Source organism: Furipterus horrens, unplaced genomic scaffold, assembly GCF_987537825.1.
Source record: "Furipterus horrens unplaced genomic scaffold, mFurHor1.1.pri manual_scaffold_4, whole genome shotgun sequence".
NCBI classification, from domain to species: domain Eukaryota; kingdom Metazoa; phylum Chordata; class Mammalia; order Chiroptera; family Furipteridae; genus Furipterus; species Furipterus horrens.
Window position 1 is genome coordinate 67,517,112 of NW_028327174.1, and position 243,793 is coordinate 67,760,904.

At 36.4% G+C, this 243,793-nt stretch overlaps 1 protein-coding gene, 1 long non-coding RNA gene, 3 other non-coding genes and 2 pseudogenes across 18 annotated transcripts; 3 read left to right on the plus strand and 4 right to left on the minus strand.

The window, feature by feature from the left end:
* The first annotated feature begins 7,976 nt into the window (after positions 1–7,976).
* On the plus strand, positions 7,977–8,138 carry LOC150012154 (U1 spliceosomal RNA). Its single transcript, XR_016511066.1, has one exon. It is a non-coding gene; the product is annotated as a U1 spliceosomal RNA (small nuclear RNA).
* Positions 8,139–39,239: 31,101 nt separating this feature from the next.
* On the minus strand, positions 39,240–43,901 carry LOC150012155 (large ribosomal subunit protein eL36 pseudogene; annotated as a pseudogene).
* A 24-nt stretch (positions 43,902–43,925) lies between these two features.
* LOC150012156 (regulator of microtubule dynamics protein 3 pseudogene) lies at positions 43,926–65,072 on the plus strand (annotated as a pseudogene).
* Positions 65,073–84,288: 19,216 nt separating this feature from the next.
* Positions 84,289–84,452, minus strand: LOC150012157 (U1 spliceosomal RNA). Its single transcript, XR_016511080.1, has one exon. It is a non-coding gene; the product is annotated as a U1 spliceosomal RNA (small nuclear RNA).
* Positions 84,453–101,367: 16,915 nt separating this feature from the next.
* LOC150012158 (uncharacterized) lies at positions 101,368–108,730 on the minus strand. Of its 8 annotated transcripts, none has more exons than XR_016510500.1 (4): positions 108,438–108,730; positions 107,961–108,022; positions 107,111–107,149; positions 101,368–103,534 (listed from the first exon to the last, which is right to left on the minus strand). It is a non-coding gene; the product is annotated as an uncharacterized LOC150012158 (long non-coding RNA). The 8 variants fall into 8 exon arrangements; XR_016510502.1 differs by having other exon boundaries at positions 107,103–107,149; XR_016510504.1 differs by having other exon boundaries at positions 107,055–107,149.
* On the plus strand, positions 108,519–243,052 carry CNOT2 (CCR4-NOT transcription complex subunit 2). Of its 7 annotated transcripts, none has more exons than XM_090273611.1 (17): positions 108,519–108,572; positions 158,501–158,643; positions 199,021–199,143; positions 210,533–210,599; positions 220,073–220,135; positions 221,587–221,734; positions 222,429–222,611; positions 224,885–224,964; positions 227,570–227,695; positions 229,426–229,550; positions 230,480–230,600; positions 230,694–230,850; positions 233,319–233,380; positions 233,468–233,517; positions 235,296–235,396; positions 236,743–236,887; positions 241,888–243,052. In XM_090273611.1, the coding sequence occupies exons 2-17, from the start codon at positions 158,596–158,598 to the stop codon at positions 241,972–241,974; spliced, it is 1,686 nt and encodes a 561-aa protein (XP_090129737.1). In that variant the 5' UTR covers positions 108,519–108,572; positions 158,501–158,595; the 3' UTR covers positions 241,975–243,052. The 7 variants fall into 7 exon arrangements, with proteins under 7 accessions (XP_090129737.1, XP_090129736.1, XP_090129741.1 ...); XM_090273610.1 differs by having other exon boundaries at positions 108,524–108,572; positions 158,571–158,643; XM_090273613.1 differs by lacking the exon at positions 108,519–108,572 and adding an exon at positions 181,723–181,860 and having other exon boundaries at positions 158,599–158,643.
* LOC150012160 (small nucleolar RNA SNORA18) lies at positions 176,910–177,040 on the minus strand. Its single transcript, XR_016511023.1, has one exon. It is a non-coding gene; the product is annotated as a small nucleolar RNA SNORA18 (small nucleolar RNA).
* Positions 243,053–243,793: the final 741 nt, after the last annotated feature.

The following is a 243,793-nucleotide window of genomic DNA, read 5'->3' on the forward strand; positions in this document are numbered from 1 at the left end:
TAAATTAGTTTAATATTCGTTATAAGCTCATATCCTTTCAGTCCTTTCTCTATGCACTTATACTAAAATAGAATTATTTATATATACTATTTTACAATTTGATTTTTAAATTACAGTATATTATCTATATCTTTTCATCATATTAAAATCATTTTTAAGGATGCATTGTATCCCATTATATGGATGTATTACATTATTTATTTAGCCAATATTTTATTATTAGATGCTGATTCTTTCCAGTTTTTCTTTCATATTATTATTGCTACAATGAACCTGTGCTCTAAATCCATGTGCACATATATGGTCATTTACCTGTAATAAATTCATGAAGTGGAATTACTGGGTTAACTTAGTGAACATTTTTAAGGTTTTTTTTTTTTTTTTTTTACGGTTTTTGATACCTATTGCCAAATTGTCTTTGTGATCATGACCATTTCTCTAAATTCTGACCAATAGTAACTGGTATAAACAAACCAACAAATATATATATATATATATATATATATATATATATATATATATATATATACAATTATTTTTGCCAGTTTGGTAAGTAAAAAGGGTATCTCCTTTAAGTTGAATTTCCTTGCTTTCTAGCGAGATTGAACAGTTCATGTATTGGTCATCCATATTTACTTCTTTTGTGAATTGCCTGCTCAAGTATTTCACACAAGGAGTTTCTGTCTTTTTATTATTGATTTGTTAGGGTTCTTGGAAAGTTAATATGAATCCTTTGTCACATCATTACAAATATTTTCACAAATTGTTTAGTTCTAATTTTTAACAGATAGTTTATAACACAACTTAATTTACAGCCAGTCTTTGCAGCTAACTGGCCTGGGTAAATCCACCCCATTGACCTGCCAGCAGCAATGAAGTCTCAACTACAAGAGAAGGGTGTACTCAGCCCACACAAAGGGTGCATTATGAGTACCCAACTTGGGTGAAAGGGGAAGCTGTGCCCCTGGACCCTACAAGACACCTACTACATTAGGCCCACTACAAAGATAGGAAGCTCTTCCTAATACACAGAAACAAACACAGGGAGGCTTCCAAGATGAGGAGACAAAGAAACATGGCCCAAGTGAAAGAACAGATAAAACTCCAGAAAAGAACTAAACAAAATGGAGATAAGCAATATATCAGATGCAAAGTTCAAAACACTGGTTATAAGGATGCTCAGGGGGCTTAGTAAGGACCTCAACAGCACAAAAAAGATTCAATCAGACATGAAGGATACACTAATAAAAATAAAGAACAATTTACAGGGAAATAACAGTAGAGTGGATGAAGCGGAGAATCAAATCAATGATTTGGGACATAAGAAAGCAAAGAACCAATCAGAACAGCAAGAAGAAAAAAGAATTTTAAAAAATGAGTATAGTGTAAGTAGCATCTGGGACAACTTCAAAGATCTATCATAGGGGTACAAGAAGGAGAAGAAAAAGAGCAAGAAAATAGAAATCTATTTGAAAAAATAGTGGATTTAGTGAAGGAAATAGACATGCAAGTCCAGGAAGCACAGAGTGTCCCAAGCAAGTTGGATCCAAGGAGGAGCACACCAAGACACATCATAATAAAATGCCAAAATTTAAAGATAAAGAGAGACTCTTAAAAGCAGCAGAGAAAAGCCTACTGGGGAGCTCCCATATAAGACTATCAGCTGATTTCTCAAAAGAAACTTTGCCGACTTAAAGGGATTTGCAAGAAATATTCAAAGTCATGGAAAGCAGGGACCTACAGCCATTTAGAATGGAAGGGAAGATAAAGAGCTTCCCAAACAATGACAGACTAAGGGAGTTCATCATCACCAAACCATTATTATATGAAATGTTAAAGGGACTTATTTAAGAAAAAGGAGACCAATGTTATGAATAATAAAATGGCAATAAATACATATCTATCAACAATTGAATCTAAAAACAAACTAAACAAGCAAGAAGAACAGAGATGGCTGCCAGATGCAAGGGGGTGTAGGAGAATGGGTAAAGAGGTGAGGGAATTAAGAAGTACAAATAGGTGGTTACAATATAGCCACTGGTATATAAAGTATAGTATAGAAAATGGGGTAGCCAAAAAAACTATATGCATGACCCATAATCGATGAAATATAATAACAAAAGAAATAAGAATGTTAAGGCGGGAAGGTACCAAAGTCCCAACACACTTAAAATATGCTTTCATTGCAGTGAGTTTTATCAACTAGACTCAGCAAAAGCAGCTCAGGGGATAAAGTATTGGCTTAAAAGTATCCATGTTAATGTATAAGAAGAGCTCCTGTCCTTGGATCTCAAAGCTCTGGTTATAAATCTGAGCTCTGTCACTTTACTAAGTATGAGGGGGGACCCTCCAAAAAAAAAATTATCTTTTGGAGGGTGGTCCCCTTGTAGTACAGGCTTCTGCTGCCAGGTGAGTGTTCTAGGAACCCACCTGTATCAGTGAACCAGCTAGCATTGTTGTGAGAGGTTGCATTCGGCTTCAGTGTATTGTTTTTTAAGACTCTTTCAACGCATTTGCCCATTTCATGATGGATGATTTATGAGCGCACCTGCCTACGCTGCACTGAGTGTTCAGCAGTTTTAGACCAGAAACAGCATAATCTTCTGGCTCCACTCTCCGTGTTCACCCAGTCTCATCCTGAGCAACTTTTTTTTCCCCCAGATGAAAAAAATGTCCCCAAAGGGAAATGTTTTGCCAATGTGGAAGAGGTAAAACAAAAAAAGACAGAAGCACTAAAAGGCATAAAAATTGATGAGCTCAGAAATGATTTGAGCAATGGAAAAATATCTTGATAGGCATATTACATCAAATAGACCATACTCTGAAGGTTACTAAAGTTTAAACATGTAAGACTTAATATACAAGTTTTTATAAATAAATTCTATTTTTGGGCAGTGTCTCCCCTTGTACATGGCCCTGGGCAGATCACTTAACCTCTGTGAATCAGGCTACCTATGTCATAGATAGAATTAAATAATGTAATATATGTAAGGTGTTCAGTGTAGTAAGTGCTCAGTAAATATAAGCAAAAATAGTAGCAAGGTGGGGGAGGTGTAAAGAGAAGCTTGCTAAGTACTGAGAGAGGAAAGTTTGGATGCATAGACCTTGAGGCAAGAGTACATCATATCTTCAAAGACTAGCAAGAAAAACATAAAGGTTCAGATTTTATCCTATAGTTTATGGGCAGCATTTGAAAACTTGTTTTTAACCCTGGCCAGTGTGGCTCAGTTGATTGGAGCATTATCCCATAACTGAAAGATTGCAGGTTCAATTCCCAGTCAGGGTACATACCTAGGTTGCAGGTTTGACCCCTAGTCCAGCATGTATAATCTCTATGTGTACAGGAGGCAATCAATCAATTTAAAAAAATGTTCTCAGATAAAATTAAAAGAAAAAAGGAAGAAAGGGGGAACTTACATCTGCAAAGGAATTCTTGAATGGTATATGAAAGATTTATTCTATTTTCCCAGGGATATATTTATAAGGCTATTTTCCTTTAAAATAGTTACTTTAAGTATTTGATGCTTCCCTATGAGTGATTTTATTGTTTCTTGGAGCCAACATATTTTCTGTAGACATATCTGTCTGTTTGTTAATGGAAGTAATGGAAAATAGAATTTAAAATCTTTACACGAAGCCCTTAAAAAAAACCACTCATCTATTCCTCATATACAATAGTTATTTGTTCTCATATCACAGCCAAGATCATATGGTATGGATTCAATGGTAATTGTGAGCACTTCATTTTTAACTCAAGCCATAGAAAAACAGGGCCAGAAGTGAGAAATGATAGTTAAATGGACAACCTATAAAAACAATATTTTTAGTTAAAGCCTTACCTTGGTGATATTTTTGTCTATATGGGTTAAATCCAATTGCACAAAATACTCGCAATTATTGCATGACATATTGAATGACTGACTGCACAATCAATCTAACTGCATGCTCTTCAATCAGTCTTGAAAATAACCAATATGAATACATAGGCCTGCTTTAAGTCTCTGTCTGCCCACTAACACAGCCATGGCACATGGGAAATTTTAGCATTCAGACTTATATAAGTTCATTGTCTTGACTATATGCAATAGTAAACAGAAAATAATGTGATGCTAAATAAAAACACCCTAACCAAATTGGGACACATTCTTGAAAATTACTTTAATGCTGTTCTTCCACTATTGGAAAATTACAAAATCTCCCAAATTACAGTATTCACCACTATCGAACTGCTATTTAATAATTGTTAAAAGCATCAAAGACCAGAGACAAAGTTCAAAGAATAAGAACTAGAGCTATCTTAGCCTGCACTTTCAAGCCCATTGCAATTTTCACTAACTTTCCATCTCTATCAGACATCATATTAAATTAACCACAGTGATAAATGTCTCAGGCACTTAAGAATGGATTTTAACTCTTGGAAAACGCTGAGGTTTTCTTCTGGACTTATTCACTCTGTATATCTGCAGCCAAAGTGAGAACTTAATTTGTAAATAAGATTGTGTAGGTCTTCTTAAGCCTCCTTTACTTATTTATAGAAAATACAAGGACAAAGAAAAAGTATTGCTATGCCTTAAAGAGACCATTACTCCACCAATAGACTTCTGGCAATCATTTACTCTGGATTCTGCTATCACAAAGGATCTTTCCACAACTAATAGTCCAACCAGTCTAACCAGATTTCTCTTCTCTAAAGGTTTAATACATTTGTATATACAATTCCTTCCTCACCACATTCCTCACTCTTCTGCACACATATCTACTTCACAAATTCTCTGTCATTAAGCAAAAGAGCCAGCTCAAGTGTCATCTTCTCTATGACACCTTCATAGGAGAATTCTACTTTTGTACTTATCTATCATGTCTGTGTTGTTCAACTTAGGCTACTTTAACAGAACACCCTAGACTGGGTGTCTTATAAACAATATAAATTTATTTCTCACAGTCCTGGAGGTTGTTAAGTCCAAGGTGCCAGCAGATTTGGTGCCTGGTGAAGACCTGCTTCCTGGTTCATAAATAACCATGTTCTTATTGTATCCTCCCACAGCAGAAGGGGTGCTAAGCTCTATGGGGTCCCTTTTATAAGGGCACCAATCCCATTCACGAGGCCTCCACCCTCATGACCTAATCACCTCCGGAAGGTTCTACTTTCTAATGCTATCATTTTGGGGGTTAGAATTTCAACATACAAATTTTAGGGGGGAATATAAATGTTCAGTCCATAACAATGTCATAACAATTTTTAAAAATATTTGTCTCCTGCCCTGACTGGTGTGACTCAGTGGATTGAGAGTAGGACATTAACCTTAGCCTCTCTGTCAGGGCACATGCCTGGGTTGTCAGCCAGTTCCCCAATTGGGGGTATACAAGAGGCAACTGATTGATATTTCTCTCACACATCAATGTTTCTCTCCCTCTCTTTCTCACTCCCTTCCCCTCTTTCTGAAAGTAAATGAACAAATCTTCTAAAAACTTTGTCTCCCACTCTGGCCAATGTGGCTGAGTTGGTTGGGTATCATCTCACAAAGCAAAAGGTTGTTGAATCCACTTTAGGGCACATGCTTGCATTGAGGGTTCAGTTCTTGGTCAGAGTGAGAAGGAGAGGCAACCCATCGATGTTTCTCTCTCACATCAATGTTTCTCTCCTTCTCTTTTTCCCTCCCTTCCCCTCTCTCTAAAAATAAATAAATAAATAAATAAATAAATAAATAAATAAATAAATAAATAAAATTAAAAAAAATTTGCCTCTCTTACCTGGCTATAATCATTTATCTTTATAATTGTAAAACCTGGTCGTCGTCGGCAGCCGTCCGTCTCGAGAGACGATGGCGTAGCTTCTTGAGAGTCTATCTGCACCGCCGAGAATGGCTGTGCAGTCCGACTCGGGAGTGACACGGTATCTGTCTCCTCCCGTGTTGAATTGACATCTTACGATGACGCTAGAGTGTCCTCTCCAGTGAAGCTGAAGCTACAGAGCCTGGGCAGGGTGATATGGAGGGTCTGCTGTTGCCCATGCAGCAGACCCCCCCTCTCTTCGCAGCTGAAGGGTCCAAGGGAAAGACGGAGTCAATACAGCTTGACTTCAGGTGCGCCGCAGGAGTTGCCGGTGTTGACTACAACGTCAAACCGCCTTAGGGACTCCGGCTCCGGATTTTCTGTCGGGGTTTACTCCCTTAGCCTTTCCCCTGAAGAGGTATGCCGCAAGGCAGCGGAGGTTTTTTGGAGTCAGAGTTTTCCTTCTCTGATGTGCCCTGACTGGAAGATCGAACCAGCGACACTTAGCTCGCAGGTCGACGCTCAATCCACTGAGCCAAACCAGCCAGGGTAAAGCTTCCTGGTAGCTATAGCAAAAAAGAAAAATGTGAGGAAAGAGGGCATGTAAATCCCATAAGATAATTAAAGAAAGTACAAGATAATCAAAACAAAGACTTTCAGAACTCTGAAGAATTTACCTTACGCATCTTCATAATATTGGTGATATTTTCCTTAGAAGTAATAAAAACTTCAGAGATTTTCTTCCTTTGGCCATTTCTTATGTCAGTTTAATTCCCCCATTTAGTTTCCTACACCATGTTCTCTGAACCTTTCTTGTCTCTTCATGTGCTATTTCTTCTGAGTTAATGCCCCACCTTCTTCATCTTTGCCTGGATTACTGCTTATCATTTCCCTCCCTGGCTGGTCACAGGGGTGCTAAGGTCTCTCTCTCCATCTGTGTCTCTATATCTCTTTTTCCTTCCTTCTTTCTTTCCTTCCTTCCTTCATGCCCTCTTTCTTTCTGGTGCTGAGGTCTCTTTTTCTGTCTGTCTGTCTGTCTCTCTCTCTCTTTCACAAACACACACACACACACACGCACGCACGCACGTGCGCGCGCACACACACTCCTGCTAAGTATCCTTCCTCATGCCATCATAGCACCTTGGACATACCTCTGCCCTAACTCTTACAGATGCTAAATAGAAAAGTAGCTGAGAACTGAAAAGGGAAATCTGCCTATTGCTTATGGCATTTAGTACTGGTCAAGCTCTTCCAGTAGCCCTTAGTTTCTTTATTTGTACAATGAAGGATAGATTGGACTTGAGGGTCCTTAAATATCCCTTCCAGTTCAATCATTATATGATGGCTTATTATTTTGTTTAAAGGATTCAAAATCATTGAAATAGCAGTAAGGAAACTAACAGAAATAATAACATCAAGGCATAAGCAGACACAAACAAAACAACAAGCATAACCTATTTTATCTACTGCCAGAAGAGTCACAGACATCTGGCTGAACAAGACTTTTCCATGTTCCAAGATTAAATGAGATCATTATTTAATGTGCCTAGCCTGGTAGGACTGGCCAAGAGATAAAGAAATGGAATAGGGATCACATCAAGGATACAAAGAAGCCCTACTAAATAGGAGGAAAGACACTAGGAAAAGTAAAATTTTAAATACAAAAGTTATTATTTTACATTTTTGCACACTTTGTATCTTTCAAATTATTTTTTTTGTTTTAACTATGAAATACAGATATATTTTAATTAATTCCTTTAATTGCTGTATTGCCTAAGAGATATTCTATTGACTTACTGTCAAAAGATAAGTAGATACATAATATTTTATAAGGATAACTTATGTTATAGCCTTGGAAATTAATTAACATGCTTTTCTATGCACCTTTCAGAATTAGTTAGTAATAGAAATATAAAGGAAACAGCAAGATGCCATTTTTCTTTACTTTGCCAAAAACAAAAATAGTTGAACTATTTCTAAGTTTTAATTTAATCTTTTAATTAAAGTAAATATAAAATAGAGCAATTACAAAAATAATTTGTTTATTAATTGATATTTATTTTCATAGTAGTAAACTTTCTCATTTACCTATCTTCTTTTACCAAAATGGGCTTTCAGATGAAATTTTTTATTATCTTTTTAATTTTAAAGAATTTTTTGTTGTTTTTTTACAAATTCATACTTGCAGCATAAAAATGGCACAAATACTACCCGGCAGGGGAGATACCATGATCATGAAGGTGGTTTCCCCAGGGCAAGCTTATCCATTGCACTGCGGATGTGATGACCCCTGCGATTTCCCCAAATGTGGGAAACTTGACTGCTTAGTTTGTGGTAGTGGGGGACTGCGTTCACACTCTCTCCTGTAAAAAAAAAAAAAAATTTTAAGAGGGGAAAATAATTTAATCCAATCATCAAGTCTATTCCAGTTGATAAAAACAGGTGGTAAAACCAGGGAAATGTAGTCTTTCAAAATAAAATTTTTAAAAAAACTAAGAAAAGGTATTACATGTTAGTTTTACATAACTTTTGGTAGTAAAAGTAGAGGCATATTTGTTTAGTTTTAAATTGTTCTCTCTTCCTTTGAGATTCATTAATGGTATAACAATGATTAATTCATTTGCCCCTTATTGTCTTGAAAAGTTTCTAAAAATTTCACTTAAGGACATACATACCACATTAGAGGAAACAGCAAATTAATTGTAGTTTTAGATGCAGTTTATTAATCAGTAGGACACTACTGATTATCCAAATCTAGCAGAGAGTTTAAACAGAATGCAAATATGTTTACTTTTAATGTTGAACATTATAACCTAATTCAAAATATTAAACTATAGTATGAGAAACTTAAAAACTTTTATGGCCAAAATTTCACATTCTTTTTTTAACCTCTGAATTCCCTCAATTACATAGTAGTCTCATACACAGATACACCAACATTTTGCAAAGTGCAAACACTGTGCATCTTCTCCCTGTCTTCATGATTTTACCTCAGAACATTAGGGAAGATAGAATTTGGCTCAAGGCTGGGTTGGGAGCATGGTGAGTCTTGACAGGAAATACTTGAGTACCTCTGGGCTCACACTGACCATTGAGACAAGGAGTTGTTCATCCTATCAACAGGATCTGACTTTCCTGAGGCCACATTTTACTAACAAATAGGGACACCACCTTAAAGGTCAGTGTTAATGTGCAGCATGCCCTCGGGCCTCTCTTCCAGTCCCTGGTTTCATATCTCTAGCACAATAAGAAAACCAAGGCCTGGATCTTTTTCCACTTGTGGAAGGTGGCTGGCCCTTTCTTTCCTGTTGTCTTTTTAATCATAGTAGTGAGATATATTTTAAAATCTTGTTGGTATCCAAAATTTTAATTTTATTTCTAAATTAAGGGAGTTTTTATGAATGATGAAACAAAAAACTGAATTTTAGAATATGTTCATACATTTAGCTTTCTCATGTACAGTGATCCCTCACTTATCACGGGTATTGCATTATAGACTCACCCCCCAATAGGTGAAAATCCGTGAAGTAGGAACCTTACACTTATTTTAGTATTTACTGTACAGCACTGCAAAATCCCACGAAACAGCAAAAAAATCTGTGATAAATAAGTAAAATATTTTTTTAAATCCCGCGATACAGTGAGGCCGCAATAAGTCAACTGCGATAGAGAGAGTGACTACTGTATAATGAGTAAATCTCTGTGTAGTAACTGAGCATTATAAAATCATCATTTTTGCCCTGGCTGGTGTGGCTTAGAGGGGTTGAACATTGAAAGATCGCTGGTTCAATTCCCAGTCAAGGTACATGCTCAGGTTGCGGGCCACGTGAGAGGCAACTGATTGGTGTTTCTTTCACACATCGGGTGTTTCTGTCCTTCCCTTTCTCTCTCTCTACCCCTCTCTCTAAAAATGTACATAAAAACTTTAAAAACAAATAAATAGAACCATCATTTATTAATTTAGAAGACACCTATTACCTACTATTGCCTTAAATATCTACTGGAATAATGGCTGAACAGTTCAGAAGCTTGGAGGTTAGGTAACTTAAGGTACATGTATAATAACTGCAGTGTAAGTGTCAGTTAATTTAACATGCATTTACTATTCATCTCTAGATGCCAAATATGTCATGGGTGATGAGGCTCACAGTGATGTAATGGACTCAGAAAATTAAAAGTATTAATGCAATGTAATAAGTACTAGAACAGGAATGGGTAATAAGCCCCTGAAAGACCAGAAACAACTTTACAAAAGACATAGTAGTTGATCTTTATTTGTTGAAGATGATCTTTAACACTGAAAGACCTGATACACTGCATTAGGAAAGTACACATACAGTATATTGGTTCACTGGGAAGATTCCACAAGATGGACAAAAGTAGTTTTTAAAAAAAGAGGGTATTTCAGGAAGGAAATAGTATATGCCAAGGTACAGAGATACAAAACATCATGGTATGGTCTAGTATATGCAAGTAATTTAGTACAGCCTGAATTATAGAAAAAGAATAAGTCAGCAAGAAAGAAAACAGTCAACCAGTACAGAATGAGGAAACAAAAACTGAAAAAAATGAGGAGAGGCTTAGGAACTTCTGGGACAACTTTAAATGTGCCAACATCCGAATCATAGGGGAGCCAGAAGAAGAATAGGAAGAGCAAGAAATTGAAAGCTTATGTGAAAAGATAATGAAGAAAAACTTCCCAAATTTGGTGAAGGAAATAGACATACAAGTCCAGGAATCACAGAGAGTCCCAAACAAGCTAGACTCAGAGGACCACACAAACACACATCATAATTAAAATGTCAAAGGTGAAAGATAAAGAGACAATCTTAAAAGCAGCAAGAGAAAAGAAGAGAGTTAACCACAGGTGGGTACCTGTAGGACTATCAGCTAATTTCTCAGAGGACACTTTGCAGGCAGGAAGGGACTGGCAAGCTGCAACCAAGATTAGTCTATCCAGCAAAGCTATCACTTGGAATGGAAGGGCAGATGAAGTGCTTCCCAGACAAGGTGAAACTAAAAGATTTCATCATCACCAAGTCATTATTATATGAAATGTCAAAGAGACTTACTTAAGAAAAAGAAGATCAAAACTATGAACAATAAAATGACAACAAACTCACAACTATCAACAACTGAATCTAAAAACTAAAAACAAATCCAACTAAGCAAACCAGAATTGGGACAGAATCATGGGTATGGGGATCCTTTGGAGGGTTATCAGCTGGGAGGGGGGAGGGGAAGAAATGGGGATATGGTGCAAGGACTAAGAAGCATAATCGGTTGGTACAAAATAGACTTAATATAGGAAAGGGTGAAGCCGAAGAACTTATATGCATGACCCATGGACATGAACTAAGGGGGTGGGGGTGATTGCCAGAGGAAAGGGGGTTTCTGAGCAGAGGGGAGCAAAAGGGAAAAAGAATTGGACTACTGTAACAACATTATCAATAAAATATACTTAAAAATATAAGTAAATGGTACTATGGTAAAAATTCCGTACTTAAAAATAAAATCTAGCCATATTTGAGCCATAATGTTGAAGGTGGAAAGTCTATTCCATAGGACCAGTGTGTGGTGACAGTAATGGAAATTAGTTTTTGAGATCCCAAAAGATAAGTAAAATCTAGTTAAAACAGTCAGAAACCTAGTCTTTTCTTTAACCTTCAGATATAAGGAACAGGGGAAAGAGCATCCAAATTGTGTCTCCTACTGCTAATTAGAGAGTTTGAAAAGAGGAGACTTGAATGGCTAAAAATCCACCTGTCAATAACCAATTAGTAAGGCAGCTGCATATACATACAATCAACTTGCAGAGATAGCTTTCTTACATGTGGCTGATAAGATGTTTTAAAAATATTATAAATTAAAGATCCCATTCATAGAGGCAATAAGAACTATAAAATAATGAATAAATGAAACAAGCAATGTACAAAATCCATGAGAAAAGATAGAATCATTACAAACATATAAAACACCCAATTAAATGGAGACATGTTCCTAAATAGGAAGACTCAAAATATAAATCAAAGCAATTTAAATCCAAATCCCCTGTGGAGAAGGAAAAAATTTTACCCTTGTGGTTCTCTGTCTGGTCTAAGAATCAGATAGACATGAGACAGATTAGCAAGAGAAAATAACCAAATTTAATACATATGCACAGGAACCTCACATACAGGAGAGAGTCAGAGAGTCCACATGCAGGTGCAGTTCAGAGATAAAAAGGGGATTTGCGGATGTAAGTCTCCCTGAGCTAGAGATAAGGAAATGAACCTTGGGGGCTTCAAAAGGTCAGTGCAGAATGATAAGAACAGACATTTAGTAAACAGAAGTTTGTGCTGCCATATAGGTGGGTAAATAAGTTTCTCCAATAACCTCTTATTATGCACAAGGTCCCTAATTCAAGTTCTTCTAGTTGGTTAAAGGGAGAGGCAGAAATGTCTTTTGAGCCTGAAGCTAAAATTGCCTTTAGCTCAAAGTAATCTGCATACTACTGAGGTGGGTGGCTCTTGAGGTGGCTCATTCTGAACCCCATACGCCTCAGGATTTAAAAAAAAAAAAGACTCTTGATTAGCTTACTCTAAAAATTACATGGAAGAAAAAATTATAAATATTATTTGGTTTTGATGGGGGACTCAAATGTTGGAAAATTTTAGTATCAAGTAACAGCTAATAGGCTTAGTATTCAATGTATGTAAAAAGCTATTGTTTCAGAACTGGAGGTATGACCCACCTTGACTCCAGGAGACCATAAGCAGTTCCACATTTGTGCCTTAGGAGGACTGCAAGCAACCAAGGTGGTATCTGAACCATTGTGCTCCAGGGTGACCACCCCCCAGGACACAAAGACGGCTGCCCAGATAAAAGAACACTGAAGCTTTTATCTAATTAACTTTTTCCCTAAATTCCAAACCCCTTATCTACTCTTCTCCTTATAAAAAGGGCCCATTTATACTGGAATTTAAGATAGTCTGTTAGGGTACAAACCAGCTGTCTTCTCAGATCACTGATCATCTGAATAAAGCGCCCATAAAGATTCAATCCCTGTCTCTGCTATTGGGTCTGGTAGATGACAGGCAGCATGGACACTGGCTTTTCCAGTTTCAGTTTCATAAAGAATAACAGTAGGGAAGAGAATTTACCCTACTAGGACTCAAAACCTACTACACCATTGGAATAAAACAATAGGATATTGCTAGGCCTAGGATTAAATAAATAAATCAAGGGAAAAAAATAGAGTTTAGAGGGACAATATGAAGCAAATTTCTGCAATTCTACAGGATTCCCCAAAGGTTTCCCCTCCCAAAGAAAAACTAGGTCTCAGTTGTCTATAGTAGTAACCCATTTATTAATACATATTTTAAAGAATATATGAGAACTTTATTTTTTTAAGTATATCTTATTGATTATGTTGTTACAGTAGTTCCAATTTTTTTCCCCTTTGCTCCCCTCTGCCCAGTACCTCATTTCCCTTTAGCAGTCCCTCCCTGCTTAGTTCATGTCCATGAGTCGTGCATATAAGTTCTTTGGCTTCACCCTTTCCTATATTGTTCTTAACTTCCCCCAGTCTATTTTGTACCAACTGATTATGCTTCTTAATCCCTGCACCATATCCCCATTTCTTCCCCTCCCCCCTCCCAGCTGATAACCCTCCAAAGGATCCCCATACCCATGATTCTGTCCCAATTCTGGTTTGCTTAGTTGGATTTGTTTTTAGTTTTTAGATTCAGTTGTTGATAGTTGTGAGTTTGTTGTCATTTTATTGTTCATAGTTTTGATCTTTTTCTTAAGTAAGTCTCTTTGACATTTCATATAATAATGGCTTGGTGATGATGAACTCCTTTAGTTTCACCTTGTCTGGGAAGCACTTCATCTGCCCTTCCATTCCAAGTGATAGCTTTGCTGGACAGAATAATCTTGGTTGCAGGTTGCCTTTCATCACATCGAATACTGCTTACCACTACCTTCCTGTCTGCAAAGTGTCCTCTGAGAAATCAGCTGATAGTTCTATAGGCACCCCTCTGTAGGCAGCTCTCTGCCTCTCTCTTGCTGTCCCCAGGACTCTCTCTTTATCTTCAACCTTTGACATCTCAATCATGATGAATCTTGGTGTGGTTCCCTCTGGGTCCAGCTCGCCCAGAGCCCTACATTCTTCCCAAACCCGTATGTCCATCTTCTTTGCAAAATTTGGGAAGTTTTTCTCATTTTTTAAAATTCTCCCTTCCTTGTTCTGCACTGGTTGACTATTTTATTCTCCCTTATGTTCCAAATTATTAATTTGAACCCCGGTTTCCTTCCCTTCACCATTGGTTTTGTGTGGATTTTTCTTCGTTTCACTTAGCATAGCCTTCACTTCTTCCCTTATGCATTTGCCATACTCAAGAATATCTGTCAAGCCTGTGGACATCTTTATCACCAGTGTTTTGAATTCTGCATCTGTTAGGTTGTCTATCTCTTTGTCTGTTATGTTGGCTATCTCCTCGTCGCTTAGTCCTTCCACTGGAACTTTGATCCATTCCACCTTTTGGGCCATACTTCTCTGTCTCCTCATTCTGTCAGGTTCCTGTGTTTGTTTGCCTCTGCGTCCCAGGTAGAGCTGTCGCTCCTGTTACATTGTAAGGGGCAGAGCCTTAGGGATTTGTCAGTACAGGGCGACCTATTTCACCACGTTGTGGGGCTGTATGTGGGGGAGGAGTCTGAGAGGGAACAATGCTGCCTGCCCAGAACTCACCCCTTGTACAAGCACCTCTCCCACTTCCACACCGGACTGGCACCCCTCTAGCTGTTGCCCTGGCCATTGTTCCCAAAGTGGATGGGTCTGTGGATGTTCTAGGACCATGGGAGCCCTTTAAACAAGCAGACTCTGCTGAGAGACTGGCAGTTTCTTCCACTGCCCCCACCTGCACTGGTCTGCACAGTCAGAAGCAATAAGGCTTGATTTTCCCTGGTGCTGGGACCTGAGCTGTGAGGTCTGGTGAGGAGCTGGGAATGTTCCCCAGGTGTCCCTCCTGACTTTCTAAAACGTGTGACTGCACTTTCCCTTGGCCTGCCACTGCCACCGTTGCTGCCACCACACCGTGTCCTCTCTGCCCCGGCTCCGCCCCTTCTACCTGTCTGGATGAGTATTTCTTCTTTATATCTTTATTTGCTGGACGTTCATGCAGTTTGATTTTCTGGAACTTCTGGCTGTTTCCAGTTTTGAGGTAGTTGTATTCCTTCTTAGTTGTGGAGGGAGATGCAGCGTGTCTGTCTATGCCTCCATCTTGGCCAGAAGTCCCAAATACATTCTTTATTGGCTTTCTTTCTCTTTCTATCTCACTTTCTTCACTCCTTTACCTCCCAGTTAAAATACCTATTTGTGATATTGTGATTAATTAGAAGAAATATAAATATCTGGTCTTTATCCTTGTTCCTGGAACAAAGTCCTTACCCTTTGGAATTTCCTAAGTGATAAGAGAGATAAAGGTATGTTTGCTATTCATAACAAACCTTTTTCAATTACACTTGATCTGTTGATGAGATTTTTGGGAAGCTCCTAGATAGATAATCACAGGTTAGGGGCTCATTGCCCTGTGAACCAAGTGATTAGAGGGTTAGAATTTTCAGCTATACCCCTCAACCTCTGAAGAGGGACTGAAATTTGAGGTATCACCGATGACCAGTGATTTAATTGATCATGCATGCAATTAATGAAGTCTCCATGGAGACCCAAAAGGACAGGTTCAGAGAGCTCTGGGTTGGTAAACAGGTGGATGTGTTTAGAGGGCTGTGTACCTTGATAGGGCATGGAAGCTTGATGCTCCTTCTCTCATAACTTGCCCTATGCAGCTGCTTCATTGGGCTGTTTCTGAGGTGTATCTTTTGTAATAAATTGGTAATCTAGTAATAAACTATTTTCCCTAGTTCCCTGAGTCATTCTAACAAATTATCCAAGCTCAGAGGAGGGTAGTGGGAACATCCCATGTACAGCCGATCATTCAGAAGCTCAGAAGACAGTCTGGATTTGCAATTGGCATCTGCAGTGGGGCAGCAGCCTTAACTTGTAAGATCTGATGCTATCTCCAGATAGATAGTGTCAGAATTTAATTGAGTTGTAGGACACCCAGCTGGTGTCTGCAGAAATCTGGAGAATTACTTAGTATGGGAAAACCCTGCACACCTTGGAGTACAGAGTATTTAGTGAGTGGTGAGCAGAGAAGAAAAACAAGGAGCCTCTCCCATTATACCTTTCTCAGATTCTGTTAAGATAAGAGATACTTAAGCTTTTACTCTGCATGCTTCTGTATAACATTAATTTTCACAATCGCAACATATTGATGTAGGACTCATGCCATTCAAAAAATATAATTAAAAATTATTAGTCTGGCTAAATCAGATCTGTAAATCTAGAATGCTGTTTTGGGGTTTTACATTTTGTTTAACTAAAGGTAGACCTTGTAAGTGTTAACCAGTGTCATCATACTCTCTAAATCCCTTACAATTTAGATCCAGAGCCCTGTTTCCAGCTCATTCTGCTCTTGGCCTTTCACATTTAGAGACTGATAACAGAATCATAGAAAAAGACTTCTGAAATGGAATTTCATAGATTTCTAAATCTATAAAAATATGCCATTTATAAATCTGCTATCCCTTAGCAAAGAGCATTAATGGTATTTATCTGCCTCTCATCTTAAAATGTTTGAAGTCTCATGCCCTACAATACTATAACTAAAGGACATTTGGAAACATTATCTGTTTAAAATATGTGAGTGTTAATCACCATAAAGAATATGGGGAAGTGTGCAGTGCTGGATATGTAATATAGGGAATGACAGGAGCATAGTCTCAACAATTGATGGAGCTCAGGAAATACCGTTTATTTCTAGTCTAAACTGAGAACTGGTCTCAAACAGGAAGCAGGAAGTTGAGAGCCAAGGCTTAAGGGACATAAGCTTAGAAACAGAAAATGTGTGGTCTAGGAGGGATAGGACACCAAGCAGAAAGGCTGGAGTTAAAAATGACACCGGCCAACGCATTGCATGAGCAATGGAGAAAATCATTAGAAGGACTAGAATACTCCACATGCAAGTGCCCTTGCAGGGATAAACCACACAAACCCCAGTGAGTCAGCAAATGGATAGCTTTCACCACAGTTGATGCTGATGGGAAAGTAGAAAGGAGATATTGATTAAACAATACACAAAATAACCATAGAATGTTGGGATTATGAGTAACAGAGGAAGAGCTTTCAGTAAACACATCAGAAACAGACTACTCATCAAACTCCATAGATCCTTATAAAACTACCATAGTAGCAAAAAAGAAGGTACCTAAAGGATTTTTAACAGGCATCCTTCTGCAATTGAAGAATTATTCAGCCTGGATCTGTTCAGTAGAAACAAGGAATAAATGTAGCCAGAACGGTAGAAAATCATAAAGACATGGTAAGCAATGTCCTCATACCCTTCCAAATCTTAGTGAAGAGGAAGTAGCAATTAAGGCCAGAGCTACAGGGTATGCTAAACTATGTAAGATTCCTTTATTAATGTGAACTCCATTATTCTTAATTATATCTTTGTAACATCCTAAATCAAAAACTGCCCTTTTAATTACTAATGGTAGGCACTCGAAAAACCAGGAAGGAACAAATCATAGTCAAGTTTCTAGTGCTCAGGGCACTATATGCTCATACTTGGTGAGTAGCATGATATATAGAAGTCCCTAAACTGGGAATTTAGAGAATATACTAAAAGAAAACAAAAGTTTGGCAAAATGAGAAAGGACTCTGAATCCATCTGTTCAAATTTAGCCATGTCATTTCCCTGTTAGAATCCTTTCTCTACTTCTTATCAGAAAGTAGAAATAATCTTTCAATTCTACTGATATATATGTACTTAAAATGAAGTAATTTGAAAAATGGGTAAAAGCTTAGCAGAATGAATTCTGACACGATTCAAGAGTCCTCTTGAAGAAGTATTTGGTCAGCACCTCCAGGTCAAAACAAGATGACATAAAGCCCCAAAGAAACATCTTTGGAGTCTAGCTAGTTTCTTCATGATCTACTGCTGCATAGCAAACTTGGTGGCTTCATATGACAACCATTTTGTTTGCTGATAATTCCGTGGGTCAGAAATTGGAGCTGGGTTCACCTGGGTGACTTTTCTGCTGATCTCACTCATTCTACTGATGGTCACTCCTTGCAGATGCTATCAACTGGAAACCATTAGGGATGCATAGCCCAAGCTGGCCTTACTCAAAAGCTGGCTCTTGGTAATGGCCTTGGCTGGAACCTCTGTCTCCACATCGTCTCTCAACCTCAAGGAGACTGGCTGGGGTTTTTTCACATGGAAAAGAGCAAAAGGTTCAAAAGTCTCTCGGACCGACACTCACAAGTCATGGAATGTTACTACTGCTGCATTTTATGGGTAAAGCAAGTCAGAGGGACAGCCCAGATTCAAGGATTTGAAGAAAGAATTTGACCTCTTAACGAGAGAAGTAGCAAAGTCACAGTTGCAAAGAAACACTTGTAAATAGATGAGAAGAATCATTGCAGATGTCTTCATAAACAGTTACCACAGCTAGGAAAATGCCTTTCTCCTTTAAGATCTGATAAAGAAGCTGAGAAGGCCAGAAGAGGTCTCCTATGAGAAGTTACCAAGTTCACTTATAGTGGAATCTTGGAAGCAGTCTGGATGAGTGAGTACTTAAATGCTAAAAGAGTTAGGGGAAACACTCAACAAGACAAACTGAAGCTCTTTCCACTCACCAAAACATTGCCAAACTTAAAGTCTAGAACTTCCATATTTAACAATTGGATCAATTCCCAAATACTTACCTTGTTTATCGGAAATGTATTTCTGCCATATCTTCAGATGGCTAACTTCTTCACATTATTTAAGACTAAGCTTAGATTTTGCCTCCTTAGGGAAACCTTTTCTGACCACCTTAATTAAAGTTAATTTCCCTTATTTCACTATCACATTTCCTTCACAACAATATCACTGTCCAAAATAACTAAGTTTTGTTTACTTGTTCATGAAGTGTCCCTCACTGGAATGTAAGCTCCATGAGATTTAAAGTTCTATTCATTTGTTAAGCATAGTAACATCAGCAAGTAATGAGTGCTTGAAAAGGTAACAAAATGAGGACAAGATTTTGATAATTACTTCTCTACTAATACCCAAAATTTGGCCAAAGTCTTAATCTCTACTGTAAAGGGCAAAGTAAATAACACCATCTCATTATTGCTGGGCTCAGAATGAGACAGGAGAGTAAGAAGCTAGGAAAACTCCTTGCCAAGTGGAATGGAAAAACGGAGACAGCTAGCTGAGCACACTGGTCAAGCAATTTATAGCCAGGTGCAGATGGTCACCAGGGCAGAAGGCCCCAAGTGCGTGGCAGGGGGCAAGACTGGGAAAACAAGGACCTTGCTTCCCAAGGTAATCTCTCTTCTGCTGGCCTTTCCTCCTTCAAGATTAACATCTAGGCCTCGGTTGTTTTTCAGCTCCAGGCCCAGAAAAACAACAAAACCAGGCGAGCAAAGCCAGAACCAACTGCAGTGACTAAAGACCCCCTGCCCTGTCACTGACCAATCAGTGGAAATCATCATCCTGAAAGGGCACACCTGGAAAAATGATGAATATTTTACTGAAACCCTCCCCTGAGATTCCTGCCTGCAAGAAAGAAATAAAAGCCTCAAGACAAAGGACCCATGGTGTGCTCTCCCTCTGGGAGCAGCCCAAGCCATTTCCTTTTCCTTCTTCCCCCACTTCTTTCCTAACAGGCTAAGAAAATGCCTTTCTAAGGCAGTGGGCTGCTTGCTGGCAGCCTGTCCCAACCTAATCCCATAAACCTGTCCCCAAAGTCCCCTTTTCTCTGACTTCCCAGTGAGCTAAGGCAACCCAGCCTAGGCTCTTCTGTTGCTTCTTCTGTGCTAAACCTTCCTTGTTTCATTGTCCCCAGTTTAATAAATGTACCCTCACGGTCATTTGGACTTGAATTGTGAAATCTTTCCTATGCGAAGTCAAGAAGCCACACACTACAGCGGGCCCTAGGCAGACCTGCTGAGGTCCAGGCCCCTCAGTCCGGTAACAAGAGTTTAGTAAGTTTTTCTTATATAAACATGCGTGCTTGGAACTTCCCATTTATATTAGAGATACTAGTCTTTGGAATGCATCAAATTAACCTCAATTTCCTTCTTTTGTAAATACGAGAAAACACCTCACTTATAATGTAAATTAATTGAGGTTCCATTTGTAAAATGCATAGTACAGTAAACAGTAGTTACTACTATTATTATTATTCACAATTCAATTGTGATTAACTGGGGTTATAGATATCTCAAGCTCAATCAATATTCCATTGATTTGTTGTTGTTGTTGTTGTTGTTGTTTTAAATTACCAGTTCTAGTCATCTATTTCCAAAGGATTCTCAGACTCCTCAGAAGGTCCTGGGAAAAGTCTGATGATTGATGTTTATAATTTTACAATGTCCAAAATAGCAATACAAACTATTAGTACTCACTGAGTCAGAATACCTCACCCAAGATGTCTTTTCACATGTGGCCTTTGGTGTTCTTGCCTATTAAGCAGTCTTTTCACTTTTCTCAACCTTCTGGGATTCCAACCATCCTTTCCCCCTTCTTCACAAAACCCATGTCCTCTTTCACCTGGACGCTTGTGTTGCCCAGCTAGGTGGTGATGTCCCCACTTGCTCCATTCTTAGTAGTGAATATTTTTAGACTATCAGTGCCTTGGACATTTTATAGTTTTGTTTTTACTAATATCATTGTAATGATTTCTGGTCACATTTTGTAATCACAGCATGAAGTCCTTTTCATTAGGTTAAAATTGCATTAATGCAACAGGTGAACCATCCGGAATCTGAAAAGCCTGCTGTGTTTGTTCTAGGAGGGTGTTTTCCCTACAAACAGGAAGATTGGTTTGCTCAAATCACACACTCCTTTTGATCCTATTAAAATACTTCCTGCTTATTCTTGTTAATATTTAGATCCAATCCCACTGGTGAGGACAGCATGTGGTTATGTCGTTGTCCCCTACCTCACCATTGATTGGTCCCTTCAGAATTCCTAGAGCACCATCTTAAACTCATTGTGCCATTTCACTGCATTCATGTCTTATAAGAAAGCTTTTTACATTTCTCAACCAGTCTGAACAGTCCCTTTTTCTTCTTCCTTCATCCCTGTGAGAAGGCAATCAATAAACAATTAGGTTCAGTTATGTCACTTAGCTGACACAAACAGCTAGCAACAGCTTTAATGGCATAAGCCCAGTCTTTTTAATTCCCCCACACAGGGCTCCTTGGGGGACAAGAGATAGGAGCTTGTTGGCTACGTAAGAGGAGAGTAACTAATAATCTGTTAGCCTAAGAAAATGGGATATAGTGGTTACCAAAGTAAATTCTGATTTTTTCTCTCTCAGTAAAGGGGATTAGTAAATCTGACATAGGGATTCTTAGGAATATCTAATGATGGTCAATAAGAGACCCCTGTCAATGATATCACAGTTTAAATTAAAACATTGAAAAAATATGTGACTTTGAAGCCTTAATGAAAAACATGGTCTGCCTAAAAAAAGAACTTGGACTGCTTTATAGACTATGACAATTATATAAACAGGTTTTAAAAACTCAGAAGTCTAAAAAGCTATGTGACCTGCCCATCATTGGAATTCATTTTGGCACAGTATAGGGGTGATCGATAATATCTAAGTTTCCTTTTAGTTCGGACACAGGAATATTTTGCCTAATGGTCATATCATTTTCAAGAAAAAATATTATTAATAGTATGTCCTGAATTATAAGAAAGAAAGTGAAGTTGGCCTGAGACTTACATGAGGGATGCAAAAAAGATTTCTCAAGAAGGCCCACTTGTTTTATTGAGAACTTTTACTGGCTTTGGAGAGGCCAAGATATGTCTCAAGCTGGTTTTGGCAGTAGGGGACATAGATAAGTGACTCTGCCACTACCAAGTGAGAGAAGTTGAAGTTTTGTTCCTTAGAGGAGAGGACAGAAAAGTGAGAAGAGTAAGAAAGGTACAAGAGGCTGACATCAAGTTGAACTGTTTTCTGTTATTGTGACATAAGAATACCTGCACATGACCACCTTCAGCAAAGTCATCTCTACATACACTTAAATGTTTCTGTGAATGTTGCCTATGTCCATTAGGGGAAGGATGAAAATCCACAAATGAGTTAACATAATATGAAACAGGCAACATGAGCAGGATGATTCATGATCAGTAAAGTAGACTAAGTTAAATGGAAGCAGGAGCTTTGAGCCAGAAATGATTATGAGATCACAAGACCCCAGAGAATACACATAAATCTCAAGAAAAATGTTGGACATCTATTGTACAATCTATAGGATGAGGGTGAATTACAACAATCTAATCCATGTCTTAGGTGGCCCCAGGGAAGCAAGAAGTCATCTGAATTATGCAGGTTGAGTTTGACAATTTTATTACGAAAAAAAATGTTAAGTATTAATTCTAATCTGAAATACTACCCTTAAATAGAGTTCTGAAAATAGTAAGATTCATACACGTAAGAAAGTGTCAATATAGTATTAACTCACATTCTATATCATTTTATCTCTGAAGTTAAATGACTGTTGGGAAACATTTAAAGAAAGAATTCCCATAAAAAATTCTAAATATTAAGCATTTTAGGCACATTAATGGATAATCTTATCAATTACATTTGAAATTTCAACATAACCTGGCAATCCTTTTACTTGTCCTTAGCAAATTTATATTTCTATTCCTCACAGCTATTTCCAAATCTTCACTGCTATCTTCAAGCCCTTTTCTTGTTTCTCTACTACCCATACTCACTTTTTGCAGATGACTTAGCTTCCTGATTAATGCAGAAACTTGAAGCCATCAGATATTATTTCCCTAAACTTAAAGCCCACTCATGCACATATACCTACATTTACACAGATCTAATTTAATCCTAGAAGAAACCTCTCACCTCTTCCAGACCCTGCTATCTTTGCTCCTTTCCCTACATTCAAACGTTCCTTCTCTACTAGCAATGTGTTCTCAGACTATAATCAATTTCCCTCATACTAAAAACAAACTCTGTTAACTCATATTCCCCCAGTTACCACCACTATCTACTTTCTCTTCTCATACAAACTTCTTGTAATTGTAGTCTTTATGTTCTGCCTTTATTTCCTCACAGCACACTTACTCTCAATTCAACAAATATTTCTTTAGTAACTGTTGATATTATGAATCAGGCACTGTGCCATGTGCAACCATTAAAAAATTGCTCTGTCTCCACAATTTCACTGAAACTGTACTAGGACATTACCATGGTCCTCCTAATTGCCAAATACAATATGTTGGAGGTGCCTCACACACTCTAGGCTCAGTTGGAAGTTGCTCTGTCCAGCAGAGGCTTCGTGACCATGGCAGAACAAACTTTTACCCAGGACATTTCATTATGTCTGGAGGAAGAAAGGTGGCTACCTCTCTAATGGAGAACAGAGATTAGACCTTCTTCCCTCATGCCTTTTATTGAGGAGGATACATACGAGAGATTCATGAATCATCAATAGTTTGGAGGCATTAGGGTTACAGTTGACAGTAACAGATTACATGTACCATTACGGAGGGCACAGTGACCAGTGTGTCAGGGTCTATCAAACATCTTGATGCCACACTGGCAGTAGATGCAAGGTTTCATACATTTCTTGCTAGAGATTGTTTAAGTTATATTAAAAGATAAGCAGAGCAAATTCTAAAGCATAATAAGCATTCTTTAAATCCAATTCCCACGGAAACCCTCTGAGTGGCTTTTGGTTATGTCATCCACGCAGCCTTATGTTGAGACTTAAAGACAAGCACAGCTGGCGGCAGGTCATGCTCAGGCCGGGGCTACAATTCCCTAAACACGAAGAGCGGTTCCTACAATACAAGGACTATATTTTGATCCTTATGTTTCTTGACCTTTCTGCAGCATGTAATAATTTATCCACTCTTACCTTCTTGATATTCTTGTAATTTGTGACAGTTCATTCTCCTCTTTGACTTCTCTGACAATTTCTTCTTTATATGTTTTAGTGGAAAAGTCTTCAGAGAAAGACTGAGTGAGAATTACTATGGGGAAAATTATTTTGTCAAATTTTTCCTTGGGGAAAAAAAAAGTGGTAGGATCCCAATCTGTGTACAACCTATCAGGGACAGAAGCTTAAATTCCACAGATACATCTCTTTATTGTAAGTGTTTTGAGAGCAAAGTCCTAGATATATTCACTAAATTATTCCCTACACTTAGAAGAGGTTCCAGCACAGAATAAATATTTTCATAATAGCGTTATTGAGAAATAATTTACATACCTTAAAATTCACTCTTTTAAAGTATAAACTTTATTTTACTATATTCACAGAGTTGTACAGTCATCACCACTATATAATTTTATAATATTTTTATCATCTCAAAAGAAATCCTTTATCCATTAGCAATGACTCTTCATCTTCTTTCCTCCCCTCAACTCCTGGAAGCTATTGATTTATTTTCTGTCTCTATACTGAACATTTTATATAAATGGAATCATATAACATGTGCCCCTTTCTTGTCTATTTTCTTTTACTTAGCATAATTCAAAGTTCATCCATGTTGTAGCCTGTATCAACACTTCATTCCTTTTTATGGCTGAACATAATATATTCACATACCCATTATATGAAAATATTATATTTCATTTATTCATTCATCTGGTGGTGGACATTTGAGTTGTCTCCACTTTTTGGTTATTATGAAAATACTGCTATGAATAATCATGGATAAGGTTTAGTTTGAACATATGTTCTCCATTCTCTTGGGTAGAGGCCAAAGAGGAGAATTTCTGGGTCATATGGTAACTCTATGTCTAACATTTTGAGAAAGTGCCAAACTGTTTTTACAAGGTGCTTGAACCATTTTACAATCCCAACAACAATGAATGAAAAAAACAGACTTTTTCTAACCACTCAACAAGTCCTTTCTTGTTGCCCACTCCAAAGACTAGTTCTACTGCTATAAAAATAATCATTATTCTATTTCTTATAGTGATCACTTCTTTTTAAGCTTTTTTATGATTTAATCATTTAGGAAAGTGTCCCTGAGATCCAAGATGGTGGTGGAGTAGGAAGAAGCTACATTAACCTCCTCCCAGGACCAAACTGGAATTATAACTAAATCATAGAAAAATCATCCTGAATAACCAACTGAACACTAGTTGGGAAGAAGCCTTATAACCAAGGACAGACAGAAGACAGTGTCCCTGGATTTTATAGTCTTGTCCATTAAAAACAAAAAAGCTGATTAATGCTTTTTTCAGTGTCTTTTAACCTATAGGCTCCCTCTTTACATTTCTCTTTCCTTAGGATATATTTGTTAAAGAATCTTAGGACCATTTGAGTACTCCAAAGTCTGGATTATGCTGATCACACATTCATGGTACAGTTAAATACACTTCTCTTTTCTAGTTCCCTAGAGAGTGGCAGTGGAATTCAGAGACTTAATCAAATCTGTCAGGAAGCACTTAATTTCTGGTTTCCTCTCTTTTTTGATAGTAGTAGCCATTGATACTCAATGTTTAGATCTATTAATTCATTGAAAATTACCAAAAAAAGGCTGATATTTTAATTTTGTCATTTCATTTTCATTTGTTAGCTGGAATAATTTTATGTTACTTGGTTACTCAGTGATACAGTTCATGTAGGAAATGCAGGTTAAATACACAATTCTTTTATTTCCCTGGTTTTCAAGATAATAAATTGATTCCCTGTTAGCTTCTGAAGGTAACCAGTGGGATTCTTTTTCCCCAATATTATTATGATAATTCATTATCACATACTTAAACCCATCAGAGAAGGAAAACTCTGACTCCAAAAAACCTCCGCTGCCTTGCGGCATACCTCTTCAGGGGAAAGGCTAAGGGAGTAAACCCCGACAGAAAATCCGGAGCCGGAGTCCCTAAGGCGGTTTGACGTTGTAGTCAACACCGGCAACTCCTGCGGCGCACCTGAAACCAAGCTGTATTGACTCCGTCTTTCCCTTGGACCCTTCAGCTGCGAAGAGAGGGGCGGTCTGCTGCATGGGCAACAGCAGACCCTCCATATCACCCTGCCCAGGCTCTGTAGCTTCAGCTTCACTGGAGAGGACACTCCAGCGTCATCGCAAGATGTCGATTCAACACGGGAGGAGACAGATACCGTGTCACTCCCGAGTCGGACTGCACAACCATTCTCGGCGGTGCAGATAGACTCTTAAGAAGCTACACCATCGTCTCTCGAGACGGACGGCTGCCGACGACGACTTAAACCCATCTAATGGATTTTGATTCATTGTAATTCTTATCTTCATTGAAGCTCAAACGTTCTTATATTTGGCCATTGGGAATTTTTTCATGTTGTTTCCTGCATCCTATTGACATGATTATATTTTTTTCTGGAAAGAAGATATTTTATTTTCAGAGTGTAAATTGCATATTTTATAGTTTAGTGCTTTGTTTTTATTTTGAGTTACTCCTTGAGGGGGAAACATCATAATACTTTCAGTTATTAGATGTTAATAGTCATAATCAATTCAGACCCACAGTATAACAAAAAGGTGAAATTGGGAAAATCTGCAGAATTCATTCAGTCTATACCATCTAACTCAACCCCACTCCTGGGATTATGTAGATTAATAAATCCAGGTCAATTCAGGGGCTATAATCAATTTGTGTGTCTGATCTGTTATGATTAGAGTCAGGTTATGCATTTTGGTAGAAACACCACAGAAGTGGTATAAGTGCAAAGAACAGCATTTAAAACCAAAATCTGGGTTCAGGTGTTCTCATTGCTTTTAGACCCACTAGGTAGAAATCAAAGATTACCAAAATGAATTCTGCTTCCAGTAATAACAAAGTAGCATATATCAGACTAACCTTCCCTCAGAGTATGAATTTAAAATCTGGAGATAATATTCTAAAATAAAATTTAAAACAACCAGTTAAAGACTCTGGGAAATAAACAAAAGGAGACAAAAACTGAAGGAGTGTTAATCCTTGAAATAAGGGAAATATATTATGTGACATTTCTGTTTATATAGCTTTGTGCCTCAGGAAAATTCCCAGTCTGTGGAGTACGGGGTAGATGCAGCATTAGTGGCATGAGGAATTGTAAGAGAGTGTAAAGTTGCCAGAATAGCTAGAAGTAAAGGGAGAACCCTGAGAATAAAGAAGTCTGAAAATCTGGATAAGAATTCCATTCAAATCTTTGGCTGACCTCAAAACTACACATATGTAAGGGAAAATTCCAAGGCACCCAGGAGAAAGCAACAGCTGAAAGGGTGAGGAAATTTAACTAACACATTTCAGCTACCGTCCATCATAAGGGAGACAAGTTTCTATCTAGTCAAGTTAACTACTGCTAAAAATACAACTAACATTCTTCAGAAGATAACAAAATTCAGAGTTCCTACAATATCAGAATACAACAAAAAGTATAAATATGCAAGTAAACAAAAAAAATAAACAAGAGGGAAAACATTCAATGAAAACCAAGCCTAAATAACAAAATGCTGGAATTAGTAGAAAAGAATTTTAAAACAGCCATTAAAACTTAGCAGAGAAATACCAGTAAAGAAATAAACCTATTTTTTTTTAAAGACCCAACTGAAAATTTTTGATTTAAAAAGTATATCTAACATTTTTATTCACTGGGTAGGATTTATAGCAAACTGGAAGTGTATTAAGATAATTAAATGATATTTTTAAAGTGGAACATATATTTCTATTTCTAGTAATGGTATCCTCCAAAAATGAAGGCAGAAAAAAAAGATACTTTTAGATAAGTCTGACAGAAGAAAGTTTAAGTGAACTGAAGAGAAATTACTAAATCTAAATAACAGGAAAAATAATTAAAAAATAGTAAATAGTGCTTTGGTATAACAGTGAGAAAATATCAAGGGATCTAACATATAAGTAATTGTAATCATGGAAGAGAAAAGAAGGGAGTGAATGGGGGGAAGAAATATGAAGACATACAGGTGAAAATTTCCTACTCCAGGTAGGAAAAATACAAAGAAAACCTTAACTTAGGCACATCATAGTCAAACTGATGAAAAACAAAATTAAAGAAAAAATTTTTTAAAGCAGCCTGAGATAAAAAGACAAGTAACATGCAGTAGAACAATGTTACAAATGGTAGATAATTTTCATATGAAACCAGAGAACTTCTGGTCAAGAAAAAGGCATAGGTAGACATGCTTCACCTTCTTGCACAACCTTAAGAAGGATCACAACTAACCTCAAAACAAAAGACACCCAGAACTGCCAGAAAATAGAACTGTGTGGAGGTCTGACAACCAAGGATTTAAAAAAGCCATATTGAGCCAGATGGGTAGGAGGGGTGGAGACGGGGAACTGGGGTGGAGAGGACCGGTGTGGCAGTGGTGAGGTGGTGGTGAGGCGGTGGTGGCAAAGCAGTGGCAGTGAAGCAGTGTTAGTGGCAGCTGGTGGAATGGGCAGTCCCACATTCAAGTGTGGTGAATAAAAATCAGGAGAAATACCTGGGTAGCAAGCAATCCCATCCCCAGGCCAGATAACACAGCCCAGAGTTCCAGCACTGGGAAAATAAAGCATCATAACTTCTAGCAGTAAACACCAATTGAGGTTAGAGTGGTGGAAGAAACTGCTGGTCTCTCAGGAGAGTCCATTTAAAGGGCCTGCACAGTCCTAGAGTGTATGCAAACCCACCCACTCTGGGAACCACCACCAGGGCAATAGCTATAGGAGTATCAGTCACAAACAAGAAGTGGGTGAAATGATTGGAAATGGGGAAAGTGCTTCCAGCAGCCAGGCAGCAGCACTGTCCCCTCTCTGACTTCGCTCCCACATACAGAGCCACAAAGTGATGAAGCAGGCTACCCTGCCCTGGCGATCACCTAAGGCTCAGCTCTATACAAAGTAACAGGTGCACCAAGACAGGGAGTCAAAGCAGCTCTACCTAATATACAGAAACAAACACAGGGAGGCTGTCAAGTTGAGGAGACAAAGAAATATAGCTCAAATAAAAGAACAGAGCAAACCCCCACTCCAAAAAAGAAATAAACAAAATGGAGATAGCCAACTTATCAGATGCAGAGTTCAAAACACTGGTGATAAGAATGCTTGGAGAACTCATTGAGTATGGCAACTATATAAAGGAAGAAATGAAGGCTACAGTAAGTAAAAATAAAGAAAAGTCCACAGGGAACCACAATGAAGGGAAGAAAGCCAGGATTCAAATCAGTGATTTGGAACATAAGGAAGAACTAAACAGTCAACTAGAACAGAATGAAGAAACAAGAATTTTTTTTAAATGAAGAAAGAATAAAAAGACTCTGGGACATCTCCAAAAGTACCAACATCCAAATTATAGGGGTGCCAGAAGACGAAGAGGAAGAACAAGAAACTGAAAACTTATTTGAAAAAATTAAAAATAAACTTCTCTAATTTGGTGAAGAAAATAGACATACAAGTCCAGGAAGCACAGAGAGTTCCAAACAAGTTGGACCCAAAAAGGAACACGCCAAGACATATCATAATTAACATGCCAAAGTTTAAAGAGAAAGAGAGAATCTTAAAAGCAGCAAGAGAAAAGAAGAGAGTTACCTACAGAGGTGTTCCCATGAGACTACCAGCTGATTTCTCAAAAGACACTTTGCAGACAAGAAGGGACTGGCAAAAAGTATTCAAAGTGATGACAAGCAAGGACCTCCAGTCAAGATTACTCTATCCAGCAATGGAAGGGCAGATAAAGTGTTTCCCAAACAAGGTAAAGCTAAAAGAGTTCATCATCACCAAGCCATTATTATATCAAATGGTAAAGGGACTTACTTAAGAAAAAGAAGCTATTAACTATTAGCTTCAAAACTATTAACAATAAAATGACAACAAACTCACAACTACCAACAACTGAATCTAAAAAACAAAAACAAACTAACTAAGCAAACAGCTAGAACAGGAAAAGAATCATAGATATGGAGATCATTTGGAGGGTTATCAGCATGAAGGGGGAAGGGGAAGAATGGGGGAAAAGATATAGGAATTAAGAAGCATAATTTTTAGGTACAAAATAGACAGAGGACATTAAGAGTAGTACAGGAAATGGAGAAGCCAAAGAACTTATATGCATGACCCATGGACATGAACTAAGGGGCGAGATTGCTAGGGGGAAGGGAGGTACTGTTACAGAACCCCTGGGCTGCTCCAATTGAAAACAAACCCACGGGCTCTTTAGTTAGGGGCCCGATTGCCCACTGCCAAAATTATGACTCTCAATACCAGAGTTTAGTGAAAAGAAAAAGAATTGTTTATTTAACAGTTATATAGATTTAGTTATTTGCAGATTTCTGTTCTTAAGTCTTATATTCTTTAAAACACCTATAAACACATATCCTTGCCTCCCCCTACCAAACCAGGCTAGTTTTAGAAAAGTTAGAAACACCGTTTCCCTACTTCCAAACACAGTTCAGCTTTACCAGCAGCTGCCAATCACTCAGTTCTGATTGGGGAGGTCCTTTCTGTGCTGTGGTGCCCTCCAGCTCTCAATGCAGAACCGCCTGGACTCTCAGCCTCCTTGTAAACTGCCTTCTTCCTGCAAACCACATGGATCTCCTCTCCTTCTCAAAACCGCATGGCAAGAGCCTCTTAAAGCAGCCTGGAGACCCCTTCTCCAAGCCACATGGAGAACTTAGCTTCTTTATTCCGCATGGAGAAGACCCCTTCACCAAGCCGCATGGAGGGGGCGAGGGGGTGAGAGAGCGAGAGAGCGAGAGCGAGAGCGAGAGAGAGCTAAAATGTCCGCAGCTGCTTATATATCCCTGACTGAGTCCTCTGACGCAGTGGGCATTGCAAACAGTTCTGACCATTCACAGAACCTTACGTAGGCTCTGTGTGCTTTCTCCATACCGTCCTCTGGGTCAAGATTCCTCCCATCTACCTGAGGCTTTGGATGCATTAAAGCCATTTTGCATAAGAAAGACACTAGCCACCAGCCTCAGGCATGTGGAGGCATTCTAAAAGCTGCTTCCTTCTCCCCATCCCCTAGCCGCAAGCTCTGGGGATTTTTGGACTCCCCTGTTTCTGTAACAGTACTGGGTGGAAGAGAGCAAAGGGGAAAAAATTGGGACAACTGTCATAGTGTAATCAATAAAATACACTTAAAAAAAGAAAAAGAAACCATGAAATCAGGAGTTTCTTTCTGAGAATGTCATTTCTCAAGAACACACATCAAAATAGATTTAGAATATTCCATAATTATTCATTCATTTTATCCCACATACAACACCACATACACAGTAATTTCAGAATAACAATACTAATGCTATCACCACCAATTATGAGCACAGAAAAGTAAAAAATGTGTGCATTGTGACTATTTTCTCCACAGTACATAATGAGTGTATTATATCTTTGTTGTTGGACTACATAGGCTTTATATATTGCATCTTCTTTACTTGTCTTTAATATTTTTTAACTCTAATTTTCTTTCTTTTTTTATTTTAAAATTTGCATTCTTTTTATTTCTTTTCATGTTAAAGCATTATTTGTTATATTTATTATTTTATTTCTTTTAGGTTAGTCTTTATTTCTAAAATTATATATATATATATATATCTTTTGCTTTTAATTTTGCTTTGAGTGTCACCTCATTTCTGAGTTCCTATAATTCTTATTTTTGTTGTTTTTTATTCCTTGTATCATTTTAAATGTCTTTTTGTTTGTTTTGAAAGAGAATATCACAGTTCTGATCTTATAATTATATGTTTTTCATGATTTTATTGTCTATGAGAGCTCAATAATTGATTTTATTATTTATAGTCTTTATTCTTCTGTCTTATAGTAATTTTATAAAGGATTTGACACTTTTCTGTTCATTTTTATATAAATCTAGTGTTTCAGCCTTCCTTCTAGTAAGGCTTTTACAGATAGTTTTACTAACTACATAGAGCTTCTGTTGTTTTTTTACAGAGTGTTTAAAACCTTAGAAGTTTACTTCTCAGATTTTCTGGCTCCTCCCTCTCGCATTATTTTCTGAATTGTCCCTCATTTAAATCCCTATTGCCCCTACTCTCAACATGCAATTCACTCTCAAAAAATCTCTCCTTCAGTGTGGGGCTCAGGAGCTCATTGGCAGGTCACTTTTGAGAACAAGATAGACTATTCCAGCAGTACTTAACACCATGCCTCATCATCTACTGAGCTGGGCAAAATTCTTCTGTTTCGGCTGATATCCTCAAAATAGTTCAGAGCAACATCCAGAGGATACTTGTTGGCTATTTGGATATTATTCTATTCCTGGATTTGTCAGATATCCTATTGCTTCCCCCAGGATGTTTTCCCACCAAGACAGTAATAACACACAGGCCTATGGATATTGGTGCTGTGGGGTTTGGGGAACATCTCATTATATAATTCTCTCCAGATAGTGTTTCTATCTAGCTGCTTGTTCTACTTTTATGTAAGAATTCAAGAAAATTAAAACACTGCTGCCACTCCTGGGATCTTCTTTCAAGAATTCCTTAACTTTGAATCTTGAGTAGACTAATAAAGGTACTAAAAATAGTTAAAGATTTATTAATCTCAGTGGCAATGTTCTAACTAAAATTTTGCTGATAAAACTTTTCTATAGTTCTTGTTAATCAATGCCCAGAGCTGCCTTGATTCTCAATATTTTTCTGACAAATTCCTTTTTACTTAAGTTAGCTAAGGTTAGTTTCTTTTGTTTGAAAACAAATATTCCAAACTGCAATGAAAACTTAAAAGTCAGTAATGAAACTTCTAATTCATCTATGACATGGAAAGGCATGGAAGTTGTCACTGCTGTGAACAAAAAATGGGAGGGGTTCAATGGAAAGTAATCTCACAGTAAATTTAATCATAAATTCCTAACTGGACAAGTCAGGGTAAGTATTTAGGTCCCAGGCATACAACTTTTTTTTTAGTCAAGCTTTATCTTTACTGTAAGCAAGCTCTGTCCATTGTTTGTGTGCATCTAGGTTAACACACCTTAGAAATAAGTGTAACCACCCTCAAGAAAGCACATAACCTCGTTAACTATCCTGTAATCCAATCCCCACTTTGCTTTCTCCCACACCCTTGTAATTTTCCTCACATTCTCTTCTTAGTTTTAAATGCATTTTAAAAAATGATAAAACTTTGATTCATCAGAGCATTTGCAATCTTTCTTTTCGGTGATTATTGTCAGTTTAGCTCAAATAAATTCTTGAAAAAATTCTCTACAGGTTTGAATGTTTTTATGTCAACAAAACTATTAACTAATGAAGGCCACAGCCCCAAGGCATCCCACTAAAAGACTGAAACTCAATTAAAAGATTTTAAATGTTCCTCCTCCCACACCCTCTACCACCAATCCAGCAAGTTTGTAGTATAATGATAATAACAATGAATTACAACTGAAAAAGCTACCAAGGCACAGACTCACATCTCCTCAAGAGAGTGAGGGGAAAAAACCCCCAAGAATACTATAGAAATTTGAAGCCTCTGACACAAAGCTACAACAAACATTAAATGGCACATCTCCTATCCAAATGAACATACATCCTCTCTCTAAAAACAAATAAGCCTTGCCCTGACTGGTGTGGCTCAGTGACTTGGGTACCATCCTGCAAACTAAAAGGTCACTAGTTCAAGTTCAGGTCAGTGTACGTTCCTGGGTTACAGACCAGGTCCCCAGCTGGGGACATGCAAGAGGCAACCCATCAATGTTTCTCTCCCTCTGTCTCTTCCTTCCCCTCTCCCTAAAAAGAAAAATAAAGTCTTTAAAAAACAAAAGTAAAAGCAAATAAGACTTACTATGGCCTTATATATGTTTGGCTTTTAATATAAAACTACTAGGCATAGTAAAAGGCAAGGCAAAACAAAACAGCCTGAAAAGATAAAGCAACCATCTGAACCAAACTCAGTTATGTCACAGATGTAGAAATTATGACATAGTAAATGTAAAATATATGTTAAGGACTATAATGGAAAAAGTGAAAACATAAATTAATACATAAGTAATATAACAGAAAGATGGAAATGTCCAGAAAGAATAAAAAGGAAATGGTGGTATTAGGGATAAAGAAGCCAGTGACTCTCAAACCAGTAGGAGATAATTAACAGATGTATCATGGAAAGGAGGCAAGGAAATGACATTCTGCAGCGTCTCACAGACATCTCTGGGATCAAAAGGAAGAAGATTGTCATCACCAAACACAGAGAAATGGGAAAATGTAGCGAGATAAGTTTGCAAATAAGTTGGAGACAGACCTATAACTGGATTACTCTTAGTTAATCACACCTTGAGTTAAGTAGTTAATTGGTTAGATTGTGAACCTGAATTAACCAGTAATGGAAAAGGAGCAAAGAGGGGGATCTAATTGTGTTAGGCAGTTAGGGATGGCAGTTAGGAAGGGGGAGCTAATCACATTAGTATAAAACCAGTTACTTTGTCTACTTGGTATGCGCATGCCCCTGGCTGACTGTGCGCCCCACTATGCATACTCATGAAAAAATGCCTCGCTTTGCTGCTCAAGTCCTGTGTCCCAGTGCTTTATTGTGAGCATTTCTCATAGTAGGAATTTTAAAAAACAGTAACAGGTATGAAGAATGAATTCAGAAGAAACCAGAAAAGTTGGCATTTGTGCTACCTGTCACTACCAGAACAAATAAGTAGAGACAATTATTGAATCTTTATGGACACCTTATTCAGATGCCTGCAATCGGAGGAGACAGAGAGTTATGTACCTGAAAATTGTGTTCCCTACTCATCTCAAACTGACCTTTTTATAAGGAAAAGATAAGGTTAGGTAAGGGGTTTGGAAAAAAGGTTAATCAGATAAGAATTGCAATGTGGCAACAATTTTCCCAGTATTTCTTTATCTACTGATCAACAATTCTTTATCTACATCACAGAAGTTGCCTCCCTGGAACACAATAGCTCAGATACCTTCCAGATTGCTTGTGGATCCCTTGGGGCACAAAGGTTAAATTGCTTGTCAATCTCCTGGAGTCAAGCAGATCATGTATCCCAGTTCCTGGGTAAACAGCTTACCACATGCATTAATACATAAGCCTATCAACTATAACTGAAGCTAAAATATTTAACTCTTAAGTTCCCCTTTCAAAATCAGAGGGCACCTTAATTCCTGATGACAATTCTAAGTGGTAACCTGGGACTGCAATTTTACCACACAGAGCTCTGTAATATCACACAAACCAGAAGTCACTTTAATTCCTGACAATAGTTTTAAGTCATATCCTGGGACTGCAATCCTGAACCATAAAGTACAGCGATTCAATAGAAAGTGAAGGCAATGGGGAATGCAGAGAATCAGAGAAGAGCCCACAAGTCAAGTCACTTGGCAGCTACTAGGGAATCTCCAAATCTGTACCCTGCCCTTCCCCTGCCCCTTCTGTGCAGACAATGGGACTCCCTGCCAAATACCTGGACTTATTGAAGAGTTTGAAGGTATCTAATCATACTCCCCAAAAGTGAAACCAGGAAAGTCCATGTTTGTGCTGCCTGTCATGACCAGATCCAGTAAGTAAAAATAAGGACTAAATCTTTATAGTAGCTTGTCCGAATTTCTTTTCCCTTTGTTCCCCTCCACCCACTGACACCCCTCCCTCCAATTGTTCCCTGCTCTTAGTCCATGCCCATTGGTTGTACATATAGTTCTTCTCAACATCTTCCTATCTACTCCACTCCCTCCTATGCTTCTTAATTCCTGTACCATCTCCCTCCCTTTCCCTCCTTCCCCCTCCCTACTGACCTCCCTCCATAATGTTCCCCATACCTATAATTCTTTCCCGCTCTTGTTTCCTACTTAGTTTGCCTTTGTTTTGGTTCCCTAGCTTTTGTTGTTGGTTGTTGTGATACAGTTTTCATTTTAATGTTTGTAGTTTTGATCCTCTTTCTCCTAAACAAGTCCCTTTAACATTTCATAGAACAGTGATTTAGATCTGATGAACTCCTTCAGTTTTACTTGGTCCTGGAAGCACTTTCTCTGCCCTTCTATTTTGAATGACAGCTTGCTGGATAGAGTAATCATGGTTGTAGGTTTTTGCTTTTCATTACTTTGAATATTTCTTGCCAGTCCCTTCTTGCCTGCAGAGTTTCTTTTGAGAAATCAGCTGAGAGTCTTATTGGGACACCTTTATAAGTAATTCTTTTCTTCTCTCTTGTTGCTTTTAAGATTCTCTCTTTAGCCTTAATTTCTGACATTTTGAATATAATGTATCTTGGTGTGGTTCTCTCTGGGTCCAGTTTTTTTGGAACTCTCTGTGCTTCCTGGACCTGTAAATCTATTTCCTTCTCCAAGTTATGGAAGTTCTGCTTCATTATTTTTTCACATAATTTTTCCATTTATAGTTCTTCTTCACCTTCTGACAACTCTATGATTTGGACGTTGGCCCACTTATAGCTGTCCCAGAGGTTTCTGAGCCGCTCCTTATTTTCTTCACTTTTCATTTCCTCTTTCTGCACTGGTTGACTGTTTGTTCCTTCCCTATGTTCCGATTTGTTGATTTGATCCCTGGTTTTCTTGCCCTCACCACTAGTTTCCTACGTGTTTTCATTCATTTCAGCAGGACTAGCCATCATTCCTTCCCCATCTTGTTTGAGATCTGCTGTTAGGTCTGTAAGCATTTGTATAACCAACGCTCTGAACTGTGCCTCAGAAAGATTTCTGATCTGCTGATCCATTAGATTAGATGTTTGCTGACTGATCAGCTGTGTCACTGGGATCTCTATCATGATATGTGCCATCCTGACAGTTTTGTGTTTACCTTTGCTTCCTGGGCAGGGCTGTCACACCTCCTACGCTATAGGGGGCAGAGCCCCATGCACTCGTCATTACCAGGCGACCCTTCTCACCACGGTGTGGCATTTTGTGAGGTGGCAGGGGCCCAAGATGGATTCTTGACATTCACTCTCTGCTGAGAGACTGGGAGCCTCCTCTTCCACCATCACCCCCTCCAGCCTTCACAGTCCAAGGCAATGGGGGTCTGCCTTCTTCGGTGTTGGAATCACAAGCCGACAGGTCTGGTCTGCAGCCAGCATTGCTCCCCAGGCACTTCTCACCTCCCCTTAAATAAGGGTGTCTGTGCTTACCACTGTTCTGCCGTGGTCCCCGCAGCCGTGGCCGGCAGCACAGCTTGACCTCTCCACTCTGGCTTTGCCCCTCCTACCCATCTGGATGAGCACCACTTCTTCATAACTTTATATATTGGTCTCCCATGTAGCTTTATTTTCTGGAACTTGTGGTTATTTCTGGTTTTGTGGTAGTTGTATACCTTCTTAGTTGTGAAGGGAGACATAGTGTGTCACTCTAGGCCTCCATATTGGCCAGAAGTCTTCTATAGTAGCTTTATTCAGAGGCCAGCGATCTGAGAAAACAGCATGTTATGTACCCTAAAATCCATCTTAACATCTCATCACTTAAGCCTGACAGCTATACCTACAGCTAAAATCTTTAACTTTTTTAAAAAAAGATTTTATTTATATACTTTCAGAGAGAGGAGAGGGAAGGGAGAAAGAGAAGAAGAGAAACAGCAATGTGTAAGAGAAACATCAATTGACTGCCTCTCACTCACCTACAGCTGAGGACCTGGTCCACAATCCACAGATGTGACCTGACAGGGAATCAGACCTTTGACCTTTTGGTTTACAGGCCAGTGCTTAATCCACTGAGTCACACCAGCCAGGGGTAAATCTTTAACTCCTGAGTTCCCATTATAGGAAGACTAAACATGACTGAGAAAGGAATCAGTGAACTTAAAGCTAGGTCCACAGAAACTTTCCAAATTGAAATGCAAAAAGTAAAAGGAATGAAAGGAACAGAACAGAAAAAAACAAGAATTGTAGGACAACAGCAAAAGGTATAACATCAGAAAGAGAAAAAATACAGAGCAAAGAAATATTTGATGTGATAATAACCAATAATCTTCCTAAATTAATGACAGACACTAAACCACATATCCAGGAAGTTCAGAAAACATTAAGCAGTATAAATACAGTTTAAAATAAAAGCAAAGAAACAAAAGTTACACCTAGGCATATCATGTCCAAATTTCAGAAAATCGAAGGCTAAGAGAAAATCCTGAAAGAATCCGGTGGGGAGGGGGAACCCTTCTTATAGAATAACAGGAATTTCAGCAGGCTTCTTATTAGAAACTGTGCAAGCAAGAAGAGAATGGAGTAAAATATTTAAAGTGTTAAAAAGAAAAGAAAAAAAGTCCATCTAGAAGTCCGTAATCTGTGAAATTATCCTTCAAAGGTGGAAGAGAAATAAAAATGTCAGTAGTAAGGCAATATGGAGGCTTAGGGGTCTTAAAATCTTCCTGCCACAAGATATCACAAAAGGAAACCAGCCACTAGAAACAAGAGTAAAGAATATCCCAGATAAGCAGACTTCAGAGAATGGAATTATCAGAGAAAAATACAAAATAACTATGTTTAATATGTTTTCAGAAATATAACAGAGATTAAAATACATGAGTAGTGAAAAAGGACAATAGCAACTAACCATACTGAACTTCTAAAAATGAAAATGTAATAAATAAAATTTAAAACTCAACCAAATGATTAAAAAACAAATTAGAGACAGCTAAGTAGAATGAATTAATGAATTATAGAACTAAAAAAAAATTTATGTTATAGCTCAGAAAGAGAACTAGGTGTAAAACACTAAAGATTGTTTAGAAGACATAAATGTAGAGTGGGGGCTAATTAGAATTCCTGGAAGAGGCAATTCGAATGAGGAAAAACAATAAATGAAGAAATAATGGCTAAGAATTTTCTAAAATTGATGAAAGACATCAATTGTCACATTCATGAAGCTCGTTAAATCTCAAACAGTACAAATAAGTAGAAATTCACACCTGGATGCATAGAGTAAAGCTGCAGAACAGAAAAGACAGAAAGAAGAACTTCAAATCCACTAGAAAGAAAATATAGATTACCCACAAGGGAAACATTATTAAACTGGCAGCTAATTTCTTAATAACACTAATGTGATTCAGAGGATAGTGGGATCATATATAATTGAAATAATCTTCTGAGAATGAAAATGAAATATGCGATCAAAGAAACACACACACCAAAACTGAGAGGATTTACCATCAAAAAACCCTCATTGAGGAAACAACTAAAGAATGTAGTTCAAGAGGAAGGTAAATAATTCCAGTAGATACATAAAGACTAGAAATATACTCTCAAGAATGTTGGGACTTGGCTAAAACAGAAACTAGTGATCCTCCAGGCCATATTTAAGAAAAATTCTGTTTATTTCTTCCAACGATGGTTTTAAATTTACATTTGATTTTGCCAACAGACTGAAAAGCACCTGTCAGTAAGACCTCTGGGTGCTTTCCAATAAATATACTTAGAAAAATAATAATGGTTTTCTTAAAGGTTACTAACTAGGGTGAATTTTAAATTGCTGTCATCCAAGGGACTTGCTTTTGGTTAATTGGTATACTTTTGGAGTAGCATGCTCTATCTGTATCAGAAAGCAGAGAAAAGAAGCAGTCAGATTAGCAGGAAGAACAAATGTTGCAAGTGGGAGAAAACACAGACAGATGGTTGAATTTGTGTTAGAGCACACTGAATCATTGTGAAGGCAAGTGAGGACATTAGTTATTCAGAGTATGCACATAGTGGAATAGGGGAAATTATTCAATATTTGCATATGGATTCCCTGATACTCTATACATAGGGACCACTGATAAATGTGCATAATATTTTTCTGAAAGAGATGAAAAGTTTTGGTATTTTCCCCAGAACCCATCAGAGTGTCATATTTCCAGAGAAAGGGTCTTCGCTGGACTGTGGATCCTAATGATTATTTGTGTTTGGTTGCATTTCCATTGATCCAAAGCTGGGAGATATTAGAAAAATTTGGAGAGATTTGCCTATTAAAAAATCAGGTTATAAGCCCTCATCATTGCAATTGGTGGCACATTATTAGAAATTAAATTACTCAGTTTGCTTAACAATATTGCCTTCAAAAACTGAATTTTGCCTATAAAAGGCAAAATTGTAAAGAAGGCAAGTTTCTTCCACACGTACCCGAAATTAAAAATTAATTTTTCTTCTCTCATCATCTTTTCCTAGAAGATTTAAACTTCAGAACCATAATTACTGAACTTGGCTACATTTATCTCAACTGGATAATAAGAACCCAACATTATATAACTATTTTATTTTACTTTTTACACCGTAGCATTTTTAATTGGCATCCCTTCCAGGGTTGCATTTTAATAAGAATTCTTCTTAACCAGAATAAAGCGCTAATTAGTAGAGTATCTATCAATTGTGGCAAATCTCTGAACATCTACTACATCAAGGTGACACATCAACTCATTAAGGAAAGGGCATATTTTCAGGGCAATTAGTTAGCCATTGGAGGGGAGAAGTGAAGTTAGATCCCTACCTCAGACCATAGACATACACAATAAAAGATTCAAGATTAATTATAAAGTTAAAAAGAAAAGCGTATTATTCTTCATACTAAGTTTTCTTTTTTTTCCTGAGGAGTTTTTATTTACTCGGTCCTTGGCTGCCGCCTTCCTCATAGATGCAAGGACATTGCTCAGCACCTCTCTCTTCCTCTTGGCATGGATGTGTGTCCTCATCCATTTCTTGATGAATTTCAGGGCCCTCTTGTCCTTGAGCAGCTACATGGCATGCCATTTAGAAAGGGCAAAGCCACACACCTCTCGGATCATGTCCTGAATGAACTTGGTGTGCTTAGTGAGACACCTGAGGGGCAGCTGTGCCTCGATTGGCTCACATTCTCGGTTACATTATGGCCCCTGTTGAGGACCACAGCGAAAGGGTAGTGCAGAGCCACGGCTGCTGCAGCTCAGTGGCTGCCACGTGGAAGGGCTGATACCGCGGAGAACTCTGGCAATATCTATCCATATGAAGATTTTCTTAGTATGAAACTTTAAAAAATATTGAAAATTTGACTACATAAAATTTTAAATGTCTATACAGTGAAGACACATACACAAAGTTAAAATGACAAATGGAAAATGGATAAAATATTTGCAGTATATATAATAGATGAAGCCAGTATCAGTAGTATTTAAGAGCACAGGCTCAGGAATTAGATTGTATAGGTTCAAATATTAGCTATACCACATTTTAGTCTTTTGACTTCAGGCAAATTACTGAACATCTTTGTGTCTCAAGTTTGTTTATCTATTAAAAGGAGAAAATAAAATTTACTTTCTTGGGTTAGCTGAGAGCTATTATTATTTCCCATAAAATATAAAAGGCTAATTAAATTAATAAGAAAAAGACAATCAATCCACTAGATGCTCAACATCAATGAAGACCTTTTAACCTTATTTTCAGCTATACTCTGGCACCATTTCAATGTACCAGTCAAGTTGTCTTAATCATATTCTCTTTAAATTGGATTTATACTTCTTTGTTCTATGCTTTGCTGTCACTGCTATCTCAGTCTAAAAATTCTCCATACAGTTTTTGCACTTAAAAATACTACCCATAATTTAAATCTTAACTTTAATCCTGTCTTCTTGATAGTGTTCCTGATTAGTTAGTCAAAATAGCACATTCTTTTTTGCTCTGACTTTCTAACGTGCTAATAATACTACTTTCTGTATATAATCAAACCTTATTTTGCCTTTTCAGTCTAATGTGTGTACAAGATTTATCTCCTATAGAAATTTGTGAATTTTCACAGGCTAGAATCACATATTCTACTTTAATATCTTTACAGTGCATAATAGGTATTCATTGTATTAAAATGTTTACTTTTTGTTTGTTTCCCATAACACTGATTACTACTGAGCAATCAGTGAGAAGATATATGGAATTCTCACATACATAATCTTTCCTTCACACACACACGCACACACGCAGAGAAACATTTTCCAAATAACATGTACTTTCTTCTTTTATTTACACTTAACTGTAAGTACATGAGACATGATTTGAGCTATGTTTTTTTTTTTTCAGTTTTAAACTTCCTTTATTATCAATACAAGATACACAAACTAATTTTCAAAGGGACTTCTTTTGTTCTAAGATATTTAGACAACATTAGTAAGAGTTTATTTTTAAAATAAAAGTTAGCAGATATGCCATTTTATATCTTTTAATTTCCAACTACAGGTTTATAGTGTCATTAAAGTCATTATCAGTTTTATAAGATCTAGAATCTGTGGTTATTAAAAACTATGTAATAACATAAACGCTATACTTAGTAATAAACTGAGCTGCCTTAGTATACCTGTTGTAGAGAAAAGCTTACTTATGCCCACAGATATAATAATGACATCTTTCAATAAGCTTTTAAGAAATATCTGTCATATCATGTGATTTTAAAAGATAGGAAGACAATTATTATTAAAAGAATTGAGCTATGTTTTTAAAAGCTACAGTGTGGAGTATAGGCTGAAGGGGGCATGGGTAGAAGAATTAAGGAGGCAATTTCAGTCATTCAAGTGAGAATGATGGAGATTTGGGCAGTATGTTGGCAGAGGAGTTGAGAGGGGGATCAGAGTCTGGGTTCATTTTGAAGGCAGCGGCAGTAAATTTGCCTGCACACTGGATGCATTGAGAGAAAGAGGTAAAGGATGATGCCAGGTGCTAGATTGTCAGCTGTATAGCAGACCTCAGAGAATAACCAGTTCATATCAGAGTAGGAGAATGGAGGGCTGGGATGGGGTGGGGTTGTGGGGTGGGCACAGGCTTCCAAATGTAATGGATGGAATATCTCAGAGTTGAATGTTTGTGTATTATTTTAGTAGGCATATAACAGATATAGTGGAACATGTAAAACTAATAAGAAATACATAGAAACCAATAAGCAAACAGGGCAATTATTAATCTCAGGAAAAAGCAATAAGTATGTAAGCAAAGGTATATAAGCATAGATTTATCTTAGCTTTGCAGGGAACAATATTTTTATGGTTTAATAATGCAAACACAGATTGATTTAACAAAAATTGTGATGTAACTTTACTGGAAGGAGGAGGGGAGGAGAAAAATAACTAAATGATAAATAAATCCTCATTTACCATAATAACAAGTCAAAAGATGCAGCAGAAAATTGACAAGTTAAGAAATAGGATTCCAAAGTCATAAGTGGCTGCACTCAGAGGAGTAGAGGCAGCTGTGGCCAGACTGCAGGCCAAGTGGTTGCAGTGGCCCCTGGCTGCTGAGCTGCAGACCATGTAGCCATGGTGGGCCTGTGGCCATTGAGGATTTTGTTCAAGATGGGGTGGCTGCACCAGCCACCCCTGGAAGTGGGAAATCTAAGGGAATACTTGACTAGTAGGCTCCCTGAAGAGTGGAAGACTGGAACATTGCCCCAGGAAGATCTTATCAAGTTTGCCAAGAAGCAGATGATGCTAATACAGAAAGCTAAATCAAGATGTACAGAATTGGAGAAAGAAATCAAAGTACTGAAATAAAAAACTGTTGCTGAAGGGACTGATAATATTATTAAGAAGAACTGCTGTGGCAGGAGCCAGAGATGAGTCCTCCTAGACCCTGTGACCAGCAGGGAAAAGCAAACATTGCTGTCTCGTTTGTCCAGAGTGAATGGCTTGGTTGAAGCCCAACACAAATACCAGGCAATATCCTGGGCCACATTTGTGATCTTGGCTTTAGCCATGTTTTGCATTTTTATTCCCATGATGCTGCATAAGTGGAAGTACATCATCTCCAGAGTGACTGATGGAATATTCTTTATTCATATCATCATGCACTTGGTATCTACCTCCATCAATCCACTCAAAGTGAGCATTGGACACAAGATCACCTACAGTCAACTTCTGCCTACATTGAACCAATCTAAATACCATTGTGTCATTGAGAATCAGTATTGCTCTCTGTGTGAGGTCACTGTGAGTGCAAAAGCCAAACACTGTAGCACCTGCAACCAGTGCATTGCTGGCTTTGTCTATCACTGCAAATGACTCAATAACTGTGTCAGGAGCAGGAATTACTGGTGGTTCTTCAGCTCTGTGGCCTCCATGTCAACCAGGTTACTGTGCTTGGTTATCACCCTCTTGTACATTTCATCCAGTACTACATCAACCTGTGGGTGATCCACAGGGGTGCCCATGATGGAAATGTTGGCAGGCAGAACATGTGGCAGTTATTTCTGCCATATTTTCATCTAACGGTCAAGACCCCAGTGATCGTGGTGATCGAGGTGTTCATGCTGGTGTTGGACCTTCTGCCTCCTGCTGATTGGTTGCCTGTTCATCTTTCATCTTTACCTACTGTTGAACAGGATGAGAATGTTGGATCATATGACACAGGGCCACAAAAAAACAGAGATCATAAACCTCATCAAGGCACAAAAATAGGACCTTTTGAATACAAGTGTTGCCACAGCAAAGAGATCACAACCTGAGTTCATCTGCACACAGATGCTTGAGGCTTTGCTCTATCACCATTGCAGACACCCTGTGGCGAAAGGATCAAACCAGCAGGATTGTAACCAAACCCAGGTTCAGCTCCCTACTGCAATGAAAGCCAAACTTGTGAGACAGGTGTTGGTGAGAAGGAGAGTGTTTTATTCAGATGCCAGTTGCCTGAGAAGATGAGGGACTCACGTCCCAAAGCCCATCTTACTGTCTCAGTATAGATGAAGGTTTTTATAAGGAGGGAGAGGGAAAGCAAAACAAAGAGATCTAGGGGGAGGGGTTGAAAGTTCTCCATTGAGGGGACTATGTGCAAACCAGCACAGTCCATTCCGATAGGCCCTTGAAAGTAGTCAAGTGATGGTCTGCTGTGTATCATCCCAGTTTTCATTATCTTGGTTTTACATTATCCTGGTTTTCATTCGAAGTTCAACGAATCTCCCAGAGCTGGGATGGCTAAAGGTTGGACTCTGTACCTTTTAAAGGTAGTTCCTAGGACTCTTAAACAAATGTGCTATTTACCTACAAGCTATGGATTAGTCAGAGTAAGCTTTTACAGAAACAATGCAAAAATAGTGGTGGGATGGGTTACAATTCCCCCGATTACAGGATCACTCCTTCAGGCCCAACCATTTATCCAGAAGAAATGAAGGACAACCCCAGTCTCTACACCTGGCATGCTATCTTCCATACTCATGCTTCCAGCTCTGACCCCAGTCAAGTCTATGAGCATTAATGACAGTGATTCTGGAAGACTCCTCGTCACCAGAGGTTTCAAACAATCTTCTCCCTGTGGTGGGAGACAGTGCTGAAAATGAAGGCACAGCTTCAGCAGCTGAGGGCCAACATTGGCTAAGTGCCCTACTCAGGAGTCCTTCTCTGAGATCCTGATCTCTGTTGCAGAGTCAGCCATGGAAAACCCACCACTCCTGAACTCGCTGCATAAATGTGCATTCCTACTAAGCTCACTGGAGTTGCCAATGCTGCTGGTCCTAGGTTCTAACCTTGAGAACAACTGCTATAGAAAGTATAACTAGGGAATTAAAGTTAGGCCAGAAACATCTGTTTTTCATTATAAATATTTTAGTAGATATATTGGTTCTCACCCTTGGCTACTCATTGGAATCACCTGGGGAGCTTTAAAAACTAGTGATCCCTGGGTCCCATCCCCAGATGTTGTGATATAATTGGTCTGGGGTGCAATCTGGTGTTGCTGGTTTTAACAGCCCTCCAGGTGATTTTAATGTGTGCTTAAGATGGAGGACCACTTTTTAAATATAATTTTCTTTTTATGTGCATATATTACTTTAATTTTTAATATGAAGGTAATTATCTATGTAATGTGTATGGAAGTGGAAAAAATGCATAACTAAGAGTCAGAAGATGTGGAATCATGCTTGATCTGACCCTCAGCCATGAGCAGCTCTGTGTCCGAAGGAAAGACACCTAATACCTACGGACTTTAGCTTCCTCCTATATATAATTAGGATACTGGACTAGTCTCAAATGTTCTTTCCAACTTCACATTTTTGGGGTAATAGCTATAATGCCCTGTGTAATAAAATATGAAAATTTTAACAGTATACAGCAGCAAAAAGTTCTCCATGTGATAAGCATTAAAATAACCAGTCCACCCTAAGAAATAAAGATGGAAACAGTTGAGATCAATTTATATTTGATGGCAGAGCAGTACATCATTGTCATTTCTCCAAAACATTTTTTGCTAAAGTGCATTCAAGATGACAAAATAGCCCACCCTTCAGTTATTGTGAGTTATTTTCCCAAGAGTGTTGATAAGGAGATCCTGATTCTTCTATTTTCCCCATACCACTTTTACAAGCAGCACCTGCTTGCAAGATGTCTGGCCCTTGACTAATTTTAAGGGGTAGTGTGTGGTCATAAATTCAGACAAAACAAAATAATTGATTAGAGTGGTCGCTAAGCTCCCTGGTGACTCCTCATTACTTAAAGGTCTTACCCTGATTATCCTAGAGGCTTAGTATAATTACGCTGTTAATTCACAATTATGAATACTAACAAAAGGAGATTTGGGAAATAAGGATTGGTAGTATAGATAATCCAAGGGATTTTTAGATTGACTTTAGAATGCCCTATATAGAGAGAACTTCCAATATGCCTTAATAATTATGTTTTCTTTAGAATAATTTAAAATCAGCTTTCATTTCTTGAATCAACACAGGTAACTGTTACAGTATAGGTAGAGAAGGGAACCTGCTCTGAAACAACAACAAAAAAATCAGTTGTCCATAATTACAGATGAATTACAAAAAGGAAGCTACACAGCTTTTTACAAAAGTAAATATATTCTTGTGTACATATGCTTGCCTGTGACTTTGACCTTCTGCCTTTTAAGGACCATTTTTGTCCAGTTGCAGATCAGAATATATAGTAATATAATGCTGAAAAAAAAAAGGGTGAATTCCAAACTAAGAGGAGGTCACAGCCATGTGCCATGATTTTGCAGGTAGTTAAAAATGAACCAAGAAGTCACTATGTGGTGGGAGCCATATGGTAAATCTGAATCATTGCCTACAGTAAACAAAACAAAAGGAAAGGATATGAACATGAAGTGGAATTAAATTATAATAAAGGACAACCATAAAATGGAAAAACAAAAACAAAAAACCATCTTGCGTCTCTCCCAGCAGGATCTGCTGCAGTCTGGACACATGCATGCTGGGAGTACAGGCAATTCACCTTTCCTCCCCTACGCCTCTTCCCCTAGTCTATTAACTATGGTTTCTGACTTTCTGTTTCCACCAGAGTTGAAGTTGGGATGAAGAGGGAAGAAGATACACAAGGATGAGAAAGTTCTCATATGACTACTGTTGTTGTAAGATGGCTTTGTGTTCTCTGGAACTGGATGATGTGAATTTTGACTTTTCTTCCAATGAGACATTTTCATTGACTTTTTGGAAATCTCCAGCCCTTTCAACTTTAGTTCACTTGATCTGCATGTATATATGTTATTCTGACAGTTGACTGATGAATTTCTCCTAGTTCCTAGAATCCTGTATCATACCTCTTCTTCCCTTCTGCTGAGGTCCCATCACCCCTCCAAGTCTCACCATTAAACAGAATCTTGTATCACTGCAATGCTTGCTGAGACAGATGGCCTTTAACGCTAGCTTTAACATTTGCCCCTCATTTCATTTCACTTTTGCAATGTGACTTTTCCACTCCTGCCATGAAGAAACGGGGTCTAATTTCCTTCCTTTTAAAACCAGGATGATCCCAAGAAAATGCAGCAAAAATGATGTTACATTATTTCCAGGCCTAGACTTTAAGAAATCTTGCAGCTTCTGTTTTTACCTTTTTGGAGTCAAGTCATGATATAAATTAATCCAATTACTCTGCTGGAGAAAAAGGCTCAGCCAGATCCCAGGTATTCCAGCCATGCCAGGTGATGTACCTGATATGGGAGTAAAGATATTTTAGGATTCTACAGCGAATCTGAGCAGAGACATCTCAGTCAACACAATGGAGTCAAACCAGGCCTGTACCTTGCCCAAATTATAGAATTGTAAGCAAATAATTTTTGTTTTAGCTCTTTTATTTTGGGATAGTTTTGTTTTGTTATTTTAGCAGTAACAAGCAACTGCTACAAAGGATATCTGGTTACAATAAGCACTCATGTATTCTTATCCCAGCATACTCTGAGAGAGCAGACAACTCCTTCATTCTGTTGTTAAAGCCATTGGTCAATCTGCTTGCAGATTTCCCAGGCGGAGTCAAACAGCAATCCAATAAAGTTAAACATACACTTAACATATTGCCCCCTCAAACTCTACTCCTGGCTCAAGAGCAATGAAAACATGTGCACACAAAGATCTATATGCAAATGCCTAAAACACCTATATTCCTTATTGCCAAAAACTAGGAACAACCAAAAAATTCATCAGCTGGTGAATAGAACAAATTCATCTATAAAACAACTGATACATGAATGAATCTCAAAAGCAATATGTTAATTGAAAAAAGGTAAATGGAAGAAGCCACATCCTATATGATTTTATTTACATGACATTGTGTAAAAAACAAAACCATAGGGACAAAAACCAAATCTTAATGGCTAGGAGCATAGGGAGGAAATGACTACTAAAGGACACCAGAGAACTTCTGCAGTAATACTATGCTGTTACTCACATGACTGTATACGTTTGTCAAAGGTCCTAGGATTGTACACCTAAAAAAAAAGTGCACTTTACCCCTAAATAAATACCTGAATTAATAAATGATGAATTAATGAATGAACAAATCCACTTATACCCTCCACCCATATCAAGCTATCCAAATGGTTGGTCCCACTGAACCCCCTCTCATTGGAATGGAGTGTCAGGACCGTTGCCTAAATCCCTTTGGATGATAAATGTTGGTGGTCACAGCACAGCATAGCTCCCTCCAAATTAATCACCCTCAGAATCAATTCAACCTTCCAAAAATCTAAATGCTTTACACTCTTTTAAAAAAAAAAAAAAACCTCTATTCTTCTACTATGTAATTTTATTTTTGTTTACGTTTAATTAAATTGTTTAAACAGAACAGGTTAAGAGTGTAATGAACATCCTTATTTCCAGCACCTAGATTTAAAAATTGTTAGCGTTTTTTTATTTATTTATTTGTTTATTTACTTATTTATTTTTAGAGAGAGGGGAAAGGAGAAAGAGAAGGAGAGAAACATCACTGGGTGGTTGCCTCTCACTCGCGCCCCCAACTGGGGACCTGACATGCAACCTAGTCATGTGCCCTAACTGGGAATTGTTTTACACTCTTAATGTGGGTAAATCATTTAACATATTCTTGGCTATTTCCTTGGAAAACTTGTATCTGGATCACCATAGCCATTGGAATGTGCCCTCTATCCAAGCTGCCTTTTATCTTGGTGCTCAGTTGAAATTTCTGATAATACTCTTTTACATGCATTTATATACATTATTGTAAACTAAAACTGCATAGAGAAATAATTATTTTCATGTCACTTGCTAAGAAATAGTTATCTACCCACATATTTACCATCTAAAAATTCTTCATTCTTTCCTAAAGATCGGAACTTCCATGTGTTAATCATTTTCCACCTGCCTGAAGAACTTCCTTTTGCATTTCTTGCAGCACAGGTCTGCTAGCAATAAATTATCTTGTTTTTCTTTAATTTGAAAATGTGCTAATTTTACCTTCATTATTGAAGGATATTTTTTGCTGAGTACAGAATTTTTGGTTTTGTGGTTTTGTTTTGTTTTTTAACTTTTAGCACTTTAAAGATATCGTTTCTCTGTTTTTAACCTCATTGTTACCGATGAGGAGTCAGCGATCATTTGAGTTGTTAACCTGTACACAATGTGTTGTTTTTCTCAGCCCTCTTACAATATTTTTTCTTCACTTTTGATTTTCAGCAGTTTAGCTATGATGTAACCAGGTGCGACTTTATTTGCACGTAAGGCTCATTTCTGATCCTTTTTTTAAAAGTATATTTCATTAATTATACTGTTACAGTTGTCCCATTTTTTTCCCTTTTCTCCCCTCTGCCCAGTACCCACCTTCCCTCCAGCAATCCCAACCCTCCCCCCCTTAGTTCATGTCCATGGGTTGTGCATGTAAATTACTTGGCTTCAGCTTTCCTCTACTATTCTTAACGCGCCCCCCGCCCCCTCCCCCCGTCTATTTTGTTCCTGCTAATTATGCTTCTTGATCCCTGCACCATTTCTCCATTTCTCCCCTTCCCCCTCCCAGCTGATAACCCTCCAAATGATCCCCATACCTATGATTCTGTTCCTATTCTCGTTGTATTCTATGTTTGTTTGTTTGTTTTAGATTCTGTTGTTTATAGTTCTGAGTTTGTTGTCATTTTAATGTTCACAGTTTTGATCTCTTCTTTTTCTTAAATTAGTCCCTTTAAAATTTCATAGAATAATGGTTTAATGACGGAGGCTATTTCTACAGGCTCTTCTGGGTGACTAGAGGTCTCCACTCCCCCTGCCTTCTTCCCTTCCTCCCTTCCTCTCTTTCTCCTTTTCTCCTTTTCCCCTTGCTCTGAGCAACTCTCAAGTTGGTCTGGGAGTTTCCTCTTCCACGAACCCCCTTTCCCCTCTTCCTTCAAATAAAAAATAATAATAATAATAATAATGGCTTGATGATGATTAACTCCTTTAGCTTTACCTTGTCTGGGAAGCACTTTATCTGCCCTTCCATTCTAAATGATAGCTTTGCTGGATAGAGTAACCTTGGTTGTAGGTCCTTGCTCTTCATCACCTTGAATACTTCTTGTCAGTCCATTCTTGCCTGCAAATTGTCTTTTGAGAAATCAGCTGATAGTCTTAAAGGCATCCCTTTGTAGGTAACTCTCTGCTTTTCTCTTGCTACTGTTAAGATCCTCTCTTTATCTTTAACCTTTGGCATTTTTATTATGATGTGTCTTGGCACGGTCCTCTTTGGGTTCAACTTGTTTGGGACTCTCTGTGCTTCCCAGACTTGTATGTATATTTCTTTCACCAAATTTCAGGAGTTTTCCTTCATTATTTTTTTAAAATAAGTTTTCAATTTCTTGCTCTTCCTCTTCTCCTTCTGGCACCCTTGATTTGAATGTTGGTACATTTAAAGTTGTCCAAGAGGTTCCTAAGCCTCTCTTCGTTTTTTTTAATTCTTGTTTCTTCATTCTGTACCAGTTTGCTGTTTACTTCTTTATTTTGTTTCAAATCATTGCTTTGAACCCTGGCTTCCTTCTCTTCATCATTTGTTTCGTGTGAATTTTCTTCAGTTTCATTTAGCATAGCTTTTACTTTCCCTTTTGCGTTTTCCATACTCAAGCATGTCTGTCAAGCCTGCAAGCATCGTTATCACCAGTGTTTTGAACTCTACATATGTTAGGTTGGCTATCTCCTTGTCACTTAGTTCTCCCACTGGAACCTTGATCTGCTCCCTCTTTTGGGCCATACTACTCTGTCTCCTCAACTTGACAGGCTCCTGTGTTTGCCTCTGTATCTTAGGTAAAGCTGTCTCATCTGTTACATTGTAAGGGGTGGAGCCTTAGGTATTCGTCATTGTGAAATGACCCATTTCACCACCTTGTGGTGCTGTATGTGGGGGAGGGGTCTGAGAGGGAACAATGCTGCTTGCTCAGCACTCATCCCTTTCCAGGCATTTCTCTCACTTCCCTTATGGGACTGGTGCTCCTCTAGATTTTGCCCTGGTTGTCGTTCCCAGTGTGTGTGAGTTTGTGGATGTTCTAGGACCATGGGGGCCCTCTAAAAAAACATACATGGCTGAGAGACTGGCAGTTTCTTCCGCCACCCCAATCCCCACTGGTTTTCACAGTCAGAAGCAATGAGGCTTTACTTTCCCCAGCACTGGGATCATGAGCTGCACAGTCTGACCTGGGGCTGGGATCACTTTACAGGCTTTTATAATATGTGACTGTACTTTCTTTTGGTCTTGCTGCTGCCACCACCACCACCACCACCGTGCATTCTCTCCACCCCAGGTCTGCCCTTCCTACCCGTCTATATGAGTATTACTTCTTTATATCTTTGTTTGTTGGTTTAATTTTTCTGGAACTTTTGGTTGTTTTTAGTTTTGAGTTAGTTGTATTCCTGCTTATGGTTGTGGGGGGAGACAAAATGTGTCTACCTATGCCTACATCTTGGCCAGAAGTCTCAAGGTTTTGAGACTCTTGATGTTGTAGATGTTTTTCCTTCCATCAAATTGAGAAAATTTCAACTGTAATTTCTTCAAATATCTTGTTTTGCTTCATTTTTTTTCTTCTTTCCTTCTGCGATTCCAGTCACATGATATTAAACATTTTGATATTGATCCTCAGGCTCTTGAGGCTGTTAACTTTTAAAATCTTTTCTCTTTGTTCTTCAAATTGTATAATTTCTATTGATATATCTTTGAGCTCATAAATTTTTTCTTCTAGCCTTTCATTCTCTGTTCATCCCATTCAGTAAATATTTTTATTTCAGATATTATATTTTTCCATTTATAATTATTATATTTATAGTTTCTATTTTCCTGCTAGATTTCTTATCTTTCCATTCATTATGAGCATATTTTTCTTTACATCCTTGAGTTTAGTTATAGTAGTTGCTTTAATATCTTTGTCTGATATTTCCAACACCTAAGTTTTCTCAGAGTTCAGGCTCTGATAAGTCTTTTTTATATATGTAATTAATTAATTTTTAGAGAGAGGGGAAGGGAGAAAGGAACAGAGGGAGAGAAACACCAATGTGTGGTTGCCTCTCACATGCCCCCACCTGGGGACCTGGCCTGCAACCCAGGCATGTGCCCTGACTGGGAATCAAACCAGTGACCCCTTGGTTTGCAGGCCAGCACTCAGTCCACTGAGCCACACCACTCAGGGCTGATAATTGTCTTTGTTCTTTAAAATTGTTTATGTTTCTGGTTTTTACCAAGTAATTATGATTTGTATTGTAGACATTGTAAAAGATGTGTTGTAGAGACTCTGAATTCTGCTATATTTCTCTGAAAAGTGTTGATTGCTTTGTTTTAATGGACACTTGACTTGGCTGGAAACAAACTGAAAACTTTCTTTCTCCTGCAATAGAGAACAGTTTAAATCCCAATACTCTTTGTTTAGTTATAGTTAGCCTGCTTGAGTCTGTCCATGTAGATGTGATTCAAAGGTCAGCCAAAAGTTTGGGAAAAGTTTATACATAGAATTTGGGGCTCCTCTTTCTGGAACTCTCCTTTCTTGGATTTCCATTTTCAATTTCTAATGGCTGTAGTTGCCATAAACTGTTTTTCAGTCAGTAAAACTGCAGGTTTCCTATTGGACTCTTAGCCTTCCCATCTGGTATAGACTAGGATCTTCCTGCAGTTTAAGAGCTACAAAAATGAGACTAATCCAGTGCTGCTCCCTTCATCCAAGTATTAACTCTCCTCCAGTATCTGCCTGCTTTGCATCATTACCTAATTCCTTCAGATAGTTGATTTTAATATTTTCTATGAGTTTGTAGTTATATATTAGTGATTTGGTTTCAATAGGCTCTACTCAGCCATACCAGACCTGGAAAGAATTATTGATATAGTATGCTATTAATTCAAATGTTAGATTCCTGCCCCCATGATATCCACATATATGAGTATAATATCCTTACCAAAAAAATGTATGGGGGTATTATTTTCCTCATTTTATGAATAAAGAGAGGAGGTTCAAAGAAATTAAACAGACTGGATTTACCAACCAGGAAACAATTTAACTCTGATGGTTCAGATGGAGATTATAATGGACTGCCTACAGAGATATGGGCAAAGAAAGTTAGGGAAAGCAAAAGGGATGCTGAGGCACCCAGAGATTATAAGCCAAGGGAAGCTGTTGATACTCCCAAAGCTGAAGGAGTGATGACAGAGAAAAGTGTGGCCAGGGTCCCAGGAGATCTGAAGCCCTGGAGGAGGAACTGTCAGGCATGAGCCATAGTTATGGAAGAACACTGCCACCACCAGAGATGCTTCACTGAGGCACGAAAAAGGCAAGGAGGAAAAGTTGGCCTCTCTCTCTGCCTCCTGTCTCCTTCCATTCCCTCCACTGGCTGAATTCAACAAGAAGCCAACTACCAAGGGAGCACAGGAAATAGAAATCATAGGAGTCAGCCACCAGCAGAGATCCAGAGTAGGGCAGAAAAGGGTGGATGGATTTGGCAAACTATAAATAACCACCACACTTACCTAAGATAGGGTTGTCAGATTTTAGCAAATAAAAATCCTAGATGCCCTGTTAAATTTAATTTCATATTATTTTAAAGTAATTTTTTTTATGTAAGTATGTCCTTGCAATGGAGTATACTTATAATAAAAAAAAGTATTCATTGCTTACTTAAAATTTCAGCTTAACTGAGTATCCTGTATTTTTATGTGGCAACTTAGTCTAGACCAGTAAGTAAGAGAACCTTCTTCTTAATCCAAGCCCAAGTCCCAATCCCAGCAGTCTTTCTACTATCCCACAACTATCAGATTCACATCTTCCAGGGTTCCTTTTCAATTTGAAATCAGAAAATTCAGACCAAATAAGGGCTTGACATCTCTATGTAGGGGACATAGGTTTTCATAAACATTACACATGTATCCATAACAGCAGGCTTTAGGTGAATTTTCTGAGAAATTCCTAAGAAAGATCAACTAAATTTCATAAGAAGTATTAGTTAATGTAAACATCTATCCCATTAACTAAAACCTCAGCTTCAGTGCCTAAACGCTAATCTTTTATGACAAAGAATAAGATATGAAATATCTTTTCTGCAAACCTGATATTTCCTGTTCTTATTACAGATCTTTCTTCTTCATAAATAATATATATGTTTAAGTCACTGGCTTTGAGGTTCTTTGAAATGTAATTTACTATTTCCACTGTAGATGTGTAAAGACTCTGTTAATGTGAAATGCCCTTTCTTTGGCATTCCTTGGAAGAAACTAGTTATTAGGAAAAGTGATTAGGGTTTTTGTTTGTTTGTTTGTTTTGGTTTTAATGTTTATTTACTTATTAGAGAGAGAGGGGAATGGAGGGAGAAAGAGAGGGAGAGAAACCTTGATTGGTTTGCCTCTTCTATGTGCCTGCCTAAGACTGAGGTGGAACCCTCAACCCAGGCATGTGCCCTGATGGGGAATCAAACCAGTGACCTTTCACACCCAACCAAATGAGCCACACTAGTCAGAGCAAAAGTGATTATGTTTAACTAAATATAATCTCTGTGCTGAAGAAGCAGGCCATGCATTGACCAATCTCAGATCATCATAATAAACATCATTTTGATCATGAAACCAGGCATTGAAAACCACCTTGATTTCATTAAGCTTCAGCTTAATTGTATCCATGACAATGATTCCAAGCAAACCTACCTTTTGCGAAGCTGTATTTGGAGGGGGCACATATACCAGAGATATTGCTTCTGCTTTTTCCAAATCTAATAAAACAGATTTTTTTAAATGCCTGAATTATTCTTGGAAAGAAAGCTCTGTGCCAAAGAAATTAATTGCTTTAATTCTTCAAATCTGTGAGGCAAAATCTATGGAATTACTGTTAATTGATATACACAGAGAATGTTTCATAATTTTATTTTTAAAAGTTTATTCTGTGTTCCTTAATACTCTTTCACATTCACATAACATTAAACTTGCAGCTCAAACATCAAAGTATGTCATTTACAACCTGAGTGAATTAGATATATAATTTATTTTATTATTCAGAATAAGTATAATGTTGCATATATTTATATACTTATTTTTATTTATACAGTGATTTTTTTTCCACAAAGCATTTAGGTGATTATGTAAAAATTTTAGTATCTACACTATGAAAACTGAGAGACAACAGTGGTAGATACTAAGCAAAACTATGAGTAATTATATTTTAAATTTCTGCCACATTGCTTTTAAAAAAGCAGCCTCAATATACTAAAGAATAGAATGCTAATAAGTAACTGAATCAACAATATAATTAGGTCAATAAACACCATGAAGATGTGGCTTTGCACAATTTAATTGCAGGAGACTTTCTTTTTTAGATTGACATATTATTAGCTACTTAGAGGGTTAATTTAATATCAGCTGCAAATATTAGTAACCAAATATTTAATCACATGAAAGATCAGTCATGGGGCCAAATGAAGGTTCTATAGACAATTTAGCTTCCTCAACCTCATGCATAATTTTCATCAACCCCCAATCCCCAAAGAAACATTCAATCTTGGAAAAAACATTTTCTATATAAACCTTGCCTTGGCACCTCCTTTCAACCAGATTGCCTCTTCAAGCTCTTCCTATGTAGAAATGTTGGAGCCACCACTAGCAATCTGCAAATTCATAGGTTTAAATATGACAACCTCAGTTCAAATCACTTTTTGCTACTGTTCTCTGTTTTCAAAAAGTAACTAAAAGAAAAAAGGCACTTCAAAGTTTAAAAAATTAGCCTTGGCTAGTGTGGCTCAGTGGATTGAGTGCCAACCTATGAACCAAAGTGTTGCCGGTTCAATTCCCAGTCAGGGCACATGCCTGGGTTGTGGGTTGGGTTCCCAGTTAGGGGCATGCGAGGGGCAACCCATCTATGTATCTCTCACACATCAGTGTTTCTCTCCCTCTCTTTCTCCCTCCCTTCCCCTCTCTCTAAAAACAAAAAAATAAAAAATATCTTTCTTAAGTTTAAAAAATTAAAATGCTGGTAATTTAATTAGAGAGCAAGTGGAGATTGCTTGTTAAAATATTTGATATAGATTAATATAAAGCATAAGGTAAGATATAAACTTAATGTACATCCAAAAGCATCATTGAAATAGATCTAATATTGTGTTGTTGGTATTTATAAATAGAAACCTATATTTATGGTTTGAGTTAGCAAGGTTTTGAAGTTGTTATGAATATAAACACTTTTGTTGGAATTCCTTTAGCTTCTATCCTTGGCCCATATTCTAATTCTACTTCTCTTTGTGGGTGATTTTTAATGTTATCATAATTTTAACTACACAACAGCCTATATGCTGTTAAACTACCAAATCTGGGTGTTTAACAGAAGCTTCACACTCATATCTAATTATCTCCCAAAATCTCCATTAGATATGTCATAGATTTCCTCAGTCTCAACTTGTCCAAACCTAAATTCATGATATCTTACTTATACCCACTTCTCCTCTTATAATTACTTAATTGTTGGCACCCCTTCTACTTGATCATCCATGTTAGAAACTTTGAATCTTTCCTATCCCTCACTGTCCCTACATTCAATAAATGACCAAATCTGCCCACCTAACATCCTAAACATTTTTTTAATCCTTATCTTCCTTCTACTACCTAAGTGCAGACCTTCATTTTTGCTCTCCTGGAAAATGGTCTCCTAACTGGTCTCTCTGCCATCAGTTTTGTCCCTCTGTAATCACCTTCTACACTGCTAGAACATTCTGAAATGTTACCGGTGTATTCTAAAATGCAAATCTGTCTATATCATCCATCTATTTAAAATCCTCAATGGTTTCCAAAAGATTTATGCATTACTTTCCAAAGTGTGCATTTCAGAACTCTAGTCCCAAAAAATGATATTTCATAAGTGTTTCATAGTCAGAAACTGTATAGTAAGTCCCTGTTTTGGAGAGTCACAAGGCATATTAGCATATTTAAGTTTCTAAGAAACTCTGTATTAAAGGAATCTTTTGATCCAGTGTTTTGCAAACTCCCCCCACCCACACACAAAATTCTTCTGCTAGGAACAAAATATTCCATCAAGAATCAGCTAGAAAATCTCCTTAATTTGTCACACAAGGCCTTGTATTACTCTGAACACTGCCCAACTCTTCAGCCATCACTTCTCTCCACTTTGCACATCCTATTCTATTCTCTGGCATCACTGAAGCGTTGTTTCTCAGTACTTGGCCCTACCTCAAACTACTGCTTCTTCCTGCTACCCTTCTTCCACTTAATTCAAAAGCAGCTTCCTGCAGAAAACTTTGCTTAACGCCTCCTTTGTGCTTCCATGGCCTTCCCAGCTTGCCTCTTTCTAAATATTACTGTGTGGTTGCCTCTCACTTGCGCCCCCAACTGGGGACCTGACGTGCAACCTAGTAATGTGCCCTGACTGGGAATCGAACCAGCGACACTTGGCTTGCAGGCCGATGCTCAATCCACTGAGCCACAGCAGCCAGGGCTTTCCAGCTTGTCTCTTTCATTACACTAACCACATCTATTTATGAATCTCGCTCCCCTACTAGACTATGTGCCTCTTGAAGGCAGTGATTACATTTTATTCATTTTTGTATTCTCAGCATAACCACAATACTTAGCATTTGGTAAGACTGAAATGAAATAAATAGTGCCTGGCCCATGTTAGCAGAAACCCATAAATAAATCTCATACATGTTAATTGAATCAGAAACAGATTTCCCTCAACCATAAAACACTTATTTGATGGTCTTTGAATATAAATCAATTATTTCAATGATGAATTTTATCTGCTGCACTTGATAAAATTTTTATACACACCACTGTGCCTTCACAGACATTGGTGCCCCTTTTACTATACTCTGACAACACATACGATGTTGTTCTACAAATCTTTAGAATTGTGGCCTTTCATTCAGTTTCTTTTCAATCTAAATCTTTCAGATACATAGAACTGAGTAGGCAAAGGAAAGAGGAAGTGGTTTAGGAGTTCCTGGACTGGTTCATGAAAGGATATGATGAGGTAAATTAATGCTGACATGATACCCTCTGTCAAAATAGCATGCTGGTCTATGAAAATGATCATGAGCAGCATATGTACTGGTTGGGAAAAAGGAGATGGCTATGTTACAGCTGAACTTTTGAAACAGACTTTGTGAACAGAGAAGGAAAAATCTGTTATCTGGGTCATTTTTAACTCTGGGATATAATCTAAAGTTACTGCTTTTAAGCATGCCCAAGAATTCTGACTGGTAAATATTGACATTTTATTGTAAGCAAATCATGCTCTAAAAGTTGGAGGCTGGATAGATGTTGCCTAAAAGTGTTTGAGTACCTTTTTTCTTATAATTCTGTTCCCTTTTACTTATCATATATCGCCTATCATTTCTACCATACTTTTGCAGAAAATCAAACCCATACTTATCTGTGGGTTAGTGAGAACTGATGTATTTGGACCCTAATTTAATAGTTCTAGGTGAGTCAGCCTTTAATTTAAATATCTCTTGCAATCTTTAATGGATGCCTTCTACCATGAAATAGAGGTATCTGTTGACAAAGGAACCTCAGTTACTCTATACGGTTGTGCAGGGATGATCCATCTCTGGCCCAGTGGCATATGATTTCTGAATCTTATTACACAGCAATCACACATGCTAAATTTTATCATGGCATTACACAGTATGAAACAGACTACTATGTGTTCTAATAAGGACACTTTGAGAGAATTCTAACTCTACAAATTCCAAATATGTGGGAAGATAATAAAAATTGAGCATTACTAAGTGCTCTAGTCCCCGGAGACAATAAAAAATCCTCATAAGACTTCCGGCCAAGATGGAGGCTTAGACGGACACGCTAGGTCTCCCTCTACAACTATACAGGAATACAACTACTTCAAAACAAAGGATAACTAGAAATTCCAGAAAATAAAACTACACGGAAGTCCAACATATGAAGTTATAAACCAGCGGTGCCATTTGGGCAGGTAAGAGTTAAAGTGGGCAGTGCTGTTTGCGGTCGCACCCGGAGCGGCAGGCGGCGAGGAATCCAGGCTGCGCAAGCCCCTGGCGGTGCGCGACCCCGGCCAGGAGTCCTGGCGGCCAAGCCCCTGGCGGTGCGCGACTCCGGAGCTGCGGAGAGCGGCCGCCGCATCGCCTTGAACAGTGAGGCCCAGGGGGGCGGGAGGACGGATCCCGGTCTCCTAGCTGAATAACTGTGTGAATCCATCTTGGACCCCCGCCCCCAAAGAAAGCACCACAGGGCTGCGAAATAGGTCGCGGACAGGCAGGCGCCGGCCGGTCGCTGATTTGTGACGAGTACACAGGCACTGCCCCCACAGCCAGCCCAAGAAAACAAAACGCATCTGTCAAAATGAGGCAGGCAACTTTAGAAATACCGGTAACACAACTCACCAGGCAGCAGATAGAGAACCTGACAGATGAACAGATAAGAAACCTGTCAGAGGCTCAGTTCTGGGCCATTGTTATCAGGTGGCTTACAGAATTCACAAAAGAGCAGGAAAAAGATATGAAAGAAGCGAAAAACTTTCATAACGAAAGGAACAAAACAGCATACGAGACAGAAGGAAAGGAAATAAAATCCAGAGTTCATTTCAACAAACTGGAATATGGAGAAGGAACAAGCAGTCAACCAATGCAGCGAGAGGAAATGGGAAGCAACAATGAAAGGATCAGAAACCTCTGGGACAGCTATAAAAGGCCCAACATAAGAATCATTGGTTTGCCAGAGAATGAGGAAGATGAACTAGAACTTGAAAAATTGAGTGAAAATATAATAAAGGAGAACTTCCCAGACTTGGGGAAGGGAATAGACCTGCAGGTCCAGGAAGCAAGGAGAGTTCCCAAGAGACTGGACCCAGGGAGAACCACTCCAAGACACACTATAATCAAAATGTCAAAAATTAAAGATAAAGAGAGAATCTTAAAAGCAGCAAGAGAGAAGAAAAGAATTATGTACAAAGGGGTCCCAATTAGACTATCAGCTGACTTCTCAAGGGAAACCCTACAGGCAAGAAGAGACTGGCAAGAAATATTCAAAGTAATGAAAATCCAAAACCTACAACCACGAATCAGAGAAGGAAAACTCTGACTCCAAAAAACCTCCGCTGCCTTGCGGCATACCTCTTCAGGGGAAAGGCTAAGGGAGTAAACCCCGACAGAAAATCCGGAGCCGGAGTCCCTAAGGCGGTTTGACGTTGTAGTCAACACCGGCAACTCCTGCGGCGCACCTGAACCCAAGCTGTATCGACTCCGTCTTTCCCTTGGACCCTTCAGCTGCGAAGAGAGGGGGGGGTCTGCTGCATGGGCAACAGCAGACCCTCCATATTACCCTGCCCAGGCTCTGTAGCTTCAGCGTCATCACAAGATGTCGATTCAACACGGGAGGAGACAGATACCATGTCACTCCTGAGTCGGACTGCACAGCCATTCTCGGCGGTGCAGATAGACTCTTAAGAAGCTACACCATCGTCTCTCGAGACGGACGGCTGCCGACGACGACAACCACGAATACTCTATCCAGCGAAATTGTCATTCAGAATAGAAGGACAGAGAAAGTGTTTCCAGGACAAAATAAAACTGAAAGAGTTCATTAGATCCAAACCACTGTTATATGAGATGTTAAAGGGACTGGTTTAAAAAAAAAAAAACAGAAGCTAGGGAGATGAAACAAAGGCAAACTAAATAGGCAACGAGAGTGGAAGAGGAACTGTGGGTACGGGAAGCATATTGGGGGGAGGTCAACAGGGAGGGGGAATGGGGAAAGGGAGGGAGATGATATAGGAATTGGGGATCAAGGTAGGAGGGAATGGAATAGACGGAGAGAGGTTGGGAGGAACTGTATGCACAACTAATGGACATAATCTAAAAGGGGGGGACAACTGGAGGGAGGGGGGCCACCGGGTGGAGGGGAGCAGAGGGAAGGAAAATTGGCACAAATGTAATAATTTAATCAATAAAACACATTAAATCTGAAAAAAAAAAAATCCTCATAGGATTATAGAGGGAGCCTCAGCTTGGCCACCTGGTCATAGGTTGTAGCTGCAGCTTGGCTGCTCTTTTCTAGACCTAGAAATTGACAAAGATTAAGAAAAAGTTTATTTTTCATAAAGAAACAGCAGAGAGAAAAGCATAATAAACAAAAGAGGGCAGAAACAGCAATTTTATTCTTTTTCTTTCTTCAGTTCTTCCTCTTTTGTCTTTAATTTAAATGGGATCCTGAGGACACTGCTGACATCTTCACATTGTACTCTGTCCCTTTTATATGCAACTCATCTCTTTACTTGGTTATTTTGATATTATTTCCAACTCCACACCAAAAATCTTTATATTTCCAATATAATAACAGAAATCTTTCTGAGATGGAAGATTCATGTAAGTGTATGTAAGTTCATAATTGCCCTTTTTGTTTGGGGTATTTTTTTCACTTTTCCATATTGTAATCTTGTATTCTCTTGCAAACTGTTATAATTCTCCTTTTCTTTCTTAGTCATTGCCATTTTATATGACTTTCCTATCCCTGGAGTTTCTGGAACCCATTTCCATTCCAAGCTGTGAAGTTTCTTTTGAAGTGAAGTCCCACTGTATCTTCCCTGGCATATATGTCTAAACTGGTATTTATTTTATTTCTCTGCCCTCATTCACATTGACAATGTCTCCCAATTTAGGTCACCAATGAACTTCATTATCTAGAGTCTAGATAAGGAATACAATGTCCAGTAGAATAAATATGACCTTTTTCTGACTCTTGTGGCACTCAGCCAGGCATCTTGACACAATAGGTTCATTTTTACTCTTTGTCCATGGCTAACCAGTATTCCCCAAATCAGTTGAAGCCAGCCTTCAAATGAAATACATCACTTCATATTTTTTAAAATGTCTCAACAGAACAAAAATGTAGCAGCCTATATTCCTTTCTTTGTTTAGAAATTAAGGAGGGTCAAATTACTTAGTACCATTGATCCACTTTTCGTAAAAGGCAGCATGGCTTGAGATTGTATTCTACCTAATATTTACACATGTAATCCCAGTGTTTGATGTCAGACTTGCAGGATCTTGCTTTTGGCCTTTTGCCTGGCTTTATTTGGTATTTTTATGGGCTCTAAAGGTATATATCTAACACATGGACTTGGGGCAACATGATATTGTGGGAAACTGATGAGATTAGCAGCTATGAGACCTGGGTTCTAATCCTACCTCTGCTATAAACTCATTTTAATCTGTTAAATTTTTTTCATCTGTTCAATGGAGTTAAGATTTGGATTTATCAAATCTCTATGTATTCTGACTCTGACTATGTGTGTATGTGTGTGTGCGTGTGTGTGTTAGACTTCCTCCCTTTGGACTGGTCCCATAGGAAGACTAAGCAGAGGCTGCAATGCAACTTGACTTACAAGCCTCTGAAAGACTCATCTAACTTCTAACAAGAGTTTCCACAGATCTCTGTCTTTTCTCATCTAGCTTTAAATTCCATCTTAGAGTTGTTAGCATGTGTGATAGACAAGGAAAAAGAGTTATTGTGTGTATATACATATATTTTTTTCATTCCCCTGGGTATGGTTCACTTGCCATGTCCCTTTATTGGGTATTAATTTCTTCAATTACCGAGACAACTCTTTGGAATCTGAAGGCATGGAAGGCAAAATAATAAACATATCTTGCCTAGGTAAAGGACTATAACATTTACAAAGGACTTCTATGCCTACCTGAATGAAAGACCAAGCAGCCAGGAACCACAGGAGTAAATGGTTACTGACAAATGCCACTTAAAAGCTAATACAAGCTTCATAGCTACTGAACACAGCCCATTGACTGAATAAACTTGGATGATTGTTGCATTTCCACTTGCTATTCTCTCTCCTTTTTCTACTTTTTGTCTTTCTTTTATTCACATGCAGTCCTCCTACAAAGTGCTCAATAGCTTCATCTTGCCGCTGAACTTTCCAGAATATCCCACCACAAAATTCTGCCTAGAATTGCAGGCTCTGTCAGCTCTACAGCTGTAGGTGTTGACCAAAACTGCCAAAATATTCTTCATCAAAACATCCCAAGTCTGGTAAAGTAAACCAAGGTTATGTGTCAATGGACGCTACTTTCCTAGATAAAATAAGGTAGGTTTCATAGAAAAACAAAAGAAAAGATTTTAAATATGCTGCTTTACAAGAATTTTAAAAGCTGATTCAGCCAGTCAGGGAGATACTTAAGATACTTTGGGAACTATAGCAATCTTTAAGTCACATTGAAAAAGGAAGGCCGATCATTGACAGCGAGAGGCAGCGGCAACTGCTGCCATGGCGTTGAGTGGCCTGATGCATCCTGTCTAGGCTGGGGGTCTCCCGCAGCGCCCGCTCCCGGCTGGGATGCTGTTAGGCACCACCGCGGACCTCGGATTCCTCTGTGCCCTTTACAGCCAGTGGTGGAAACGGACCCAACGCCATGTCCAGAGCCAGCTCCTGCCCAACTCACTGGACCTCATGCCAACTTCAGAGCCTGGACGCCAGGTGAGGCCATTTTGGGCCATTCCAGGTGAGGCCAGGGATGCTGCGATGCTGCCCACCCTTCCACGAGAAGGTCAGGAGATGGTGCTAGACCTCCGGGACTTTGTGCTGACCAGTCTGGTGGCACTGTGCCGGTAGAAGAACTGAGGAGCATCCTGCAGGGGCTTGCTGGGCAGACGGTCGGGGAATTACGATCCCACGTGGAAGAGAACCAGGGAGTGGCTTGGCAGTGAAGGTTCCCGTTTGCCCGTGAGAGGAGTGACTGCTCTGGCTCTGGCTCCGTCTATTTCACAGCCACTTCGGGAGCCACATTCACAGATGCTGAGAGCGAAGGGGGTTACGCAACAGCTGATGCTGAGTCTGACTATGAGCGGGACTCTGGCAGGGAGAGTGAAGACCGGGAAGACGAAGTGAGCTGTGAGACCATGAAAATGGGCCGAAAGGGTTCTCTAGACCTGGAGGCAGACGTGGCTGCAGGCCCGGTTCCTAGAGCTCTGGAGGCTGAAGGCTCCCCGGGGCCTGCAGGACACGCTGCACCAGGTCAGTGAGCAGAGCAAGCGGGACGGCCTCCAGCTGCGTCTCAACAACAAGCTAGCTATAGAAGTCGGCAGGACTTTCTCTGGGGCCTAGCCTGGACCTGCAGTTACTTGTGTGAACTCACTGAAGAGGTGAGCAAGAGGAAGTCATAGCTGTTCATGGAAAAGGAGTAGCGGAGGCTGCTCTGGAGAAGGCGGATGAGAATGCTAATTGTCACCAATGGTATGCAGCGCTTTGTGGTCAGCTGGTTGAGCATGAGGGCATCCAGAGGTGCACCCAGAGTGGCTTTAGCTTCAAGGAGCATATGGACAAAGCCCTTGTTCTCCAGTCAGAAAACCTCATGGCTCACTTTCTCCTTGGCAGGCGGTAGTATCAGGTTGCTCACCCGAGTTGGCTTGAAAAAAAAAAAAATGTTGCAACCTTGTTTGAAAGCCCTCTCAGTGCTACTGTGCAGGATGCCCCCCAGAGCTTCCTAAAAGCTGAAGAGCTACAGCCAGGATTTCCCAAATTAGGAAGAAAACTAGGAGAAAACTCCGAAGCTAGACAGTGGGTAAAGCTGGCCAAGGATCTGCCAGATGTCACCAATGAGCATTCAGCTTTCCAGAAGGACTCGGAATAATTGGAAGTAATTTTAGGACACTAACCACACTTCAACAGCCTTCATGACTTGAGAAATACCACTGCTTAAGGAGAACAAAAATGAAGTCTTCTTCCCCTTAGACCCTGCTTAGATCTGGGAACTGAATAAGACTGATTAAGGGAGTATCTTGATCCTGGTCTAACCAGTACCAGCTACCATTGTCTTGCCTACTGTCCACTGCTCACTTCATTCTAATCGCTTAACTAATCTGCAATTGGGGAAGTACTTAAGCCTGAATTTCTGTTGTAATCTCCCTTAAGTGAATTCTTGAAAAATCAAGACCTGTTCTAGGGTTAAGTGTGGGTAGAGAACTGAAGGCCACCTTCCAATTGCTGGTAAGGTGAATGAACTTCAAAGAGCTATAGGAACAAAACACAGAACTTGTACTCTCTAATATAATCTTTTTTATTGATTAATATTCAACATCAAAGTACATAGTCCTAGGATCATATCCTACCTAGCAATGTAAAAGGAAGGGTCAGGGCAGTCCATGGATACTGCCCTCTTTTCACCTGTCATGTGGATTCTAACTGTATTCCTGGGCCAAGAGGGGCTGGATGTCTTGGCTGCTTTTGAACAACAGTAGTGCATAAGACTTATGAGATAGTGAAATGATGATCTAAGGAATTTCCTGGAATATATTTTGGTACAAACTTAAAATAAGCTAAATTTGATTAGAAGTGAAAAAAAGAAAAGAAAAAGGAAAGCCTACCAGTAGAATAGATTTTAATATATTGAGTAATATATAAATTCATATACCTTTTGTCACAATTTGTCTTCTCACATTCTATGCTCAAAACTTGTTAAACTAAAGACATATGTTATCCTGAATACAAGTGATAAATATATTTATGAAATTATTTACATAAATACTATGATTAACTAGTTTCAAAGATCCTGATCAGTGTTTCTATAACATGACTCCTCTAAACTTGAATTCTTTCTCATCGCGCTCTTCTTCTCAATATAAAAGGACGTATGCTTGTTGTAAGAATTTAGGAAATACAGAAAAGTATAAATAATCAAAAGGTAGTAATTCAAAGAACTAATCCAACTAACCAGAGAGAACTATTATTATATCTAGGTGTATTTCTTTTCAGTCCTCCTTTCCCTAAAAACTCTAACAATGTTTACATTAATTATGATAATTATATATGTCATAGTTAATCAATAGCTTAAAACAAATGTGCTTATCCATCCTATGTATATAACATCATTTATATACTGATTTTCTTAATTTTACACATTTAAATTATTTCAAATTTTAATTCTAAGAAACAGAAAGAAAAGTATAAAAATTTAATCCTATCTCTAATCATTGCCATAAAAATTCCTTGAAGTATAGTTATTGGTTAAAATATATAAATATTTCAAGATTGATAGTTCATTGAAATTAGGCTAAAACAGTGGGAATAGTAAATATCTGGGTAAGCATAAAATTAATTTCCTATTTAATTATTAATTAAGTTAATAATTATTATTAAATTACCATTAATTATTATTAAATTAAATTAATGATAATTATTAGGAAATTATTAATTTCCTATTTAAAAGACATGACTTTAAAAGCAAAAAAACAAAACAAAACACCACTATTGATGGGTTTATAACAAATATAAATGCAATAAATATGATAATTATAGCACTAAGGACAGGGTTAAATGGAATTACCCTATTGCAAGTTTTCTATTGTACATTTTATCTGAAGTAAGTCAATACAGCTCTAAATAGGTTAGGATAAGTTATAAATGCATTCTTAAACCCTAGAGAAACTGAAAAATAATGAAAAGAGAGGTAGTCAGAAAGTCAACAGAGGAGTTAAAACTAAAATATTCAATACTAAAAATACTAAAAAATATTCAATTAACACAAAAAGAGGAAATAAGGAACAGAAGAACAAAAATAGCAATGAGAAAAACAGCACAGCGGCAGAGCTAAGTACATACAGCCGTGTGATTAATCATATTAAATATTAAACACTCCAATTGGAAGGCAGAGATTGTTAAAAAGTACTAACTATATGTTATCTATATAAAGTGCACTTTAAATACAAAGAAAAATTGATTTAAAGCAAAAAAAAAAAAAAAAAGCCCTAGCTGCTGTGGCTCAGTGGATTGAGTGTCAGCCTGCGAACTAAGTGTCGTTGGTTCAATTCCCTGTCAGGGTACATGACTAAGTTGCACGCCAGGTCCCCAGTTGGGGGCATGTGAGACGCAACCGCACATTCATATTTCTCTCCCTCTCTTTCTCCTTTCCCCTCTCTCTAAAAGTAGATTAAAAAAATAAAATAAATAAATAAAAATAAGATAAAATAAAACAAAGTAACCTTGTTTAAAAAATTAATTTAAAAAAATTAAAATTAAAATTAAAAATATTAAAAAAAAAAAAAAAAAAGAAGAAGAAGAAGGGGAGAAGTACCTCGTGCAAACAGTAAACACAGGAAAGCAGAAGTTGTATTAACATCAGAGAAAATAGACTTCAAGTAAAGGAGTATTACCAGGATCAAAAAGGGGTACTTCATGATGACAAAGGATCAATGTATTAGAAAGATATAATATGATCATTTTAAATGCATATGTAGTTTCTGGTGGATGGTGAATTTCCAGTGAAAACTTCACTCTGGGAAAGGAGGAGTATGAATTTTGGCTGGACAACTAGCCTTTCCTGCTACAGGCAGATTGCTCACCCTCTGTAAAATAGTATAATACTGTATAAGGTTGTCATGAGATTTAAATGACTGCCCACAGTAAGCATGAAATCATGTGATGCTATTGTTACTCTCATCTTGTGGCAAATTGTACAATATTCAAAATATTCATAGATCAATAGCTCAGCTAAAATAGTTGTTCCTCTTTACAGGGAAAATAATTGCTAAAGAAGGGCTAAAACAAATAGAATGCCCCCCAGGTGTCATTATAGGATCCGAAACAGCAGTGGGACCCCAAGAGAGGAAAATAATGTTACAGATGCTTGTGAGGGTGGGGGAGTGAGGTCTAAAGGGAATTGGATCCAGGGAGAGACTAGAGGAAAGACTTGTATAATGAAAAGATTAAATTTGCTGTGGGGTGTTAAATGTTGCCTTCTCCTCCATCTGTCATGAAAATATCAGCAGAATCTACATTGGTTACTAATTTGGTTAGGATAAAGTTTATGTGAGAGAAGTCAAGAGACAGTCCAGTCCAGAGCTAGTATAGTTGCTCTACAGCCTATTAAGCCCTATCCAGTGTTCTGCTCTTTTGCCTTAGGTATAGTCCTTTGTCATCTTGGTGCAATATGAGTTTTGGAGTACCATTCACCACAAACTACATTCAAACCAGCAAGATGGAAGAAGAAAAAAAGGGATACACACTCTTTCAAGATTTTCCAGAAATACTACATAATATTTCCTCTTAAATTTTATTGTCAAAACTCATCACATGGCCATTCCAAGCAGAGCTGTAGGCTAGAAAATGTAGTCTTTTAGCTGGATAGCAATATGCCCAACTAAAATTCAAGGTTCTCTTATTAAGAAGGGTATGTATCAATGCTTATAGACTGTATATGTAGCTATGTTATTTGAGTATATTTATGTGTGGAAAAAAAGATGTACATAATAGGTGGGTCTATATCATGCAAAATAAAAGGCTGTCAAAGAAAGCCAGTTTCATAAGAATTGGACAGGTCATTAAAAATGTTTCCCTTCTTTCTCATTAAATCCCTTTACAGTTATAAGCTAGCGCTTAATTATTCCCTGTAAACTTGCATCTTACTCTTAGCCCCCCAGTTAGATTTAACTTCACTGAAGGTTTGGTAGGCCTACAGGTCTAGCATAAGGAGGATGGTCCTGAAAAAAAATAAAAACACACAAAAACAAACAAACAAACACACACACACAAAGTAAAGATATTACCATAGTGTAAAATTAAAATTTTAATATGATAGTGGAATAGGTACTTTAATTATGAATTCTCACCTAGCCTAATGTTACAAACGTCTGCAGTACTGAAACTCTTTGATCTGATTCCTCATGGGCTGCCTCAATTCTTTATTTGGGCATTTGTGAAGTATCATACAAGGAAGGCATTAGGACGCTGCAGCCACTTATTTGAATCCTTATTGGTGTAGAGATCCCTAGCACTACTTGTCTGGTAGTTTAGTGGTAAACTAAAGTGGAAGTAGTCTTGAACTGAGTCATCATCCTCATCAATCTTTGAACCTAGATTGGATTTTATAACCTGTCCCAGTTCAAAGGGGAATAGATTGTGCTAGAAACATTTTCAGTGGTCTTTCTGCACTCTCTTTTCCACTTTATTTTTGTATCATTAGGTTATTCTGACCAGGCCAACAAGAAAAGCTGATGATGCTTCCCCTCTGTTTAAGGTCACTATTCATGGTTATCACCCAATGTCATCTATCCTTTTAGTCAACAAATACCCACTGAGCATTGACTATGTACTGGGCAGTGTACTCACTGCTGGGAATATACAAAGAGCAAGTGTTTAAAGGTCATATCAGAAATGCCTTTCCTGAAAGTACCATCTAAAGTAGTTTCCTTCTATATCTCATTTGTTTTATTCATATCACTTTTTAGCAATCTGTCATTTTACTTGTTTTTAGTGTTAACCCTAAGTTCAATGTGGCCCGGGAGATTGTTTCTTTCAACACTGCATCCCAGTGTCTAGCACAGTGTGATACATAAACACTTAAATACCTGACTAATTAATTAGCATAACGGACCCTGAATACATAGTTGTGGTTTTTCTGATTAGAGTTCAGACTTTAGAATAAAGAAATTATCCCAAAAAGTCTTGGGAAAAATATCTTTAATAATTGAATCATTTAGTTAGTAAATCAAGTCAGCACTTTCTACAACGATTCTAATAACTAGTATGTGTTTCGTATAAAATAAATGGATTGTTCTAATCTTCCAACATAATTCTTCCTTTTGTGAGCCAACCACTATTAGACTCAACTTACCAGCAGGTGGCGCTCCAAAGTAAAGCAGTACATACTATTATACTCTTCCATAAAAAAATTTTTTTTTCATTGGTTATAGATTAATTAGTAAGTGGTTATTAGTGAGGAAACGCTTACACATTTTTCTTTCTAATAGATTCTTCACAGTCTTACATGGCATTTAGAAAATTCTTGTTACAGAAGAATCCCTAGACAAGCTCATACGGGATATGCAAGAAATTCTAAGGAAAAAGTTAAAAGTAAAAATTATGTTGCATTCCAACATAATTTATAACCGAGAGGTGAAATGTAAGAACAAGATAAAAGGAAATGGGAAAGTAAATTGCTGATATGTCTTTCTTTCCAAATCAACTTATTTAGAGATAAAACTTGAACCAAGTGACTGGCCATCGAGGTTATTAAGTTACAAGTTCTTCAAAAACAATTTCACTAAGACTTCCTATTACATCAGGTGGTTAGAATATTCCATTTTACTTATACCCATTATTATATTAGCTGTTTTATGAAAGTATGGTAGTAAAATTTTATACACATATAGGCCAAGTATCTATCACATATGAGACTTCATGAAGAACTTAAGATGAATGAGCTTATTTCATGTTTGATCTTCACGCCAATTCTGTCAGGTATAGCAAATGTTTTTATCCTCACATGGAAGATGACTCAGAAAGATCAGGTGATTTAAGTGAGGTACCTAGCTAGTAAGTTGCAGAGCATAGAATAGAACCCAAAACTTTTGACATATTCAGTGCTCATTTTTCTAAATTATATTAATCTTCCTTTTTGTGCACCTAAGATTTATTCTATAGCATTTCAACAGCAATTATACATACAGTATTTACATTTTAGAGAGAAGTTTTAAAGAAAACAATTAATGTACTAGTTAAAAAATTATGTGTTCAAATTTAAGAAAAGACATAATTTCTCTAGTCCCTTCCAAAAATCTCTCAGAATTCCCATAGTAGTAATTCTTCTAGGCCTAAGGTCAGTTATAACACTAATAAGTTATCTGGGAAAAAAATTGAACCATTTTTACTCACTAATATTTTAGCAAGAGTTTATTACATTATCAACATTAATTACTTAAGCAAAATAGCTTAGGAAAATAATGCAGTATAACATGGTCATTAAAAGTGAGGGCTCTGGAAAGAACCAAGACATCAAAGAATATATACTGTATGATTTCATTTTTAGGAAGTTCAAGAATAGGCAAAGCTAGTCCATGTCAGAGATATCAAAATGGTGTTTATCTTTGGAGGATTATTTACTGGACGAAGCATAAGGAATATTTCTGAGCTAACAATATTCTCCTGGTTATTACACAAGTGTATAACATCAGAGTTCATAGATATATATTTAAGTGCTGTTCACTTTATACATGTAAGCTATTCCTTAATTCATAAAATCTTTTTAAAAGAGAGAGCTCTGAAGTCGAACAGAGCTGACCAACCCAGGGTTTGTCATTTATTAGTTTTAAGATCCTACACATGTTACTTAACTTGTCTAAGCCATAGAAACCTCAGAAAATTGAGGTAATATTATAATATCTATCTAGTAGGTTGTTGCTTGGATTAAGAAAGCTGACATACTTAGTGCTCAATAAATTTAGCAATCACAATTATCATTATTACTATTATTTAAAAGGGGAAGATGAAAAATAAGAGACAAAACAGAGCAGCTACATTCAATAAATAAGACTATGTTAAGTAGAATATCACCAAAGGGCAACCTTGGAAGCCTGTGGACAGAATGAAATCATGGTGCCTGAAGCTTTAGAAATAGCGCCAGTATAATCTGGTAGACTTAGCCTCTTGAAGTCAGATTACCTAAATTTGAATCCAGACTCTGCCACTTACTCGGTGTATGACACTAAGTTCTTTAGTCACTGTATGAAAAGTGGGGACATTAATATTTACTTTATATAGTTTTTGCAAAGAAAAGGCATTTATAGTGAGGGAAAAAATAATGAATTTATTTTAGAACTAGTAATTTAAATACCCGTGGCATATGTACCACTGAGATGAAATAACACCAGAGTTTTTATCTTGGTTGGGTCATTCTCATCATTCATGTCTCTGTTTAAAAGTCACGTACTAAGAGAAGACTTCCTAACTATTCTATCTAAAGTCTTGTATTGGTTTCCTAGGGCTGCCATAACAAATTAACACAAATTGGATGTCTTAAAACAATAGAAATTTACTCTTTCACAGTTCTGGAGGCTAGAAATCCAAAATCAAGGTGCCAGCAGGGCCTTGTTCTCTCCCAAGCCTCGATGGAAGAAACCTTCCTTACCTTTTCTAGATTCTGGTGGTTGCTGGCAACACTTGGTGTTCTCTGGCTTGTAGATCATCACTCCCATCTCCGCCTCCTTCATACGGCTTTCTCCCCTGTGTGTCTGTGTCTCCATCTCCTTTTCATAAAGACACTAATCATTGGGTTTGGGTCCACCCTAATCCAATAAGGTTTCATCTTAACTAATTACATCTACAAAGACCCTATTAACAATAAGGTCATGTTCTGAAGTTCTGGGTGGACATGAACTTTTTTTGAGGGACACATTCAACCCAACACAAGTAACTTTCATCAATAAGACAAAAATAAAGTAGTCAAACACACCATAACCATTCTTTATTATAAACTTATATTTTCTTTATACTACATTTTTTTCACTTTTGATTATCTGTTTCTCCAACCTAGAATCTAAGCTTCCTAAAGGTGAGACCCAAAACAGTGCCTGACATTCAGATGAGGTTCAAGAAATATTTGATAGATGAATTAATTGATTCTGACTCGGAGAAATAAAAAAAGGTAATTCAGTATAAAATAAAAAGTTCTGGGGTGGGTACATAGAGGTGCAATAGGATGTAAGAGGGATAAATGGTAATGGAAAAATAATATGATTAAAAAACTACTAAAAAAATGTTCTTAGTCATTGCCCCAGAACGTTTTCCACTACTTTCATGTCACATTTTTACTGTGATCAGTAGGTAACCAAAATAAATGAGTTGAATATTACAAAAATGAGCTGATCAACCAAGTGTTCTAGCCACAACATGGGCTTTAAATGGTATTCTGAGTCCTGGTGATGCACAGAAATCTGGTCAGATCACTGGGGAGGAGTAGGGAGGGGTTGTCAGAGGAGTTTGCCAAGGCAATGGTAAACAGCCTGGGACAGGATTGACTGAGAAGCTGAATGCCTCTAGAGCACATGGAATCACTGGCAGATGCTGGCTCTCTCTGGCTCTAGGGCTCTTCTTCCTTGAGCATACCTGGATGATCACACTGCAGCTGCATGCATTTCCCAACAGATAGTATTGGGATGGGAAGGGACTCCTGGGCACAACCTAGGATTGTGCTGGCCTGGCAGAGGGTGGCAGGTTTATTCTTTGGTTGTTCTAGAGGGCATGACCTCTGAGACAGAAGCCTGCCATTCTTCCAAAATTATGTAGTTTTTGTATATTATGCTGTTTTAGTTTATAAACTAATCCTATAAGAATGAGATAATTAAAAACTAACAGGGGGAATAATTGGGGAGGTCAGGAGTTAAAGATTTTAGCCTTAATTGATAGGCTCAAGTGATTAAAGCTGTAACTATTATAAATAGAGTTTGGCCTTAGTTCATAGGCTTAAGTGACTCACGCATGAAGAAAGCTGTTATTCCAAAATTGTATAGCTTTTGAATAAAGACTCCTTTTTTTATCACCAAACCTTTGCATTGGAATTTTGCCTAGAAGGTGGCAGCGGGCAGCAGGACCCCACTTGTTGTTCAGTAACACTGGGGTTTATAACTATTACTTCAGAGGTTACAAGAGGTATTAGGGTATGAAATTGGGTGGGACGCAAACAGAGCTACAACCTCAACCTCCCATTTGCACCCTTGCTTCAACCATTGCCATCTGTTTTATGTAGTTTTGTTTGAGAAAAATAGCTTTCTTTTGTTTTTAAGTTTGAAAATCACTGATCTAAAGATAGCAAACAACATTTTTTGTTTCAGATATTTTATCTCTTAGAGGGAAAATAATTAATTGCTATTTGCTATTGCCCTTTTAATAATGGGAGCTAACTTATAACCTCACACTTACCTTGGAATGTTTAGTTGATTTTTAAGGGTAAAACAATCATTTAGTTGACTGATAATTTTTTTAAAATTTAAACTTCTAAAAACCACTTTCAGTTGACATTACAGATTTTTAAATTCACTGTAATATTTGGATAACTATTTACATAATGTGGTAGAGCTAAAAGTGTGAATTTAGAAGTCAACTAGAATTAGGTATGAAATTATCTTGTCATTATGTGCCATTTCCTAGTTTGTCATTTCTTTTAGTTTCTTGTCTGCAAAATAGAAATAATGTTACTTATTTCATATGATTATTATAAAAATTACATAAATTATGTAAAAGTACCTTGCATGTAGCAGGTACCAAATAAATGTTAGTTTCTTTCCCTAAAATGGTATATTTAGAACTTTTTTCAAGGATCTGTTATAGCACTTACCTTAATTTCAACTTTCTCATACTGAAGCCTGGTATTCTATTTATTAGTACAGTTAAAATTTTGTTTATATTTTGCTTTCTATATATACCTAGTTGAAAGTTATCTCAAATCAGTAAGAGGCTGAAAGTCTTCTTAAAAACCTAATTAAAAGAGGTAAAATAACAAATGACTTATATCTCAAAGAATATACATTGCCTACCTTGATTTACATATGATTTTTTGCAACTGGCCTAAACCTAATGAGTGGGCATGATGCCCTATAAAACAGATGGGTGGGAAAGTGCAGGTGCCAGAAATCCAGCATGGCTACAGTTCAAGTACAATGTTAAAATGGTGACAGTTCTTGTAATTGGTCATCTGTTTCTAGTAATAACTAAGTCTATCAGAAATAGAAAACATCTGGGTCAAGATGGTGGCATATGTAAATACAGCCCACCTTCTCACACAACCACATCAAAATTATAGCTAAAATACAGGAAACCATCACTCAGAACCATCGGAAATCAAGTTGAATGGGAGTGTGACTGTAGAATTAAAGAAACCACATCCATCCAGACTGACAGGAGGGGTGGAGACATAGAACAGACTGGTCCCACACCCACATGTGGTGGATAAAAATTCAGGAGGGATATCTTGGGAGCAAGGAGTTCTAGTCTCACATCAAGCCCCCCAGCCCAGAGTGCCGGTGCCAGGAAGATAAGTCCCCATAACCTCTGGCTGCAAAAACCAGTGGGGATTGAGGATGAAAGAAACTGCTGGAATCACAGGCATTTCTCCTTAAAGAGTCCACACACAAATTACTGAGACTCACGAGGTCCAGCACTGGGGTAGCATCTTCAAAGGCACCAGTGGCACACAGGGAGGAACTGAAGTGTCTGGCATCATGGAAGGAGATGGGAGACAGCTTTTTCCTAGACAGAAAGGGAGGCAGAGGCCATTGTCTTTTTTCTGAACTCTCCCCTCACAGAGCGACAGAACTAGCAGGCAGGTGCCACATCTGAGATTCCATCAACCTGCCTAATACAGTTTGCCCCACCCTGGAGATCTGCAGAGAATCTGTCCTACCCAGCTCATGGGCCCCCCAAGATATGAATGTCTGATCTTGGCTCAAACTTCACAACTTCCTAAATCCTCTCAAACAAGCAATAGCTGGCCTCAGTAAGCACCCAGCCCCCATACTTCTTGCTAAGTGGCCCCAGCATTAGCAACAACCAGCCTAGATTCACTGTTTTGCTTTGCCTGGGAATCTCCAAGCCCAACACAAGTAGCAGCCATCTCAGATTGCTTTATAGCTTAGGCAGTGTGGCCCTGGGAAAAACAAAGGTGGGGGATGACCTTGGCGGCCACCACCTAAGAAACACTAGAGCCTGCACATCCAATGGACAGCTACAGACCATCTTGGAGCACCGCCACCCTGCCCCTACACAGCTGATCCTCCACAGAGTGTGGAGATTGGTGATCAGTGGTCAGGACCAGTCCTTGCAGCTGACTGGCCTGGGTAAACCCTCTGTTGATCTGCCAACATCAATCAAGACTCAACTACAAAAGGAGGGTGCACCTTGAGTACCCAGAATGGCTGTGCCACTGGACCCTGAAGGACACCTACTACATTAGGCCATGCTACCAAGATAGGGAGTCATAGCAGCTCTACTTAACACATAGAAACAAACACAGTGAGGTAGTCAAAATGAGGAGACAAAGAAACATGGCCCAAATGAAAGAACAGATCAAAAGTCCAGAAAAAGAAATAAATAAAATGGAGATAAGCAATCTATCAGATACAGAATTCACAGCGCAGTTTATAAGAACAAACGATCAAGGAACTTAGTAAGGACTTTAACAACATAAAAAATCCATTCAGAAACAAATGATACACTAATGGAAAACAAAAGAACAACTTACATGGAGACAACTATAGAGTGGATGAAGTTGAAAACAAATCAATGATTTGGAACATAAGGAAGTAAAAAGCAACCAATCAGAACAACAAGAAATAAAAATTAAAAATAAAAAATTACAAGGAAAGTGTAAGCAGTCTCTGGGACAACATCAAGAAGTCCAACATTCACCTCATAAGGTTGCCAGAAGAAGAAAAAGAGCAAGAAATTGGAAATCTATTTGAAAAAAATAATGGAAAAAAAAGTTCCCTAATTTGGTAAAGGAAATAGCCATGCAAGTCCAGGAAGCATGCAAAGAGGCCCACTCCAAGCTGTATCATAATTAAAGTGCCAAAGATTAAAGATAAAGAGAGAATCTTAACAGCAGCAAGTGAAAAGAAGTTAGTTATCTACAGGGGAACTCCCGTAAGACTGTCAGCTGATTTCTCTAGAGAAACTTTGTAGGCTAGAAGGCATTGGAAAGAAATACTCAAAGTCATGAAAAGCCGGGACCTACAGCCAAGACTGCTCTACCCAGCAAAGCTATCATTTAGAATCGAAGGGCAGATAAAGAGCTTCCCAGACAAGAAAAGACTAAAGGAGTTCATCATCACCAAACCATTATTATATGAAATTTTAAAGAAACTTATTTATGAAAAAGATAAAAACTACGAACACTAAAAAGGCAATAAATACCTATCTATTAACAATTGAATTTGAAAAACAAACTAAACAAAGAAGAACAAAAACAGAATCATGGATACAGAGAGCATTGATAGTTCCCAGATGGAAGGGAGTGTGGGGGAATGGGTGAGGATGTGAGGGGATTAAGGAGTACAGATAGGTAGTTACAGAATAACCATGGGGATATAAAGTACAGTGTAAGAAATGGAGTAGCCAAATAACTTATATGCATGATCCATGGACATGAACATGGGGTAGTGGAGGTGCTAGGAGGAGAGGGGCAAAGCGGGAAAATTGGGACCACTGTAATAGCATAATCAATAAAATATAATTAAAAATAGAAAACATTCTGAAATATATGAATATTTATTTAATCTTGAGCAGGAATTTGTAAATATTTAGTAATCAAATACTGTGGTACCCTTTAAACTCTATCAGTGTGCATCTGATGTAGAGAATCTTCTTTCTATAGTTATAGCTAAAAAATACCAATCTGTTAGTTTATGGTAATAGTTCTCTTTTTCTAGTTTCTTCCTTTTTAGTTTGTCCTTTCTACTTCAAATTCAGTAGTTATTCCTAATATCAATGGGCAGTGATTCCTAAATAATGTAGTAATAATATTTGCAAAGATAAAACAAGGATGGTGTTTGTTTTAGTGGTATTTAAATAAATTGAAAGTAAATAAATAAATAAATTGTTCTATCTGTACAATGGCTAAATTATGTTATATCCAAACTATACTATGAAGTGACTGATATTGTGTGCTGTAGAATATTTAAAGAAATGAGAAATTATTGTAATATTTTACCATGAAACTGTATTACACAAACTGTTATAAAAATAATATTTCAATAAATAATATACTAAGTAACTTGGGAGCTCTTTATTCTAAATTCAGAATCTGATAATTTCTCATTACCTCCTCTGCTGTTGCTCTGGTTCAAGTCATCACCTTCTTTTACTTGGACTATTGCTATAGCATCCTAACTGGCCTTTCTCCTTTTTGTCCCACTTCAGTCAGATCTTCTCTACAAAAGACATCATGTCACTCCTCTCCTTCAAATCCTCAATGGCTTCTCTCAGAGTAAAAATCAAAGTTACTAAAATAGCTTATAATGACCTCTGTGATTGAAACCTGTACCCTTCTCCATAGGACTCTCTCTACTTTCACTTCATTACCCCTTTTACCTTGTCACCTACTGCTCTCCCACTTGCTCACTCCTTTCTAGTCTTATTGGTCTTCTTGCTGGACCTTGAAAACTCTAAGGCTTAGCATTTGCAGTACCCTCTTGCCTGGATACTCTTCTCCCAGGTATTCAATGGCTGGTACTCTTTCTTCCTTCAGGTTTCCATTTAGTCACGTTTTCAGAGATAACTTCCTTTCATCCTGTTTAATATTGCAATGCTTCCCACTACCCATCCCTACCTTGGACTCTCTATTTCTTCTCTGCTTTCTCTTTCTTCCTAGTACTTAACCATATCTAACATCCCAAAATTTTATTTATGTATTTTTGTCTATTGCCTGCCTCACTCTCTGTTTCAGCTCTGTGAGGAAGTGATTTTGGTCTACTTTGCTAACCGAAGTATCTGGCACATAATAAATTGCTAGAGAGAAGAGACTTCATTTAGTGATGTAATTTCTCAAAACCAAGAGTAAGTTGTTGGAGTCCAAGAGTGAAATATAGAAAAGTTGAAGCTGAAGTTCTGTGTCCATATAGTCATTAATCTGTTTTATAAAGAACTGACACAGTGAGAATTATAATGCTTCTTTATCAATTCCACCCACAAATCAGGTAGCTAACCTGAAAATCCAAACCAGAAGTTTAAAAAAAATCAAATTAGTTTGGCTTTATTAACATTGTAAAGCCTTTAAAGAGAGAAGGACTATTAAATCTATTGTAATAGATTAGGTTGAAGGTTCTTGGGCAAATTCCACTTTCCACATCATAAGAGGATGTAAAGTACAGAAGGAGACTTGACTTACAGTGGTAAGCACACAATATAATATACAGAAGATGCATTATAGGACTGTACATTTGAAACCTAAGTAATTTTATTAACAAATATCACTCCAATAGATTTAATGAAAATTGAAAATAAATAAAAAGAAACCATGGGAATTAGAAAAAAAGAATATGTAAACTAGACAAATTTGATTACACACATTGCAATATAACTACTGTACTTTTTAAGGTTCTAGTCATACACTTGTCTGACAAATGCGAAATGTGTGTGTACTATATGTGTGTCTGTTTCGGCAGTTATTTGTCTAGTGATTATTAATGATCAGGCCATTGAACAGGTATTTGGCATAAGACTAGGGCTCCTTCACTAAAGCATAATTTTTTATTAACAAGGCCATAAGAATGTTCTACTGAAACTATGATAATTCAAGCTGATGCCATGGACTTATAGAAAATAAGATCTAACACTGCTTATTAAAATTTCACCCTTTAATCAGAACTGAAAAATAACTTTTTCTTCTGAGGAAGTCTGAATTTATATCTCTTAAATTTTTAAGATAGCTATATATTTTTAATCTGGAATATGAAAAAGTAAGCTAATGACAACTCTTCACAATTATAACATAAAATATTTTTCCAAATAAACCCAATAAGCATAGTTACTTGAGAACTCTTGCAGAAGACAAGAAGCTGTGTTAGCTGCAATGATTTCTAAGGTTTTCATTATATATCTTACACTTATATAGAGGATCTAGAGGGCCAACTTCATAGGCTTGCAACCTGTGCAGGAGCATAATGTTCTGTGCTTGGTTGTACTATCAAATCAACTACTTGATATTTATTTTTTAAGTAGAAATTGCTTGACTTTGAGAAGATCATGTACAGAACAAGTATATTTCCATGGAGAATGTATATAGGTAGAGGGAAGGTAGGGTGAGGAGAAACATGGCAGCAAAAAATTCTGGGAAAGTGGAAGTCTGGATGAACTGCTCAATCACTCTACTTAGAGTTGTGAGCTTCAAAGTTCACGTGAAGCTTCAGCTCTGCCCAAAGCTAGTGTGTCAATGTTGTTCTTTGTCAGGAAAAATTTAGGAGCATAATGTCCATAGCTCACATTACTCTGCATCAGGCTAATTGACTAATCCTTCTCCAACTTTCTACAATATTTCTGGTCAAAGCAGCTGGGTCCCAAGGCCTTGATAACTTGTGCAGTACCCAATTTCTCTAAACACGAGTCTGTCTCCCTCCCACCCCCAATCACTTCTGGAATTGGAATGCTCCTGCAGGGAATATATGAGGACCCAAAATGAGTAAGGGGTAGGTTTCAAAGATTAATTTATTATCGTTAAAAACATCTTACACACAACTGAATCTGACACATAGTTTAGTTTAACATCAATAGTTGGGAAGAACCACGGAACATGCTACCTTGGTAAGTCTATCAGATGGCAAGGTTCTCATGGCTGGTTTTTTATTTTTTTATTTTTTTTTCAGAGTTATCAACACTTATTTATTATTTTTACTTTGAATACAGGGTGTGGCAAAAGTAGGTTGTTCATATGGAAAATAATACAATAACAAATAAATAATAATAAGCACAAACTTTGTGTTTTGTGTACTCGCAAGTTTACATTGCACTGCTGACGTTAACCTTGATTGGTTTTAAAATATATACAATGTTTATATTTTAATGGCCAGAGTGTTTCCACTGCTATATTTAACATTTGTGCAGGTTAGAGGGGGAAAAATTAGAACACTGCTCTTTTATTTGCTTATCTTTTGAATCTTCAGATTGTGTTGATATAAAAGCAAAATCATTTAGGGGTCAATATTAAACAAAAATATTTGGGGGCTAAACTTATTTCTACCTAATATTCTTCATGACTAACTTTTAAATCTTTAAAAGCTGTTGACTGCCAGTTTAGCTATACAGTTTTTCAGGTACTAGAATTTCAATTGCTGTAGAGAAAGGAGGAATGATACAAAGCCTGACTTTTTCTTCCCTAGCTTAGGGAAGCATACTACATAAACACTTCTGAACTCAGAGAGACTCCAATATGAGTATAGTATAACTTTGTATAATGGCAAACATCATTAGTTTTGGCTCAGATAAACTCTGACAAAAATTCTCTACAGGTTTGGACTCTTCCCAGTTTGCATCAGTAACAGGTAGATCAAAGAGAAACATAAGATAAGCAAGGTATGGGGGAAGGGGCACAGAGCTTCAATGTGCTCTTAAGGGGCATTCAGCACCTGCACACATTCACCAACCTGAAAGCTCTCTGAACCCCATCCTTCTGAATTTTTATGGAGGCCTCATTACAGTTGGCAGTAGGCATGATTGACTCAATCTCCAGTCTCTTTCCTCTTCCCTGGAGGTTGAGGTTTGGGGCTGAAAGTTCCATTCCCTGAATAATGCAATTGATTTCCCTGGCAACCAGTCACCAATCTTAGGGACTTTCCAAAAGTCACTTCATTAACATAAACTCAGGTGTAGTTGAGGGGGTTGGGTGCTTGTAATGAGTACAGAGCCAGCTTTACCTCTCTCATCACTTAGGAAATTCCAAAGGTTTAGGAGCCCTTTGTTGAAAATGAAGATAAAAACAGATATATTTTTAACTAAAAAGAACAATATCACTGCCCTGACCACTGTGGCTCAGTGGTTTGAACATCATCCTGCACACTGAAAGATCACCAGTTCAATTCCCAGTCAGAGCACATGCCTAGGTTGTGGGCCAGGTCCCTGACTGGGGCAGGTACAAAAGGCAACAGTTGATGTTTCTCTCTCACTTTGATGTTTCTCTCTCTTTCTTCCTCTGTTCCCACTCTCTAAAAATTTTTCAGAAAAATAAAAGTAAAATAAAATAATAATATTACAATAGTATACTATAACTTTGAATTATACAAGTTATACTTGTATCAATCAAGGAAAAATGCTAGTGAAACAGTTACTTTGTGAAAAATTACATTACCTGATAAGAACTATATCTTTGTCCTTGGGAAATATATGTTCATTTTTAGAAGCCAAAACAGACACAAGACAGCATATACTAAGTGTTAAATGAGTGGTACAGAAAATAAGTTCAGAAGGAGGAGAACATTGTAGACTGAGTTGGAAAGTTTTATGAAAAAAAAACATAATTTAAAAATTTTTTAAAGGAAATCAAATATATTAGTTTCATGTTAGTAAAAGGAATACACATATATAAAATGTTTAAGTTTATGAAACATTGGTAACCTTTTCAGTAAAAGATACTGTATCTAAATTTACAAAAGTTGCCTGTTATTCAAAAGTACAAAGCAGAGGTGAATGTTATTTTGTTCTGAAAAATTTAGAACAGAAAGCAATTTGCCCTGGCTGATGTGGCTCAGTTGCCTACAAAAATGGAAAAGTCAGCATTTGTGCTGCCTGTCCCCTACCAGACCCAATAAGTAGAGACAGGGATTGAATCTTTATGTGCGCTTTATTCAGATGGCTGGCGATCTGAGAAGACAGCAGGTTTGTACCCTAACAAACCATCTTCCATTCCATTTCAAATCTACCCTTTTTATGAGAAGAAAAGTGTAGGTAAGGGTTTGGAATTCAAGGGAAAAGTTAATCAGATAAAAAAGCTGCACCATTCTTTCATCTGTTGACTGGTGATTCTTTATCTGTGTCCTGAGTGGTGGACGTGTCTCCCTGGAGCACAATGGCTCAGATACCATCTTGATTGCTTGCAGTCCTGTTGGGACATAGAGGTGAAACTGCTTATGGTCTACTGGAGTCAAGGTGGGTTATACCTTCAGTTCCTGAAACAATAGCTTTTTCCATTGATTACTAAGATTTTTAGCTATTACCTAAAACTAAACTTTTCCAACATTTGAGTCCCCCATCAGTTGGAGAGTCATCTCATACACTGAAAGGTTGTGGCTTCAATTTCCAGTTAGGGTATATACCTAGGTTGCAGGTTCGACACCTGGTCAGGGTGCTTACAGGAGGCAACCAACCAATGTTTCTCCCTCACATTGATGTTTCTCTCTCTCTTTCTAAAAGCAATGAAAAATGTCCTCAGGTGAGAATTTTAAAAATAAATAAATAAAACAGAAAGCAGTTTGAAAATAGAAAAGAAATACAGTTATTATATGTCTATGGTTACCTCTGATTATCTAGTTAGTTTTCTAAAAAGTCATGTCTTAGAAACATAATGATTAGGAGATTTTATTTAGCTCTCCTGAATAACAGATGTTGTATGTAAACTGATGAGGGCTGACTTTAAACAAATTTATAATACAGTTAGCAATACCTGAAAAACAGATGGAATGAAGCTCAAATAAGATAAAAAGAACCTAAATTATTCAAATTTCATTGAATGAATCATAAATGTCCATTTTTCTAACTACTCATACCAAAAAATAATTATGCTTGTTAGTCCTCTGCTCAATTTGTAGCATGAAGTGAGTAATCTACATGCTTCCCAATTTATCTTGTTATTTTGAATTTTTAACATAACTTTGAGAACACCATTACTTTTGAACAAGGAAAAAGTAAAGTACATTTACTTGTGACCTACACATGCCAGTATATAAAATCATTTACATTTTTAATGATGTTATTTTTTTCAGTCCCTTTGAAAATAGTTAATCCTTCATACTCTCAGATGCTTAAAACATTTATCATCTATCTACAGTGATGTCTATTGTGGGGGTTCAGAATGAGTCACCCCAAGATGTGCCTCTATGATATACAGTTTGTTTTGAACTAAAGGCTGCTTGAGCAGGATACTCAAAAGAGAGTTCTGCCCTTCCCTTAACTGCCTAGAAGAACTTAATTTAGAGGCCAGGCCCATATACGAGATCATCAGAGATAACCTCTTTTGACCTATCTGTAGGTCAGGGCAAACTTCTATTTACTAAACATCTGCTCTTCTTATCCTGCAGTGACCTTTGAAGCCCTCAGGCACCTTGCTCACCCCTAACTCAGAAGGTCTTATCTACCCATGCTCCCTTTCTATCTCTGAACTTCTGCATGTTGGGTCTCTGATTCTCTCATGTATGCAGGGGTCTTACACATATGTATGTATTAAATTTGGTTATTTTCTCTTGCTAATCTGTCTCATGTCTATTTGATTATTAGACCAGGCAGAAGAACTTCAAGGGTAAAGTTTCTTCCTCCCTTACACTATCTTTTAAGTAAGTAAAAGATAATAGACTCATATCTTCAAATAGTTATCTACGGTGATGGTATATCCACTTTATTTTTTTCATGGGAGAGCATGAACACAGTTCCCCACTACCACAGATTATTCAGTTGAGTTTCCACTATTTGGGGAAATTGCAGAGGTCAGCACATCTGAAGTGCAATGGATAAGCCTCGCCCTGGGAAAACTACCTTCATAATCATGGTATCTACCCTGCCAGGTAAGTATCCACTTTATTTTTTATAACCTAAAAAAAAATTAAGTCTTGAAAAAGACATCCTTAAGGACTAAAGCATGTATGTATGTGTGTTTATTTATGTGTCCATATGTCAATGAGAGTTGTTCCTTCAAATAGGCACTTGGTTAACTCCCTCATTTCTTTAGCTGTTTGCTCCAGTCTAATGTCACCAAGACCCACTCTAACTTGCCAATTTACTAATGAACCCTATTCTTTTAGTATTTTCTCTGGTCTATTTTTCTTCCTATAGCACAAATCACCTAATACAGTATATAATTTATTATGTTATTATTATTTATTGTCTGTCTTTTCCTGCTAGAATGTAATGGTCACATAGTCTGTGATCTTTATCTGTTTTATTCATTGGCATATGTCAAGAGCTTAGGATAAAGCCTGGAACATACTAACCACTCAATAAAAATCTGTTGAATTAAAATGCAATGAAATTAATGAGACTAGAAGCAACAAAAAATCCATTTCTATGAAGATATATCTGTACATAGCAATATGCTTTTTGTAAAGAGAAGTTAATCATGTTTCTTGAATGAGGATGTTGATATTAAAAAATGTCTTTGACTTCCAGCCAAGATGGAGGTGTAGACAGATATGCTGTGTCTCCCTCCACAACTAAGAAGGAGTACAACTACCTCAAAATTAGAAACAACCAGAAGTTCCAAAAAATCAAACTGTATGTGAGTCCAACAAACAAAGATATAAAGAAGAAATACTCATCCAGACAGGTAGGAGGGGCGGAGTCAGGTCTGAGAAGACATGGTGTGGTGGTGGCAGCAGCAGGCCAGCGGAAAGCGCACTTACACATTTTAAAAAGTCAGGAGGGACACTTGGGGAGCGTTCCCAGCTCCTCACTAGACCGCACAGCTCACTGTTTCAGCACCGTGGAAAATCAAGCCTCATTGCTTTTGATTGTGAAAAGCAGTGGCAGTTGGGGCAGAGGCAGAAACTGCCAGTCTCTCAGCATAGTCCACCTGTTTAAAGGGCCCTCACAGTCCTAGAACATCTGCAGACACACCCACTCTGGGAACAATGGCCAGGGCAACAGCTAGAGAGGCACCAGTCCCATACGGAAGTGGGAAAAGTGCCTGGAACAGGGGCAAGTGCTGAGAAAGTGGCATTGTTCCTTCTCAGACCCCTCCCCCACATACAGCATCACAACGTGGTGAAACAGGTCACCCTGTACTGATGAATGCCTAAGGCTCTGCCCCTTACAACATAACAGGAGCAACAGCTCTACCTAAGACATAGAGGCAAACACACAAAGGAGACTTCTGGCCAAGATGGAGGCCTAGACTGACATGCTCTGTCTCCCTCCACAACTAAGAAAAAATGCAACTACCGCAAAACAAGAAATAACCAGAAGTTCCCTAAAATAAATGGAAGTCCAACATATAAAGTTATAAAGAAGTGGTGCTCGTCCGGACCGGTAGGAGGAGCGAAACCAGGGCGGAGAGGTCAAGCTGTGCAGGCGGTGGCAGCAGCGGCGATGGCAGTGGGATGGCGGTAAGCACAGACACCCTTATTTAAGGGTGACAAGAAGCACCTGAGGAGCACCCGCAGCTGCAGACCAGACCCGTCAGCTTGTGCTTCCAACGTCAGGAAAGGCAGACCCCCATTGCCTTGGACTGTAAGGCCCAGAAGGGGTGGTGATGGAGGAGGAGACTCCTGGTTTCTCAGCAGAGAGTGAATGGCAGGAATGCATCTTGGACCCCCCTCACCCCACAAAATGCCACAGCCTGGTGAGAAAGGTCACCCAGTTCTGGCAAGTGCATGGGGCTCCACCCCCTATTGTGTAGGAGGTGTGACGGCCCTGCCCAGGAGACAAAGATAAACACAAAACTATCAGTATGGCACAGATCATGAAGAGATCCCAGTGATGCAGCTGACCAGACAGCAAATATCTAATCTAATGGCTCAGCAGATAGGAAATCTTTCTGAGGCGCAATTCAGAGCTTCGGTTAGATGAATGCTTACAGACCTAACAGCAGATCTCAAACAAGATGGGGAAGGAATGAAGGCTAGTCCTGCTGAAATGAACAAAAACACATACGAAATTAGTGGTGAGGGAGAGAAAACCAGGGACCAAATCAACAAATCAGAACATAGGGAAGGAATAGTCAACCAGTGCAGAAAGAGGAAATGAAAAGTGAGGAAAATGAGGAGAGGCTCAAAAACCTATGGGACAGCTGTAAGCAGGCCAACGTCCAAATAATAGGGTTGCCAGAAGGTGAAGAAGAAGAACTAGAATTTGAAAAATTATGCGAAATAATAATGAAGCAGAACTTCCTTAACTTGGGGAAGGAAATAGACTTACAGGTCCAGGAAGCACAGAGAGTTCCAAAAAAACTGGACCCAGGGAGAACCACACCAACACACATTATAATAAAAATGTCGAAAATTAAGGATAAAGAGAGAATCTTAAAAGCAACAAGAGAGAAGAAAAGAATTACGTACAAAGGGGTCCCAATAAGACTCTCAGTTGAGTTCTCAAAAGAAACTCTGCAGGCAAGAAGGGACTGGCAAGAAATATTCAAAGTAATGAAAAGCAAAAACCTACAACCATGATTACTCTATTCAGCGAAGCTGTCATTCAGAATAGAAGGGCAGAGAAAGTGCTTCCAGGACCAAGTAAAACTGAAGGAGTTCATCAGATCTAAACCACTGTTCTATGAAATGTTAAAGGGACTTGTTTAGGAGAAAGAGGATCAAAACTATGAACATTAAAATGAAAACTGTATCACAACAACCAACAACAGAAGCTAGGGAACCAAAACAAAGGCAAACTAAGTAGGCAACGAGAGTGTGAAAAGAATTATAGGTATGGGGAACATTATTGGGGGAGGTCAGCAGGGAAGGGGAAGCAGGGAAAGGGAAGGAGATGGTACAGGAATTAAGAAGCATAGTAGGAGGGAGTGGAGTAGACAGGAAGATGTTGAGAAGAACTATATGCACAACCAATGGGCACGGACTAAGGTGGGGGTACAACTGGCTGGAGGGGGGTCACTGGGTGGAGGGGAACAAAGGGAAAAGAAATGGGGATTACTGTAACAGCATAATCAATAAAGCATATTTAAAAATGTCTTTAAGGGATACTAAATTCATAGCCTGACACTTAAATCACATATCTATAAAATGAACTTGATGCAATTTCATTTCCTGCAGATTTCTTCCTCAAATGTTACCTCCTTAGGGAATTTTTCACTGACCTCCTTATCTGAAAGAGCACTCCATCCCCTACCCACTCTAGCTCTTATTTTGCTTCATTCCCTTTATATTTTTAATTATTGCATAATATTATGTCAAATTTTTATTTGCTCATTGCTTATCTCCTCCAGGAAAATAGGAAACCTAGCAGCCTTCCTTACTGCTCTATTTCCCTGTGTTTGGATCAGTGCCTGGCACATAGTAAACATTTAACAGCATGAATGCACTGGGAATTTCCTTGCACTTATGTTTGTCGCATGTTTCTCCAGTTGTTTGTCTCCAGATCTAAATTTGCTAAGCTATCTCTTGTACTGTATTATTCCCTCACTAATAAACAAGTAAACAAACAAAAAATAGTTCTTCATACTTCATATCACATCTAGTGAAGTGGTTAAAAGGATTGAATGGATATATGCTATATGTATATTATTCCACCAACTGTCATTGAAATTTAATATTGATTTGGAAGATTGGATCTTTTATTTTTAAGCACCTTTTTATTTTAGTATATTTTATCGATTATGCTCTTAGAGTTGTCCCAATTTTTTTCCTTTGCTCTCTTCTGCCCAGTAACCTTTTCCCTCCAGTAATCCCACCCCCACTTATTTCACGTCCATGGGTCGTGCATATAAGCTGTTTGGCTTCACCTTTTCCTATATTATCCTTAACTTTCCTCTATCTACTTTGTACCAACCAATTATACTTAATCCCTGCACCATTTCCCCATTTCTCCCTCTTCCCCCTTCTAGCTGATAACCCTCCAAATGATCCCCACATCTATGATTCTGTTCCTGTTCTGGTGGTATGTTATCTTTGTTTTTGTTTTTGTTTTTTGATAGGTTCTCTTGTTGATAGTTGTGAGTTTGTTGTCATTTTAATGTTCATACTTTTGACCCTCTTTTTCTTAAATTAGTCCTTTTAACATTTCATATAATAATGGCTTGGTGATCATGAACTCCTTTAGCTTTACCTTTTCTGGGAAGCATTTTATCTACCATTCCATTCTAAATGATAGCTTTGTTGGATAGTGTAATCTTGGTTGTAGGTCCTTGCTTTTCATGACTTTGAGTATTTCTTGCCAGTCCCTTCTTGCCTTCAAAGTTTCTTTTCAGAAATCAGCTGTTAGTCTTATAGGAACTCCTTTGTAGGTAACTCTCTTCTCTTCTTGCTTTTAAGATTTTCTCTTTATCTTTAACCATTGACATTTTAATTGTGATGTGTCTTGGTATGGTTCTCTTTGGCTCTAGCTTCTTTTGGGACTCTCTGTGCTTCCTGGGCTTGTATATCTATTTCCTTCCCCTAATTAAGGAAGTTTTCCTTCATTATTTTTTTACATAAGTTTTCAATTTCTTGCTCTTCCTCTTCTCCTTCTGGCACACCTATGATTTGGACGTTTGCACATTTAAAGTTGTCACTGAGATTCCTAAGCCTCTCCTGTTTTTTTTCAATTCTTGTTTCTTCATTCTGTACTGGTTGAAAGTTTATTTCTTCATTATGTTCCAAATCATTGATTTGAACCCCAGTTTCCTTCCATTCACCATTGGTTTCATGTGTATTTTCTTCTATTTCACTTAGCATAGCTTTCACTTCTTCCCTTTTGTGTTTGCTGTACTCAAGTGTATCTGTCAAGTCTGTGCACATCTTTATCACCAGCATTTTGAACTCTACATCTGTTAGATTGGCTATTTCCTCATCTGTTGGGTTGGTTATCTCCTCATTGCTAAGTTCTCCCACTGGAACCTTGATATGTTCCCTCTTTTGGGCCATACTTCTCTGTCTCAACTTGACAGCCTCCTGTATTTGCCTCTGTGTTAGATAGAACTGTCATACCTGTTATGTTATAAGGGGCAGAGCCTTAGGTATTTGTCAGTACAGGGTAACCCGTTTCACTACATTGTGGTGCTATATGTTGGGGAGGGGTCTAAGAGGAAATAATGCCACTTGCTCATCACTTGTCCCTTTTCCAGGAATTTCTCCCACTTCCTGTATGGGACTTGCACCTCTCTAGCTCTTGCTCTGGCCATGGTTCCCAGAGTGGGTCTGCAAATGTTCAAGGATTGTGGGGCCTGTAAGCAAATGGACTCTGCTGAAAGACCGGCAGTTTCTTCCTCTGCCCCAATCCCCACTTGTTCTCACAATCAGAAGCAATGAGGCTTTATTTTCCCAGACACTGGAACCGTGAGCTGCGCAGTCTGGTCTGATGCTGGGAGTGTTCCAAAGGTGTCCCTCCCTACTTTTTTGTGTGACTGCATTTTCCACCAGCTGGCCACAGATACTGTTACCACCACCACAACCACCCCTGCCCCCTTCTCCCCACCTTTCTGGATGAGTATTTCTTCTTTATATCTTTGTTTGTTGGACTTCCATGCAGCTCTATTTTCTGAAACGTCTGGTTGTCTCCAATTGTGAGGTAGTTGTATTCCTTCTCAGTTGTGGAGAGAGATGCAGTGTGTCGACCTACGCCTCTATCTTGGCCGGATGTTCTTGGAAGATTGGATCTTAAATCACATTAAGTAAAAGTTTTAAATTTATTCTTTGCTCTTCTCTGGGTGAAACTATACTAATTTTATTGAATTAGATGTAAAGACACTGATGTAAAATTCTGTGTGATGTAAAAACCTAAGCAAGGACAATGTAAAAATAAAGAGGTAGTTCAGATATTTTACTCTTTAATCCTACCTTTTGTTTAAAATCTGGGCTAGGTGACAATATTAGGATTGACTGACATAACTGCCTATCTTTGTAATGAGTGGCAAATGCAAAAAGGTACAAGACTTTTAAGAATATCATTCTGTAAAGGGTGTCATTTAATTTGTGTTTTTTCTGGGCCTCAGAATTTTCACCATAACTGTCAGTTGTGGATACACAGCTATAGCCCTTTGCAAGGATGTTTTAAGTTTCAAAATTTATAAAGTTCACTAAATAAATTGATGATGAGTTATAGAGAATACACTTTGAAATGAACTATGTAACTTAAGCATGAATGTTTTTAAGTATTTCTGTCTTCTTTACTAAAATGTTTCAAACTGTTGGCTATATAAACTAGAAAATGTTTTGTTTTTTTTTTCCCAATAACTGTTTCCAACAATACCCAGTAGAGCTTCTTTTTTTTCAGAGTGGTGGCTCCTTTAATAGCTTACATATATTATGATTTTCAACTACTTTATTAGACAGTAACAATCTAAGATTAAAGAATCAATCATGTTAACTTGAAAGCTTCAATCTCTAATGCAATTCAAAATGCTTCTCCCCTTCTCCTCCCACCCATCCACCACCAGTGCAGGTAAAGCTCTAGTGGCTTGGAGGCAGTAACAGGAAATCTTGCTCTCAGATACCTGCTTCTCCTCCCTCTTCTAGGGTTAGTACCATTGGTTTGTGGCAGAGAGAGGGGAAAGATAGACAAATGCTTCCTTAATTAAAAGAGAAAAGTGTAAATGTTTCCTTATTTGACTGGGCAACGATACAATCTTCATTGACTGGATATTGATAACCTCTATGTGACAGAATCCAAAAACTGGATCTCCAGTGAGTTCTCTTTGAAGGAGCCTGCAGGGGTTTACCATTACCTAGTCTGCTATTTTGGTGGTTATCTGGTTCCAGCTTACTAGATCTCTTTCATACTTCTTGCTGCAGCAGTTCCTTCTTCTGATGCCCATCATACCAACAAAAATGGCTCAAGCCCACCTACCTTTCCTGATACTCACAACACCCACGGGAAGCTCCATTATTTTTGACACACTAAATGATGGGCATAGTGGCTACTTCCCTGCTGTCCTGGCCTCTCTCAGTCTATCATGGTTCAGATTTTCTTTCCCATACCCAGCTCCAGGAGATCAGTAAGTTTCTGTGGCCAAGCAAATAGCCAAAAGAAAAATTTCTCTCCCCTTCTTTTATAAATGCACTCCTTAGAAGTGATTCTCTTAGAGCCTCCACCCCAACTACATATTGAAAACAGCTTGTCCACAAACACTTTCTCCACCAGGCCTCCTTTTTATTGCGCGCGCGTGTGTGTGTGTGTGTTGTGTGTTTTACCAAGAGTGGATAGAAGTGGTAGTGATGGTGGTGAGGTGGTTATAAGGCTCATTGTGACATTACTCAGTTAATACTGTGCAGTTAAAGTTACTTTAATTCATAATGTGGAGCACTTGATGCATTTCATTTTCAGCTTTGGGGCATAATCACAATTTCAGGGCTATGGGATAACTCCCATTCAATATGTTACAAATGGACCTACAAGAAATATTCAGCTAAAATTATTGTTATATTAAATGTCAGCCAGTCCTTGCTTAAGGTCTTAGTAAACCTTACTTTTATATGGATAAGATAAATATTTCTTATTTGGTCCTGTTCAAAACATGTGATATCCAATTCACATCCCATGTCAGTTACTTGGAACAAAGTTGATGATAGAGAAGCTTCAATCTCTGTTTACAGGAACCCCAAATTCAACTTCTCAAATACAGTATTTTCTTTCTTTTTTAAAAAAAAATTTATTTTAAATGAATGTTTATTTAGAAAGTTACAGAGGCAGTAGAAGTGAGCCTGCTGGACTGTGTACTCTCAGGTAACAAGTTACAGAAACAAGAAAAATAAAGTTACAGAAGCAAAAGTAGGATCCTTGGAGCTTAGGACAGAGAATAGCAAAGGTAATAGGCCTGAGGGGGAGATGGGGAGGAAGGGAAAGACAAGGTGTGCTCCTGAGATGGAAAGTGCACCAAATACAGTATTTTCTTAGATGTAGGAGAGAAAAAGTTCATGGTTTTGTGAGGTATTAGCTGAAGTGTTCAATAAAAGCGAACCAAAGCACTTAAGGACACAAATATTAGCATATTAAAAATCCCATCAGCCCTGGCTGGTGTGGCTCGGTGGATTGAGTGCCAGCCTGTGAACCAAAGGGTCCCTGGTTTGATTCCCAGTCAGGGCACATGCCTGGGTTGTGGGCCAGGTCCCCATTTGGGGGTGCACAAGAGGCAACCACACATTGATGTTTCTCTCTCTTTCTCCCTCCCTTCCCTTGTCTCTAAAAGTAAATGAATAAAAATCTTTAAAAAAATCCCATCAATAATGAAACTTTTACTTAGTTTAGCTCAGCATTTCCTATATTTAATTTATAATGGAATTCTTTTGTTACCGTAGACAATTAGCTAATTATTAATAAGGAAGGTTAAAAGGGAATTAGACATTGAGCTTAATAAACTGAGGAGCATAAGCCTTCTTGCTTAGCCAGGAAGCTATAGCATTTACAGACTCTTTCACGTATTCCAGGAGGAGACTGCTGCTGAGGAGGCATAATCCTAGGAGCACAGGAAATCTCCCCAGGAGCACTGTCTGCTCTTTGGTACTGGATTGTTGGGGAGCACAACGATAGGTGTTTGACCATAAACGCCTCAGTCTAACCAGGGGGTGAACCCATCAGAAGCCTGAGAAAGCTTGGGATGTTGACTGGTTATTTTTAAAAGCTCTGGTCATTAACCCCAGGGAAACAAAGAAGAGCTCTCTCTCTCCCCTACCCTCTTTCTTTCTGTGACCTGCACTCACCCCGTTTGCTAGTTTGTTGTCTCTCATGTAGGACCACATGCAACCATGTGGGTCTAGCAGCCGTGTGGGCCTGCAGCAGACCACATGGCCTCCAGAGGACTAAGACTTAATAGGAAAACAGAAACTCTGGACATTAGCCTTTGCGTTGGCTTTGCTGAAGACACAGTTGGATTTTTTTCCAGGACAGAATAGCCACAAATGGGACACTGTAAATCCTGCAGCAGATTTTCACCCCAATATATCTTACACACAATGTGCGCAGGTCTATGGAAAGCTTTTCTCGTGATCCCATGGAAGAACGGAAGAACACGATTTTCACTGGCAACACTTTTATCACAGAATACTTACTGATATCTCATAGAACTAGTCTGAGTAACCCAGTTTGGGTCCTTCCACCCTTTTTCCTTTTTATAATTTCTGTTTCCATAAGGAATCACAGACTCATACAAGTTATTCAACTTAAAGGTGTATAATAAATATGTTGCTGTTGGTTCATTCAAAATGGAAGCTTTCTTTTCTCTCTGCTATTATATTAAGAGCATGTTGATTTTTTTGTTTTGTTTTTTATAAGATTCTTTGGCTTTTAACAGGAAAAACTAATTTCTGGGATGAAGCTACCAGGAAAAAAAAATCCCTACTATTTGGAAGTATTATGTCTTGTGATTTTTTGTGTCTGTGCTACATTATCAAACGTCTCTTCAGTTGCAGCTGTTGAGTTTTTTTAAGTAATCAATTGGCTGCTTCTCTGAGTTTTATCATTCAACTGTTCTATGCTCACTCATGTGGGTTCTACTTATGAAAAGTTATTTCCTAATTGTAGGCTGCTTCATTAAAAAGGTTTGGGGACCACCTTCAGCAGTCAAAGGTATAGCAGATATAGCAAGTTTTAAGATCTAGAGCAAATAGGAACTAACTTTACTCACTGATGAAATAATTTTACATTACAATGTTTACCTCTATTGTTTAAAACACCTTGATTGGGAATAAAGTTTCTATCTACTTCATATAGAGTTGGACACCATAATAAAAATGTAAAGTTATTTGGTACCCTGGCCAAGTGGCTCAGTTAGAGCATCACCTGTACACTGAAAACGCTGTGGGTTCGATTCCTAGTCAGGACATACCTATGTTGTGAGTTTGATTTCTGGTCAGGGTGTATACAGGAGGTCACTGATCAATGTTTCTCTTTCATATCAATGTTTCTCTCCCTCTCTTTTCCTCCCTCTCTAAAAAAAATTTTGAAGTTATTTGAAAACTATTGTGAATATTTAGTGGCTCTCTTCTTGTAAATAATGTCTTTCTTTAAAAAGTAAAGGGCATTTTAAAATCCTGTTAGTAAATGTGGAAGGGATGCCATTACAGAAAGTGAAAAAGATTAGCTAACAGGTTTATTTTATTTAAAAATTTACTCTTACAGTAGCAAAATAAAACATGATCACTAGTTGATACTATAAAATATAATCATTTAAGAATATGTCTCTCTTTCCTATTTGATTTATTGTTATTTTTCAACAGGAAAAACGTAACAGCTAACTAGCACATTTATGGTTTGTTTGTTTTTTAAATGGCCATTTATACAGTCTGTCATTTACTTGCATTTCCCCTTTTAGATGCTCCCTTAATAATCACGCTCTTCTTGTTACTTAAAATTCTTAGATTACATGTGGTATTTCACATAAAAATAGTATCGTCATCATAGCAACTACATTTTTTTAGTATTTTGTTCATTCCATATATTATTATGCTTTTACCCAGATCATTTCATAAATATTTTAACTACCCTGAAATGCATGGTAATATTTCTATGTTCTATTTTTAGGTAACAAAACTGAGGCTTGGAGAGGTTAAGCATCTTGCCCAATCACTTTGCATGTGTTTTATTTGGACAAAATTTTAGTCCGTGCTAATCTAAAACCTCAAACTCTTTACCCCTGCTTCTTAGATCCTTAATAATTCACTAACATATTCTTGATTTCTCATCAAAAATCTTTAATTTTGAAATTTTAATTAAAAAATAATTTTAAAATTGGAATAACTATACTTTGGATGACAGGGAAGACCACAATGTACATAAATAGAGGGTGGGGCAAAAGTAGGTTTACAGTTGTGACTACATAAAACACTGAGTTTATTCTTATATTATTATTATCATATTATTTTCCATATAAACTGGAAACCTACTTTTGCCTTACCCCATACTTTCATCTGATTTGAATGCCCATATATTTGGTTGTGTTTATAATTGAGTTGGAGTCAGGTATAAATCTTAAATTGTCCTGGACTACAGTAAAGAATAGAAACAAATTAATGATGCATACATGCCAGGTAAAGACCAAATATTGTAATTGCTTGCCTCTGAAACAAATGTTTAAAAAATTATACTGGACAAAATGGTGGGAAAATTGAGTTATCACATAGCAATATCGGTATTTCAAATTAAAACAAATTTGTGCTGCAATAATTTCCCATTATGATTTAGGCTTGGCAAAACAATATTTTTTGTTACATTAAAATTAATGTTAATTTAAAATATTTTAGTTTAATTTCAATTTTTCCAGTTTAATAGTTAGAAAAGAGATATGGGCACAGGTTTACACCAAGTTTTCTACTTGCACATAGCATGTATTGGGGGTAACTTTATATTAAAAATAACTTGTCACATTGGGTATCACAATTCTTACAAGATGTACCTATATTCTTCAAGATTGACAAACAGTATTATATATAATCTGAATGGCTAGTGTAAGATAGGAATTTGATAAATGTTAGTTGAATTGGAGTTTTAATTATTTATCTAGGTTGTCCATATTTATTCATTTGATTGACTCAGCCAAACTATCTGTCACTTTCTTCCTCACAATAAATGCACTGAATTCACAGTAAGGAGTTTCAATGGTTCTTAGACTTTTCACTAGGAACCCCTTAGAGAATGTTATAAAACCTATGGACCCTCTCCTCCCAAAAATGGACATATAAAAATATTATATACAATGCAAAAAAAATGTATACCTTAGAAAAAGACTGAAATTAGATATAACTTGTGAAATCTAAGGCAACCTGTTAAAGCTTCCATTTGCTCATCTGTGACATGCAAATACCACCTGTCTCATGTTTTGCACATTGAATGGAATCAGGTTAATTATGGTGCTTGCAATTTAGTATATGTCAAATTAAGTGATAGCTATAATTGTTATCAAGCTAATACAGACCTCTTGTTTTTATCTCTAATTGTTGTTTGAGGCTGTCTTCTGCTGATTGTTGTAGCCACTTTCTGACTTCCAATGATTATTTTTCTTTCCATTGATTACCTCATTTATTTGGCTTTTCCTTTAGGTTTCTTATTTTAACAGATGACAGTGAACCGTGAAAGAGTAACAACATCTTTAATGTTTGGTTCTGAATATTAAGTGGCTTTTAATATTGCTGTAATCAATTCTAACGGTGATGAGTGATAAACAGAAATTCAGTATAAGGACAAGGATACCTGAAGGGCAAAATATAATTCACCAATTTAAACAAGATCTGATACATACTTGTGGCATACAAGAAAATGGGAGAAATTATACTATACCTACACCCCATAGTTTTCTTGAAAACTAAATGACAAGAAAACATGAGTAGCACATAACTGAGATTTAATCACATTAAAATAATGAATGATAAATGGATACTAAGTCGGAAAAGAACGTTGTATTAAGATGAGGAAATATTTATTCTATTTTTCTCAAAACTGGTCATATTAAAAACATACTCTTGTTAATATCTGGAAAAGAAAAATGATATAGAAAATTTAGAGTCAGAAATACTGTTGTTTGGAAACTCTCAATTATAGAAGAAATCTTTATACAACAAACTCTAAGAGACTGTCCAAATTCTTTTATTTTCCTTTATTTTTATTGTCATTTTGGTATTTTTCCTCCGAGGAGAGTATGGTTTTATTTTTTGACCTAAAGATCAGCATTTGATGAAGTTATTATAACCTTTAGAGCACTATTACATTGTCTCTCTCTCTCCATCTAGTCTCTGACTTCTCTGTCCGGTTCATAATTAGTGCATTTGTGAATTTTGGTATTTTTAAGCATCAAATATTGCATTCAATGTCTAGATGACAAGTTGAAGATAAAAATACCAAGTTGTTCATGGAAAAAATGTCTCAGCTGTTGAACAAAAGTTGAGTTCTCAATTCTCTGCCCGACAACCCTTGCAAGTAAGATACCTGTATGATCATTCACACATGTCTCTCAGGTGAGAAACAAAGGAGATCTGGTTTAGAACAAATTGCTTCTCAAACAGGTTTCTGGACAAATTAAGTATTAGAACCAATGTTCCATTATGTTTTGGTTATTTGTTTCATATAGGGTCACTGTAGTCATGAGATTTTTCAAAACACTTAAGAAGCTTAATAGTTTCAAGCATTACATTTATAAAATGCTTTTATAAGTAAACAGTAACCTCAATCTGTGTGGAAGATCTCAAAAAGTGATCTTAAGAATATGTACAATGAAACATGTCCCCTTCCCCCAAATGATGATATTATTAGAGATGGTGATCATTTACCATCACAGTAACTCTCATTTTAGAATGGCAAATGCTTCATTTAAAAGTACAATATGTTCTTTTTAAAAAAAGTTTTTAGATCTTATGTTATGATCCTATGCAATTTCTATAAATACACATTGAAGTTGAGCATGTGACCCATTAAGTTTTTATTAGTTCTATTGAATGTAACAAACTGAGATGATAAGCTAAACAATTTATTCCTTTTAATTTTGAAAGATTTCAGAGTTGTACACTAGGATATTTAATCTGTCGTTGACTTTTCTTAAGCCGTGACAACTTAAGGCATCCTTGTTTATGTATTCATTAGAATAGTTGTCATTCTTACTGCACAGACTTGTTATAACTGTTTTGTTTAAATGAAACTATCACTCTCATGTGTCCTCACACAAAACTTCTAATGTAGTTTTTGAGAACTAAATGAACTATTCATGTCTAACCAGATAATTGACATAAGGGTCATTTTTGAAATTAACCAAGTTACCTATATTTCACCTCAAAAAGCAGCTGTTTCTCATGTATACTGAATAAATGTAATTTTTTGCTAAACTTTTGACTGTTTTCAAGCACTGTAATGTGAGATGGATAGTTAGAAACAATAATATATTAAGGTTTCTATTTAATCCTTTCAGGACTGAACTGTAGCTCTTTAAAGATTTTTCCCCCTGTATTAGGATGTTTGGCATCACAGTACTGTTGGTCTAGATGTAGGCTTACAAGCTCATTTTTAGCTTATTTCTTGCAACTTGCAACATGCTTTACACTTTCAGTCCTTAAGAGAGTTATTTTACAAACTGTGTAAGGTTTATTAGCAATCAGGTGGAAAATTGAGTAAGCTTATACCATATTTTGTACACTCAGCTCCCTATTTCATCCATGAACAATCTATAATGTGAGCAGTTTTAAGGAATAAAATGTAAAAACAACAAAAAAAGCAATGAAAAAATTTAGGTTAAACATAGAAAGTTCCTGAGCGTGAGAATTACTGAACTGAATGGAATCAGTCTGAAGTAATGTAACTGGAAAATTGTAACTGGGAATTCTAACCCACCTCACCATTCTTTTGACATTGTTTCTGTAACTGCTGACTCTTGACTAATATGTAGCTTATAGCAAAACAGCACGTTTGTATAAGAATCCTAGGAACTAAGTCCAAAAGACACAGACTCTGACCTTCAGGCATTTCTGCTATGGAAGATTTGCTGGCTTTCAGTCATGAAGTCAGGATGACATAAAACCAGGATGATGCACATGGGACCATCACTTACCTTATCAGAATTGACTGTGCTTGTCTGCACATAGAGAACTTTTCAGCTCCCTCCCTTGATCTCTTTGTTCTGTTCCCCTCTCCCTCCTTATAAAAAGCCCTGCCTCCACTGAGATGTGGAAATGGGTTTTGACGAGTCCCCCCTCTTCCCAGGAAATGGGCTTTAAGATGAGTTTCCCATCTTCCAGATAGCAAGCAACTGCAAATAAACCGCTTTCCTTTACATCAGCACCTACCTTTCAAGAATTGGCTTTCGTACAGGCAGGCAGCCAGACCTGCATTCAGTTACAGTAAGGGAGTTTTTTAGATTGCTTCTCCCACCCATGCCCAAGGTTTTCTTGGAAGCTATATACTTCAAAATCTCTATTGTCTCATTCTTTATAATCTTCTATTTTATTTTATACTGAATGTAGTTTCACTTCAAGTATAAATTTCTCAGTTAAAAAATATATTAGCCCTGACCAGTGAGGCTCATTTGGTCAGAGCATTATTTGTACTAGAAGATTGTGGGTTTGATTCCCAGTCAAGGCACGTACCTAGCTGGCAGGTTAGATCCCCTGTCAGGAAGACTATGATAGGCAACCAACTGATGTTTCTCCCTTACATCAATGTTTCTCCCCATTCCTCTCTCTCTAGAAACAATGAAAAAATGTCCTTAAACAAGGATTACATTAAAAACATTATTAACATTCAGCATTCAAATGGCTATCACTAAGTCAGTACTATTTAAGCAGATAATTCATTAACCTACTATAAATTACTTTCATTCTTTCCATCAGTTCAGTATTTAAGCCGTTTCCCTTTTGAACATATTTTTCATTGACAGCAAAAATGTATTGGCAGATCACGTGTTTTAAGTTAACTTATGATTATATATTCATTAAGTCTGTTAACTGTGGGGGAAGTAATTTTACTTTAAGTGAAAAACACCTTATAATTCTTATGTAAGATAATTTTTTTTTCCTAATTAAGAATGCAACTTAATCATGTATTTAAACATTCAACAGAGTTGAGAAAGCAGAGGAAAAAGTATTTTGCTGAGTTTTTTGCATTGTGGGGAAAAATAAACTTATTGTATGAAATTAATTTGAGTGGGTAAAAAATAACATTAATTTTGAGAGGACTCAAAATTTAAAGTAATTATCTTGGAAAGATGAGAACAGAAATGTCAGGTGAGAAAAGGGGATATAAAATATGTACTGCAAATGCTATTTAACATTTTTTTCCTCTTTCCTTTTGGTGCTGACTAAACATTTGAATGGATGAACAGTGACTTATCAGGAACCACCCATTACAACTCCTCTGCCTGAAATTTAAAATACTTGAAAATCCTGCCATCTTATTCTGTGATAGATTCCACTAGCTCCCCTGCTTATCTTAGGCTGGTTCTAGATGCTGGCCCATGCTTTTTTCTTCTTCTGAGATGACTGAATTGTATCCCCCCTAAATTTATGTTCTAATCCCCAGTGCCTTGCTTGGACATAGGACCTTTAAAATGGTAATTAAGATTAAATAAAGTCATATGGGTATGCTCTAACCCAGTATGATTGCTGCTCTCATTAAAAGGGGAAATTTGGAGGAAGACTGGCACATAGAGGGAAGGAACACCATGTGAATATGAAACAGCCATCTACAAGCCAAGGACAGAGGCCCTTGGAAGAAACCAACAGTTTTGGACTACTAGCCTCCAGAACTGTTAGGAAATAAATTTGTTTAAGCCATCCAGTCTGTGGTACGTTGCTGCCATTCCTCATGTTCATCCCAAGTGTTCCCTCCTTTCATCCACATCTATTCAAGCTATGTCATTTAATATGGAACTTAAACAGCCACTTAGTGAAGTTATCCCTGACACACCAGTCCTCACTCACCTCCATTTTCTGACCTAGCAGAGAATTTATATTCTGTACCAGATTTTAGCAATTCCTAGCATATGAAGTACATGCAAGAATTTCATGAGTTAATATAGGTAAAATGCTTAAAATAGTGCCTGATAGGTAGCGAGTCTTAAGTGTTTACTGTATCTGTTGCTGCTATTACTACTTCCTAGTTATATTTTTCTCTAATCAAATCATGTCACTACTGACTCTTTTTAGTATAATGCTGGGCATGTAAGTGCTAAAAACACTTGTTGATGTATAAAACATTTAGGAGAAAAATGAGACATAGGTCTTGCCCTTAAGAAGCTCATTGTATAGCAGGGAGAAACCCAGTTCTATAGGAAGCTTAAGAGAAAAATGTCCAGAAAATTTCACAAAGATGAGTCCTGAAGGAAGATGTACTAGTTATCTACTGCTGCATAACAAATTCAACCAAACCACAGCAGCTTAAAACAAATATATATTTTTAAAAATCTCAGATGCAGGAGGGGGCTAGCTAGTTAGTTCTGGTTCAGGGTCTCTTATGATCTTAGTTAAGCTGTTGGCTGGGGCTGGAGTAATCTCAAGGGGGCCGAAGGACTTGCTTCTAAGCTCACTCATGTAGTTGTTGGCAAATTTCAGTTCTTATTGGCTGTCAGATTTCACTTCTTTGGCACACAGTCTTCTTTACAAGGTGCATGAATGTCCTATGACATGACAGCTGGCTTCCCTCAGTGATTCAAGAGAGTATGCACAGGAAGTCCCAATGCCTTTTATGATCTGGCCTCTGAGTCACAGTCACTCTACCTTAATCTATTTATTACAAAGAAGTCACAAAGAACAACCCACACTCATAAAAAATGAATTAAGTTCCACCTCTTGACAAGTGTAATATCAAAGAATTTGTGGACATATTTTTAAAACCAGCATAGAAAATTAAAGAGAAATTTGCTTAGACATTTTTGAGGGAACAAGAGGTCAAAGCGGAGCGAAGAAAACTGCAAGGGCATAAAATATGGAATATTGAGATATAACCACAAGTAGTACCTGAGGCTGAAAAATGTAGGAAAGTGTTTTATTAAGAAAATCTTTATACCTCATGAACAGAAGTTTGCACTTATATCCTGTAGATGATGAGGCATCATTACAAAGATTTTATGCAGGGGAGTCTTCTAAGATGGACACTGTAGAAACCAGTGGTAGTTTGGAAGACTAGAGAGGTAAAACTTAATAAATAAAGACCAGTTAAATAATCTCTTTCAAAAGTTCAGATGAAAGATTATGAGTAAGGAATTAAGAGAATGGCCGAAAAACTGGAGAGGTAAGGAGGGATCCTAGACATATTTAGAAGGTAAAATATAAAAGAAGTAGCAATTAGTTATGGGGTATAGAGAAAAAAGGATATCAGGCTCGACACTGAGTATGTGGTACTATTTTCCCAAATTATCCACTTGTTTCTTTAAGGATAAAGATACCCTTTTAATTATAAGGTTGGTGCAAAAATAATGTCCAATTTTGAGGTCTATTTTAAAAATGAAAAAGCCCATGATTATGAAAATATTTATTCGTTAACATAAGCTCCTGCGCTTTCTAGAACCTCATTCCATCTGTCAACTAGCTTATAAATGCCACACATGTAAAATTCTTTAGGTTTTGAAGCAAAATATGAATCCAACTCATTTTCAACCTCTTCTCCTGATGTCAGCCTAAGACCATCAAAATGGTTCTGTAGTCCCTAAAACAAGTGATAAACAGAAGGAGCAAGGTCAGGAGAATATGGAGGATGAAACAATATTTCCCAACCAAGCTCTTTCAAGAAATTTTTGGTGAGTCGAGCTGTGTGAGGATGAGCATTATCGTGATGGAAGATGACACCCTTTCTGTTGACTACGGAGGGTCGCTTTTGGTTCAAAGCTGTTTTCAAACGACGAAGTTGTTCACAGTAAAGATTAGCAGTAATTGTTTGATTGTTGTCTAACAGTTCATAATGGACAATTCCTTCCACATCCCACCATACACTCAACATGATCTTCTTTGGATGAAGTCCTCCTCTTGGTTGTTGAACTTTTCTTCCTCCTCGACTGATCCACGATTGGTGGCGTTTAATGTTATGGTAAAGGATCCACTTTTTAGCACCTGTAACAAGCCTACCTAAAAATGGTGCCTGAAGGTATCGCGAAAGCAATGATTCACAACAAGCAACACGCTGTTGCAGATTCTCTGGAGACAGTTCATGTGAGACCCATTTTCCATCTACTGAAACCTTTCTGATGCTTTTCAGTTGGCGTAGCACGGTTGTATGGGCTACGTTAAATTGTTCTGCAAGTTCCCTAGAGGTAATGGTGGGGTATTCTGTGACAACAGCTTCCAACACTTCAGAATCAAGTTTTTTTGGACGACCGTCTGTTGGCTTGTTTTTCAAACTGAAATCCTCACTTTGGAAACAGGAAAACCACCTCCTGCAACTTCTTTCAGTCACTGCATCATCCCCATAGGCGCACTGAATAGACTTTGCTGCTGTACTTGCATTGGCAACTTTATGAAACTCATAGAATAAACATTTCTAATGTGGTCTTTAGATGGAACAAACGTGGGTGCAAATATTGCAGATGATTATGAACAATACTTTGATAATCTGAAAAAATAAGGTATAAATTAGTCACTGTGACATCAAAAAATTATAAGAAGAGGCACAAATTGAAAAAATACTATCTAAAACTTTCTTATAAAAAAGTCGGACATTAATTTTGTAAAAATTAAAAAAGTATGAGAATAAAATTACTGTAATAGCTACTTCTGCAAAGTCAAAATAACACCATGTACATATCCTGTTAGTCTCTTGTAAACTTAAAACTTTTCATAAAACTGTACTACATTTTAAAGCTTTCTTCACAGTTAATATATCATGTCAATAAAATTTCCTCCACATCATTTAAAAAACAATTTATTTATTTATTTTTAGAGAGAGGGGAAAGAAGAATGAGGAAGAGAAACATCACTGTGTGGTTGCCTCTCACTTGCGCCCCCAACTGGGGACTTGACATGCAACCTAGTCATGTGCCCTGACTGGGAATCGAACCAGTGACACTTGTTTCGCAGGCCTATGCTCAATCCACTGAGCCACAGCAGCCAGGGTTCCTCCACATCATTTTTAAAGGTTGAATACTGTTCTGTTGTATAGTTGTAGCTTAATCAGTTTAACCAATATTCTACTAAACAATGCAGTAACGAACAGTCTTGTAGTAAAGTTGTTAAACATATACTTATGATACATTTCCATTATTTAGAGGAATTGCTTTGTCAAATGCTCATGCTCAATGTTTTTGATACATATTGCTAAGCTGTACTCTAGAAATGTGCCAATCTATACTGTCAGTATTATAAAAAACCCTGTTTCTCTAACACTTGCCAGCATTATCAAGATTTAATCACTTGTTAAAACAACATCAGAAAACCAAATTAATGTGTAACAAGTTACATTACTCACAAGTCTAACTTACTATTAAACTTTTATAATATTACCATTCAAAGCTTAAGATTCACATATTTTAGCTGAAGAATCTGAGGTCCAATAAGTTATATAATAAATCAGACTACGATTTAGTGGGAATTTCTCCCCTAGATCTACCAGAATGCTCTTTCTGATTTGTCAGTCTGCCTCACCAATTTTTCTTTTCCCCTGTAAATAAAATAAGCTTTTACGTTTCCCAGAAAAAGCTACATATCTTCATTATTAAGGACTGGAAGCTTGGCATATTCCATTACTTTAATATTATTTTTCCTAGCTGCTTCATAGCTGCCTCCTAGCTTGGATTTTACCCATTACATGTTGAAGGAAATCTTTCAAGACATTTACTTAAAAAAAGAAAAAAAAAAAAAAGGCTGCCTAATATTGGATAAGGATTTATATTATTTCATTCATTAAATGGCTCAGTTATTCACTGTCTCATATATTCAACAGTACTTACTTAATGTCTACCATGTGTGAAAGACAAAGCAGTGAACAAAACAAAATGTAGTCCCTGCTCTCATGAAACTTACATATTTAGTAGGGTGACGGGAAACAATAAAGAAATAATGATAAATTACAAGTGTAATAAGAAAATAGAGGGTCATGTGAGAGAGAATACTAAATGGAAAAAGGAGCAACTTTAGAAATAGTGGCCAGGGAAGGAGTGTTAGGAGATAATATCTGAGTTAAGACCTGAAGGATGAGAATGAGCCATATACACAGAGAAAGCGTCTCTTAGGCAGAAATAAATAGCAAGTGCAAACGGCCTGTGACAGAGTAGCAGTTAAGTTCAATTAAGTAAAAGAAACCCTAAACTGTAGCTTTAATGACAGTTTACTTTTTCTTTACGTCAAGATCTCAACATAAGGTGTGCTGGGCTGGTATGGTACTCTACAAGTCTCAAGGCCCCAGGTTTCTGCCAGCTTAAGGTTTTGCCATCCCTAGGATGGGGGAACTGGCACATGGCCCAAACTGGCTGCTAGAGTTACAGGTTATATCTGTACTCCAGGGTGCAGGATATAAAAGCAGCAAAGGACTGAAGGTGTAGAACAGCTGTCTTTTAAGGATGGTTCCAGAAGGGTGCCACAAGACATAACTGCTTATTGGCCAGAACTACCACTTGTCTGTAGGTAGGTTGGAAATATAGTTTTTATTCTGGACAGCCATGTGCCCACCTCTATTACTATGAAAATATTGGAGAAATTTTAGAGGACAACTAACGGTCTTTGCCACAGGTTGGGAAAAACTTGGTACATAATAGAGATGGAAAGGAATGGTAAGAACAGGATGAAGTTGGAGAGAGGCAGGAGCCAGATTATAGTTTTGAAGGCCATGGTAAGGAAACTGGACTTCTTTCTATTCTAACGGAGTAACGTAGTCTCATGAACTTTTAAAAAACAATCACGCTGGATGGTATGTAGAGAATAGTTTGAAAAGGCACAGGGAAAAGTGGAAGCAGAGAGACAGTGTGGATACTGCTATGTGAGATGATGGGATCTCACACAGGGTGGTGGCATGAGAGGTGATGAGAAGTGGCTGAATCCAGAATACATATAAGGAAGAGCTAATGGTACTGGGTGATGAGTTGGACCTAGAGTGTGAAGAATCACAGAAGATTCCTAGTTTTATGCCTGAGCAAGTGACTAAACTATTGGTGATACTGTTTATGGAAGGACAGTTTGGCTCCAAATGTTGTTTCAGTACTTGTTAAATTTGGGGTATCTGTCCTTTTTCAGTATTGCCTACACTTTCTAAAAATGTCAGACCTCCCTTTCCTACAACTAGTTATTTACAAACGCATTCTCTTCCCCTAATAAGGACTTTTTCCCTCACTTTAAACCAGTAGTCTTTCTATAAGGTGTATAAGAAATTTACCTTACACACACTTCAACACACAAAACACATACAAGGTGTGAACTATTTTTCAGTAAAAGAAAAAAAAATCAAAGTAAATAGTTAAGAAACAAAAACTATTGACAAAGTTTGATTAATATTAGAAATAAAAATGAACTTTTAGATGTAATAGAACAATTTAAAAAATGTACTGTTTATAAAGTGTTTCCTAGAACACCATAAACCTAAGTTCTTAACAAATCTTAGCTCAATTAATATGTAGAACCAATGTCTTGGGTAGGTATTAAACAAGTTTGACAAATTTATAACACATTGGACACCAATAATAGGACAATTTGAAACTTGTTCAACAATACTTAAATTTATTCTAAATAAATAATTTTCTCAAGGAATAGTATCTATGTATGTTTTTTCTCATGGTCCTACCTTACACATTTATGATGAAAATGTTTGGTTTATCTCTTTCAGTAAAACACCCAAGGTAACAAAACCCTCAAATTAGACCTGTCCTTTTCTGGAAGTGATTTCTCCAGTTTTACCAATGTTTATGCTATTTAAAACTTGTGCTTGAGTAAATACAGGAACGTTAATAATAAAGTCCACCTTTTGTTCTTAACAAAGTCCTGTATATAAGCCAAACTAACAGATTAAGAGGTAATATTTGATGCAACTATACACACACATCTCATTTTTATTTATCTTATGATTCCAAATAGTGTTATATTTTCAAGTTATTAACATGTTAAAAATGCTCAGTAATACAAATATGTGCACACATCTATTCATATACCTGTATGTATTACATTTACTTATAGGTGTACACAGTCTTTTAACACACCATCTTACATAGCAGAAGAGAATGCTGAAGAGGCAGGCAGGAAGGAACTGCTGGGAAAAAGGTAGGGAATAAAATAAAGAAGTATTGTTCCCCTTGAGTGAAGCAGAATGTTTAGTGAAATGAATAACCACGTAAAACATTTTCTAGTGGCCACATCAGCACCATTCAGTTTAATTGACACAGTATCTACTAGTATTTCAAAATACCTTACATCCTGTAAGCATGACAGTCACCTTTTGTCTCACAGTGTACTTATTTTTCTTGCTATTCATGAATAACAGATATCTTATGCCTTCAACGATAAAACTTTAAATTGGATTACAATTGAGTTTTTTGGAAGGAAACAGTGATTTTACAAAGGAACAAACAAGTAGAAAGTTTATTCACAGCAACTGAATTTCACTTTACATTAATAAATTATTCAAATATAAATAACAATTTTCACTTTATGAAACTACACCACCCCAAAACACACATGCAGAGCCTCTTTTTAAGTCCAAAAATGTTCCGTAATAACAGAGTTTATCAATATTAAAGGAAACAAAAATTTATTATTAAAAAAAACACCTAATTTCACTCTGAGTGACAATTATTTTTCTGGAAAGCAGAGGTTTTTCACTCATCTGAAGTTTCCACCAAAGCCAATTTCAAAAGGTCTCGCTAATAGCTCAGCAGGTCATTCAACCTTATGTGGGGATTAGGGAGTGAGGCCGAGAGAAAATGCTACAAATCTAACTTAGCCAGGGCGAGCTCACCCACAAGTGCTTTAAAATCCTGCTCTCAACAGGCTCTCTCCGACCAAGTCAAGTAACTATGGTGAACAGAAAATACCAGTGGTTTCGGCAAAGGGGAACTCACTTCTCAGGAAGGGATGGTGACGTGCTCCCGGTCCCTGGAAGTGCGTGCACAAGCACCGGAGGCTGAGGGGGCCGAGGGAGAAAAAAGCGACAGCGATCAATTTGCTTCAGGTGCTGGGTGGTGGGGTGGGCTGTCCAACACGTACACAAACACAAACACGCTCAGCGTCCCCGGAGAGGGCGGACCCATGCCACCTCACCATTCCCCGCCCCTGGACCCCGCGGCCCACCACGAACCCAGAGCCCGCGCCCTACGTGAAGCAACCCGCCCCAGGGGGACTGCAGCGACCACAAAGGCCCAGCTCGCTATAACGGCCGTGGAGAAGCTACGAGCCTCCGGGTGAGTTGGTGACAGACACGGTGGAGAGTGCGGGGAGGCAGGTGGTGGAGTAAAAGGCCTCTCCCCGCTCACTCTCGAAGGCGCGGGAAGCGGTCTTCCCACCCCCAACCTAGTCCGGTCGGCGATCCCTGCTCCCACCTTCCGCCGCCGCCTGGAGGGAAGCCGGAACGACGGGGGTCACGGCGGGGGTCAGAGGGTAAAGGTCTTGCTCCCAGCAGCCTCCGCGGTGGATACGTCGCCATCTTGGATCCGCGGGACAGGAAAATTCATGCGGTGAGTTTTTGGCAAATTTTCGGAAGTCTGGCAGCGGGGCGCGCGGCTGGGGCAGCGGATTCGGGGCCCCCGCAAGGCGGGGGAATGCCTCGGGGCCGGTCCGGTCGCACCTGGGGTCCGCGGGCAGCGTCCCGGCCCGCCGCTTCCCGTTGCTTTTGTCTCGGCTCCAATCGAGAGAGGGAGAGCGGAGCGGGCGGGGAGGGGGGGTGGCGGTGGTGGAGGGAGGGGGTGTGTATGGGAGGGTGGTGGATAAGACGTAAGGCGTCGCGGCACTTGGGTCGCTGCAGCGGCAGCCCTGGATCCTAGGCCCGGTTTCTTCGGCGGGCGCTGGGATTTTTTTGAGACCCAGCTCCCACGGGCTCCCGCCAGCGCGTAGGAGCCTGCGCCGCGCCGCTTCCTGGGGAAGACGAGAAGGCAGCGGCGGCGGCGGCCAAGGAGCCCCGGGCCGCTTTAGACGGCGCTGCTGCCTTCTCATCAGCTGCCGCCGTCCTTGGTTGTTCACATTTTCTCAATACACGCGCATCACCTGCAACTTGTGTGTGTGTGAGAATGTATGTGTATGTAAGAGTATGTAATAGATGGGCGACATTGAACTGGCTAACGGGTCTCCGGAGCCTCCAGGCGCTAGGATACCGAAGGCTCTGGACCATGGAAGGAGTGCAACTGTGATGCTTCCTCTGCCACCGTATCCGGAGGGTGAAGCTTCCGTGCTATGGTAGAGACTAAGTCCGGATAGTCCTGGGGTGGCGGAGGAACCCGAGACGCTTATGTGTGTGAAGTTGCTGGCCCTGGCCTTCTACTTCCGCCGGGGCCTCTCCACCTTCTGCTGGTTTGAGTCTAACTTAAAAGTTTTACGGAAGAAATGAATGGGGTTAAAAGAGGCCCTCCTAGTTCTTAGGTGAGGCTCTAGGAGAGATCCTGTAACTCTTGGTAGCTGTGATCCTTTTGGAATGCGAGTTGTAGTTTTGTAAAAAGCATTTCCAAGGTTTTAGAATTTGCATTTATTCTAGACCCTATGAGTACGGTTATTACCAGCATAAAAGTCTTACATACGGGTACCACAGTCTCGGAAGGAACCTAAAACATCAACTTTGAATCCTAGGAGGTGCCTTCACTTTTCAACACATAAAAGACCAAGTGCAACAACACATTTTGTTTCATTTTCATGAAACTCTTGGTCAAAGGATCCTACTCCATTCTTAATCTTAAGGACAGTTTCTAACAGGTATAAGAAAATTAAGTGTACACTGATGTCAACTCTTAGATTCTTGGCTAACTGGTAGAAGGTACTGAGTTAAAATCTGTTCATGAGGGTGGCCATACTTGAATTTAGTTGAAATTTGAACACATTTCCAGTCACGCTTGATACTAGGAATTTCTAGATCTTTGGAATAAGTGCAACTTTTGATTTGTCCTTTGAAACAACAAATTATTGGGGGCGGGGTAAAAGAATTTGAAAGTACGTATCTACATATCACGTTTATATTTAGTTGTCAGGGAATACTTGCATTTTTTGGACAAAATTTGTTTCCCAAATAAATGTCAATGAATACAGCTCTTTTGCAATTATGGAAGATGATTTTATTCTAGACTTAAAGAGTGGATTGACTGCATTCAAATGGTTAGATGTCTACAGTCCCATTTTTTGTCATTGAAATATTTCTAAATGGACCAATATCTTTAGTAAGTTTTGTATGTTGAACTCCTCTTTAGTTTGTAGTTCTTTTGTAATATTAAATCAGAAGGAAAAATGCACCGTAAAAAGACAAAAACTTCACTTTCTTGACCTCTTAAGATCCTCGTTTAACTTTTAAAAAGTTCCTTTTCTATAATCGCCCCCTCCCCAAGGGCTTGAATTACTGTGATATCTGTGATTACTTTCTACATTAGAAAGGAACGGAGAAACTCACATTTTTTGTATCCTGAGTAATGCTGCATCAATAAATTGAACTAATGTAGGTATCATTTGTTGGCAAAAAGCTTTCATTCTAAGTATACTGTGTGGAGATATCTGTAACCTAATCTGATACTCTTGGGGAATGAAAATTGCCTCTATGATTAACTAAGCAACAAATACAACTTAAAATTTTTTTTTCAGTTTCTATTTTATTTTGGTTTTAAAGTAAACTTACATGGAGGAAAAATGGGGACAAAATGTGTATGAGTGACTTATACTCCTTTCATTTGAAAAGTACTTGACCTTAAAGATAAGATAAAACTCAGCTATTCTTCCTCCAGAGAACTAATTACCTCTGTTTTTATTTAAGAACTTTGGGTGTTTAATTTACTTTTTGATTCTTGAGAGATACTTTACAGTTAGTTGTAATCTGAATATTCTGTTTCTTCAAAAGTAAATAAGTGCTTCAGATTTATGAATAGATTTCTTTAGAAGTGCTTCTAACCCAGTTTTGGTTTTTATCTCTTCAGTAAATATTAATATTAAAAGTACTTGTATTTTGAAAGACCCTTACAGAATTTTTCACACTGTGGCGAGTTAGAGTTTTGTCCTTTTAGTGACAAACTTGCTTCATAAGATTTTCTGTCTATGAAATAATGAGTATATACATTAATAGACTGGTAAATAAGTTAATTTCTTTTTGCTCTTTAATTGTCTTTACATTTTTTAACTACAGAAAGTTCATTCTGTTATGATTACATAGAAGTACACTTTCCGTGTGCTTTCTTAAAATAGGCATTCGAGGACAACTTATGCAAATAGTCATAGTTTTAGAGGATAATACTAAATAAGATTTTATTTGTTAACTAGAGTTCTAGTGGATTTTGTAATACAAAGAAGAAAAAGAAACTAAGTTACCAGGTAGGGCAGTTTACAGGCCGAGTTAATCTGAGTTGCACTGTAATGTTTGAATAGAATTACATACAATATTGCTATCAAGGGATCTAGTCATTCTGGTTGATTATACAGGTGACTGTCCTTAATGAGAAGGATTTCTACCAGTGATACTCCATTGAATTGAATTTCATTGTGACTTTTCCCAGATATTTTAAAAAGAGCTATATACTAAAATTGCTGTCTGTTTTTAGTAAGTCTGTCTTTGAAAAGAAATAGAATGGGCATTAGGATTTTAAGTTTTTAAAATTATTTCATCCTTTTTACCTTGGTTTTGTTCATTCAGCCTTTCCTTCTTCAGTTTAAATAGTAACGCTATATGTGTGTGTGTTTTTTTTTGTTTTGTTTTGTTTTTTTTTGTTGTTGTTACTTTGGTGTTTCTGTTTGGCTTCCTTTTTTACACTTAAAACTCCTCTCATGACAAGTCATGCTGATAGGGCTTGTTCATTTATTTACTTTGACTTTACTGTTAATATGAGCTGGAAAAATAATTCCTAATATGTTATTCTAACAGCTTTTTTCTGAAATACGGATGCAAATTCCCATGTATATCAGTTGTAGGTATACCGCATTTTGAACTAATAAAATGGTTTACAGTGCGTTTTTTTTTTTTGTTTTTTGTAAGATCCATAGCTTATATAATATGGAAATGCAAAATTATCTAGGGGAAAATACCCCAGAAGATTTTCCTTCTTTTGGATACACTTTAATATTTTGTCTATGTTTAAACTCAGGATCCAAGTTTCTGTATATACTAGATATTTTAGACATGTTTGCCACCTACCCTGAAAGTTTTTGTTTCCTTTTTTTGCGTGTGTGTGTGGGGGGGGTGTATTTTTACTATCACTTATCTGTTTGACTAACTTCTTATTCTTCAAAACTCTACTCTGGTGTCACTTTCTTAAAGCAGACTTACCTGGCTCTCAAAATCCTTTTGACATACTGCTTTTATTGAATGTGTGACACTGTATTGTAATTTACTGTCCAACCCCATTATCCACCATAACCTCCACTGGACTATAATCACCTAAAAAGTAGAGCTTTGTCCTATTTATATTTACATTACTATTTTTTATAGTGCATAGTATTTAGTAGGTTATCAATAAATAGGCAGTGAACTGAAATGCTGTCAGAGTGCTGTTTCCCAGTCCACAGATCAGAAACTGCAGATTGGAAATGGGGATGAGAGAAGGGCATCCTGCATTCCATTACTTCTTTGAATCTTTATAGTTTTGCTTCTAAATTTCTTTGGGAAAACAGATAATCACCTTCTTAGAGAAATGTGTGTCGAGTGAATGCAACACTAGAGAAGGTTGTTAGTAATGAAGTGCTTCTGGCAGTGTTTAGATCTGTATATCTACTGTATTTTGTATGGCTAAGGTCAGTAAGGTCCTTGGTTGAAGGAGATATTTTGTATTTATAGTTACATGGTGATATATATTTACCATTGCTTAACTGTGTTAGTTTATATGTGATATATATATATATTTTATTATTATTATTATTATTTTTAACTTTCTAAAATCTGAAAAATTCCAGTTTTGATAAACATCTGGCCTTTAAGTGTTTGAGTTAAGAGATTTTGCACCAGTTTTGTCCCCCTTCCCCGTTTTTATAAGATGTAGAAATCAAAACTGGGCAAGTGACTCTCAGTTGTATTTAATGAAGATGCTAACATTTAACTTAGATTTTAGAAATCTTTTCTTATGTTTTATTTGCCTGTATTTTTTCCAGAGACTTTCTTAATGTCTAAAAACTACTAATATAAAGAGGGTATATATTTTTAAAGAGAATTTAATCCAGTACACAGAACACCAATCCTTTCTCTGCTTTTACTGAATTGACATCTTTCCTTATGTGAAAGGAGATGATAATGCACACTTAGTAAATTTTTACTTTCTGAAGGAATGATGAAATAAACAAGAGAAAGTTGTGTGTTCTGGCAGTTTAGGTAAAAACGAGTAGACTTGTTTTTTTTCAAACATATTGATACACTGTTTTTCCATTTACATATTTAGATGTTGAAACATAACTGCATTTTGTATCAGCATCTGGACAAAAATGTAACGACTGATTATGTAATACAATATGTTTGGGAAAGGAAGATTTGGTTTTGTGTCATCCGTAAGGAGTATGTATCAGTGTTACTTTTTACATTATAAATTATAATGCTTGTTCTACATACAATTTTGTGTTTAATTTTCAATTTGTAAAAATCTCTTATAGATTGGTCAAATAATAATAATCCATAAATTTATTATGCCGTTCAAAGTACCTGATTACTTTTAACTTAATTTTATAACTTACTAATTTAAATTTCTTTACAGCTCCAATTATATATGGTTGCCATTTTGATGTTAACTTTTAAATAAGGTTAAGTTTTTAACATTAACATAAAGATAAAGCAATCAAACTGTGTTGATTACTATGAAAATTCATAATTGGGATAATTATAAAGGCCATTTTATCCTTAGACTGAATTCAACATCTAATACTTTTCTGACTTAATGCTACTCTTTGGGAAAGATCCTGATATATTAAGTAGGTATAAGTACAAGGTTTATTTTTGTTTTTAACTGGTCATCTTGCAAATTCAGGATAATTAAAGTAATAGGAGTTTGAAAGAGGGGTAGTCGGAAATTTTTATTTAAAGCTTGACTTTCTGGCAGAATACATTAGCTGCTCATATTTATAAATATTATAAACATTTATCAAGAAACACCAAAACTTTAAATTATAATACTGTTGCAATGAGAATAGGTAATATATCACATCCATGCCACATTTTGCAAATTTACCTACTGCACAATTATTTTGCAAGAATACATGCCGAGCAGATACACCTTGAGGTTTGCCTTGATTTAGTGCACAGAATAGTGCTTTAGTAGTGTTTTTATAATTTTGTGTGTAAGCATGTCTGGTTTTAGATTAGAAAATAAACTTAGAGCTGTCCCCTTTCTAATCTATGCATGTTTATGAGAAATTATAGATATATTCATAAATATCAGGCCAAAATTTATTTGAGGGTGATAGCAAAACTATTTAACCTGGTAGCAGAGATAGCAGTTTTCAGTTTTTAAATTTGATTTAGTCATGGCCTGCATAATAACATTTCTGTCAATGACAGAGTACGTATATGTAATGGTAGTCCCATAAGATTATGATGGAACTGGAAAAGTTCTGTGAATTACTGATGCAGCACAAAAATCCTAAATTCCTAGCACTGTGTATTTCATCATGTGGTGATGCTGGTAGTCATATAAAAGTATAGCACATACAGTTAAAGGGGTGAATAAAAGAAGGTTTACAGTCTATATGGAAAATAATATAATAATCCAAGAATAAACTTTTGTGTACTCATGACTGTAAACTGGTTTTTGCCAAACCTTCTGTGTACAGTACATAATGCTTAATAACAATAAATGACTGATTTGTATATTTAATATATTAGACCTTTTATCGTTATTTTAGTGTGTATTCTTTCTCCTTATAAAAAAAAATTTGCTGTAAAGCAATGTGCCGTGTTATGCCCGCGGTGGCCTCATGTTTATTACATCTCTTGGTTGCGTCATTTTCTCTTGAGCTTCATTTAATCTTGCTCTGTTCTGTACACTAACATGCTGTATAGGTTTGTAGTCTAGAAGCAATAGGTTATATATACCATATAGCCTAGGTTTGTAGTAGGCTGTACCATACAGGTTTATGAAAGCACACTCTACAATCCCACAAAAATAACAGACTGATGGTGTACTTCTCATAGTGTATCTTGGTCCTTAAGTGACACATGACTGCATAATGCACTTTTGTTTTCTATATGTGTCTGAATCACACATTCTAAAATAGATGTGCATGTATAAAACAGTTATACTCAAGTGCTTCAGGGAATTTGACCTCTGACTTCTCTTTAAGGTATTTTAGAGCATAATTTGAAAATCACTGGGTTTGATCTCTAAGGTCACTTCCAACCTGAAATCTGTGTTTTTAAAAAGACAAGAGTTGCCCTGTCCTGGTAGCTCAGTTGGTTCCGAGTTTGAGAATTTAATCCCTGGTCAGGACACTAAATGAATCAATCTGTGAATGCTTAAGTAAGTGGAACAACAAAAATCCTTATTTCTCTTTCTCCCCCTTCCTCTCTCTCTAAAATCAATAAATAAGTAAAATAATAATAATAAAAGTCTAGTTTTTCTTCTCCCTTCAGATACAGAATTCATAGAATTTACTTGATTTTGAATAGTATTGGTATAAAAATTGTATACCTTTAAATTTTAGGTTCTTGTGGTTGGATGTTAGCATTCTAGACATTTTAAACTAAATTCTTTAATTTGGGAATAATTTGTTTATTCTCTTCTAGACATTGCCGTAGTCCTGGGTACATATGATGGTGAATAAGAAAAATCTACCTTCATGGAGCTAACATCTTAGGGGGGAGATGTAAAATAAACAAATAAACAACTAAATAAATAATTTCAGGTAGCAGTAATTGTGATGAAGAAAGTAAATGGGATAAGAGTACAGTACAGCAATTGATTAGGGTTGAGAGATGAGACTGTTTTAACTAGGGTAATGAGGAAAGACCTTTCTGGTGGAGGCATTTGAGCAGAAACCTAAAAAGGAGAAAATTGTGCAGAAATCTGGTTGATTGTTTTCTAGGCAGAAAGAAGGCTCTGAGATGGGATCAAGTTTTGCATGTTTGACGATAAGTTGTTTTATAAACAATTACTGCTTTCTACCTAAATAGTAAATTTTAAAGGGAAAAAAAGAAAGATGAATCAGACATAATTCTGTTTTTCACCTGCTGAAAATATTTTGGTGGACCAAATAATTTGTAATACATTTTATAAGAGGTATAGGTAGGAAGGAATATTTTTAATTGAGTCTATAAAAATGTTTTAAGGTCAGGTAGGGTTTGTTTCTGTCTGTATTAGTGTAAAATTATAAAAGAACAAACTTAAAACTGTCTTTGTATTTGCATAGACTCATGAAACCTTTAAGAATTTTTAGTTCTGCGAAGTATTAGATATTTTTTTCTCAGAAATTAATAATGATTTTCATGGTCCATCAGGTTTTCTTGAACAGTTCACTAATTATTACTATGTGCCATGCACTGAATAATGCTTCAAGTTTAGTTTTTAAGATGCATGCTGTAGGTATATATGCTAGAGTAGAACAATCTTGTTCTGAGGGAGTTAATGTTATTGGTTTCAGTGTTTGAAGGGACGATTTGGAGTTCACTAGGTGGGTGATTGTATGGAAATAACATTGCAAATACACAACACCTGGGAGAATATACTGGATTGGAGAATGGCAAAGTAATTTGTTATAATTCTTGATGGAGTTCTGACATCTCATGAGAAGTTGGTTGAAGATAGGAATTTGCCATCGTTTGATGAGGAATAAGCAAATTTTTATTTTAACAATGCAAGTGATAATCCAGGTATGTGCTTCAGGGGCAGTTTTAGGTTCCACAGTTGACTTATAATTAAAATTACAAGCTTGATGATGTAATAATATACAATATTATTGAAATTTTTGAAGGTTTATTTTCTCCATTAGATTATTTTTTATTTGTATTGCAGAATTTTTTTATTTGTTAAAAATTATGATTTTTGAAACTCTAGATTCTGTTTTCCAGAGAACTTGTTATATACATATAAACCAGTGCCTTTAGTGCAAAGTCTTACATTAATGGGTGAAATTTATTACATAAGTTTTAGGGCAGGCAGAGTTTGAATGTTATTTGACATTTTTACAGACTTGGTATTTAACATTACTTGGATAAATTAATACCAAGAAAATTAATAACATATTCATAGGAGCTGATAGCTATATATCACTAAAAGTGCTTATTTTACAGTGTTAAGGTGTGTACATAATATTCACAATACTACGTAACACTTAGTTAAGCTTTTATTTTAGGTTGCTAGCATTATGTGTTAATTCTGACTTGCAAAAAAAAAAAAAAGCCCAAATCTGTGTTTTTAGGTGGAAGTAATTGAACCCCAAAGAATGCAGTTTGAGCCAATTACTACTTTGATATAGTATGCATTACATGCCACTTTTTAATAGCAGAAGTTAATGATTCTACAGTGATGTGAAGTTGCCCAGGTTGTCTGTCCTTTTAGTTCTATTTTGACTGACTGAATGGGGCTGATTATAACTATTTCCTATTAAAAATGAGAGTTATATTGTGCTGAAATATTTCATGATGTTGTTCAAGTCTCTGGTACTAGCTATGGAATTGGAATTACTGTTGTATTACTTTTAATTAGCTATGTGACTTATCCTCCCAAACTTAAGTTTTCTCATTTAAAAAAATGTTGATAAATAAAAATATATACCTCATAGAGTTGACTTAAGAAATAAAAAGCTCTTGTGGGTTGTTGTGGAGTTTTTTGTTTGTTTGTTTTGAATGGGGCTTGCTACTTAAAGAGGAGCTTTTGAGGCAAATGAGAATTAGCTACAATTTTATAGAGTTCACTATGCTCTTTTTATTTTGTATCAAATTTGTAAATTAAAAAAGAAAGATGCCGTTTTGTTCTTAAGAACCTAGACCTATTTTTTGTACCAGGAATTTTGTTTAGATTGTAAGGGACAGATAAAAGTGACTCCCAACCGCGTAAGAAATGATTAACAACAACAAAATGTAACCTTGAACAACTGTAATTTAGAAATAGAGGGGCTGGAGACATAAACAGTCAGTTAACCCAGAGTGTAAAGGGCATAATATTTATCATCTAGGAAATATGGAGCTGGAGACATAAACAGTTAACCAAGTGTGAGGGGCACCCATCACGGAATATTTATCACCTGGGAATTATGCATAGTCAGTGAGTTAAAACTTATTCATAAGTTAATTAGTACCCTTAGTTGATTAGTCAGTCGCATTAGATTGTAACTCCAGAGTATCCAGTAGGGAAAAATGGAGAGGAACGTAAGGGGGAGGAACAAGGGTTTTTTTACTCGCGTTAGGATAAAAGCGTCCAGCTCTGAGCATCGGGATGCGCCCTTTGTTAGGCTGCACCCAGACTTTCAAATCCATGAATAAATAAATGCCTTGTTTACTGCCTAAGTCCTGTGTCCCAGTGTTTTCATTGTGAGCATTTTTCTCACAAGATGACATTGTGTTAAGTATTGCGTGTAATATTTTTTAAAGTTTTTTATTTTTCAATTACAGTTGGCATACACTACTATTCTATTAGTTTCAGGTATACACTGCAGTGATCACACATTATATAACTTACTCAGTGATCATCTTGATAAATCTTGCACACCTCTGACACTATACATAGTTATTTAGAATATTGACTGTATTCCCTATGCTGTACTTTACATCCCATGACTATTCTGCAACTACCAACTATGCTTCTTAATTACTTCATCTTTTCACCCATCACTGTTAACCCGTACTCATCTGGCAACTGTTAAAATGTTCTCTGTATCTATGAATGTTTCTGTTCTGCTTGTTCATTTATTTTGTTTTTAAAATTCAATTGTTGATAGATGAGTATTTATTTCCATTTTATTGTTCATATTTTTTTTCTTCTTCTTAAAGAAGACTTTATGATTTTATATAATATTAGTTTAGTGGTCATGAACTCCTTTAGCTTTTTTTGGCTGGGAAGCTCTTCATATGTCCTTTGATTCTAAGTGAGAGTTTTGCTGGATAGAGTAATCTTGGTTGTAGGTCCTTGCTTTTCATCACTTTGAATATTTCTTGCTAATCCCTTCTAGCCTGCAAAGTTTCTGTTGAGATATCAGCTGACAATAGTATTATGGAAGTTCCATTGTAGGTAACTAACTGCTTTTCTCTTGCTACTTTTAAGAGTCTCTCTTTGTGTTTAACCTTTTGCATTTTAATTACAGTATGGCTTTGGGTTCATCTTTTTCCTGACTCTGTTGCTTCCTGGACTTGAATGGCTGTTTTCTTCAACTATTTAGGGAAGTTTTCTGTCTTTATTTTTTCAAATAACTTTTCAATTCTTTGCTCTTTTTTCCTTCTGGCACCCCCATGATGCGAATGTAGGTACACTTGAAGTTGTCTTAAGAGACTCTACACTGTCCTCATTTCTTTTGGATTATTTTTTCTGTTGTGACTGGGTGTTTTTTGCTTCTTTATATTCCAAACCACTGATTTGATTCTCAGCTTTATTTTCTCTGCTGTTGATTCCCTGTAAATTATTCATTTCAATTAGTGTATGCTCTTCAGGTTTTCACTAAATTCATTGAGCATCCAAGACCAGTGTTTTGAACTCTACATCTAGTAGATCGGTTGTCTACATTTTATTTAGTTGTTTTTCTGGAGTTTTGTTCTGTTCTTTCATTTGGGACATGTTTATTTGTTTCCTCATTTTGGCAGCCTCCCTGTGTTTGTTTCTATGTATTAGGTAGACCTGCTACATCTCCCAGGCTTGGTAAAGTGGCCTAAAGTAGTAGTTGTTCCTAGGGTCTAGTGCAGTGGTTCTCAACCTTCCTAATGCTGCGACCCTTTAATACAGTTCCTCATGTTGTGGTGACCCCCCAACAATAAAATTATTTTCGTTGCTACTTTATAACTGCCATTTTGCTACTGTTATGAATCGTAATGTAAATATCTGATATGCAGGATGTATTTTCATTGTTACAAATTGAACATTAACTAAAGCATAGTGATTAATCACAACAACTATGTAATTATATATGTGTTTTCCGACCGTCTTAGGCGACCCCTGTGAAAGGGGTTGCGACCCACAGGTTGAGAACCGCTGGTCTAGTGGCTTAACCTCCCTGATCACCCAAGGTGGGCACTTGAGGTACATACTCCTCCCTCCCCACTTCCTGCCACGGGTTGTGTACACCTTCCTCTTGTAGTTGAGACTTGATTGCTCTTGGCATGTCAGTGGGAGGGGTTTACCCCCAAGAAAATCAGCTGCAAGGACTGTCTGAGACTGCCGACCTTCATGGAGGAATGGCTGTGCAGGAGTTACTTCAGCGGGGCTCTGGTGCCCGCTGTGTCTGCGTCTTGGTGTGTTGCTTGTAGAGGTGTTTTCCACATGGTCTGAAGTGGCCCACTTGGTATGCGGGCTCTGGGTCCTCCCTGGAGGTGCAAGCCAAGGTCAGCTGCTGCTTGTGTTCTGCCCAGGGCCATCCAGCATGAACTACATTGTGATCTGCCACTGGCTGCTACTTGTGCTGGGCTTGGAGGTGCCCAGGAGAGGTCAAGCTGTGAACCAAGGCTGGTTGCTTCTAGTGCTGGGCCTGTGGCTGCTTAGCAAGAGGTATGGGACACGCTGAGGTCAGTTGTTGCCTGTTTGAGGGATTATAGAAAAATCAAGCATGAGCCAAGGCAGGTCATTAATATGAAAAAGCCACTTGGAAATAGCTTGAGTGGTCTGAAAGTTGGGTGTGGCGGGGTCTTAGGGAATCACCAGGGCAGAGCAAACAGTGTGAGCCAGGTTGAGTCTCAAATATGGTGCCCCACTTACTGCCTGTGTGGGAGTAGGGTTCAAAAAAGAAAAAATGGCCTCTGCCAGCACTTCTGTCTGGTAGAATGCTGCCTCCCCCCTTAGCATGCCCCTCCAAGCTCTTGCCCTGATGCCAGATATTCATGTTTTTCATGTATGTCTTTGGTGTCTTTGAAGTTGCTGCCCCAGCACTGGAGCTCAGCGGGAGTGAGTCTGAACAAGTCTATATATGGATCCTTTAAGAGGAACTGCCTGGGACTCCAGAAGACCTCCACTTCCCTCCACTTTAATCCTTGATGGTTCTTATAGGCCGACATTATGGGAACTTCTCTTCCTGGCACTGGAACCCTCGCCTGGGGGGCCTAGTGTGGGACTGGGACTACTTGCTTCTCAGGGGTGACCTCTGCAGCTGAGATATCCCTCCCAATTTTTATCTGCCACACATGTTTGTGGGACCAGCCTGTTCCGTGTCTCTGCTCTTCCTAGCAGTCCCCTGGCTTCTCTAATTCCCTAGCTGTGGGACTTCCATTCAGCCAGATTTCATGTGGTTCTGAATGATAGTTCTGTAGTTTAGTTTTAATTTTGATGTGGTTGTGGGAGGAGGCAAGTACTGTGTGTTTACACTGCCATGTTGCTCTTGAATCCAACTGGCAACCTTTTACTTTACAGAACTGAGCTACACTGGGTAAGGGCTGTTTGTATAGTATTTTCAGTTACATAAATAAATACATCTTAGCATTACTGTGTCTGAAGCACTTGCCATGGTGCATGGCACATAAGAGGCATTTAGTACTGTAATTCCTTTGTTAAATGGGATAAATCTAATGGGAAGAGCATTGACTTAGGACTCAGGCTTGTGTCAACCAGTTATAACCTGAGTTATATTGCATTATCAATAGCAGTTTTTTTTTCTTTTTTTTAAATTTTAGTTATTTTCAGAAATGGGGAGTGTTGGGAGAAAGAAAGAGAAATATTGATGAGTGAGAAAAACATCAATCAGTTGCCTCTTGCAGGCCTTCAACCTGGGACCTGACCCACAACTCAGGCAGGTGCCGGGACCAGAAATCGGTTTGCAGGACAACGCCCAATGCACTGAGGCACACCAGTCAGGGAAAGTTTTTTGTTTTTTTTTTCTTTTCCTGTGCCTCTCTTTTCATTTCCTTAAAATGAATAAAATATCTTCTCTTTCACTCTCTAGAAAGTTAAGTACAATCATGTAAAATTGTAAAACGCCTGACAATAGGTTCTTAGCAGTGTTGGCTCCCATTTCTCCTTTTTGATGCAGGGTACTTTTCCAGAATTCTGGAGGTAGTTCAGAAGAAATACTTAGCATAGCATCTATAATTTAAGTTTTGAAAATTGAGAAAGTGGTCATTTATTTACCTTTGAGTATATGCTCATCTTTAATGCAGAAATATTATATTATCTTGGGAAAATTAACCATACTTGGATTCATTAGATGGGTTTTAGTTTGGCCTGAATTTATTAGCTATGTCCTTGGACAAATCAATGAGTATTGAAGAGTCTCAGCTTTTTAGTCATTTATGCCTTCTAGTGTTCCTAACAACAATTGAGAAACTGAAAGTATAAGTGTTTGGTTAAGTGTAAAGTATGTGAGAGTGTTATGGTAATGAATCCTTATTATTAGTGGTTGTAATGAAACTAGTTTCTTAAGTTGTGTGATTCATTAATTCATTTATTTTACCTTGTGGTACTGCTGTATTCATGTGGTTTACCCTTTATTAAATTAGATATCTAGCTTACTTGACTTCAGGGAGGGGCAAGTGTGGAGGGGGAGAAAATGATTCTGTTATGTTCATAATAGGCCAATTAATATTTGATATTTTTCCTTGCTGAAGTCCTGATACTTTCTGCGTGTAAATATATAGGTATAGCAGGAAGTCAGCCTCATCATTCTGTCATGAAGGATGAAAGTTCTTGAATATTCCTTGGGCTTTTCCAGTTCTTTTGTAACTGAATTTGTGTGCTTTATCATTGTTAGCCAAACATTTTTGTGAACATCATGCTTGTTTTTCCTTACAAATGAAATTCTTTTATAATTTATTATCAGAGTATTGAGATTGTCAGTGCAGTAGTTTGAAACTGTTGTATTTCTTTGTGTATGTTATGTGAATAACTTTTACTGGTTTTTTTTTTTCCTCCCTTGAATCTAAGATCTGTTGGGTACTGAGCCTTTTGAAGCATTAAACTAAATACCATATAAGGTATGTACTAAGTAGCTGCAGTAGCGAAGTAAGGAAAGTGAATCACAGAGTAGTGAATTTGGAAAGTGTTGTACATTGAAGGAACCCTTGTAAAATCTAGTTACTGATAATTATGTGCTTGTGAGGTCTGCTTATTAATCTCATATTGTTATAAAAAGTTGCTGTCACATAAAATGCTTATTTCTTCTAAAAACATACTAAAACTCTAGAAACTGGAATCGTGCTACACCTTAAATACTCAAGTTGTTCTTCATTTTTTCATATTTAGGCAAATAATTTAAAATGTAATAAAGACAGTTCACGTCTCTAAAACTTAAGCCTACATTTATAATATAAAACTTATAAAATTCTAGTAGATCTGCAGATCCTGGTCCAGATAGACCCCTTTATAATTTCTGATGGTTGTCAGGCACAGCAGTGTGCTCAGGCATCAGATAGTGACTTATGTTCATTATGTTTACTATTTCTAGGAAAAAGATACTTTATGAGCACATTTGGAAAAGTTTCAATACCAAAAGCTTTTTGCTGAATTTTCTGGGATTAACTTGGAATAACTAGAGAATTCATTCTTCAGAATAGTTTACACCCTAATTGTATAGTTATATGACTTTTAATTGTCTATTTGAGCCTTGGACAAATTAATGTATGTACTAAAATCTTGAGACATGACAAGATATGTATTTTTGCTTTTACAAAATCGACTTTCAGTTTTAACACTTTCAGAAATAGTTTATTGCTTTCTTAAAAAATTATATTTTACTGATTATGCTATCACAGTTGTCCCAATTTGCCCACCTCCATCCAGGACACCCACTCCCTCAGGTCATACCCACACCATTGTTCATGTCCATGGGTCATGCGTATAAGTTTTTTGGCTACTTCATTTCCTGTACTGTACTTTATAGCCCCGTGACTATTCTGTAACTACCTATTGGCACTTCTTAATCCCCTCACTTCTTCACCCATTCCCCCATACCCCCTTCCCATCTGACAACCATCAAAATGCTCTCCATATCCATGATTCTGTCTCTGTTCTTATTTGCTTAGTTTGTTTTTTAGATTCAGTTGTTGATAGGTACATGTTTATTGCTGTTTTAGTGTTCATAGTTTTGATCTTCTTTTTCTTAAATAAGTCCCTTTAGCATTTCATATAATAATGGTTTGGTGATGATGAACTCCTTTAGATTTTTGTCTGGGAAGCTCTTTATCTGCCCTTCGATTCTAAATGATAGCTTTGCTGGGTAGAGCAGTCTTGGCTGTAGGTCCCTGCTTTTCATGACTTTGAGTATTTCTTGCCAATCTCTTCTAGCCCGTAAAGTTTCTTTTGAGAAGTCAGATGACAGTCTTATGGGAACTCCCCTGTAGATAACTAACCACTTTTCTCTTGCTGCTTTTAAGATTCTCTTTTTATCTTTATCCTTTTGTTACAGAACCCCAGCCTATGCTGTTCTGGAACAGCTGTGGGGTCCAATTGCCCGCTGCCAAGAAGTGTGACTCTTAGTACAAAAGTTTGGTGGAAAGGAAAGGTGGTTTATTTAAGTTTTACAGATTCAGAATAACAGCAAGTTTCTACCGTTACGTCTCACTTCCTTTAAAACACCCCAAAATGCTTAGTACTACCTCCCCTTGTCAAGCCAGGCCAGTTTCAGAATACACCAGTCAGAGGTACCATCTATCAGAAACGCAGAAGTCCACAGCTCCATATTCCCCGCCACAGTCCAGCATTTCAGGCATCTTCAACTAATCTATGCTTAGTTAGGCAGGCAGGTCTCTGCAATTCCATCAGCTGTGATGTGGTCCTCTCCTTCTTCCACCCTGTTAGACTGTGTGGCTTCTCCCCTTTTATGGCTACCTGCCCTTATTTTAAATGCTGACCCAGGGCACCATATGTCATTGTTATGAAAGGTATCTTAAGCCTGTTCCCTGCCCTTTTACCTGGGGAGAGCATAAAAGTATCCTAAGCCTATCAGTTCCCTTTTGCCCTGGGCTGTAGCAAAGCTGTTATCTAGTTATCAACTTGCCATAGATATGCAAAGTAACTTAAAAGCTGTACTTATTTCCTTTCCCCATCCCCAAAACCTTTGGGGACTTTGGAGAGGACCTCCGCTCTGTTACACTTTGGCATTTTAATTATGATGTTTCTTGGACTGGGCCTCTTTGCATGCATCTTGTTTGGTACTCTCTGTGTTTCCTGCACTTGCATGTCTATTTCCTTCAACAAATTAGGGAAGTTTTCTTTCATTTTTTTCAAATGGATTTCCAATTTCTTCCTCTTCTTCCTCTCCTTTGGCACCCCTATGATGAGAATGTTGGACCGCTTGAAGTTGTCCCACAGACTACATATACTATCCTTGTTTTTTTATATTCTTTTTTCTTTTTGTTCTGCTTGTTTTTTTTTTTTCTTTCTTCCTTATGTTCCAAATTATTGAATTGATTTTTGCTTTCATCCACTCTACTGTTGTTTCCCTGTAAATTCTTCTTTATTTTAATTAGTGTATCTTTTGTTGTGACTGAATCTTTTTTTATGCTGCTGAGGTCTTCTCTAAGTTCCTTGAGCATCCTTGTAACCAGTGTTTTGAACTCTTCATATGATAGGTTGCTTACCTCCATTTTGTTTAGTTCTTTTTCTGGACTTTTGATCTATTCTTTCATTTGGGCTACGTTTCTTTGCTCATTTTGTCAGCCTCCTCGTGTTTGTCTCTGTATTAGGTAAAACTGCTATGAGTTCCTGTCTTGTAGTGTTAAGAAACAAGGACATAGTGACTCCCAAACCAGTAGAAAGTCATTAGTAACAAAGGGCAAATGTAATTAGAGGGTCTTAAGAGGACATTCTGATGGGGGAAAGATAGCATCACCAGACAAAGGGAAATTGGGAGAAGGAAGTTGACAGTAGTAACATATTTACCAATCACAATAGGGGCATTTAAATAATCGTGTTAGATTGTAACTCCGCAATAACCAGTAATGGAGAAACAGGGGAGAAGGAGAGGGGTGGGGAAGCTAATTGTGTTAGGGAGGGGAAGCTAATTACATTACTATAAAACCAGTTTTCTCCATCTACTTGAGGGTGCACATTCTCCTGGCTGAGGGTGTGCCCGACTGCAGACTCATGAATAAACGCCTCGCTTTGCTGCTCAAGTCCTGTGTCCCGGTTTTTATTGTGAGCGTTTCTCACAGTAATGTGGCCTAATGTAGTAGGTGTCCTGTAGGGTCCAGTGGCACAGCCTCTCCTTTCATCCATGCTAGGTACTCAAGGTACACCCTTAGTTTGGCTGAGTACACCCTCCTCTTGTAGTTGAGACTTGACTACTGTTGACAGTTCAATGGGAAGGATTTACCCAGACCACTCAGCTGCAAGGACTGGCTGTGGCCACTGACCACCAATCTCTGCTCTCTGGAGGATTAACTATGCATGGCAGGGCATGGTGGTAGTTCTTGGACATGGTCTGTAGCTGTCCACTGGGTATACTGGCCCTGGGTTTTCCTGAGTGGTGCATGCCAAGGTCAGCCCCTGCCTGTGTTCTGCTTGGGGCTACCCTGCTTGAGCTATAAAGTGATCTGAGATGGCTGCTACTTGTGCTGGGCTTGGAGATTTTTAGGCGAAGCCAAGCTGTGAATCTAAGCTGGCTGCTGCTAGTGCTGGGCCTGGGGCCCCTTACAAGAGGAAGGGGGGCTGAGGGCTAACTGCAGCCAGCTGTTCCTTGTTTGATAGGATTTAGGAAGTTGTGAAGCATGAGCCAAGACCAGCCATTCATATGGAAAAGCAGCTTGGGTGGGCCTGTAAATTGGGTGGGGTGGAGTCTCTGAGGATATCCAGATGGGGGTGGAGGGTGGCAAACTATGTTATCCAGGTTGAATGAGTCTCAGATACAGCACCGCCTGCTGGCTCTGTGGCTCTGTGAGTGTTCAGAAAAGGGACAGTGGCCCACCTTTCTGTCTAGGAGAAGGATGTCCACTAGCTCTTGTGTTGATGCCAGACACTTCCGTTTCTGTGTACCACTGGTTCCTTTCAAGATGCTACCCTGGTGCTGGAGCTCAGAGGGAGTGAATCTGAGTAAGTCCAGATGTGGGTTCTTTAAGAGGAACTGCTTGGGGACTGTGACAGTTTCTTCCATCGACAATTCCCCACTGCTTTTTGAAGCCAGGTGTTATGAGAGCTTTTCTTCCTGGCATTGGAACCCTGGGCTGGGGGGTCCTGGTGTGGGCTGGGACTCCTCACTCCCGAGATATCCCTTGTGAATTTTTATCACCACCTGTGATGAGGGACAAGCCCATTCTATGTCTCTACCCCTCCTACCAGTCTAGATGGATGTGGTTTCTTTAATTCCGTAGTTGTCAGATTTCCATTCAGCTGGATTTCTGATGGTTCTGAGTTATGGTGGTTTTATATTTTAGTTGTAATTTTGTGTAGTTGTACAAGGAGGTGAGCCGTCCTTACCAATATGACAGTTGGCACAGAAAAAGAAGTTTTGTTGATTTCTGACATTATTCATTTTTATTCCTCATTCCATCACTAGATCATAAGTAGAGATTGTCAGTCTTGTTCAGTAATGTGTATTTGAAACCTCATATAAAGTCTGACATATACTTGGTGAATGGATGAAAGGTTATTCTCCAAAGTTTTTAATATTTACTTGCTTTTTTCTTATAACAAGGCTGTCCCAATTGACATTCTCACCAGTTATGTGTGAATTGTCTTTTTTACTTTATTGCCAGTGACACTGAATATGGTTGTTTGAAAAAAGTCCTAAATTTTAAAGATGTAAACTTATAATTTGAAAAATTTGTGTTTCCTTATTATTCTGAAGGGTGAATTTTTTTTTTATTGTGTATTTTGTGTTCTATGTCTTTTCTGTTTATATCCTTTATTATCAATAGTAATAAGAAGAATAAGAGTAAAATAATTGTTAATCCTGTTTTTGGTCCCCTTCCAAATCATTCCATTTCCTGGGTGGGAAAAGTATATATTTAATATTGTTACAGAGCGAAAGGGGGTTCTTTCACGTGGTGCCTTGTTGTAAAACCCAACAAACAGGTCTTTATTTACAATATTCCAACCTGGGGAGGACAGTGAGCACTTCAGCTCAGAGCCTTGTTTTCCCATGGGACCCAGCACTTCCCTTGCTCCGCAAAAGTCTAGAAGCCAAAAACATGCCCAGAAGTTCCCCATCCCTTACTGTCAGCTGTCTCCTTCAGGATCTGGGGTACGATGTCATCAGCCTCCATATAACAGTCCAGGAAAACATGTGCCTTGTTGCACTGGATCACACATGGTTCTCCCTTTGTCCTTTCAAAGCCGAATGTTGTTCTCCCTTCTCAAAACCGCATGTAGAAACTCCCTTCTCAAAACTGCATGGAGAACCTCTGCCCTCCTTGCAAACTGCACGGAGAACCTCACTAAAATGTCCGCCATCTATTTTTAAATTCCTGACTGTGTCCTCTGACGCAGTGGGTGTGGTAACCAGTTCTGACCATTCACAGCACCTTGCACAGGCTCTGTGTACTCTCTGTACCATTCCATGGTCCCAAAACCCCTCCCATCTTCTTGGGGCCTTGGAAGTATCAAAGCCATTTGTGTAACAAAGACACTAGCCACTAGCCACAGGCATGTGAAGGCGTCTTAAAAGCTGCTTGCTTTTCCCCATCCCCCAACCCTCAGGCTCTGGGGATTTTTGGACACCCCCACTCTGTAATAATATCACAGAACTATGAAGTGAGGTTAACATATTGAAGTAGTACAAAAAAATTGAGCACAAAGCAATTCCAACTGGATTAAGACTGCAAACGTTTAAGAGGAGTTTTGCCTAATTTAATGTACTGTATCAACACAAAATGTAGCCAAGATGTTATGTTAAATGCCAAAATTGGATTTAATTTTTTAACCATTTTCTTAACGCTATATGGAGGTCTTCAATTTGATATTCATGGATGAATTTGTAAAGAGTAAATTGTTGGTGGGGTTAGGCAAAATATTAAGTTTTAAGTACTGTATTAGGTACTTTCTATATGTTCATTATTCAGTCATTTGGTAAATATTTAACTTCTTTTATGTGCCAGGCACTGATGTAAGAGAATATAGAGTATACAAGGTAAAATATAAAACATGGTATGGCAGATGGTGGTGAGGGTATAGAGTAAAGAGACCAAGGGAATATGAAGACTATATATAGGGTGCAGATTTAAATTGGCTGGTCATGGAATTCTCCTCTGTAGGTGATTGAGACTGTGGTGAGGCAGCAATCCTGTGCCTATCCGGGAGAAAGGGGTTCCAGGAAGGGAAAACAGCCGAGAGCATGTCATGAGAGAGAATGTCTTATGATTTGATATCTTATGATTGGAAAATTGTGAGGAAATTATTTTGCTTGAGTGTAGTGGGAAGGGAGGAGAATGGCAGGTGGGTACAGAAAAGGTAGGGTGCTGGAGGCAGTTCAGGAAAGATTTTATAAGCCATCATAAGGACTTTTTTGTCTTTTGCTCTGAGTAGAAAGATCTCATATATTTATTCTATACATATACTCCTCACAGTTGTTATACAAAGTTAGTCAAATTCTTTCAGTTTTACAGTTGAATGAGTGTTCTATGGAATAACTTGAGCAGCTAACTTCTCCAGGCTCATATAGCTAATGAGTAGCAGAACTAAGATTTTTTTTTAGTCTTCGAATTCAAAGCCCATGGTTTTCTTGTTTTTTGTTTTTTCATTACACTATCATTCTTGCTCTAGCATAATACTTGTAGAGACTCCCCCCCCACCCCCCCTTAAACCAGGATCCATAGTGTGGAGCCAGGGTGAGTGTTCATGTACTTGTGCTTGACTGAAAAAGAAAAAAAGCTCAGAAAATAGTTCCCTTACTGCATTCAGATGTTTTTATGTTATATATCATGTTTTTAAACATGCAGGTTTTAACTCACTGAGTTGATTTCATGGCCTGCTGTTAGAGACCATAGTTTGAAAATCAGTGTACTGTGCTGTTTTGGAATGCCAGAAGGCCCCAGATTGATCCATGGCTCTGAATGAGGACACTATGAGTGGCTGCTTTCTTACTGTTAGAAATCCTTATATCTATATGACTAGCTCTGACTTTTGGAAGCAAGTTACCAGATTATAAAAATATATGTATGTATAACATTTGAAAGTTTATATATGGTTTAAATTCCTTGCAGAAAAACTACAGCTTTAGTAAGGAAACTTTAATCTGGTAGTAAGAAGACAAGAGAAATAAAGACCAAGCAAGCTAATGCTGCTACTACTACTACTACTACTACTACTACTACTACTACTACTGTCACTGCTACTATTAGTACTACTGATTTCTTTCAAACATTTATTATACTAGCTTTTTTTAAAGCACATCAGTGTGCTTCTTCACTATGTTAAGATTTTAAAAAACATGTATCTCCTATTAAGACCTTGCTTTTTCTCAGGGCAGGGTTCATTTTCATTTTGACACCTATAAAGAACTAATACTATTCTTATTTTTTTCCGAGGGGCTTTTATTACCATTCTTTTTAAACCAACTTTGTCTAGGAAGATTACATACAAGGCACCCATTTAAGTGTCCTTTACAATGAGTTTTGACAAAGTTATGCATACACCTCTGACTACCACGATCTGGATTCCCATCACTTCTATAGTTTACTGTTTTCAGGCAGTCCTCATTTGTGGTCAAAGGGACCACTGATCTTCTTTCTGTCACTATAGATTAGAATTTTTTTTTTTTTTGAGTTTCAAACAAATGAAATTGTACAGTATGCATTCTTTTGTGTTCAGCACCTTCTGCTCAACATAGTTTTTGTTCATCCAATGTCATTTCATGTACCCATCATTCATTTCTTTTGGATAGCATTTTTTATGTATATTTTATTGATTATGCTGTTACAGTTGTCCCAATTTTTTCTATTGGCCCCCCTCTGCCCAGTACCCTACTTCCCTCCAGCCTCCACCTTAGTTCATGTACATGGGTGGTACATGTAATTTCTTTGGCTTCACCCTTTCCTATACTGTTCTTAACAGCCCCCTGTCTATTTTGTTCCTGCCAATTATGCTTCTTGAGCACAACCATTGTTGTGCTCTTCTAAGTAATATCTGAAATGTGAAAAATGAATACACATTTGGTACTGTAAATATACAAGATTTAAAGCTAAATGACCTTGACATGAATCCTTTTTCTACCACCTAATATGTATAGGTAAGTTACTTAACCTTTCTGAAGCTTACTTTCTTCTTTTCTAAAATGGAGATAATTTTGCTTATTTTGGGTAGTTGTTGAATTATTAAAGCATCATACATAAACATATGTAAAACAAACAGTAGACTCTTATAAAAATGATAGTGTAATTCAGTGGTGATTTGGGGGCAATGATGTCTCCTATTGTCTGCTTTTAAATTGTGCCTACCCATAGAGTTGCACTTTTATATTTTTATTAGTATTTATTAGTGATTTGAAGAAATATGTTTATGTTCATTGAAAATTTTAACCAGTGAAAGTGATTACTTTAAGGTCTTGATTAACTTACTTTCAGGAAACAAAAGTGTAGGTTTCTGCCAATTAAAAGTATGATTAAAATTATAACTCATAAAAAATTTTTTTAACAGTTTGGAGGGCTTAGTAAAATATCAAGAAGAAAGCAGTGATCCCAGCTTTCATTATTGGTGGATGATTATTTCAAAGAGTAATAATACATTTGTTAGTGGGGAGAAAGTAACAAGGGAACTACAGTTGAATTGAGTCAGGTTCTGTAGTAGGTGCTTTTCACATACCATTTATTCATTCAGCAAATTTTAATTTAATTTCGATTTGGTACCAGATACTCTAGAAGACATACCTCACTGTGGTCTTTGGAGATAATTAATACTTTTTTTGTTTGTTTGTTTATTTAAATTCCGTGTACGATTTAGTGACTGGTACTTAAGTACTATATAAATGTATATTGTTGAATACATTAATCTTTTTATTTGGCCTTGGAGCTGAAGAAAGTTAATGTGGTTTTTAGCAGATTATATCAGTGTGTGCTTGTGACCAGAAGATAGTTTTTAACTTACCTAAATAACTAAAAAGTCATTAAAGTAAATATCCTTGACCATAAACATTGATATGGTTTAAATTATGCTCCTATTGAATTATGCTCCTAGACTTGATCTGTGGGAAGAAAAAAGAAAATGTTGGGAACAGTAGAAAGTTTTGTTGCTTGTGTATGGCATATAGCAAATTTAGAATAAGATAATAGATATTGGAGGGATTTTTTTTTCCCCACTAAAGTTTTACTGTTTGCCAATATGTCACTTTTCTTATTAAATTTTACAGGTGAGCTAATTGATTTATTGTCGATAACTGGTTAAACCAAACATGTTGTAATCGCATATTCGCTAGGAAAAGTTATTAGGTGAAAACAGAAGAAGGATGGCTCAGTCTGAAAATGTATAATGTATAAGAAAAGAAAGAAGTTAGTGGAACAGGTACAAATGGGAGATTAAATGGGGTTATAAGTGACAAAGTGAATCAAAGAATAGCACAGTAAATTGTGCTTTTGAAGATATAAAAAATAACATCCTTAAAAACCAGTATTCAGCTTTTAGGCATTCAGGTAGACTGGAAACCCTTTGATTTAGGCTTGTGGTTCTTAATATTTGAGTCTCTTAGACTCCAGGAGGGTCATTGAAGATAGGGATGCATTTATTATTTCAATATTTGAAAAAATCAAAACTAATGAAAATTGTTGACTTCAAATGAGACTGAACAGGCTAATTAAGATTAGTGTTCTTGACTTCTCGTTAAAAAAATTTCAATGTATTGTAATAGTGGTCATCTGTAGATTACAATCACTTGTTGGTAGTTACATCTGTTCAGTAAAGATAGAACTCATATAACCATCTCATCCTTCTAATGAGACATCAATTGTAACCTCAGAAAAGATCATTCCTGATTAGTTTTATCTAGTGTACCTCTTGCCATTTCTCACTGCAGTATCTTAATACCCTGTCTGGCATAGCATTTGTTACCATAAAAAATTAATTGTTAATTATTTGTTATTTAGATGAAAATATCTCCAGTGCCTAGCACAGCATGTTACATTCCCACTAACAATGTAAGAAGGATCCAGTTTTCCTACTACCTGTTCAACACTTGTTATTGTCTGTTTTTGTAAATATAGCCATTATAGTGTGTTTGATCTCATTGTGGTTTTAGTTTGGGTGTTTCTTATAAATACCACTAGGATTTTGACTTCTGTTGTATTAATTGACATAGATCAGTTAGGGTCTCCCCAATTGATCTCTTAATTATATTGAGTTTTGCAATCCTTCGACATGGTCTCTTACTCCATTTATTTAGTTCTTTGGTTTGACTCATCAGTGTTTTGTTGTTTTCAGCATACAGATTCTGCATGTTTTGTTAGATTTATAAATATATCTCATTTATACTTAAATATCTCATTTTAGAGGAAGTGTATTTGAGCTATACTAGCTACCACCAGTGTTTACAAGTAGGTTTTTTTTTTTCCATAAATTGATCTTGCTTGTGACTGCGAAAACCACAGTTCTAGGAGCTTTTTTTGCAGATAGTTTTGCATATTTTACCCAGGCAATCCATGTTGTTTGTAGGGAAGATTTCTTATATCTTTCTATAATCTGTATGCCTGTTTGTCTCCTCCTCTCTCCCTTTCTTTTTTGCATTATTGCACTGCCTGGGACATTCTTATCTTATTTTGCAATCTTAAAGTGTGAGATAATTCACTCTTTCATCATTAAGTGTAACAGTAGTTGTAAGTTTGTCAAATTAAGGAAATTTTGTTTTATTTCCAGTTCACAGAAATTTTCATAGTGAGTAGATGTTGAATTTTACCCAAAAAGAAAAAAAAAAAAAATTCTGTCAGTTGATATGATCACTTGGTTCCTTAGTCTGTTAATATGGTAGATTACACTGATTGGTACTGTTATATAACAGTTTGGGTTATAATTCACATACCATGCATTTAACTAACTCATTTAAGGTATACAAGTCAGTGGTTTTTGGTATAGTCACAGAGCTTTGCAGCCATCGCCACAATCAATTTTAAAGCATGTTTTATCACTCCCCCACCCCCACCCCAAGAAACCTTACACCCTTTAGCAGGTCCTTTCTATTTCCTTCCACCCCCACTCAACTGTAGGCAACTGAAGATCTACTTTCTGTTTCTGTACGTTTACCTATCCTGTATACTTCCTATAAGTGAAATATGTGGTCTTTAGTGACTGATTGTGCCACTTAGCATAATGTTTTCAAAGCTCGTACACATTGATGCATTTATTGGCATCTTATTCCTTTTATTGCTGAAGAATATTCCACTGTGTGGATATACCCAATTTTATTTATGCATTTAACACTTGATGGCCATTTGAGTTTCTAATTTTTGGCAATTTTAAATAATTTGCTATGAACATTAATATTTTCTCTTTCCAGTGTATGGAATTTTGAAGAAGATGGAAATGTCATTTTGAGAGCAATGTTTAAATTCTCAGGAACTGACTTATAATATTGAGAATAATTCAATTTCGATCGAGTTTACATTAAATGTTGCTTCTAAACAATTCTAAATCATTCTTTATACTGCAAAGAATCCAAACCACATGGGGTAACTTATGAGATAGTTGTGTAGCAAGCTATGACTGTTTTGCTGATCATTTTGGGTGTCCATTTAAAATAAAAAAAAAAAAACCCATACATTGGACATAATGTTTTTATTTCTCCTGATTGCATATTTAGTAGACTTGTTTGGTCATTTGGTAACACTTAATTTGATGCTGACTTGGAACCAGATACTCTAGAAGACACACCTCACTGTGGGCTTTGGAAATAATGCTTCTCTTTCTCCCTTTTTAAAAATTATTTTTTATTGATTATGCTATTACAATTACCCCAATGTTTCCTCCTTTGCCCACTACACCGAGCACCCCCCCATTCCCTTAGGTCATACCCACACCATTGTTCATTTCCATGGGTCATGTGTATCAAGTTCTCTGGCTACTCCACTTCCTATACTGTACTTTACATCCCCATGGCTATTCTGTAACTACCTATTTGTACTTCTTAATCCTCTCACTTCTTCACCCATTCCCCCAGACCCACCTCCAATCCTGGTAGCCATCAAAATGCTCTCCATATCCATGAATCTGTCTCTGTACTTGTTTGCTTAGTTTGTTTTTTAGATTCAGTTGTTGATAGATAGGTATTTATTGCCATTTTATTGTTCATAGTTTTGATCTTCTTTTTCTTATATAAGTTCCTTTAACATTTCATATAATAATGGTTTGGTGATGATGAACTCCTTTAGATTTTTGTCTGGGAAGCTCTTTTTCTGCCCTTCGATTCTAAATGATAGCTTTGCTGGGTAGAGCAGTCTTGGCTGTAGGTCCCGGCTTTTCATGACTTTGAGTATTTCTTGCCAGTCTCTTCTAGCCTGTTAAGTTTCTTTTGAGAAATCAGCTGACAGTATTATGGGGGCTCCCCTGTAGGTAACTAACTTCTTTTCTCTTGCTGCTTTTAAGATTTTCTCTTTATCTTTAACCTTTTGCATTTTAATTATGGTGTGTCTTGGAGTGGGCCTCTTTGCATCCATCTTCTTTGGGACTCTCTGTGCTTCCTCTTCCTGGACTTGCATGTCTATTTCTTTTACCAAATTAGGAAAGTTTTCTTTCATTATTTTTTCAAGCAGATCTCCAATTCCTTGCGCTCTCTCTTCTTCTGACATCCCTATGATGCAAATGTTGGAACACTTGACATTTAACACTCTCCTTGTTTTTTTGGGTTCTTTTTCTTCTTGTTCTTCAGATTGGCTGTTTTTTTCTTCCTTATATTCCAAATCATTGATTCGAATCTTAGCTTCATCCACTCTACTGTTGCTTCCCTGTAAATTGTTCTTTATTTCCATTAGTGTATCATCCTTTGTTTCTGAATGGATCTTTTTTATGCTGCTGAGGTGCTCACTAAGTTTCCTGATCCTCCTTATAACCAGTGTTTTGAACTCTGTATCTGATGGATTGCTTATCTCCATTTTGTTTAGTGCTTTTTCTGGCGTTTTGATCTCTTTATTGGGCCATGTTTCTTTGTCTCCTCGTTTTGGCTGCCTCACTGTTTGTTTCTGTGTATCAGGTAGAGCTGCTTTGACTGCGTGTGTTGGTAGTGTGGTCTAATGGAGTAGATGTCTTGTAGGGTTCAGTGGCACAACCTACCCTATCACTTAGACTGGGTGCTCAAGGTACATCCTTCATGTGGGCTGAGTACACCCTCCTCTTGTAGTTGAACCTTGATTGCTTTTCGTAGTTCAGTTGGAGGCGTTTACCCAGCCCAGTCAGCTGCAAGGACTGGCTGTGACCACTGACCACCAACCTCCGCCCTCCGCCCTCCGTGAATGATCAGCTGTGCAGGGGCAGGGTGGTGGTGTTCTGACGTGGTCTGTAGCTGTTCACTGGTGTGCAGTGTCTAGGATTTCCTGGGTAGTGCAGGCCAAGGTCAGCCCCCACCTGTGTTTTGCCTGGGGCCACCCTACATGAGCTATAAAGTAGTTTGAGATGTCTCATCTTTGTGCTGGGTTTGGAGATTTCCAAGCAGAGACCAACTGTTAATCTAGGCTGGCTGCTGCTAGTCTCAGGTCTTGGGACACTTAACAAGAGGTACTGTGGCTGGAGGCTCACTGAGGCTGGCTGTTGCTTGTTTAATAGGATTTAGGTATGAGGTATGAGCCAAGACTGGCCATTCATATTAAAAAGTCGCTGTTAACAGTTCGAGTGGGTCCATAAGTTGGGTGTGGTGGAGCCTTGGGATCTGCAGGGCAGGGCAAACAGTGTGAGCCAGGTTGACGGAGTCTCAGATATGGCACCCACCTGCTTGCTCTGTAGCTCTGTGGCTCTGTGGAGTGAGGGCTCAGAAAGGGACAATGATGTTTGCCTTTCTGTCTGAGAAAAATCTGTCCCCCAGCTCTGACCTTGATGCCTGACACTTCAGTTCCTACCCATATGCCACTGGTGCCTTTCAAGCTACCACCCCAGTGGTGGAGCCCTGAGAGGGGATTTGAGTAAGTCTGTGTGTGGGGTCTTTAAGGGGAACTGCTTGGGATTCCAGCACTTTCTTCTTCAGACTCAGCCCTCACTGGTTTTTGCAGCTAGAAGTTATGGGGACTTATCTTCCTGGAACTGGAACCCTGGGCTGGGGTCCTGGTGTGGGGCTGCGACTCCTCGCTCCCGAGATACCCCTCCCGAATTTTTACCCACCACACGTGGATGTTGGACCAGCTGGTTCCGAGTCTTTGTCCCTCCTACTACTAGTCTGAATGGATGGGGTTTCTGTAATTCTGTAGTTGTCAGACTTCCATTCAACTCAATTTCTGACAATCTGAGTGCTGGTCATTGTGTAATTTAGTTGTAATTTTTTAAAAGTATATTTTATTGATTATGTTGTTACAGTAGTTCCAGTTTTTTTCTCTTTGCTCTCCTCTGCCCAGTACCCCCCCTCCCTCCAGCAATCTCACCCCCCTTAGTTCATGTCCATGGGTCACGCATATAAGTTCTTAGACTTAAGCCTTTCCTATATTATTCTTAACTTCGCCCCATCTATTTTGTACCAACCAATTATGCTTCTTTGTCCCTGCACCATTTCCCCCTTTCTCTCTCTTCCCCCTCCCAGCTGATAACCCTCTAGATCAGTGGTTCTCAACCTTCCTAATGCCGAGACCCTTTAATACAGTTCCTCATGTTGTGAATCCCAGCAACCCCCAACCATAACTAAAGCATAGTGATTAATCACAAGAACATTATGTAATTATATATATGTTTTCCGATGGTCTTAGGCGACCCCTGTGAAAGGGTCGTTTGACCCCCAAAGGGGTTGTGACCCACAGGTTGAGAACCGCTGCTCTAGGTGATTCCCATACCTATGATTCTGTTCCTATTCTGGTTTGCTTGGATTTTATTTTTTAGATTCAGTTGTTGATCGTTGTGAGTTTGTTGTCATTTTAATGTTCATAATTTTGATCTTCTTTTTCTTAAGTCCTTTTGACATTTCATATTATAATGGCTTGGTGATTATGAACTCCTTTAGCTTTACCTCGTCTGGGAAGCACTTCATCTGCCCTTCCATTCTAAATGATAGCTTTGCTGGATAGAGTAAGCTAGGTTGTAGGCCCTTGCTTTTAATCACTTTTGATACTTCTTGCCAGTCCCTTCTTGCCTGCAAAGTTTCTTTCGAGAAATTAACTGATCATCTCATAGGCACCCCTTTGTAGGTAACTTTCTGCTTTATTTCTTGCTGTTTTTAAGATTCTCTTTATCTTTAACCTTTGGCATTTTAATTATGATGTGTCTTGGTGTGGTCCTTTTTGAATCTAGCTTGTTTGGGACTCTCTGTGCTTCCTGGACTTGTGTGTCTATTTCCTTTGCCAAATTTGGGAAGTTTTCCTTCATTATTTTCTCACATAAGCTTTCGATTTCTTGCTCTTCTTCTTCTCCTTCTGGCACCCCTATGGTTCGGATGTTGGCATGTTTAAAGTTGTCCCAGAGGTTCCTAAGCCTCTCCTTATTCTTTTCAATTCTTGTCCTCATTCTGTACTGGTTGACTTTTTTTCTTCCTCATGTTCCAAATCATTGATTTGAACCCTGGTTTCCTTCCCTTCACCATTGGTTTTGTGTGGATTTTCCTTCATTTCATTTAGCATAGCCATCACTTGTTCCCTTATGCATTTGCCATACTTAAACATCTGTCAAGCCTGTGAGCATCTTTATCACCAGTGTTTTGAATTCTGCGCTTGTTAGGTTGGCTATCTCGTCATCGCTTAGTTGTCCCACTGGAACCTCGAATCTGTTCCCTCTTTTGGGGCATACTTCTCTGTCTCCTTACCTTGACAGACTCCTGTGTTTGCCTCTGTTTCTTAAGTAGAGCTGTTGCACCAGTTACATTGTAAGGGGCGGGGCCTTAGGCATTTGTCAGTACTGGGCGACCTGTTTAACCATGTTGTGGTGCTGTATGTGGGGGAGGTGTCTGAAAAGGAACAATGCAGCTTACTCTGCACTTGCCCTTTTTCAGGAACTTCTCCCACTTCCGTTTGGGACTGGTGCCTCTCTAGCTGTTGCCCTGGCTATAGTTCCCAGAGTGGGTGGGTCTACAGATGTTCTAGGATTGTGGGGGCCCTTTAATCAAGTGGACGATAGTGAGAGACCGGCAGTTTCTTACCCACCCTAACCCCCACTGGTTTACACAGTCAGAAGCAATGAGGCTTTATTGTCCCTGGCACTGGGACCATGAGCTGCATGGTCTGGTCTGGTGCTGGGAGTGCTCCCCAGGTGTCTCTCCTGACTTTGTAAAAAGTGTTTCTGCCTTTTCCGCTGGCCCACCGCTCCTGCGCCACTACACCGCGTCCTCTCCGCCCCTCCTACCTGTCTGGATGAGTATTCTTTATATTTTTGTTTGTTGTTGGACTTCCATGCAGCTTTATTTTCTGGAACTTCTGGTCGTTTCTAGTTCTGAGGTAGTTGTATTCCTTTTTAGTTGTGGAGGGAGACAGGTGTGTCTGTCTAGGCCTCCATGTGGCCGGAAGTCTAGTTGTAATTTTGATGTGGTTGTGCGAGGAGGCCAGCCTTGTTTACCTATGCCCCCCATCTTTGCTAGAAGTCTTGCTGCTTCTTGTTTTTTTTTTTTTTTTAATCCCCCATTTAATTTAGTGCCTGGTACTTAACTTCTTGAATTACTAGAATGTTGTTCCAAGCAGCTGTGTACCATTGTAGATTTTACCAGCAGTAGATGTCAGTTTCTCCAAATTCTGGCAAAACCTGTTATTGTTTTGTCTTTGTATTATAACCACCCTGTGAATGATGTGGTATCTCATTGTGGTTTTGATTTATATTACCCTGGTGATTAATGACAGTAACTTTTTTTTAATATACATATTTGGCCATTTTTATACCTTTGGAGAAATGTCTATTCAGATTCAGATCCTTTGCCTATTTTGAAATTATATCACCTTTTTATTACTCATTTGTGAGAGTTCTTTATACACTCTTAACAAATTTGTAATTAGATATGTGGTTTTTATTATATATTTTTATTGATTTTATTTATTTTTTTAGAGTGAGACTGTGAAAAGAGGGGGTAGAGAGACATCAACATCAATTTGTTGTTCCACTTATGCATTCATTGATTACTTCTTGTATGTGCCACAACCTTGGCATATCAGGAACGACACTCACCAATGAGCTACCCATCCAGGGCCTATGGTTTTTCAAATATTTTCTGCCATTCTCTGGGTTTTTATTTCACTTTTTCAACAGCATCATTTGCAAAACAAAAAATTTTTTAAATTTTGATTTAATCCAGCTTATTTTTTTGTTCTTGTGTATGCTTTTGTTGTCATGTTGAAAAAAGAGGTGCCTAACCTAAAGTCATGAAGATTTACACCTATTTTTTCTAAGAGATTTAGTCATACATTTATGTCTATGAATGATTTGAGTTAACTTTTTTACATGGTGTGAGGAAAAGGATCCAGCTTGATTCTTTTATATGTGGAATCAAGTTGATCTAGCACCATTTCTTGAAAAGACTATACTTTCCCCATTGAATTATCTTGGCATCTTGTCTAAAATGAAGTGACCATAAAATGTGAGGGTTTATTTTAAGACTTAATTCTGTTTTGTTGAACTTTATGTCTGTTGTTAATGCCAATATGTCTTGATTACAATGTGAAATTTTCAAATTGGAAAGTGTGAATCCTCCAACTTTGTTCTTCTTCCTCAAGGTAGACAGATTAATTTTTAGAGAGGGGAGAAACATCAATGTGTGGTTCCATCTCACACCCCCAACCAGGGACTGGGCTGCAAACCAGGCATGTGCCCTGACCGGGAATTGAACTGGCAACTGTTTGGTTCACAGGCTGGCGCTCAATCCACTGAGCCACGCCAGCCAGGGCTGAAGATGGTTTTTATTAGTCTGATGAGTCCCTTGAATTTCTGTGTGAATTTTAGGATTAGCTCATCAGTTTATTCAAAGAAGCCAAATGGAATTTTGTTATGAATTGTGTTGAATCAGTAGATCACTTTGGAGAGTATTGGCCATTTTAAGTCTTTTGATCTAGGACAGTGATTTTCAACCTTTTTCATCTCACGGGTCACATAAACTAATTACTAAAATTCTACAGCACATGAAGAATATCTTTTTTTTGCCAACCTGACCAAAAAATGGTTATAATTTTGATTCTTTCTCACCAGACAGCTATCGTGTTGGCTGTTGTCATTTTTTTTTTTTAAACACTATAAGGCAAAAGAGGTTAGTGCCCTTAACTAAATAGTCAGGTATTACATGTTTTAAAAATTCTTGGATCACACCAATGTGCCTCTTGTGGCACAGTGGTTGAAAATTGCTTATCTAGGAACAGAGGATGTCTTTCCATTTATATAGTTCATATTTAATTTCTTTTAACAATGCTCTATAATTTTCAGAATAGAAGTTTAGTACTTCTTTTGTGAAACTTATTCTTAAGTAGTGTATTCTTTTTGATGCTTTATACATAGAATTGCCTTCTTTATTTTTGGAGTATTATTAGAAAGACAATTGATTTTTGCATATTTCATACCTTGCAGTCTTGCTGAACTCATTAAACTTATTATTAAAATCTAAACTATTGTTAAATTGCTGTAGAGTCTAATGGTTTTTTTAAAGTAGGTTCCTTCAGATTTCCTATATACAAAATCATATCATCTGCAAATAGAGATAGTTTTACTTCTTCCTTTCAAACTGGATGCTTTTACAGTATTTCGTTTTCTTGCCCAATTGTTCTCACTAGAACTTTTCGTAAGTAACAATGTTGAATCGAAGTAGCAAGAGTGGACAGCCTTATGGTCATTCTTTCCTAGATGTCTTTATCAGTTTGAAACATTCCTTTCTATTTTTATTTGTTGAGTGTTTTTAATCACTGTTGGATTTTTTTCACATGTTTTTTGGTTTCACAGGCTGAGTTAGGAAATTATCCATATGTTCTTATATTTGGAGAGAATTTGTGAAGAATTGATATTAATTTTCTTTAAATATTTGGTAGAATTCACAAGTGAAGCCATCTGGGTCTGGGAAGTTTTAAAATTAGTCAGTCTCTTCACTTCTTACAGGTCTATTCGGAGTGTCTGTTTCTTCTTGGATCAATTAAGGTAGTTTGTGACTTTGGGATTTGGTGCATTTCATCTAGTTATTTAATTTGTTAGCATTTAGTTTTTCATGTTATTCTTTTATAGTCCTTTCTTTATCTTTAGAATTGGTATTACTGTGCCTTTTTTATTTCCCAGTTTTAGTACTTAGAGTCTTCTGTTGTTTTCTTAGTCAGATTAGCTCAAACTGTCAACCTTTTTATTTTTATGGCAATTGACTTTGGTTCCTTTAATTTTTCTCTTTTCCTTCTATTTGCTTTTGCTTTAGTTTGCTTATCTTTTTTTCTGATTTCTTAAGGTAGAAGGTTGTTATTAATTTGAAATCTTCTTAAACATAGGTGTTGAACATTACAACTTCAAACTTTTCTTCAAGTACTACTTTTCACTGCACCCTATAAATTTTGGTATCTCTTATTTTGTTTTCGTTTCTCCCAAACTATTTTCAAGTTTACATTGTGATTTTCCTTTAACCATTGATTATTTAGAAGTGTTATTTAATTTCCACATCTTTGTGAATTTCCCAGTATCAACTTGTAATTATTTCTAATTTCATTCCATTTTGGTTAGGGAACATATTTTGCCTGATTTTAATCTTCTCAAGTTTGTTAAGGTTTGTTGTATGACTAGCATATAGTTGTCCTGGTGAATGTTCCATTAGTGTTTGAGAAGAAAATATTTGCTGTTGTTGAATATTCTATATATGTTGCTCAAATCTAGTTTTTATATTGCTTTGTAGGTACCCTATTAGCTTGTTGATTCTGTGTTTACTTGTTGCATTCATTATTGAAAGTGGGGTGTTAAAAGTCTCCCAACTACTGTTGTTGAATTGAGTGTTTCTCTCTTTTATTCATTCAGTTTTTGCTTCATTTATTTTGGGGCTTTGTTAGGATCATGTTGATAATTGTTATATTTTTCTGATAATGGTTGACCCATTTATCATAATAAAATTATTTTTTTATCTGTAGTAATATATTTTTTAAAGATTTTATTTATTTATTTATTTATTTATTTTTAGAGAGAGAGGAAAGGAGTGGGTGAGAGAGAGGGAGAGAAACATCAGCTGGTTGCCTCTCACATGCCTCCAACTGGTGACCTGGCCCGCAACCCAGACATGTGCCCTGCCTGGGAATTGAACCAGTGACCCTTTGGTTTGCAGGCCAGCACTTAGTCCATTGAGCCACACCAGCTAGGGCTGTAAAGATATTCTTAAGTCTCTTTTGTCTAATATTAGTGTGGCCAATCCAGCTTTCTAGTGGTTGCTATTTCGTGGTGATCTTTTTCTACCCTTTTACTTTCAAGTGTCTCCAACAGGCAGCATGCAGTGTTGTTTGTATTTTGTAGTCTGACACTGTGCCTTTTCATTGGATTGTTTAATCATTTACATTTAATACTGTTATTGATGTTGGATATGTGTCTGTCATTTTGCTTTGTTTTCTGTGTGTTTTCATGTCTTTTTGTTCTTCTATTCCTGCTATACAGCTTTATTTTGCATGAAGTGATTTTTTCTAGTGGATTGCCTTAATTCCTTTAATGATATTTTCATTGTGTTCTTTTGTACTTTAAGTTGTTGTATTTAGGGCTTACTATAAATATCTTACCATATCAGGATCTACTTCAGACTTATGTTAATTTAATTCCAGTAAGAAATAGAAATCTTACTTGTACATGTTTCTATTCCTTTTCCCTTTTTGTGCTGTTGTACATACTGCAGCTATATATTTTGTAAGCCCAACAATATATTGTTGTTATTTACTATGTCTATGATTTCATTTCATTTATTTACCTACTTAATCCTTACCTGAGAATATGCTTTTATTGAATTTGAGAGAGAGAATCATCCATGTGTGAGAGACACATCGATTGGTTGCCTCCTATATGCTCCCTGACCAGAGCTTGTACCTGCAACCTTTTGATATATGAGATGTTGCTCCAGCCAGCTGAGCCACCCAGCCAGCGCTCATATTATTTTAAGGAAGAGCAAGTATATTCCCTGAATAAGCCTTACTTGTTCATCATTTATTAATCTTCAGATATTTGTTGAACTTGATTTGCTGATATTTTGTTGAGGATTTTTGGTCTTTAAGGTTTTTTTCCCCTTGTGTTGTGTTTGGTTTTGGTATCAATGTAATGCTAGCCCCATAAAAATGACTTAGGATGTAATCTCTCATGTTCTATATTTTCTGGAAGATATCGTGTCAAATTGGTATAATTTCATTTTTCAGTGTTTGGTAGAATTCGCTAATGAAACTAACCATCTGGGTCTGGAGGATTTTAACTGTGAGTTCTGTTTTTTTTTTCCCCAATGGATAAAAGATTATTCATGTTATTTCTTGGTTCTGGAGCTTACAAGTCTGAAGTCAATGTATCAGCAGGGCTCTACTCCCTTAGAAGGCTTTAGGGAGGAATCCTTCCTTGCTGCTTCTAACTTCTGGTGGTGGTTAGCAATCCTTGTTTCTTAGCTGACAGCTACATTATGTACTTCAATTTCTGCCTCAGGCTTCACTTGACTGTCTTTTGTGTGTAAGTTTCTATGTTTCCCACTCCTTTTTCTTATAAGGATACCAGTCATCAGATTTGGGCCCTCCCAGGTCTAGTATGACCTCTTAAATTTGATTGCTTCTTAAAAGACTTTATTTACAAATATGGTTACATCAGAGATACCGGTGCTTTGGTCTTGCATATATCTTTATTGGGTACATAACTCAACCCACTACACTTATAATTTGGACTTTACCACTTCAAGTGGAATGTGGAAGTCTTTTCACCATGTATTGTAGTTCCATTTTCGCACCCTCCTCTATGTTGTGGTTGTCTACATGGTTTGAATACCCATTTGGACAAGGGTGTAAATTTTGTTTTAAATTATCACATATATTTTAAAGAATTTAAGTAGAAAAGAATAGTTTGTCACAGGACAAACTATGACTGTGGGCCAAATTTGGCCTTCTGCCTCCTTTGGTAAATAATGTTTTATTGGAATATAGTCTCACCTCACTTGTTTAAATGTTGTTTATGGCTTCCTTGCGCTACCATGAGGAACGATTAGTTACAACAGAGACTGTATGGCCTGCAAAGCCCCAAAATATTCTCTGTCTGGCTGGCCCTCTACAGAAAAAGGTTGTCTATCACATGTATCCACATATTTGCCATTTTTGTTGTTTTTTTATTCTTGAAATTCTAAGTTTTCTACTGGCATTATTTCACTTTGTCCAAAGCATTTTCCTTGTAGAAAACTCTGCTCATGGTGAATTATCTTAGTTTCCTTTCATCTGGAAATGTGTTTATTTCACCTTCATTTTTGAAGGATACTTTTGTTCCATCAAGAATTCTGAGATGACAGTTGTTTTCTTGGTAGCATCTAGCTAGACATGAGTTATAGCAACTACCTTCTTTGGGTGGTTCTAGAGTCTCCAGTTTTTCACAGTCCCTGCTCTGAGTATCAACTGTTATTTGATATCAACAAATTACTATTGTACTTGTGCTGTTGTAGTTCTCACTTAGATTAAGAGTGAAGTAAAATTTTCTCTTTACCCATTCTCTATAAAGTGTAAAAAGACAAAGAAGTGCATATTTTAGGGGAAAATGGGAGAGACTATATTTTAATAACATTGGGAATATTCAGATGTTTGGTATGTTTTTATGGGTTCAGTATGCAAAAAGGGTCTTACCTATTTATTTTCTGGCTACTTTTTTTCAACAATTGAATTGGCATGTCATGCTGTAGAATTCATTTTTAAAAATGCTTCAACGCCTCAACACATCATTTTCTTTTTCAAACTAGCCCTTCTTCCTATATAATTTTTCTTCCACTAATACCTTTTGGCATCCATTTGCAGTGTTGTCTTTGCCCTGTCTCGCTTTCTTACAGCCAAATCACCTCCGAGTTGATTTAGTTTTGGATTATGCGCCAGGAAACTTGGAATCTTGTTTTCTCTGGTTCTGTCACTAATTAGCTGAGTGAATGAACTTGAACAAGGCACTTGCTTCTACCAGACCACAAGTTATCTCTAAAATGAGGACTTTGAACCAAATATGATCTGAGTCTATTTCCAGTTCTGAAAGTACTGTGTTTTCTGTAACCCTCTGCAGACAACCTAACCCATGCTCTGATAGTCTGATCTAGGTGTTCTTACCCCTTTTTGGACCATGAACCCTCTTTGGCTCTCTGGTGATGAATGTGGACCCCTTCTCAATATGTTAATTGTGCAAAATTAAATACTTAAATATACCAGTTACATTAGAATACAGTCTTTAAAATACCAAGTAAATAAATTCAGTAATGTGCATATCAACAGTCAGGTGATATATAGTAATTTTTGAACTAGTAATGAGCATAAGTGAAAATTTGAAACAGTAACTAAAGTGATACAGAAATATCTGTGGATTCTAATAGTAACAGAATCACAAGTGCAGGTAATGCCACTATTACATCTTATTTATATTTTAGTTAAATACTAAATTTCAGTTAGAGATTAGTAATATAAAGATGTAAATTTTTTCCCATCCAAGTTCATGCCCTCTACATTATCAGTAGACTAAGGATTCGTAGAACCCAGGTTAAGAACTGCTCTTATCAGTTTAACAACACGTTCAATTTAGTGTCTTCTGTGTGTTAGGTAAACATAAATTATGTTTAATAAATATTAAATACATTGTTAGTGAATTAATATTACTATTAAAGATGTGAATATTATTGCCATTTGTAACTTTGTGTTATTTAGTGCTTTATAACTATAGATATTAGGAAATACAGTTTCTGATCTCAGGATATGTATAAATGGAGTTTTTATTTCAGAAATAAGTTCTTTAGCTGTGTGTTTCCTATGGGCATTTTTCATTGACTCCTCTTTATTTACTACCTGGCATATAGTAGAGCTCACTAAGTATTTTTGGAAGAAAGTTAGGAAGTGTAATTATTAGTATTAAGGATCTTAGGCTGTTTTAATACTTAATAGTTGTTTCAAAATCTCTGGTAGATTTCTATTTGAAATAATTTGTATAGTTAGTAATTCTTAAAAGGGAATACAAATATTCCTTACCAATAATAAAGTTCCATAGTTATTGTTAATATGACACATGATAAAATGAAAGTTGGCTGTTACACAAATAAAGCAAATAGTACATTTTGTCTCTATTGTCTGAAAATTTTGAACTGTGGCATTTTGTCAATAGTCTCAACTCACTATTAACAGTAAAGCAACACATATTGGGTTAAAGGTTCTTGATAGTTTCTGTGTTCTCTTACTCCTTTGATGCTTGACTGGATTTGGAATTAAATAGTACTCATATTAGTTTGCCTCTAGGTTTAGTCTCAATTTTTTCCTAGAACTATATGTCCAAAGTTTTTATGGGATATTTTTTTAGCTGCCTCCAGATATTCCCACTGGAGGCAAATATCTATTTGTTATAAACATAATCTATTATATATACAGAAATGTGTTTGTGACTGGCGTTTTTAACAAAATTCCACATAAGTGACATGTTCTTTCAAACCATTGTTTTTAAGTCCTGTAATACAGAGTATTCTGAGCACTTACAGGTAGTGAATAACTCCAGTTTCCTCTTGTACCTTCCCCTTTTCCTTCCCCTTACCAGGTTATTTATATGCTCAAGAAGCAGTTGTTTTCACTCCCGTGTTAATGTATTTTTAGTTTAAGTATGACCTAAACTAATGAAATACGAGTGTAGGAAAGAACTGTTTTAATGAAAAGCTTTGGAATGGTTTTAAATAAAATGCTTTAAAAATTACTCAGGATTGATTTTGGGTAAGCCTAAAAATATTTAGGAAACTTTTGGTTCAACTGACTATAAACAGTAAAGAAAATTTTATTTTTTTCCACATATTTGGAGGAATGGCAGTTTTTGTGTTGGTTAGTGCAGCAGCTAATTGATTAGCACCTGGACCAGATTCTTTCCATCTTTTTTGCCCTGCACTTGTTAGAGTGTCAGATTCTTTATAAACTACCTCTCATCCTGGTTACAATGGCTATGCAGGGGGAATAGAGGGGCTTTCCCCCACCCCACCCCACCCCACCCCTTTCTAAAATCCTACCATGTTTTTTCTTTATGTCTCATTAATCAGATTAGCTCAAATGCCCTTCCATAAACCAGTTACTGAGGAGGGTGTGTTTGTGTGTTAGTATTATCATTTTGGTTTAGGCTGATCAGCATTTTCCCTTAAGTCATGTGGGAAAGGTTGAACATCTCAACTGTGGCAGTCACAAGGGAGGACTGTTAGGGAATGAACCAGGAGTGTCTACTATAGTGAGAATTTAAAGAAAACTAGAAGCCCTGGTCAGGTGGTTCAGTTGGTTGGAGCATCATTGAGTACACCAAAAGGTTGCAGATTTTCTTCCTGGTCAGGGCATTTACCTAGGTTGCCATTTCAATTCTCAGTTGGGGTGCATACAGGAAGCAAACAGTGGATGCCTCTCTCCCCACCTCTCTCTCCCCATCTCTCTCTCTCTCCCCCCATCTCTCTCTCTCTCTCTCTCTCTCTCTCTCATACACACACACATTCCCCTCTCCCCCTTTCCTCCGTCTCTTCCTCTTTCACTTTATCTCACTACCCCCCTTTCTCTAAACTCACACATACCCTCAGATGAGGATAAAAAAAACCCTAGAAAACACTTATAAACAGAAATATCTGTTATTTAAACCCATTTTAAAATCTTGTTCGGTTTAAACCAAATCAAAACCGGAACTCTTAAAAGGTGCATCATAGATATGATTTATACAAAAAGATCATGTAAAAATACAATTAGTAATCTTAAACTCAAATAAAAGGCCTGATCCTGCATCAAAATGTCAAGTGGTGGGGGTAAATGTACATTCTATTTTAAAAGTATGTATTTAAGAATTCCAACCTAGAATATATTGCCCTCTTTATCGAGAAATAAAACCTGTTCAACTGGTTCAACTGTCTTAATCTTACTAAATTCACATTGTAACTTAAAGTTGAGTGTGGTGATGACTACCAAATTATAGATATTTTAGATAGCATTCCTGAACTCCAAAATATTTGGGCAATGTTATAAATAATATTGAGTAATAAAGTAGGAGAAAAAAGAAAACATGGTGAGGGGCCAGCTATAATTGTTAATTTTCCTGAGTGGATTACCTTGACACAGAATATTTAAAATCTAAAATTATAATATTCTCCATGAAATATAAAATGCAAACTGCTTACATTTAAAAAATTTATCTGAATCAGTCCCTTTAATTTAGAGATTAGCAAACTGAGATCAGAGAGGAGAAATTGATCAAGCTAATACTAGAATTTAGATTTCCTGGTTCTTGTTCCATTCAGGGTATACAGTTTTGTATGATGATGTGACACTCAAAATTTAATAGGATTTGGAGAATAAAGTTAATGGTTATTTCCATTCTCCAATGAAGCGTTTTCTAGGGATTTTACTCATAATCAGCTGATTTCTTGTTTTGAGAAATCTTTTTGAATAGAGAAAAATTAGGGTTCAGTTATCATTTTTTAGCCTAGATAATATGTGCTTAATTTTTATTAGGCTCTGACTCAGTGAAACATCCCAGATGAATAAGCTTGCTCGTTTTTTTCTTACACTAAAATTTGGTTGTTTTCTCCTTTATTGGCTTCTGGTTGGATTTTAAGCTGATAACATGACTAAATCTATTTTAAGGGTTTTTCAACACCGTAAAGGTGGTGTATAATGTTAATGTTTATTTTACCATTTTATACTGATGCATTCAGAAATTTATTCTAAAAGTGTCAAGTTTGAGAGAAATTATTGCATGTGAGTAGACACCATTGTTACATGTGTTACATGAATTGCATTTTTGAAATTAAATTGCTATTCTGTTAAAAATCTTAGAGACAAACTTATTTCACTTGTTTGCAAATCAAAAAATTCGAGCTTTTTCAAAATTAGCTTTGTTTACAATGTAAAAATCTTTTAAATACCCTTGTATCAAGCTTATTTTTTAAAATATAATTTCAACATACCTGTTAATCACCTAGCATTTTATCAACTTTTAATTTTTCAAGTGACGTACAACACATCAGTGAAATTATTTATTCTGTAGCAGTCTGAATGATTTGCAGTGTGTATTTTAAGTGCTTTGTAATTGAGAACTGTTACCAGTAGAGATGACTCTTAACTAATCCAGCACTACATGCAATCATGCTTCACATAACCATGTTTCAGTCAACAATGGACTGCATATATGATTGGTGGCCCCAGAAGATTATAATGGAGCTGAAAAATTCCTGTCACTTAGTGACATTGTAGCTGTCCTAATGTGGCACAATGAATTATTGATATGTTTGTGGTGATGCTGGTGTAAACAAACCTACTGTGCTGCCAGTCGTATAAAAGTATGGCACAATTACGTAGACTACATACTACTTGATAAAAAATGACATGTTACTGGTTTATGTATTTACTATACTGTTTATTGTTATTTTAAAGTACTCTTTCTACTTATGAAAAAATGTTTGCTGTAAAACAATGTGTTGTTTTACACCAGCAGCAGCCTCATAATATCTTGCGTTCACTGCATCTCTTGATTGTATCATTTTCTCTTGTACTTATTTAATCTCATGTTGTTTTGTACAGTAACATGCTATACAGGCCTGTAGCCTAGGAGGATTAGGCTATATCATATAGGTTTGTGTAGGTGCAATCTATGGTGTTCCTGCAAGGATAATCACATATTGATGCATTTCTCACAATGTATCCCATCATTAAGTGGCGCATTGACTAGTTCATTTTAGCCTCCTTTCTAGTTTATCTGTAACTTCCCTCTCAGACAGTGAGAGAAACCTGGTTCGCACCAATCACCATCTGTTTTACTTATTGTTTTTCTTCAGTACGCATGCATAACAGTTTCAGAATTATTAACCCATAGTCCTGTGAGGAATTACTTTACCAGCTAGGATACAGTGTTTATGCAGAGTTCTTTTTTTCCTTGTGATAGTCAAAACACCATTTTCCAAAGTTACTTAGATCAGCACTCTTTCTCATATCCCCTTCAGTGTGTCTCTGCCATACATTTGTAATACATTTAGTCTCCTTTCAGGTTTGCATTTCTAATCTCTTGGTTGATTTTTAGAATTTGCATGTTTTTAAGTTCATTTTTTATGCTGTGAAGTTCTGTGGATTTTGCACATCATAGCATCATATCCACCACTCCAATACCATATGGAATAGTTATGACTCTTTAAAAGTTTCCCTGTGTATCCTCTTCTTCAGTTACTCCCTGCATGCCTCTTCAATCCATTGGCATCATCTGATCTATTTTCTGTTTCTGTAGTTTTGCCTTTCCAGAATATTACACGAATAGAAACATTTAATATTGGGTTGGCCAAAAAATCCACTTTTTTTTTCCATAATGTAAAAGATACATTTTCATTTTCACCAATAACTTTATTGATTTGAGTATTGGATATTTTGAGTATGTCTGCTATATCCCACGTGGTATAACGTTGGTTGTTCTCAGGTAATGCCTCCATTTGATCACTGTCAACTTCAACCTGTGTACCTTACCATGGAGCATGTGAAAAATTTCCAACATGAAACTTCACAAACCACTTTTGACACGTTCAGTCAGTCATAGCACCTTCTCCATACACAGCACAAATATTTTTTTGCATTTCAGTTGCGTTTTACCCTTCTTGAAACAATAAAGCATGTATGTCCGATAATGTGTATTTTCTTCCATCTTCAATATTAAAATGGCTACACAAAAATTCATTAATTTCAATAAGTTTTTTTTAAGTGCATGCTGATATGACAGCTGTCACAATACAACCTAACAAAATCATTTCGAATGAAGTTAGACAACTAAAAGCTACTGGAGCCATCTTACGGAAAAAAACAAATGAACTTTTTGGCCAACCCAAAACAGCCTTTTTGGTCTGGACTCTCCTCTCTAGCAAAGTGCATTTAAGATTCATCCATGTTGCATGAATTAACAGCTTATTCTTTTTTATTGCTGAATAGAATTGTATAAATACTTTTAAAGAGAGAGAACTATTCCATGTGGTATTGGAGTGGTGGATATGATACTAGTTGATATACTCATCTCTTAAAGGAATCTTCACTGGTATAAACATTCCATTTTGACTCTTAAAATGATGAGGGGTTTTACTGTTCTTCCTTAAAGGTTACTGAAGTTCTTGAATCTGTGAGTTTGTAGTTCTCAAATTTAGGAAAAATTTGGCCATTGTTTTCTTTCATTACTGCTCTTCCACTCTTTGTGGGGATACTAGTTAATGTTAGACTCCTGGATATTGCCCAACAGTTAGTTCACTGTTCCACTTGATATTGTCTCAGTTCCTTTATTTTCTAGTCCCTTCTCATCGTGTTTAATTTTGGATTTAGTTTTTTTGTTGGTTTGTTGTCAAGTTCATTAACTTTTCTTTGGAAGCATCTAATCTACTGTCCTGCCCAATGCATGTTCAAACACAGATACAGTATTCCCTCACTTATCATGGGTATTGCATTCTAGACCCCCCCTTACCCCCCGCGAAGTAGGAACCTTACATTTATTCTACACTCTTAAACCTACATAACTTTAACAACATACGTATACAGTACCACAAAATCCCGTGATACAGTGAGGCTGCGATAAGTGAACCGCGATATAGAGAGGGACTACTATACTGAATTTTTATCTCTAGATCAGTTTGAGCCTTTTAAAAATCTTTTTAACTCAAATAATCATAAACTCATAAGGTACAAAATTAGTACAGAGAAATCCCATATGCCTATCACCTATCTTCCTCTAGTGCTATCATCTTTATAGTAATATATATCATCAACTATACTGCATTATTAAAACCAGAAATCACAATATAACTAATGAAACTACTAATCTAACATTATTTAATGCTGGAGTGTAGTATTTTAAATATTGTTGGGCTTCATTTTATTTGGGGTACATTTTACTTAGAGTTAGCTTGATACTTTTTAGGCTTGGTTTTAAGCTTTGATAGTGCTGGCCCAGAACATTTTTTAGTATAAAGCTTATTTGGTTTCATTGCTAAGGCATTAATTACGTTCTGAACTCTACTCAATAACCTATGTGTTAGGAGGTCCTACTCTGATTGATGGAAACATGAACTCTGGGGGTTGTTTTAACTACTACTTTTCAGAGACTTTCTCCAGACTCTAGTTTTTTCATATCATGCACAGAACATTATTCAGCAAGAACCTTGGGGAGAATCTTTCTCTTGATCTGGGGCTCATTGTTTCTGCAGCTTCTTTTTCTTCTTTTGCTCTGCAAATTCTAGCTGCCTTGGTGTCTCCCCTAATTCCGAACTTTTCCTAATTTATTGAAACCTTTGGGCTCTGATTGGGTTCCACCTCTCCTTTCCCTTTGTTTCATTCAGCCTCATAACTCTACAGGCAACAGATCTTACTTCACTTATTTATTTTTTTAGTATATTTTATTGATTATGCTGTTACAGTTGTCACAATCTTTTTCCCCTTTGCTCCCCCCCCTTCGCTCCCCCCCTTCCAGTACCCCCTTGCCTCCAGCAGTCCCACCCACCTTAGGTCATGTCCATGGTCGTGCATATAAGTTCTTTGGCTTCTACCTTTCCTGTACTGTTCTTAACATCTCCCTATTTTCTACCTACCAACTATGCTTCTTAATCCCTGCACCATTTCCCCATTTCTGCCCCGACCCTTCCCAGCTGATAACCCTCCAAATGATCCCCATACCTATGATTCAGTTTCTGTTCTGGTTGTTTGCTTAGTTGGTTTTTTTTTTATATTTTTAGATTCTGTTACTGATAGTTCTGAGTTTGTTGTCATTTTAATGTTCATAGTTTTGATCTTTTTCTTAAATAAGTCCCTTTAATATTTTATATAATAATGGCTTGGTGATGATGAATCCTTTAGCTTTACCTTGTCTGGGAAGCACTTTATCTGCCCTTTCATTCTAAATGATAGCTTTGCTGGATAGAGTTATCTTGGTTGTAGGTCCTTGCTTTTCATCACTTTGAATACTTCTTGCCAATCCCTTCTTGCTTGCAGAGTTTCTTTTGAGAAATCAGCTAATAGTTGTATAGGAACCCCTTTGTAGGTGATTCTCTTCTTTTGCTGCTTTTAAGATTCTGTCTTTGTCTTTAATGTTTGGTATTTTTATTGTGAGGTGTCTTGGTGGGGTCCTCTTTGGTCTAGCTTGTTTGGGATGCTCTGTGCTTCCTGGACTTGTATGTCTGTTTTCTTCCCCTAATTAGAGAAGTTTTCCTTCTTTTTTTTTTTTTTACATAAGTTTTCAATTTCTTTTTCTTTCTGTTCTCCTTCTGGCTCCCCTATGATTTGGATTGGTACACTTAAAGTTGTCTCAGAGGTTCCTAAGCCTGTCCATGTTTTTTTCAATTCTTGCTTCTTCATTCTTTACTTGTTGATTGTTTATTTCTTCCTTATGTTCTAAATTGTTGGTTTTAACCCCAGGTTCCTTCCTTTCACCTTGTTTTCATGTGGCTTATCCTTCATTTCACTTAGCAGGGACTTAAGTTCTTCCCTCATGTGTTTGCCATACTCAATCATGTATGTCAAGTCTGTGAGCATCATTGTCACCAGTATTTTGAACCCCGCGTCTGTTAGGTAGGCTATCTCCTCATCTGTTAGGTTGGCTATCTCCTTGTTGCTTAGTTCTCCCAGTGGAACCTTGATCTGCTCCCTCTTTTGGGCCATACTGCTCTGTCTCCTCTACTTGATTGCTGCCTATGTTTGCCTCTGTGTCTTAGGTAGAGCTATTGCACCTGTTACATTGTAAGGGGTGGAGCCTTAGGTATTAACCAGTATGGGGTGACCCATTTCACCACGTTTTGGTGCTGTATGTGGGAGAGAGGTCTTAGAGGGAATAATGCCCCTTGCTCAGCACTTGCCCCTTTTCCAGGCACTTCTCCTGCTTCCCATATTGGACTGACGCCCCTCGAACTGTTGCTCTGGTTGTGGTTGCCAGAGTGAGTTGGTCTGCGGATGTTCTAGTACTATGCAGCCTTCTAAACAAATGGACTCTGCTGAGAGACTGGTAGTTTTTTTCTGCCCCAACCCTCACTGGTTTTCACAGTCAGAAGCAATGGGGCTTTATTTTCCCTGGTGCTGGAACCATGAGCTGCACAGTCTGGTGTGGTGCTGGGAGTGCTCCCTGCGTGTCCCTCCTGACTTTTAAATGTGTGACTGTGTTTTCCACTGGTGGCCACAGCCACTGCCTTGCTGCTGCTGCACCACTGCTGCCACACTGTGTCCTCTGCCCCTGCTGCATCCCTCCTACTTGTCTGAATGAATATTTCTTCTTTATATCTTTGTTGGACTTCCATGCAGTTTGATTTTCTGGTAGTTCTGGTGTTTTTAGTTTTGAGGTAGTTATTTCTTCTATAGCTGTGGAGGGGGGTGAAGCAAGTCTACCTACGCCTCCATCTTGGCCAAAAGTCCATTTTTTTCTCTTGAGAGTATCTGTCCTGACATGACTTCCAGTGTCTGAAAGTGTTTATATATTTTGTCTAGTTTTCTGGCTATTTAAGGTAAGAGAGTAAATATAGTCTTTTTCCATCTTGGAAAGCATCTGCCTTATAGAAATTTTACATTGGTTTTCTAAATAATTAGTGTTTCCTGACTCTTTGAATATTTATTGGACTTGTGGGAAAACCAATGTAAAAACTTTTAATAAAATTAGACAGCTGGAATGCATGTTCTCTCTCATGCTTGCTCCTTTTCACATACTCTGACTCACATACTTATATCCTCTTTTCATCTGTTGTTCATCCTTTCATTCCAGATATGACAGGTATCAACACAGTCTGTTACTGAACATTTTCATTTAATGCAAGATAGTGGTAACAATTGTTAGCATTCATGTTTACCTGGAAGAAAATAGAGTGCTTTTATTTCTTTTTCTCTTTATATACTAAAAGGAGATAATGATTTTTAGTTATTTTTCAATATAGAATATTGATTTCTATATTGGTTAAAGTATATAGTTGATATTAAAACCCTAAACCATGAAATATTTGAAGTTAGCCAAGAAGGAAACACAAGAGGCAAACAAGATTTCCCTTTGTACTGAAATCATACTATACCAAAGTCAGTGTTTTTTTTTTTTTTTTACCTGATAAATTTACAGAGTAAATATTAACTTTTGTTTTTAATTAAAGTAAACTAGTTAGCATGTAAAAAGTCCTAATTATCATTTTTATATTGGATATTCAATTTACTTGATACAATTTTTCTTTATGAATAACCTAATTCCTTGCTAGATGGTAAGGATTACATTTATATTAGTAAATACAGTAGTCCCTCTATATCGTGGTTCTCTTATTGCGACCTCACTGTATTGTGGGATTTCAAAAAATATTATATTTATCGCAGATTTTTCACTATGTCGTGGGATTTTGCGGTACTGTATATGTATGTTAAAGTTAACGTAGGTTTAAGAGTGTAGAATATGTTTAAGAACATAAGTAGTGTTTATAAAAGTGTGGAAAAGGTTAATAAGGGAGTGGGAAAGGTTAACAAGGGACTGGGAACGGTGTATAAGTGTGTGGGAAGGGTTTATAAAGCCTTAAAATATATATACATACTAAAATAAATGTAAGGTTCCTATTTCGCGGATTTTCATCTATCGCAGGGGGGTCTAGAATGTAATACCTGCGATAAGTGAGGGAATACTGTATACTTTTGGCTTAAAAAACCTTTATCCTTTGTTATTTTTGAGAGAGACATACTTATTACAATAGTACATATAAATTTGGTAATCAGTTACATTTTTGCCATACATAGAGTCAGGCATCTTAAAATATTTCACCAGCCATGCAATGTAAGATGGTCAAAATTAAGTTAAAGTATAGCATTCACTAGCTCTCTAATCAAACATAAAACAAAAGAAAATACAGGTTTTTATTATGTGGATTCTTTGAAAACTTAAATGATGTTAATTCTTAGTGAAGAGATTTGTTTTCTTAAAAATATTTTTGTCTTTATTAGATTGCTTTTGGGAGGTAATCCATATGTATATGTACATGTGTGTTGGCTTTTAATAAAATTCATTCATACTTTTTAAAAAAGATTTTATTTATTTTTAGAGAGAGAGGGGAAGGGAGGGAGAAAAACTGGGAGAGAAACATCAATGTGTTGTTGCCTCTAACACGCCCTGAACCAGGGACCTGACTGGCAATCCAGGCATGTGCTCTGACGGGGAATTGAACCAGTGACGCTTTGGTTTTCAGGCTGACACTCAATCCACTGAGCCACACCATACAGGGCTCATTCATACTTGTTATGAATTTAAATGAGATGTTTTCATTATTCTTTCTCAAAGTATATTTCTTATGGTGTTAAATAATTGCTACAAATTTGAATGTATTTTTAGTGGTTAGCAACTATTATTAGATCAATAGGTACACTTACTACTTCCTGAGGGTAAATGTTTTACCAAAACTTTGGTGAGAGACATTTGTCTTTAAAATGTGTACTTGCCATATTATGTATATACCTTTTTTGAGTTTTGGATTTCTCATTTTTAGTTTACATTATTTTAGTAAGCATGTTTAGTGACTCTCGCCTTCGCTTCACTGAATTTTTTGTACCTAATGTGCAAAGGGCCTAATCATTTTGGACTTAGATATCTCTGTTCAGATTAAGATACAAACCCCATTATTTTTCTGCACTACTTCATGAAATTGGAGGATTGAAGGAGAAAGGCTTCAGAAAGTTGACATTTCTTGCTACTCTTCATTGAAGTAAATTTTAATATTGTGTTAGGTTTTATTTATTAATCATCATAAGAGCATATGATATATTTCATTTTATGGCTTAGGGATAAACATAAGCTGAATGAATGCTATGTAAGAAAGCATTTGGAGGAGAGGGATTTCAAATTACTAAAATCTGAATTAATTAGATATCTCTGAGACTCACAGAAAAATATTTAAAAGGAAAATATGTCAGTTGAGAGCTGAACATTTTTGTCAACTCCATTTTCATTTATTAGAAGTTTCTTCCTTGTATGTGAGGTCTGGTGGACAGTTTTAACTATAAAGAGTGGAAGTGGGAGCGACGAGTTTTTCTTAATTTAATAATTTCTATCTAAAATAGAGTATGTCTGCCAGTCTGGCCCTTCCCAGATGGTTAAGAGGAAGATCAGTTAGAATATAAAGAAGTACTTTCTGTTTTTGTTTTGTTTTCTATGTATCATATTGGATATTTTTGCTACTGTTCATATATTTACATGCTAGTAATTTTGATGGCTTTTGGATAATTCCACTCTAGAGGGAGAACTGGTGGGCGGTCCTTCCTGTGACACGACCCTTGAGTGACAGTTCTGTTTGATTGCCTCCAGTACTGTGAGGAAAGGACACGACTCTATGGTGAGGACTGATGGACATACATTATCTGAGAAAAGAAACTACCAGGTAAGATATTTTTGTTTGTTTCTATTTCTTTATTGTTTATATAGCTACACTGAGCTGTGTAATATTTTGTATTTAACTGGAACCAGCGAGTTGAATACATCTCAGTTTGAAAAATTTGGGTTGTAATTTAAAATACATGTGTATTGGGTTTGACAGTTGAAATAGTTGAGAACATTTTTCAAAATAAAGCATGTTTGTAATAAATGAATATTTTTAAAATGTCAACATAAATTTTCTGGTGTGTATATTATCAAAACTTAGATTCTCTGATACATAATTATAACTTCATGGCTGGATTCAGAACTAGTATTCCATAAAACAAAGTGTTGACTGCTTTTATACATATTATTCCTGGAAGACTAAACCGAGGTCTTTTGCTGTATTCAGGGTAATGGAAAATCACAAAAATGTAGACAAAATTGGTTAGAATATAGGAGAAATAGAAATGAAAATTTCAGGATGCTCAGAGACCCTAATTCTATTGAATTTGTCATTCACCTGCTGTCCTAATAATGGTAGAGTCTTGTTTCTCATTTATTAAATTTATTAATATCCACCCCCTCTTTGATGTATAAGGATACTGAAAGGATGGTTGAAGTATAATATTACTATTTTCTTTATGAGCTTTTAAAGGATGAATTTTAAAGGTACTGCTATTGATAGTGATGAGAAGAAAACATTTGAATTTAATTTTTTAAAAGAAAATCTCCTTTATTCATTCAGTGACAATTCATTATCAAGTTATGAAATGATTCAGAAAACAGAATAGTTTAAAGTTCAAGTAGGAATAAACTTTAGGCTTCTTGCACAGGTACATATTCAACGTATCTCTCGCTTTCATTCACCAGTTTCATTTCCTCTGAGCTGTCAAAGCAACTAGTATGATAGTTAACAGAATTGGTTAATTTGCTAATCATTTATTTTAGCCCAGTTAATTTTTCTTCCCTCTTATTGGAAAAATGAACAGTGGAGAAAATTTGTATGAGGGTATTCATGTACAATTAGCAGAAAGTCTTATAATCAAGACTTACTTGTTTGGGTACTGTCTCTAATAAGCCAGAGTAAGCCATGGCTGTCAGTTATCCTTGTAACCTTTTCTGTTGTGAGTTGTTTTCATAGACTTGACAAACATGCCCTTTGCTAATTAATTATATAGGGTTGGCCAAAAAGTTCATATGGTTTTTTTCTGTAAAGTAAAAGACACATTTTTCATTTTCACCAATAAATTTATTGATTTGGTTATTTTTGAATATGTTAGTTATCTCCAATGTGGTATAACGTTGATTGTCCTCAGATAATGTCTTGATTTGATCGCCATCAACTTCAACTGGTTTACCTGACCATGGAGCATGGGTTCAGCAAGAAATTTCCAGCGTGAAACCTCACAAACATCTTTTGACATGTTTGACCAGTCACAGCACCTTCTCCATACACTGCACAAGTCTTTTTTTTTTTTTTTATTTCAGTTGCGTTTTTACCTTTCTTGAAATAATAAAGCATAATATACCAAAAATGTAGTGTATTTTCTTCCATCTTCAACATTAAAATGGCTACACAAAAATGCACCAATTTTGATACATTTTTAAAAATTATGCTGATATGACAGCTTTCATAATACAGTCTAACAAAATTGTTAAGAATGAAATTAGAGATAACTAATTGCTATTAGAGCCATCTTGCAGAAAAATCCAAATGAACTTTTTGGCCAACCCAGTATTTGCTCCTCCTGCCACACAACCACTTCCAACTACCTTGACTCCTAAGATTTTAATTGTTCACACCACTTGGGCTGTTGCATCTCTTGATAGATTCTAGTAAATTATTTTAATAATACTATGATTCTAGGTTATGTGGCTTTTGTTGCTCATAACCCAACTAGGAAAGAACTTTGTATCATTACACAGTATGCTTACTTTACTTTATGAAATCGTATTGATAGAGACTTCCAAAATTTGCACTTAAGGGAATAAAATGAGTTTATATTTTACACCGGAAGAGGTTTCCTAATTCCTGCTTGTTCCACTCTAAAAATAGTTTATTGTTCCAGTCATGTTATTTACAAATAATTCAGGTGTTTGAGATTACTTGAAAAATGTGTTCTTGGTTAGGGTTTTTCTGGCTGAAAAAAAATTTCCTTTTTTATTGTTTACTTAGTGACACTTATTGCATGCTGAAATATATCCTTGGAAACAGTGGTGTAAATCTACATTGTAAAGTTATTTTATGTTTGAAGTCTCTTCTGAAAAGTACATGTATAGAAATATAATCTCCTGACTGACGTTATGATGGTTATGATGACTGTAAGAGCATATGGGACATTCAAAGGAATATTAAGTAAATCTCTTATTGTATTGGTGTTACTAAGAGTTTGTATGTGCTGAGGTGGATTGATTTGGGTTTTTAAAAATTCCATTGTGGAGCAATTTTATTTGCTGTTTGTCATGTGTTGATAGTCAATTTATCTTTGAGGACTTTTGCTTTTGGGAAGCACTTGATTTCTTATAGTGATATTTAAGCATCCTGATAATGATAATAACAGGCTAATATTTCCAAGTTAAATAGGAATAATATTTCTCCAATTCTTGTTTCATTATAGACTTGATTGAAGCTTAGGAATTCAATTTAGGAAGGTGCATTTCCTCAGTTTTGTGCTAAGAACTAGTGACTTTCAGATAGGTATTGAGTGAGGTATTGATTTTTATACTTCGTGCATTTCATTTCTTACTATGAATTTAAGCCCAGTTAAGTTTTTGGAGTTTTAATAGAGTTTTTGAAGTCTGTTTGCATAGATAGACTGGCATATGTTACGGTAAGATAATTTAATTATTTAAATGGTTTATAGTTCATTCTTTTGGGGAAGGAGTGTCACGCTTTCTTCAAGAACTGTAACTCCAGTTTTTTGCCAAAATTTTCTTATTTTCTTCTAATTTACTCCAGTTATGAGCATGCACAGATCTAACCATGTTAATTACGAATTGAACTTAACCCATTGAGTGCCAATGTCGCTGTGAGCAACGCTGACAAATTTTCCCAAAGGTGCCAGCATCACTCCCAGCAACTTTTTTCAATGGCTATAAATGTAAATAACAGTGGAATGATTTGTATTTTATGTTTTGTTCTCTTTTTTTGTACCTCAGATTATATATTGATATAACTTTTTCTCATGTTGATCCAAATTTCGAATTTTTACGCTTGTTCCAATATTGACATTAATTCCGTTATAATTTTACTTACATTTTTAACAGTCCTTTAATTTAATTATCTTTGCAATAATCGTTGAAACTATGCAATGTGCATGATAAGGAAGCTTTTGCTACTGGACATTTTCTTTGTTTCATGGCATAGCATTAGCATTTTTCTGGTGTCTCAGCAGAGTAGGTTTATTGCTCTCGCGACGGAAATGTGGAGAGTCCTTGAGACATTTGACCACCTCATATGGAGAGATAGGAATCTGAATATGGATATGATACAGAGTGTGCGACCTTATACCATCTTACAATGTGAGTTTCTGATGAGGGGACACTGTTTGCTGAGGAAGCGCGAAGTGCTGCATATTAGATCCATTTCACCAGTGAGGGAATCACGGAGTGTCCTGGAAACATTTGACCCCCCCATTTGGAGAGATAAGGACCTGATGATATCCTCTGACAATGAGTCAGCCTTTCAGAATGAGGGGAACGTTGTTTACTGTGAAAATTCGAAGTGCTGCATTGGCTCTCAGGGTATCCTTGTAGTAGGTTGTAAACACCACGAAGGTTAGAGTCTCTCTGGAGCAGATTTGGATGTCACCACTGCCCAATGATGTTTGCGGTAAACGCGCACTTCTGCTTTGAATAAAAAGTATCAAAAGTTGATACGTCTGGGTGAAGTGATATTCTTATCATACTAGAGTGGATCACTCCTTTGTGCTGCAAGAGTGAGACTACTTTCTAGAATCGTAGATGAAGAAAAGGATTCAGTTGAACTTTAGCGAGGAAGTGATCTTATATGATTCTTACGGGTAGTATTCATTCATTTTGTGCCCGTGCTTTTTTATATTGGAAAGACATTTATAGAAAAACTGAAAATCGGTGCCCCAAAGAAGAGAAAGGAAACTTTGCATGAAGAAAAAATTTCTAAATTGATCAGTGATGAATTGAGTGACAGCAATTTTGTGAGAAGTGATCTTGAAAGCAGTGCATCTGAAGATGAAGTGAGTGAAGATGAAACTGAACCATCTTCTTCTGAAAGTGATGCTAGTGAAAGCTGTTGTGCTGAGAGGAATGCAGATGGGCAGGACACAACACAACTTCAACATCAGTTTGCAGAGCTTCCAGGTGTGAAACATGCCCCACCGACTGATTCTAAGCCAATTGCTTATTTTCATCTCTTCTTCACTGAAGTGCTGCTGAAGCTGATGGTCACCGAAACCAACAGATATGCACAATAGCACCTCAGTCATACAAAACCTTACCCCCTAATTCTAGAGTGAGTTCTTGTAAACCAACAACAGTTGCAGAAATAAAAGCTTTTATAGCTTGTATACTGAACATGGCCATAATTACTAAACTAAGCATGTACAGCTACTGGTAGTAAAAGAAATCTTTGTCAACTCATTGGTTCTGGCACATGTTCTCTCGTAACCAATCTTAGTTATTGCTGAGGTTTTTTCATCTTGTAGACAATTCCAAAATCCCCACTCACGATGACCTATATGCTGAATTTCAGCCAATAGTTGATCATGCCAGTTGTATCTTTCGGCATTACTATACTCCCCACCAACAATTGAGTATTGATGAGAGTTTGGTTGGTACCAAAAGTCATAGCAGATTATTGCAGTACTACTTGCCAAATAAACATCATTGCTGGGGAGTAAAATTTTGGATGATGTGCGATGCCGTCTCAAATTACTGTCTTGTGTTCTATGCTTACCTTAGAGCAAAAAGTAATACAAACAAAGGTGATGTGAAAAAACATGGTTTGGCCTATACTGTAGTAACTAAATTGCTTACCATAGGAAATTATATGAATAAAGGTCACCACATCTTTTGCGACAGTTTTTTTAGTTCAATTCCCCCAGCTAGGTACCTCCCCTCAGTAGGGACATACATTACAGGAACACTTCGTAGGAATCGAAAATTTCTCCCTCACCAGATTCTACAAAAGTTCAATGTGGGAGAGGTAAGATTCTTTAGAAATGCCTTCCTGTTACTGTGTGGGTGTAGGAAAAAGAAATCTCAAAGAAAGCAGGTGTTTCTCCTTAGCTCTTATTCAGGTCCAACAGTGTCGAACATAGCATCAAAAAGAAATATGACACCAATTTCCAAGCCAGATACATTGGAATACAACCGATACATGGGAAGCATAGACACATCTGACATGATGCCTTACGTGTATTTGGATTAAAGAAGAACACTAAAGTATTTGAAGAAGGTTGTGTTCAAATGTATTATCAAGAATGCTGCTGAGTGAGTACATTCTTTATGAGGAAAATTTTTTAGGTGGGAACAAACCAATGTCTCAATTGAACTTCAACACCTCCATAAGAGAAGAGTTTGCCAGAGAATGGCATGAGGTTTGAGACACTGTTAACAAATCCAGCAATGAAGAAAATCCACCAGGTCCCTCTCATATATAGGGTGTAAAGATGCTTCCAGAAAGAAAGCTAAGATTGTGTAAGGAATGCTTAACATCGAAAAGAAAAATCAGGTCGAGAACAGTATGTGTGAGATGTGACGAAGGGCTGCACCCAAGATGCATCGATAGCCACAAATGTTAATATATAAATATTTTAGTATTATTGTATTGTTTTTGCATTTCATTTTTGTTTATAAACTTTTTCACTGTTGATATCTATTGATATATGCTTTGTGTGAATACTATTTTCATTTTGTACGTTACAAAGTTTTTTTTCAAAAATTTATGCAATATTTGGTATACTTCTTGCTTGTTATCCATGTTGCTATGTGTATTTTCAAGTTATAATCATAGGTTTTATATTATGCCATATATTATACTTCAAAAGCCATACTGAAGGAAAGAATTTATTTTTTCTAAAATGTTAAAATCTAATGCAATAAATTTTTTGCCAAATTGCGTCACAGAACACCGCTTACAAAAGAAGAGTGTATTTACTATATGTCATGAAATTTTCAGCAAATTATGATGGATAATAATGTTTTTATAGACATTTTTCATGAACTGCATTTCTCAGCAAAATAGCCTGGTATTTCTCACACGAATTTTAGCAATTATACATGGCACTCAAAGGGTTAAGTGTCTTTCTCTTACATAATGAAGCCAAGTTCCTAAACATTATACATTTCCACATTCTGACCCCTACATATTTTTACCCTTCCAGTGTCTCTCCTCTGACTCCCTATAGTGAGTTTATCCATTTAGTAATACAAAACTGCTTTTAATTTTCCTACTATACACTTTTTTATATTTAAGCATTTCTTTGTTTTGTTTCCTTTTTATATGATGCCTTACCTTTCTAGATTTAAGAATTAGGTGTCCATGTCTACACGAGCCATTCTTTGATAGGCTTAGTGCTCCTTCATATTGCTTTCATGCCTTAGCGCATACTTTTAGTTTAGGATTTTCTATAATATACAACTCGTATTGTAGTTACCTGTTTGTTGTTTTCTTCCTGTAGACCTGTGCTGTCCAATACTGTTGCAGATATTGGCAGTAAGCAACTATTTAAATTTAGATTCATTTAAAATAAAACTTTATTTTCTTGGCCCATTAGCCACTTTTCAAATGCTCAGTAGCTACATACTGTTAATGGTTATCATATCAAACAGTGCAGATATAGCAATTTTTCATCTTTATAGAAAATTGTATTTTATAGTGCTTATTGCATGTAATAAGTTCCTTGAAAAACAGGAGCCATGTATATTTTCATACTGATATTATCTAGTATGGTTTCAGATATATAATAATTATTCAGTGTATTTTTAATAAAATTAAATAAAACAGTGAAAAGATTGAAAGGAAGAAATTGCAAAGTGTGCTGAGTAACATACTTACTCATATTTCCAAGATTTTTAGATGCTATTCTGATTGGAACTTTTTAATATGAGATCATTGATCATCTTGTATATTGGCTATTTCAGTATGTTTTCTGTAAAGTGGATCTAATGTATCCCAGTTCATACGTTTCTAAAGAATACCTCATAATTTAAAATACTGCAATGTCTTTGTAGAATATAGTGTCAGAGAATTATCACAATGATTGTATGTATTGCCATCTCCTCCTCCCTCCGCCTGCCATTCAATATATTTTATTAGTTTTTTAAATCACAGAAGTAGTAGATGCTAGTTGCAAAAATTTTGAAGAAAAATGTAGAAATATAAAATAGAATTTGAAAGTTTTACCTTCACAATTTTAGTCTTATTTAGTGTGTATCTTTTCTAGTTATTAAATAGGGGCAAATAATATCAAATATGATTTGTTGTAATGCTTTTTTCTGCAACTTGCATATTGTATTTGATAGAGATGTTTTCATGTCCCATCTTTCCCCTGACTCCCTCCCAAGAAGTAATTACTAGTTTGAATTTTGCATTTTATTCTTTTTGTTGTTTTATTATTACATGTGTGTTTCAGTAGATACAGGTACATCTTTATGTATTGTGTGGTAATTTTTTGGAAAGTGGTACTCTGTTTTCAGTTATTTTGAATTGGAAAAAAATGACTTTCTAGCCCACCCAAAATTGTAAACCATTTTCCAGATACTGCTAAAATGCTCAGCATCTATGGTTAATTCACCAAAGATTTCTGCATAATATAAAGCTCTTAAAATACTTCACCTAATTATTTTAGACATACAAATGCATCAGTGTTTCCATTCAGTATGCAAGTGTTGCACAGTACTGTACACAAATTACATTTTTTCTTTTGCGTTGCAATAAAAATGTAATGTAAAGAAGCAATTATGTACTTTGTTTCTTTTATTCTTAGTTACCTGTTGAAAAGTTTTATCTTCTGTCAGAAAGCATCTCACAGGTGATGATATCTTACAGTCAGAGTTGTAACGTAGTAGCTTATAACCTTCTGATAATACCTTTTAGTATGAATAAAATAGCACTACTATTAAAGCTGATACCTTAGAATCTGTGACACCTTGAAGTATGTTAAAGATACATAATGAATATAAAGAAGACTTAAAATGAACAAGAATTTAAAAAAAAAAAAGAATACTCAGCAATTCAAGAGTTGTCAGAGTAGATTTGTTGCCTACAGCAGAAATATGGAGGCTTTAGTCATTGTCACTGTTTGGTGTGGGTTAAGGTGAACAAGAGTGAGCTGAGGAAGGAATTAATTAAAAAATCAGTGCTGGAAACCGGCGAACTGCTTCACAGTTTACTCTGCTCTTGAAGTTCTTGGAAACAAATGGCTGTGACCTTTTGTCTATAGCCAGAAATGAAGTTAGAGATAGAAAAAACTCAAAATGCATAAGTTCTCTTCATTGTATTTACATAACCCTTGCTAAAATGAGGTTGCTCTTATAATTACACCTTTGGTGGTGATTATTCTGCACATTATGAGCAATAGAGGTAATTCTGACTCTGTGATCTAAATTTTTTAAAATATAAATTTCGACTTTTCTTTTGTCATTCATGGCCCCTCTTTTTCTTTTTCCTTTGGCCAACCAAGAACATCAAGTTAAGTGAATTCCAGAGTTTCTCATTTGTTGGCTTATTATTACATGATGTTAACAGTGTTAGCCTTTCTTTGAACATATTATATGTTCTGATAACCTTTTTCCCTTATCCTTTGAATTTATCAAATGAAGTGATATTTGTTTCCCCAGAAGTAAGTTTCACCAAGATACATGGTTTGTGACATCCTCAGTGTCTTAGTAATTTTTTCACAGTGCCTGCGTGCAAAAGAAATACAGCTTTGTTAAATTTTTAGATCCAAGTTACTTTACAGTAGCAATTCACATGCTGTGTTTTCCCAAGAAGATTTAAAATATCCGACTGCACCCCTTTGTGTGTTCAGTGTAGTGCTCTTTTGGGGACCGAGGCTCTAGGCTTTTACACATGAAATACTGTGTCCTCTTTCAGAAAAATATTTTACATTTAAGCATTTTGCTTCAGTCATAAATATGTAATGTATTCGTCACTAAATACAAAGTAAAAACATAGGGCAAATATTTCTGTGAATAAGAAAATGCAGAAGTAAGTGAAGTTTATCTTTTAAAATATAATCTAAGTCCTTGCTTAGATTCTGGGATGATTGTGCCTATGGTGACAGCTTAAGTTTTTTGCTTTTTAAAAAATTTTCTGAATTACTACATAAAAGTAAAATAACTAGATAGCAAAACACTTGTAACAAGACTTGGTGATGAGGTATCCCCATGATCCCCAAATATAAGCAGATGAAAACTAAAAGGCCTGGATTTATCAGGTTTTTGTGCAGAAAAAACTAGGGGAGCTTTGGGGGTTCTGGACCTACAACTAAAAGTACCTCAAAGTTGTGAACAGCCAATTTGAAAGAGGTATATGACTAGCTAGTTAGAAATTCGGAAAGGAGTTTTGCCCACTCTTATTTATTAGATCAGGATAAGGGACCCATGGTGAGGCCTAAAAATGATTTGAGCAGCCTAGCTCTTATGAACTCCCAAGACTGACCAACCAGTGCTCCCTTCAAAGGACTCTACTAGGAAGTTTCTGTGAGTGGAATCACAAATGAGTAGAGGAACACAGAGATAGAGGAAACAGATGGTCAATATTAAAATGGGAGAGGGGAACAGAGCTAGAAAGTCTCAGAAAACATGAAGACAACAGAGAAGGGGGTTTTATGAAGTTAGAAAAGTTTTCTGAACCAAATTATGTTCTCAAAATTTAGGAAAATTAAGTTCACTAAAGGTCTTCTAGGAATATGCTTGGGAGTGTTTGTATTAATTGGGAGTCCCATCAATAGTTTTCATATTGATCTGACATTTTATAATGTCAAGTTTTAACTTTAAAAAAATTAATTGAAATTGTGTTTGAGACCTATTTCCCTATTAAAATTACATAAATTGATATTTTTCTGTCTTTTAAGAGATTTTATTTTGTCTTTCATATTTAATTTAATTCATTTGAAATTGACTTTTGTATTGGTGTGAGTTAGGCATCCAATTTTCTTGCTTTGGCATTTAGATGATGAGTTATATTAGCATCATGTATTGATTTGTTCTGCCTTTCTCAACTAATCAGCAGTGCTAGCGCTCTTGTAAATCAGTATTCCTTATATTTGTGGATCCGTTTCCTGTATTTCTGTTCCGTTACATTGATGTGTTTGTCTATACCTGTTCCAATATCGTGTTTTCTTAACTACTGTAGCATTGCATTACATTTTCATGTCTCTTCATGTTGGTCTTCATGAGTGTCTTGATGTTCGTGGCCTTTTCTTCAATAACAAATTTTATTTTTTTAAACAGTGGACACAGATCTTTAGTCATGATCATGCATAAGCACTTTTCTACTTTTCTATTACTTTTTAGGGGGAGTAAATGGTATTTTTTAAATTATATTCTATTGGTGTTAACAGTTATAGTGACATGTAGGTGACTTTTTGAATTTATATCATATAATTGATGTTACTAAACTTATACTCTTAAAATATATATGTGGGTTTTTTTGAAATGACAGTTTCATACCTCCTTTATAATTGTTTTTAAATAGAGCTTTAAAAAATATCCTCACCCAAGGATATGTTTTATTGTTGAGGGGTGGTGGGGAGTCAGACAGACAGACAGACAGACAGACAGACAGAGATGTGCTAGAGAAACATTGATCGGTTGCCTCCTGTCTATGCTCTGACTTGGGGAATCGAACCCACAACCTAGGCATGTGCCCTGACAATGGACCTGCAACCTTTTGGTGCGTGGGATGATGCTCCAATCAATTGAGCCACCTGGCAGGGCCCTTTGTAATTTTTATAACTTAAACTTTTTTTCTGAACTCACTAGTAATTTGATACAGTGTTGAATAGAAGTAATAGATATCTATCTTGTTACTGGTCTTACAAGCTTTAAGTTGTCGCACCAGTAAATATGATGTTTGATGAAGGAAATTTTTTGGTAGATATACTTTATAGGGGTAAAGAAATTATTTACAGTGCTGCTATCTTACATATATTTTTCTCTGCAGCACCTTTTTCATTCTTCAGGTTTGTTTACTGTGTGCCTTTTCCTGTTGTCAGTTTTCTTAGAAATCAACTTTTAACTTCTTTTAGTTATCGTCGTCGGCAGCCTTTCGTCTCGAGAGACGATGGTGTAGCTTCTTAAGAGTCTATCTGCACCGCCGAGAATGGCTGTGCAGTCCGACTCGGGAGTGACACGGTATCTGTCTCCTCCCGTGTTGAATCGACATCTTGCGATGACGCTGGAGTGTCCTCTCCCGTGAAGCTGAAGCTACAGAGCCTGGGCAGGGTAATACGGAGGGTCTGCTGTTGCCCATGCAGCAGACCCCCCTCTCTTCGCAGCTGAAGGGTCCAAGGGAAAGACGGAGTCAATACAGCTTGGGTTCAGGTGCGCCGCAGGAGTTGCCGGTGTTGACTACAACATCAAACCGCCTTAGGGACTCCGGCTCCGGATTTTCTGTTGGGGTTTACTCCCTTAGCCTTTCCCCTGAAGAGGTATGCCGCAAGGCAGCGGAGGTTTTTTGGAGTCAGAGTTTTCCTTCTCTGATGTGCCCTGACTGGAAGATCGAACCAGCGACACTTAGCTCGCAGGCCGACGCTCAATCCACTGAGCTAAACCAGCCAGGGGTGTCTTTTAGTTATATTTAATTATTTTTTTTACTTTTTAGGTTTTTTTTTTATTACTATTCTTTAATCTCATGTGTTTTTAATTTTCCAAACTTAGGAGGTTTGTCTAGTTATTTTTCTGTTGCTAATTTTTCATGTAATTCCACTGTGGCTAGAGAATGTGGTTAATAAACCATTTTTTTGTTTATGTACTTGAACAAAATGCATGTATCTTCTGTACCCATATATTTATCATTATTATTCAGATATTACTGTTCATTCATTTATATCTGGAATCAAGTATATCCTCTTTTATTTCTTTAATAGTTTTATACATTCTTATATTCAATGTGTAATAAATCCAGCAATTGGAAGTCAGCCCAGATCTTATTTATTTATTTATTATTTGTTTATTTTTCCTGGTACTTATCGTACCTTGTTTCCTTGTGTTTGTGTTATCATTTCATGTTTCTTAGAACTGTGTGGGAAATTTTTGAGGAATAGGTGGAAGGACATTTTTCCCAAGGGAATTTGCATTTGCTTTTGCTAGTTAGTGCCTAAGACACTACCAATCCAGGACCAATTAAAAAAATAATGTTGGCTTAAGGAACACATAACATAGGTAATACGAATTTGAGCTGCTTATGGCTATAGATTGTCAGAAGAGGGTTTTTTCATTTCCTTTGGTGTAGAATCAATATCAAGACCATCCAGAAGTTTGATGTCTTTTCCACAAAGAGGTTATTACAATTATTATGTATTCTTTTGAGGTACCTGCTTTATGTGAAGGTCCTTACTAGCTTTTACTGTGGGCATATTTCCCCTCTGGGGTTATAAGCTTGTGGCTTCTCTGTCTTTCAGCTTTTACTTTGTTTTTTGGGTGTTGCATTTCCCTCCCTCCCTACTATCCAAACACAGCAATTTATTTAAAAATAGAAGTATGATCTCTGTTAGTTTTCACTGCTATCTTGTTCATACTGTATCCCATCTAGGAATAAGCCTAGTATATGCTCAGTAAATACTTGTTGATTGATTGAATTAATATTTCATAGAGCATTTTTAGTTAGTTGGCTTTGAGTAGAATATTTTGTCTTTGTAATAGTCTTCCATACTAAAAAATATGTATCTTAATCATAGATCTCTGTTATATATTTCTAATTTTTCATTGTAATTAGGAGGGGGTGTTATTTCTGCTTTTTATTGTCACCCAAAATTTAAAATGTTTGGTGGTTCTTTTTCTTTCCATTCTTTCATTTCCCTTACTGTCTTTTCTTTCCTTCCCCCTTACTTGTCTCCTTCCTTCTTTTATTCCCCCTTTTGTTCCTTTCTCTCTCTTCTCTCCTTATAGTACAATATCCTTTTCCATCTCCCTGAAGGACCAAAAAATTTTTGTGTGTGACATACGCAAAAATTTTTTTAAGTATATTTTATTGATTACATTTTTACAATAGTTCCAATTTTTTCCCCTTTGCTCCCCTCCGCCCAGCACACCCCCTTCCCCAACAATTCCCCCCCCCAAGTCCATGCCCATGGATCGTACATACAAGCTCTCCTGCCTCACCCTTTCATATACTATTATTATTTTTAAAAAATTAATTAATTTAACAATAAAAAAGAACAATCCCTCCCTCTCAGACTTAAGGCCCTTTAAATCTTATAAAGGACAATGGGCGAAGGTCTCGAGCTCTTCTAGCTGCTTCAAGCTGGACATGGTCATCGTCCTACCTACCCTTGGGTCCAGAAATCCCTAATAAGAGCGGGGGTGTGGAGGGGAGGGTGGCCTTCTCACATGGGGAAGGATCATGGAGACTCCAGGTCGGTTGGCTGTCCCCGGACAACGGCTTGCTTGATTTAACAGACTGGCATCCTTGTTGTATTCTGGAGGCAACAGATTTGGCAATATCATTCAATCTATAACCACTAGATGACAAAGACCAAGTATTAATTTTTCAATGTCCCACATTAGGGAAAAGAAGGGCTTCTTTGGAAGAAGGTGTGCCAGGTACATCACACCTGTCCAAAACCCTTTTGCCCATTATATTTAGTTTGGGCTGAGGGAAATATTTTAGGTTTCCCCCTTCTCAGACCTCTGGGTTCTTTCTGTCCAAGCCATTAGGACAGAAAAGACAAACCAGTTTTAAAGTGAAGCCCAGAGACCACCCCATACTTCACCAACCCAGCCACTTAGTTAAGCCAAACCATTGAGTCTCAGGAGGCAGTGATGCAGACAGGATTAAGTGAGGCCTATATGTACAGACAATCACTCAGGTAATGAGATCATAGGCTTATGCCCTTTGAACACAGAAAACACATGTTAATTTATGTAACATAACCCACATACAAGTCTCTAAAAATCTGTAGGACTGTCTTATGGGAAAGACATCCAGTTGCAAGGCATTTGACATTCTTCTTGCCTGTAAATTAAATATCTTTGATAATACCACAGACCTAGTTTAACTTTAAAATGAAAGCAAATTTTAAATGAAAAGAAACTTTAAAGACGGTTAGCTGCACTACTTTATAGTCTACCACTGAGCATTGTGATTTTCCTTGAATCACAATTTTTCTCCCTAAGATTACCCTCCTTGTCATTAAAGGGACTGCATTGAGTCCATTTTTAATTTATCCTGTTCATTTGCATAAACACAACAAGAGTAGCAAATGATCACTTATTATCTTTAGTTCTGGCTTTGCTGGAATTTACGCAGGGAACATTTAGGGTGACCTTCAGTCTGCCCTTCAGGGCACAGAAGCAGAACCACATACCTGGCATTCAGCCTTGCCTGTAAACACTTGTCTTTTCCAAGTCCTTCTGGTTTTCCAATGTGCCTTAAGGTCCTTTCTAGCCATCTTTCAGGAAAACAACCTTCATTCCTTTTCTGGAAAGATTGCCATAGACCGCACATCCAACCAAGGTACCAGGCCTTTTATCTCGTGGACTTTTATTACCTTTGAAAGTCAATCCCAGTTCCTCAGGGCTTTTTGGTAACAACGAGAGCCCAAGCATGTCTCCTTTAGGCATGACATCCCAGTGAAAGTCTTAGTCAAAAAAAAAACCTCTATTAACAATTGGTCTTATTAGTTTTATGCAAAGAAACTTATGTCATTACTTCTTTAGAATGACAAACTCTGGAGGGATCAGATAGGGAGAAAAATATACAGTGTGAAGGAAAATCCTTGTCCTTCTAATATTCACTGAACTTGCATTTGCATTCTTTATATTTTCATTTTTTCCCTCACTAAAAAATTTTCTTGTTTGTTTTTCCATTACATTGTCCCACTTTTTTCCCCCTCTTGCTTCCCTGCACCCTGGCCCCCTTCTCCCACATTCAGTCCCCATCCAGTTGTCCATGTCCATGGGTCATTTATACATGTTCTTTGCCTAGACCCTTCCCCTTCTTACCCCCTTCTCTCCCTCCCATCTCCCCCTTTGTTACTGTTAGTTTATTCCTTGTTTACATACCTCTGGTTCAATTTTGCTCATTTGTTTTTGTTCATTAGTTTCCTGTAATAGGTGATAGCATAAGGTATTTTTCTTTCATTGCCTGGCTTATTTCACTAAGCATAATTCTCTCTAGTTCCATCCATGTTGTTGCAAATGGTAGAAGTTCTTTCTTTCATTGTCATTTTCCCCCTTTGTACTCGTGTTCCTCTCTGTCTCTCTCTGTTTCTTCATCCTCTTAAAACAGACCCTTTAGCATCTCTTGCAATGCTGGTTTGGTGGAGATGTATTCTTTTAGCCTTCTTTTGTCTCGGAAACTCCTTATTTCACCTTCCATTTTGAATGAGAGCCTTGCTGGGTAGAGTATTCTTGGTTGTAGGCCTTTGTTTTTCATTCCTTGGAATATTTTTTGCCATTTCCTTCTGGCTTGTAGTGTTTCTGCTGAGAAATCTGATGATAGCCTTATTGGAGCTCCCTTGTATGTTATTAGTTGTTTCTCTCTTGCTGCTTTTAGGATTCTCTCTTTGTCTTTGAATGTTGCCATTTAAATTACGATGTGTCTTGAGGTGGGCCTGTTGGGGTTCATCTTCATTGGGACACTTTGTGCTTCCTGGACTTGCGTGACTCTTTCTCTCCTCATGTTAGGGAAGTTTTCTGTCATTAGTTTTTCAAAGAGGTTTTTTATCCCTTGCTCTTCTTCTCCTTCTGGAATTCCTATGATACGGATATTATTACGTTTCATGTTGTCCTGCAGCTGTCTTAGAGCCTCTTCAGTCTTGTTCAGTTTTTTTTCATTTTGTTGCACTGTCTGGGAGTTTTTGTCTAAGTTGTCCTCCAGCTCGCTGATCCGATCTTCTGCTTCCTCTAGCCTGCTTTTAATTCCTTCTATTGTGTTCTTCAATTCAGAGATCGTATTCTTCATTTCCTCCTGGCTCTTTTTTTATTTTATTTTATTTTTTTTTAATTTTATTTTTTGGTTATTTAATTACAGTTGTCCCATTTTTCCCCCATTGCTCCCCGCTCCCAGCCCATCCCTTCTCCCACAATTATATCCATCCCCGTTGTCATGTCCATGAGTCATTCATATACCTTCCTTGTCTAGACCCTTCCCTTACTTATCCCCCTTCTCTCCCTCCCCCCTCCCCCCTACTGACTACTATTCTAGTCTTTGCCTATTTAGTTCATTTGTTTGTGTTGCTCTTTAGTTTCCTGTATTGGGTGATATCATATGGTATTTTGCTTTCTTTGCCTGGCTTATTTCACTAAGCATAATTCTCTCTAGTTCCATCCATGTTGTCGCAAATGGCAGGAGTTCCTTCTTTCTTTCTGCTACATAGTATTCCATTGTGTAGATGTACCACAGTTTTTTTATCCACTCATCTACAGGTGGGCACTTAGGCTGTTTCCAGCACTTAGTTATTGTAAACAGCGCTGCTATGAACATAGGGGTGCATAAGTTTTTTTGAATTAGGGTTTTAGGATTTTTCGGGTATAATCCTAGCAGTGGAATCACTGGTTCAAATGGCAGTTCCATTTTTAGTTTTTTGAGGTAATTCCATACCCTCCTGGTTCTTATTGATAGTTTCTATGTCCTTTTTCATGCTGGTGTAATTCTCAGTAAGTTCCTTGTAGTTTTTCTGGAGTTCCTTGTAGTTTCCCTGGAGTTCTTTGTAGTTTCTGCTGAGCTCATTGAGCTTCTCCATAATCCATGTTTTGAATTCCATATCTGATAGTTTGCTCCCCTCTATTTCATTTAGCACTCTTTCTGGGGATTCTACATTTCCTTTCGATGGGGGGTTGTTTCTCTTGTCTCCCCATTTTTGTGACTTCTATTGTTTGTTGGTGCTTCTTAGAATGATCTGCACTTCCTGGATCTGCCCCTGGTGGCGTCAGATCCTGTACCAGTCTGGGTCTAGGCAGCCTGTTGGAGACTTCCAGGTATCTACTGCTTTTGTCTGTCTCCTTTAGTTGTTAATCTATTCAATCTGTGATTAGCTGTCAGGCTTAAGGACCGTGGGTGCAGCAGCCCAACTCCTGTAGGCAGAGCCCCAGCTCCCCCTTCCCCCCCAGGCCAACACCACCCGTAGGGGAAGGAATGGTCTGCCTGCAGCACTGTGGACGAGCCAGCACCGGCACACGGTCAGCTGCTCTCCCAGCTCTCCCCGCAAAGCCACCACACCAGACTCTCCCCAAGCATCTCCAGCCCTCTCCGCCCTCCCTCCGCTCGAGCCCAGGGTAAGTGGGGGCCAAAATATTTTCGTATGTGATCCACTTAAGAGCTCTTTTCCTCCCGCTGTTTCTCTCCGGCTAGCAAGAAACTCTGTCGGTTTTCACTTTTCACAGCTGGATACTATTTTACTCCACTCTGTTGCTGTAGGCTGAGAAGCTCAGCTGGGGGTTTAGACCCTGCCCTTCTCAGGGGGAACCCCTGACTGCTGAGCTCTTTCTCAGTCCCTTCAGCTGCCACCCATGTGAGCCCAGCCAGCCCTTCCGCGTCTCCGCACTCCCTACCGGTCACATTGTGATATAGTGGCCTTCTCTGTCTCTCTGTGGTTATAAGATTTCTCTCCAGCTAGTGTTCGGTTGGTTATTCCAGATAATTTCTCCTAAATTAAGTTGTAAATCCAGACTAGTTCTGGGAGGAGGTTAGTGTAGCTTCCACTTACTCTTCCACCATCTTGTTTCTCCGACATACGCAAAAATTTTTAAAGTCAATTTTTATTTGATGAATTTCGCATGTTCCTCCAAAGTTTGAACCGTAATCTTTAAGATATTCCTTTTAAAAATAACTTATGTTTAACTCACAATTGTCTTGTCAGTCCACAATTGTTTTAGTTGAGCTTTCTTGATCTCCACTTGAATGTGGACATACTGATGACATACTTAAAAATTTTTCCACCTATAACTTTAGGATCTAGTTTCTATGCACAGTTTATTTTAGAGTCAGAATAGATGGATCTGCCTGGTTCTCAGTTTCAGACAACATCTAAAAATGAACAAACATTCACCTATAAGCACCCTAGAATAATACAGATCTTTAGGATGTACAGTGCGTAACATTAAGCATTTTGATTATGAGATCTTTCATATTCTTAGCATCTCTGTCTTGTAGTTCTTTCCCACAGGTCTAACAAGTAGTTCTGTGAGTAAAGCAAACCACATACTTACTCTGTATGGCATTTCCAGTGTTATGGGTCTACAGAAAAAGCACCATCAGAATAGACCTGAACTAAAAACAAAGAAAAAAAAGTGTAATGAAATTTTGATGGTGATGGATTCTTTGATTCTATTTTCTGACTTTTATTTCTAACAAAAAGTCTGCCTCGTTCTTATCTTTAGTTCTCTACATAATAAAACTTTCTGGCTATTAAAATTTATTTTGTCATTGTTTTACATATTTTGGTTTTGATGTAACTTAGTATAATTTTCTTCATGACTCTTGTGCTTAAGATTTCTTGAGCCTCTTACATATGTGTTTATAGTTTTTTTCAAATTGGAATATTTTTGTCATTTATTTTTTAAGTATTTTCATTGATTATGTTGTTACAGTTATCCCAGTTTCTTTTCCCTTTTCATCCCTCTTCCTAGTACCACCCCTTCCCTCCAGCCATCCCCCGCCCCCCTTAGTTCATGTCCATGGGTCGTGCATATAAGTTCTTTGGCTTCAGCCTTTCCTATATTCTTAACATCCCCCTGTCTATTTTGTACCAATCTCTTAGGCTTCTTAATCCCTGCACCATTTCCCCATTTCTACTCCTTCCCCCTCCCAGCTGATAATCCTCCAAATGATCCTCATACCTATGATTCTGTTCCTGTTCTGGTTATTTGCTTAGCTTGCTTTTGTTTTTAGTTTTTAGATTCAGTTGTTGATAGTTGTGAGTTTGTTGTCATTTTAATGTTCATAGTGTTGATCTTCTTTTTCTTAAATAAATCCCTTTAACATTTCATACAATAATGGCTCGGTAATGATGAACTGCTTTGACTTTACCTTGTCTGGGAAGCACTTTATCTGCCCTTCCATTCCAAATGATAGCTTTGGTGGATAGAGTAGTCTTTGTTGTAGGTCCTTGCTTTTCATCACATTGAATACTTCTTGCCAATCCTTTCTTTCCTGCAAAGTATCTTCTGAGAAATCAGCTGATAGTCTTATAGGCACCCCTTTGTAGGTAACTCTGCTTTTCTCTTGCTGTTTTTAAGATTCACTCTTTATCTTGAACCTTTGGCATTCTAATGATGATGTGTCTTCTTGTGGTCCTCTTTGGGTCTAGCTTCTTTGGGACTCTGTGCTTCCTGGACTTGTATGTCTATTTCCTTCGCCAAATTTGGGAAGTTTTTCTTCATTATTTTCTCACATAAGCTTTCGATTTCTTGCTCTTCCTCTTCTCCTTCTGGCACCCCTATGATTTGGATGTTGGCATGTTTAAAGTTGTCCCAGAGATTCCTACTCCTCTCCTCATTTTTTTCAGTTCTTGTTTCTTCATTCTGTACTGGTTGACTTTTTTTCTTCCTTGCGTTCCAAATCATTGATTTGAACCCCAGTTTTATTCCCTTCATCGTTGGTTTTGTTTGGATTTTCCTTCATCTCATTTAGCATAGCCATCATTTCTTCCTTTATGTGTTTGCCATACTTAAGCATATTTGTCAAGTCTGTGAGCATCTTTATCACCAGTGTTTTGAATTCTGCATCTGTGAGGTTGACTCATTTGTTAGGTTGGCTATTTCCTCATTGCTTAGTTCTCCCAGTGGAACCTTGATCTGTTCCCTCTTTTGGGCCATACTTCTCTGTCTTCTCATCTTGACAGACTCCTGTGTTGTTTGCCTCTGTGTCTTAAGTAGAGCTGTTGCACCAGTAATGTTGTAAGGGGCGGGGCCTTAGGTATTTGTTAGTACAGGGCGACCTGTTTCATCACGTTGTGGCGCTGTGTGTTGGGGAGGGGTCTGAGAGGTAACAGTGCCGCTTGCTCAGCACTTGCCTCTTTTCCAGGCATTTCTCCCACTTCCGTGTGGGACTGGCACATCTCTAGCTGTTGCCCTGGCTGTACTTCCCAGAGTGGGTGGGTCTGCAGATGTTCTAGGATTGTGGGGGCCCTTTAAACAAGTGGAGTCTGCTGAGAGACCCACCGTCTGCCTCCACCCCAACCCCCCACTGGTTTGCACAGTCAGAAGGAATGAGGCTTTGTTGTCCCAGTTGCTGGGACAGTGAGCTGTGCAATCTGGCCTGGTGCTGGGAGTGCTCCTCAGGTGTCAGTTCTGACTTTTTAAAACCTGTGACTGCGCTTTCTGCTGGCCTGCCGCTACCACACTGCGTCAGCTTCACCCCTCCTACCTGTCTGGATGAGTATTTCTTCTTTATATCTTTGTTTGCTGGATTTCCATGCAGCTTGATATTCTGGAACTTCTGGTTTTCTCCAGTTTTGAGGTAGTTGTATTCCTTCTCAGTTGTGGAGGTAGTGTGTCTATCTAGGCCTCCATCTTGGCCGGAAGTCCTCCAATTATTTCTTTAAATATTTATTTTGTCCCCAGTTACACATAGATTAGGTCACCTGAAGTCGTCTCACAGCTTATTGATACTCTGTTCTTTTTTTTTTTTCCATTTCTTTTTTCTCTCAATGTGTTATTTAGGATATTTTTTAAGTTCACTAATCTTTGTCATGCCAATTATTCTATTATATTCAGGATGTAGTTGTAATAACTGTTTTAAAGCCATTGTCTTAATACTGTCATCTTTGTAATTTCTAGGCCTGTTTCTATTGATTGTTGGTTTTTACTCTCCATATTGTGTTATATTTTAGTCCTTTGCATGCCTGATAACTTTGAAAAATTTACCTGTTTAGTAGTATATACTTTTTGTATTTCTGTTAATATTCTTGACCTTTTGGGGGGACACAGTTAAATTACTTAGAAACTGTTTGAGACTTACTTTATTTTAGTTTTGTGAGCAGAACCACATTATCCTTTAGTCTGGGGTTAATTTTTACAAACTACTGAGGCTGTACTTTTCTGAGTACTCTACCTGAGGCCCTGTGAATTACATTGTTTTTCTCCTCTGATTTTTGGAAGTAGCCCTGTGTGAGTTCTGGAGTTTGTTTCTACTGTTTTTTTTCCCCCAGCCTCAGGTAGTTTTCTCACATGCATATGCTAATCAGTACTTAGCTAAAGATTAGAGGGGTCCTCTCCAAATCTTGTAGAACTCTTTCTCTTTGCAGCTCACTCTCCCTTTCTGTTATTCTAACCTTCTTACATCAGCCACCTTGGCCTACCTAGACTCTCAGTTTCATTTCCTCAATTCACAGAGATTTCTGGGCGCTACCAGGACTCCCCCTCCCTGCATTACAACCTGGAAATTAATTTGGTGTGTAAGTAAGGGCTTTTGAAGGGCTCACATCAATTCTTTCTCTTCTTTCAGGGATCCTTGTCTTCTACTACCTGATGTCCTGTGTGTCTGAAAAGCATCATTTAATGTATTTTGTTCATTTTTAAGTTGTTTCAGGTGAGGAGAGAGGGGAGTGAGTCCATTCTTTTCTATCTTGGTTGGAAGCAAAAGTCCTAAGATTTCATTTTTCCCAAATTAATGGGAAAATGCTGAAGGTGATTACTTTTCAATGTTTTAAAACGAGGTGATATTTTTCTTATAAAAAATTACAGAATTCAGTGAGCATATTGAGTTAACCTTTTCATTAAGAGGACCTCTTTTATAGTGTGTGACATTCGTTTCTCAGGAGCAATTTAGTTGACTCTTGAGTAATGCTGGGATTAGGGGTGTTGACCCCTGCACAGTCAAAAATCTACATAAAACTTTTGAGTCTCCCAAAATGTGACCAATAGCCTGTTGTTAACTGGAAGCCTTACTGGTAACATAAACAGTCAATTAACATATGTTTTGTATGTTATATGTAGTACATATTGGATTCTTACAATAAAGTAAGCTAGACAAAAGAAAGTGTTAAGGAAATCCTAAGGAAGGAAAAATACATTTGTAGTATTTATTGGGGGAAAAAAATCAAGTATAAGTAGACCAGTAAGTTCAAACCCATGTTCAAGGGTCATCTGTAGTTTTAAGGTAGGGTAGAGTGGTAGTTCGTAATTTGATTGGTATTATTCTGTGAGCAAGGTAAGGAAAGAAAGCTGGGGATCCTGCAGTTCAGAATGTAGGTCTTTACTTAATCCCTCAATTTCACCCCTAACACTTTGTCTGGACAATTAACTTTTGAAATCTGTTGGAATTGCAGGGGTTGGATATTCTGCATGATAGATAACTATTTAATTTGACTAGAGTCTGTAGGCTCTACCCTTCTATGCCTCAATTTGAGGGAAGAATAACAAGCTTATAGAGGTTCTGTTAATGATTGAGGTGATATATATAAAGTGCTTTGAGCAGTATTTACCGTTTGGCAAACACTCAATACATATTAGTACTTATTTGTACCCAGCCCTCTGTGTTAGACTGTTCAGGCTGTGTACTGTTCATCTGAATTGAAGTATATATTTGCATGGACTACAGTGCATCCCAGTGGCTCTTGGTAGTATAAGTCTTCTAGCGGGATTTTGTGATACAAAAGAGACATGTATTATCTCATCATATTAAATTGTAAGTCAAAAATACTCTCAAAACAACTTTTTTATAAAATAAAAATGTACTCTAACTTGAGAAAAAAAATTGGGAAATGGAAAAAAGGGGTTTTAATCTCCAAATCCTCATCTTGTATTTCTCCTAGTTAAAATGAAGTTTCTGGTAGTCTGTTAGTATTTTGGAAGTGATTGTCAACTTCACTAGGAGAAGGCCTAAAACAATTTTTCAGAACTACAAAATGTAACGTTAACTTTTTGACATAATTCCAATATTTTTATTTTTTATTATTTTATTATTTTTATTTTTTTATTCTCATCCAAGGACATTTTTCATTGCTTTTAGAGAGAGGAGGGGAGAGAAACATTGATGCAAGAGAGAAGCATCTATTGGTTGCCTCCTGTACGCGTCTGGATGGGGGATTGCACATACCCAGACCAAGGATCATATGCACCCAGACCAGAAATTGACTGCGCAACCTAGGTATGTGCCCTGACTGGGAATCAAACCTGCAACCCTTTGGTTACGGGACAGTGCTCCAACCAACTGAGCCACACTGGCCAGGGCTCCAGTATTTTAAAAATTAATTCTTATGTTCATAAAGTTTTGCATATGCTGTATTGGTCAGTTAGTGTGAAGTAACATTCAGGGAACAGCATGCATAGAGTAAGATGAGGACACATTCATATTATGGGCCTACTCCATGCCAGGCATTTGTTCCAGATCCTATGGAGACAGAAATAAACTAAGAGAAAAATTCTATTCTCGTAGAGCTGATGTTTATTTTATTTTATTTTAGTGTAGATTAGTTTATTTACTTTATTTACATTCTTTAATGTGTGAATTTTTATAAGAATTTATTTGATCCAAACTGATGACATGCTAGGAGGCAACATCTCAAAAGCTTTCATGGAGCTGACATTTTAAAGCACAGAAAAGTTAAAAAATAAATAAAGTGAATTGTATATTATATGCTGATACATTATGGAGAAAAAATTAAAGTGGGAAAGGGGATAGAGTGCCTAAGGGTTTGGGGAAAAGGGTAGTGTAATTTTAAATAGGAAAATCCTCACTAAGATGACTCAATACCTGTGAAGTAAGGTGATACAGGTTATTTAGAGAAAGAGCATTCCTGAAGGATACAAATACAAAATCCTGGGGACAGCAGTATGCCTTTTGTGTTTAAGGAACAGCATGGGAGGGGGAGCAGTGTGGTGAAACACAATAAAGTAAGGGAAAATGGTACGAGATCAGAGGTAATGAAGAGTAAGTTCACTTGGAGGCCATAGTAATGGTGCAAGAATCCATTGTAAATGTGTTTTGTCTCTCTTGATTCATGATGTTCTTTAATCTGAGCATCAACTGAATAAGAGTGTATAAGAATATAAATGTAATGTCTAGCACATTATATAATAGATGCTCGCTGAATGTTTATTGTGTTAATTTATATAACAAGATGTTTAGAAGTATATTAAAGGTCCTGTGCTCCCTTGCTGAAGGAATACTTTTCATTTTTAACTGCTTAATTGAACATAATTCAGGATTCTGATATTCTTCTATATTTAGTTTACTGTTTTCAATATTTTTCAACTTCAATATGTTACTAAATAGTTATCTTTAAATAACTTAAATAAGAATATTTTTATTAGCCTTATATTCATAATAGTCAGAATCTAGTTTTCTTGGAATCAGATTTAATTTACTTTTTTTATAAAATAGAATAAATCTTTTTTTAAAAAGTCTTAAGTTTTTCTCTATCATCTTCTTTGAAGTTATTTTAATTGTTGAGTTCTTATATATATATTTCTTTTTTATCAGAAAAGGACACTTTTAAGAAATTTATTTCTTCTCAAAGAGTATACTCTTACCAGAAGTTATTCTTGGTTTTTAAAAAGCTTAGTTGTCTAATTTTAGGAATTTAAATACATCCATTAACTAACTGTCATTCTGCTAGTTGGTGGTATTAATAATAGTCTTAAGATTTAATGTTGAGTACTTAGGAGAGTGAGAAAGTATACAAGGAGGCAAAGTATTTTAATGTTTTTGCCTTAGACATTTTCAAGATTGCCAAGTAAGCCCTAAGGTCCTTCATTTTCTGGAAAAATGTAAAAGTTTATAGAAAGCTCTACACTCTCCCTTACCCCCAGTCCCCTTTTGATTAGTACTTTGAATCCAGCTGAGAGAGAATTCTGAGGTTGGGAAATAATGAAGATATGAACCAGAGAGTCATAGTGTTGAAACTGGACATTCAGATCTTTATAGCATAATTTCCTTATTTTTCAAAGTGCAGAAAAATTCCATTATATATCATGTTCTGGTTGAACTCCTTTCTTAACATTTGCTGAAGTTTGAACTTCAGAGCTGTGGTGTCAGCCCAGCTATAAAGTCTCAGGGGAGCTCCTGTGTGGGTCTGGTGCCATGGTTCATCCTTCAGCCTTCATCCTGCAGCTCTGAGCTTTCCAATCCACAGAATAGCAAATGTTGAGGGAAGTTGCCCAGGTAAGTATGTGGTGAAAAAGGCTGTGGGGGGAATAGTACTCTAATCAATATTTTGAGGTGGATTTTGGACCATTTTACCAGTGAGTCATTTTGTTAGTTTAAAAATATGATATTTCTTGTAAATTATTTTTCTCATAAAACTATCTCAGAAGTTATTAAGTAAGAAAGTCTAGTGTTCTGAGAAATAATTCTACTTATTAGTTAGATGTGAAACAGGGATAACAAATTGATACTATAATTTAAGGTGTTAGATTTCTTTTTTTTAAATTTCATATTCTCTGCTCTATAGAGCAGTACCAGAAAACTCATTTAAAAAAGAAAAGTTAAGAACAAAGTTGGGGAAAACATACATCTATATTAAAATTTGCTGCATGTAACTTTGCTACATGTAAACTCAAGTTTGAGTTTCTTCCTCTAGCTTTAGACATGCTGTTTTTCTCTTTCCCAAGTTTTAGGCAGGTAGCCGTATTTGTATTATTTTTCCACTGGAACTTTCTACCTATCTCTAGGTTTTAGGTTAACAAAAATATGTATAAAAGCAGTGATGGCACAATATCTGGACAAAGCTCGACAAATACTTGTTGAATAACTTCACAAAACCCTCTGTGTGTGTGTAAAAAATGTCAACACTCCAGTATTGTCTGCTGTTCTGCCTTGTACTGAAAATGATGATCTAACTAGGTATTTTTCTCCTTAATGTATACTTTTTAGAAATAATTTTTAGTATTGTGTCCCTGCGTCTGCACTGCTTTGCTTACTAATACTATCTTTTTAGGCTTTTACTTGCTTCTCAGAAAGCCTTCAAAAATTGATTCTTTAGTTCTTCCAAATCTATCTTGTATAATTCCTATTCACGGGATTTTTAGATTCTTTTGTACATAAAAAGATGTTCAGAATTATACCCAAGAAAAATAGAATTAATATGGTCTATGATTGTTTACATTTCTTCAGAGAAAGTATGTCATACTTAAGGAGATTGGGACACCAAGAACTTTAGATCTCAAAACAGGTCCTCACAGTATAGAATCCTTAGTAGTTTATCTCCCCTTTTCCTCTCGTAAGTGTTACGGTTGTTTGGGGGATTTGTTTTGTTTTGTTTTAAGTTTATTGGGAGCCTTGTAGAAATACATATTCCCCAGCAAAGCAGTCCATACATCCAGCCTTCTGGATTTCCATACTCTTTCCCTCTTTATAGACCATTCTCCTCCCCTTAAGGATTGGTGTAAGATAATTCACTGTCATTTAAATTTTTTCTTTATGCTTAGAGGATTTCTTTCATATCCTAAACTTAGAGGTTTTCTACTGTTACATGTCCTTCCATGTGTATTTTATAAACGTATGTCCTAATATTTAAAGACAAAGTACTGCTTATTTAATTTTAGTTCTCAGCTCTTAACTGCTCATAATTGTTCTTTGATATATGATTGTATGTTCTTTTCTATGGATGAGTATTTTTTTTGCATTATTAGAGTTTTGGTTTTAGGATAATTACTTACCTTTCAAAGCTTATATATTTTGGTAATTCAAGTTTGAATATGTATAAGGTATATTGATACAAGCAATTTTTCAGTTTTGGAAAACCACAAAATCTGTTTCATCATGTTGAAGTCTGTGCAACATACTTCCCTAGATAAAAGTCAGACTAGTAGGGGCATATATAGACTTTTTGTTAACACTCTTTAGAGAATACTTTGTTCATTTTGGGGATACATTTTAAGGCATGATTTTTGGGGATATCATCTGAGTAAAGCAACTTTAGCCAGCAGATTTCAGTAAATGGTCTTTGGATTAGGAAGAGTGATGTGTTTTCTTTCTTTAGGTGCCCTCTCCATCTTTTTTTCAGATATGGTGTACCCTGTTCTTTTAAATGAGACCTCTTAACAAAACGTCCTATAACTCCTGGAAAGGACTCTGTATCAGAATATTTGCCTGCTATCCAAAGTAATGATTGTGGATATGTTCTATACACCCCTAGTTTTCTGCTGAATCACATTTCCAACCAGAGTCTCATGTTCCCTATACATCTACTTTTAACTAACTTTTTAGTATTTATTAAGGATTTTATTGCTCAGTTATTGGGCATTCTGCATTTACTAAAAGTATGGAATGAATTGTTTTTATTTCCATGTTACTGATTCAGGTTGATGAATTTAGATATCCTACCTTAAAAATTTAGATATTCTAGCCTTTACTTTTCTTAGATCCATTCTAAGCAGATTTATAATCTATCCATTATACATTTGTCATATTATAACTATCAAGCCACATTATTCTAGAACTAGTAGGAGTCCTTTCAAGAGTGAATAATATGGTTCTTACATAAGGAAAAAAAGATTTTTTTTTTTCCCTAAAAATTTCCAGATGTTAAGGTCTTTGTTCTTTGAGAAATTAGATTTTTTCTGTCCACTCTGTGTCCCCTTTTTTAAAAAAAAAATTTAAGCCCATTTCTTTTATTAGTATTTTTCTCTAATGAAATTAAAATTGGATTATTTATAACAGTTGTGAAGCATGATTAGTAGCTCAGAATCCTAGTATCAAAAAAATACAAAAACAAAAATTTCTTGGGTTATAAATATTGCTAGCTTGTAGTATTTGATATTTGAAATAGGAATATACTAGCTCCATAGAATTTGGGCAGCTTCTCAGTGAGATGACCCATCAGCCTTTCCCTCTAAAGGGCAATGATAAAAATACCAGATTATCTTCTGGTATTATGGCTTTTCATGGTTTGTTTCAAATGTCAATTGACTACATCTTGATAAAGGCAGATAAATGTTAATGGCAGTTGGTTGTGGTTTTTATTAATCTTTTCCTGCTTTGTAGACAACAGAGAACGTGTGTATGTGTATGTGAAGTGTTTGCTGATAGTGAATGTGAGTTTGTGAGGGGAAAAAGAAGCAGGAAGTCAAATTCTGTATTCAGCAACCAAAATAAAATAAAATCTCCATTAGAAAAGAGTAAGAAAGGAAGGAACAGGCTGCCTTTCCCCCTCCCCACCCTGTATGTTGGCACTTTATCCTTGATAATACCAGGTAAGTGCAAACCCTGTTGTTAGAAGTGAACACCGTGTTTATGGAAAAAACTTGATATTTTAATCTTGGGAACTAGTTGATTTTATTACGCTTCACATGTATCAGCATGCTAACAGTAAAATTCCTGGTTGTATTAGACTAGATAAGAAAAAGTTGTCATTAGGGATTTGTTCTTCCTTTAACCCAGTTTTTAGTTATATCTAACATATTTAATGCTACAATATTTATTTCAGTAGCTTATAATGAAATTTTGAGTTTTGTTATAATCCTAATTCCTTGAAGGATTAAAATATGTTCTCTATTTAAAAAACTAAAAAATATTAGTTCATGGGGAATATGGAAACAGTAATTACTTTTTAATTCATGTAATAGTGTTCTTTTAAGCATAATTTTAAAAAGTATTTAATGTAACTGTCTCTAAAATAGAGACAATCAGTCTGATAGAGTCTGGCTTTTGTTTCACATAACTTTTAGCTGGTCCATTCTCATTCTTCTGTAGAGATCATTTAATCATACACAGATATTTAATTGTAGCATCCTCTACTTACCATTGTTCACCACAAAAGAAGCCCCACCCCCCTTTTTGCCCCTTATTGCTTCTCCCATCATGAAGCTTGCAGTTTGGGGAGAATACAAACATTAAACTATTAGTCGCATGTGTGGAGAGTCAGTGTGCTATAGTGGCTAAAGAGGGAGAACTCCAGCAGATTGTCTGGGTTCACATCCATCTCTGTCATTTACCATGTATGGAACCTTGGGCACATTAGATCTATGGCCTTGGACAATTTACCCCAATTTATTTGGTTGTCAGTTTTCTCATCTAAAAATGAGGACTACATAAAAATACATGAAGATTATGTAAGTAGATTATGTAATTATTATAGTAGTCCCTCCTTATCAGCAGTTTTGTTTTCTGTGGTTTCAGTTACCTGCAATCAACTATGGTCAGGAAATATTAAATGGAAAATTGCACACTGTTTTGAGTAGCATGATGAAATCACAGGTTGTCTTGTTCATCTGTTCTGGGATGTAAATTATCCCTTTGTCCAGCATATCCACACTCTATATGCTACCTGCCCATTAATGACTTAGTAACATACATGGTTATCAGATCAGTTATGGGAGGGAGGGAGGAACCACATTCACATAACTTTTATTACAGTACATTATTTAATTTTTCTATTTTATTATTGTTAATCTCTTACTATACCTAATTTATAAATTAAACTACTCTACATATGTATGTTGTAGGGGAAAAAAGCATAGTATATATAGGTTTTGGTACTATCCAACTTTTGAGGCATCTACTGGGGGATTCAAAACATATCCCCCCAGGGATAAGGGGAGAGGGCTACTGTACTAAGTAAATTATTAAGATTACATGAGTAAATGCATTTTAAGACATTTGGAATATATTGTAAGAGATCAATCAGTTATTCCTTACTATATATAGTATAATTATAGTAATGATAAATATTTTCAATGACTGTAAATCAGGAGTACTAATTTAGTGTGAAAGTTTCAAAGAGTGGGAGAAAGAGCATTCTAAGTAGAGGTATCAGGATTATGCAAAGGCCCTGAAGTGGAGAACAACTTGTGTTTGAATAACTGAAGGTGTGGTAGTGATTTAGTGGTGACAGGGGACAAGTAGAGAGAGTTATGGTCGAAGTTAACCTAGGGTTTCGTAAGCATTATTATTGATTTGGCAAGCTATTGAAGCGTTTCAGTCAGCAAGGCCATGACAATTAAATTTTTATGTTAAAAATTCATTTTGGCTGACTTGAGGGGAATAAGAATGGATTAATAAAGACCTATTTGGAAGATAGTAGAGCTGTTAGAAAATGACAGAGATGGAAAGATACGATGATTTCAGTAAATATTTAGGATTAGTCTTATCAGCTTGAGTTTCAATTTTTGAAGATCACAATGATTATGAATGGCATTTTTCAGAGATTATCATGAATAGGAAGAACTATGAATAATCCAAATTAAGCCGAGGCATAAGGTTTGTATGGATTTAAGATAATTACTGCTTCAGAGTCATGTTAAGGTCATGATCTCGGGGATCTTGGTTTCTATCCTGTTGCTAGGGGAAATTAATAAGAGTTAGGAGAACAGAAACTGGGCAAAGTCAGTGAAGTAGTCACTAATATGGCACCATAATAAAGTGATCGTTGGTAGAAGTCTGGCTTAGTTCATCACTTAGATTTTTGTCCCTGGTTTACCTGCCAATACTCTTGCCTTCTTTTAACCTGGCAAAAGTCTAGCCTTCTTTTCCTTACCAGTTATCACTGTCCTTCAAGACATATTTCATGTTGGTTATATCCAAAGTTTTGTTGTTTCTTGAGCATGCTGACTCATGCCAATATTTGCTTCCACCATGCACACTTGTTATTTTGTTGTTGTTTTAATCAAAGCTTTGCTTACCCTAACATTACATCTTTTATAATAAAATATTTCAGTCTTTTTCCCTCGGATAAAGTTACATGTTCCCTTATTTCTATTCCCAAAGCACCTGTATAGATTTTTATTTTGTAATTGTTTATTTACAGGTCTGGCTCCTACCGAGACTGAGCTGTTCAAGACTTGGGGCTGTTACCTACTCAGTTTTTTTCTTCATTAACACAATTTCTGTAATAATTCATATGGTAAATCCTCAGCATGTTTGTTAAAATCTGAAGTGAAGGGAGACCAGTCAGGAGGCTAAAAACATCTAGTCCAGACTTTAAGATGATAATAGGATGAATGGCAAAAACTGATGTGAAAGCTACTTGGAAGAAAGGATAGAACTTGATGGGTGTGCAAAACAGAGCATGAGAAAGTAACTCAGGAAATCAATTTTAAATAGTACTGATTTAGGTTATTAAATTGTACTTCTGAGGTAGAAATGCCTAACAGCACTTTAAAATATGCTGCTACAACCTTGAGTTAAAACTGGAGATCTTAGATTTTGAAATCAAACTGTAAGATATGTTTGTGTCCCTTGGAGATACAATTCTATGCATGGGCCAGCATTTCCCAGTATTACAGGCAACCAATGGATTTCAGAGTAAGTTCCTCTCCAGAGGCCTTGCTGAAGGAAATTTGTGTAAGGTTAAATATTATTCTACCTCGGATATGATCTGAGTCTTTTAAAATCTTTCATATTTATCTATACACATAGACACATACATACATATTTTTAAGTTTTACTTGCAAAGTGTCCTAAGTGTGTTTCCTTGGCCATTAGAAAGCTCCAGACCTTGCCTCTTCTTCCGTCTGTTCTGTAAATGCCATTCACTCCCCCTCACCCCCGCTGCCCTGGATCAGGGGCCACTTTACCATCTGAAATTGTTGGTTAAGATTATTTCAGTTTGGGGTTTTGCAAATTCTTTTTCTGTGATTATTCTGATTTACTGCATTTGGCTTTGAAATACAGTACTGTAGTCCCTCTCTATATCGCGGTTCACTTTATCGCAGCCTCGCTGTATCACAGAATTTTTAAAAATATTTAATTATTTATCGCGGATTTTTCGCTACATTGCGGGGTTTTGCAGTACTGTATATGAATTTATATGCATAGTAATTATGATTTTAATGATTTTTGCCTAAAATTTTTCAAAAATATATAAAAAGTATAATAAATGATTCTAACATTAAAAGAATATTAAATTGAAATAAAATACTACACACTGTTTACAGTATGTATTTTTTTGCGGACGAACACATTATGCTGAAAATGAGATGTACGCTCAAGTTTGTTTGCCTATGTGAGATTGTACATGGCACACGAATGGCTGATTGATGGAAGGCAACCAACCAGAGGGTTGTCTTGTGTATCCTGGGTGCTGATTGGCTCAGTAACTATAGCATCAGTCTGTCTGCTATCCCGCACTGTGCCCATAACGTTCAGCATCTCGCCTTGTCCACTTCACTCCTACCTCTAGTCTCTGTGTGTAGTTTTGCTCTGCAGTGTTGTGTTTTGTGAAATTTTCCTTAAAGACTAAATCTATTGCAAGCCCTACGGTGCCACCCAAACATTCTGCATCTTCTAAGGATTCTGGCAGTGAACCCAAGCGCCAGAGGAAGGTGCTTACCATAAAAGAGAAGGTGGAACTTCTTGACATGTTGAAGCTATGCATCTGCTGGCCACCATTACAGGATCAACAAGTCTACAGTTCGTTATATAAAGGATGAGAAGAATACAGGCCTATGGCATCAGTGACTTTCAACAAAAGAGCAAAGAGGGTTGTTACTTCCCACAATAAGATCATTGTGAAGATGGAGTCTGCATTAGCTGTGTGGATAAACGATTGCAGAAAAAAAGAATGTCTCACTGGATATAAACACCATCTGGATGAAGGCCAAGCAACTGTATGATTGTTCACCAGCAAAAAGGGATGATCACGACGGTGATGAGAATGAAGAAGAGGACGACAACAACACCAAAGTGCAGGACCTTTGAGTGCTTCTCCAAGCAGACCAACCCCATTCAGTGTCAGCAAGGGCTGGTTTGACAAATTTCAGAAACGCTTTGGACTCAAGAGCGTTTCTCTGCATAGAGAGGCTGCCTCTGCAGATAAAGCCGGAGCTGAGTAGTACGTGAACATGTTCAAAGACAACATCGAGGAGAAGGAGGCTATAAGCCTGAACAAGTTTTCAACATGGATGAAACAGGCTTATTCTGGAAACGGATGCTGTCTCATACTTTCATTATGAAGGAAGAAGCAAAAGTCCCTGGTTTCAAGGCCCCAAAAGATAGGGTAACTTTAATCATGTGTGGGAATGCTGCGGGCTTTATGATAAAGCCAGGGCTTATTTATAAGTCCAAGAACCCAAGGGCCCTAAAAGACAAATATAAGGATGTGTTGCCTGTGTACTGGATGCACAACCCTAAGGCTTGGATCACGAAACTCCTTGCAACTGATTGGTTTCATCAATGTTTTATCCTGGAGGTTAAGGTTTATCTGGCAGAGAAAAGCCTTGATTTCAAAGTGCTTCTGATAATGGGCAATGCTGGAGGCCATGCTGTCGACTTGATGTATGATGGCATCCAGATAGACTTATTGGCACTGAACACTACATCGCTCATTAAGCCAATGAATCAAGGTGTTATTCGTGCGTTTATGGTGCTCTACACCCGAAACACCCTGCAAAACCTTGTTGAAGCTATGGACTCGGATGAAGACTTCTCGCTAAAGGTGTACTGGCTTGAGTACACAATTGCATCGTGTCTCCAAAATGTTCAAAAGGCCATAAAGAAGATGAAGAGCAAGACTTTGAATGCCAGCTGGAAAAAACTGTGGCCAGAAGTGGTCCATCATTACAAGGGATTCTGTCCTGATGAAATTCATCACTCTGTGGTGGATAAGGCAGTGAAGCTGGCAAAAATACTGGGAGGAGAGGGCTTCAGTGACATGACTACTGAAGACGTAAATACCCTGATCGATGTGCACTCTCAACCGTTGATGGATGAAGACCTGGAGGAGCTGACTAAGTCAGCAAGTAAAGAAGAGGATGAGGAACAAGATGAACAACGGGTTGAAGAAGAGGAGGACGTTGGCCTAACACTTGATCGTCTTGCAACCATGGTCAGAATGGCCAAAGAACTTCAACGAGTGGCTAAAGAATGGGACCCCCATGTGATTCGTTCATTGCAGTTTGCAAATTCAATCAACAGTGTCATGTCAGTTTACAAAAACATTCTCTATCAGAAGAAGAAGCAGCACCAGCACCTCCCCATAACTATGTTCATCACTTGAAAGAAGAGGTTGGTTACTCCTATGCCTTTAGCGGAAGTAGAAGTTACGGACGAGGCTAAAGATACTACTGCACCACCTAAAGAAGTGCCTGATGAAGTGGTGCCTTTAGAAGAGCTGTAATGCTCTTCTTTGCTGTGCAAGTACATTCATTTCATCTTTTATCACCATCATCATCAGTACCTCACAACTAATTCATCATCTTCATCATTCAAGTTGTAGTATATTTCACTGGTGAGTACATATATAACATTTTGTAGTACTGTATACATATGTTGTTAAAGTTACGCAGGTTTAAGAGTGTAGAATATGTTTAAGAACATAAGTAGTTTTTATAAAAGTGTGGAAAAGGTTAATAAGGGACTGGGAACAGTTTATAAGTGTGTGAGAAGGGTTTATAAAGCCTTAAAATATATATAAATACTAAAATAAATGTAAGGTTCCTACTTCGTGAATTTTCACTTATCCCAGGGTGAGGAGGCGTCTAGAACGTAATACCCGTAGTAAGTGAGGGAATACTGTACTGTATTTAAGTCTTGAGAATGTCATACCTAAAGAATCTCTGCCTAGTCCAAGTTAAATAATGAGTACACACACACTTTATAATTAGTTCCTGTGGAGTCAAAGGAAAGATAAAATATCTTGATTAAATGTTTTAGATCTGTGTTCCAGAAATTCTTAAGAAACATTGCTTTTGGTATATACATATTCCTGTTCCTTCTTGATAAAAATCTTAATTTTTATTTCTCCTTTGTTATAACATCTGGTGTGAGAGTTGTGAGAGAAGGTGGTAAGTTAACAAAAAATATATAAACCCTTGATATGTTACTTGAAAAAAGCTGACAGATTATACATACCAAAGATTCAACAAATTTTATATTTATTAATGTGAAGTATGATTTATTTTTAAATTAGTTTTTCAAATTTTCATTTTTTAGTTGATTTTAATATAAATGGCATAACCAGTAAGTATAATATATTTTAAAATAGTGTGGACCTATTTATTTGAAATTGATGGAAATTGATGTCTAGGTCCCTGTGATTTTTTTTTTCCTATTCTCTTCTAAGAGGTAATGCTACCTTTTCATATTATCATCTATCCATCCATCTTTTTATTAGTGTCAGCTCTTCCTCCAAATAATACCCATTTCATATTACTCCTACCACTGCCACCATAGTCTGAGCCACCATCATTTCTTACCAGCTTCTTTCCCTGTTTCCATTCTTGTCCCCTCTTTTATTCAGTCCTTAGAGAGTAGCTCCCACCATTTAAAAATACATATATATACGCCAAATTATATCAATCTTTTTAAAAAGTATATATATTTTTAAATATGCTTTATTGGTCATGCTGTTACAGTTGTCCCAATTTCTTTTCCCTTTGTTCCCCTCCTTTCAGTGCCCCCCCCTTTAGTCCATGCCCATTAGTTGTGCATATAGGTCTTGTCGACATCTTCCTGTCTACTCTACTCCCTCCTACTATGCTTCTTATTCCTGTACGATCTCCCCCCGCCCCCCGTCTGCTGACCTCCCCCCATAATATTCCCCATACCTATAATTCTTTTCCCACTCTCGTTGCCTACTTAGTTTGCCTTTGTTTTGGTTCCCTAGCTTCTGTTGTTGGTTGTTGTGATACAGTTTTCATTTTAATGTTCATAGTTTTGATCCTTTTTCTCCTAAACAAGTCCCTTTAACATTTCATATAACAGTGGTTTGGATCTGATGAACTCCTTCAGTTTTACTTTGTCCTGGAAGCACTTTCTCTGCCCTTCTATTCTGAATGACAGCTTGCTGGATAGAGTAATCGTGGTTGTAGGTTTTTGCTTTTCATTCCTTTGAATATTTCTTGCCAGTCCCTTCTTGCCTGCAGAGTTTCTTTTGAGAAATCGGCTGAGAGTCTTATTGAGACCCCTTTGTACATGATTCTCTTCTCTCTTGCTGCTTTTAAGATTCTCTCTTTATCCTTAATTTTTGACATTTTTATTATAATGTGTGTTGGTGTGGTTCTCTCTGGGTCCAGTTTTTTTGGAACAGTCTGTCCTTCCTGGACCTGTAAGTCTATTTCCTTCCCCAAGTTAAGGAAGTTCTGCTTCATTACTTTTTCACATAATTTTTCAATTTCTAGTTGTTCTTCTTCACCCTCTGTCAACCCTATGATTTCGATGTTGGCCTGCTTATAGCTGTCCCATAGGTTTCTGAGCCTCTCCTCATTTTCCTCACTTTTTGTTTCCTCTTTCTGCACTGGCTGACTATTCCTTCCCCATCTTATTTAAGATCTGCTGTTAGGTCTGTAAGCATTCTTATAACCAAAGCTCTGAACTGTGCCTCAGAAAGATTTCCTATCTGCTGCTTTATTAGATTAGATATTTGCTGTCTGGGCAGCTGCGTCATCGGGATCTCTATATCATGATCTGTGCCATCCTGACAGTTTTGTGTTTACCTTTGCTTCCTGGGCGGGGCTGTCACACCTCCTACAGAATAGGGGACGGAACCCCGTGTATTCATCACAACCAGGCGACCCTTCTCACCATGTTGAGGCGTTTTCTGTAGGGGTTGGGGGGTCCAAAATGGATTCCTGCTGTTTACTCTCTGCTGAGAGACCAGGAGCCTTCTCCACCACCTCCGGGCCTCACAGTCCAAGGCAATGGGGATCTGCCTTCTCTGGTGTTGGAATAGCAAGCTCACAGGTCTGGTCTGCAGCCAGGGGTGCTTCCCAGGCGCTTCTTGCCTCCCCTTCAATACAGATGTCTGTGTTTACCACTGTCCCGCCTCCATCGCTGCTGCTGCCGCCACCATCACAGCTTGACCTCTTGGCCCTGGCTTCGCCCCTCCTACCCATCTGGACAAGCACCACTTCTTTATAACTTCATATGTCAGACTTCCATTTATTTTCTGGAACTTCTGGTTATTTTTGGTTTTGGGGTAGTTGTATTCCTTCTTAGTTATGGAGGGAAACAGAGCATGTCAGTCTAGGCCTCCATCTTGGCCAGAAGTCTCCTTAAAGTATATTTTATTGATTATGTTGTTATAATAGTCCCAATTTTTTCCCCCTTTGCTCCCCTTCCTCCCAGTACCCCCCTTCCCTCCAGCACTCCCACCCCCCTTAGTTTATTTCCATGGGTCATGCATATAAGTTCTTTGGCTTCACCCTTTTCTTTATTATTCTTAACTTCCTCCTGTCTATTTTGTACCAACCAGTTATGCTTCTTAGTCCCTGCAGCATTTCCCTATTTCTCCTCCTTCCCCCTCCCAGCTGATAACCCTCTGAATGATCCCCATACCTATGATTCTGTTCCTATTCTGCTTAGTTTGCTTTTGGTTTTACTTTTAGATTCAGTTGTTGATAGTTGTGAGTTTGTTGTCATTTTAATGTTCATAGTTCTGCTCTTCTTTTTCTTAAGTAAGTCCCTTTGACATTCATATAATAATGGCTTGGTGATGATGAACTCCTTTAGCTTCACCATGTCTGGGAAGCACTTCATCTGCTCTTCCATTCCAAGTGATAGCTTTGCTGGATAGAGTAATCTTAGTTGTCGGTTGCTTTTCATCATATTGAATACTTCTTGCCAGTCCCTTCCTGCCTGCAAAGTGTCCTCTGAGAAATCAGCTGATAGTCCTATAGGCACCCCTCTGTAGGCAGCTCTCTGTCTCTCTCTTGCTGCCCCCAGGACTCTGTCTTTATCTTTCACCTTTGGCATCTCAATCATGGTGTGTCCTGGTGTGGTTCCCTCTGGGTCCAGCTTGCCCGGGACCCTCCGTGCTTCCTGGACCTGTATGTCCATCTCCTTCACAAAATTTGGGAAGTTTTCCTCATTTTTTTCAATTCTTTCTTCCTCATTCTGCACTGGTTGATTGTTTTTTCTACCTTATGTTCCTAATCATTGATTTGAACCCCGGTTTTCTTCCCTTCACCATTGGTTTTGTGTGGATTTTCCTTCATTTCACTACGCCTAGGCTTCATTTTTCTTATGTGTTCGTTTGCTGTACTCAAGCATATCTGTCAAGCCCGTGAGCATCTTTATCACCATTGTTTTGAATTCTGTGTCTGTTAGGTTTTCTATCTTTTCTGTTAGGTTGGCTATATCCTCGTCGCTTAATTCTCCCAGTGGAACCTCGATCCGTTCCCCCTTTTGGGCCATACTTCTCTGTCTCCTCATTCTGACAGGCTCCTTTGTTTGTTTGCCTCTGCGTCCCAGGTAGAGCTGTCACACCAGTGATGTTGTAAGGGGCGGAGCCTTAGGGATTCATCAGGACAGGGCAACCCGTTTTCACGTTGTGGCGCTGTATGTGGTGGAGAGGTTGAGAGGGAACAATGCCACTTGCTCAGCACCCACCCCTTTTCCAGGCACTTCTCCCACTTCCATATGGGACTGGCACCCCTCTTAACTGTTGTCCTGGCTGTCGTTCCCAGACTGGGTGGGTCTGTGGACGTTCTAGGACCATGGGGGCTGCTTAAACAAGTGAACTCTACTGAGAGACCAGCAGTTTCTTCCTCCGCCCCAACCCCCACTGGTTCGCACAGTCAGAAGCAATGAGGTTTGATTTTCCCTGATGGTGGGACTGTGAGCTGTGAGGTCAGATGAGGAGCCGGGAACGCTCCCCAGGATTCCCTCCTGACTTTATAAAACGCATGATTGTGCTTGCTGCCACCGCCGTCACCACACCGCGTCTTCTCCGCCCCTCCTACCTGTCTGGATGAGTATTTTTTCTTTATATCTTTTTTGCTGGACTTCCATGCAGTTTGATTTTCTGGAATTTCTGGTTGTTTCTAGTTTTGAGGTAGTTGTATTTCTTCTTAGTTGTGGAGGGATACTCAGCGTGTCTAAGGCCTCCATATTGGCCGGAAGTCCTGCTATGTGGTTTTTAATTAATTGTCTTTTTTACTCTAGCAGTTAACGTGATTCTAAGTATATAGCAACAGTTCAATAAATGCCTGATGAATTACTAAAATTTGTAATTATAATGTACTTTCCTCCCTGTTACTTTTCCGAAATTAACCTCACTAAAAAATACTTTTTTTCTCCCTTTTAATGACTACCTAGGGGGTTGGTGGATAGGCATGAGGGAATCTAGTCCCTGAATAACATTCAGAGTTATAGAAAAGCTTTTATAAATGAGATTCACCAAGGGGGTTCCACTGCCCAAAGAAGTTTATGTGTCTTCTAACATATTAATAGACCGTTTAAAGATATCTGTATTTCACACCTTGTAAGATTAATAGCCCAAAAATAGAGCAAAGCAGTGATTAAGCTGTTCTTCACTGTTGTTCATGTTTAATTGAATAGCTTTTTCTCAGACTTCAACCTGAAGAATAGTTAAATATTTGAGTTTCTACAATTTTAACAGAATTTAAGAGATAAGGCAATTATTAAATAGCATGAATGCTTTCAATGAACGTACACATCATCCTGCCTTTAAAATCTACAACATAAGCAGTTCACCATATCTACTGAAAAATAATAGTAACTACAGTGTCTCTTTTTGAAATGAGAAGTAAAGCAGCTGTTCATTTCTTATTTATAGCTGAAGAAAATATCCTTATTCATAATACATGTACAAGAGAGATGTCAACTTTGATGTTTATCCCCAAGTTTTTTGTGGAAAGATATGGTCACTATGTATTCAGGTCTATATATATTTCTCCCATCATGAAATTTCAGTTTGTACATTCACCTTAAACAACTTCAATTGATAGCTTTGGGAACTTTATAGAGGTCACCTTAAAAAAATAAGTAAAAATCAGCACTGATTTAGTAATTATTTTACCATGGGCTCAGAATTACTAGTGTTGTATGTGGTAAAGACTTAAAAGCAAAAGAGTATGCATATTATGTAATGAAGATTATAAATTTACACCAGGATGAGGAAAGAAAAATTATACTGTGGCTTGAGATATAATTCCCATTGTGCCATTATATTAATAAACGTAGGTTGTACTTGAAGATTATATGCTCCAGAAAACAGATAAGTAGATATAGTGTTGACAAACACACTAATACTGAAGGTGCATATGAAGATTTTGAACTTAATTTCAAAAAACTTTCAAAAATAATTTCAGAAAAATCTTTGTGTGGGATAATTATATTGGAGTTGCTATATTTTCAAGAATAATATTTACTCCTTTTAAGTGGAATTATTGTATAGAACAGGCCTTACACTTTTTTCTCTCTTATTTTTTGGGCCTGAAAGTAAGCATTTGATGCTATAATGTTATAGTCAGATTTATGACTCTCTGATGTGTCCCAATAACCTTTAGTTTATCTGTTTATTTATCTTAGCAATTCTTCCTTCATTTTCTAGTTCCACATAAGAGTAAGGTAAAGCTTGGCATTTTCCAAAATATTATTCTTGATAAAAGCAATATTTTTGTTTAGGTGACAAACAGCATGTTTGGTGCTTCAAGAAAGAAGTTTGTAGAGGGGGTCGACAGTGACTACCATGAGGAAAATATGTACTACAGCCAGTCTTCTATGTTTCCACATCGGTCAGAAAAAGATGTAAGTTAATCAGTTATATTGTGCTTACTCAGTGGTGTATGCCTGACTCTTTCTGGTTCCTGATAAGTAGTGTATGAACTGCAGTATACCATTTTTGGTTGAATGACTATGTTTTAGGCACATTTATAGGCCCTGAAGTACAAAGATGATGATGAGCTTACATTCTGATGGGAGACAAGATGTTCTATGATTCTTAAATTGGAATATGGTAACACTGTGGTAGGTACTCAAAAACATGGAGTAAACATGGTATTGCTTTTAGATAATCAATTGTTTTTTAATTTGTGAAGTTACTTATTTTATGTTAAAATATGTACAGAATAGAAAGAAGATTTGCACAGATTTAAAGATCCAATGACAGGCTTCAGAGGAACTTGACCTTTCCCTTGCAGTCTTCTGGCTGCAATTCTAAGTCTCCAACAATATTTCTTCAAAGTTCAGTTGTAAGGATGCTATAATAGAAAAAGTTTTTGAAGAACTGTATTCAAAACATGGAAGATGATATACAAGTTGTGAATTAAGTGCTTTGGAAGGCTAGTTGTTCAGTATTCCCATTTGGAATGAAAGGATTTAGGACTTAGCCAAATCATAATTAGCCAGTTCATGAAAATACTTCAAATGAATTCAGTTGTTATTTTCAAATTCTGGTAAGCTTTTTTAAATTATACACTATACAGTAGATCTTCACTTGTCATTGATAGGTTTTTGGAAAGTGCAACTTTAAGCAAAACGACATGTAACGAAAACCAATTTTACCATAGGCTAATTGATAGAAACAAGAGTTAAGCTCCTACAGCATATTTGGTCACAAAAACATCACCAGACTTCTAAATAAAAACCCAAAACATTTCTAATATTAAACATTGAAATAAATATGAACTATATATACTTTTAAGAAAGAGTAATAAAACAAGTAAGAGAATTATTTTCCAACCTGTTTATTCTAGGTCAGGGTCACAAGTGGTCAGAGCGTATTCCGACAGTTCAGGGAGCAAGGTTGGACTCAACCCTGGACAGGACGCCACTGCATCCTAGGGTGCACACATACACCCACGCTCATTCAGACTGGGACAATTTAGACATACCACTGAACCCAATATTAACATTTTTGGGACATGGGAGGAAACTCAAGAACCCTGGGGAAAATTGGCACAGATATGGGGAGAACATGCAAACTCCATATAATCATTGATCCCGCCCCCATCCCCTGTGTTTAATGAAACGAGGAGGACATGCTATATACTTATTCAGACCAGTTGCATTTTTGTACTTTGTATTGTTTTTCCTTTATGAACTAGCTTTTCCTAATTTTCCTGTCTTTGTAGTAATCTACTCTAGTTATTAACCTAATCAGATTTTTAGTGGTATAGAGTTATAAAATTCTAAGATAGAAACAGATGCTCTTATTTTTTCATTAAAGTTTATCATTAGCAAATAACTTCCTGTGTCTTTCAGAATTTTACAAATTGGATTAACCTAGGTTTAAGTTTGGATTTCTGTAGGCTTTTAAAGGTCTCCTGCCTGCCCCCCACCCCCCGGTTTTGTGTTATTACTGTTTATTTGTATTTGAAAATTGTGTCATTTTGGCAACAAACTATTAATTACATTATTGGGGCTCTTTTTTAAGTTATGAGTGTGGTAGTTTTCTTTATAATTAGTGTGCAGTAGAAATAGCCCAGAATGCCACCTAGTTATTTTCTGTTATGTTACTGTGCTAGCTATTTGCTATAAATTATAATTGAATTATTTTTTACCTAAGTTGCCATGCTTAAGTATTGATCTTATAATTAAAGAATTTGGGATCTCTTTCTGGTACCATCACTGTGGAAACTATAAAATTAATCCCTATGTGTTACTGTGATTATAGTACAAATTAAGTTGATGAAAAAGTGGCAGTGTTTATTGATGAAAAGCATTTATTCCTATTAGGAAGCTGTGAAACTTTTAAACTGTATCTGAAATAAAATGTGTGAAGAGAATAATGATAGAGATATGTCTTCTAGAGAACAGAAGTACTATATATGTTACAGTTTCTTAGTCAGAATTACTTACATCCACTCACATACTCACGTATATTGGTTAGAAATCCAGCCTAGTTGTCACAGAACTAAGAATGATTTGATTCACGAAACTTTTTGATTAATTAATTAAAAAGGTAATAAGACACAAGGATCAAGAATTTGGGCTCTAAAACAGTACATATAAGTATTTGGATCTTAGTTTTGTCTCTTAGCAAGAACTTTTCCAAGCCTCAGTTATTTTATCTGTAAAATGGGACTAGTTATATATAAATAGTAGCTACTTATTAAATTTTTGCTGTTGCTAATACTATTTTTATTACAGTATAGTACAGGGTTAGTATATAAATTTTATAAAATATGCATGGGAGGAAGAAAAGTTACCCAGTGTTGACAGGAATAATTTGTTGATAAAATTTTAATTATATACTTTAAATATTTTTACTTAAAAAATGTTATTTAACTCTGTGACACATTGACATATTTTTCATTAGAAAGCTTGTGGCAATGTCAAGAATACCAGCTATTATTTTAAGTCTTTGCCTTAGACAAAAGCTTACTGTGTTTTTGTTTACTTAATCCTCACTGGAAGACATGCTCACTCATTTTAAAGAGTGGAAGGGAGGAAGAGAGAGAGGGAGAGAAACCTCCATGTGAGACAGAAACATCGATCACTTGCTTCTCGCATGCATGCCTACTGGGGACTGCACCTGCAACCTAGGTGTGTGCCCCTGAATGGGTATTGAACCTTCAGTTTATAGGATGATGCTCCAACTGATTGAGCCACACTGGCCAGGGCAGAAACATACTGTTTTAATGTACAGTGAAACATTGCTAAATTTATACACATGCACACATACAGTCATGTATATTTTCCATATAGTTATTGGCCATTTGTATTTCTTGTTCTGTGGATTACCAATTTTTGTGCTGTTTTATATTTCTTTCTTGAGACAGTGTCTTTATTTATTGGTGTTTTCCATATATTAAAATTAATGCCATTGTCATTTGTTACAAATATTTTCTTAGTATTTTGCTTTCAATTTAGTTTATGCTTTTTTAAATATAAAATATTTATCTTTTTTGTTTCTGTTTTTTGAGACCATGTTTAGACTTTCCCCGGACTGCTTTCTTCTAGCACTTTTGTGCTTCATTCTTCACATATAACTTAGGTTCATTAGAAATGTTTTTGGTATAAGGTATGAATTCTATGGTGCCAGATTCTCCCTCACCGTGAATATCTGGTGGTTTGTCCATATACCATGTATAATTAGATCACTAGTCAGAAAATATTTTCATAAATGACCTGACCAGATAATAATTATTTTTTCATACCAAGAGACTACCTAAAGGATATTAAGTAGGTATTTATATAACTTTAAAATGTAAAGAAAAAGAAACATTCTTGACACACACACCCTACAAGTATAAGCAGTATGCTGGATTTTGCTTGTGTTCAGTAATTTGGCCTCCCCTGGTTTAGACCATTTATTTATATCTAGTTGAAATTTCTTCTTTATTATATTTTGGTATATTCTTGGGCCTGCTACTAACTCTTTTGTTCTGTTTATCATATTGATTCAGTTGCAGAACTACAACAGTTGTAGTTCATAGACAATTTTCACATCTTAGTGTCAGGTAAGGTCTTCCCCATCCTTTACAAAAATTTTTTTGACTGTTGCACATTTATACTGATGTTTATCTTCTTTCAGAAGAATATGTTTTTTTATTCCTTATGCCTTTTAATAAGTAGAGTTTTATGGTTGCCATTTTCATTATATTTTTCTGATTGGTTTTTTACTGATATATAGAATACTTTATAGAATAGTTTGTGTATATATTTATAACTAACTACCATTCAGAACTTTTATTAGTATGAGCTTTTATCTTAGTCACAGGATTTACTAGCTATGTGTCCTTGGGCAAGTTACTCAGTCTTGGTGTATCTGTTTTCTCATCTATAAAATAGAAATAAGAGTTTATGATTTGTAGATGGTTATAAGGATTGAATGAATAGCTGTATGTAAAACTTTTAGAAGACCAGATAGTAAATATTAAATAAATTTTGGCACTGATAGATGAATAATAATCTTGTTATTCTATTTGATTTTTGGGGGTTTTTAGGTTGTTATGTATATCATCTGCAAATAATGATTGTTTTGTCCTTTAGACAATTTTTGAAGAGGAAAAATTTTTTAAATACTAAGTAAATGACAATTTTATAATTTTTTTCTCTCTGGGAACAGTGAAAAATAATTTTAAATTATAACTTACAATAAGGAAAACTAATAGTTGAGGGAAACTTTAAGCCAATTATCAAAAAAACAAAAACAAAACAAAAAAACACAGCCAATTTCCTGATTTACCCTATTCATAGAGCCTAAAATGTAACTGTTTGTCACATACATGATTGTAAACATATATATGAGATTGTGTGCTAATTTAATTGCTAAGTAGTTCTTTAGGCCTACTTGTTATTTTCCAAGACCTTTTATTCAAGATATACCTGTACAGTATATATGTTTCTATAGAACGCCGAATTTGCTGTTTTGAAATGTAAAAGTAGTTTTGTAAATATTATAGATATGTTATTTAAATGTTTTCAAAGATTAAATCATAGGCAGATATGGTCTTGATTTCTTTATTATATTTTCTTTATGGAGACTTGAAAATGGAAAGCATTCATATAAGATGTAAAGACAAAACTCTTTGAGGGTAGTAAAACCTAAGCAACTTAGAATTTTTAAAAAACATTTGTATTTAATTACTAACATCTTTTTTGGTCTAACAAGTCTTCGTGCACTCATTAGATGATTCTTAAGCATACTCATTTTATAAGACAAACTTGTAAGAACGTCTTTTTCGTTGTTTTAATATATGCTGTAAAGACATGAAATGTGACACATTAATTACTTTTAAAAACTCTTAAAACTGGTAGAGTAGGTTACTTTCTTATTTTGATAAACAGCAACCATTTTGAACTCATACCTAGGTGTTAGCCTACAGCAGTTATGGCAAGTAGGGTTTCTCTCAGGCCAACTAATAATCAACATTTCATTAAAATCTAGTATAAAATAAGGATACCTTTTATCACCATTATTGTCATATTCATGATTAATATTTAATTACATGCTGAAAGTCATGTTGGCTGTTCTCATTGGACTCTTTATCTTAAGACCATAGCACTTTAAATTTTCAAATCTTCACATGCTTCTCTCTCTCCCTCTGTCTCCATATCCAGGTATCGGCTGAAATATCTGAGAAACCTCTCTAATCCACTCTACCTAAGTAGCCTGTGTATACTGTCTGTACAACTTCTACTGTATCATTCTGAATTCTTTCCTGCATTTTAACAATCATAGGACCTACCTTCCTGAAAGTACATATTTATTAATTGTTCATTATCCTATCTATTCCACTAGAATTTAAGTATAACAAAGGCAAGGATTTTACCTGACTAGTTTACTGCCATGTTCTTAGAACTTATAAAAATGCATAGAATATAGTAGGCTTTCAGTGAGTCTTTGTTAAACAGAAAGAAAGTTGATATTGAAAAATAACAATTAACATTATTTGCAGATGATATGATTATTTACCTTAAAAAACTCAAAAATCACCTTTAAACCTTCTAAAAGAAAATATGAGTGCATATAAATGTCATTTTTATATAAGAGCGATAACCTGATAGAGTTAAATGTAAATATAAATTAGACTATACACTAAAGAAATTGGAATTAAATTTCAAATCATTTGAAGGGAATGTTTTAAAACCTTTTACATTCATCGACATTCACATTATTTTTAAACTAAGCATTTAAAGATAAAAACCTGTTTATCAAAGGGAATTAAAATGATGCAAGATACATTGAATGTTAATATGTCTACAAAAATTATTACAGTGTTATCTCAATATAATACTACTAATAATTTATATTGGAAAATGCCATTTTATTTCCATCATACTAGCAAGAAGTTTGTTTCTCTTTTAGTGGAAGAATAGTCAGTATCTGTGAGGGAGCATTAAAGTAACTGCTATGAAAGTGTAATTAATACATTCTTTGTAAAAAACAATTTATTAATGCATATTAAGAGTCTTTAAGAATGTGAACATTACCTGAATCGGTGAACATTACCTGAGCCTTTCTATAAATTTGTATTTTGCTGGTTCTGACCTCACATTTAGACCATATAATATAAAGATGTTTATTCCATACTTCTTTAGTAAAGAATTTTAGTATTAAATGTTTAATAGGGATTACTATTGACAAATAATTATCATTGACTATTTCAGCATACTTTAAATAAATATTCTTTCTGAAAATTTAATGGTTTAATCAAAATTACTTGAACTACCTAGTAAATTTGTAATTTGTTGTTAGTCATCTGATTCATAAGATACCAGATCCAATGACTTATTTTTCTTTCCGTTGCCTTCCTTGTTCTTGTTGTCTTTTGGCCTTCCTAATGTTATCTGTTTGCCACATTTCATTCTGATTTTTGTGGTTTCATTTTTTTCTTCACCCATGCGATTTTTAATGTTAAAATGTTCATCAGATTCTATTTATACTTAGAACTTCATTTTCCATTGTTTCTTTTTCTGTTTATAGATATGCTATAGTGAAAGTCATATGTCTTTGCTGTTTTTGTCCTGGGAAAATAACAGTCTTAAGTATTATCACCATACTTTTAAGTATATTATATTATGAATCTTTAAAAATATTTAAAAACTTATTTTATTTATTAATTGCTTTTTGTTCAGGAAAGTTTTAACAAAACTTTATTGTATTTTGAAGTCAGTACTTATGTAGACAATAATTTCTTGACCAAACTGATTTTAATTTTTCTTGTAATAGGTTTTGTAATTGAAAGTACATTTATTGGAGGGAATAATTGTGACAGGTTGTCACTGTTGGGAAGCACAAGAGGGATAGAATCATTAATACTTTGTTGTTAGATTTCTGGCAGGAGCCAGATTTACCTGTTGAGTTTTCAAATATATTTTTAAACAAAAATTTTTAGACTTCTTTTTGGTGGTGGGTTTTAGAGTTTATGTAGTAACTGGAAATAATTTTTAAAATAGTTTCTAATCTGTCGATATCTTTGACATTCTGTATATTTTACAAAGGATAAAGGGGCTTTTTGTTGGGTCAAGGAAATAACTTGAATTGCATTACTAGTTCTAGCTGCTTCCTAGTTTTGTGTTTTTACTTTTTCTTTTGGTTTGATTACAGTGTATATTATAGACTGAGAAATAATGAAGGATATAATTGTTAAGATAGTTTTAGACTGGGAACACAGTAACTGTTGGTTTCACTATTCTACTGATTGTGTGACATTTGATCTTTTCTACCATTTCCCCCTTAAAAACACAAGTTCTCCTTATTTTACCTGGAATTTGTGATGACAAATTTCTTGTTATAGATTCTTAGGCAAAATTAATACAAATTTAGGGTACTATTCAAAAAATCCTCCAAAGGCTGAGTGCCCCTCTGACTGCTATTAATGACAGTCCTGCTTTGGGAGGAAGACTAGATTACTAGCAGCTGCTACTACCATTTATTGAACTTATTATATTATGTGCCCTATCTTATCTTTTTAAATCCTCACTTCAACTTTATGAGGTAGGTAGTGTTATTTTCATCCTACAGGAAGGTAACAGACTTGACTCTCCCGTAGGTAAGTGGCAGAACCAGAGTTCAGTCTCAGATTGTTTTCTGATCCAAAGCTGGGCTCTTTCTACTTAATGCTGCACTCCTTACTGTAATTTGTGTCTTGATCTAAAGTTCTATATTTTTTCTAAGAAGTTTATATTATTAACTCCTAGCAATTTAAAATATATAAATTTTCTGGGTTTTTTTTTTTGTTAATTATAGCTGTTGCTGTGCCAGAGTACATTTGTTATGCATTTTCTTTGCCTTCATAAATAACATTTCTATCCCATTCACATTCCTTCATGTTTTAAATCTATTTTTAGTACTGATATATTTCATGAAGCATTCTTTCAGAGTTTAAAAATACATAGCATAAGGGATTTTTAAAAGAAATTGTATATTTGCATTTTTGACACATTTCGAGGCAGCCATTTTAACTTCAGTTTGTATGTATAGCTGATCAATGCTTACTTTATGTGGATGTTTTGAAAAATTAACAAACTGTTGTCATACTCCTGTGAAGCAGTTTTCTAATCTTCTTCATGTACTCACACATAGAGAAAATGATAATATTTAATATGTCTGCTAAATGGTCTCAAGTATTTGGCCCAGGAAGCCATGCTGTTTCTGCCTTTAGGCTGTGCTCCCTGGTTAGCCTCCCAGTACTGAGAGGGCTGATAGCTTGGCACACCTGTAACTCACCTGTGGTTGTATCATCTTTGTGAGAATGCAGACTCTAGAAGGTCTGTTCTTAAGATATATGCATTCATTAAACAAATTTCTGGGAAAAGTAAAATTGTAAGTGGTCCATTCTAAAATGTTTACATTGACAGATCATTTTAAGTCATGCATTCATGTTGGCCAACAGCTTATATTTGAAGCCATTTTACTTTTATTTATAGCTTGTAATGATTACAGAAAATCATGACTCTTAAACATTTCATATAAATCTTTTACTTTCTGTCACCAACTAAAACTGCATTATATATTATTCACTTTCTTGGTCTTGATTCTGTTCTTGCAACCTGGAAATTAACCTTAACTGTGCTTAAACTTTGATCAGTTTTGTGGTAACAGTCATGACAGTTGTATGTAAGAAAAGACTTGATCAGTCATAAAATGCTTATTTTTTTCAGTTTGTTTAGATTGCATGCCCTCTGGATCTGAAAAGGAATATTTATAAGGTTTAATGCTCTTTTAAAAAAAAATGTGTTGCTAAATTTAAATACATCTGTTTTAGAGCAGTGTGTTACTTAGCTGTACCTCAGAAGAATCTGATGTGTATTATTAATTTGAAACTACAGTTGTACAAGAACGATTGAATTTTAGAATAATTAAAATAACTCAGAATTTTGACATAAAAATAACAAGAATTGTGTACTGTTAAAGCCTCTATTGTATAACTATTTCTTCTCCTCTTTCCTACTGTGGTCAGTGTCAGCTCAGTTCTATACTGGAAACCAGAGAGACCTCTGATAGTTCCTTGCGTGGTGATTCTTCACCCACGTCCCTTTCCCTAGACCTCAACCATTTCAGTGGAACATCAAGCACTGTTGCTTCTTCAAACAGAATGCCTCTTCTTTGTAGTCCCACTTCTAGTTTTCTAGTTTAGTATGTTTCCATTTCTATCCATTTTTGCTGTTGGAATTATCTTTCTAAATAGAGCAGAGTTTTATTATTTCATGTCCTTAATATTTTTTCTCTTTATTACCATAGTTGGTAGGCATTTTTTGTATGCCATTTAAGCTGACCCTTTACATTTGGCCCATCATACCCTTTTGTTTTATTTTATTTTTTATTGTTTTTCTATTAGAGTTGTCCCATTTTTTCCCCCGTTGCTCCCCCAACCCAGCCCACCCCTTCTCCTGCAGCCATTCCTCATCCCATTGTCCATGTCCATGTGTCATTTATACATGTTCTTTGACTAGACCCTTCCCCTACTTATCCCCCCCCCCCATAACTGTTATTCTGTTACTTGTTCAATTTTGTTCATTTGTTTGTGTTGTTCATTATTCTCCTGTATCAGGTGATATCATATGGTATTTCTCTCTCATTGCCTGGCTTATTTCGCTAAGCATGATTCTCTCTAGTTGCATCCATGTTGTCACAAATGGCAGGAGTTTCTTCTTTCTGCTGCATAGTATTCCATTGTGTAAATGTACCACAGTTTTTTAATCCACTCATCTATAGATGGGCACTTAGGCTGTTTTCAGCACTTGGCTATTGTAAACAGCGCTGCTGTGAACATAGGGGTGCATAAGTTCTTTTGAATTGGGTTTCAGGATTCTTCAGGTATAATCTTAGCAGTAGAGTCGCTGGTTCAAAAGGCAGCTCCATTTTTAGTTTTTTGAGGTAATTCCATACTGTTTTCCATAGTGGCTGCACCAGTCTGCATTCCCACCAACAGTGCAGTAGGGTTCCCGTTTCTCCACATCCTCGTCAGCACTTGTTGTTTGTTGATTTGTTGATGATCATACCCTTTTATTTCCCATTCTTCTGTGCCTCATAGGTGTGACCCAATCTCCTTTCCTTAATTACCCTATTGTCCAGTCACTAATGTTTCTTGTTTTATTTGTATTATAAACATGTCACTAACTTTTTTTACACTTACCCTCACGTGTATTCTCAGCCTGGAAGACCACTCATCTGTAGTCACATAAGATGTTCCCATTCTACAAAATATTCCTGTTACCTCATCCTTGTTTAGTAGTATTTTCCTCTGGTAATACTTTTTACTTCCATTAGAGCATTTGTCACACTGTGCCTTAGAATATAATTAGTTGTAGAATTCATTTTCTTCTTTCACTAGATTACCATTTATTTGATGATATAGCCCATGTCTTATTTATTTAAGGTATTTAAGATTGCTTTATATAAGATAGGGGGTACACAAACATGCACTTACCTGTACATCTTTTTATTTACTCAGTATAAGTATCTACTTTGTGTATAGCACTGCCATGTACAGTGGTAGTCTTTGAGGAAATAAAAATTAAACATAGCATGTTCCATGGGTGTAATATGCCTTGATAGAATTTATATTCTACTAGGGAAAAAAGAAGATGATGCAGTGAACTGGTAGGCATCATATTGTATATAAGTGTCATGAAATTCACATTATTCAGTAATGGACAGTATACATTTATATACAATACATATTTTTGAAAGTATTTTGACTTGTTCTTTGGTATTATGACATCTCTATTTTATAGTTGTGTGTATATATTTTTGATTTTTTTAAACTAATTTGATACACATCAATTTGTATATACAAGTTATGTACTATTATAAAATACAAAACTTCTATTTTGTATTTATTAGGTAATATTAATTTCCATTTTAATAAACTCAGTTTGGAATTTAGCTTAAGGTATATTATCTAGGAAATAAGAAATTTCACTTATGAATTTAGAGGCTGACTTTAAGGTACTGTCATGTTTTTGTTAGCTTAGTTTCTTAGTTTGTTTTAAAGTGAAATAATGGTTCTGCTATAGTTTCACTTAGAATAACTTGGAAAAAAACTTTTAGTAATAAAAAAATTATTTTATTTGCATAGTTTGATTTCATCCAATTATAACTTTATTATGTAGTGTTTTATGCTTTTCTAAAGAATGGGAATGTGGGTTCGACTCGCATATTATGATGTACAGATTTGTAATGTGTAAATGCAATGTTCTGTGTACTTTTTTTTATGCTCTAATATAATTAATTTGTTTCTAGATGCTGGCATCACCATCTACATCAGGTCAGCTGTCTCAGTTTGGGGCAAGTTTATACGGGCAACAAAGTAAGAATTTTGTATTTATTTTGGAATACTTTATTTAAAGAGAAAAATAACTAAGAGCAACCAGTTCTGCCCTTGTGAGTTCTAGGGTTTAAAAGGAAAGATATTTAATTTTTACTTTTTCTTATTTCACTTATATAGCAAAACCTCATTATTTTAGACCTTTCTAATTCAAAATTTGTTATTATTTGAATATAGGATAGATTAAAATTTATTTCTGCTTTTGTGTGTGTGTGTGTGTCTCTTATGTTCCTCTGCAGTAATTTAGAAGAAGAATTTGCTAAACAAATTAAAAATAGACATCCTCTCTGTTTTCAATTAGAGGAAGTTAAAGTTTTTTAAAATTTGTTTGGTCAGTTGACTAGGTTCTTTGTGGGTTTCGGCCTTTTTGATAATGTGAGCCCATTCACTTAGTAGTTTGTCAAATGCTCTCTTTGTTTAGCAAATGTTTCTTCTTTTACTTTAGCTCAGTCTAGGTATAGAATCCATGTTTGTGACTCACAGTTTAATACTTTTTCTATATACAAGATTTTCTTTTTTAAGTACTGTAATACTTTTATAGCGCTTAGCACAGTGCCTGGCGCATAGTAAGTGCTCAATAAATGTTAGTTATAGCACATAAAATTTATATAAATCTCAATTATAAAATCTTCCTATTTTTTAAAAATAATTTTCCAAACTGTTATATATTGATAATATTTTATCTCTGTTAGTATCAGAGACCAATGATCTCTTATCTCTGTTAATGGGAAGGGAGTGTTAAAAGGAATGTTAAATTCCCAGCATAGATTACAGAATAATAATAGAGAAGACAATCTGATGACCGAGTATCCTAATTAGCTCCAAATAAAAATTAGTTATTTGATTTGAAACTCTTTCCCAATATAATAAAAAGCAAAGTTGTGTTAGGTACCAGAATAGTTATTAGAGAACTTCTTTTAAAGTTTAGTGAGGGGGAAGAAAGTTTTTTTGTTAGAAATATAGTTTATATCTTCATTTTTCTCTTTCTTTTGTGGCCTTTCTCTTTTGCTATGCAACACAATTTTGTTAATAGGTAATTAGTAAATAGAATTATTAATTGCTTATAGATATTAGCAGTTTTACTCTAAGTGGAGAACATGTTTTAAAAGGTTTTTTATTACATTAGAAAAGGAATTGCTTATTTATCCACAAATGTTCATCCTAGTTGTTGGAGATATATTATTAGCTACTAATTTGTTTCTTTTAGCTTGTGCTTTAGTATGAGACCTACTGCTTTCACCTTTCTGGTAACCCTTACAAGCAATACCTAGTTATTTTAAAGCTACCCTTTATATCTGTAGAGTAACTGCAAAGAATTAACTTTGTGGCTTTTTTTTTTTTTTTTAAGTCCACAGTTTTTCACAGCAGTAAGTAGATATGGATTAAGGAAAATTATATTTGAGAAGCTAAGGCTATTCTGTGAAGAATGGCAATTATTTTATAATATAATCAGTTATATGAACTTTAAAAATCTGATCTAATTTTTTAACCTGCAAATGTGAAATTGTAGTTGGTCTGAGATGTTGAATGGGTTAGGTTTTAAATATAGTTAATTTATTGGTATAATAGACATTTATTGACTTCTTTATTTGTGTTAATGATTGTGCTGATAGTTAAGAATATACAAAGAATAATAAATGAGCAAAGTTATTTTCATCAGCAAATGTGTTTTAAGGCAGCAATACCCAACCTTTTTGGCGCCAGGGACCAGTTTATGGAAGACAATTTTTTTACAGACGGGGTTGGGAGGATGGTTTTGGGATGATTCAAGCACATTACATTTAAACTCACCTCCTGTGTGGCCTGGTTCCTAATAGTCCCAAACCAGTACAGGCCTGTGACTCGGAGGTTGGGGATCCCTCTTTTAAGGTGCTTACTAGTTTAAAAAAGAAGTCATACGTGACAAGTATATTTCTCAGTGGATGTTAGTATATTAAATGGCTATATTCCTGTAGTATTGGTGAAGCAGTGTTTTTTAATGCATGGCTCACTCTTTTAACTGACATTGTGGGTTTTAGCCTACAGAAAAATTAAACCTTAGATTAACTCATATTAATAAGTATTTCAAGTCAGGGTATAATTATTCCTTGCCAGCATATAGATTTAGAAGTTACAAGTAGTGAAAGAAGACAGAGCCTGGATTCCTAGTCTTTGTCAGTTAAGATAGACCCAAAAGGGCCAAATAAATCATTTTGCTAGTAAGTAGTCTGAACACATACCTTTTTGGTGAGGGGAACAGAAGCTACTATGTGGGGCTTGAAGGCTAAGATTTTAATAGTATTAGTAAGTCAGTAGTATAACTTGGTACTGACCTTAAAAAAGGATGGGGAGATAGAATAGTAGGTGGGAGTATATTAGTGATGATAGCCTGTTGGCAATTAATTGTAATTTGCATTGGTCTTGATAGAACTAAAAGTTCTTTTGCTTCACAAGTGTATTGAGTACCACCATTAACTGTATTCACATTGGTAACATTCAGTAGGAATTTGCTCCCTTAAAATGGAGGTCTACTATCTGCTATTGTGTTCTTAATGATTAGAGGGAGGGTATAGGTGAAGAAAGAGTGCTCTCTCAAAAACTGAGACCAATGAGATTAAAGGAAAGCATTTCTTGGGAGTGGATACAGAACTGCTTAAACTTGCAATTTGGCAGATTTGGGTGGAAATGATTACATAGTATATAAGGGTACTGAGAACATGCTGGATCACAGGTTCTTGTATGATCAGTATGATTGTATCAAGTAGCTAAGTAACTTTTTGTCCTGAAGTTCTTGTGAGTACTGTGCACTAAATGATAACTGTAGAAACCAGTAAATGGAATCTTGTATTCAAGTTGCATCATGGTCTCTACTTTGAGTGTGTGCGTAAGATTTTAGGTACACCTTACAGGTTTCAAGATGCCTGGTCTCCCTGAAGCTGTCTACTAGATTGGGACGAACAGGGAACCCGGAATTAATTTCTCCTGGATATTCATTGCATTGAAATTAAGTGGCAGTACAGCTGGGGTGACTTCCTTGCTTATCAACATGATTTGGAGCTTTGGAGGATTGGAGAAAAAGAAAATACTGTTTACTGAGTGCTTCCTATATGCCTGTTATCTTAAAGGCACATAGGTTAATTAGCTATCTGAATGAATCCATTATTACACATTTGTATATGAATTCTCAGAGGACCCAGGTCTCTTGCTGGGAAAGGAAATAAACTTGTACTTTTGGGATGTGAACTCTTAGCTTGAGAGCAGTGGCAATGTCACATGCTTTCAGCAACATCCCTTTGGTCCCCTGCTTTAAGCACACCTATGTGAAGGCTTACTTATTTTGTAGAGAACCAGAACCTAGTTGGGGTGGTTCAGATGATGTTATTGACAATGTAATTAGGCAAATGGTACATTTTGGTAGCTTCATAAAAATTGGAGGACCATTTAACACGTACTTAAATTAAAACAATACTCTGAGAGTTGGTGCTCTCAAGAAGCACATGTTATAGTTGGGAGAAGTCAAGCCATTTCTACATAAAATATTAAATAACAGCTTACAATGCTAATACACATAGGTTAAAAGATATGTTGAATGGTATGGACAGACTTAGAATTTGGAGAGAAGAGCATAGTAAGCTGCAGGGATACAAGAAAGCTTCAAAAAGGAGGTAAGAATGAATTTAACAAGATACTTACTGTGTGTCTACTATATATATATTACATCATCCTAGATACTGCAGGTGTGTGCTACAAGAGATTGTTCTCTTATGCCATCTCTGTGTAGTATACATACGACTGTGGTGTTATTTATTGTGTGTCTTCATGGCCTTTGTATCCTCAGATCTCGGTGTGGCAGATACTCAGTAAATGTTTGTTGAGTTATGAGCAAGATACAGTTCCTACATATAAGGTAGTAGGATAAGTGCATGATAAGGAAGAAGTACAGAACTCAGTAGGTATTTCAAAGTCAGAAGTAACCATTTCATGGAGAATGATTAGGAAAGGATTTACAGTTGAGGTCATTTTTGACGTTGGCTATATGTGAAACTATGGGAAAGGTTAGTTTAGTGGTGTGAACAACATCCATGGAATGGGATATATTTGGGCTTATTCTAGTTTATTAAGGAAACCTATCCCACATTGGTTTCAGCTAAGACGTACCGTCTTCACAGTTCAAGATCTTTGATACTTTCCAAGGTCAAGAACACAGCTATAACATACAGTTTCCCCCCAGAAAACAACTCTTTTCTGATGAAAACCATCAGTTTATTAGACTACCTCATTTTATCTTTACCTTTAGGACTGCTGGTTAGGACTTTATTGCCATGTACCTGTTTTACTTTCCCGTCCCTACCCCTCAGCTAATAGTTATGAGTATTTACTGAGTGTCTGCTGCTCTTTTAAGTATGTTATATGAATTAACTCATTTAATCTTCACAAAAGCCCTGTGAGAGGTTAAGGTACTTACCCAAGGTTATACAGATAGTAAATAGTAGAGCCTGAAATATATTACTTTGTAAGAGTAACTATGTGAACATTAATTGAGAACAGCAGTTTATTTGGAATGTGGATGGACACTGTGTAATACTTACTGAATGTCGTGACCGCAGAGGGCCATTTGTACATAGTAGAAACTACAAATGTTAAGTCCACAGACTCTAAGAATCTACTGAATAAGGCATTACAATAGGATTTATTAATTTACCATGTTATTTATTTAGTACCTACCTTGAGTGAAGTATTATTCCAAGATCAAAAAGAGTATGGGAAATAACAAAGTTTCTGCTCGCATGGAGCAGAATAAGCATATAGACAACTAAGTAAATATGATTCTGGTACTAAGTACTAACAAAAATTAAGTCCGCTTAATGTATGAGTGGATGGGGTTAATATTTTATATGGAGCAGGCAAAGAGACAGCCTCTGAGGAGATAGCATTTGAATGGAAACCTGAAGTTGGAAAGGGGAAGTCCTTGGAAAGATCTGAGAGAGCTTTTTAGGTACAGACAACTGTAAATGAAAAAGTTCTCTTGCCCATGAGAATGTAAAAATGAACTTAATGTGTTAAAGGAAGCATGAGAGGGCCAGTGTAATGAACAGAGTAAATAGAAGGTTAATAGAGTAGCAGATGTCAAGATCATAGAATCTTTTGAAGATTTGGTAAAGAATTTGGATATAGTATAAGTGATAGGAAGGATATCAAGATACAGTGTCAGTTTTTTTTGTTTTTTTTTTTTAATGTTTTTTATTGATTATATTGTTACAACACAGTGTCAGTTTTAAAAGATCATTTTGCTATGTAGAAAATGGACTTAGTGGAGGAGGAGGAACAAGTGACGAGAGGAGACAAGGCTATTGCTGTAGTAGTTCAAGTAATAAAAATAGAATGGTGTGGATGGGTAGTGGAGGTATTGAGAAGTGGTCAGATTTGGGATGTTTTGGTGATACTAATATGATTTGATGGTGTGAGATGTGAAAGAAAGGAATCGAGGATGATTTCTAAGGTTTGAGACCTGTATTACTTGGTGAATGGGTACCACTAATCCATATGGACATTTAGCTTGAGGAGGGTTAGGACGTATACATAAGAATTTCACACATCTGTTCCATAGGTTGAGTGATGGTGGCTGCTATAAAGATCAGCTAGATATTGTCTGGACTCTCAACTAGTGCTAATAGAGCAACTTCTTATGGTTGGTTACGACTTCTTATAGAGGATGTTGAAACCAGTTAGCTCCGTCCTTCCTTCTTGTCTCATACATCTTGAAACAGAGAAGCGAGCCTACTCCTCGCCCAGTCATGTTACTTTGTCCTCATTTTCATACATCTTGCTGTTCTCTCAGACTGAACTGTTTCAACATTTTTATCCACTTGACTCTTCATCACCACCACCAAATACCTGGCTAGGTCTCTTGCATTATTTAATTCATGTATTTTCTCCTCCAGGAAACATTTTCTTCTTCTTCTTCTTAAAAATTAATCCTAACTTGAGAATATGTTTATTGATTTGGGATGGAGGGAAGAAGGGGTGGGGGAGAAGCACCAATGTGAGAGAGAAACATTGATCAGTTGCCTCTTGAACATGCCTTGACCAGGAACCCAGTCCACAACCTAGGTAATCAAACCTGCACCCTTTTGGTGTTGGGGATGGTGCTCCAACTAACTGAGCCATCAGGCCAGGGCCAAGAAACTTGTTCTGATCCATATCCATTTTACTTTCACTGAGTTAATGGTCCTTCACATATATGTCCAAGTATGCCATACAAATAATGCATGTAAACACCTTGATTATAGCAGTTTTTATTTTTTAAATAGTCTTTTGTATCTCTGTAGAGTAAGAGAAGGAAAAATATTCTAGGTGGGGAGAAGGATGTGATGAAAAGTTCAGGGGCAGATCTGGGGAGGGAATTGAGAAAGAAGATTGTAAGTCATATGTGGTATGTAAAGAATATTGGGGTGAGTAAAATATTAACTAAGATTAGAAGAGTTATTTGTCAGTTATATCTCAGTAAAGCTGGGAAAAAAGAAAAAAAGATTAGAAGAACCTTTTTGGACTTGACAGGAATTTTTCAAGACTTAACTGTGATTGGATTTAATACTATAGAACAGTGGTTCTCAACCCTGGCTACACCCCAAGGAACACCTGGAGAGTTTTTTAAATCCCATTGTTTATGAATTTCTCAGACCCAGACTAAGTCCCAGTTTCTGGGCATGAGACCCAGACATTGAAGTTACCCAGTTGATGCAAAAGTTAGCAACTGCTACATGAAGTAGAAAGTGATTGGTTGAAAAGAGAGGTTGAAATAGTAGTCAAGAAATTGGGTCGTTATTTTTATTCTTATTTTTGGTCTTGGGCTGGTCACTTAATGCTTGAGGTTAGTTTTTCATCTGTAACTTAGTTGAATGATGACCTCTGGAATTTCTTCTGTCTGTAAACTCTTGATCTTAATGAAGAAAATTGCATAATAATGTTACAGGGAAGATTAGCTAAATGAAGGACAGGTTGAAGGTAAAAAGATGGTTATCCTTTGTTAGTTTGTAGGTAGGACAAATGAGTTCCTAGGGGAAGCTAGTTTTGAGGGGAATAGAAAGGAGGACACTTTAGGTCCTCTTGCATCAAATAGGGATTTCCCCCTCTCAAGACAAATTTCAGGAGGCTTCAAGTATGAATATTCAAGGATTTGATTGCTATAATTGAATTTTTTCTTTATAACTTGTATCCTATTATATTGTTTATCTTTAGCAAAACCTTGAATAAAGAATGACATAGCTTGCCATAAGTATTTAAGAGATGCTCTGTTAATCAATTTGCAGTGGAAGTAATTTATGGAAACATTTCTGAAGTCATATACTTTTGGATTTCTGAAATATGATCAATAAAGAATTCAGTTCATCCTTTGATTGTTTAGCACACTGCCAAATAAGTAGCTTTGTATTTAGAATATGTTCATATACGACACCTAGTATTGTATTACTCTTTTATTATCAGTATGTCAAAATGAAAGAAAAATTTGATTCAGAAGTTTTAGAACCTTTCAAACTGCTTTCTTAACAGTTTTTGTGTTGTTGTAGTGCTTTTATACCTGTTCTGTAAAAAAGGAGTAACTACTTTCTCTATAGGATTGTTATAGGGAAGAAAGGAGACGGAGTAACATAATGCTTGACACATGGTTATTAGGTGCTTGGTAAATTTTAATTCTGCTGCCTTCCCAGTATACAAGCTCATGTAAACATACTTATATTTACCTGTTGTAGTTATTTTAGGTCAAAAAAATTGTATGAGCTGTTATTTCCTTTTTTCTTTCAGCTTACATGTCTTGGTATAGTATTTTTGAGGTGATTTTTATGGATTTTTTCTAATTATAGTAGTAAAAGAGTGAGTTTTCTCTCCCCTGACCCTACCCAGTTATAATTTGACTCAGGTAACTCAAATTTAATGAAGTAGTGTATTTTGTTTCCTAAAAATAAATCTTTGTATATTTCTTTTCAGTTACATTAATTCTTTATGTTTTAAAGGAATTTGATTTTTTTTTGTTTTTTTTTTAAATCATTTTTTAAAGTATATTTTATTGATTATATTGTTACAATAGTTCCAGTTTCTTCCCCTTTGCTCCCCTCTGCCCGGAATTTGATTTTTTTAATTGAATTTAAAATAACTCAATTATTAAGTATTCAAGGGTTGATGATCACTTTGAAATTGATGTACTCCTTTCTGGTCTTTTGATTTTTTTGTACCTGTTTAGTTCAAAGTGCAGCTCAGACCTGTTGAATTTATTAGCTGTTTTTATGAAATTAACCATGTTGAAGGAAAAATAAAAATGCTAATCTTAAGAGTTTAATAGTCTTCCCCCACTCTCAGCACTATAAATTAGCTCATCTAAGAATCCCTAAGTGACAACATAACCTCACTCATTCTTATTTCCTTTTCTAAAGTTTCGTTTGCTAATGTTCAGATAATATCCAATCTATAAAATGCTTTTGAACTTATAAATTTTCATAATACAGCATAGAATAATTTGTGACGAGTTGAACTCAATGATTGTATTTTGTGGGGCTCATGAATTATTAGGAAAAAAATCTAATGGTACTAGATATTTGGAAAGTACATGTTTATAGTGAAGAAAATATAAAGAGAGTGAAAAGGAAGGAAAAAGTTAAACTAGAGGAAAGAAAACTTGACAGGTATAGAGAAGAGAAGGAGAAAGAAAATGGAGGGAAGTGAACAGGAGATGAACGTTTTAAAACAGTTCAAAGAGAAGTAAACATTTGAAAAGTGCAAAAGTAAAAACTGTAGATAAGAGGTGTTAAGATTCATTAGGCACTCACAAGGGTGCTAATTTGTTTTTATATCGGGCTTCCCAAAGGGCTGTAAATTCTGGTCTTGGTTCTTTGTGTCACCTTAGAGAAGTTAACTTATCTGAAGCTCAGATTCCTCAGCTGTACGATGTGAACTTTGGACTAAGTGATCTTACTGTCCCTTTCTGGCTCTAAAATTGTATAATATTTCTTGGTGGTTAGTCACTATGAGAAAAACATTCCTGTGTGAAATCAGCAGCTAAAACTGACTTCAGGACAATACATATTTGGGGAGAAGAAGGATATAAGCTCCCCACGGATAGGATCATTTTTTCTGTCTTGTTCACTGCTATATCCCCAGTAGCCAGCACTGTGCTTTTAATACATAGCAGGCACTCAGTAAATGTTTTTTTGAGTGAGTGACGTGGTTCATTACACGGAACATCTCATGGTTATAGGGGAAAACTTATGTTCTTGAAAGAGGGAAAAGATTGATTTCTTCTAAAGATGTCTTATATAAAGTGGTTTTTAATCTTTTGTTCTTCCTTATTTTGTCCCAGATTCAGAGAAGGTGGCTGCAGCTAGTGGTTATACTCATGATCACAAAACTTGTAGTGACCAGACATACATATAGTGACTAAACCAAGATATGATTTAGGCCCTTTCTCTTTATGTGACTTACAGAAATGCCGAACCAAAGTTTGGGTCTTCATGGAACAAGAGTGAAAACAGTACACAGAGACAATGGTAGCTATATTGACTTGTATTCATTGGCTTCACTCAGTTGAGAAGCAGAGTTGGCCTACTAGCTGAGTACTGAGGCTGGCAGATTCCAGTGAAATCTTTGCAACCCACTGGTATCTTTACATTAGAAGGTGGTACAGTTATGTGTGAAGGTAAAATTTGCAAAGATATTTGAGGGAAATATTCAGAACATTATGTATATATAATGTTCACACATAAAATACACACAACACCCCCCCCCCCGGTATATAATATATACTCCAGTTTTTGGGGGGAGGTCATTGTTTCAGGATGTGTAGGTTGTTATAATTTTTTGACACAAAATTAGACCAAAAGCCGGGATGGGGAAGATCACTTTAATCCCTAGCACTAAAGCCATCTGTTTATTCATGAGCTCGCACTCCATCTTATCACTTTGATTTAACCAGCAGTTTGGAATAAGCTTGGTTGATTGAGGTGCCATTCACTGCAGACAGAAACAGAAAGCATCAAAAAATGTGGGTCAGGAAGATGGAGACAAGGAGGCATTCACTTATAGGAGTTATGATGACAACATAAGTTACAGCTGAGCAGTCCCACTTGGAGGGATAAAAGGGGGGAAATAAATGTCTAGCTCATTACATATCCATGGTAATTATTCTGAATCATTAAGACAATAATAATTTATATTAGTAAAAGGTAAGACATATGTCATACATTTTTGAAATAACTTTATTCCAATTGGTTAATTTTTTAATGTTTTATATATGAATAGTAAACACTCAGTAGTCTTTAAAAATACACTTATTGAAACACATATATCCCTGCATCTGGCCCAAGGAGTACTACTAGATAAATAGAAGGTGATTGTGCTTTGAAATTTTTAAAAATGTTTAAAATTTTTGTCTCATAGTTATATCAAGTTGAGCTTTTAATTAGTTACTGACAGTTTATGTTGGGTTTGTAAAAACTGTAATGTTGAGAAATATGTATCAATATGCATGTATAAATAGTGGTAAAGAGACTTTCTGAAATGTATTTTTAAAGGATCACATAAAAAGATAAAAAGTTAAACTTCAGCAAAGTGGGATTAAATGTCTGTGTACTTCAGTTAAGATTTAAAACAAAAACACAATCGCAAATTTCCTAAAGGCATATTTGTATAAATTGTTTTTATCGAACATAAGTCACCTAATTTGTTACAATCATTGACAGACATAGTTTATTGAAAAATAGCAATATGAAAAGATAACAATATGAAAGCAATATCCATTTATAATAATAAATTCAGACTAGAACATTATTTTTGTTAAAATAAGAGGCCATTTGGAATGAATTGAATATATCCATTCAAAATTTGCATACTACATTATGTTAGGTAATTTTTAAATGTTTTAAATTACCAACTCCAGAAGATGGATAACAATTTCATTCCTGATGGCAATGAATTTCCTTCTTCTGAATTTTTTTAATAGGTGCACTAGGCCTTCCAATGAGGGGGATGAGCAACAATACCCCTCAGTTAAATCGCAGCTTATCACAAGGCACTCAGTTACCGAGCCACGTCACGCCAACAACAGGGGTACCAACAATGTCACTTCACACGCCTCCATCTCCAAGCAGGTATTTATGGATGGACCAGAATATTTCTTAAAATGTATCTTTGTAGAGTAAGCAAGCTCTTTAGTTTTTGCATAAGGTAACTAAATGGTTCAGTGCCTTTCACTGAGGAAAAGAACATTGATACCCTCTGCTCATTTTATTTCATTGCAAATTGTTATGTCTAGTGTAAGATGTTTTATTCTGCAGTTAGCATACTGGTTATCAACTGGTGGGTATCAAGGGTTAATCACCACTGGGGGGCTTATTCAAAAGCCACCTCTTTTCCTCAGAGGAGAATGTGGAATTTAAAATCACTCCTCAGATAATTCTGATTATTGCTCCCTCTCCACACATCCATTGCTCTAGTGAGAATAAAACAAAACAGATTACATAGATGATTCATATTAGTGTGAAGGAGGTAAATTATTCTAATATATGTGTGAAATACATTTGTATTATTTTATGTCATAGTCATAGTAATAGTTATCTTAGATATCACCATATATTAGTTTTATTATAATTTGCTCTTTCATGTTGGTTTTTTTACTTTGGCTTTTATTTTTAAGAGCTAGAATGACTGGACAAAAGAATTAATAAAAATCAGCAATGCAATTTGAAACTAGAAGTTCTAGGGTTAGGCCAATTGATTTTTTTACAGAGAACTTTAATGAGTAATTGTAGAAAGCTTATTTAGCATAATGGACTTCTTTTTCAGGGGTATTTTGCCTATGAATCCTAGGAATATGATGAACCACTCCCAGGTTGGTCAGGGCATTGGAATTCCTAGCAGGACAAATAGCATGAGCAGTTCAGGGTTAGGTAGCCCCAACAGAAGCTCGCCAAGCATAATATGTATGCCAAAGCAGCAGCCTTCTCGACAGCCTTTTACTGTGAACAGGTAAGCAGTTTATTGATACTGTGTATAATTGTCTTTCTGCGTATTTTCAAATTTGCCTTTTCATATTCAACATTCTGTTCTTGAGTTGTGGCTTCTGTCTCATAAGTGTGTTTCATCATATATTTATGACCAGAGATTCTCTTCCTATTACACATCACAACTTTAATCTTCCCAAACTAAAGACATGTTCTTTTAACAATCAGTTTGACTTTAGAAAATACATTAAAGCTTTTTGTTGTTGTTGTTAGATTTGTTCTTAGGTTGCCACCAGGAAAATTTTTGTTGTTATGTTTTTTTCTCTGTTAAGTGAGACTGGTCACCTGTTCATTAAGAATTCCAGACCTATGAATAGGCCGTGTTTGACTGTTACTGCCTTGCTTCCTTTATGCTTTGGTTAAGTGTCATTTCAACCAAAATTCAGTTTTGTATGTAGTTTGGAGACTTACTGACCAAAGGCTTTTTAAGACTAACTCTACAGTATTTGAAAATTGTCATGTCCTGAAATTTAAAACAAAAAGGTGAGCTCTTATACCTATTCATGCCTTTTTTGCACTATCCATTGCATATACTATTACACAAATAATAATAATAATAGTAATATGAAGACCAGTGACCCGTTATATTAATATTTTTAGCTGTTTAGATAATTTATGTGTTATATCTACAATATAAAGGTTTTTTCTTGCAGAAGTACCATAAGTTTGCCAGTTTTTAAAAAATGGGGAATTCCAGGGGAAAAGAGGATCTTGATGTAGTTGCTGTCATTATATCCAGTTATTTCACTTTCTTTTATCTCGTACTTGTAAAATCTGCATTAAAATTGGCTATTAGCACATTTTCTGTTTAATCTTCATCTCATAAGGTTCAATTCTTTTATTTAGACTTAAGTACATTTCTTTTATAATTTTACTGCTCTTAATTTTTATAAGTTATTTGTAAAGAGTTATCAAAACTCTCATCTCCTTGATAGCTTCCTAATCCTATAATACTTCTTGGGCTTTATCACATATTTCTGCATTCTTGTAGTATTGTTCATTGAACATTTATTTACGTTTTTTGCCATTTATTTTACATTTTATTATTTTTTTAATACTGTACTTATAAATTGTCGATGAAACTTGGGTCTCTTAAACCCTGCATATTACTACTGATAAGTTTTATTTATTATAGCATGTTTTCATCTCTAAGTACTCATTCAGTGTTTGAGGGTACGTATATTATGAGCAATTCCAACATTCTATTAAACAAAAATTTCTCTTGGCCTTCCTATTCATCTCTAAAGTATTGTACAGTTGCATGTTTTATGAAAATATTGTTTGGTCATAGTTTTATAGATACAGGCAAAAAGAAACCTGTTATCTTCAAGCAGTTTAATCCTGCTCAGAACACTGATATACTCTCTTTTATCAGACTTTTATGATAAAAGTTTATACTTTCATGACAGAATTGGCATTAATTCTTTTGAAATTCTTAATTACTTCTGGCCTTCCTTTAAGGTCAGTCCATTGTTGTTTTTTCTCCATGTTTAGACTTGTGCAAAAATAGGAGGCATTTGTAACTTATTTTCCAAGTACCAATTGTACATTGATTTAGAATTGAGGGCACAACAGAAAGATTTTTCTTTTAAGTAGCTGAAAGATAAACTATATTTAGATAAGAAGGATGTGTTTTAGGACACTCGATTTAGTTTAAAAAAATCACCATTTAATTCAGGTCAACTAAACGTTTATTGAGCGCCTAGTATATCCGGAACACTAAGGGCAGAGGATGCAAAGTTGAATGTGACATGGCCTCTGTTCATAAGGAGTCTCTGTTCTAAATGGGAAAGAAAAGACAGACTGTATGAGAAAGATCTTTTATGGACAGTGATAATAGTACTGTACACTTTATCAGTAGTGGAAGAAAAACAGATGTTCAGGAACAATGGTCTTAAACTAAACTGCATAGTTTTGAGTTTAGTTTTGCCAGTAAATCCAGTGAGTTGGTTCTCTTAAGAACACTAAACAGTTTTCCTCAAGGCTTACATGTAAATTCTTCGTTTTTTGTTTTCTAATTTACCTGTGTAAGATGTTTGGTTCTCTGTTGTTTATGGAAGCACTTAGGAAAATTTTTAAATAAAATTAAAGAATTAAACTCAGAAAAACAAAATTAGTATTTGTTTTAAAACATATTGTTGTTTTATATGAGGAGGTCAAAAGTATACACTTTTGTTTATCTTCATCTGAAAGTTAGTGTTCTTATTGTATATCTAAAATTATTTTTTATGTACCCAGTATGTCTGGATTTGGAATGAACAGGAATCAGGCATTTGGAATGAATAACTCCTTATCAAGTAACATTTTTAATGGAACAGGTAAGCTTATTCTGGAGCTAGTACCCTATAAAAATATGGTAGATCTTTGAAATATAAAGCAATTCAACATACTGGTCTTAAAATATTACAGGATTTTTTGTATGTTATTTTGGTGGAATTCAATTTAGTGAGAATTTGACAGGAGTAGGATTTAATTCAGTGAATAGTTAAGAAATATTTAAATATATTTTGCACTTGGCATGGTAATAGCATAATGTTATAACATCAGTATTATTTCCTTAATACCTGGAGGAGCCTAAACATGAACTTAAGTCTGTGTTTATGCCTCAGAATCTTTTCTGCTTCAAGAGCTTTTCCTATCCTCAGTCCTGTCACCACAGGCTAAACTAGATTGGGTGGTTTGGCATTCTGGCAGATTGAAGAAATCTTTAAAATTATATACAGCACTCACAATTTTTTCTTAATAGCTTTAATACTAATTTTGGCATTTAGCCTGTGTAAATTTTTCATCCGGTTGTATAGGTAAAATTAAAAAATTAATTACATGGAAAATCGTTCTCATTTTGACAGCAAAGAATTCCTGAAGTCTGTTTTTGTTTGTTTTTTTTCATCAACTGCTTCAGCCCAAACAGGGGGCTTTGTTGCTGTTCTGCTTCAGATTTCACCCTCTTCCACCCTTGCTCCTGTGAAAGGAAATAAAAAGGATGTTGTTATGGTCATAGGAGACAAAATGAATACAATTGTTGAGAGAGTTATGTATGTTAAGAAAGTAGAAGGTGAAAGAACGAGCAGTGAAGTGGAGCATATGTGAAAGCATGAAAGAAGATTTAGCAATGAAATGTCATTTGTGACTATGGGCTTTTAATTTTTAAAAGTTATTGTCTGTTTAGCAGCACAGATTGATCAAATGAGACATTAAAATTTCAAGTTTTAGCATTTGAAAGTTAGTTTTATGTTCAAGATGTAAAAAATTTGAAATACCATATCCCATTGTTTCTAAAATGTACATTTTTTTTCATATTTTCATATCTCTGCAATCAGGTTGCATCTCATAGTTTAAGGTGATTTTTTTTTAATGGACCATAAGGTAACTGTCTGACAATGCCATCTTATATTCTGAATTACGGTTTTATACATTTTTGTAAATTTTAGATTTTTAAAATTCAGTTTTAACTAAGTTTATGCCACAGTAGGAAAATTGTTTCAAAGTCTTACCCTAAAAATATAAATTTGGGGGTTTATTAACTTTGTTAATTGGGTCTTTTGGATTTTTTTTTTTTTTTTTTTTTTGGAAAACCTATTCTCAAATAACATGGCAATTTTAATTTAATCTCTGAGGACCTGAAGATGTGTTTTAAAAGTTAATATGTATTTGAAGTTTGTAGTTAATTTGTATCAAATAATTGAAGAGAGATTACTATGTAGTTGAAACTATAAATTGTTAATTTCTATTATCTTATTCATGCAGTATCTTATTAAAATATAAAATGCATAAATTGCTTTAAAAAACAATGGGTATGAATGATTTTATCTTTATCCTTCATAACTTTAAATTCTAAGTTAGAATGTTAATAGACTGTATTGTTTCTATCAATAAAGCAGTCTTGAGATAATAGTTTTTTTCTGAGGATCTTCTAATTATGAAGCTTGGAGAAAAATCAAAAGTAACAGGAAGAAAGACAAAACAAAGTGAAAATGATCATGAAACACTATGAAAGATTTTAAAAGCTATATATAGTGCGGGCTAAAACTAAGGTAGAAAATAAAATTATTTAAAAATGAGGAACACAAGGTTCTAAGAATTATAGAATAATAAGAAAAGAAATCAAAAGGACGATTAAAATAGGCAAATAATAAATGTTGGGTTAAGTTTTAATTTGTAAAAGGAAGCAAGCTAATTTTTTTTTTAATTTAAAATGAACAAAAATAAATTTTTCAATTATATATTTATTGAGCGCCTACTGTGTAATAGGTAATATAAACTTTTGGTCTTTATATCATATTCCCATGCTTCCCAAGCATTCAACAAACAGACATGGGAATCCTACTTATACCATACTTACACTACGTTACTTATACCCCAACTGCAATACACCCATGCACACGCACACACAAATGCATACACATCTGTGTATGGGACCAATAGACTGCAGGACAGAAGTCCTTAGGGCTTCTGTTTCCACTGCCTGTGCCTCAGATATGATTCTGGTCATTTCCAGAAGGCACTGTCATTTTCACACATATGAAGCTCTAAGCATTTCAGGTATAACCTCTGCTTTTGAATATAACAAGAAGAGCAATTGTATCCAACACTATCTTGCTAGCTAACAAGCTCTATCTTTAGAGTACCATCTTTCGCAGGAGAAATAATATACCACTGTACTCCTTATTCTTTACTTTTCAGTTTTTAAGATTGAAGTTTTTATTGTGCTCTTTATATTTTGCTTTGCTGAATTATTCATGAAATTCTTTTATGTGAAATCAATCCACAAGTATTTATTGTGCACCTACATATACCTAGTACAGTGCTGTGCATTATTTAGGAAGAAGCCACTGTCCTTTCAAATTATATTGTGGTTGGTCTTTAATACTCTCTTTGAAATGTTTGTTGAATCAGTAACTAGTGTTCCCTCTTATTATTTAGATGGAAGCGAAAATGTGACAGGATTGGACCTTTCAGATTTTCCAGCATTAGCAGACCGAAACAGAAGGGAAGGAAGTGGTAACCCAACTCCGTTAATAAACCCCTTGGCTGGCAGAGCTCCTTATGGTAACTAAGCTTTTTAATGATGGCCAGTGGAAACTTTCCACTGCACACACATATACATGTGCATGTATGTTTTCTAATCAGAGTAGTGTAATTTGTTGGAGTTGATATGCCCAAAGTGCATATCAGAATACCACAATAACCCCAGAGTACCATAATAACAAAGTTAAATGGGAAAACTTAGTTTGTATAGAAACCCTAAAAGGAAGTCTTCATTGTTATTCAGAAGTTATTTTCTTCTGGCAGTTCTTCCTTAATATACCTTAGTGATTAGTTTGTGATCTGCTTCTTATTAATTCATTACACATTTTTTAAAGGGGTACATTCCTAGCGATTAATAATGACTGACCATACATAAAGATTTTTCCTGAGTTTCTTAACCTACACATTATTGACATTTGGGTCAGATAGTTCCTTGTAAATGAGCGATTGTCCTATGCATTATGGAATACTTAGCAACATCCCTGGCCTCTGCCTACTGGATGTCAGTAGCAACCCCTACCTCCTACCCTTCCCCCATTGTGACAACCACAGATGTCTCCATAGTTGACAGATGTGTGGGAGAAAAAATTGCCTCCTGTTGAGAACCACTGCTCATGGGTCATGTATAGTTTATGGAGACTCGTTCACCATTAAAGTACCACATTTTGCTGTCTCTAATAAGAACTTTGACTAATAGAGGTTAAATGAAAAGGAGGGGGTTTGAAACATGTGCAGTAACAATTTAGACATGAAAATTATGTGATTGCAGTGTAGCCATAGTCTTTTTATCCTTTGCACATAGTTGTTTCCTTTTGGGAGAACCTGATAGAGACCAGTAGCAGAAAACAGTGAACTTGGAACAATTCATCACTCTTGCAACTTTTTCATCATTTTCAACCTAGAAGGATTTCCATGCCTTTCAGAATATGAGTACAAATAACCTTATATGAAGAAGGGAAAATTCTATTGTTCATATTCTAAAGTTTCCAAATACTTTTCCAAAATTAACAAAAAATGATCTGCACTGGAAGTTGAGTACCTAGCTGTTTAATTCTCAGTTCAGACTCTAATGTTTTTAACCTTTCCTCATAGGTCCATTTTTCATCCCTTTAATCATTCCCATTGCTCTCCTTGGACCATCTCTAGTTTCTCCATATTGTTCTTGAATTGTGGAGTCCCAAACTGGATATTGTTCTCCAATAAGGGCCTGACTAATGCCAAGTATAGTGGGAGGATTACTTCCCGGTTCTTGCATGTTTTACATCTATTACGTGGAGTCCAAGAAAATCTGAAATAATACGGAGTTGTTTAATAATTGATTGCAATTTACTCACTCTGTAAGTCACTTTCAAGTAGAATACTGACATGTTCTTTTATAAATTTATTTTGTTCATTTGTATTTTGACAATTAACTGGTGTTTATAATAGCTAGTTAAATATTTAAATAAAGCAAGTTTTTAAACCAAAAATGTTAATAATTATTACCAATATCAAATTATGTTTTGAGCATCTATATAAGACATTAGATTATAATTATAAGATTACCACTTATTTCCCTTTATTTTATATATTGGTTTATTAATCAGTATATAAACATTTAGTTCCTGAATACTAATTTTTTTGAAGTATGCTTTCAGAGAAAAATTAAAATCCTTTTGGTATAGTATTACGAGGGAAGTTAACTTTTTATAATTTTTAGCAAAGTATCATTAATATCAATTGCAATTCTCCGGATTATTTTCATTACATAGTTGGAATGGTAACAAAACCAGCAAATGAGCAATCCCAGGACTTCTCAATACACAATGAAGATTTTCCAGCATTACCTGGTTCCAGCTATAAAGATCCAACATCAAGTAATGATGACAGTAAATCTGTAAGTAACTGCGAATTATGTATGTGAGTAATTGTAGTTTTTCCTTTCAGATTTCTCTTATATTAACAGTTTTATAGACTCTGTTAAGGACTTACTAAATACTGTTACAAAATTGTTTCTCTTGAATATCTGTAATCTAACATCTGAAGAATGTGGAAAACCTTTATAACTTAGAAGATAGCCTATTTTTTTCCTATTTCATATAGGTTTGCAAATTTCTGTTGAACTTCTCAGAGTTAATTTAGACTTTTATTGTAGTCCCTGTCAGCTGGATCCCATGAAGTTTGATATTATAGCCTTCTAAGGAGCTGTGTTTTTCTTGAGTAAGTTTTCTCCTTGAAGAATCTTTATACACATTTTTATTCCTGTGTTGATTCAGCCAACTCAGCTTCCTCTTTCTGACTTAACAAATATGTTTATTTCTTCCACATTTCATTGAAAATAGCTTTTTTGTGATGGCAGTTTTTATATTGTTAAAATAATTGATAAAGAAGAATATTGGGTAAGAATTAAAATAAATACCAATTTTAAAAGTACATATGTCCTAACTTATCTTGGATGTTTTTATGGTTCTATTTTAGGTATTTAGTTTCTCTTCTAAATGAAAGTATTGAAGAGTTGTAACTTCAGGTGTATCCAAAAACAAAGTCCTGAGATAGTTAATATACTTTATCTGTGACTGAAAAGTCTGAGATAAATAAGAATATATTCCTTGTCCTTTAAATTTTCAAATGTGTATAATACAGGATTTATTTGTATACTGTGGTACAAATATAGAAATTTAAAAATTCCATGTAGAACTTGAGAAACATGTAATAATTTACTACCAATTTAAGTATAATAAAGAATGAATAGAAAGGTACTAATGTATGAATTTGGAATTTTTACACTTAAATTTTAATGTTACATTTACTTTTTTTTTACGTTAGAATTTGAATACATCTGGTAAGACAACTTCAAGTACAGATGGACCCAAATTCCCTGGAGATAAAAGTTCAACAACACAAAATAATAACCAGCAGAAAAAGGGGATCCAAGTGTTACCTGATGGTGGGACTCCATAAAATATATGAATGATATTATAGAATTCATTTTCTTTATTTTTCCATCAATGATAAAAATGACTATGTCCTTCTTATGCAGGTCGGGTTACTAACATTCCTCAAGGGATGGTGACGGACCAATTTGGAATGATTGGCCTGTTAACATTTATCAGGGCAGCAGAGACAGACCCAGGAATGGTACATCTTGCATTAGGAAGTGACTTAACAACATTAGGCCTCAATCTGAACTCTCCTGAGTAAGTTGTTTTCTTTTATTTCACATTTGTACATAAGACCTCCCTACAGACTTTCATTTTTTAATTTCATGTCATCACATTGTATCACCTGCTGCCATTGATTATTGCTGTTGTCTGCTGATTCTTGGGTCATTCCCTCTCATATTAACTCCTGTATCACTGTCACTTTACAATATTATTCTACTTATAACTTGGCTGTTTCAGTACATATATGATCCTTCCAAATCCTGAAATCTTGGCTCCTTGAATTTCTCTACTCCAGAAGTCTTACCCTCTAGTATACCTTGCCTATGCCTCTGTAGTCATTCTTTGTTCTTAACCATTATTAGTAATTTTAGTTTCTCTATAATTTTAAGTCTAAGATTCTATGCCGCTTTCTGTTTTTTTTCTCTCTCTCCCTTTAGTACTGGCTCTTGTAATCATTTGACTTTATTGGGACCTTCAGTCCATTCTTTTACTTTTTTATTGTTCTTCAATATCCCTGTCTCTTTCCCTGCGGTGAACTCTCTTCTTATCCAGTGAAATTCTGTGGTCAGTCATATTGCTCATCTACATACACCATTGACTAATTTGGCCCTCTCCTGCTTTGTCATACTTGCATGGCAAAAACTACAACCTTTGTTATATCTCTGCCTATTCTGTTTTTTGACCTGTGCTACTGAGCCTGGCTAAAGAAAAATACAACTTCACTGCCTCGTTTCACTTTAAATTAATGGCCAGGAACCTCAAAAGTAGGACATTAATTCTGCCAACCATTATCGTAACTGGCATGCCTAGTCCTTTGTTCTTTTTCTCTCCTTTGCAGCTATTTTACACTTGCCTATTCAACCCCGATACCTTGTCTCCTGGCTTTATGCTCAGATAGTGACCTGGTTTTTTTATTTTTTATTTCTACTTTGTTTAGAAAGATGGAAGCAATCAGAAGAGATTGTCAGCATAGTCCTTTCACTAAATCTTAACTATTTACTACCATCGACAGCCCCCTTATTCTTTTCTTCCACGCTGTTGTTGTAGTTGATGAATTTTTTCAGAATCTTTTGCACTTTGTTGGGTTATTTCTGCCAGCACACAAATATGCTGTTACTTGTTTCATGTTAAATACTTTTTCTTGATTTGACGAATGCCCCCCATTTTTATATTCTCCTTTGAAGCAAAATTCTTCAAAATTTCTTACAGCCATCTTCCCCTATCCTTTGTTAAAACTGTTTCAGTTAATATTTTGTCCCCAGTACACTAAAACTGCTCTTGTTAAGGTCATCAAATGACCACTATGTTACTAAATTCAGTGATCACTTCCAGGAACTTACTGTTTCTCACCTTTCAGCAACATATGGCATAGTAGAATCATTGCTGCATTGCTTCTCACTAGTTGTAACTGCTACCACCCTGGTTTGAATCACCATCCTCTCTTGCTTGGAATACTCACTCCATTAGCCAGTCATTAGGTATCTCTCATTCTCCCTGTGCCCCTCACAATTTTTCCTTCATATAGTAGCCAGGACAATTCTTTTTGGTTAAGTTAACCTTCTGCTTAGTACTCAGTAAGAGTTTACAGTTTTATTACGATTAAAAATGCAAAATCTTTATAGGCCTGGTTTGTGTGTCTCTCCAACAGCTTCTCCGTTTGTTCACTCAATTTCAGCTTCACTGGCCTTCTTCCTATACCTTAGGCATGTCATATTGCTGCCTTGGTGACTCTTACAGTTTCCTCAGACTAGAATAGTCTTTGCCAGATAAATAATATGATTAATCCCCTTACATTCTTTAAATTTTTGTTCAAATCAGGCCTTGTGAGATCTAACCCGACTACTCTATTTAATTATGCAACTGATCTCCCCTCCTTGCCCCTCCACTGGAGTAGCATATTTATTATGCAGATTATTTTAGTCTGCCTCCACCAATCCACCATCCTAAACCAGAAAGTTTCATTTTGTCAGTGATCTTTGCTTTGTTCACTAATGTATCCAAAGCACCTATAACGGTTCCAGGCATATAATATGCTCTCAGTAAATAGTTTATGTATTTGAACTTTTGTTTTCAATAATTACTGATTTTTTTCTGGCCATATGAATGGGAAAGTAATTTTACTTGGGGGCATACTATTAATGAAATTGCTGCATTGATGTAGAGATCTATAGGTATCCGTATATACAGGGTTGGGCAAAAGTAGGTTTACAATTCTTCATATGGAAAAAGACATGAAAATCGTTATTATAATAGCTTTATTAAATAAAAAGAATGTCACAGTACAGCTGTAAATCTACACTTTTGCCCACCCCTGTATATATTGTATAAAATTGGTTTAGTTTGCTGTGTGTATAAGTCATAGTTAAGCCAAGAAAGGAAATTAGAAGTAAAAAGTTACTGTTTTTGAAGTTACTGTTTTTCCTGATTTCCTGAACTAAAATTAGAAATCTTTTTTTTCTACCCTGGACTTCAGAGTGTTTTTTTTCCCCCCCTTTATTCAGAAATCTCTACCCCAAATTTGCATCACCCTGGGCATCTTCACCTTGTCGACCTCAAGACATAGGTAGGAGACTATTTGTGTTCAGACCTTTTAAAGATATATTTGTACCTGAGAATCAGTTAATAAGGCTTTTTTTATTTTATTATCTAGACTTCCATGTTCCATCTGAGTACTTAACGAACATTCACATTAGGGATAAGGTGAGTGTAGTTTATTATTCTACTCAGTCAGCATGACTTTATTTTTCAGGTGCTGTTTTTCAGTTCAGACAGCATAATATTTTGTAATAATTAGCAGTGGTCTCAGGGGTATGCTTTTGGAAGTTCATTCAGTTATATGTAACAATTTTATTTCAGTATTTGTTAGTACTCAATGTTTTGATGAGGCTCTGGTTATATTTTTAAAAATATTTTTAGAAGAAAACAATGTATTAGGACCATTCAACTATAACCACAGTTGATGGGAATAAACTAACTTGGAAAATTTAATAAATGCCTTCAGATAACAGTGTTTTTAATGGAACCATACGTTATAATATTTAAAAACTTTATGACCTTTGATTTTTTCTGTATTTTTCTGTTTTTGAATTATCTAAAATTCTAGTTATAAAGTAACTGTTAATAGATCACAACTTTAATCTTCATTTTTTTCTAATCAAAGAAATAAAGTGGTAACACTTTAAGGAAGAGAACAGACTACATTTTTGTTAGAAATGGTATCTAGATTTGGCCTTGTGAAAGGATTTAATTTATTAAAATTATATATTTTTGTTATTCATATGTGTATAAATGTCTGATGTAAATGACAGTGCTGTGCATCTGTACCATGTAGTTGTGTAGTCAAATTGATGTTCATATTGTGGACAGGCAATTGAAGATATATTTCTCAATATGTCTTAATACTTGAATAGGTGGAGGAAAATAAATATGAGATAGAAAGAGCTAACTTTTTATATTTGGACTGGGTGATTTACTGCCACTTCCAATATAGGACTCTTTTGCTCCAAATACATAAGTGTTCCAGAACCATTTCTTAAGCCAATTTAAGAAATTCTCACTTAGGAGGATTTGACATACTTAGTACTACTACCTGAATGGGCGTAATGTGAATGGAGAGAAAAATTACGTGCAGAGAATGTATAACAGTTAAATAAACATTTAGATAACCAGGATTAAATAAAGAGATAAAAAGTACTTACACTTTGGTGAGAATTTAATGTATTAGTGTGAGAATTTGAAACTATCGAACTCACATATTTTCTACAATTTGATGGGTAATTATTATGTTTCTGCTTTTTGGAGGGATATGTAAAGCAGTCATTTTTTAGTCATCCATTTAAAACAAAGAGCAGTCTCTTTATGATTCATGTACTTATTAACATGCATGATTTGCTAAAAATACATAACCAACTGATTTGTGAATCACTGTCAGATATAGTCAGTAACATTTCCTGTCAGTCTTCTGTGTCAGACATTACAAGGTGTGTTCATATACAGTCACTTAATTTAATTTCATTTTCATTCTTAGTAACCCTTTTAATTGAAGTTTAGAGACATAAATAATTTAAACACGGTATATTAGTAAGTAATGGAATTAGGCTTTGAATATACGTCCTGTATCTCTGAGCACAGTGTTTCACTATTACTTCCATAGTGAGTTATTAATAAGTATCTCAAGTAAGACATTCTGCATCTGAACTTGCTTGGAAGTTTTTATTTAGCTTTTTTTCCCTGTTATTACATAAAATAGATGTACTAGAAATAATGGTTAAGTGACTTTAGTCATTTAAATGATAAAACTATCCTAAATGATGAAATTCCCCTTTAGAATTATAGCTACTTGTATAATCATGTAATAACAGTTATCTGCTACAAAGAGTTTCTGTTTCTCTTTCTATTTTTACTTTAGTGGTAGCAATTATATGTTAGCATTTTCAAACTTGTTTTACATTTCAGAATAATTTATTTCTCTTTTCCAGCTGGCTGCAATAAAACTTGGCCGATATGGAGAAGACCTTCTCTTTTATCTCTATTACATGAATGGAGGAGATGTATTACAACTTTTAGCTGCAGTAGAGCTGTATGTTCCAAGTATTTTAAACACTCTTATATTCTGAAAGCTGCTTTCTTTAAAAAAAAAAAAAAAGATGATGGCTGTAGTTTTTGTCTTTTATTTTTAAAGTGGAAATATTTATCAAGAAATCGAAGTTGTTTGTTTTTACATTTAGTAAAATAAAGTTAATTTAGATTGAAACCTTAGATTACCATGGCTTCATAATAACCATATGCATAAAAGAAGAATTTTAAACTTAACCCTAAGTTTGTAAGAAGACAGAATTGACTTGAATCATAGATTTGGAGAATCTAATTTTTATAAATATGTGAAATATAAGATACAGTTCATAACCGTGGCTCATCTTACTCCTTGTGGAACGACATATGCTAATTGACAGTGAATTTTATTATTTAATAAGCTCTATTAATTATTATGTGGGCAAGTTGCTGTATATATAAGCCCCCATTCATTATCAGGACTCTGCTGGCCAACTTAAATTAGTGTTAAAAAGTCAGTTCCTTGGATGTGTTTTTTTCCTGAGCATTTCTGTTTTTTCCTGATGTCCTAAGAATAAAAACTTCTGTCATTTCTCATATGCCCTAATGGTACCATATTTTGAGTTACTAAAAATTTCTGGTGTTATGGTTAGGAGACCTTTATATAGATTTAAGTATTTTATAATACTCCTTATACCATTTCTATAAATGGGCTTGGATCAGATACTTAAATGTCAAAATTTCCAGTGTTGATAATAAATTTTCTTTTATTTCTCAATTAAGAATTTTTTCCCACCTTTTCACATTTTTGTAAGGTAGTAATTGCTACCTATTCTTTTTAATTTATTTATAAGTAAATTTATCCTTCCATCACTGGCAATTTTGTCTAAAAATTACCTCATGGTATTGGTAGGAAGGTATTTGTTTACATGGAGGTTTTATGTGAATTTAAAAAGTTAATTCAAATAGACATTGTATTTAGTTCAATACAGAGTAATACAGATAGTTGGGGATTTGTTTTAATAGATATCTCAATTTCTATTGATTAGGAAGAACAAGAAAGGAGAGAAGTTTCTGGAACAGTGTTACCTTTATTTGGTCTCCCTAAATTTTTATCACGTCACTCATAGAGCTTTTAAGATCTTGTTTTGTTTGCATAAAGTTTCTTAAGTAAAGGTGTGTGTATTAATTAGAGTTGGTTTTGGGCAAATTAAGAAATTATTTTCCTTTATTTCACTTGGGTTGTATTTAATAACAATAAAGTCAGGATAAAGAAGCATTTCTATTTATTTTATCTGTATTTTCTGAGAAAAAATTTATAAAATGTGAAGGCACAGGAAAAAATTAATTGTCTTTTCCTCTTAAAAATTGAAGTTTTAACCGTGATTGGAGATACCACAAAGAAGAACGAGTATGGATTACCAGGGCCCCAGGCATGGAGCCAACAATGAAAACCAACACATATGAGAGGGGAACATATTACTTCTTTGACTGTCTTAACTGGAGGAAAGTAGCTAAGGTATATTTTTTCCATGTGCAAATGTGTAAATTTAGGTTTTAAAAAGGAGTGACCTCTTTTATCTCTTTATATGTACCAGTGCATTCATTCAAATAATGTGCCAAATATTTGCTCAGTCCTTTGTCTCTAACTCCTTGGCTTGATTTAACTCTAGGAGAGTATGCAGAAACAGTTCATTTTACCCTCAGTTAGAAAAATGATTGAACTTGGGAAGAAATTTTACAGTTTTTCAAAGGCTTTGGTAACATTTGAAATATTTTTGTTTCTACTCAGTTGTAAAATAAAGATACCCTTGTATAATCCCAGACATGTATTTTTACATTATTATTAACTTTTATTTATTTTTATTTTATTTTTTAAAAAGATTTTATTTAATTTTTAGAAAGGGGAGGGGAGGGAGAGAGGGAGAGAGGAGGGAAAAACATCAATATGTGGTTGCTTCATGCACCCCCAACTGGGGACCTGGCCTGTAACCCAAGCGTGTGCCCTGACTGGGAATTGATCAAGCGACCCTTTGGTTCTCACGTTGGTGCTCAGTGAACTGAGCCACACCAGCCAGGGCTATTACTATTAATTAAGCAAGTATGAGATTTTCCTAAAATCAGTGTATAAGCAGATATAAGCTATTTTTTAATTTTCTTTATTTTTATTTTTACATTTTGTAAAGGAATATATTACTTTTTAATTGAATATCGGGGTGACATTAGTTAATAAGCCTCACAGATAGAGGCTTTTTAAAACACTTGCACTCGTTGAAGAAAAGATGCTTGAGTTTTTACATAGAAGAAAAATATTTCTTGATGGTTCAATGGATGATATTTTAGTTGTTGATTTGGGTTTTTTTCTTTGAGTCAGCTTCACTAAACTGATAAAAAAGGTAAAATGTTTAAAAAAGACAATGTAAAATGCTTACCATACATCACAAAAATGTTTACATTACAAGATTTCATATAAAAACTAAAAACAATAGAAGAGATTAAACATTTTTAAATTATTATTTAAGGCTGTTTTCAGTGTTTTCCTAGAAACTGGATTAGGAACTAAGAAATTTAATTTTATTCATAGTGTATTTGTTAACAGATTTCATTATACTACAGAAAAATCCATTAAAATGCCATGTCCCAAGCTGATTTCAAAGTCCCCATCTGTAAAGTAGGTTTGGCTTACTCACAGGTAAAGAACATGCATTAAATGGCTTCAGCTCATTTTAAGAAGCCTGCAGTATTAATTGGTACTAAAAATAATAGCTTGATATTATCATGGTATCATGAAAAGTATTGACCTGATTCTACCATAATCAGGTCTCTATTCAGAATATCTTGTATATGAGGTTCTTCCTTTCTCTTTTGCAAATCACTTAATATTTTTAGAGAGATGAAGAGTTTAATATTAAGTGAGGGATTAGATGACTTAAATCAGAAGTATAATATTTCTTATTCCCTAAAGCTTCTGACTCTTTGAGATCTAGAATGAGCCCCGTTATTTATTTAAAGAATTTCTTATATGTCAATAATATGTACGCATAAAAATTTTGACACTGTATCTGCTTATTCTCCCCTTTTATGTATTTTTGACTTGTCAGGCTCTGTGGTCTCTCCTTTGTGAATTGGTTGGAATTAGTCAGTATCCTGCTAATTTAAAATTTGTAGTAATTTAGATAGTATGTATAATCTTTTTGTAAATTTTAACTTTTTAATTGATTTTGGAGAGAGAAAAGCATTGATTTGTTGTTCCACTTATTTTTATGCATTCATTGGTTGCTTCTTGTATGTGCCCTGACCTGGGATTGAACCCGCAACCTTAGCATATCAGGACAATGACTCCAACCAACTGAGCTACCTATCCAGGGCTGATAGTGTATGTAATCTTAATAAGTAAAAATTTTTAAATATTTTCATTCATGTAGAATTTTTAGATAGTGGAGGCTCCCCAATTATCGATAGCTTTCTCACACTAAAGACTTAAAATTTTTAAGTATTCTTTCAGCCTAACGTCACCTTTTGGATCCAAAACTGAATAAGATTTTTAATGCTTAGGATTTTTTATCGTATCATACCCTGATAAAAATATGTTTGTTTGTTTTTTCATTAACGTCACTGGTACACTGTAGTACTTTTTTTATACTTTATAATTGGTAATAATGTGCTTTTTATTTTTAATTTTTTCAAAATAATTATTTTTAATAACTGGATTTAAGATAGTGTGCTACTTTCTAAAATTTAATGAGGATTGATCATAGTTAAGAGAAAGCTGACATTTTTGAGGATTTGCGAAAACATTCCTGCCATATATGTTTCTCTGAAATTTGATCAGTAATAATAATTTTACTTGATCATCTGAATCAAGTGCAAGTATTCCAGTTCTGCTTCATAGTAACCTTTTGAGAATATGTAACCTGATTTTATTAATAGAAAAACTAAGACATTGAAAGTTATTTTTAAAAAATATCTACAACTCCTTCTACCCTTTTAAATCATTAAGCTGTAATCCAAAAGTATTTTTTCCAGCTCTGGCCGGTGTGGTTTAGTTGGTAGGAGCTTTGTCCAATACACCAGAAGATTTGGGGGTTTGATTACTGGTCAGGGTGTATACCTAGGTTTCAGGTTCAGTTCCTGGTCAGGGCACATATGGAAGGCAGCCGCTTGATGTTTCTCTCTCACACTGATGTTTCTCTTTCTTGCTCTCCCTTCCTCTCTTTATAAAATCAATAACCATATTAAAAAAAAATATTTCATTAATGCAAATATATACATAGATATTCTAATACCTAATCTTGGAATACTTCAAAAATTCAAGTGTTCTGTTCCTGAGGAATGAAGAAAACTTGTTTTTATTAATTCATCACCCATTAATTACACACCTGCTAGGGGCTTAACACTATTCTAGACGGTAGGTGGAAGTATACAAAACAAGACACCCCTCTTGCCCCTACAGATTATACAAAGGTGTACATATGTGTTGTGTGTGTACATAAAACAATCATGTAAAAGAGATGTAATCAACAATCAAAGTTAGGGAACAAAGAGATTCCAGTGTATTGTAAGCTGTATGTATTTTAAAAATAAAACTACATAGAAAACAAACCAAAAAAGATTTAAAAAATGGAAGACAAAATTTGATATATAAATATGACATATAAGGTCTTTGAGAGTTTCTTAATTATACTAAAATATATTCACTGGATTTAGACTGATCTTTTTTTTTAACATGTAAGGAAAAATAGTATGTTCATTGATGAAGTTACTCTAGTTTAAATTCTAATAATAGATTGTAGTTCACCAATGTACAATAACAAGGAGAGAATAATTGAACAGAATTTTAATTTTTATATCTTAATGTGGAATGTATGATTTGTTGCAAATAGACTTTTTACCCTATCACTACACATAATTTAGAACTAAAATGCTAACTAATTTCTAAAGAATGATACAACAAGATATTTTCTTCACAAACCTGGCAATAAATTTCAGAGAGTAGTGCTTACACAGTGCATTAGGGAGAGCTGTGGTGATTGTGATGGTGATTCTGGTATTTGGTAGTTGTTACTGACAAGCAAATAATCACTGCTTTAGTTACTCTACCAACCCTATAAAGTAACACCTTTTTAGATTGAAGTACCTTCTTTATAAACATTTGTCAGTCGACTGATTTTTTTCAACATTATTTCTGGATAGGGGGTGTAATAAAGTGATTCTAGTTTAGATCTTGGGCTAAAGATACTAAAAATAATGTGTTATACTAGAAAAGTCATGGGCTTTGGTGTTAACATGGGTCTGGATTCTAATCCTAGACTTGATACTATGTGACGTGGGTTAGTTACTTGTGAGCACCGTTTTCCTCAGGTGCAAAATGAAGATGATATCTACAGAGTTATCATAAAGATTAGAATAAAATCAGCTCTATCTCTAGTTTTGATAAATACTAGGCTAGGCTTTCAGTAAGTTATACCTGCTATTTCTGTAGTTGTTAATGTAATATCCTTAAATTTTAAATATTTGGTTTTGTATCTCAAAATTTAATCATGACCTAGGTTTTCATTTTAATAGTGAAAATTTCCATTAATTTAATAATGGAAGCATTCATTACGGAATCAATTCAAAGCAAGACAGATAAAGTAAAATATGGTAACCCATAGCACTAACATTACTTGTTGGCTTTCTTTAATACATATTAAGGTTCATAATTTTTTTTTTTTTATGGGATTGGCTGAGATAGTTTGTGCTAACTGAATTCAGGTTGTAGAATTAGTGATTTTTATCTAGAACCTAAAGGTTATATCTCTTTAATATACAGAATTCTCCATCTTTTTGATCTTGAGAAAGTATGAAAAAATGGCTTAAAAATTCTTACATTTTAAAACTCATGACGTTAATGTAGTATTTTGAAATTTTAATTGGAATGGGTTTGCAGTTTGCTTTCAAATATGCCTCGTCTGCCACTGTCTAGTTTTGAATGGCAGTTACATCTTCAGGGTTTTCGGTTTGTGAAGTGGACAGTTTGGAGATGTGTGAGTTTTAAGTTCGTTGTTTTCTTGAAATTTTAATGAAGTTAGAAGAACTTGGTTTTTTATATTTTTTAATAATACAAATTGGAAAATTATTCCTCAACTTTTTTCATCAAGTAAATTTTTAGGTTTTATAGTTCATTGAAGGAAACTTTACTTTTAAATATTCTATAATTTTCAGTGTTTTTCGTTAGTAATAATAGTAATTGCCCCTTTGAGTTTTTGAGCAAAAAATGCATACAGTTTGTGTTAAAATATTCATGAGAAATCTTGGACTTTTATATGGAAAATCTATTGTATTTATCAGACAGAAACTACAGCACATTATTTTTATGTAAGCTGTATTTTACTTAAAGGAAAAATAAATTGATTTATCTGTCCCTGTGATCATTCCCATAGATGCAGGTGTTTTGTTTATGTAGTAATAGATGTTTTGACAGAATTTTGAGAACAGAGGCAGAAGAAATCATCTAAACTCTTAAATTTGGTTTTCTAGGAGTTCCATCTGGAATATGACAAGTTAGAAGAACGGCCTCATCTGCCATCCACCTTCAACTACAACCCTGCTCAGCAAGCCTTCTAAAAAAAAAAAAAAAAAAAAAAAAAAGACTTCCCTTTTCTTGGGGTATGGCTGTCTCAGCACAATACTCAACATAACTGCAGAACTGATGTGGCTCAGGCACCCTGGTTTTAATTCCTTGAGGATCTGGCAATTGGCTTATGCAAAGGGGTCACCATTTGAGGTCCTGCCTTACTAATTATGTGCTGCCCAACAACTAAATTTGTAATTTGTTTTTCTCTAGTTCAAGCAGGGTCTGAATTTTTTCATTTATTTTCTTTTTTGCCAGCAGACAGACTTGGGTCTATAAAGACAAGCAAATACACTGACAGAGGTTTACCATTTAGTTTCTAAAATGTAAAAAAGAAAACCCACAAAAGACTCAACAGAATTAGACCACAAAATTTGCATTGTTCATTGTAGCACTATTGGTAATAAAATAACAAATGTTTGTGCATTTTTATGTGAAGATCCTTCTCGTATTTCATTTGGAAAGATGAGCAAGGTCTGCTTCCTTCATTTTACTTCCCCTCCTGTTTTTTGAAAGGCAGTTTCGCCAACCTTAACGCAAGAATATCTGACTGTTTAGAAGAGAGATATTGCCACAATCTCTGGACTGTTTCCAGGGTTGTGTTATTACTGAGCTTCATCTTTCCAGAATGAGCAAAACACTGTCCAGTCTTTGTTACGATTTTGTAATAAATGTGTACATTTTTTTTAAATTTTTGGACATCACATGAATAAAGGTATGTATGTACGAATGTGTATATATTATATATATGACATCTATTTTGGAAAATGTTTGCCCTGCTGTACCTCATTTTTAGGAGGTGTGCATGGATGCAATATATGAAAATGGGACATTCTGGAACTGCTGGTCAGGGGACTTTGTCGCCCTGTGCACTAAAGGGCCAGATTTTCAGCAGCCAAGGACATCCATACCCAAGTGAATGTGATGGGACTTAAAGAAGTGAACTGAGACAATTCACTCTGGCTGTTTGAACAGCAGCGTTTCATAGGAAGAGAAAAAAAGATCAATCTTGTATTTTCTGACCACATAAAGGCTTCTTCTCTTTGTAATAAAGTAGAAAAGCTCTCCTCATTGCATTGTTGACTTTGATTTGAAATTGTGAAGTTATTTCTTCAACATGAAAAATGGAGGGGAAAAAAACTAAAATTTTACAAATATCAAACTGAGTGGTATGACTAAACAATTTAAAATGTAGTTTCAGTTTTCAACAAGTAGTTTAATGAATCATATACCATTTCACTTGTGGGTTAAGATATAGACAGTATTAACCAAGTTCAAAACAGAAAACTTTTTAAAGTAGAGTATGGCAGCATTAGAAATAAAACTTTCTGATTACTCTTGGGACCCAGTCAGAATACTTTTGTGGGAAATTAGTGGGAAATTTCTTGATAGACCTTTGATACTTTAAGAAGTAATACTAAGATTAAGGAAAGCCAAAAGCCATGGCAGGGCAGATTTTATCTTCAGTTTGCTGACCTAGATATTTTACATTTACAAGTTGATGGATTCTTTTTCAACTGTAGACAAATACTGTATTTAAAAATGTCTGAAGACTGAAGCTATGAAAGCAGAACTAAAGATAGAATAAAAAAGGGGTAGGCAGTGAGTTTGATCTTTAAATTTTCATTTCTAAACTATTTTTCTATGAAGAATGAAAGTTGACATTTATCAAATCATGTTTGAAAATGAAACATGACATTGCTGTGTTTGTGTATCAGGAATATAAAATGACAAGATTTACCTTTTTCTATGTATTTTGAGATATGAAGAACTGAGATAAAAATAACATTTTTTTAATTTTTCAGATTTAAA

Bases quoted from the DNA above. Each gene is read 5' to 3' on its own strand.
- CNOT2 (XM_090273610.1), top strand. The intron at 210,600-220,072 runs GTAAGAATTTTG...TGTGACTTACAG, and splicing joins AAGTTTATACGGGCAACAAA to AAATGCCGAACCAAAGTTTG. The intron at 233,518-235,295 runs GTGAGTGTAGTT...TCTCTTTTCCAG, and splicing joins ACATTCACATTAGGGATAAG to CTGGCTGCAATAAAACTTGG.